This window comes from Bufo bufo, chromosome 4, assembly GCF_905171765.1.
Source record: "Bufo bufo chromosome 4, aBufBuf1.1, whole genome shotgun sequence".
In the NCBI taxonomy this organism is placed as follows: domain Eukaryota; kingdom Metazoa; phylum Chordata; class Amphibia; order Anura; family Bufonidae; genus Bufo; species Bufo bufo.
Window position 1 is genome coordinate 19193027 of NC_053392.1, and position 261339 is coordinate 19454365.

The 261339-nt window shown below is 45.9% G+C and overlaps 1 protein-coding gene and 2 long non-coding RNA genes across 23 annotated transcripts; all 3 read right to left on the bottom strand.

Moving 5' to 3' along the window:
* Positions 1-21735: 21735 nt before the first annotated feature.
* Positions 21736-33975, bottom strand: LOC120997033. The gene is made up of 3 exons (XR_005778043.1): positions 33779-33975; positions 22774-22910; positions 21736-21846 (listed from the first exon to the last, which is right to left on the bottom strand). It is a non-coding gene; the product is annotated as an uncharacterized LOC120997033 (long non-coding RNA).
* Positions 25433-29589, bottom strand: LOC120997014. 20 transcript variants are annotated; one of them, XR_005778032.1, is made up of 5 exons: positions 28568-29162; positions 28141-28281; positions 27921-27992; positions 27417-27782; positions 26116-27064 (listed from the first exon to the last, which is right to left on the bottom strand). XR_005778032.1 is itself a non-coding variant. In XM_040426921.1 (4 exons), exons 1-4 carry the CDS (start codon positions 28649-28651, stop codon positions 26657-26659), a joined length of 918 nt encoding a protein of 305 aa, XP_040282855.1. In that variant the 5' UTR covers positions 28652-29061; the 3' UTR covers positions 26116-26656. The 20 variants fall into 20 exon arrangements, 1 of the variants encoding a protein (XP_040282855.1); XR_005778029.1 differs by having other exon boundaries at positions 28141-28209; positions 28282-29160; XR_005778019.1 differs by lacking the exon at positions 27417-27782 and adding an exon at positions 25433-25971 and having other exon boundaries at positions 26117-27278; positions 27921-28209; positions 28282-29084.
* A 55619-nt stretch (positions 33976-89594) lies between the features above and the next one.
* On the bottom strand, positions 89595-221859 carry LOC120997036. 2 transcript variants are annotated; one of them, XR_005778046.1, is made up of 3 exons: positions 221617-221854; positions 197088-197240; positions 89595-89852 (listed from the first exon to the last, which is right to left on the bottom strand). It is a non-coding gene; the product is annotated as an uncharacterized LOC120997036 (long non-coding RNA). The 2 variants fall into 2 exon arrangements; XR_005778047.1 differs by lacking the exon at positions 89595-89852 and adding an exon at positions 184756-185164 and having other exon boundaries at positions 221617-221859.
* Positions 221860-261339: the final 39480 nt, after the last annotated feature.

Below are 261339 nucleotides of genomic sequence, written 5' to 3' on the forward strand. Positions count from 1 at the left end.
CAGTTAAAAAAGTTTAAAAAAAGTTTCTATGTTCTGTTCAAAGTTAATAAATTTATTGCGTTGCGGCCTGGTTTTTTCTTTTTTGTTTTGTTTTTTTTACCTTTCAGGTGGACCAACCGATCGACTAGCTGCAGCACTGATGTGCATTCGGACAGAAGCATTGCGCTGCTGTCAGATTACACGCAAGTCGGTGTATGCGGCGCTGCAAGACGAGATTTCTCCTCTGCAGTAAAAGATACGAGGAGGTGGCGGTGTTCATATACTTTGGCAAACACTTTGTATATATAAAAAAAAAAATCCCGGCAATGATTTATTTATCCACATCGATTGATGTGAATGGAGAAATCAGGTTTGCCAGGGCATACGAGCTGAAGTGGGTATGGATGTTGGGCGGAGCTCCTATGTCCTGGCAGACGCCTTTCCCCTCCTTTTTCTTTTTTTGGCAGAGATTTTTTCATCCACATTGATCGATGCGAATGAAGAAATCTGTGCCGTTCATTTTTTTCTTTCAGCCCAGCGGCTGAACGGAAAAAAAAAATCTCATTACCTGTATGCTCAATATAAGGAGAATAGCAGAAACTCCTAATGCTGGGCATACATGTAATGATTACTGTTTACTACTGCTATATTTACTACTGTCACCTGTATACTTAGAAAGTTACTGTGCAGGATTCCCACCCGATAAGGGGTTAACTGTGACGAGCATAGTGGGAGGGTGATGGCTGCTGCTGTTTCACCTTCCCCCTTTTCTGTGCCCGTTGACGCCGGACGACAGCGCATCGCAAGATGGCATGTCGCCCGACCACATACCCTGGGTGCTCTATCCGTGTATTGTCACAGAATTTCTTGTTTTGATGTTGGTTTTTACCTTTACTTACGGCATTGATATGTTATGTTGCCGTGTCACGTGACGTTTCACTGGGTGATCATGTGTTTGACTTACAGTGACGTCACGGACATGCGCAGTAGCAGTTCCGGGACGCCACTTCCATGGGCCGCATCACGCAACAGTTCATCCTCCCATCATCGAGCACGCCCAACTCCACGTTCGGTCCTGTCCACTTCACATATTCACAGGTGATAATGATTCACTATCAATTGTCACTTTTGTATTTTTACTGTATTATTGACTAATATGTATACCTAGAAGCTTCATGTATGCCGATCACGGCTTTGATTTTAACTACCTTCCGGGTCTGTCACATTTGTATTCTTTTGATATTTACTATACCTTTTGTATTTTGTATATTTTATCGATTACCACTTGTGTATGTTAATTGACTATGACTGCAGAAAATGTTCACAGTTCCCACAATGCTGTATTGCTTGAAAATGGTCCCAGTAAGCGGACCGAAACGTCGCACAGGTGAATAAAGGGTCCTACTTTCTTCACCAAACGGACGTGCTGCGGTGTCTTTCTTTATTTTATATTGTACACCTTGGAAAGGTGTTTTTCGCCGCTGGCACCCATACCCGACTACCAGGAGTGCTGCCTTGATTTCTTTTCATATATATATATATATATATATATATACAGTATACTGTCCTCTGTAGAATATTTACAGTATATTGTCCTCTTCAGTGTTAATTACTTAACACAGTTTAGTGTCATCTATCTGATATTTACTGTGCAAGCCTTCTACAAGATCATTAATAAATATATTGGAGAGAATAGGGCCCAATACTGACCCCTGAGGTACCCCACTAGTGACAGTGACCCGATCTGAGTGTGTACCGTTAATAACCACCCTCTGTTTTCTATCATTCAGCCAGTTACTTACCCACATACAGACGTTTTCTCCCAGTCCGAGCATTCTCATTTTATATACTAACCTTTTATGTGGTACAGTGTCAAATGCTTTGGAGAAGTCCAGATATACGACCTCCATTGATTCACCGCTGTCAAGTCTAGAACTTACCTCCTCATAGAAAATGATTAAATTAGTGACTATTGTTTCTTTTTGATCTTTCTTTTAGTGAGATTAAGAGATGCTCCCATCCTTCATTTTCCATGAAATCTATAAGAGTCTACTTTTTCATAATAAATATTCAAAACTTTTGTTTGCAGACATACAGTATATAACATTGATGAGGGCCTGTCGGTAGGATCAGCCCTATTGTACAAGAAATACTGCCTGTTGGAGTTGATCCTGCTGACAAGTCCTCCTTAACAATGCCAGTTGGTTATCTTGTGCTACTCATCTTGAAATATCTGAAGCCAGAATGTAAGTTAAAGGGGTTCTCCAGAAAATTTTGTTTCCCTCTTGTCCTGGACAGACCTGTCGAGGAAAGTATACTTACCTGCTCCCTTCTGCTCATTTATGGCTCCTTCAGTCCACCACTCTTCCTTTAGTCCACAGCTAAGTAAGCCACACTATGGTTCCTGCTTGTGAACTTCTGGAATGGACGGTGGTCACGTGTGCCACAGTGACAACAATTGGCTGCATTGGTGACGTTTTCCCCAAGCAAGATGTCACTGGGTCACATGCCGCTTGAGGAGCATCTCACCACTGGGGCCAGTGATTAGAAGCAGTGGCACAAATTCCTCTTGTTCACTCTTGATGTTTTCAAGCAAGGAATGGAGCGTGAGAGTGGACCAAAGAAGCTGGAATGGAAGGGAGTAGGTAAGTATGCCTCCTTCTACAGGTCTAGTGGAGCCAAAACTTGCTAAAAAGTTGGAGATCCCATTCAAGGAAGGACATATGTCTAAGAAGACTATTTGTCTTTGCCTCGGACAAGCTGTGCATTTAGATGAATATTAAAGACAGGTTCACTGTAGATATCCTGTGATCTGGCACCTTCTTATTAATGGTTGTGCACCACTATAGATATCGTTACAGAGGAAAAGCTCAGGGGGTAAGTAATTATCTGACTCATCGCTAATTACTGAGCTGTCACGTAAGGTGCTTTTTTTTGTTGTTTCCCTTTACTGTTTGTTTTGATTTTCTGTTGTTGTCCTGGAGTTTGCACTCGTGTAGTCATCTTTTTACTATCCGTCTGCATATATAGCTCCAGTTTTGTGTACTGTAGTTCTCCAGAAGAACATTCTACCTGCCCAGAATCAAGGTGAAGTTTACATGTCTACATGAGCCCAGCTTATGACAACCCCTTCTCATATCTCTGATTTCTCATATGTCTGGTCATGATTTTTTATGTCACATGTGATGAGGGGACTCACGTTTCTCATCTGACCATCATCTGTTCAACCACCGATCTATTAAGATCAAGAACAGTCTTCCAGGACCACAGATAATCCTGATGAAATCCAGGATCACGGGTCACACTCTACAGGATTTTCATTAACTTTAACAGTTGTGGTTTGTGCAGAAGATTAATAAAAAGCACAGTATGTCTCATACACCAGGTGGCACACAACAACAGGTTTCTTGTGGTGTAGATGGACCTGCACAGTCTATCACAAGGAGCAATCAGTATAGTAGTATTTGTCATTCTGTAGTATGACAATTAAGTCACTGTATGATAGTACAATTCAGAGTATGGAGGTATTATTCAGTAAGTGAACTAGTACAGTAACTGGATAACACCGCCATACAGTGACTGGATAACACCTCCATACAGTGACTGGATAACACCTCCATACAGTGACTGGATAACACCACCATTCAGTGACTGGATAACACCGCCATACAGTGACTGGATAACACCTCCATACAGTGACTGGATAACACCTCCATACAGTGACTGGATAACATCTCCATACAGTGACTGGATAACACCTCCATACAGTGACTGGATAACACCACCATACAGTGACTGGATAACACCTCCATACAGTGACTGGATAACACCACCAAACAGTGAATGGATAACACCTCCATACAGTGACTGGATAACACCTCCATACAGTGACTGGATAACACCACCAAACAGTGAATGGATAACACCTCCATACAGTGACTGGATAACATCGCCATACAGTGACTGGATAACATCTCCATACAGTGACTGGATAACACCTCCATACAGTGACTGGATAACACCACCATACAGTGACTGGATAACACCACCATACAGTGACTGGATAACACCACCATACAGTGACTGGATAACACCACCATACAGTGAATGGATAACACCTCCATACAGATACTAGATAACACCACCAAACAGTGAATGGATAACACCTTCATACAGTGAATGGATAACACCACCAAACAGTGAATGGATAACACCTCCATACAGTGAATGGATAACACCTCCATAGAGTGACTGGATAACACCTCCATACAGTGACTGGATAACACCTCCATACAGTGACTGGATAACACCACCAAACAGTGAATGGATAACACCTCCATACAGTGAATGGATAACACCTCCATACAGTGAATGGATAACACCTCCATACAGTGACTGGATAACACCTCCATACAGTGACTGGATAACACCACCAAACAGTGAATGGATAACACCACCATACAGTAACTGGATAACACCTCTATACAGTGAATGGATAACACCTCCATACAGTGACTGGATAACACCTCCATACAGTGACTGGATAACACCACCAAACAGTGAATGGATAACACCTCCATACAGTGAATGGATAACACCACCAAACAGTGAATGGATAACACCTCCATACAGTGAAAGGATAACACCTCCATACAGTGAATGGATAACACCTCCATACAGTGACTGGATAACACCTCCATACAGTGACTGGATAACACCACCAAACAGTGAATGGATAACACCTCCATACAGTGAATGGATAACACCTCCATACAGTGACTGGATAACACCTCCATACAGTGACTGGATAACACCACCAAACAGTGAATGGATAACACCTCCATACAGTGAATGGATAACACCACCAAACATTGAATGGATAACACCTCCATACAGTGAATGGATAACACCTCCATACAGTGACTGGATAACACCTCCATACAGTGACTGGATAACTCCACCATACAGTGACTGGATAACACCTCCATACAGTGAATGGATAACACCTCCATACAGTGAATGGATAACACCTCCATACAGTGACTGGATAACACCTCCATACAGTGACTGGATAACACCACCAAACAGTGAATGGATAACACCTCCATACAGTGAATGGATAACACCTCCATACAGTGACTGGATAACACCTCCATACAGTGACTGGATAACATCTCCATACAGTGACTGGATAACACCACCATACAGTGACTGGATAACACCGCCATACAGTGACTGGATAACACCTCTATACAGTGACTGGATAACACCACCATACAGTGACTGGATAACATCGCCATACAGTGACTGGATAACACCTCCATACAGTGAATGGATAACACCTCCATACAGTGAATGGATAACACCTCCATACAGTGACTGGATAACACCACCAAACAGTGAATGGATAACACCTCCATACAGTGAATGGATAACACCTCCATACAGTGACTGGATAACACCTCCATACAGTGACTGGATAACATCTCCATACAGTGACTGGATAACACCACCATACAGTGACTGGATAACACCGCCATACAGTGACTGGATAACACCTCTATACAGTGACTGGATAACACCACCATACAGTGACTGGATAACACCTCCATACAGTGACTGGATAACACCACCATACAGTGACTGGATAACATCTCCATACAGTGACTGGATAACACCTCCATACAGTGACTGGATAACACCACCATACAGTGACTGGATAACACCACCATACAGTGACTGGATAACACCTCCATACAGTGACTGGATAACACCACCATACAGTGACTGGATAACATCTCCATACAGTGACTGGATAACACCACCATACAGTGACTGGATAACACCACCATACAGTGACTGGATAACACCACCATACAGTGACTGGATAACACCTCCATACAGTGACTGGATAACACCACCATACAGTGACTGGATAACACCACCATACAGTGACTGGATAACATCTCCATACAGTGACTGGATAACACCACCATACAGTGACTGGATAACACCACCTTACAGTGACTGGATAACACCGCCATACAGTGACTGGATAACAACTCCATACAGTGACTGGATAACACCTCCTTACAGTGACTGAATAACATCTCCATACAGTGACTGGATAACACCACCATACAGTGACTGGATAACACCACCATACAGTGACTGGATAACACCTCCTTACAGTGACTGAATAACACCACCATACAGTGACTGGATAACACCACCATACAGTGACTGGATAACATCTCCATACAGTGACTGGATAACATCGCCATACAGTGACTGGATAACATCGCCATACAGTGACTGGATAACACCTCCTTACAGTGACTGGATAACACCGCCATACAGTGACTGGATAACACCACCATACAGTGACTGGATAACACCACCATACAGTGACTGGATAACTCCTCCATACAGTGACTGGATAACACCTCCATACAGTGACTGGATAACATCTCCATACAGTGACTGGATAACACCACCATACAGTGACTGGATAACACCACCATACAGTGACTGGATAACTCCTCCATACAGTGACTGGATAACACCTCCATACAGTGACTGGATAAAACCTCCATACAGTGACTGGATAACACCACCATACAGTGACTGGATAACACCTCCATACAGTGACTGGATAACACCACCATACAGTGACTGGATAACACCACCATACAGTGACTGGATAACACCACCATACAGTGACTGGATAACACCTCCATACAGTGACTGGATAACACCTCCATACAGTGACAGGATAACACCACCATATAGTGACTGGATAACACCTCCATACAGTGACTGGATAACACCTCCATACAGTGACAGGATAACACCACCATACAGTGACTGGATAACACCTCCATACAGTGACTGGATAACACCTCCATACAGTGACTGGATAACACCGCCATACAGTGACTGGATAACACCACCATACAGTGACTGGATAACACCTCCATACAGTGACTGGATAACACCTCCATAAACTTACTGAATAGTACCTTGATACACTGTGTAACTCTATACATTGACTTTATAATACTGCCATGCACTGACTGAATAAATGCTCCATTCATGGACTGAATACTATGATACACAGACTTCATAATACCTCCCTACAATGGAAGACTCCAAGACTGAATTTTTCCCCAGAAATTGAGTCACTGCGAATTAATTTGTCACGAAGTTAGTTATAAATCAGCTCTTTCTCAGGCTGCAGGGAGAGTGTATCTCAGTGTACATCACTGTGCATTGCAGAAAAAGGAGTAGCTATTCCTTTCTGGTAGTGAAACAGTTACTTTGCATCAGTATGACATGCAGATGACAGGCGTCGCTCTTAGAATCACTGCACACTTCACTTATTTGGGCAGTCACGTGGCCAAAACTGACCAAATAACTCAAGTATTAACTCAGCCTTACAGGTCGATAGTGTATAGAAGAAGCGCACTCCTTTTACACCATCGTCAGCTGATTCCACATAGATGTCTACTGAACCTGTTCTATTACACACTTATACAAGTAGAGCCCCCGACAGAGTGGAGAGGGGGTCAGCAGTAAGTTTGTGTTGACGAATCCTTTCTTTTGAGCATCGGTCTTCACTCAGTTAGTATTTTGTTAGTAATTGACAGTATTGCTAAGGCCAAAAAAAGTAGCGGTTCCAAAAAAGAGATGACCTGTGATGGAAATATTTGCATGTCTTCTGTGTTTTAGACTCACTCCTGCTTTTGGTTTCCAAATAATGGTCATATACTGATGCAAAATACTGACCATGTGATAGAGGCCGGTGATGTCAACAAGTCCAGACAGGGACAATAGTGGCCCGTCATAGAGTGCTGAGGGTGGCAACAGTATGAGGAGTCAACATAATGGCCCAGTCACAGAGTAGGGAGGGTGACAACAGCAGAGGAGTCTACACTATGGCCTAGCCAAAAAGTGGGGAGGGTGACAACAGCGTGAGGAATTAATATAGTGGCGCAGTCACATGGTGGAGAGGTGGGGGGCAACATCAGTAGCGGTAACAGCCCAAGATGGAGTTGGGGGCAGTAGGAGAAGATGGCAGCAGAGGCAGCCAGTGTGTGGCAACAGGCGGGTGGCAGCATCAGAATAGTGGCTAAAGTGCACGTGGCCAGAGGTAATGAGCCGTCTTTCACAATGTTCTGGTGTAGCAACAATCTGCAGTCAGAACCTAACTGCCTGAATGATCTGGTCTGATGCATCAGGCACCGATGTGTGCAAATCCTGGATGATCCACTACTGATTCATCTTCAAAATCAACAAAGGTCAGTCTCTCTAGATTTTGGGTGGAAAGGGGAGTTCTCTTTGGGGTAACTATGCCCCCCGCCGCACACTAAACACCCGCTCTGATGTCACACTACTGGCCGGGCAGGAAAGCTTGTCCAGGGCAAACTTGGCCAGTTGCGGCCACTAATGAAGTTTGCATGTCCAGCAATCCAAGGGATCTTGGATCTGGGGTGACACGGTGTAGTCCAAGTATGCCACCACCTGCTGGTTCAGGTTCTGCTCCATGTCCTGCTGCTGCTGGGCGGTTTCTACAGTAGGCAGCTGAAGAAAACTGCTCATTAGAGACTCAAGACTTATGTTGCTGCTGATGGGGCTGGCATGGCATTGCATTGTGAGCGCAGGGGGCGAGGATTGTGATTATGGGCGAGGATGCACATAGGATGTCTCGATAGTAGTTGAGCTTATCTTCCCTCTCACCAGGTGGAAAAAAGGTCCCAATTTTTACCTGGTAGGGAGGGTCTAACATGGAGAGCCAGTAGTCTTCCCTCTGCCGAATGATAATAATTCAGCTGTCACTACGCAAGCAATTCAGCATGCATCTGACCATTTGCACAAGGGAATCGGAGGAACTCCCTGCCTCGATGTGTAGGGGTCCTCTGCCTGGTCTTCCTCATCACCCTGCAGCATCTCATGATCCTCCTGTGCCTCTCTTGTCACTTGTGCAGATAAACCACCTATTTCTGTATACCATTCTTGGGTGTTAATGTTTTCCTCCTCCTCAGCCAGTTCAGCCCCAAAAGGCTCAGGTGGCCCTGTCATGTAGGCACTACGTGTCCTGTCCCCTGACCAGACAAACTTATCATTACTAACTGCAGGCAGGTTTTATTACTTGCATTTTACTGCCTTAGGGCTCATGCAGACAAACGTATTTTCTTTCCGTGTCCATTCTGCTTTTTTTTTGCGGACCGTATACGGAACCATTCATTTCAATAGGTCCGCAAAAAATAACAGAAGGTGCTCCATATGCATTCCATTTCCGTACGTCCTTATTTCCGTTCCGCCAAAAAAAAATAGAACATGTCCTATTATTGTCCGCATTACGGAAAAGGATAGGACTGTTCTATTAGGGGCCGGCTGTTCCGTTCCGCAAAATACGGAATGCATGCGGACGTCATCCGTATTTTTTGCGGATCCGTCTTTTGCGGACCGCAAAATACATATGGTCATGTGCATGAGGCCTTACCAGGAGCATTCCAAGGATCTGATCACACTCCCACCCTTAGGGCTCATGCACACAACCGTATGTATTTTGCGGTCCGCAAAAAACGGATCCGCAAAAAATACGGATGACGTCTGTGTGTATTACGTATTTTGCGGTACAGAACAGCCGGCCCCTAATAGAACAGTCCTATCCTTGTCCGCAATGCTCTATTTTTTTGTGGAATGGAAATATGGACATACGGAGATGGAATGCACACTGATTAATTTCCGTTTTTTTTTTTTTGCGGACCCATTGGAATGAATGGTTCCTCATACGGTCAGCAAAAAAAACCGGAATGGACACGGAAAGAAAATACGTTTGTGTGCATGAGCCCGTAAAGAAATATCAATTTGGTGAGAAACAGTCCACGTGGTGGAGCGCGTCTTGCATGTACAGTGTCTCACCTGTGTGATAGTTAGATACGAGCGGCCTATTCGCCCTGTATGATTCAAGCATCTCCCATATCAAGACAATGTACAGAAGAGAATAAAGATCACTCTGTGAGACTTCATTACTAATACCTTTTATAAGAGCACCCCCCCTCCCCCCGGCACGAGGTGTCAGAGCTGCTCTTTATGTTCTAAGCTTCTTCACAGGTTTGACAGCAATAAAAAAAAACATATAGAAAAGTATCAGGATCTGAATACTATTGTAATTGCACAGAATTAAACATTTAGTATTCCATAAAATGTACCTGTATAGCGCCACCTGCTGTTTGTTTTATATATAGTTTTGATGCCTTCATAGTCATGAAAATAAAGAAAACTCTTTGAATGAGAAGGTGTGTCCAAACTTTTGGTCTGTACTGTATATATACACTGCTCAAAAAAATAAAGGGAACACAAAAATAACACATCCTAGATCTGAATTAATTAAATATTCTTCTGAAATACTTTGTTCATTACATAGTTGAATGTGCTGACAACAAAATCACACAAAAATAAAAAAATGGAAATCAAATTTTTTAACCCATGTAGGTCTAGATTTGGAGTCACACTCAAAATTAAAGTGGAAAAACACACTACAGGCTGATCCAACTTTGATGTAATGTCCTTAAAACAAGTCAAAATGAGGCTCAGTAGTGTGTGTGGCCTCCACGTGCCTGTATGACCTCCCTACAACGCCTGTGCATGCTCCTGATGAGGTGGCGGACGGTCTCCTGAGGGATCTCCTCCCAGACCTGGACTAAAGCATCTGCCAACTCCTGGACAGTCTGTGGTGCAACGTGACGTTGGTGGATAGAGCGAGACATGATGTCCCAGATGTGCTCAATTGGATTCAGGTCTGGGGAACGGGCGGGCCGGTCCATAGCATCAATGCCTTCGTCTTGCAGGAACTGCTGACACACTCCAGCCACATGAGGTCTAGCATTGTCTTGCATTAGGAGGAACCCAGGGCCAACCGCACCAGCATATGGTCTCACAAGGGGTCTGAGGATCTCATCTCGGTACCTAATGGCAGTCAGGCTACCTCTGGCGAGCACATGGAGGGCTGTGCGGCCCTCCAAAGAAATGCCACCCCACACCATTACTGACCCAATGCCAAACCGGTCATGCTGGAGGATGTTGCAGGCAGCAGAACGTTCTCCACGGCGTCTCCAGACTCTGTCACATCTGTCACGTGCTCAGTGTGAACCTGCTTTCATCTGTGAAGAGCACAGGGTGCCAGTGGCGAATTTGCCAATCTTGGTGTTCTCTGGCAAATGCCAAACGTCCTGCACGGTGTTGGGCTGTAAGCACAACCCCCACCTGTGGACGTCGGGCCCTCATATCACCCTCATGGAGTCTGTTTCTGACCGTTTGAGCAGACACATGCATATTTGTGGCCTGCTGGAGGTCATTTTGCAGGGCTCTGGCAGTGCTCCTCCTGTTCCTCCTTGCACAAAGGCGGAGGTAGAGGTCCTGCTGCTGGGTTGTTGCCCTCCTACGGCCTCCTCCACGTCTCCTGATGTACTGGCCTGTCTCCTGGTAGCGCCTCCATGCTCTAGGACACTACGCTGACAGACACAGCAAACCTTCTTGCCACAGCTCGCATTGATGTGCCATCCTGGATAAGCTGCACTGCCTGAGCCACTTGTGTGGGTTGTAGACTCCGTCTCATGCTACCACTAGAGTGAAAGCACCGGCAGCATTCAAAAGTGACCAAAACATCAGCCAGGAAGCATAGGAACTGTGAAGTGGTCTGTGGTCACCACCTGCAGAACCACTCCTTTATTGGGGGTGTCTTGCTAATTGCCTATAATTTCCACCTCTTGTCTATCCCATTTGCACAACAGCATGTGAAATTGATTGTCACTCAGTGTTGCTTCCTAAGTGGACAGTTTGATTTCACAGAAGTGTGATTGACTTGGAGTTACATTGTGTTGTTTAAGTGTTCCCTTTATTTTTTTGAGCAGTGTATATATTTTTTCTGTCTGCCTTACTGAGGTGGATGCACATGCCCAGCTCATCCTTCTGAGCTGTGATAGGGACAGAATTAGAGCAGAAGACACAGAAACCCCCGAGCTGCAGCACAAAAGACCCCCCCCCCCCCCGAGCTACAGAATAAAGGACACCCCCTTAACTGCAGCAGAAAGGACATACCCCTCGGTTGCAGTAGAAAGGACACACACCAAAGCTACCAACTTTAAATAAACGTAGCAGAGCGATTGGAGCAGTGAATGAGGAGATTAGAGAGGAGCGAATCAAAGTTGACGAAGTGGAATTTGATCCGATTTTCAGGAAAAATTTAATTCACACCATGGTAACGAATCGCGTTTTTTTCTTAAAATGTCTGCTGCACATGTTAGGACATGGAGCAACAAATTCTGGGAACAAGGGATCACCCACAATGCCATGCATGCAGCCAATCAGCAACCAGCCAGCCCTGTGATGTCACAGCCTTATAAATAGCCTCAGCCATCTTGGATTCTGCCATTTTCCAGTGTAGTTAGTGCAGGGAGAGACGTCAGCAGGCGCTAGAGACAGTGCTAGAAAAAACGTCATTGTGCAAAAAAAACGATTTACAAGTTCATGGAAAGATTAGTCAAGGTGTAGGGAAAGGATAGGGAGGCATCATCTACACTATAAAAGGAGAACAGGGTGCAATAGGATAGTGTAAAACCTGGGTAATAGGAGCGATTCTATTACACCTTGCTGCACTAATTGGGGATTCAAATTGCTTTTAGGTTGTTTGCACTATATGATACATCACTAATTCCAGCAAACCTTGCTTGTGATTGAGGTGCAAGTTCTGTGTGATGCAGCCATTTACAGGGTGTATTAATAGGAAATATATGTACGTCTCATTCGCTGTTCTACGGTGAATTGTACAAATTTTTTTGGGGGGGAGTTTATTAATCAGAAAAAAATAAAAATATATATATATATCTTAATTGCCGTTCAGCGGTGAAGTAACATTGTACAACAGCCTTTTTTGGGGGCATTATTTAAATTGAATTCTTTTATTATACAGTATTTCAGACAGACAGGTGACAGGCCCTTCAAAGGGAACAGACAGTGACCAAAATGTTTCTGTCACAGGCAGACGAAGAAGAGGAGGGGGGGGGGGTGGCAGCAGCAGTTGCAGCGACAAGCCTGAGCTCTGGGTGTCATCAAACGGTCGTGTATTGACCAGCAACCCAGAGGTGCTTGAATGGTTGACTCGGTCTTCAACTTCGTCGCAAGTGACATCAAACACCCCCAGCCAAGAGTCGCTGAGTTCCTCTCATACGACGCTTAGATGGCATGGCCCGGGAGCAGGCCCTGTGCCCCCACCTGCCATCGGTGTGGAAATTTTTTGTTAGGCCGCTGGAGGAGGTGAACATTGCCATTTACTGGATTTGTGGGCACAAGGTAAAGCGTGGCCAGGGTGCCAATGTTGGCACCGCGACCCTGTGTCAACACATGCAGCGTCACCATAAAGTGGCCTGGGAGAACCGTGGCTCCGATGTGGTGGTCCAGCCTGCCGCAGCGACCTCTGCATCACCCAGTGACACGCACCCAATTTCATGCAGTCAAGGCTCCACCACCTCAGCCAAAGGGAGCTGTCTGTCCTTCCCATCATCTGCTGGTCCTGATGCTCCTGCTCCTCCTCCTACTCCTTGTCAGTCATTTTGTCAGCAATCGATCACCGAAGCGATTGCCAAGAGACTACAGCATGCGTGCACTCATCCAACGGTGCAGAAGCTGAATGTGCTCCTGGCCAAGTTGCTGATGCTGCAGTCCCTCCCTTTCCAAGTGGTGGACTCTGCACCTTTCAGAGAACTGATGGCTTGTACTGAGCCGAGGTGGAAAGTCCCAAGCCGTCATTTCTTTGCGAAAAAATGCAGTACCAGCCCTGCACACACATGTAGAACAGAAGGTGGGCCAGTCCTTGAGCCTGTCGGTGTCTGCCAAAGTGCACGGCAGCGCCGACGTGTGGAGCTGTAACTACGGTCAGGGACAATACATGTCCTTTACAGCTCACTGGGTGAACGTGGTTCCTGCCCAGCCACACCAGCAACTTGGCCAGGTGACGCCGCTTCCGCCTCCATGTTCTCACGCTGTTGGTCCTGCAACAATAATAATAATAATAATTTGTCATGGCTGATTTCAGCCTATAATTGTGGGAGGGGTGGAGGCTTTATAAGTTCCTCTCCCACAGACTTTCACGCTGGCATCACTCCGTGCAGAGGGCTTCCTTGTCAGGGATTACGTCAGTCGCATCTTAATCAAGCGTCCAGACAGGTAAGTATGGCTGCCGGTGCCCCAGCTGCCCGCCATTCTCCTTAGAAAACCTCCGATTCCTCTCCCTTCACAACCGCTATTGGAGCGGTCACCCCTCCAGTACCGAGGGGTTCTTCCCTCCCACGCAATCACCTGTACCGGTTGCGCCATGGGAGAGGAGCGTCAGCTTCTGCGGCGCTCATAGCGCTTAGAAGGCTGGGGAGACGCTGTTTCTCACCTTTCATTGCCGGCCTGGCTGGGTCACGTGCACCGCAAGATCCTTGGCGGTGGGTGAGTTCAGGCTCCTCTCCGTCGCCTTCTCTCTATTCTGCGTCTTATCCACAGCTGGGGCCAGAAGTAAGGAGCATATATTATAGGCTTCTGGTCCTCATATTGTTCAAGATAAACAGGCTACTGTTTGGCAGACCAAAAAAAGAATGTGTGTGTTCAGGGGCGTAGCTATAGGCTCATGGGCCCTGGTGCAAGAGTTCAATTTGGGCCCCCCTACTCCACAGCAGAAGTATATGCCAATCGTTCACCAGCAAGGCAGTTGGCACTGGGATCTCCATGTTATTGGTCAGTTAATACATCAGGGACCCCCTGGCATGGGGCCTGGGCATAGCTAAGTGCAAACTGGGTGATCCATAGGCAGGACCGGGCGGCTGCCCTCATCCACCAGCCCGTCCCTAGGAAATCTCTCATCAGATGTGAGAGCAGCAGCGATCGATCAGCCAGGATTAATGTGCACAGTGGGAGGCCCCCCCTTAGGCAAATGACAAACTGCCCCCCCCCCCCTCATTCTTAGGCAAGTGACAAACTCATCTCTGCTACATCTACAATGAGCAACTACAACAAATGTAATGCCAAACTGCAGTTCCTCTATGTGATGCCTGGGATAGTTTCCACTGGACTCACAGGCTGTGTGGGTCCAGTGGAAGCTATCTAAGGCATCACAAGGAACTGCAGTTTGGCATTACATTTGTTGTAGTTGCTCATTGTAGATGTAGCAGACATGAGTTTGTCACTTGCCTAAGATTGAGGGGGGGGGGCAGTTTGTCACTTGCCCAAGACTGAGGGGGGGCAGTTTGTCACTTGCCTAAGGGGGGCCTCCCAGGCTGTGCACATTAATCCTGGCTGATCGATCGCTGCCTGCTGCAGTCACATGATGCATGATGAGAATACTGAGATTTCCTAAAGGGTGTATTGACTGGTCTGGGCCTATTATCACAATCTCACCGGCGCTCCCACCAGGCGGGTCAGAGCCCGGATTCACTCAGGACAGACACAGAGTCGCAGTCACTCACTCACTGGACCGACCGGACCAGGACCCCGGTCGGTCGGACGCTCACCTCAGTAAGTCAGTCAGGTCAGTCAGTGTGTCTCGCAGTCGCAGTCACACTCACAGGATAGGAGAGCAGTGGCGTAGCGTGGGTTGCCTGCACCCGGGGCAAACCAAAAATGGTGCCCCCCCACTACCCCGGGCACGCCCCTTTTAACAAATACTGTAGTAGATCACTAGCAGTCCTATGTAACACAGTGATAACTCTCTGAGTACAGATAATGTTGTAGATGGGTGTGAGGCCCCAGAATTCAGAACACAGTGTTACCTGAAGTCTGGGGCCGGATGCGGCAGTGTGGGTCAAATTCTATATACCCCTTACCCTACCGAGAAACAGATATGTGCATGGGTAATATTATTACAGGAGAATGCCGCCCCATACCTGTTACATCCAGTGACGTCTCCTGTGATGTACACTTTTCTCAACGTCTTCATCCAGAGATAAGACCGCCATGACACCTTCTTTCAGCCGCTTCTCGTCTCTGCAGAGTTTCACAGATATTTTTTAGGTGTCTCAACAACTCATCCTGCTGCCCCCAATACTGTGCTAGAGCCAGACAGTCCCCCATTTCCCATAATATTATTCCCCCCGTATATTATAATGGACCCTCTTTATTATTAATATAATGGCCCCCTCTTTATTATTAATATAATGACCCCTCTTTATTATTAGTATAATGGCCCCCTCTTTATTATTAATATAATGGCCCCCTCTTTATTATTAATGTAATGGCCCCTCTTTATTATTAATATAATGGCCCCTCTTTATTATTAATATAATGGCCCCTCTTTATTATTAATATAATGGCCCCCTCTTTATTATTAATATAATGGCCCCTCTTTATTATTAATATAATGGCCCCTCTTTATTATTAATATAATGGCCCCCTCTTTATTATTAATATAATGGCCCCCTCTTTATTATTAATATAATGGCCCCTCTTTATTATTAATGTAATGGCCCCTCTTTATTATTAATGTAATGGCCCCTCTTTATTATTAATGTAATGGCCCCTCTTTATTATTAATGTAATGGCCCCTCTTTATTATTAATATAATGGCCCCCTCTTTATTATTAATATAATGGCCCCCTCTTTATTATTAATATAATGGCCCCTCTTTATTATTAATATAATGGCCCCCTCTTTATTATTAATATAATGGCCCCTCTTTATTATTAATGTAATGGCCCCTCTTTATTATTAATGTAATGGCCCCTCTTTATTATTAATATAATGGACCCTCTTTATTATTAATATAATGGCCCCTCTTTATTATTAATGTAATGGCCCCTCTTTATTATTAATGTAATGGCCCCTCTTTATTATTAATATAATGGACCCTCTTTATTATTAATATAATGGCCCCCTCTTTATTATTAATATAATGGCCCCTCTTTATTATTAATATAATGGCCCCCTCTTTATTATTAATATAATGGCCCCCTCTTTATTATTAATGTAATGGCCCCCTCTTTATTATTAATATAATGGCCCCCTCTTTATTATTAATGTAATGGCCCCCTCTTTATTATTAATATAATGGCCCCCTCTTTATTATTAATATAATGGCCCCCTCTTTATTAATAATATAATGGCCCCCTCTTTATTATTAATATAATGTCCCCCTCTTTATTATTAATATAATGTCCCCCTCTTTATTATTAATATAATGCCCCCTCTTTATTATTAATGTAATGCCCCCTCTTTATTATTAATATAATGCCCCCTCTTTATTATTAATATAATGCCCCCTCTTTATTATTAATATAATGGCCCCCTCTTTATTATTAATGTAATGGCCCCCTCTTTATTATTAATGTAATGGCCCCCTCTTTATTATTAATATAATGGCCCCCTCTTTATTATTAATGTAATTGCCCCCTCTTTATTATTAATGTAATGGCCGCCTCTTTATTATTAATATAATGGACCCTCTTTATTATTAATATAATGGCCCCCTCTTTATTATTAATATAATGGCCCCCTCTTTATTATTAATATAATGGACCCTCTTTATTATTAATATAATGGCCCCCTCTTTATTATTAATATAATGGCCCCCTCTTTATTATTAATATAATGGCCCCTCTTTATTATTAATATAATGGCCCCTCTTTATTATTAATATAATGGCCCCTCTTTATTATTAATATAATGGCCCCCTCTTTATTATTAATATAATGGCCCCCTCTTTATTATTAATATAATGGCCCCCTCTTTATTATTAATGTAATGGCCCCCTCTTTATTATTAATATAATGGCCCCCTCTTTATTATTAATGTAATGGCCCCTCTTTATTATTAATATAATGGCCCCCTCTTTATTATTAATGTAATGGCCGCCTCTTTATTATTAATATAATGGCCCCCTCTTTATTATTAATATAATGGCCCCCTCTTTATTATTAATGTAATGGCCCCCTCTTTATTATTAATATAATGGCCCCCTCTTTATTATTAATATAATGGCCCCCTCTTTATTATTAATGTAATGGCCCCCTCTTTATTATTAATATAATGGCCCCCTCTTTATTATTAATGTAATGGCCCCTCTTTATTATTAATATAATGGCCCCCTCTTTATTATTAATGTAATGGCCCCCTCTTTATTATTAATATAATGGACCCTCTTTATTATTAATATAATGGCCCCCTCTTTATTATTAATATAATGGCCCCCTCTGTACTCGAAACAGCGCAACAGGGCACACAGGTCTCGCATGGAGGCCCAGTCATTGGTGGTGAAGTGGGGCTGATCCGCAGTGCGACTGACCCGTGCGTGCTGCAGCTGAAACTCCACTATGGCCTGCTGCTGCTCGCACAGTCTGTCCAGCATATGCAAGGTGGAGTTCCACCTGGTGGGCACGTCGTATATGAGGCGGTGAGCGGAAAGGCCGAAGTTACGCTGTATCGCAGACAGGCGAGCAGCGGCAGGGTGTGAACGCCGGAAGCGCGAACAGACGGCCCGCACTTTATGCAGCAGCTCTGACATGTCGGGCTAGTTGCGAATGAACTTCTGCACCACCAAATTCAGCACATGCGCCAGGCAAGGGATGTGCGTCAAAACGGCTAGTCCCAGAGCTGCAACGAGATTTCGCCCATTATCGCACACCACCAGGCCGGGCTTGAGGCTCACCGGCAGCAACCACTCGTCGGTCTGTTGTTCTATACCCCCCCACAACTCCTGTGCGGTGTGGGGCCTGTCCCCCAAACATATGAGTTTCAGAATGGCCTGCTGACGTTTACCCCGGGCTGTGCTGAAGTTGGTGGTGAAGGTGTGTGGCTGACTGGATGAGCAGGTGGAAGAAGAGGAGGAGGAAGCTGAGTAGGAGGAGGAGGCAACAGGAGGCAAAGAATGTTGCCCTGCGATCCTTGGCGGCGGAAGGACGTGCGCCAAACAGCTCTCCGCCTGGGGCCCAGCCGCCACTACATTTACCCAGTGTGCAGTTAGGGAGATATAGCGTCCCTGGCCGTGCTTACTGGTCCACGTATCTGTGGTTAGGTGGACCTTGCCACAGATGGCGTTGCGCAGTGCACACTTGATTTTATCGGACACTTGGTTGTGCAGGGAATGCACGGCTCTCTTGGAGAAATAGTGCCGGCTGGGAACAACATACTGTGGGACAGCAAGCGACATGAGCTGTTTGAAGCTGTGTGTGTCCACCAGCCTAAATGACAGCATTTCATAGGCCAGTAGTTTAGAAATGCTGGCATTCAGGGCCAGGGATCGAGGGTGGCTAGGTGGGAATTTACGCTTTCTCTCAAATGTTTGTGAGATGGAGAGCTGAACGCTGCCGTGTGACATGGTTGAGATGCTTGGTGACGCAGGTGGTGGTGTTGGTGGTACATCCCATGTTTGCTGGGCGGCAGGTGCCAACGTTCCTCCAGAGGCGGAGGAAGAGGCCGAGGCGGCGGCAGCAGCAGAAGAGGCCGAGGCGGCAGCAGCAGAAAAGGTAGCAGGGGGAGCCTGAGTGACTTCCTTGTTTTTAAGGTGTTTTCTCCACTGCAGTTCATGCTTTGCATGCAGGTGCCTGGTCATGCAGGTTGTGCTAAGGTTCAGAACGTTAATGCCTCGCTTCAGGCTCTGATGGCACAGCGTGCAAACCACTCGGGTCTTGTCGTCAGCACATTGTTTAAAGAAGTGCCATGCCATTGGAACTCCTTGAAGCTGCCTTTGGGGTGCTCGGTCCCAGATGGCGGCGGTCAGTAGCAGGCGGAGTCTCTTGGCAGCGGGTGTTCTGATTTTGCCCACTGCTCCCTCTTTTGCTACGCTGTTGGCTCGGTCTTACCACTGCCTCTTCCTCCGAACTGTGAAAGTCAGTGGCACGACCTTCATTCCATGTGCGGTCTAGGACCTCATCGTCCTCTGCATCGTCTTCCACCCAGTCTTGATCCCTGACCTCCTGTTCAGTCTGCACACTGCAGAAAGACGCAGCAGTTGGCACCTGTGTTTCGTCATCATCAGAGACGTGCTGAGGTGGTATTCCCATGTCCTCATCATCAGGAAACATAAGTGGTTGTGCGTTAGTGCATTCTATCTCTTCCACCCCTGGGGAAGGGCTAGGTGGTTGCCCTTGGGAAACCCTGGCAGCAGAGTCTTCAAACAGCATAAGAGACTGCTGCATAACTTGAGGCTCAGACAGTTTCCCTGATATGCATGGGGGTGATGTGACAGACCGATGGGCTTGGTTTTCATGCGCCATCTGTGCGCTTTCTGCAGAAGACTGGGTGGGAGATAATGTGAACGTGCTCGATGCACTGTCGGCCACCCAATTGACTAATGCCTGTACCTGCTCAGGCCTTACCATCCTTAGAACGGCATTGGGCCCCACCAAATATCCCTGTAAATTCTGGCGGCTACTGGGACCTGAGGTAGTTGGTACACTAGGACGTGTGGCTGTGGCAGAACGGCCACGTCCTCTCCCAGCACCAGAGGGTCCACTAACACCACCACGACTATGTCCACGTCCGCGTCCCTTACTAGATGTTTTCCTCATTGTTACCGTTCACCACAATAAGAAAAATATTATTCGGGTCAATGTATTGAATTCAAATTCAGGCCTTTTTTTACAGGCACCTAACACTGTCTGGCTATCTATTTAGGTACCGTATTACACTAATACAGGCACAGCAGTAATGACAGATTTAGCTGAATATAAATTTCAGGCCTATTTTTTACGCGCTGTGTGACAGATATACCTTTATTCACAGAATTAGACTTGTATCTGCACTGTAGTGTGTGTGTTAAGTTTTTCAGAATGACCCTATCAGCACCTTGAATCTAAGATTTCCTTTTTGGGATAGATTTAAAGTAGGCCTGATACAGCAGAAACTACTAATTTTGAGAATGGCAAATTTGGGAATAGTTTTTCAACCCAGAACAAAAACTGTGCTTTTACGGTCACTAAATATAACTTGACCAGCTAAAACAGTACAGATTTGGAGGAATAGAAATGTCAGGCCTATTTTTTAGGCGCTGGGTGACAGGCTCAACTTGCCCCTGATGTAGTATATGGCCAAAAAATAACCACACTATCGATTGTTAAATGTACTTGGTGATAGCTTGTGCTGGCGCACCACAAGCCACAAAATGGCCGCCGATCACCCCAGAAAAAAGTGATATAAAAACGCTCTGGGCAGCCTAAAAAAAGTGAGCAATTCAATATCAGCACTTCAATGATCCACAGCTGGAGATCGATCACTGAATGAAGTCTTTTGGAGGAGTTAATCACTGCCTAATCTCGCGATAACGTCGCAGCAGCAACCTCTCCCTATACTTGTAACAGCAGAGTGACGTGCAGCGCTACGTGACCCAAGCTTATATAGAGGCTGGGTCACATGCTGCACTGGCCAATCACAGCCATGCCAATAGTAGGCATGGCTGTGATGGCCTCTTGGGGCAAGTAGTATGACGCTTGTTGATTGGCTGCTTTGCAGCCTTTCAAAAAGCGCCAAGAAAGCGCCGAACACCGAACACGAACCCGGACTTTTACGAAAATGTTCGGGTTCGGGACCGTGTCACGGACACCCCAAAATTCGGTACGAACCCGAACTATACAGTTCGGGTTCGCTCATCCCTACTCCTGAGTCATTACTTCTGAGGAGTCATGTGCAGACTTATATGACAGATATTTGCCTGAGAGGCTCCAAAACATACAACATGCAATACAACATACAATAGAAACAGATGAGGTCACAACACAATGATGGGAGTGATGATTCTTTTATTACATGCAGAATAAGCAAAGCTGTATATGATGAGCTGGCTGCAGATCCTCGTCAAGGTCCATGAGTGACGGTCAGCATCTTGCTTCATGGCTAAAAGGCAGAACATTGTGGTTTATATACAGTACATACAGTATATTCTTCAGTGGGGGTGGAGGAGGTTAGAGGTGGTTACAAGCAGCTGATTGGCTGGCTGTGGAAAATACCAGGCGCTGATTGGCTGGAATTGGTGATTATAAGTAGATGATTGGTTGTATGTGGTGGTTACAAGCTGTTGATTGGCTGGATGTGGCAGATACAGCAGCTGATTGGCTGACTGTGGTGTTTAGCAGCTGATTGGCTGGATGGTGAAGATCCCAGCAGCTGATTGGCTGGATCGGTAGGATACAGGTAACTGATTGGCTGGACAGTGAAGATACCAGCAACAGATTGGCTGGACAGTGAAGATACAGGCAACTGATTGGCTGGATGAGGTACAATAGTTACAGGCAGCTGATTGGATTTGATTGAACTGCTATATAAATTAAGAACTTCTCAGTTGTGTGAGTTGAGGAAGAGATGTCCTGTTTCCGGTCAGAACCCATGCTCAGAACTGACAAGATGAAGAACTCTCCTCCTAGCTCCTTTACACAGGACTGACACAATACCCAGCAAACAGATTACTTGCAGTGGTGTTGAGGGTCATTTCTATATCTATCACATTGGTTGTATAAGAGAAGACAAGGCTCTGGATGAACTCCAATACCAGACACAACCATGGATGAATTGTGGTGCCGAAAATGTAAAGCAGAGACCTCCTTCTAACCCCATGAATCCCCTTTAATGCCTGTCAGCCCCTACTTTAAAGAGTCACATAGAGAGAGAGATGACTCAACTAATGGTTGATGGGGTAAGAAAATGCTGGGACTTCCTGCTGGGATAGAGTGAGATAGAGCTGCTTCTTCTTATGTAATACTGGTGAGGAGACAAGACAATCTGGAAAACATATCTCTTTATAATTTGATGGGTTCTGTTACTTACACGTGGTATGCACTTCCACGAGCAATCGTAATCACAGCACTTCTGATTCCCGGGACACTGGTAGTCACCAAGGCAATATGTAGGGTGAGTCTCGCAAGGGAGCAATGTATTATATGCTGGACACTGCCAAGATTTATCTGCAACCAGAGAAGGAAAAGCCGCGAGAAGAGAGAATTATTGAGGCCGATCAGTGATGTGTAAGGGACTGTAATCGTACTGAACCAGAGAATGAAGAGAACAGGTCAGTTTTATCTCAGGGAATGCCGTAATAACAAAACCCATAAAACTATATAAATGTGGTATCACTGTAATCGTACTGACCTGGAGAAAGAAGAGAACAGGTCAGTTTTATCTCAAAGGAAAGGAATCCCAGGCACAACGGAAACGGGACGGATCCGTTTTGCAGCCCATAGACTTCTATTATGACGGAATGAATAACGGAATGCCTCTAAAGGCATTCTGTTATGCATTCCGTCATAGAATTGCGTTATGGTCCGTGGTAACTGAATCCATAATGCAATTCTGCTTTTACCACCAAACGAAGCATAAACAAATTCCAAAATATGAAATTTGCTCATCTCTAGTTGTAAAAATAAAACCCATAAAACTCTATAAATGTGGTATCGCTGTAACCGTACTGATCTGGAGAATGAAGGGAACAGGTCAGATTTATCTCATAGGGAACACTGTAAACACAAAACCCATAAAACTATATAAATGTAGTATCACTGTAATCGTACTGATCCCGGAGAATGAAGAGAACAGGTCAGTTTTATCTCATAGAGAACACTGTAAAAATAAAACCCATAAAACTATATAAATGTGGTATCACTGTAATCGTACTGACCCAGAAAATGAAGGGAACAGGTCAGTTTGATCTCATAAGGAACACTGTAAAAATAAAACCCATAAAACTATATAAATGTGGTATCACTGTAATCGTACTGATCCCGGAGAATGAAGAGAACAGGTCAGTTTTATCTCATAGAGAACACTGTAAAAATAAAACCCATAAAACTATATAAATGTGGTATCACTGTAATCGTACTGACCGGAGAATGAAGGGAACAGGTCAGATTTATCTCATAAGAAACACTGTAAAAACAAAACCCATAAAACTATATAAATGTGGTATCTCTGTAATCGTACTGACCGGAGAATGAAGGGAACAGGTCAGATTTATCTCATAGGGAACGCCGTAAAAACAAAACCCATAAAACTATATAAATGTGGTATCACTGTAATCGTACTGACCCGGAGAATGAAGGGAACAGGTCAGTTTTATCTCATAGGGAACGCTGTAAAAATAAAACCCATAAAACTATATAAATGTGGTATCACTGTAATCGTACTGACCGGAGAATGAAGGGAACAGGTCAGATTTATCTCATAGGGAACGCCGTAAAAACAAAACCCATAAAACTATATAATTGTGGTATCACTGTAATCGTACTGACCTGGAGAATGAAGAGAACAGGTCAGTTTTATCTCATAGGGAACACTGTAAAAATAAAACCCATAAGACTATATAAATGTGGTATCACTGTAACCGTACTGACCCAGAGAATGAAGGGAACAGGTCAGTTTTATCTCATAGGGAACGCTGTAAACACAAAACCCATAAGACTATATGAGGGCTCATGCACACGAACATGATAACCCCTTTAATCATGTTTTATTGCAGCATTGAATACCCAGAATGGTGCCATCTTGTGCGGAAGAAAAAAAAGAGACCAGGTGGTATCATATATGTGAAAGTATTAAAAATACTAATAATCAATAAAAAAACATCCACAGAGCAGACAGACATAATGAGAAGAGACGCATCAGGTATGTGCTAATCTGCCAGCAGAAAAAGTATAAAATACTAATTATCAGTATAAAGCAGAGCGGACAAAGATATTGAGAAGAGTTATTAATAGATTTAGAGAGTAAAAATAATTGGGGTCATTTATCAAACTGGTGTAAAGCAGAACTGGCTTAGTCGCCCATAGCAACCAATTAGATTCATCCTTTCATTTTCCAAAGGAGCTGTCAAAAATGAAAGGTGGAATCTGATTGGTTGCTATGGGCGACTAAGCCAGTTCTACTTTACACCAGATAAATGACCCCAAGTGCTAGGGAGGGAGGGGAGTCTCAGCCATTTACACTGTCACCCCTGCAGTTTCTGCACAGTGTGCCAGGCAGGGTCATAGCAGCTATTTACACAGGCTGTGCGTGTCACTGACCGCTCTGCGTCACAGTCACAGATTCCCACACAATCTATCTGCGCAAAAGACATCTGACCCCGTAGTGACGGCGCGCGCTGGATTTAGTGCAGTGCAGACAACATTGGCTTTCTCTATTTTTTGTGTGCATTTTATACAGCAGGTAATCGTCACACGCTGTTTTGGTGAGTATTTGAGAAAACGTACATTTCAAAATTGTATTTTCAGGGGTAATTCTATTTCTTGCCTCAGGCTGTGAACAAACCCCATTTCTGTGTGTATTTAATAAAGGTCCACGTCTTGTATCACAGACAGAGGGACAGGTGAAACTGGAGAGAAACTAGAATATTGTGCAAAGTTCATTTATTTCAGTAATGCAACTTAAAAGGTGAAACTAACACATGAGACTCGTTACAGGCAAAGCGAGAGATTTCAAGCCTTTATTTGTTATAATTTGGATGATTATGGCTTATAGCCTTTAAAACCCCCAAAATCACAATCCCAGGTCGCCTTTGGTCAGGGGATATGAATTAGCTGACTAGAGTCTGACACTTAATTAAACCTTTTCACAAAATTCTAATTTTAAGCTGCATTAATGCAATTCCTTTTAATTTGCATTACTAAAATAAATGGACTTTTGCCCGATATTCTAATTTTTCGAGATTCACCTGTAGGTTTGGTTAGCAAATGTTTGGCAAATGAAAATGTTCTAGGTTCGTCCACTAGTAACATGTCTGCTCCTGCCGCCACTGCAAACCCACCACAGCCAGACGTCATCTCCTGCTCCTTGTCCGTCATGTTCCATACTGTGCTGCCGCCACTGCAAACCCACCACAGCCAGACATCTCCTGCTCCTTGTCCGTCATGTTCCATACTGTGCTGCTACCAACTGCTACCATCACACAGCCCGACATCTCCTGCTCCTTGTCCGTCATGTTCCATACTGTGCTGCCGCCACTGCAAACCCACCACAGCCCGACATCTCCTGCACCTTGTCCGTCATGTTTCACACTGTCACTGCTGCCACCAACTGCTACTACAACTGCAAGGCCAGACATCTCCTGCTCCTTGTCCGTCATGTTCCATACTGTGCTGCTACCAACTGCTACCATCACACAGCCCGACATCTCCTGCACCTTGTCCGTCATGTTTCACACTGTCACTGCTGCCACCAACTGCTACTACAACTGCAAGGCCAGACATCTCCTGCACCTTGTCCGTCATGTTCCATACTCTACTGCCACCAGTTATTACTACCACCTCACAGCCCGACATCTCCTGCTCCGTATCCGTCATGTTCCACACTGTTACTGCTGCCACCAACTGCTACTACAACTGCAAGGCCAGACATCTCCTGCACCTTGTCCATCATGTTCCACACTGTCACTGCTGCCACCAACTGCTACTACAACTGCAAGGCCAGACATCTCCTGCTCCTTGTCCGTCATGTTCCATACTGTGCTGCTACCAACTGCTACCATCACACAGCCCGACATCTCCTGCACCTTGTCCGTCATGTTTCACACTGTCACTGCTGCCACCAACTGCTACTACAACTGCAAGGCCAGACATCTCCTGCACCTTGTCCGTCATGTTCCATACTCTACTGCCACCAGTTATTACTACCACCTCACAGCCCGACATCTCCTGCTCCGTATCCGTCATGTTCCACACTGTTACTGCTGCCACCAACTGCTACTACAACTGCAAGGCCAGACATCTCCTGCACCTTGTCCATCATGTTCCACACTGTCACTGCTGCCACCAACTGCTACTACAACTGCAAGGCCAGACATCTCCTGCACCTTGTCCGTCATGTTCCATACTGTGCTGCCACCAACTGCTACCATCACACAGCCCGACATCTCCTGCACCTTGTCCGTCAGGTTCCATACTCTGCTGCCACCAACTGCTACCATCACACAGCCAGACATCTTCTGCACCTTGTCCGTCATGTTCCATACTGTGCTGCCACCAACTGCTACCATCACACAGCCAGACATGTCCTGCACTTTGTCCGTCATGTTCCATACTGTGCTGCCACCAACTGCTACTACAACTGCAAGGCCAGACATCTCCTGCACCTTGTCCGTCATGTTCCATACTGTGCTGCCACCAACTGCTACCATCACACAGCCAGACATCTCCTGCACCTTGTCTGTCATGTTCCATACTCTACTGCCACCAGTTACTACTACCACCACACAGCCAGACATCTCCTGCACCTTGTCCATCATGTTCCACACTGTCACTGCTGCCACCAACTGCTACCATCACACAGCCAGACATCTCCTGCACCTTGTCCGTCATGTTCCATACTGTGCTGCCACCAACTGCTACCATCACACAGCCAGACATCTCCTGCACCTTGTCCGTCATGTTCCATACTGTGCTGCCACCAACTGCTACCATCACACAGCCAGACATCTCCTGCACCTTGTCCGTCATGTTCCACACTGTCACTGCTGCCACCAACTGCTACTACAACTGCAAGGCCAGACATCTCCTGCACCTTGTCCGTCATGTTCCATACTGTGCTGCCACCAACTGCTACCATCACACAGCCAGACATCTCCTGCACCTTGTCCATCATGTTCCACACTGTCACTGCTGCCACCAACTGCTACTACAACTGCAAGGCCAGACATCTCCTGCACCTTGTCCGTCATGTTCCATACTGTGCTGCCACCAACTGCTACCATCACACAGCCAGACATCTCCTGCACCTTGTCCATCATGTTCCACACTGTCACTGCTGCCACCAACTGCTACTACAACTGCAAGGCCAGACATCTCCTGCACCTTGTCCGTCATGTTCCATACTGTGCTGCCACCAACTGCTACGATCACACAGCCAGACATCTTCTGCACCTTGTCCGTCAGGTTCCATACTCTGCTGTCTCCAACTGCTACCATCACACAGCCAGACATCTCCTACACCTTGTCCGTCATGTTCCATACTCTACTGCCACCAGTTACTACTACCATCACACAGCCAGACATCTCCTGCACCTTGTCCGTCATGTTCCATACTCTACCGCCACCAGTTACTACTACCACCACACAGCCAGACATCTCCTGCACCTTGTCAATAATGTTCCACACAGTCAGTGCTGCCACCAACTGATACTACAACTGCAAGGCCAGACATCTTCTGCACCTTGTCCGTCATGTTCCATACTGTGCTGCAACCAACTGCTACCATCACACAGCCATACATCTCCTGCACCTTGTCCGTCATGTTCCATACTCTATTTCCACCAGTTACTACTACCACCACACAGCCAGACATCTCCTGCACCTTGTCCGTCATGTTCCACACTGTCACTGCTGCCACCAACTGCTACTACAACTGCAAGGCCAGACATCTTCTGCACCTTGTCCGTCATGTTCCATACTGTGCTGCCACCAACTGCTACCATCACACAGCCAGACATCTCCTGCACTTTGTCCGTCATGTTCCATACTGTGCTGCCACCAACTGCTACTACAACTGCAAGGCCAGACATCTCCTGCATCTTGTCCATCATGTTCCATACTGTGCTGCCACCAACTGCTACTATCACACAGCCAGACATCTCCTGCACCTTGTCTGTCATGTTCCATACTCTACTGCCACCAGTTACTACTACCACCACACAGCCAGACATCTCCTGCACCTTGTCCGTCATTTTCCACACTGTCACTGCTGCCACTAACTGATACTACAACTGCAAGGCCAGACATCTTCTGCACCTTGTCCATCAAGTTCTATACTGTACTGCAAACAACTACTACCATCACACAGCCAGACATCTCCTGCACCTTGTCCGTCTTGTTCCATACTGTGCTGCCACCAGTTACTACTACCACTAGGGCCTCTACTTTTCTCACTACACAGCCAGACATTATTCAATATTCAAATCCAGCCTTGTCCATGATGTTCCATACTGTACAGCCATTTATGTTGACGCACCACTGCTGCTTCCACCACTACACAGCGAGACATCTGCTTCTTTGCCCGCATCATGTACCAAACTGTATTGCTGCTGATGACAACTCGCCACTGCCGCTATCACCATCACACAGCCAGTTATCTGTCGCCGTTATGTCCACCCTGATCTCTTCTGTATTTAAAATGTAGGCAACACCCATGTAGGACCTGCGCCTCATAAAGGAATACATTTTGGAAAGCCATTTAAAAAAAAAACACTTCTTTTTATATAGAAAAGGTCCGTCTGGGGTATGGGAAATAGATAGTTCACTGTGAGCAGGCTAAACTCCATGCCTAAAGAGGACCTCACAAGCAGGAAAACTTTTTGATTTATTGGTCAAAATTAATTGTAACTGATTCCATACCACAAAGAGTTAAGCAGGTCCTTACAGAGTATGAAGCTTAGAAATTTCACTGTGAATCAGCTAAATCCCATCATAGTTCCGGACCTGACAACCAGGGGGCTGAGAGGTCCGTACCAGGCATGGGAAATAGACAGCTGCTGTAGAGTCGGCTATTTCCCATACTTAGTAAGGACCAGGTCCATATCGTGCATGGAGTTTAGCCAAATCAATGCAAGCTGGCTAAACACTAGCTCTGTTCCGGACCTGTCCACTAGGGGCCGAGAGGTCCGTACCGTGCATGGAGTTTAGACAGCTCATGTAGAGTCGGCTATTTCCCATACTTCGTAAGGACCAGGTCCGTACCGTGCATGGAGTTTAGACAGCTCATGTAGAATCGGCTATTTCCCATACTTCGTAAGGACCAGGTCTGTACCGTGTATGGAGTTTAGACAGCTCATGTAGAATCGGCTATTTCCCATACTTTGTAAGGACCAGGTCTGTACCGTGTATGGAGTTTAGACACAGCCATGTCAGAACAGGGTAGATGGAGTTTCCTACCGGGCTAAAGGACCTTCCTGATGTCATCCACCCATGTGACCAGTGGGGGAGGAGCCAGAGGAGCAGAGAGCTGTGTTGCTGTAGGGAGAGGAGACAGGCTGGAGGGTGGTGAGGTCTAGCTTTGTGTGTCAGTCCCTGTGTCAGTCCCTCTGTGTCCCTGTCCCTGTTTGTATCTGTCCCTGTGTGTGTGTCACGGCGGACGGGATCTCAGATACACAGATAAACCAACAAACCAGATTCTAGGCGAGAAGCAGGGGAAGGGTCACCTCCTAGCAAATCCCTGACTTCTCTCCCTACCCTGCTAAGCCCACATTTAGACCTTGATGGTAGGAATAATGTGCCTGGGCTAAAATACCCTAGAATCCATGAGATGGTGATAAGGGGAATAGGAGCAGCCTGCTCCCTCAGAACCTGGAGGGGACAGAAGACACACAAACAACCTAGACAGCAAAAAACAAAAACAGAAACCAAACTTATCTGATCTGAGCTGGAACAGACAATTCTTCCTTCCTTGCTTCCAAGGCCAGACTGGTTTCTATAACCCGCACAGAACACTGGGATTGAGTGAGATTTAAACCAATGACCCCACCCAGTGCATCTGAAGGGAGGCGGATCCAGCACGACTCGAAACAAAAGAAAAAACTAAACACGTGCTGCTATTCTGGCCGACCTTCGCACATAGTCAGAGCCGGGCATGACAGTGTGTCCGTCTGTCCCTGTGTGTCGCTCCCTGTGTGTGTCCCTGTGTGTCCCTGTGTGTGTGTCTGTCCCTGTGTGTGTCTGTCCCTCTGAATGTGTCTCTCCCTGTGTGTCTATCCCTGTGTGTCTCTCCCTGTGTGTCTCTCCCTGTGTGTCTATTCCTGTGTGTGTCCCTGTGTGTGTCTCTCCCTGTGTGTCTCTCCCTGTGTGTTTCTCTCTCCCTATGTGTTTCTCTCTCACTGTGTGTCTCTCCCTGTGTGTGTGTGTCTCTCCCTGTGTGTGTTTGTCTCTCCCTGTGTGTGTGTGACGACCGCTAACCCAGCAGCAGTCGTGTCACACCAGACGGTGGGGAAGGGGGACCCTTATCTACGGATGGGAAAAAGAATGGCCACCCCTGACTAACCCTAAGCTGGCACCTGTCTGCCCTGATACCCTAGACGGGGTGTGAACCCGTGTGGCGAGCAGGATGCCTAAACTCTCAGTCGCCCTAACAAGACTGGACTGGGGAAAGGCCGATGGGAGCGCTAGTCACCATCACTCACGTCTAGGAAAACAACAGGGGAAGACAGCAACAAACAAACAACAGCAGAGATAGACTTATACAGTCATGAGCAGAGAAGGCAATCCCAAACACGACAGTCCACGCCGGACAAGAGCTCCACAGCAACACCATCAAACGATCTCCTTCCAAGGTCAGAGTAGCACTGGAAGTAAGGACTATATCTGGCAATGACTGCAAGTGAAACTGAAACTAATATAGTAGCTGGGAGTGGCAGACAGGACTCACCTGAGAAGGATGCCTACAAACTCCCAGTCAGGACAAAAAGGTTCACAAGGCAAAACCCAGATGACATACCCTGAACCACGGAGCAAACTCACAAGCTATCGCGAGAAGCAAGTCGCTGCGATCTTCTCCTCCCAGACCTGTCTGGATCAGTCACAGTCGTGACAGTGTGTGTCTCTCCCTGTGTGTGTGTCTCTCCCTGTGTGTATCTCTCCCTGTGTGTATCTCTCCCTGTGTGTATCTCTCCCTGTGTGTATCTCTCCCTGTGTGTATCTCTCCCTGTGTGTCTCTCCCTGTGTGTGTCTCTCCATGTGTGTGTGTCTCTCCCTGTGTGTGTGTGTGTCTCTCCCTGTGTGTGTGTGTCTCTCCCTGTGTGTGTGTCTCTCCCTGTGTGTGTGTCTCTTCCTGTGTGTGTGTCTCTCCCTGTGTGTCTCTCCCTGTGTGTGTCTCTCCCTGTGTCTCTCTCCCTGTGTGTGTCTCTCCCTGTGTTTATCTCTCCCTGTGTGTCTCTCCCTGTGTGTGTCTATCCATGTGTGTGTGTGTGTCTCTCCCTTTGTGTGTGTCTCTCCCTTTGTGTGTGTCTCTCCCTGTGTGTGTCCCTGTGTGTGTCTCTCCCTGTGTGTCTCCCTGTGTGTGTCTCTCCCTGTATGTGTGTCTCTCCCTGTGTGTGTGTCTCCCTGTGTGTCTCCCTGTGTGTGTCTCTCCCTGTATGTGTGTCTCTCCTTGTGTGTGTCTCTCCCTGTGTGTGTGTGTCTCTACCTGTGTGTGTCCCTGTGTGTGTCTCTCCCTGTGTGTGTCTCTCCCTGTATGTGTGTCTCTCATTGTGTGTGTCTCTCCCTGTATGTGTGTCTCTCATTGTGTGTGTCTCTCCCTGTATGTGTGCCTCTCCCTGTGTGTGCCTCTCCCTGTGTGTCCCTTTCCCTGTGTTTGTGTCTGTCCCTCGCCCCTAATGTTTTAGAGCGTCAGCTCACCAGCCGGCCTGCACCTAAAATATTTTACTTGGTCAGCTCACATTATTACTCCCCCATGGTATGACCCCCTAGTAGCAGCACCAGCCTCTCCCAGCCTCTCCCTGCTCTGCGACCCCACTGCCCCTTCTCCAAATCCTTATTATGAAATCTTTCTCATTAAGATAAAACACAACATCAGCTCCGCCGAGCCCCCGACCAAAGTGCTGAAGTGGTGTCTGAGATCCCCAAGGGCCAAGTCAAGTAATTGTAAGTTTTCATGTGAAATATGTTTGTTATACATATATAGCCTACACTGTGCCACACAATACACAGTATACCTCTACACTGTGCCCCACAATATACAGTATACCTCTACACTGTGCAGTCTGTTCTATAAGCACCACATTGTTTTGTGGCGGACAGGAAATAATCTGGAAGTGCCCCTCCTGAGACCAGGCTCTGGATCCACCACTGGCTGTACTGGTCAGACTAGTCAGATACTCATGGTAGATTTTTCTCAGTATTTAGAGGTGGAAGTATTTACTTGATTCCAACATTCCTGATCTTACTATTGGAGACTAATATGATGACAAATTAAAGGTTAAATAGTGGGGTCAATATGTGGAGACATAACAGGGCGATAATACATGTCAATTTGTTGAGGTCCCTCTCCTTCATGGTGGACAACTAACTTATGGTTGTTGGCCATGAATTTGCAGAAAACCAGTGGAGTTTTGACCAAGTCAAGAAAAATACTTTCATCTTCTACTGAACTGTGATGCTCAATAGACATAAAGGAAATGGAAAAGAGGAGGAACTGCAAAGAGATGGAGACAATGACTATGATCTAGACAGAGATCTACAGAGATTGGCCCAGAGGAGGGGCAGTGTAAAATAAAGGGAAAAAAACCCATGCTTATCTTATATATGTCCCACAGCTTTAGAGCCAAACTCCAATCCCAGACGCATTTATGGCACATGACCACTAAGGCTAGTGATTGGCAGCAAGGTTCATGTGTACAATGGATGTGATGTCATTACTGCGGGACCAGAGGAGCATCTGGGACCAGAGTGCAGGATATATAAAAAGGAAGATAATTTTTCTTACTGCCCCCTGCTCTGGGCCAAGTTTTTAAAAATCTTTGAAAACCCTTTTAAGGCTTATTCATATATTCACCACCACACCCATTCCTCAAAGTAGTGCACAAGCCCTTAATGGATACATTATGACACAACCACTCCTATAGTTTCCCATGGGGTATTCTTTTTTGTCTCTGTTGGCATCAGTTTCACAGCTGGACCTTTTCCATTGCATGCAAAGTTTCTCAGTCCAGGTATGAACATCAGATAGGAGCCGAGCTTGGTCATCAGTTGTGTCCAGCCTAAGAAACTGGTAAGACACAGCTGAAATAGGTGAACCAGCCCTTAGATGCCACTTAGAAGGTTCTTCATTCATCCCTGTGAATTATCAGCATGCTTAGTAGGATTACCTGGTGGGGGTTTGCCATTGGTGTCTGCTAATGCTCCTGCACAGCAAAGAATGAGAAGAACGAGAGATACGGTCACCGGTGCCATATCTGCTGAACGCTGGAGATATGAGATACAGACAAGCCGTGGCACTCTTGTCTTCTATTATGGTGGTGCTTGTTGTGCTGGAGATATGAACCATCCAGGTGAAGGACTCACTATTTATTGGGATGTAGAAGGTAGGGAGGAGAAGCTACAGGACAGGATGTACTCTTCCGCAATGTTTTTCCCAATCCCTGGCATCATATGAAAAACACTTTAATTGGGACTGACTGATTATAATAAAGAACTTCCTTGTATGAAAGCACGTGCATGCTTAGCCAATGTATAAGATGGTCAGGAAAGATAGCTGTTGGCCAATTGAGTGTTTGGGTGACAGCTAATGTATTTAATATGTAGGACAAATCTTACCTAACATTTCTATAAATATCTACAAGACATTGGACATGAGATACAAATGGAGCAGATGACACAACCTGGGTTTCAGTATAATGCATTTACTTCCAATAAATCGTATATACATTTTCTTTTAGGAGCTGGAATCTTTCTAGGTGAGGAAGGATGGGGTCATTGAGGAACCTTAACCACTTCAGCCCCCAGTGCTTAAACACCCTTAATGACCAGGCCACTTTTTACACTTCTGACCTACACTACTTTCACCGTTTATTGCTCGGTCATGCAACTTACCACCCAAATGAATTTTACCTCCTTTTCTTCTCGCTAATAGAGCTTTCATTTGGTGGTATTTCATTGCTGCTGACATTTTTACTTTTTTTGTTATTAATCGAAATTTAACGATTTTTTTGCAAAAAAATGACATTTTTCACTTTCAGTTGTAAAATTTTGCAAAAAAAAACGAGATCCATATAGAAATTTTGCTCTAAATTTATAGTTCTACATGTCTTTGATAAAAAAAAAATGTTTGGGTAAAAAAAAAATGGTTTGGGTAAAAGTTATAGCGTTTACAAACTATGGTACAAAATGTGAATTTCCGCTTTTTGAAGCAGCTCTGACTTTCTGAGCACCTGTCATGTTTCCTGAGGTTCTACAATGCCCAGACAGTACAAACACCCCACAAATGACCCCATTTCGGAAAGTACACACCCTAAGGTATTCGCTGATGGGCATAGTGAGTTCATAGAACTTTTTATTTTTTGTCACAAGTTAGCGGAAAATGATGATTTATTTTTTATTTATTTTTTTTCATTTCAAAGTCTCATATTCCACTAACTTGTGACAAAAAATAAAAACTTCCATGAACTCACTATGCCCATCAGCGAATACCTTGGGGTCTCTTCTTTCCAAAATGGGGTCACTTGTGGGGTAGTTATACTGCCCTGGCATTCTAGGGGCCCAAATGTGTGGTAAGGAGTTTGAAATCAAATTCTGTAAAAAATGACCTGTGAAATCCGAAAGGTGCTCTTTGGAATATGGGCCCCTTTGCCCACCTAGGCTGCAAAAAAGTGTCACACATCTGGTATCTCTGTATTCAGGAGAAGTTGGGCAATGTGTTTTGGGGTGTCATTTTACATATACCCATGCTGGGTGAGAGAAATATCTTGGTCAAATGCCAACTTTGTATAAAAAAAATGGGAAAAGTTGTCTTTTGCCAAGATATTTCTCTCACCCAGCAGGGGTATATGTAAAATGACACCCCAAAACACATTCCCTACCTTCTCCTGAGTACGGGGATACCAGATATGTGACACTTTTTTGCAGCCTAGGTGGGCAAAGGGGCCCATATTCCAAAGAGCACCTTTCGGATTTCACAGGTCATTTTTTACAGAATTTGATTCCAAACTCCTTACCACACATTTGGGCCCCTAGAATGCCAGGGCAGTATAACTACCCCACAAGTGACCCCATTTTGGAAAGAAGAGACCCCAAGGTATTCGCTGATGGGCATAGTGAGTTCATGGAAGTTTTTATTTTTTGTCACAAGTTAGTGGAATATGAGACTTTGTATGAAAAAAAAAAAAATTTGCATTTTCCACTAACTTGTGACAAAAAATAAAAAATTCTAGGAACTCGCCATGCCCCTCACGGAATACCTTGGGGTGTCTTCTTTCCAAAATGGGGTCACTTGTGGGGTAGTTATACTGCCCTGGCATTTTCCAGGGGCCCTAATGTGTGGTAAGTAGGTAAATGACCTGTGAAATCCTAAAGGTGCTCTTTGGAATGTGGGCCACTTTGACCACCTAGGCTGCAAAAAAGTGTCACACATGTGGTATCGCCGTAATTAGGAGAAGTTGGGGAATGTGTTTTGGGGTGTCATTTTACATATACCCTTGCTGGGTGAGAGAAATATCTTGGCAAAAGACAACTTTTCCCATTTTTTTATACAAAGTTGGCATTTGACCAAGATATTTCTCTCACCCAGCATGGGTATATGTAAAATGACACCCCAAAACACATTCCCCAACTTCTCCTGAGTACGGCAATACCAGATGTGTGACACTTTTTTGCAGCCTAGATGCGCAAAGGTGCCCAAATTCCTTTTAGGAGGGCATTTTTAGACATTTGGATACCAGACTTCTTCTCACGCTTTGGGGCCCCTAGAATGCCAGGGCAGTATAAATACAAATATAAAAAGTCTGGAATATAAATGTCTAAAAAATTTTACGCATTTGGTTTCCGTGAGGGGGGGTATGGTGAGGTCATGTGAGATTTTATTTTTTGACACAAGTTAGTGGAATATGAGACTTTGTAAGAAAAAAAAATAATAATTCCGCTAACTTGGGCCAAAAAAATGTCTGAATGGAGCCTTACAGAGGGGTGATCAATGACAGGGGGGGTGATCAATGACAGGGGGTGATCAATGACAGGGGGGTGATCAATGACAGGGGGGTGATCAGGGAGTCTATATGGGGTGATAACCACAGTCATTGATCACGCCCGTGTAAGGCTTCATTCAGACGTCCGTATGCGTTTTGCGGATCCGATCCATCTATCAGTGGATCCGTAAAAATCATGCAGACATCTGAATGGAGCTTTACAGGGGGGTAATCAATGACAGGGGGGTAATCAATGACAGGGGGGTGATCAGGGAGTCTATATGGGGTGATCACCACAGTCATTGATCATGCCCCTGTAAGGCTTCATTCAGACGTCCGGATGCGTTTTGCGGATCCGATCCATCTATCAGTGCATCCGTAAAAATCATGCGGACATCTGAATGGAGCTTTACAGGGGGGTGATCAGGGAGTCTATATGGGGTGATCACCACAGTCATTGATCATGCCCCTGTAAGGCTTCATTCAGACGTCCGGATGCGTTTTGCGGATCCGATCCATCTATCAGTGAATCCGTAAAAATCATGCGGACGTCTGAATGGAGCTTTACAGGGGGTTCATCAATGACAGGGGGGTAATCAATGACAGGGGGGTGATCAGGGAGTCTATATGGGGTGATCAGGGGTGATCAGGGGCTAATAAGGGGTTAATAAGTGACGGGGGAGGTGTAGTGTAGTGTAGTGGTGCTTGGTGCTACTTTACTGAGCTACCTGTGTCCTCTGGTGGTCGATCCAAACAAAGGGGACCACCAGAGGACCAGGTAGCAGGTATATTAGACGCTGTTATCAAAACAGCGTCTAATATACCTGTTAGGGGTTAAAAAAAACACATCTCCAGCCTGCCAGCGAACGATCGCCGCTGGCAGGCTGGAGATCAACTCTCTTACCTTCCGTTCCTGTGAGCGCGCGCGCCTGTGTGCGCGCGTTCACAGGAAATCTCGCGTCTCGCGAGATGACGCATATATGCGTGACTCTGCGCAGGGCTGCCACCTCCGGAACGCGATCCTGCGTTAGGCGGTCCGGAGGTGGTTAAGGGGTTAACTGCACTAGCGCTTTTGAGGACATCTCAGAGCCATGGGCCTTGTAGTGGTATACATTTGTGGCATTTACAAGGTCTAAGGCTTTAAAATGTCTAGGTAAGAAAGGTGAAGGTAGTGAGGCATGTTTACCACCTTTTGATCATTAGGTGGTGACTTACAATGGGCAGGATGTAGGGGCTGGAGTATCAAGAAAATAAGCTTAGGTAAGATTTGCCCTACATATTACATACAGTAGCTGTCACCCAAACACTCAATTGGCCAACAGCTATCTTTCCTGACCATCTTATACATTGGCTAAGCATGCACGTGCTTTCATTAGGAGATGCAGTAAAGACCACTCATTAACTTTCTAACAACAAACCTTTAGATGCTTGGATTATTAAGTAAACTTTTGGTATTTTGACCAATGATCAGATTATTTGCTTGGCAACCTTCTGCAAAATGGTTACACACCTGCTGTCTTCTCCTCCATTTTATATATTATATCTTTTTACTTCCGGAATTCATTGCAACAAATAATAATTTAGCTATGTACAGAAAAGATCTCAAGAACGAAAGATGGACCAATAATTAGTTGTCCTTCAGTTGCTAAATGGATCATATTTGTCTCGAATTTCCCAAAAATCTAGATTCCAGCTGTGATTCAATTCAGACTAATATCTCAAAATGGTGGCCACCATGTAAGAGATCAGTAGGCAGATAAGAAGGCATCTGCCACTAAAAAGTGAATATTTTTGGATCATGTTTAAAATAAATAATAATCAGACAGTGCAGTGTGTTATTAACCTGCCAGTTTGTTACCACCGGCTACCATCTACTTACCCATAGCCTTGTATATGTCACTGTCACTTTGACATTTCTAATGCTGTCTGGTGTTAAAAAGCTTGAAAAGGGATGGCTGCAGTCCTAGGAGACCTGAGAGTGTCATAAATGACTTTTTAGGGCAATCTGAACACTTTCGATTCTGGTCAAATTTTTGTAACCAAACCAAATCTGCCAACTTGTTCGAACTGGATGTGAAACAAATTTCTAGAAATTTGCTCATCTCTATTTTACACTGCTAGAAAATTGTTCACGTTCTCTCAAGTATATGTTTTGTTTGGCCGATTATGCACCCGTGAGAAAGAGGTTTTTAGTCACTACCAAAATTCTCTGTGGAGCATATCTCCCAAGAACAAAAATCCAACATAATCAAATCTAACAATCCAATTCTTTTCTCCTCTTACATTTGCAGACAGGAGAGGGTCAGGAGGCCAACATGCACATTTGTCTGAAGTCAGTTGGTTTGGCCAACATACATCTAATGTGTATGACCCAGCTAGGGGAGTGAGAGTAGAGCGAGCTTCCTCCCACCCAATCCATCCTTTGGCTGATGGCTAAAAGAAAGGTTGATTTTCTGCTTTTGTTATATTTTATATTTTATAGTTTGTTGTTTGTGTTACAATTTTTGATGCTCTGGTTTTCTGTCCTGCTGTACAATGGCGATGCTGTGGCATGCCATGGTGAGTTTCCCCCAAATCTCGCCCACTGCGGAGAGGAAAACACAGCAATGCAGACCCTTGAAGTGTGGTTTGCCCTGGGCAATTAGAAAGATTGGTCAGAGGAACAGGTGTCTACGCAGGTCGCTTGTCCAAATAGCAATGGTACCGCATGCCTTTGTGGTTGCAAAAGGGCTCTTTGCCCCAATCGGTGATACAGTAACTTTGTGTCACATTTCTTGGATATGCAAATTAAGACACATTTATTACATAGTGAAAGGGTTAATCCATATAACAGAAACCGACCATTCTCAGTATGTGTCAAAAGTCCAGATTTTTTTAATGTTTTGGTCACATATGGACATTTGTCTTGCCGAATCTGAAGTGGACAGAAGAGAGGAGCAAGGCCGCAGAAAATGATTGTATCAGTACTCAGGTTGCATGGTCGTGATGGGCAAGTGCGCTCAGTCACCAGAATATCCACATAATGCACTCAGTCATATTAGGCCTCATGCACACGACCGTAATTATGGTCCCCATCCGAGCCGCAGTTTTTTGCGGCACGGGTGCGGACTTATTCACTTCAATGGGGCCGCAAAAGATGTGGACAGCACTCCGCGTGCTGTCAGCATCCGTTGCTCTGTTCCGAGGCCCCGCAAAAAAAATATAGCATGTCCTATTCTTGTCCGTTTTGCGGACAAGACTAGGCATGTCTACAACGGGCCGCCTGTTCCGTTTCGCAAATTGCGGAAGGCACACGGGCGGCTTCCGGCACGGTCGTATGCATGAGGCCTTAGTATTATTCAAAAGGTTATTGGTGAGGTATAAATAATACTCACTCTTTTGAAGCTTTGCTTGTAGTTTTCAGTCCTTTTATTCATATAAATAAATCGCTATAATGCATAGTATTCCTGAGAGCGGTGAACTGATTGCTACCCCATGCTGCGCCACGTTTCGGGGGTCACGTGAATAAAAGGACTGAAAAATACAAGCAAAGCTTCAAAAGAGTGAGTATTATTTATACCTTACCAATAACCTTTTGAATAAAGCCTCATGCACACGACCATTGATTTGGTCCACATCCGAGCCGCAGTATTTGCAGCTTGAATGCGGACCCATTCACTTCAATGGGGCCGCCAAAGTTGCGGACAGCACTCCGTGTGCTTCCCGCATCCGTTGCTCCACTCCGTGGTCCGCAAAAAAAATATAACCTGTCCTATTCTTGACCCTTTTTGCGGACAATAACAGGCAGTTATATTAATTGCTGTCCGTGCCGTTCCGCAAATTGTGGAATGCACACGGACACCATCCGTGTTTTGCGGATCCGCAATTTGAGTAACGCAAAACACACAACGGTCGTGTCCATGAGGCCTAAGACTAATACGACATGGATTATGTGGATATAATTGTAGAGTCTGAGTGAGGTTCTGAATCAGGTCGTGGTAAACTACATGGTGGAGCAACAGTTGATGATTGAACTCCAGAATAAAGTTGGGGCTAGAAGCAGGGTTGCTTGATCTCGGGGTGCAGCGCCTTCATAGGTCCAGGCTCAACCTTTCTTTATGATGCAAATTCTTGTTGGCTGCCCTTATTTTATGCCAAATATGCCAAATTTTACAGTATATATTGTTGGTAAAGTGAAGGGATGTCCATTAGGTTTATCACATGCAATCATTATATCCAGTCTGATTACACCGTGCTCCTCTGTGTCAGAGACTGCTGCAGACATCAGAAATTTCCATTTCATTTGACAGCTGGAAATGACAATCGGGGGCCTCATTAGAAGACTTCTCCTCCTTGCAGTGAGGTTTCGTGCCTTCACATTCAGATGACTGAGCCTCCAGAAGTACATGAGTATCCCACCCTGTAGCCAAGCCCAGATCACATTGGTGTCAGAACCATGTCACATGCATGGGTGTGGTGTCTACAGCCATGAGTCAGGAGGCTGCACACAAAGTATAGGGTGTAATTACATAATATTCAACCGAAAATGTAAACATGACCTACATTATCATCTAAATCTATGTTACTGTGAGATATGGGGATTTGTTTGGAGTGTCCTAACATTGTGGAGCTACAACTGGAGCTGCACCAGGAATGTTGTGGTCATCATGGGGGATTGTCTCACCTTGAGACTAGGATGGATAAAATCAGTGACAACTAGCTCAACCGACTTCAGTAAAGAAATGAGTCTCCGAACTTATTAGAGTCCACTTAAGTGCAGCCACAGGTCACACCACAACTATTTACAGTGCCGAGTACAGAAAGAACCTTGGCAGCCTGATGACGCAGTATGTTGCAGGCCTCTGCTGGGCAGAGGGTACTCTCTAGGCTGGGGTCTCTCTCTCATCTTGCAACTCTGTTGCACAAGGGTTGATGCACAATCTAAATAATTCATGTCTCTTGGCTTGGCAGCAGCTAACCTGCTCCTTATATGTTCTGCCTTCCGATCCTCCAGGCCTTCTGTTTAAGTGGGAACAACAGGTTACATTCGCTGAGATTTCTGAGACTTTTATAAACACAGGAGAACAATAAATTGTCTGAGCTAGAGAAGCAGATTCATGAGAACATGGACTTTATTTGCTTCACTTAAAAACTGGTCTAGAATAGAGTTGAGCGAACACCTGCATGTTCGGGTTCGAGAAGTTCGGCCGAACTTCCCGTAAATGTTCGGGTTCGGGATCTGAACCGGGTACTGCGCAGAGGACTTGATTAGTTGCTTGCCGATTCGTTTCTTCGGGTTCCTGGCCGATTTGGAGGCATCTGCGGAGCCATGCTTCACCTCCTTGCGATTCTGCTTTGAAGATCAGCTGTTTCAGGAGTTCTTCCACCGTAAAGGTAAGTGCAGGACTAATTTTGTGAAATATACTTACGTAAATGCGCATTTACCGTTGATTCTTCTCTTTTATAAGTCCTGAACGTCTGTTATTTCTTCATCCAATCAAGCTCCTTCAATCTACCGCCTGCCAATTATTGCAGTTACCTTGGAGCTGACCATCTATGCCTTTGAAGCAGGTAAGTATATAATAATTTTGAATGCTTTCTATACAATGAGAGGTGTCATGACTAGAGTTGAGTAAACACCTGGATGTTCGGGTTCGAGAAGTTCGGCCGAACTTCCCGGAAATGTTCGGGTTCGGGATCCGAACCCAACCCGAACTTCGTCCCGAACCCCATTGAAGTCAATGGGGACCCGAACTTTTGGGCACTAAAAAGGCTGTAAAACAGCCCAGGAAAGAGCTAGAGGGCTGCAAAAGGCAGCAACATGTAGGTAAATCCCCTGCAAACAAATGTGGATAGGGAAATGAATTAAAATTAAAATAAAAAAAATAAAAATGAACCAATATCAATTGGACAGAGGTCCCATAGCAGAGAATCTGGCTTCACGTCAGCAGAGAATCAGTCTCTTCATGCCATAGCAAAGAATCTGGCTTCATGTCAGCAGAGAATCAGTCTCTTCATGCCATAGCAGAGAATCTGGCTTCATGTCAGCGCAGAATCTGTCTTCATGTCATAGCAGAGAATCAGGCTTCACGTCACCCACCACTGGAACAGGCCACTGTCACACATTTAGGCCCAGGCACCCAGACAGAGAAGAGAGGTCCCGTAACAGAGAATCTGGCCTTATGTCAGCGCAGAATCTGTCTTCATGTCATAGCAGAGAATCAGGCTTCACGTCACCCACCACTGGAACAGGCCACTGTCACACATTTAGGCCCAGGCACCCAGGCAGAGGAGAGCGGTCCCGTAACAGAGAATCTGGCCTTATGTCAGCGCAGAATCTGTATTCATGTCATAGCAGAGAATCAGGCTTCACGTCACCCACCACTGGAACAGGCCACTGTCACACATTTAGGCCCCGGCACCCAGACAAAGGAGAGGTTCATTCAACTTTGGGTTGCCCCGCAATATAATGGTAAAATGAAATTAAAAATAGTAATGAATGAGGAAGTGCCCTGGAGTAGAATAATATATTGTTAAGGGGAGGTAGTTAATATCTAATCTGCACAAGGGATGGACAGGTCCTGTGGGATCCATGCCTGGTTCATTTTTATGAACGTCAGCTTGTCCACATTGGCTGTAGACAGGCGGCTGCGTTTGTCTGTAATGACGCCCCCTGCCGTGCTGAATACACGTTCAGACAAAACGCTGGCCGCCGGGCAGGCCAGCACCTCCAAGGCATAAAAGGCTAGCTCTGGCCACGTGGACAATTTGGAGACCCAGAAGTTGAATGGGGCCGAACCATCAGTCAGTACGTGGAGGGGTGTGCACAGGTACTGTTCCACCATGTTAGTGAAATGTTGCCTCCTGCTAACACGTTCCGTATCAGGTGGTGGTGCACTTAGCTGTGGCGTGTTGACAAAACTTTTCCACATCTCTGCCATGCTAACCCTGCCCTCAGAGGAGCTGGGCGTGACACAGCTGCGTTGGCGACCTCTTGCTCCTCCTCTGCCTTCGCCTTGGGCTTCCACTGGTTCCCCTGTGACATTTGGGAATGCTCTCAGTAGCGCATCTACCAACGTGCGCTTGTAGTCGCGCATCTTCCTATCACGCTCCTGTGTAGGAAGTAAGGTGGGCACATTGTCTTTGTACCGGGGATCCAGCAGGGTGGCAACCCAGTAGTCCGCACACGTTAAAATGTGGGCAACTCTGCTGTCGTTGCGCAGGCACTGCAGCATGTAGTCGCTCATGTGTGCCAGGCTGCCCAGAGGTAAGGACAAGCTGTCCTCTGTGGGAGGCGTATCGTCATCGTCCTGTGTTTCCCCCCAGCCACGCACCAGTGATGGGCCCGAGCTGCTTTGGGTGCCACCCCGCTGTGAACATGCTTCATCCTCATCCTCCTCCACCTCCTCCTCATCCTCGTCCTCCTCGTCCTCCAGTAGTGGGCCCTGTCTGGCCACATTTGTACCTGGCCTCTGGTGTTGCAAAATACCTCCCTCTGAGTCACTTTGAAGAGACTGGCCTGAAAGTGCTAAAAATGACCCCTCTTCCTCCTCTTCCTCCTGGGCCACCTCCTCTTCCATCATCGCCCTAAGTGTTTTCTCAAGGAGACATAGAAGTGGTATTGTAACGCTGATAACGGCGTCATGGCCATGTTGGTGGAGTACTCGAAACAGCGCAACAGGGCACACAGGTCTCGCATGGAGGCCCAATCATTGGTGGTGAAGTGGGTCTGATCCGCAGTGCGACTGACCCGTGCGTGCTGCAGCTAAAACTCCACTATGGCCTGCTGCTGCTCGCACAGTCTGTCCAACATATGCAAGGTGGAGTTCCACCTGGTGGGCACGTCGCATATGAGGCGGTGAGCGGGAAGGCCGAAGTTACGCTGTAGCGCAGACAGGCGAGCAGCGGCAGGGTGTGAACGCCGGAAGCGCGAACAGACGGCCCGCACTTTATGCAGCAGCTCTGACATGTCGGGGTAGTTGCGAATGAACTTCTGCACCACCAAATTCAGCACATGCGCCAGGCAAGGGATGTGCGTCAAACCGGCTAGTCCCAGAGCTGCAACGAGATTTCGCCCATTATCGCACACCACCAGGCCGGGCTTGAGGCTCACCGGCAGCAACCACTCGTCGGTCTGTTGTTCTATACCCCGCCACAACTCCTGTGCGGTGTGGGGCCTGTCCCCCAAACATATGAGTTTCAGAATGGCCTGCTGACGTTTACCCCGTGCTGTGCTGAAGTTGGTGGTGAAGGTGTGTGGCTGACTGGATGAGCAGGTGGAAGAAGAGGAGGAGGAAGCTGAGTAGGAGGAGGAGGAGACAGGAGGCAAAGAATGTTGCCCTGCGATCCTTGGCGGCGGAAGGACGTGCGCCAAATAGCTCTCCGCCTGGGGCCCAGCCGCCACTACATTTACCTAGTGTACAGTTAGGGAGATATAGCGTCCCTGGCCGTGCTTACTGGTCCACGTATCTGTGGTTAGGTGGACCTTGCCACAGATGGCGTTGCGCAGTGCACACTTGATTTTATCGGACACTTGGTTGTGCAGCGAAGGCACGGCTCTCTTGGAGAAGTAGTGGCGGCTGGGAACAACATACTGTGGGACAGCAAGCGACATGAGCTGTTTGAAGCTGTGTGTGTCCACCAGCCTAAATGACAGCATTTCATAGGCCAGTAGTTTAGAGAGATGCTTGGTGACGCAGGTGGTGGTGTTGGTGGTACATCCCATGTTTGCTGGGCGGCAGGTGCCAACGTTCCTCCAGAGGCGGAGGAAGAGGCCGAGGCGACGGCAGCCGCAGCAGAAGAGGCCGAGGCGGCAGCAGCAGAAGATGTAGCAGGGGGAGCCTGAGTGACTTCCTTGTTTTTAAGGTGTTTACTCCACTGCAGTTCATGCTTTGCATGCAGGTGCCTGGTCATGCAGGCACAGCGTGCAAACCACTCGGGTCTTGTCGTCAGCACATTGTTTGAAGAAGTGCCATGCCAGGGAACTCCTTGAAGTTGCCTTTGGGGTGCTCGGTTCCAGATGGCGGCGGTCAGTAGCAGGCAGAGTCTCTTGGCGGCTGGTGTTCTGATTTTGCCCACTGCTCCCTCTTTTGCTACGCTGTTGGCTCGGTCTCACCACTGCCTCTTCCTCCGAACTGTGAAAGTCAGTGGCACGACCTTCATTCCATGTGGGGTCTAGGACCTCATCGTCCCCTGCATCGTCTTCCACCCAGTCTTGATCTCTGACCTCCTGTTCAGTCTGCACACTGCAGAAAGACGCAGCAGTTGGCACCTGTGTTTCGTCATCATCAGAGACGTGCTGAGGTGGTATTCCCATGTCCTCATCATCAGGAAAAATAAGTGGTTGTGCGTTAGGGCATTCTATCTCTTCCACCCCTGGGGAAGGGCTAGGTGGATGCCCTTGGGAAACCCTGGCAGCAGAGTCTTCAAACAGCATAAGAGACTGCTGCATAACTTGAGGCTCAGACAGTTTCCCTGATATGCATGGGGGTGATGTGACAGACCGATAGGCTTGGTTTTCATGCGCCATCTGTGCGCTTTCTGCAGAAGACTGGGTGGGAGATAATGTGAACGTGCTGGATCCACTGTCGGCCACCCAATTGACTAATGCCTGCACCTGCTCAGGCCTTACCATCCTTAGAACGGCATTGGGCCCCACCAAATATCGCTGTAAATTCTGCTGGCTACTGGGACCTGAGGTAGTTGGTTCACTAGGACGTGTGGCTGTGGCAGAACGGCCACGTCCTCTCCCAGCACCAGAGGGTCCACTAACACCACCACGACCATGTCCGCGTCCGCGTCCCTTATTAGATGTTTTCCTCATTGTTCCCGTTCACCACAATTTTGAGAATGGCAAATTTGGGAATGCTTTTTCAACCCAGAACAAAAAGTCTGCTTTTACGGTCACTACAAATAACTTGACCAGCTGAAACTGTGCAGATTTGGTTGAATAGAGATGTGAGACCTGTTTTTTTTTGCGCTGTGTGACAGTTATAGGTTTAATCACAGAATCACACTTCTATCAGCACGCTAGCGTGTGTCTTAGGTTTTTCTGAATGACACTATCAATACCTTCAATGTAAGATTTTCTTTTTGGGATAGATTTCAAGTAGGCCTCATATACCACAAACTAGTTATTTTCAGAATGGCAAATTTGGGAATGCTTTTTCAACCCAGAACAAAAAGTCTGCTTTTACGGTCATTACAAATAACTTGACCAGCTAAAACTGTGCAGATTTGGTTAAATAGAAATGTCAGGTCTATTTTTTAGGCGCTGGGTGACAGGCTCAACTTGCCCCTGATGTAATATATGGCCAAAAAATAACCACACTGTTGATGGTTAAATGCACTTGGGTGACACAGGCTCAGCCTGCACCAGATGTAGTATACGGCCAAAAAATAACCAGACTGTTGATGGTTAAATGCACTTCTTTGACACAGGCTCAGCCTGCAGCTAATGTAGTATATGGCCAAAAAATAACCAGACTGTTGATGGTTAAATGCAATTCGGTGACACAGGCTCAGCCTGCAGCTGATGTAGGATATAGCACAAAATAACCACAGGTATCATTCTATCATATGGCCCCATAATGACCAATTATGGGCCAAACAAGGACAAACTATAGTTTAGTGTGAAAGGGAGAATTGACATCCTATACACCTAAAAGATGCTGACTAAAGTGATTTCACGCGAGGGCCAATTAGGCCACTCGTTCTCCAAGTAATAAGGATGTCACTTGATATTATGACACCCCAAAAGTCCCCAAGATATAAATGTTCTAGACTAGGGATGAGCGAACCCGAACTGTATAGTTCGGGTTCGTACCGAATTTTGGGGTGTCCGTGACACGGACCCGAACCCGAACATTTTCGTAAAAGTCCGGGTTCGGTGTTCGGCGCTTTCTTGGCGCTTTTTGAAAGGCTGCAAAGCAGCCAATCAACAAGCGTCATACTACTTGCCCTAAGAGGCCATCACAGCCTTGCCTACTATTGGCATGGCTGTGATTGGCCAGTGCAGCATGTGACCCAACCTCTATATAAGCTTGGGTCACGTAGCGCTGCACGTCACTCTGCTGATTCAAGCATAGGGAGCGGTTGCTGCTGCGACGTTAGGGCGAGATTAGGCAGATTAACTCCTCCAAAAGACTTCATTCTGTGATCGATCTGCAGCTGTGGATCATTGAAGTGCTAATATCGACTTGCTCACTTTTTTTAGGCTGCCCAGAGCGTTTTTAGATCACTTTTTTCTGGGGTGATCGGCGGCCATTTTGTGGCTTGTGGTGCGCTAGCACAAGCTATCACCAAGTGTATTTAACCATCAATAGTGTGGTTATTTTTTGCTATATCCTACATCAGCTGCAGGCTGAGCCTGTGTCACCGAAGTGCATTTAACCATCAACAGTCTGGTTATTTTTTGGCCATATACTACATCAGGTGCAGGCTGAGCCTGTGTCACCAAAGTGCATTTAACCATCAATAGTGTGGTTATTTTTTGCTATATCCTACATCAGGTGCAGGCTGAGCTTGTGTCACCCAAGTGCATTTAACCATCAACAGTGTGGTTAATTTTTGGCCATATACTACATCAGGTGCAGTCTGAGCCTGTGTCACCCAAGTGCATTTAACCATCAACAGTGTGGTTATTTTTTGGCCATATACTACATCAGGGGCAAGTTGATCCTGTCACCCAGCGCCTAAGAAAATAGGCCTGACATTTCTATTCAACCAAATCTGTACTGTTTTAGCTGGTCAAATTAATTGTAGTGACCGTAAAAGCACACTTTTTGTTCTGGGGTGAAAAACTATTCCCAAATTTGCCATTCTCAAAATTGTGGTGAACGGGAACAATGAGGAAAACATCTAATAAGGGACGCGGACGCGGACATGGTCGTGGTGGTGTTAGTGGACCCTCTGGTGCTGGGAGAGGACGTGGCCGTTCTGCCACAGCCACACGTCCTAGTGAACCAACTACCTCAGGTCCCAGTAACCAGCAGAATTTACAGCGATATTTGGTGGGGCCCAATGCCGTTCTAAGGATGGTAAGGCCTGAGCAGGTACAGGCATTAGTCAATTGGGTGGCCGACAGTGCATCCAGCACGTTCACATTATCTCCCACCCAGTCTTCTGCAGAAAGCGCACAGATGGCGCATGAAAACCAAGCCCATCGGTCTGTCACATCACCCCCATGCATATCAGGGAAACTGTCTGAGCCTCAAGTTATGCAGCAGTCTCTTATGCTGTTTGAAGACTCTGCTGCCAGGGTTTCCCAAGGGCATCCACCTAGCCCTTCCCCAGGGGTGGAAGGGATAGAATGCACTAACGCACAACCACTTATGTTTCCTGATGATGAGGACATGGGAATACCACCTCAGCACGTCTCTGATGATGACGAAACACAGGTGCCAACTGCTGCGTCTTTCTGCAGTGTGCAGACTGAACAGGAGGTCAGGGATCAAGACTGGGTGGAAGACGATGCAGGGGACGATGAGGTCCTAGACCCCACATGGAATGAAGGTCGTGCCACTGACTTTCACAGTTCGGAGGAAGAGGCAGTGGTGAGACCGAGCCAACAGCGTAGCAAAAGACAAAGAGGGAGCAGTGGGCAAAATCAGAACACCCGCCGCCAAGAGACTCCGCCTGCTACTGACCGCCGCCATCTGGGACCGAGCACCCCAAAGGCAGCTTCAAGGAGTTCCCTGGCATGGCACTTCTTCAAACAATGTGCTGACGACAAGACCCGAGTGGTTTGCACGCTGTGCCATCAGAGCCTGAAGCGAGGCATTAACGTTCTGAACCTTAGCACAACCTGCATGACCAGGCACCTGCATGCAAAGCATGAACTGCAGTGGAGTAAACACCTTAAAAACAAGGAAGTCACTCAGGCTCCCCCTGCTACCTTTTCTGCTGCTGCCGCCTCGGCCTCTTCCTCCGCCTCTGCAGGAACGTTGGCACCTGCCGCTCAGCAAACATGGGATGTACCACCAACACCACCACCTGCGTCACCAAGCATCTCAACCATGTCACACGGCAGCGTTCAGCTCTCCATCTCACAAACATTTGAGAGAAAGCGTAAATTCCCACCTAGCCACCCTCGATCCCTGGCCCTGAATGCCAGCATTTCTAAACTTCTGGCCTATGAAATGCTGTCATTTAGGCTGGTGGACACAGACAGCTTCAAACAGCTCATGTCGCTTGCTGTCCCACAGTATGTTGTTCCCAGCCGCCACTACTTCTCCAAGAGAGCCGTGCCTTCCCTGCACAACCAAGTGTCCGATAAAATCAAGTGTGCACTGCGCAACGCCATCTGTGGCAAGGTCCACCTAACCACAGATACGTGGACCAGTAAGCACGGCCAGGGACGCTATATCTCCCTAACTGCACACTGGGTAAATGTAGTGGCGGCTGGGCCCCAGGCGGAGAGCTGTTTGGCGCACGTCCTTCCGCCGCCAAGGATCGCAGGGCAACATTCTTTGCCTCCTGTCTCCTCCTCCTCCTACTCAGCTTCCTCCTCCTCTTCTTCCACCTGCTCATCCAGTCAGCCACACACCTTCACCACCAACTTCAGCACAGCCCGGGGTAAACGTCAGCAGGCCGTTCTGAAACTCATATGTTTGGGGGACAGGACCCACACCGCACAGGAGTTGTGGCGGGGTATAGAGCAACAGACCGACGAGTGGTTGCTGCCGGTGAGCCTCAAGCCCGGCCTGGTGGTGTGCGATAATGGGCGAAATCTCGTTGCAGCTCTGGGACTAGCCGGTTTGACGCACATCCCTTGCCTGGCGCATGTGCTGAATTTGGTGGTGCAGAAGTTCATTCGCAACTACCCCGACATGTCAGAGCTGCTGCATAAAGTGCGGGCCGTCTGTTCGCGCTTCCGGCGTTCACACCCTGCTGCTGCACGCCTGTCTGCGCTACAGCGTAACTTCGGCCTTCCTGCTCACCGCCTCATATGCGATGTGCCCACCAGGTGGAACTCCACTTGCATATGCTGGACAGACTGTGCGAGCAGCAGCAGGCCATAGTGGAGTTTCAGCTGCAGCACGCACGGGTCAGTCGCACTGCGGAACAGCACTACTTCACCACCAATGACTGGGCCTCCATGCGAGACCTGTGTGCCCTGTTGCGCTGTTTCGAGTACTCCACCAACATGGCCAGTGGCGATGACGCCGTTATTAGCGTTACAATACCACTTCTATGTCTCCTTGAGAAAACACTTAGGGCGATGATGGAAGAGGAGGTGGCCCAGGAGGAAGAGGAGGAAGAGGGGTCATTTTTAGCACTTTCAGGCCAGTCTCTTCGAAGTGACTTAGAGGGAGGTTTTTTGCAACACCAGAGGCCAGGTACAAATGTGGCCAGACAGGGCCCACTACTGGAGGACGAGGAGGACGAGGATGAGGAGGAGGTGGAGGAGGATGAGGATGAAGCATGTTCACAGCGGGGTGGCACCCAAAGCAGCTCGGGCCCATCACTGGTGCATGGCTGGGGGGAAACACAGGACGATGACGATACGCCTCCCACAGAGGACAGCTTGTCCTTACCTCTGGGCAGCCTGGCACACATGAGCGACTACATGCTGCAGTGCCTGCGCAACGACAGCAGAGTTGCCCACATTTTAACGTGTACGGACTACTGGGTTGCCACCCTGCTGGATCCCCGGTACAAAGACAATGTGCCCACCTTACTTCCTACACTGGAGCGTGATAGGAAGATGCGCGAGTACAAGCGCACGTTGGTAGACGCGCTACTGAGAGCATTCCCAAATGTCACAGGGGAACCAGTGGAAGCCCAAGGCGAAGGCAGAGGAGGAGCAAGAGGTCGCCAACGCAGCTGTGTCACGGCCAGCTCCTCTGAGGGCAGGGTTAGCATGGCAGAGATGTGGAAAAGTTTTGTCACCACGCCACAGCTAACTGCACCACCACCTGATACGGAACGTGTTAGCAGGAGGCAACATTTCACTAACATGGTGGAACAGTACCTGTGCACACCCCTCCACGTACTGACTGATGGTTCGGCCCCATTCAACTTCTGGGTCTCCAAATTGTCCACGTGGCCAGAGCTAGCCTTTTATGCCTTGGAGGTGCTGGCCTGCCCGGCGGCCAGCGTTTTGTCTGAACGTGTATTCAGCACGGCAGGGGGCGTCATTACAGACAAACGCAGCCGCCTGTCTACAGCCAATGTGGACAAGCTGACGTTCATAAAAATGAACCAGGCATGGATCCCACAGGACCTGTCCATTCCTTGTGCAGATTAGATATTAACTACCTCCCCTTAACAATATATTATTGTACTCCAGGGCACTTCCTCATTCAATCCTATTTTTATTTTCATTTTACCATTATATTGCGGGGCAACCCAAAGTTGAATGAACCTCTCCTCTGTCTGGGTGCCGGGGCCTAAATGTGTGACAGTGGCCTGTTCCAGTGGTGGGTGACGTGAAGCCTGGTTCTCTGCTATGATATGAAGACTGATTCTGTGCTGACATAAGGCCAGATTCTCTGTTACGGGACCTCTCTCCTCTGCCTGGGTGCCTGGGCCTAAATATGTGACAGTGGCTTGTTCCAGTGGTGGGTGACGTGAAGCCTGATTCTCTGCTATGACATGAAGACTGATTCTGTGCTGACATAAGGCCAGATTCTCTGTTACGGGACCTCTCTCCTCTGCCTGGGTGCCTGGGCCTAAATATGTGACAGTGGCCTGTTCCAGTGGTGGGTGACGTGAAGCCTGATTCTCTGCTATGACATGAAGACTGATTCTGTGCTGACATAAGGCCAGATTCTCTGTTACGGGACCTCTCTCCTCTGCCTGGGTGCCTGGGCCTAAATATGTGACAGTGGCCTGTTCCAGTGGTGGGTGACGTGAAGCCTGATTCTCTGCTATGACATGAAGACTGATTCTGTGCTGACATAAGGCCAGATTCTCTGTTACGGGACCTCTCTCCTCTGCCTGGGTGCCTGGGCCTAAATATGTGACAGTGGCCTGTTCCAGTGGTGGGTGACGTGAAGCCTGATTCTCTGCTATGACATGAAGACTGATTCTGTGCTGACATGAAGCCAGATTCTCTGCTATGGCATGAAGAGACTGATTCTCTGCTGACATGAAGCCAGATTCTTTGCTATGGCATGAAGAGACTGATTCTCTGCTGACATGAAGCCAGATTCTCTGCTATGGGACCTCTGTCCAAATGATATTGGTTAATTTTTTATTTTTATTTTTTTTATTTTAATTCATTTCCCTATCCGCATTTGTTTGCAGGGGATTTACCTACATGTTGCTGCCTTTTGCAGCCCTCTAGCTCTTTCCTGGGCTGTTTTACAGCCTTTTTAGTGCCGAAAAGTTCGGGTCCCCATTGACTTCAATGGGGTTCGGGACGAAGTTCGGGTTGGGTTCGGATCCCGAACCCGAACATTTCCGGGAAGTTCGGCCGAACTTCTCGAACCCGAACATCCAGGTGTTTACTCAACTCTAGTCATGACACCTCTCATTGTATAGAAAGCATTCAAAATTATTATATACTTACCTGCTTCAAAGGCATAGATGGTCAGCTCCAAGGTAACTGCAATAATTGGCAGGCGGTAGATTGAAGGAGCTTGATTGGATGAAGAAATAACAGACGTTCAGGACTTATAAAAGAGAAGAATCAACGGTAAATGCGCATTTACGTAAGTATATTTCACAAAATTAGTCCTGCACTTACCTTTACGGTGGAAGAACTCCTGAAACAGCTGATCTTCAAAGCAGAATCGCAAGGAGGTGAAGCATGGCTCCGCAGATGCCTCCAAATCGGCCAGGAACCCGAAGAAACGAATCGGCAAGCAACTAATCAAGTCCTCTGCGCAGTACCCTGCGCGAGCGCAGATAACATCGATATGCGATCTGTCACCGGCGTAGGCTTACGCGGTGATACAGAAGAAACTTCGCCAACTATAAAGTGCAGAAGAAAAGATAAGAGAGCTTATTCTCCTTCACATTTTCCTTCAGCTCAACAGAGTAAGAAAGGCAGAAGAAATCCTACAGTTACTGCTGACAAGGATCCCATTGCGTATCAACGGTCAAGCAGACTTACAGTAAAAAAGGTGTCATCACAGCCTTCAACTGTCACTGAATCAACGGTAACTACTGATATAGGTGAGACATCTCAGATACTGAAACAAAGTGACTGTATACCACAGTGCACTCTTACAGGAAATTCTTCAATTGTTAATGAATATTCTTCATTAGACAAAGACCCTTTTGTATAGTCAGATTCTGCCGATATTCACTGTTCAAAAACCTTTAACAATTACAATTCAGAAATTGTTAACTCCATGTTGTCATTATCGGATGCGATCCAGTCAAATATCAATAATGAGAGCAATACTATCCCAGCGTTGGAATAAAAGAGACTTCTGTTTAAGAAGCTCTGTCTTGCCAAGTTTCACCACTTGGATTCCACTTAACACAAAATATAAAAGAAAAAATATGGGAAAAAGAATACATAGACATTTTTACTCTTTTAGCTTCAGCTAGAGAGAATTTGAGAATAGAATTAGAAAATGAGAAAAAAAGTGGATGACGATAAAAAGAAACCTCAAAGGTCTATATTTAACTGGATTCAAGCTTTTTGCATATATGCAGCAGTTTTAGGGGAAAGACATCCCAATCTTTGTTCTGGTTTGTTTTTTCATGTAGACACAATTCTAGAAGCGTATAAAAATGTTGGAGGTTATGGATGGTTCCTGTATGACAAATCAATCAGACAAAAATTAGCAATTTATAAAAATCTTAATTTGGGTAGTAAAGATGTAGGATTATGGTTAGATTTAATGTTGCCTCAGATGAGTCATTGGTTTCGCCAGCAAACAAACAATTACAACACCTATAGAAAAGGAAACTGCTTTGCATTTAAAGGGGTTGTCCGAGTTATGAAAAAAAAAATATATATAGCACTGAAAATCTGATGGGCAGCAATGTATAACTAAGCTAAGCAAGTTTTATGCAAAAATAAATATATATCTATTTCCTCATTTCCCTGGTTCTTTTCTGGCCCTTTGTTTACATGCAATAAAAACAATCTCTGCCCCTCCCCCTGCTCTGCTAAGGGAGTGACTACAAGAGCTGCCCTGAGTGACATGTCTGCCTGCTGGGAGACTCTTCAGCCTGTTGTATGTGTAGGACTACAAGTCCCAGCTGTATAATGCAGGGATCTCAAGTCTCCCGGAGGTTCAGGGAGTCTCCCGCTATTAGATAGCGGCTCCCTGACACCCGCATGTGAGACCATATATTCCGGAAAGGTTCACTGATAGCAGAGCAGAGAGATAAGAGAAGTGACAGGACAGAGTTTAGATTACAGGTTGAATTAACCCTTTAGGGTCAAATTGGCTTCTCAAGGAGATATATATGTTAAAGGCATCCCTTCTGTCTGATTCAGTAGCTATAGAACTATTGAGAGAGATGTATTTTTTTTTAAATACATTTACACATTTAACCCTCCATTTTAATTATATTAATTACCCCAGTGTTAAATTCACCCCCCTGGATGCTTGTTTTTTTCCTACAGTGGGGTAGATAATTACACACAGGGTTTTAAAGAATAAACTTCCTGACTCAGACCAAGAGCCGACTCAGCGACTCAGTGAGTGAATGGAAGCATCCGCGCATGCGCATTGCGCAACCTGAGCTTCGGTTCACTTGCTTCTTGTCAGCTCAGCGAATGAACCGATTCATGTGAAAGATCCGAACTTCCCATCTCTAGTTTACTCGCAGTAAACCTTTCCGGCAACCTGTAGCAGTGTCCCCTTCTCGTCGCGTGCGCACAGTGCAAGAAGAAGCCGATGCCAGCAGTCCGCAACGGCGCATCAGGCTGAGCCTGTGCGCACGCGCGGGATCTCAAAGCGGGAGGTGGGAGGGAGAGGCGGCACTGAGGAGTAGAAGGCGGCGCTGGGCACGAACGGCGATGCGTGCGGCCGGGCACCTTGCATCCACAGACCTCCCCTGCTTGGGCACCTTAATTCAATGATTGACAGGTTAGTAAAACCTGTTTTTCTGCAGAATAAAGCCACAAATAGCTTTTATAAGGCCACCTTAGAAATCAGAATGCTGCCTGGACATGAGCAGATGTTTAGCTCACAGGGCTTATAGGTGGTGACAGAATCCCTTTAATCATATACAGAAATGAGCCCCGTCCTCCACACCATAGAGCAAAGTGTGCAGATGCTGCAGATGTCTGGAAAATGTAATAAAAAGTTTGTGAAAGAAAAAAATATGAAAACCTCCCTGAAATGAGTTTTTGCAGGTTGGGATGTCTGAAAATGACACTGCTAAGGGAGTGAATACAAGAGCTGCCCTGAGTGCTGGGAGACTCTGCAGCATGTTGTATGTGTAGGACTACATGTCCCAGCTGTATAATGACACTGCTAAGGGAGTGGATACAAGAGCTGCCCTGAGTGCTGGGAGACTTTGCAGCATGTTGTATGTGTAGGACTACATGTCCCAGCTGTATAATGACACTGCTAAGGGAGTGGATACAAGAGCTGCCCTGAGTGACATGTCTGCCTGCTGGGAGACTCTGCAGCATGTTGTAAGTGTAGAACTACAAGTCCCAGCTGTACAATGACACTGCTAATACCCACAGGATCTTCCCCCTACCTTCTTGTGCAATTCTCTCTAGTCCTTCAGATTCTATGCCCAGAATTGTCACTGCCCAGAATTGTCACTGCCTGCAGTCTGTGCAGCTGAAGGGGTTAAGAATCCTAGAAGAGAGCAGAGTGAAGGGGGCGTGGCCAGCACAGTGATGTCTCATTTACAGGCTTTTAAACAACCTTTATCAGAGCAGGGAGAGAAGCTGACATCACAGGTCATGTGACCCTCAGTGAAATCTGAGAAACCAGGCACTGGAGATAAAGTGAGTTAATTGGAAAGCTGTTATATTTGCTTAGTTAGGAACATAGAAAGAACAAATAAATAACTCGGACAACCCCTTTAACGACAACTTTTGTAAATGGCAGAATAGTTGCAGATACAGACATGAATGCTCATTCTGTTCCGGAGCACATCCAGGCTCAAAATGTTTAAGAAAACAAGACATTCATTTCACGCATCACCATGCAAATAAACAAAGTGACTCCTCTGAATACAACAAGATTAATTCTTTGGCTAAAATTGTACCCAAACACACAGATGTCCATTCTATTAACTGAAGGGTTTTCATATGGTTTCTTTTTACCTGAATTTAATGGTCCAGGCTGCACTCTGGTAGACAATCTTCTTTCTGTAAGAAATAATTTGGACATTGTAAAAGAAAAGATACAATCAGAAATTCTTGCGGGCAGAATTCCTGGCCCGTTCAATACTCCTCCATTTAAAAATTTCAGGATTTCCCCATTGGGTTTAGTGCCGAAAAAAGAACAAAATTCATTCAGGTTAATACACAATTTATCTTACCCAAAAAATGATTCTTTAAATGATTCAATTGATAAGAATAAAGCAAGTGTAAAATACTCTTCTTTTGATCAAGCATTGTCTTATCTTCAAAAAGCAGGAAAAAATGCTCTACTTGCAAAAGCTGACATCAAATCAGCTTTTAGACTTTTACCAAGTAACCCAATAGGGTACAATTCTTTAGGTTTTCAGTTTTTAGGTAAATTATTTTATGATATGGCACTTCCCATGGGTTTCACCCTTTCTTGCCACTACTTTGAGGCATTTTCAACATTCCTACATTGGATGTTGGAAGTGCATTCAAAGGAAGGTTTTCTACTACACTACTTGGATGACTTTTTATTCATTGGGAATAAGGATTCAAATGCTTGTTTGGTACTGCTAGATACATTTTTTAAGATAGCACAATATTTTAATATTCCATTGGCCATGGATAAGACAGTTTATCCCACTACTCAGTTAAAATATCTGGGCATTCATATAAACACTGTAAACATGGAATTCAGCATTCCTGAGGAAAAAAATATTCAAACTATTAACCACCTCAGCCCCCCTAGCTTAAACACCCTGAAAGACCAGGCCACTTTTTACACTTCTGACCTACACTACTTTCACCATTTATTGCTCGGTCATGCAACTTACCACCCAAATGAATTTTACCTCCTTTTCTTCTCACTAATAGAGCTTTCATTTGGTGGTATTTCATTGCTGCTGACATTTTTACTTTTTTTTGTTATTAATCAAAATTTAACGATTTTTTTGCAAAATAATGACATTTTTCACTTTCAGTTGTAAAATTTTGCAAAAAAAACGACATCCATATATAAATTTTGCTCTAAATTTATTGTTCTACATGTCTTTGATAAAAAAAAAAATGTTTGGGTAAAAAAAAAAATGGTTTGGGTAAAAGTTATAGCGATTACAAACTATGGTACAAAAATGTAAATTTCCGCTTTTTGAAGCAGCTCTGACTTTCTGAGCACCTGTCATGTTTCCTGAGGTTCTACAATGGCCAGACAGTACAAACACCCCACAAATGACCCCATTTCGGAAAGTAGACACCCTAAGGTATTCGCTGATGGGCATAGTGAGTTCATAGAACTTTTTATTTTTGGTCACAAGTTAGCGGAAAATGATGATTTTTCTTTTTTTTTTTTTTTCTTACTAAGTCTCATATTCCACTAACTTGTGACAAAAAATAAAAACTTCCATGAACTCACTATGCCCATCAGCGAATACCTTGGGGTCTCTTCTTTCCAAAATGGGGTCACTTGTGGGGTAGTTATACTGCCCTGGCATTCTAGGGGCCCAAATGTGTGGTAAGGAGTTTGAAATCAAATTCTGTAAAAAATGACCTGTGAAATCCGAAAGGTGCTCTTTGGAATATGGGCCCCTTTGCCCACCTAGGCTGCAAAAAAGTGTCACACATCTGGTATCTCTGTATTCAGGAGAAGTTGAGGAATTTGTTTTGGGGTGTCATTTTACATATACCCATGCTGGGTGAGATAAATATCTTGGTCAAATGCCAACTTTGTATATAAAAATGGGAAAAGTTGTCTTTTGCCAAGATATTTCTCTCACCCAGCATGGGTATATGTAAAATGACACCCCAAAACACATTCCCCAACTTCTCCTGAGTACGGAGATACCAGATGTGTGACACTTTTTTGCAGCCTAGGTGGGCAAAGGGGCCCATATTCCAAAGAGCACCTTTCGGATTTCACAGGTCATTTTTTACAGAATTTGATTTCAAACTCCTTACCACACATTTGGGCCCCTAGAATGCCAGGGCAGTATAACTACCCCACAAGTGACCCCATTTTGGAAAGAAGAGACCCCAAGGTATTCGCTGATGGGCATAGTGAGTTCATGGAAGTTTTTATTTTTTGTCACAAGTTAGTGGAATATGAGACTTTGTAAGAAAAAAAAAAAAAATAAAATCATCATTTTCCACTAACTTGTGACAAAAAATAAAAAATTCTAAGAACTCGCCATGCCCCTCACGGAATACCTTGGGGTGTCTTCTTTCCAAAATAGGGTCACTTGTGGGGTAGTTATACTGCCCTGGCATTTTCCAGGGGCCCTAATGTGTGGTAAGTAGGTAAATGACCTGTGAAATCCTAAAGGTGCTCTTTGGAATATGGGCCCCTTTGCCCACATAGGCTGCAAAAAAGTGTCACACATGTGGTATCGCCGTATTCAGGAGAAGTTGGGGAATGTGTTTTGGGGTGTCATTTTACATATACCCATGCTGGGTGAGAGAAATATCTTGGTAAAAGACAACTTTTCCCATTTTTTTATACAAAGTTGGCATTTGACCAAGATATTTATCTCACCCAGCATGGGTATATGTAAAATGACACCCCAAAACACATTTCCCAACTTCTCCTGAGTACGGCGATACCAGATGTGTGACACTTTTTGCAGCCTAGATGCGCAAAGGTGCCCAAATTCCTTTTAGGAGGGCATTTTTAGACATTTGGATACCAGACTTCTTCTCACGCTTTGGGGCCCCTAGAATGCCAGGGCAGTATAAATACCCCACATGTGACCCCATTTTGGAAAGAAGACACCCCAAGGTATTCAATAAGGGGCATGGCGAGTTCATAGAAATTTTTTTTTTTTGGCACAAGTTAGCGGAAATTGATATTTTTTAGTTTTGTTTCACAAAGTCTCAATTTCCGCTAACTTGGGACAAAAATTTCAATCTTTCATGGACTCAATATGCCCCTCACAGAATACCTTGGGGTGTCTTCTTTCCGAAATGGGGTCACTTGTGGGGTAGTTATACTGCCTTGGCATTCTAGGGGCCCTAAAGCGTGAGAAGAAGTCTGGAATATAAATGTCTAAAAATTTTACGCATTTGGATTCCGTGAGGGGTATGGCGAGTTCATGTGAGATTTAATTTTTTGACACAAGTTAGTGGAATATGAGACTTTGTAAGAAAAAAAAAAAATAATTTCCGCTAACTTGGGCCAAAAAAATGTCTGAATGGAGCCTTACAGGGGGGTGATCAATGACAGGGGGGTGATCAATGACAGGGGGGTGATCAGGGAGTCTATATGGGGTGATCACCCCCCTGTCATTGATCACCCCCCTATAAGGCTCCATTCAGATGTCCGTATGTGTTTTGCGGATCCGATCCATGTATCCGTGGATCCGTAAAAATCATACGGACATCTGATTGCAGCCTGACAGGGGGGGGGGGGTGATCAATGACAGGGGGGTGATCAGGGAGTCTATATGGGGTGATCACCCCCCCTGGAAGGCTCCAGGGAGACACCTGTATGTGTTTTGCGGATCCGATCCATCTATCAGTGGATCCGTAAAAATCATGCGGACATCTGAATGGAGCTTTACAGGGGGTTGATCAATGACAGGGGGGTAATCAATGACAGGGGGGTGATCAGGGAGTCTATATGGGGTGATCACCACAGTCATTGATCACGCCCCTGTAAGGCTCCATTCAGACGTCCGTATGCGTTTTGCGGATCCGATCCATCTATCAGTGGATCCGTAAAAATCATGTGGACATCTGAATGGAGCTTTACAGGGGGTTGATCAATGACAGGGGTGTAATCAATGACAGGGGGGTGATCAGGGAGTCTATATGGGGTGATCACCACAGTCATTGATCACGCCCCTGTAAGGCTCCATTCAGACGTCCGTATGCGTTTTGCGGATCCGATCCATCTATCAGTGGATCCGTAAAAATCATGCGGACATCTGAACGGAGCTTTACAGGGGGTTGATCAATGACAGGGGGGTAATCAATGACAGGGGGGTGATCAGGGAGTCTATATGGGGTGATCACCACAGTCATTGATCACGCCCCTGTAAGGCTCCATTCAGACGTCCGTATGCGTTTTGCGGATCCGATCCATCTATCAGTGGATCCGTAAAAATCATGCGGACATCTGAATGGAGCTTTACAGGGGGTTGATCAATGACAGGGGGGTGATCAGGGAGTCTATATGGGGTGATCACCACAGTCATTGATCACGCCCCTGTAAGGCTCCATTCAGACGTCAGTATGCGTTTTGCGGATCCGATCCATCTATCAGTGGATCCGTAAAAATCATGCGGACATCTGAATGGAGCTTTACAGGGGGGTGATCAATGACAGGGGGGTAATCAATGACAGGGGGGTGATCAGGGAGTCTATATGGGGTAATCAGGGGTTATCAGGGGTGATCAAGGGTGAATAAGGGGTTAATAAGTGACAGGGGGGGGTGTAGTATAGTGGTGCTTGGTGCAACATATTACTGAGCTGCCTGTGTCCTCTTGTGGTCGATCCAAACAAAGGGGACCACCAGAGGACCAGGTAGCAGGTATATTAGACGCTGTTATCAAAACAGCGTCTAATATACCTGTTAGGGGTTAAAAAAAACACATCTCCAGCCTGCCAGCGAACGATCGCCGCTGGCAGGCTGGAGATCAACTCTCTTACCTTCCGTTCCTGTGAACGCGCGCGCCTGTGTGGGCGCGTTCACAGGAAATCTTGCGTCTCGCGAGATGACGCGTATATGCGGGACTGTGCGCAGTGCTGCCACCTCCGGAACGCGAATCTGCGTTAGACGGTCCGGAGGTGGTTAATTTGTTATCCGAATTAATTTAAAAAGAAAAAACAACACTCAGGAAACTTCAATCACTTCTAGGTTCATTAAATTTTATATCAAGGGTGATTCCCATGGGGAGAGTTTTTTTCTAAAAGAATGTACGCAGCAACAGCAGGAATACATTTTCCAAATTCTCACATACGTATAACAAAACAAATAAAAAAATGATATCCGTATATGGCTAAAATTTTTAATGGTTTCAATGGTCATACAATATGGCAAAAAGAATTCATCAATTCTGACACTCTATCTCTATACACAGACGCTGCAGGAGCGGTAGGTTATGGGGCCTTTTTTTTAATTATAATTGGTCAGCAGAAAAATGTTTTTTAAATAATCATACAAGAAATCTAGTTTTCATAGAATTATTTCCAGTTTTAGTGTCACTCTTAATATGGTCTCAGGAATTCCAGAATCGAAGAATTCTTATACACACCGATAACGCAGGTGTAGTATATGCCATTAATTGTCTTTCGTCAAAGTCAGACATAGTAAACTTATTATTACGAAAATTTGTATTAATTTGTTTACAAAACAACATCTGGATTAAGGCTAAACATATTCCAGGGAAATATAATATACTTGCCGATGCTTTATCTCAACAGCTTTTCAAGGATTTCTTCAAGATGGTACCACAAGCTCCAAGAATTGGAAATTCCATGCCCGATTCAGCTTTGGAATCTGACAGAAGATTAACGAATGAATTAATAAAAAATTCAATAGCTACAAATACATGGGCTGCTTATTCAGCCGCATGATTAGAGTGGAGATCCTTTTGCAAACTTCAAAATATCAACAATTCGAATTTCCATACGGAGAATTTCATATATTTTATTTTATAACTCTTTAACCACTTGCCATCTGGGCCATTTGCCCCCTTCCTGACCAGGCCAAATTTTGCAAAACTGACATATCTCACTTTATGTGGTAATAACTTTGGAACGCCTTTATTTATCCAAGTCATTCAGAGATTGTTTTCTCGTGACACATTGTACTTCATGATAGTCATAAATTTGAGTCAAAATATTTCACCTTTATTTCTGAAAAAATCCCAAATTTACCCAAAAATTAGAAAAATTCGCAATTTTCTAAATTTCAATTTCTCTGCTTTTAAAACAGAAAGTGATACCTCATAAAATATTTATTATTTAACATTCCCCATATGTCTACTTTATGTTGGCATCATTTTGGAAATGTCATTTTATTTTTTTAGGACGTTAGAAGGCTTAGAAGTTTAGAAGCAATTCTTCAAATTTTTAAGAAAATTGCCAAAACCCACTTTTTAAGGACCAGTTCAGGTCTGAAGTCACTTTGTGGGGCCTACATAGTGGATCCCCGCATAAATGACCCCATTGTAGAAACTACACCCCTCAAGGTATTCAAAACCGATTTTACAAACTTTGTTAACCCTTTAGGCGTTCCACAAGAATTAAAGGAAAATGGAGATCAAATTTTTAAATTTCACTTTTTTGGCAGATTTTCCATTTTAATAAATTTTTTTCTTTAACACATCGATGGTTAACAGCCAAACAAAACTCAATATTTATTACCCAGATTCTGCGGTTTACAGAACCACCCCACATGTGGTCATAAACTGCTGTATGGGCACACGGCAGGGCGCAGAAGAAAAGGAACTCCACATGGTTTTTAGATGCCATGTCCCATTTGAAGCCCCCTGATGCACCCTTACAGTAGAAACTCCCAAGAAGTGACCCCATTATGGAAACTAGGGGATAAGGTGCCAGTTTTATTAGTACTATTTTTGGGTACATATGATTTTTTGATCATTCATTATAACACTTTATGGGGCAAGGTGACCCAAAAATTGGTTGTTTTAGCACAGTTTCTATTTATTTATTTTTACAGCATTCACCTGAGGGGTTCAGTCAAGTGACATTTTTATAGAGCAGATTGTTACAGACGTGGCGATACCTAATATGTATACTTTTTCTCATTTATTAAAGTTTTACACAATAATAGCATTTTTGAAACAAAATTTTTGTTTTAATGTGTCCATGTTCTGAGAGCTATAGTTTTTTTTATTTTTTATTTTTTGAGAGATTTTCTTATGTAGGGGCTCATTTTTTGCGGGATGAGGTGACGGTTTTATTGGTACTATTTTGTGGGACATACGCGTTATTTTGATCACTTGGTGTTGCACCTTTTGTGATGCAAGGTGATAAAAATTGCTTGTTTTGACACAGTTTTTTTTTTTTTTTTTTTTACGGTGTTCACCCGAGGGGTTAGGTCATGTGATATTTTTATAGAGCTGGTTTTTACTTACGCGGCAATACCTAATATGTATACTTATTTTTATTTGTTTCACTTTAACACAATAATAGCATTTTTGAAACCAAAAAAATGATGTTTTAGGGTCTCCATGTTCTAAGAGCTATAGTTTTTTTATTTTTTTAGAGATTTTCTTATGTAGGGGCTCATTTTTGCGGGATGAGGTGACGGTTTTATTGGTACTATTTTGTGGGACATACGCGTTTTTGATCACTTGGTGTTGCACCTTTTGTGATGCAAGGTGACAAAAATTGCTTCTTTTGACGTTTTTTTTTACGGTGTTCACCCGAGGGGTTAGGTCATGTGATATTTTTATAGAGCTGGTTTTTAAGGACGCGGCATTACCTAATATGTATACTTTTTTTTATTTTTTCTATTTTTAGCTTTTTTTCTCATTCCTTACTTGGGGACTTTTTTTTTTTTACATGTGAAACTTTTTTTTATTTTTTTATTTTCAACCTTTTATTTTTATTTATTTTATTTTACACTTTTCGTCCCCTATAAGGTCATACAAGACCTCTGGGGGACATTTGCTTCACTTTTTCTTTTTTTTTTCACTGTTGATTTCTCCTGTAACTGGGGCTGACATAGTAGCCCCAGTTACAGGACAAATGCACCCCTAGAGAGGCTGTACAGCAGCAATCCAGCGCTGTACAGCCTCACAGCAGGGCTGATCGAGGTCTCTGAGAGACCTCACACAGCTTCTGCACACTCCGGTCACGGCGGTCACATGACCGCCGGGCCGGAACAGGAAGCGCATAGCGCTTCCTTCTCTGCAGACACAGCGCTCGGTGAGCGCTGTGTCTGCAGCGATCCGGAAGGCAGGGACACCTGGGAACTGTCCCTGCCTTGTCTTAGGGTTGCCCTGGTGTCACTGACAGCGGGCAACCCGATCAGCAGCTGCACGATTAGCGTGCAGCTGCTATTTCTGAAAGGACGTTCTAAAACGTGCTTTCAGAAATAGACGTCCACCCATAGGACGTTTATATCCTATGGGCGGACATAAAGCGGTTAAAAAAGGTATAAAAGCAGGTGCCATTTCGAAAAAATTATCCAGCATTAAATTTTTTCTGAAATTGGAAGGTTTCAATTCATTACTTAATAATTTTAAAATAAAACAAGTTATAAAAGGCATTAGTAAGAATTCAGTGAGTGGTGAAAAAACAAGGCCTATTTCTTTTTAACTATTACAAAAAATATTTATTCAATTGTCCATAGTTTGTAATTCCGTTTATGAAATTTACCTTTTTTTTTCGGTTTATTCTTTAGCATTCTTTGCAGCGCTTAGAATTAGCGAATTAGCTGGAAGAAACAAACAAACAGACTCTCCTTTATTAATTTCTGATGTAATTTGTAACAATAGTTCTTTTAAAAATTCATATAAAAAAGTCCAAAACAGATCAAATGGGCAAAGGAACGTATATCCATCTTAATAAGTTCCATATTAAATCAGTTTGTCCAGTAGAAAACATGAAAAAATGGCTTTTTCTTTGAAAGAACCTTAATGATTCATTATTTATTCATTTGGATGGGACGCCATTGACAATTTATCAATTTAATTATGTTCTCAAAATGTGTTTAAAAAAATATTGGTTTTGACAAACTCAAAATAACAGCTCACTCTTTTAGGATTGGAGCTGCTACTTATGCTGCACAATTGGGAATCGATGATAGTGTTATAATGAAACTAGGTAGATGGAAATCCAATTGTTTTAAGCTATACAATCGTCCTAATTAAATTGATCATTAATTTTAGGAACAATGAAAATAATTTGGATCCTAGGAAATGACACTATATCATTGGCTCAAAGATGATCAACTGTCAGAAAGTCATCGAATAATCTAGGATTTCCAGAGAACTATTCTTTATTTTGGAGATCGGTAAAATGTTTAAAATGTTACAAACTGTTAGATGAATGCAAATGCCTTTTAGCTAATTGGCCAAAACCTAATTTAGTTATTTTACAGTTCGGTGCTGATGAAATAGGGAAGATAAAAACACATGAAATAATATGCGAATTAAAAGAAAATATAAGTCAAATTCGCAATGTACTTGGAAACCCCAAAGTAATTTTTTCGGAGATTATACCAAGCTTTACATGGTCTTATAAGGATCTGGCATTCAAAGAAAAAATACGCAAAAGAATAAATAAGCAAATGGACAAATTCATGTCTAAGATTGGGGAAAATTCTTACAGGCACTGGGAATTAAATGGATTCACCAGAGGTCTTTACCACCCTTTGTAAGACCAGTTATCAGATATTGGTCTCGATATATTTAATGCTGATATTCCGAATATGATTGAAAATGTATTCAATTAAAATTTATTTTAGGTTGCGATGTCTTTGGCCATGTCGCTTCGCGATGTGGCGGTGGGGGGTAAGTCACTCCGTTGAGTGGACTTTGAGTTTTTAATTAGTTGAAATACATATGGAAGTTTATTACAATGGAATTGGAGATTTAATAAAATTAATTAATATGGTGACATAATAAGCATCGCGGCCTATATATCCCAAAGTTTAATTTATCACAATATTCAATAAAAGAAAATAGTTCAAAATTAATTATGATGTGTTGGAATTTAATTTTCGGATTTTTATGGAGAATATGACATCCTGTGGTTTTTGTAGGTTATCTTTCACCATTTGAGTTGTTCTCTTATATATAATTTTTGTACCTATTTGGATAGATTTCCATTCTGATATTGTCCCCTGATGAGCTGGTGCCTGGGTGGCACATTGAAACGCGTTGGGTCTAAGGGGTATATACTTAGGTTGTGATTGGAGATATATAATTCCCTTTTTCTTTGTTTTGATTGTGGATATATCTAGTGAGGTGCAAAATTGCTTACATTATTGATTTGACTATTAGGGTCCATTCACACCTCCGCATTTTTTCACCGCATCCGATCCGTTTTTTTTGCGGATTGGATGCGGAACCATTCATTTCAATGGATCCGCAAAAAAAGCAGGCAGCACACCGTGTGCTGTCCGCATCCGTATGCCCGTTCTGCAGCTCTGCATAAAAATAGATCAGGTCCTATTCTATTCCGCAAAATGCGCTCCGTTGTCTCATTGATTTCTATGGTTCCGCAAAAAAAACGGATGGCACACGGATGCTGTTGAGGGACGTGTTGGATTTAAATATATATGTATATATGCCCTTACATATATGCATGTATATTGGCCCTTTTGCATGGGCCGGTCCAGGTGGTATGGGTGTATACATGGAGATGTATGTATGCCCCCTTGTCAGCATACATCTCTATGTATAATATATCCATATGCAGGTGGGCTTATTACTGCCCATTTATGATATTGTGTATATGTACATGCATGTAGATGTGCCCCAAACATCTATATGGATGTATATACCTAAGTGCCCCCAGGTTGGGTAGTATGTATGTGTGTACATATATATATATATATATATATATATATATGTGTATGTATGTATATATATATATATATATATATATTGATCAGCCTGGTTCGTTTCCTTGGCCTGCAGGTATTAACTTCTGCAGTGCCACAATTGTGTGATTAACCCTCTTGTACCCCCGTAGGGACAGTGAGTAGCCAGGCGGGTGGGTTACCGATAATTGTATGTATGAAAGTGTCCTATTGTAAGTATAGCTAGTGTGTGGGGTGGAATTTGGGATTGTGCTGTGTAGTGTAGTTAGGCTTGTATTGTGTTTATTGTAGTACCGTTTCTATACTGCGGTGTGTACTTCTATATGTATATATATTCATATCCATTGATCTATGAATATATATAGATATAGCGTATTGTTAGACTTGTATAATTGTATTGTGTAATAAATATTCCTTATTGTTCATAATACAGTGTATGGTGTTTTTACTAGTCGCCGCCCTAGTAAGTCGCACGTAGTGTAGTTCAGTGTAGTGTATATGCAATCAGAGGTAATCAGTAGTGTTTGTTGTTTATTTAGGTACAAATAGGCGGAGTCATCACTAGACGACTCACGCCTATTTATGAGTATTAATTCTTGAGATTTGCATAAATATAAATAATTAATATCCCCTTTAACAGATGCTCTCCGTATGTCACCCGTTTTTGCGGATCCGTTGTTATAGTTCCGGTCACATGACATAATTCCCTGTGCAGTTCAGCTCCGGAGAGCCAGCTACAACAAGTCTTTAAAGACTAGAGTGATCACAATGCCTCTACACGATGTAGAAAAGTTGATTACTCTAGTGAAAAAGAGACCCGAATTATGGGACACGCGGTCAAGCCGTTATCATGACCGTCTGGTCGTAACCATGGGAACGAGCATTTAATAATTACAGTACATTAGTAAGTGTTGGTCCTTGTTTTTTTTAATGAGAAAAGCTTTTTAACCCCTTAAAAAAAACAGTATATACATGGCATTATGCATCTGCACGTGTATGGAGCAGGCCTTTGCAGCAGGGCCACTCCATACACGGCAGGTGCTGGCTATATCATAATAGCCTGTAAAAATAATAAAATTATACCGGTATAAAAATAGCCACCTTAATTCACAAAAAGTGTAATAACCAGCGGGAAAAAAAATCATACACATCCCAAAATAGTTCCAATCCAACCGTCACCTCATCCCGCAAATAATATGACCCTGCCTAAGATAATAGGTTAAAAAATATAAAAAATATAACTCTCAGACAATGGAGACAATGCTAATATGGACATATTAGGTATCGCTGCGTCCGTATCGACCGGCTCAATAAAATATCACATGACCTAACCCCTCACATGAACAGTGCAAAAAAAATTTGAAAAAAATGGTGTAAAAATAAGCAATTTTTCTCACCTTACTTCACAAAAAGTGTAATAACCAGTGAAAAAAAAAATCATACGCATCCCAAAATAGTACCAATTCATCCGTCACCTCATCCCGCAAATAATATGGCCCTACTTAAGACAATCAGCCAACAAAAAAAATAAAATGATAGCTTTCAGAATGTGGAGACACTAAAATCTAGATGAATGGTGGGGGTGCCATGCACCATGCACACATGGCGTCTCCGGTCTCTCTTTCTGCTAGTTGTTGATATAGCAACAGCAAACTGCTAGAGACAGGAGATCTTCATACAACTGATTGTCAGGGATGCCGGGTGACAGATACACGCCAATCTGATAATGATGACCTTTGCAGAGGATAGGTCATCAATACAAAAAACTCAGAGAACCCCTTTAACCTCTTTGCTACCAGTGCCATACATGTACAGCGCTAGAGCAAAGTGCAAACATGGCGCCTGCTTATGCCAATTAAAATAAACTCCAACACATCTCTGTAGATCTAACTATACAAAGGTTATTGGTGTAAGAATACGGGAATTACATATTTTATATAAATTATTATAAAAAAAATAATAATTATTATATTTTATTAACAAATTTAAATTAAACATATGTGGTATTGTTATTTAAGTCCTCAAACAGATATGTGAACCGAAAAGTAAATAAAGTTAAGGAAGATAGGGCTGAAAAAATGTCACCATCAAATAAAAATCTGTATGGTATACTAATAGATGAATCTATTTTTATTTTTAGTAAAGATAATCAAGAGCAGATGGCAAAGCTGCAGAGACCAATTTAGGCGTGAGCTGAACGAGAAATCAAGAAGTGGTGATGCACCTCTGTCCAAAAAGCCATACCTTTATACTCAGCAGCTCCAATTCCTAAAAGTTATTATGGATATGCGTCCGTAAGTAACTATAGTAAATTTTTGTAAAATAACATTTATTGATCTAAATCTCACACCAACAATTGGAGAAGGTAACGGTAAGTCAGTGTGTCAGGCTTCTAGCTGCCAATCAATCACTGTGCCATCATTTATATAGCTCACAGTCCATGGGTTACCCAACCTCTGAAATGCCATCCCATATGTCAGGTTCCCTCACACAGATAGTACTTGTCTCACTCCCAGGCACCCCCATCACTTCAGAATTCCGTGGCCTGCTATTGGTATATTCATTGCTACAGGTAGATGCAGAACCGGCCACACGTGGTTCCAGGGATGGACTGGGACAATAAAGTGGCCCTGGACTTCAGCCAGACCGGCCCACTTTATTTTTCCCAAACACACTCAAAAAAGGGGTTATGTCTCTTCAGCAAGTGGCATTTATCTTGTAGAGAAAGTTAATACAAGGCACTTACTAATGTATTGTGATTGTCCATATTGCTTCCTTTGCTGGCGGGAGTCATTTTTCCATCACATTATGCACTGCTCGTTTCCATGGTTTTGACCACCCTGTAATCCAGCAGCGGTGGTCATGCTTGCACACTATAGGAGTAGCCGGGATTGTGGGAGTGCACATAGTTTAGTGCTTTTTTCGACCACCAATGCTGGATTACAGGGAGGTCGTAACCATGATGACGAGCCATGTATAATGTGCTGGGAGACATTTTGTCTCTATGGCACTATCTGCCCTAATAGTGATACAGTGCCCACATAGAGCACGATAGTGCCCTCCTATTCACAGAAAAATAGCGCATTTGTACCCATATAGTACCTACCTAGGTGCATAGAAAGTGCCATACTTTGGCTCTATGTCGGCACTGTATGACTGTGGCCAAAGTACTGTAGGTTTTCACTTTAGGTAGGTACTGTATGGCACCATAAGCAAGAAATACACCATTTATCTGTGCATAACATGGCGCTATCTGAGCACTGTATGACCGTGGGAAGACCTGGGCATACTATGCTCAGATAAGTTGTGTATTTAGTGTCTACAGTGCCCACAAAGTGCCATATCATACCTACCTAGAGCTAAAACGTGGGCAGAAAGTGCCATACTTTGCCTATAATTATACTCTGTCTACACAAGTATGGCGCTTTCCGAGTATGGGTTCTATATGGCACTATGTGGGCACGACAGGCACTAAATGCGCCATTTATCTGTGGATAGTATGGCACTATCTGCCCACAATCATACAGTGCCCACATAGAACCAAATATCGCCGTACCGTACCCACACTATTATATGGCAGTGCCCAGAGCGCCATATGTTGACTATGTGGGCAGATAGTGCCCTACTATGCCCAGATAAATAGTGCCCTTAGTGACTGCAGTGCCACACTGTACCCACCTAGAGCCAATCTGTGCACAGAAAGTGCCATACTTTGTCCACAGTGACAAAGTGCCCTTTCTGTGCACAGTCTGGCACTGGCTCCAGGTAGGTATTCTACTACACGTGGGGGCACAGCGCTCATCTCTTTAGTAAAGAGTCTTTACTACCTTATTCAGCTCCCGCCTCCAGCCTCCAGTAACAAGTGCGGGCGGCAGCGCTCACTCACTGACGTCACGCGCCTGCGCCGCCTAGTGGGAGGAGCAGGCGTGTGACGTCAGTGAGTGAGCGCCGCCCCCACACTGCCTGCTGTTACTGGAGCTTTACCCCCCTGATGCCTGGCGGCCCTGGCCGGCCCATAATTCGATCGGCCCACCGGGATTCTCCCGGTACTCCCGATGGCCAGTCCATCGCTGCGTGGTTCTGAAGTTTTTCGGGTGCCGTAGAGCCAGGCAAGTAGTATCTGTCAGATTTGTTTCGGGCATATGGAGGGGCATATCAGGGTTTATATAAACACTAAATTATAAATGTTTTTCTATAGGAGAACAAAATTTGGCATAGCTGTGCACTCAATTATTTTCTAAAGTTCAATAGAAATTAATTTGAAAATGCTCTGCAGAAGCACATCCACAACTCAATTGTGCAGATAAAATTAGACGAGCCACCACTTAGACTTTTGTGGGACTATCATTAACGACTTGCATATTAGTTGCAAACTCATTGAAGGCTCATGCACATGAAATTCTGCAGCCCATGCTACGGCACGCATACGACGGGTACGCAATATACACAGGCACCGGCCGTGTGCAGCCCGCATCAAAGATCGCAGACCCATTCACTTGAATAGGTCCGCCATCACGAAAATGCGGTGCAGAATGGAGGTAGGGAACCCCACTGAAGCACTACAGCACTGCAAAAATGTAGTGCATGCACAACTTTTTAGCATAACTGATTACGGACCAATTCAAGTAGAATGGTTCAGGGACGGAGGTTTTCTTTTAGAGGCAATTGCCCCCTCACTAGCAGAGAATACCACTGCAATTACAAGCAGCAATATTCTCCACAGTATGAGGAGGAGTGATCGCTAATGGTAATGCTTATCCCCATATAAATTTATTTTAATCCTGCTGCATATTGATTTTATTTTTATTCTTCTATCTATGTCAAGGACTGTTGACAATCTGATGGATGAGGAAGAGGCACAACCCGGGGCTTCTGACAATCCTGAAATACCTATTGAAACATTGATGTCACAGCCTCAAACTTCAAACAACGAAGAAGCAGGACTATCTACGCAGGTGGAAGTTTCTACATCACCGCATGTAAACCCACGCAGTGCTAGACCAAAGAAGAGCCAAAGTCAGCCTGCTTCTGTGTCAATTACACGGGAAATAATAGATGATCAGGTCCTGGAGTACTTGAATAAAACCAGAGATGAAACTCCAGAAGACGACATGATGAAGAGCCTTGGAAATTTTTTAACCCGGGTTCCACGAGAACGTCAACCCCGTTGTATGTGTTCAATGAACTTATTGTTGGAGTTATACATGGGTGAAAATGACCCCTCAGAAGTGAACGAATATCTGGAGCAGGCACGGTCTAGGCTTATCCAGAAAACAAATTTGAGCCAAGCAACCTCCATGTCTTCTAACTATCCTCCTCCAACTAATTATCAATATCAAAATCCACCTCCAACTTGACATGGGCAAGAATATTTTTCTCATGATCCGAGGCCTAATTATTCTGCCCAACGGCCACATCAACATGAGCAAGTTGATGTTCGCCCATCATCTAATCCACCTACTGGATCCTTCTCTCGGGATCTTTACGATCTTTAATTATAGTAAAATAAAGTTTAAGTTTAGAAGGTTTACTTGTTGTAAATCTGAAAAGCTCTTGATGTTATTAAAAAAAATAATTGCTGTAAAAATAAATATTTTGTTATTTAAAAATCTTGATTTTTTTATGGTGTATATAGGAACTAGAGATATGAAAGGTATAGGAGAATCAGCTGATGTACAGAGTAATGAAAGTGCAACGCCTCAACCTTTGTTGAAAGAAAGACCAGGGAAGGGTGAGTACCGGAAGCACTCGTAGCGCTTCACTCCCGGCACCTAATGCATACTAGTGAGCGCTTCCATAATGTAAGCGTTCACTAGGATTCACTTTATAAGACTCCCAGCAATTTTTCCACCACTTTATTTGGAAAAAGTGTGTCTTATAAAATGAATAATGCTGTATATATATATCTATATATATATATATATATAAAGATAGATCCAGAAAAACGGGCGGCACTCCAAAAGATAAAAGTAAGTGAACCTTTATTCACCCAGGTGGTGCAACGTTTCGGCTCTACACTTGAGCCTTTTTCAAGCAAAGATACAACTCAAATCACAGCATTATATACAGGTGAATCAATTAGCATATCAACATGTGATCACACTCCACCCAGTGGGTATGTTACAAATCATGACAACATCGCATAAAGACAGTAAACAAAGTGCAGATCAAGTAGAAAATACTTGCAACATACATGTCATATATAGAGTGACTAGAGGCACATGCCACAAATATATGATAAAAGATTGATCTAACCGATCGGTGCATTTTAGTGTGATATATTTTATACAGGAGGGAGGAACAGAGAGGAGGGGCGATCAGGCAGACATACCAAGAAGGCGAGGTGATTCCTGTCATGCCGCTGTTCGGCGTTGTTTACCATTCAGTGCGCAGACGTAGCGCAGCACCAATCAGGGATATACATGCCGAAGGCGTCCGGTGTCATCAGACCAGGCTGCAACGTCATCTTCCTGAGTCAGGACGTCTACCCCCAGATGCATGCTCAGTAGAGAAAACCTGCTATCGGCGCCATCTTGCTTTATGGAAAAAGACCACTATGTCAAAGCACTCAGTGTAACGCATCAAACCCACATTATAACGGGTATAGGCAGCTCAGAAAGACAGGGGCCACCTAGTAACCAGGGTGTCCATCTGTACTATCCAAGTGAGGCCATGTCATGACCACGGAACCCGCGGTCCATGCAAGGACATCACTAGGATTACTGAGAGCCATCCTACCCGAGAGGGATCTCCTCTTGTGGGCACATAGATGCCACAGAATGCAGATAGCATATATGTATCGTGTCGCCCAGGCTTCCTATCTTGATCGACCAATCCCACGGTGCTTGTGAAATTAAAAAACGTACAGTATAAACAGAAATATAATACAACCATCAAAAATAAAAAATAAAAAAGGACAGAGCGTCCAAAATAACCCTCTCCTATACGATATGCTGCGATCACCCCAACCAGATCTGTCATTCCTCCTGTAGTGAAGTGTAGGTGATCTGTACAGGGAGTGCAGAATTATTAGGCAAATGAGTATTTTGACCACATCATCCTCTTTATGCATGTTGTCTTACTCCAAGCTGTATAGGCTCGAAAGCCTACTACCAATTAAGCATATTAGGTGATGTGCATCTCTGTAATGAGAAGGGGTGTGGTCTAATGACATCAACACCCTATATTAGGTGTGCATAATTATTAGGCAAAATGGGTCAAAAGAAGGACTTGACAGGCTCAGAAAAGTCAAAAATAGTGAGATATCTTGCAGAGGGATGCAGCACTCTTAAAATTGCAAAGCTTCTGAAGCGTGATCATCGAACAATCAAGCGTTTCATTCAAAATAGTCAACAGGGTCGCAAGAAGCGTGTGGAAAAACCAAGGCACAAAATAACTGCCCATGAACTGAGAAAAGTCAAGCGTGCAGCTGCCAAGATGCCACTTGCCACCAGTTTGGCCATATTTCAGAGCTGTAACATCACTGGAGTGCCCAAAAGCACAAGGTATGCAATACTCAGAGACATGGCCAAGGTAAGAAAGGCTGAAAGACGACCACCACTGAACAAGACACACAAGCTGAAACGTCAAGACTGGGCCAAGAAATATCTCAATACTGATTTTTCTAAGGTTTTATGGACTGATGAAATGAGAGTGAGTCTTGATGGGCCAGATGGATGGGCCCGTGGCTGGATTGGTAAAGGGCAGAGAGCTCCAGTCCGACTCAGACGCCAGCAAGGTGGAGGTGGAGTACTGGTTTGGGCTGGTATCATCAAAGATGAGCTTGTGGGGCCTTTTCGGGTTGAGGATGGAGTCAAGCTCAACTCCCAGTCCTACTGCCAGTTTCTGGAAGACACCTTCTTCAAGCAGTGGTACAGGAAGAAGTCTGCATCCTTCAAGAAAAACATGATTTTCATGCAGGACAATGCTCCATCACACGCGTCCAAGTACTCCACAGCGTGGCTGGCAAGAAAGGGTATAAAAGAAGAAAATCTAATGACATGGCCTCCTTGTTCACCTGATCTGAACCCCATTGAGAACCTGTGGTCCATCATCAAATGTGAGATTTACAAGGAGGGAAAACAGTACACCTCTCTGAACAGTGTCTGGGAGGCTGTGGTTGCTGCTGCACGCAATGTTGATGGTGAACAGATCAAAACACTGACAGAATCCATGGATGGCAGGCTTTTGAGTGTCCTTGCAAAGAAAGGTGGCTATATTGGTCACTGATTTGTTTTTGTTTTGTTTTTGAATGTCAGAAATGTATATTTGTGAATGTTGAGATGTTATATTGGTTTCACTGGTAAAAATAAATAAATGAAATGGGTATATATTTGATTTTTGTTAAGTTGCCTAATAATTATGCACAGTAATAGTCACCTGCACACACAGATATCCCCCTAAAATAGCTAAAACTAAAAACAAACTAAAAACTACTTCCAAAAATATTCAGCTTTGATATTAATGAGTTTTTTGGGTTCATTGAGAACATGGTTGTTGTTCAATAATAAAATGAATCCTCAAAAATACAACTTGCCTAATAATTCTGCACTCCCTGTATAAAAAACAGAAAAAACATTATTATATTATTGAAACAAGAAAAACATATTGAAGCAAGAAAAACATATTCTTTGAGTTATATAACTCTCTTAGTGTATACATGTAACACCTAATAGCATCCATCATGACACAGGAGGCAAGCCATCCCTACAAAACATCCCCAAAATTATATTCTACATTTAAACCATAGGGTTTCAAACTGCCCAACCTGTGAATCCAGTTGAGCTCCCTACACCTCAATGCCCTCGATCTGTCCCCACCTCGTCTGGGTTGGGGAATATGGTCCACTATCCAGCATCTCAGGTCGCTTTCCCTGTGCTTAAATTCCGTAAAGTGCTTGGATACCGGTAGATTCAGCCGTTTTTTCCAGATACTCAAGCAATGGTTATTTAGGCGAGTCTTGAGTTCAGTGGTCGTCTCGCCTACATATATTAAGTTGCATGGACAGGATAGTACATAGACAACATGACTGGATTCACAGGTTAGGTGAAATAAAATTTGAAAAGATGCCCCAGTACCAGGATGTATAAAATTCCTCCACTTGCGGATGTATTTGCAGTTAACGCAATTGAGGCAGGGATAACAACCCAAACCCGATTGCGTTAACGTGGTCTGTCTCAAGGATCCTTTTGAGCCAATATCCGCCTTGACTAACTGATCCTTCAAATTTCTGGATCGACGGTAGGAGAGAAGAGGTGGACGCTGAAATTCTGGGATATCACTGAAGCATGAGCCTAATAAGCCCCAATGCTTCTTTAGGATTCTATTGACTGAGGGGCTATGCTCACCATATACAGAGATGAACGGAATCCTGTCCGCTTTGCGGACAGTTTTTCGTTTTATCAGTAGGTCCGCCCTTTCCAAATTATGCTCTCTATTGATATGCTCTTTTAGCAACCGTTTGGGATAACCCCTATCCTGAAATTTCAGGGCCATAGAACCCAAGGTCTCATCTAATTTGGTCTCATCCGACACTACTCACTTGACCCTGAGGAACTGGGAGAAAGGCAATGATTGAATCATTTTCCTTGGATGGGAACTGTTGAAGCAAAGTAAGGTGTTAGTGTCAGTGGGTTTCGTATATAGTTCAGTATATAGCACTCCTTTTTTAAGCACCACTTTGGTGTCCAAAAACTGGATCTCAGTCGTGGAGTGAATAAGGGTGAACTGCAGATCCGGATCCGGAGAGGGGCATCCAGGCAGTGGAGAAAATGCTAATGGGGTCCACATATACCCCACAGGCCTCTGAATTCATTATTGACTTGCTCAAGATTGTATTGCAATATAATTACTTTTTGTTCAGAGATACATTTTATCTGCAACAGCGTGGTGTGGCAATGGGGTCTCACGTGGCCCCCACCTACGCAAATATCTTTATGCGTTGCTATGAGGAGGATGTCGTCTATTTATCCCACCACTTCAGACATGTACTGAGGTGATGGCGATACATCGACGACATCTTCCTCATATGGACAGGTTCTGAGGCTGAATTGGTCGATTTCCATGGCTTTCTTAACAGCCATGATCCGGATCTGCAGTTCACCCTTATTCACTCCACGACTGAGATCCAGTCGTTGCAGCCTGGTCTGATGACACCGGACGCCTTCGGCATGTATATCCCTGATTGGTGCTGCGCTATGTCTGCGCACTAAATGGTAAACAACGCCGAACAGCGGCATGACAGGAATCACCTCGCCTTCTTGGTATGTCTGCCTGATCGCCCCTCCTCTCTGTTCCTCCCTCCTGTATAAAATATATCACACTAAAATGCACCGATCGGTTAGATCAATCTTTTATCATATATTTGTGGCATGTGCCTCTAGTCACTCTATATATGACATGTATGGTGCATGTATTTTCTACTTGATCTGCACTTTGTTTACTGTCTTTATGCGATGTTCACATTTGTTTTCACATATGATTGTCATGATTTGTAACACACCCACTGGGTGGAGTGTGATCACATGTCGATATGCTAATTGATTCACCTGTATATAATGCTGTGATTTGAGTTGTATCTTTGCTTGAAAAAGGCTCAAGTGTAGAGCCGAAACGTTGCGCCACCTGGGTGAATAAAGGTTCACTTACTTTTATCTTTTGGAGTGCCGCCCGTTTTTCTGGATCTATACATTGGGGTAAGAAGCCTATTCCCCTTGGGACGTGCACCCTAACTCTAAAGGATTATGTACCAGTGCCGCCTTTTTTCCTTGATATATATAAAGATAGATATATATATATAGATATATATATACTGTATATACACCTGTATACAGCATCAACCCTCCTAGGCGCACACAAACCAGACGTGGAGATCTAAGTATAAATCGTCTGGGGATGTAGGCTTGCTCTGATCCTCAGAAGTGTTTAATGTAAGAGAAAATATTACAGCCAGCAAGTGAATAAATATGGACTATATTTATAGAGTCAATAATGAGTCATACAAAAAAATAACAATTCTTTATTGATTTTATTTTATTTTCCCTAAAAAAAATTATATACTTACCTTTATTTTTTATTAAATACAGCTCTCCTCTTTTCTCTATAGATGTAAAACACTGGTCTCAACATAGTGCAGGTACAATTGCATCTTAATTTTTTTTATTATTGACTATTTTTTAAGATGTCATTTGTAATGAGGTATTAGAAGGTATTAAAACCAAATTCACCAAAAAATAGTTACAAAAAATTTAAAAAATTTAAATTTACTATCAATATAATAATTGTAAATTGATAGTGGAATTTGGAATTTACAAAATACCTCAGCCCACAAGCCCACGTCAAGGGTCCTTATTCTCTTGCGAGTCCCTATTCTAAACTAAAAACAGGGGAACTAACTAAACTAAGAAAATTCTAATTTAATAGTAATTTAAATTCCAGAATCAAGCTGAAATCAACGAATTCCACGGATGGCTTCCAACTGCCACGGTAATGCCCCCTCTGGACTGCAGAAAAAGTTGGCATAGAGTTCCCGAACAGCAAGTCCTGCTGTTCCAGGTCGTCCAGTCCAGCTCTGTTCAAAAATGACAGAAGATGTCATATTTTGAACAATATCTGCATCTGAGGAGGCATCGTGAATCCTGGTGAAGTTGTGTAGCAGTACACAAGCCTGTCTCACCAGGGTGGCATTGTCCGGATTCATCTGTATGGATGACATGAATACCCTCCACTTTGTGGACAGTATTCCGAAAGCGCACTCAACATACCGACGGGCATGAGTCAATCGATAGTTGAAGATGCGCTTCCAGTCATCCAGATCGCGTCTAGGGAAGGGCCGCATCAGGTGGGGTGACAATGCGAATCCTTCGTCTGCCACGATCACAAATGGAGCCGGCGGACCTGCAGATTCGGGAAGTCTTCTTGGTTTTGGCAGGGCAAGCTGGTTTGCGCGAAGCCGTTGACCCATTCTGGAAACACTAAAGATGCGGCTGTCAGAAGTGCTCCCATAGGCCCCGATATCCACAATTACAAACCTGTAATTTCTGTCAGCCAAGGCCATCAGCACTACAGAAAAATACTGCTTGTAATTGTAGTACCGGGACCCTGAGTGTGGCGGCATCTTTACACGGATATGTTTTCCGTCCAGTGCCCCAATGCAGTTAGGGAACTGCGCAGATTGTTGAAATCCCTCAGCGATACGAAGCCAATCTTCCGCCTTGGGGGTGGGCATTACCGCTTCTCTGAGTCGCTGCCATATAACTTTACACGTATGACAGACAATCCCAGAGATTGTTGAGATCCCAAGCAAAAATTCAAAGTGCAGCGAAGCAAACAAATTTCCAGTTGCAAGGAATCTGTGGGAAGAAAAAAAAACATTTTTTAATATATTATATTTTTTAAGCACATTACAAAATTTACATTTTAAATATTTTTTACCTCAACGTGACTAAAAGCCTTTGTTCTGCAGAGATACTGCGCCTCATACTCGTGTCCACAAAGTTCAAGTCCGGAAGTAGAGACACCAGCAGATTATCAAATGCCTCTATGGACATACGGCAGTAACTCTGGAACTTTAAGGGGTCTTGACGCAGGTTGCTGTATATTGTGTGGAATTGTCCCTTCAGATGACGCTGAGCGACAATAGCATGAACCCAATGTCGCCTCCTCCTCTCCGGTTCTTCGTCCAGCATCGCTGCTTGCTGTCCAAATCCCCGAGAAAGGAGCCAACGGAGGAGAACAACATTTATATCTTTTGGCATGATATCGTTTCAGAGAATGCTAGAAAAAATGCCAAAATGCCTCAAGCAAAGTTTTCACACAGAGCTCTTAACCAAACAAAATGGCACCTGAGGTAAAACCAGTCATTACTTTTTAAAAAAAAATTAAACCATTACAACTTTATTAGCATTTTAAATTTACATAATGTTATCCGTTTTTGCAGATCACATACGGATGATATACGGAAACATTTTTGCGGAACAACGGATCCGCAAAAAACGGATCGCAATCCCGGATATAAAAATGCGGACGTGTGAATGGACCCTTATACTTATACAAGCCATTTGTATTCATGTAGTTTTAACAATTAACAATCCTGTTGGCCAATAAACAAGTTAGACTACAGAAAACAGTCCTCTTATTTGGAAGACAGGAATGGTTTATGCTGAATGTCAGACTGCACACTGTGTGAACGTGTATGAAGACAGAACAATTGCGTTCCAGAGCTTGGGCAGGGGGGAAGGGAAAAATATTTATGAGTCCTAGGTAGAGTTGAGCGAACACCTGGATGTTCAGGTTCGAGAAGTTCGGCCGAACTTCCCGGAAATGTTCGGGTTCGGGATTCGAACCCGACCCGAACTTCGTCCCGAACCCGAACCGCATTGAAGTCAATGGGGACCCGAACTTTTGGGCACTAAAAAGGCTGTAAAACAGCCCAGGAAAGAGCTAGAGGGCTGCAAAAGGCAGCAACATGTAGGTAAATCCCCTGCAAACAAATGTGGATAGGGAAATGAATTAAAATAAAAATTAAAAAAATAAAAATTAACCAAATATCAATTGGACAGAGGTCCCATAGCAGAGAATCTGGCTTCACGTCAGCAGAGAATCAGTCTCTTCATGCCATAGCAAAGAATCTGGCTTCATGTCAGCAGAGAATCAGTCTCTTCATGCCATAGCAGAGAATCTGGCTTCATGTCAGCACAGAATCAGTCTTCATGTCATAGCAGAGAATCAGGCTTCACGTCACCCACCACTGGAACAGGCCACTGTCACATATTTAGGCCCCGGCACCCAGACAGAGGAGAGAGGTCCCGTAACAGAGAATCTGGCCTTATCTCAGCACAGAATCTGTCTTCATGTCTTAGCAGAGAATCAGGCTTCACGTCACCCACCACTGGAACAGGCCACTGTCACATATTTAGGCCCCGGCACCCAGACAGAGGAGAGAGGTCCTGTAACAGAGAATCTGGCCTTATGTCAGCACAGAATCTGTCTTCATGTCATAGCAGAGAATCAGGCTTCACGTCACCCACCACTGGAACGGGCCACTGTCACACATTTAGGCCCCGGCACCTAAGCAGAGGAGAGAGGTCCCGTAACAGAGAATCTGGCCTTATGTCAGCGCAGAATCAGTCTTCATGTCATAGCAGAGAATCAGGCATCACGTCACCCACCACTGGAACAGGCCACTGTCACACATTTAGGCCCAGGCACCCAGACAGAGGAGAGAGGTCCCGTAACAGAGAATCTGGCCTTATGTCAGCACAGAATCTGTCTTCATGTCATAGCAGAGAATCAGGCTTCACGTCACCCACCACTGGAACAGGCCACTGTCACACATTTAGGCCCCGGCACCCAGACAGAGGAGAGGTTCATTCAACTTTGGGTTGCCCCGCTATATAATGGTAAAATGAAAATAAAAATAGTATTGAATGAGGAAGTGCCCTGGAGTAGAATAATATATTGTTAAGGGGAGGTAGTTAATATCTAATCTGCACAAGGGATGGACAGGTGTTGGTGGTACATCCCATGTTTGCTGGGCGGCAGGTGCCAACGTTCCTCCAGAGGCGGAGGAAGAGGCCGAGGCAGCGGCAGCAGCAGAAGAAGAGGCCGAGGCGGCGGCAGCAGCAGAAGAGGCCGAGGCGGCAGCAGCAGAACAGGTAGCAGGGGGAGCCTGAGTGACTTCCTTGTTTTTAAGGTGTTTACTCCACTGCAGTTCATGCTTTGCATGCAGGTGCCTGGTCATGCAGGTTGTGCTAAGGTTCAGAACGTTAATGCCTCACTTCAGGCTCTGATGGCACAGCGTGCAAACCACTCGGGTCTTGTCGTCAGCACATTGTTTGAAGAAGTGCCATGCCAGGGTACTCCTTGAAGCTGCCTTTGGGGTGCTCGGTCCCAGATGGCGGCGGTCAGTAGCAGGCGGAGTCTCTTGGCGGCGGGTGTTCTGATTTTGCGCACTGCTTCCTCTTTTGCTACGCTGTTGGCTTAGTCTCACCACTGCCTCTTCCTCCGAACTGTGAAAGTCAGTGGAACGACCTTTATTCCATGTAGGGTCTAGGACCTCATCGTCCCCTGCATCGTCTTCCACCCAGTCTTGATCCCTGAACTCCTGTTCAGTCTGCACATTGCAGAAAGACGCAGCAGTTGGCACCTGTGTTTCGTCATCATCAGAGACGTGCTGAGGTGGTATTCCCATGTCCTCATCATCAGGAAAAATAAGTAGTTGTGCGTTAGTGCATTCTATCTCTTCCACCCCTGGGGAAGGGCTAGGTGGATGCCCTTGGGAAACCCTGCCAGCAGAGTCTTCAAACAGCATAAGAGACTGCTGCATAACTTGAGGCTCAGACAGTTTCCCTGATATGCATGGGGGTGATGTGACAGACCGATGGGCTTGGTTTTCATGCGCCATCTGTGCGCTTTCTGCAGAAGACTGGGTGGGAGATAATGTGAACGTGCTGGATCCACTGTCGGCCACCCAATTGACTAATGCCTGTACCTGCTCAGGCCTTACCATCCTTAGAACGGCATTGGGCCCCACCAAATATCGCTGTAAATTATGCTGGCTACTGGGACCTGAGGTAGTTGGTTCACTAGGACGTGTGGCTGTGGCAGAACGGCCACGTCCTCTCCCAGCACCAGAGGGTCCACTAACACCACCACGACCATGTCCACGTCCGCGTATGCGTCCCTTATTAGATGTTTTCCTCATTGTTCCCGTTCACCACAATTTTGAGAATGGCAAATTTGGGAATAGTTTTTCACCCCAGAACAAAAACTGTGCTTTTACGGTCACTACAAATAACTTGACTAGCTCAAACAGTACAGATTTGGTTAAATAGAAATGTGAGGCCTATTTTTTTTTGCGCTGTGTGACAGGTTAAGGTTTAATCACAGAATTAGACTTGTATCTGCACGGTAGCGTGTGTGTTAAGTTTTTCTGAATGACACTATCAGCACCTTGAATCTAAGATATCCTTTTTGGGATAGATTTCAAGTAGGCCTGATATATATAGCATAAACTACTTATTTTGAGAATTGCAAATTTTGGAATACTTTTTCAACCCAGAACAAAAACTGTGCTTTTACGGTCACTACAAATAACTTGACCAGCTAACACAGTACAGATTTGGTTGAATAGAAATGTCAGGTCTATTTTTTTAGGCGCTGGGTGACAGGCTCAACGCTCAACTTGCCCCTGATGTAATATATGGCCAAAAAATAACCACACTGTTGATGGTTAAATGCACTTGGGTGACACAGGCTCAACTTGCCCCTGATGTAGTATATGGCCAAAAAATAACCACACTGTTGATGGTTAAATGCACTTGGGTGACACAGGCTCAGCCTGCACCAGATGTAGTATATGGCCAAAAAATAACCAGACTGTTGATGGTTAAATGCACTTCGGTGACACAGGCTCAGCCTGCAGCTGATGTAGGATATAGCACAAAATAACCACACTATTGATGGTTAAATACACTTGGTGATAGCTTGTGCTGGCGCACCACAAGTCACAAAATGGCGGCCGATCACCCCAGAAAAAAGTGTTCTAAAAACGCTCTGGGCAGCCTAAAAAAAGTGAGCAAGTCGAGTGACGTGCAGGGCTACGTGACCCAAGCTTATATAGAGGCTGGGTCACATGCTGCACTGGCCAATCACAGCCATGCCAATAGTAGGCAAGGCTGTGATGGTCTATTGGGGCAAGTAGTATGACGCTTGTTCATTGGCTGCTTTGCAGCCTTTCAAAAAGCGCCAAGAAAGCGCCGAACACCGAACCCGAACGCAGACTTTTACGAAAATGTTCGGGTTCGGGTCCGTGTCATGGACACCCCAAAATTCGGTACGAACCCGAACTATACAGTTCGGGTTCGCTCATCCCTAGTCCTAGGAGGCCTGAATCGATCAATTTTTTTTCCAAAATTAAACTAACCAGATCAGAAATGAATCTTGACTGGTTTTCTCATCTCTAATTTTGTGTTTATTGATGTTGTTGCATTCTGTGATTTGTTTTTGTTAGGCCTATTGCACACGACCGTATGGCTTTTTCAGTGTTTTGCGGTCCGTTTTTCACGGATCCGTTGTTCCGTTTTTTGTTTCCGTTGTGTTTCCGTTTTCCATTCCGTTTTTCCGTATGGCATATACAGTATACAGTAATTACATAGATAAAATTGGGCTGGGCATAACATTTTCAATAGATGGTTCAGCAAAAAACGGAACGGAAACGGAAGACATACGAATGCATTTCCGTATGTGTTCCGTTTTTTTTGCGGACCCATTGACTTGAATGGAGCCACGGAACGTGATTTGCGGGCAATAATAGGACATGTTCTATGTTAAAACGGAACGGAAAAACGGAAATACGGAAGCGGAATGCATATGGAGTACATTCCGTTTTTTTTTGCCATTGAAATGAATGGTTCTGTATACGGACCGCAAAAAAACGGCCAGTAAACGGGGAAAAAAAACGGCCGTGTGCAGGAGGCCTTACTTTGTGATTTGTTGTTCATTATGTTTTGCAATTTATTGCTTTCGCTACATTTTGTGATTTGTTATTTACGATGTTTTGTTCTTTATGTTACATTTTGTGATTTTTTTTCATTACATTTTGTAATTTAATGGGTTATATGTTTTTTTTTTTTTTTTGTCACATTTTGTAATTTCTTGTTTATGTTATAAGTTGTGATTTGTTGTTGTTACATCTTGTAATTTATTTTTTGTGTTACAATTTGTGAGTAGTGATGAGCGGACCGCTGGATGTACGGGTTCGAGGGGTTCGGCTGAACTTCGTTTCAAAGTTTGATTCTGGTTGGACATTGAGGCTGTGGACATGGCGGTGTAGGTGGAAGAAGCGAAGGAGGAAGAAGTCAACACAGTTTTTTTTCTTTTTCTTTTTTTTAAATGTGTCTGTCAATTTTTCTCCTACTATAGTAAGACAGATGCAAAAGGGGTGTTCTACATTTTTAAAAATTGCCAGGGTGTCACAGACACACTCCACAGAAGAATTTCCTCTCCCACAGTGAGACGGATGAGGAGGGTGTTCCTAATTTTTTTTCAAAAAATTCATGACTTTCACAGACACATTCCACAGAATTGGATGGATTCAAAATGGGTCGTCTTATTACAATTCTTTTTTTTTTTTGGAAGGGGTGGGAGGGGGGTAACTGTCGACCACCAAACATTGGGAGATGACAAAGAGAACACAAAGTGCGCTGCAGTATAGCAATGTCTGGGTGGGGCCGGTACACTTCTCTACTCTGCCATTATAAGACATAATAATCGTGAGCCTGGAGGCGGAGGTCTCAGTGGAGGAGGAGGTGGACATGGCGGTGCAGGCGGAAGAGATGGAAGAGACGAAGGAGGCAGAGGAGGTCACCAGCTTTTCTTTTTTTTGGGGGGGTTTGTGGAGGCCCCAAAACATAGCAAAATAGTAAAGAGAATGAACCAACTGCGCTGGAATTCAACAATGACTAGGTGCGTCTGGTATAGTTCTCTACTCTGCCAATATAAGACATAATAATATTGAGCCTGAAGATGGAGGTCCCAGTAGAGGAGGAGGCAGATGTGGTGGGGCAGGTGGAAGTAGTAGACGTGGGGGTGCAGGTGAATAAGTCGGTGTCAATCAATTAAGAAAAAATGACCATGCATCGGGTCATTTTTCCTTAATTGATTGATGATAGCACTGGAGGAGTCCCCTCCATTATGTCCTCAATATGAATTCCAGTGGATACTACAGTTTATGTACCCAGCATGACGCATATAATTACCATGATGTACTGAGCACTCTGACATTATCATGGACGATATATTCAGCATAGAGTACCCGGAGTGCAGTCCTTTATGATATTTGCAACCTTTTTTTCTCCCATTTATGTACTCAGTATAGTACTTACCTAGAACATAGACCCCTATGGTATTTATTTCCCCTATTGATTATGTATTCAGCACTTTGACGTAGTTAAGGATTTTGTATTCAGTATAGTATTCACTAAGAGTACAACCATCTATGATATAGGGCCCACACATAACTCAGCAATGTCATGACATACAGCAGGAGTTATTTGTAACGGTGAAGTATAAAGCCCACACATAAGTCATCAGGGTCAGGACAGACAGCAGCAGCATCAGCAGCAGGTAGATGGAAATGGTTGAGTATAAGGTCTACACATAGCTCGGCATAACTCAGCAGGACAGGCAGCAGCAGCAGGTTCTAAGTGTGCACTGTGCAGCAGGAATGTGTTCCCAGGAATGGGCCCCCATCAGACCAGGGCAAAACCATAAATAATCTAAGACACCTCTGACATCAGCATGTTGTAAGTGTGCAGCAGGAATGCATTAACATACACAATTTTACATTATAATTTTTTTTTACATTATTTTTACTTATTGAAACCACACTAAAAATTAGTACTAAATTAACTAGACAATTAACTAGACACGCCGCCTGCATCGGTCAGCTATCAGTTTCCATATCGGTCACATCGAGTGAAGTGTCCCCTGCTCATGCGCCGAGATTAGTTCACCTTCCCATTGTTGAAGACTCGGCTGCGTTCCCCCGCTGCTGGTGGGGTCCTCAGCGGTTGCCTCCAGTGCGCAGCCCGGATCATCGATTGCAGGTCATGGTGCAGAATAAGCCTTTAGATGCGAGGCTTGTCTACACCCGGGGGGGTAGTGTCACACAGCCCGGGGCAGACTTCACCAGGAAGGGGCTGACCGGCACAGTGGAGCACCTTCACTGTCATACAGCAGAGCGGAGTTTAGAGTCAGATCTGAAGGCACCATGTGCTCAGGAGTTACATAGAACTGCCGGTAAAATGTCCCATAACGAATGCATCTGTGCTTCATTTTTGTTGACTTGAAATATAATTTTTTTTTTTTTTTACAAATTACACATCATTGTGATTTGTACTGTGTAAAAAATAAAATTGAAAACATTTTTCATTAGGAATATATGGCGCTATATTCAATGAATGCAGTGTTTTATATTCGTAATGACGAATATTATTATTTTATTTTTATTTTTTTAACAGTACACATCAATGATGCAGCCAGTGATTAGCTGAACCTGCATTTCCAGCCTTTTCCCGTGTTTCAAGCCAGGACCATGAAATCCTAGGGAGCCCGGACAGATAAGAACAGTTTTTTTGGGAACCAGACACCCTAAGCAGACAGGAATCATGTGTACTGTTAACTTTAGATGTATGATGAAAAATGATGAATATTCGAAAAACGAATACATAGCAATATATTCTAAATATTCACGAAGTGACGATATTCACGATTAAAATTCGTTATTCGAATATTTGTGCTCAACACTACTGTAGAACGTAATTACTATATTAGTGATAGAGAAATTTTAGGCCCCTTTCACATGGGCGAGTATTCCGTGCGGATGCGATGCGTGAGTGCAACGCATTGCACCCGCACTGAATACCGACCCATTCATTTCTATGGGGCTGTTCACATGAGCGGTGATTTTCACGGATCACTTGTGAGTTGCGTGAAAATCACAGCATGCTCTATATTCTGCGTTTTTCACGCAACGCAGGCCCCATAGAAGAGAATGGGGTGGCGAGAGAATCGCAAGCATCCGCAAGCAAGTGCGGATGCGGTGTGATTTTCACTCATGGTTGCTAGGAGACGATCGGGATGGAGACCCGATCATTATTATTTTCCCTTATAACATGGTTATAAGGGAAAATAATAGCATTCTGAATACAGAATGCATAGTAAAACATCGCTGGAGGGGTTAAAAAAAATTAAAAAATTATTTAACTCACCTTAGTCCACTTGATCGCGCTGCCCGACATCTCCTTCTGTCTCCTTCTTTTTACTGATTGTAGGAACAGGACCTGTGGTGACGTCACTCCGGTCATGACATGATCCATCACATGATATTTTACCATGGTGATGGATCATGTGATGGATCATGTGATGACCGGAATGACGTCACCACAGGTCCTGTTCAGCAAAGGAGACAGAAGGAGATGCCGGGTAGCGGTTCTGTATTCAGAATGCTATTATTCTCCCTTATAACCATGTTATAAGGGAAAATAATACAATCTACACAACCTGGATCCCAAGCCCGAACTTCTGTGAAGAAGTTCGGGTTTGGGTACCAAACATGCGCGATTTTTCTCACGCGAGTGCAAAACGCATTACAATGTTTTGCACTCGCGCAGAAAAATCGCGCGTGTTCCCGCAACGCACCCGCACATTTTCCCGCAACGCCGGTCTGAAAGAGGCCTTAGGCATCAAGATGGCCTTAAAGGGTTTCTACCACCAGATTTTCACCTATTTAGCTGTCTGACACTAGCGATCTGCACCTAACCATGTTCATGTATTACCTTTGTCTGGAGCGGTTAAGCTTAAAAACGTAGTTTTATTGATATGCAAATGAGCCTCTAGGTGCTATGGGGGCGTCTTTTCAGCACCTAGAGGCTCCGTCTACTCACTATTTCTGCCTCCCAGCGCGTCCCTCCAGCCCGCCCTCTCCTCTAGATTGACAGCGTACTTCTCTCCATCTCGTCCGAATTCTCGCACCTGCGCTGTGTGCTTCTGTATTCGGCGCAGGCGCAGCGGCTGTCGGACCGCTCCCTGCGCCGGCATCTTCACTGCACCTGTGCCGATTACGGCGCAGGGAGCGGTCTGACAGTCACTGCGCCTGCACCAAATACAGAAGCACACGGCGCAGGCGCGAGAATTTGGCCGAGATGGAGAGAAGTACGCTGTCAATCTAGAGGAGATGGGCGGGCTGGAGGGACGCGCTGGGAGGCAGAAATAGTGAGTAGACGGAGCCTCTAGGTGCTGAAAAGACGCCCCCATAGCACCTAGAGGCTCATTTGCATATCAATAAAACTACGTTTTTAAGCTTAACAGCAGCAGACAAAGGTAATACATGAAGATGGCTAGGTACAGCATACGCTAGCAGATCGCTAGTGTCAGACAGCTAAATAGGTGAAAATCTGGTGGTAGAAACCCTCTAAAGGAGTGGTGTTATCTTCTGGAGGGATCAAGTCACCCAGCCGTGATTTATATTGGTCACAAAAATGTAACATATCTTCAATATGCACACTGACTTAACCCAGACAGGATTTAGTATCTCTGCCTGTAAGAAAGGATTCTGAACAGATGATCGGACACAATCTCTCATCCCTGCATCTCACCGATTTATTAATAGAAGACGGAGAAGCTAAGCCTGATTACAGAAACCGACTCTGGAACCTCCAGATCTGATGTAAGGAAAGAGTCACATTCCAATCAATCTAAATGCTACAGATTTTCTGAACAGAAATTTCTTCTTGTACAACCTATAAATGTGTTAATAAACTTATAAAAGCAGAATGTCACAATCAGTGATAAGCGAAACTGATCATGGCGGTAGAGAACAATAACCCTAATCATTTGCAACGCACAAGACAAGTTTATATGACAGATATATAGAGGCCGATCCATGATCCACTGATCACTGCAGATCTACAATACGAGGAAGCCTATCCTTCTGTGGTTATCCTTGGTCAACACTTTATTTGCCGATAATCTTCCAACCACTCATCCTAGAAGAGATGAAAAAGTCATTTGTAGTGTTTATAATATAAACCATTTTTGGTACACACTAATCAGAAGAGTGTTCCCAATGTATTCTGACCTCTACCACTTATTCTTCACACCACCCCAACCTTGTGTCACCCTGGTGCTCAGAAATGGTAGACATTGGCCTTCACAATGACATAGAATGATAAGATTACCCTGTATAACAATAGAAGTAGGAAAAAAATATGTACGCACTTCACTGTTGCATTTATTTGTGGTGAAAGGGTTTAAGTGGCCTCTTTCAGTCCAAAACGAAAAATAGATATGCATTTCACTTCTGCAGTTATTATTATTTCAGTACAAAAACAAAATATATTCAGCGTTCCCTGTTGCAGGTATATGTGGAAAAACATTTAGTGATGTATTTCGGTCGGAAAAAACTAATTGGCTTCAGCGTTCATCATTTATTTGACCCTTCTTCTGATCTGTCAGAAGGAAGGAAAAATGAGACGCACAACGGATCCTGTCTGTGTAGCAGCTGTAAGGCCTGTATGGTCCCATCAGAATTGGCTTATGATTTGGTAGCTAAAAGCAGGAGTGGGTACAAAGCACAGAAGACATGCAAATATTCCATTCACGTGTCATCTCTGTTTTGGATCCACTCCTGTTTTTTTTGGCTTTAACAATACTGATGGATTACTGACCAAATGCTGACCGAGTGAAGGCGTATGGTCTACAGACAGGATGCGTTTTTTGGGGGTTATTGTTCTGACGGATCAGAGAATGGGGAAAATGAATCAGTGATGTCAACACAGACTTTCTGCTGACCCCCTCTCCACTCTGTTAGGGGGGCTCTACTTGTATAAGCGTTTAATAGAACAGGTTCTGTAGACATCTATGTGGAATCAGCTGACAACGGTGTAAAAAGAGTGCTCTTCTGCTTGGTGCTAAAATCGACCTGTAAGGCTGAGTTCACACTTGAATTATTTGGTCAGTTTTGGCCCTGTGACTGCCCAAATAAGTGAAGTGTGCAGTGATTCTAAGAGTGACCCCTGTTATCTGCATGTCATACTGACTCACAGTATTATTTCACTATCACAGCAGACTCCCTATGTGTGTTACTGCAAAGCACAGTGTTCTACTCCACTATACAGGCACAATGTTCTACTCCACTATAGAGGCTCTCTGCAGCCAGGAAATAGCCATTTTTTTAACGTAATTCACCACAAATAAATTCTGATCGAACCAAATTTTTCCCCAAAATTTGGCGAACCGGCCAAATCAAATTTTTGAAAAATTTGCTCATTTCTAGTTGGGAATAGAGATGAGCGAAGTTTTAAAAAATTTTATTCTGATGATTCGCCAAAATTCGCCAAGAAATTTGATTACAGTTCCTAATTTGTCACGAATTGTGATAAATTAGTTACACCCAGGCCACTGTGCCTAATCATATTCATCTCACTTGGTGGCACAATCTCAGGGTGAACTCTTGGAAGTTAAGATGCACAGAGATTGCGGAGAGAGTGGATCGCCGTGCGCATTACGTTCTACTGCACCCACGTTCATAGTTATTCTGTTCTATACTGTAGGTACTGGCCATCACTATTAGGGGAGAGAGAGACAAAAAAAAAAACACAGGATCCTGTAAAAAAACAGATCCTGTTGCATCAGATGTCATCTGTTTGATCCATATCTGTCATTCATTTTTTTAGATGGAACAAATGTACTTAATGCTGGATTTTTTTTCCCCATCTAAAAAAAAAAAAAATATCTCAGATGGAAATGGCTCAAACAGATGACAACTGATGCAACAGGATCCGTTTTTTACACCGTTTATTTTTTTCTCTTTCTTTTCTTCTGATGGATCAGAAGAACGGAAAGCTAAACGGGGAGCTGAATGCACCCTTACACGTGCAATTTATCACCGTCTACATCAAGATTCAAAGTTATCCTTTCTGTTAAGCAAAAAGAAAAGCATACAGCACTCTTCAGTAAAGCCAGAAACCCGTGCGCACCCCTACAGGAGCTGTGTCCAAATTGCTCCTTAGTGGAACAAAATAAAGAAATAGAGGCAGCGCCAATAAAGTACCAAAGAGGAGAAAAAAGAAGTTCATTTATAGTGTAACTGTCAGTAATTTTTTTTATTTTTGTGATGTTTAGAAATGTGAAATCGTACATTTCTATTAGAAATAATAGCTCTAAGTGACCCACTTTGAGCCCTAGCAATGCTCCTCTGTCTTTTGTTTACATAACTGTGGAGATTGGCTCAACATTGACTATTTTTTCTAATAGAAATTTACGATTTCACTAATTAAAGTATATTACAAAAATGGTCAGTATCACCAAAATGACAGTTACATTTTAATGCATGTTGTGGCAGTCCAAACGCATGCGTTTTAATCCCTTCTGTTAGCTGTAGATTTACTGTGCATCAGTGTTACAGGTCAATGTTAATGCCAGGTCTAACTTATTGCCATAGACTTAAACGTGCAGTGCCCCAAGATTCAAGTAGTGGCCCTATAACAGAGTGGGGATGGGGGCCAACAGAACTGGCAGTAACATGGACAAAAGTTGCCCCATTACAGAGTGTGTGTGTGGGGGTGGGGTGGCAGCAGTGACAATAAGGCTGTGTTCACATCACTGTTTATTTTTCTGTTCTTCTGATCCATCAGAAGAGCAGAAAAAAAAAAAAGCTGTCTGCATTTTGAGCATCCATAAATCCTCTTTTAGATGGTCATTAGAGATGAGCGAATCGAAGTTGACAAAGTGGAATTCGATCAGAATTTAAGGAAAAATTTGATTTGCACCGAATCCGAATTTCCTCGCGATTCATGGTAACAAATAGCATTTTTTCCTAAAATGGCTGCTGCACGTGTGAGGACACTGAGCAAGGAGCTTTGAAAAGGCGGGATCAACCATAATGCCATGCATGCATCCAGTCAGCAGCCAGCCAGCACTGTGACGTCACAGCCCAATAAATAGCCTCAGCCATTTTGGATTCTGCCAGTGTACTTAGCACAGGGAGAGACGTCAGCAGGTGCTAGGGACAGTGCTAGGAAAACTTCATTGTGCTGAAAAAATGATTTACAAGTTCAGGGAAAGATTATTCAAAGTTGTTGTGCTTTTTCATAAGTGTAAACAGTTATATCTAATTATTTTAGTTATAATGGGTATTCATTGCCTTTAAGAGCAATGTTGATTTATATTCACTGTTTTGTATGGATTTTCATGTAGGCCAAAGTAAGTCCATGAGAAGATTACTGTGCTGTTCAAAAGCTAGTGTTATAGTAACAATATATTATACATTTAGACGGTTAGAAGATACACCGCACCAGCAGATTCTGAGGCTTCATTGTTTTTCATATCTGAACATGAATTCCACAGTGTGAGAATTGTCTAGATGTTTCTCAAAGTATATATTTATGTATCAAAGTTTGTCCCTCGGCCCTGAGACAAGGCCTCCAGATGTCAGAGGTGTGAAGTATTGAAAATATCAGGCATGTATGAGTTAACCCTTAATGGTATGATGCCTATTGCTTATACAACAGTGCCACCTAGATATGAGCAGTTAATACTACATCAGTAGCAAAAGTGCATTCTGTGTAGTATTATGACGTCATGCTCCTTATCAATGCACACACCCATCCAACAATGATTGGAAAGTTCCAAACTCGGAGGGCGTGTTCATCTGATAACTGGTTTCTTAACCCAAAACTTACCAGAAAAAAAAAAAAAAAAGGAGAGGAAAACAAACAAACAAACATTTGGATTATAGATCTCTGGAGAATCATTTGGATTATCGGAAAAAACTCTTGAGAGCTGGCCCGCCCAAGACTCTGCACATCACTTGACCCTTGGGTAATGTATATTTTTGTTTTATGTAGTATTGATCTAAATTAATTGGCTTGATACTTAGTCAGATACCCGCTCATTTGCGGATGTGTAACGTTAGTTGGTACATCAGTATTTTCTCTGATTTCAGTTACGATGCATATAACTGAATATAGGGGATAATATTGGAGAAACTCTCTGTTGGGAATCTTTATATTCCCTAGTTTGATATCAAGCCAATAATTTATAAGTTTTGTTGCAATACTACCATTATCTGAGTTTGGTCATCAATTTTGGGCGGAGCAAGGGCTCGTATCTGTCATCTTCTTGATTGAGTTTTCCGCATAATCCATTGATTGTACAGGGTGGGCCATTTATATGGATACACCTTAATAAAATGGGAATGGTTGGTGATATACTAATGTGCCACAAACAGGAAGTTAATATGTGAGGGGGGAAACTTTTCAAGATGGGTGGTGACCATGGTGGCCATTTTGAAGTCGGCCATTTTGAATCCAACTTTTGTTTTTTCAATAGGAAGAGGGTCACGTGACACATCAAACTTATTGTGAATTTCACAAGAAAAACAATGGTGTGCTTGGTTTTAACTTAACTTTATTTTTTCATGAGTTATTTACAAGTTTCTGACCACTTATAAAATGTGTTCAATGTGCTGCCCATTGTGTTGGATTGTCAATGCAACCCTCTTCTCCCACTCTTCACACACTGATAGCAACACCGCAGGAGAAATGCTAGCACAGGCTTCCAGTATCCGTAGTTTCAGGTGCTGCACATCTCGTATCTTCACAGCATTGACAATTGCCTTCAGATGACCCCAAAGATAAAAGTCTAAGGGGGTCAGATCGGGAGACCTTGGGGGCCATTCAACTGGCCCACAACGACCAACCCACTTTCCAGGAAACTGTTCATCTGAAGCTGGCACGTTCCCTGAGTTTTTCCAGCAAGATGGTGCACCACCACATTATGGGTGTCAGGTCTGAGCATTCCTAGATGAACAGTTTCCTGGAAAGTGGATTGGTCGTCGTGGGCCAGTTGAATGGCCCTTTAGGTCTCCCGATCTGACCCCCTTAGACTTTTATCTTTGGGGTCATCTGAAGGCAATGTCTATGCTGTGAAGATACGAGATGTGCAGCACCTGAAACTACGGATACTGAAAGCCTGTGCTAGCATTTCTCCTGCGGTGTTGCTATCAGTGTGTGAAGAGTGGGAGAAGAGGGTTGCATTGACAATCCAACACAATGGACAGCACATTGAACACATTTTATAAGTGGTCAGAAACTTGTAAATAACTCATGAAAGAATAAAGTTACGTTAAAACCAAGCTTTGTTTTTCTTGTGAAATTCCCAATAAGTTTGATGTGTCACATGACCCTCTTCCTATTGAAAAAACAAAAGTCGGATTCAAAATGGCCAACTTCAAAATGGCCGCCATGGTCACCACCCATCTTGAAAAGTTTCCCCCCTCACATATACTAATGTGCCACAAACAGGAAGTTAATATCACTAACCATTCCCATTTTATTAAGGTGTAACCATATAAATGGCCCACCCTGTATATCTCTCACAAATTTAAAGCTGTATTGCATAATATTCTTGTCTTGGTTGAGTATTGTTTTGTTGGCACCATGTAGTGGTGAATTCTGGGTACTGCATATCATTGTATATTATTGAAATTTACGTTGATTAATTTTTTATTGTATTTTAAACTATTGTATAATAAACCATTTATATTTTTGTATAGACGCTTGTACCCTGTTTTACTGATTGCACAAAATAATCAGGTTTTTGATCGAACTCTTTCTGAGATGTTTATGTCCATCTCACGGGTCAATATCGTTTGCATAATTTTTCTTTTGATCCGTTAAATTTTTTTATCTTTATATAAAGCATTTGCTTTATTTTCCCGACAAAGTGTAGGGAAAGGATAAGGAAGAATCATTCCAAGGTATTTATGTAGAACAGGGTTCAGTAGGGGAGGTTTCAGTCTGGGTAATAGGAACAATCCTATTACACCTTGCTGCACTGACTGGGGATCCAAATTGCCATTATACAGCTCTGTAATTCCAGCAAACCGTTCTTGTTTCTGGGGTGCAAGTGCTGTTTGATACAGCCATTAACAGGGTTTATTACAAAGAAATATTTCCATGTGTTATTTACCCTTCTGCAGTGCAGTTATATGTTCTAAAGCATTTTTTGGCTTGTGTTACTGGGGAAAAATGGCTTATTAGCTGTTGTGTGTTAAAGCGCGAAAATTACAGCCCTTTTTGGCATGTATTAGGGCCAAAAGTAAAATATTTTTGCCGTTCAGCGGTGCAGTTATATGTTCTAAATCCTTTTGTGGCGTGTATTAGTGTAAAAAATTAAGAGCCTATTTGCCGTTTAGCGTTGCAGTTATGTTGTAAAGCCCTTTTTCTTGTGTAATAGTGGCAAAATAAAAATATATTTGCTGTTCAGCGGTGCAGTTATTTGTTCTAAAGCCTTTTGTGGAGTGAATAAGTGGAAAAAAGAAAAATATATTTGCTGTTCAGCGGTGCAGTTATATGTTCTAATGCCCTTTTTGTAGTGTATTAGTGGCAAAATAAAAATATATTTGCTGTTCAGCGGTGCAGTTATTTGTTCTAAAGCCTTTTGTGGAGTGAATAAGTGGAAAAAAGAAAAATATATTTGCCATTCAGCGGTGCAGTTATATGTCCTAAAGCCTTCTGTGGCATGTATAAGTGAAAAAAAATTAGGGCCTATTTGTTGTATTAGTGGCAAAAGAAAATATATTTTCCGTTCAGAGGTGTAGTTATACACTAACCTAAAGAATTATTAGGAACACCTGTTCTATTTCTCATTAATGCAATTATCTAGTCGACCAATCACATGGCAGTTGCTTCAATGAATTTAGGGGTGTGGTCCTGGTCAAGACAATCTCCTTAACTCCAAACTGAATGTCAGAATGGGAAAGAAAGGTGATTTAAGCAATTTTGAGCGTGGCATGGTTGTTGGTGCCAGACGGGCCGGTCTGAGTTTTTCACAATCTGCTCAGTTACTGGGATTTTCACGCACAACCATTTCTAGGGTTTACAAAGTGGTGTGAAAAGGGAAAAACATCCAGTATGCGGCAGTCCTGTGGGCAAAAATGCCTTGTGGATGCTAGAGGTCAGAGGAGAATGGGCCGACTGATTCAAGCTGATAGAAGAGCAACGTTGACTGAAACTGAGGTATGCAGCAAAGCATTTGTGAAGCCACAACCTTGAGGCGGATGGGCTACAACAGCAGAAGACCCCACCGGGTACCACTCATCTCCACTACAAATAGGAAAAAGAAGCTACGATTTGCACAAGCTCACCAAAATTGGACTGTTGAAGACTGGAAAAATGTTGCCTGGTCTGATGAGTCTCGATTTCTGTTGAGACATTCAAATGGTAGAGTCCGAATTTGGCGTAAACAGAATGAGAACATGTATCCATCCTCTGATGGCTACTTCCAGCAGGATAATGCACCATGTCACAAAGCTCCAATCATTTCACATTGGTTTCTTGAACATGACAATGAGTTCACTGTACTAAAATGGCCCCCACAGTCACCAGATCTCAACCCAATAGAGGATCTTTGGGATGTGGTGGAACTGGAGCTTAGTGCCCTGGATGTGCATCCCTCAAATCTCCATCAACTGCAAGATGCTATCCTATCAATATGGGCCAACATTTCTAAATAATGCTACCAGCACCTTGTTGAATCAATGCCACGTACAATTATAGGCAGTTCTGAGGCAAAAAGCGGTACAACACCGTATTAGTATGGTGTTCCTAATAATTCTTTAGGTGAGTGTATGTTCTAAAGCTCTTTTTAGCGTGTATTAGTGGCTACAAAAATAAATATATTTGCTGTTCTGCGGATATGTTCCAAAGCCCTTTTTGGCGTGTATTAGTGGGGAAAAAGAAAATGGGCTTATTAGCCATAGTGTGTTGAAGTAAGAAAATGACAGCCCTTTTTGTGTGTATTAGTGGCAAAAAAATTAATAAAAAATATTTACCGTTCAGCGGTGAAGTTTCTTTGTACTATAGCCATTTACAGGGTGCATTAATAGGATAGATACATACGTCCTATTAGCCCTTCTGCGGTGAATTGTGATTGTTATATATTTTTTGGGGGTGTATTAAAAGGAAAAAGAATATGGATAAATTGATGGGTGATTGTAGACTTTCTTCTGTATGAACCGAATTAACGTCGATTAGCCATCAGTGGTGAAATTTGTTTGTGATACAGCCTTTATTGGGAAAATTGGTCGGTAGCTGTAACTATGGTCAAGGACAATATATGTCCTTTACGGTCCATTGGGAAAATGTTGTGCCTGCCCAGCCACACCAGCAACTTGACCAGGTGACGCCGCTTTGGCCTCCACGTTCTCACACCGTTGGCCCTGCGACAATTTCTGCCTCTACCTCCTCATCCTCCACCGTGTCCTCAGCCTCCACTGCAGGGACAATTCACAGTGTTCCTTCAGCATACTACATGTGCATGTTATTTGTCAGTCGCCAGGACTACAGGATGAACAACGTCATTCCACTGCTTCATGTCCTGGAACAGATGTTAGGCAAAAGGGCAAAATAATCAGTGACGTCAACATAAACTTACTGCTAACACCCTCTCCACTAGTGATGAGCGGCATAGGCACTATTTGCTATTGCAAAAATTGGCAGTGTAATATGCACGTATTGTGAGTACAATTTCATTACCTATAACAAACAATCACACAAAGGCTATATACTGAAAGCCGGGTACGTGCAAGCCGACAATCTATCCATTAGACAGGTGCAGTCAGCATACCTTACAATGGCAACCTTGTATACAATGAGACGTTCAAAACCAGCTCTCATCTGACTGAGAGCTAGTAAGCCTCAAAGTTTTTTGATTTGAGTTGGATGGCTTGGGGGACCTGCGCCCCTAGATCATTATCATTAGGGTGACAAAAATTGAAAAAAAGTTTCTGGATGCCAGCTAACTCTTCTCTCACTGCTTAGGAGGGCTGCATAAAAATTCAGTTTCTAAATTGTTCCTAACATTTATATTCAATAATATAGGAAAGACGTGCAAATCAGCAGAATCTGCCTTGTTTTTCAGCTGAAACACTATTTGCATGTCTTTCCCTTATAAACAAGTTATATATATATATATATATTTGTGGTCATGGCTACGGCCAAGAGATATCCGAAGAACCCTAGGGAGAGAAACCACGGGAACACCTAACCCAGCTAGGCGTGTCTTAGCTAACCTGACTAAATGGCTTGTTGTGTGCCCTAAGCCATGATCGGTGGGTAGGCCTATAAGTGGGCATACCCTGTGGAAATGAGAAGATAAGGGAGGGAGGGTGGGGCACCTGAGAACCCACGCCTGTGAGTGAGGCTGTGGCTCGTATATGAAGAGCCTCCGCCCCTCCCACAAACTGACTAATCAGCCTTACCAACTTGTGGTCATGGCTACGGCCAAGAGATATCCGAAGAACCCTAGGGAGAGAAACAATGGGAACAATCTAACCCAGCTAGCGTTGTCTTAGCTAACCTGACTAAATGGCTTGGTGTGTGCCCTAAGCCATGATCCCCCCCGACGGTAGGGCCTATAGTGGGCAAAAAACCAAGCCAGAAGGGTAGAAATGAACTCGAATGGCATTTGCAAACTAATCCCAAGCCAACTGCAAGTGCGTCGGGGATCTAGGAGCGAAAAATACAGGGTGTATGAGGCAAGGCCAGAAGGAGACCTACAACCCATCTTGTGGATGACAAGGCCAGAGACATGATACTCAATATTGCGGATACTGCCCCAAAGCGGAATGGAGGACCGGGAATACGTTGTGAAATGGATCATGAAAACCAAATGAACCTTGTAAAGTTTTGGTTCTACGGAGTACTGGCAATGCCCTAGCCTCAGGAGATCGTGGGACCGAAAACCTAACTGCCTAGACTATGCAGGAATGAGGGCCAAAAAGAACTATGTAGATAGGAAGAGAATCCTTGAATAGTTCCCCAGACAACAGCTATCTGCTAGCCGTGGTCCGCGCGTTGTTCTACTGCGTGCCCCTGAGAATTGTTTTAACGCTTGAGACGAGAAGACCGACCTACTATCTGAATCTTCTACCATGAGGAAATGCTGAACTTTGTCTAAAACTCGATTCAACATGGTTGTAGGGAGTCTGAGGTTAGTGCGGAAAGAAGCTACGAAGCCATAATATACAAGATTCTGTCTATGCCCTCCCATGAGTGAGGGAATGCAATTGCAATGAAGCTACCGGCGAAAATGAATTCCTGGTCGTGGTAAAAAAGGCAAAGACTTTGCGCGGGGACCTGGTTGGCAAGATATGATCGACTACGGTCAGAGACTGAAATGCTAGAGAGAATTACCCTACTTGTTTCTCCTCTGGCAGGACCTGAACGAACAGCATGAACAATTAAAGCAAGACAAAATATCTGCGTAAGACATGACAATGATGCTGTAGGGCGAACCTAAACATAAAGTGAGCGATCAACATGGATTATTAGGAGATTAGGGAAGCAGGTATGTATGTGATACATACGGGCCAAATCAGCCCAGATGCACAGATGGACAACCAACCAGGCAATCAGCCCGGCAGGACTAAAAACAGTCATCGGGCCCCCGAAGCAGTCACCGGGCCCCCAAAGCCGTGGGGCCGAGAATTCTTTATATATTTTATAGCCGGCTTGATAATTCCTGGCCGTGTTGGAGAAGAGGGAATGTTGTACCAGGTTCCTGGCGTGAGAAAGGATGGACGCTAATCCATCACCCGGGAATTGAAGGCTGGGAGAGGGGACCCCACGGGATCTGCTTCTGGCATCACCTGGAAAAAAAAAGAGGGTGATCCAGAAATACCGCACCACGTAGCCCGGTGAAGGACCGACCTGGCAGTGCCGGAAAAAGTAAATCAGGAAGGGACAGGCATGGGTGAGACAAGTGTGAAAGAGTAGGGGGCCTGTGCGGATCATGGGGAAGTATCTTAATGGATAGGAGGCTAAGCCTGGACGGATCCGCCGACAGCGGGAGACCCTGGAAAAAACCCGGAATAGTAGACATGCAGGGAGACCAGACCTGAATGTACCAGGCAGAGAAGGAAGAAAAGGGCCTGGATGGACCAGGGGTAATGATACATAAAAAATAAACCGAACGTACCCGTTCCCAGTAGAACAAAATCGAGTCGAGTCAGAAGGAGGAATAACTGAGGAGATGACAGCCTGGGCAATCCAGCAGACAGAGGTAGGTATGAGCCTGGACGATCCAGGAGACAGAGATAGGTATGAGCCTGGGCGATCCAGGAGACAGAGGTAGGTATGAGCCTGGGCGATCCAGGAGACAGAGGTAGGTATGAGCCTGGGCGATCCAGGAGACAGAGGTAGGTATGAGCCTGGGCGATCCAGGAGACAGAGGAAGGTATGAGCCTGGGCGATCCAGGAGACAGAGGAAGGTATGAGCCTGGGCGATCCAGGAGACAGAGGAAGGTATGAGCCTGGGCGATCCAGGAGACAGAGGAAGGTATGAGCCTGGGCGATCCAGGAGACAGAGGAAGGTATGAGTCTGGGCGATCCAGGAGACAGAGGAAGGTATGAGCCTGGGCGATCCAGGAGACAGAGGAAGGTATGAGCCTGGGCGATCCAGGAGACAGAGGTAGGTATGAGCCTGGGCGATCCAGGAGACAGAGGAAGGTATGAGCCTGGGCGATCCAGGAGACAGAGGAAGGTAGGAGCCTGGGCGATCCAGGAGACAGAGGAAGGTATGAGCCTGGGCGATCCAGGAGACAGAGGAAGGTATGAGCCTGGGCGATCCAGGAGACAGAGGAAGGTATGAGCCTGGGCGATCCAGGAGACAGAGGAAGGTATGAGCCTGGGCGATCCAGGAGAAAGAGGAAGGTATGAGCCTGGGCGATCCAGGAGACAGAGGAAGGTATGAGCCTGGGCGATCCAGGAGACAGAGGAAGGTATGAGCCTGGGCGATCCAGGAGACAGAGGTAGGTATGAGCCTGGGCGATCCAGGAGACAGAGGAAGGTATGAGCCTGGGCGATCCAGGAGACAGAGGAAGGTATGAGCCTGGGCGATCCAGGAGACAGAGGATGGTATGAGCCTGGGCGATCCAGGAGACAGAGGAAGGTAGGAGCCTGGGCGATCCAGGAGACAGAGGAAGGTACGAGCCTGGGCGATCCAGTGGGAATCAGGAAAAAACATAGCATATTAATAAATGAACATACACATACAGAACGGCCCTGCTACCACTACATATCAGTACAGATGACGGCAGGCAAATGGTCAGTGTGCAGTGACTGTGCATAGTGTCTAGGCTGAAGCTGTGTATTTCCAACCCAGGTGAGTCGTATTCATGTAAAACACAGCCCAGCATGCGCTCCAACGTGAGGATTTTGCACTGTATGACCAGCTCCTAGCAACCACAACAAGGAATAGAGGAGCTGGTTTAGCTGCAAGCCCCTATCAAGAGCGATGTCAGCGTGTGTGAACCTGATCTGCAAAATGCCGCTGTAGGAAGCATAGAGGAACCGGGAGGAGCGAGCACCGGTAAGTTTGGGCAGCAATGACACAGTACTAACCAGGACACCACCTGTAATTCAAAACACACAAGTCTGGCAGTGGTTCTCAACATGCGTTCCTACGCTGGAACGCACGCCGACCCCGCGACCGGAAGCAGGGAAACACATGAGCGCTGATTGGAGGAGCCCTGTGGATGGGATGGACGGAGGGAAGGAGCTTACCCGTCCTGGAGACGCGTACAGGCGGTGTACAAGCGGTGGACGACTCGGACTGCAGTAGTGAAAGCGAGTTTTTTTTTTTTTTTTTTTTTTTCTTCTTTTAAAGGAGACCAGTCTGAGTGAATATGAACCAGGATTAAAGAAGATCAAAAAAAAAAATCTCCCTGAGGTGAACAGAAAAGTAGGCCTATGGAATGTAACAGACCACGAGGAAAGGAACGTAAGCCTGAAAATAACGCCGTTATGTTTGTCGGGAGAGAGGTACCAGAGCGGTGGGTGCAGACTGCCCCGGTGAGATTGAGTAAAACCATGATGTAGCAATGAACAGGAGAATGCAGCTTTGAGTGGAAGCAGAGTACAACACATGATGTAACAACAAATGGGGCTTTGGATGTGAGTGGTACCTAAAAAACATGGTATGGGCGCAGCTCTGAGTATGGGAATGGAGTATAGGACAAGATGTAAAAGCAGACATGCGGACGCAGCTTTGGATGTGAACGGAATATTAACTTGATGTGACAGCAGACATGGAAAGAACCTGTAGTAGCATAGGACGTGTGAATGCAGCTCTGGGTGTGAGTAGAGTAAACCTGATATATCGATAGACGGATGAATGCAACTCTGGTCGAGGGTGGAGTGAAAAAATGATTTGACAGCGTAGTGTGAATGCAGCTCTGGGTGTGGCCAAGAATGAAATTGGTAGAACAGAAGCTCTAAATGTGAGTGGAGCATAAACATAATGCAACAGTGAAAGTGAATGCAGCTCTGAAACAAGCCTAGTATGAACATGTTGTGACAGCGGACGTGTAAACACAGCTCTCACAGTGAGCAGAGAAAACATGGTATATCAGTCGAAGCATGAATGCAGCTCTGGTTGTGAGTGGAGCAAGGTGTGAACACCAGGGTGGTGCGTCCAGAGAATAAAAATGGAGTAACAGTAGTAGCTGTAAGCAGAGTACACAACATGTAATACGGATCCGGCTGTCGGCTGGGGACGGAATGAGATGTAACAGCCAACAGGTGATCGCAGCTTGAATGTGAGACCAATCTGAGTAAATACGAACCAAGAGTAGGAAAGTGCTGGACAGTAAAGACGTGCGGATGCAGCATAAGACATGAAATAAAAGCCGAAAGTGTAAATGCCGCTCAGGGTAACAGCAGAGCATAAAAGTGCAGCAGGGTTTTAAAGTACATGGAGCAGTGAAATACGTGAAGTCTAAGGATGGTGGTAGCGGGGGGAGGGGGAGACACAAAACCAAGTTGAAAAGAAATAGAAGTATTTAGCCCCAACGAGCAAACCTGAGGTAGCAGATTCTGAGGGAAAGCCTCCTGTTCACTAGCAAAGTCGGTTCCGACCGGCCAGGAGAGGCGGCCCCGGGCCAACCTACTTACATAGTATGGCGCGTGCATGCTACGGTAGCAGAGAGCAAAATAACAAGCTCCATTCTTGCTCCATGCTGCAAAGAAAGACTCCTACCACCAGAGAAGCTAGTTTGCTAATGACACCCAGCGGCAGCTGTGCACCTGAGAATACACGCCTGTGAGTGAGGCTGTGGCTCGTATATGAAGAGCCTCCGCCCCTCCTACAAATGCAGGCTGACTAATCAGCCTTACCAACATATATGTGAAAAAAATTATAGGTTTATCTAGTGTTAAAAAAAATCTAGAATATTGGCGATTGCGAAGATATAGCACTATATTTCTAGATCTTCGCAAATTCTCGAAGTGATAAAATTAGAATAGAATAATCATGCTCAACACTATTCTCCACTCTGTCGGGGGCTCTACTTGTATAAGCGTTTAATAGAACAGGTTCTGTAGACATCTATGTGGAATCAGCTGACGACGGTGTAAAAGGAGTGCGCTTCTTCTTGGCGCTAACATCGACCTGTAAGGCTGGGTTCATACTTGAGTTATTTGGTCAGTTTTGGCCTCGTGACTGCCCTAATAAGTGAAGTGTGCAGTGATTCTAAGAGCGACGCCTGTCATCTGCATGTCATACTGACTGACAGTATTATTTCACTACCACAGCAGACTCCCTATGGTGTTACTGCAAGGCACAGTGTTCAACACCCATATAAGCAGTGATGGCCAGTTCTCATTGTTCGCCTGCGAACATATGCGGGCTGACATCTTTTTTCACAAGTCCGGGAATGCACAGGTAAGCCCTTACCTGTGCCTGTGCCGCAAGCCGGTCTGAAAACAAATGCGGTCACCGGGAGCAGGCAGTTCCGAGAACAGCCCAATGAAGGCCCCCGGTGGCTGTTCTCGGAACTGCCTGCTCCCGCTGACCGCACTTGTTTTCAGACCGGCTCGCGCACAGGCACAGGTAAGGGCTTACCTGTGCCTCGCCGGACTTGTGAAAAAAGATGTCAGCCCGCATATGTTCGCGGGCGAACAATGGGAACTGGCCATCACTGCCTATAAAGGCTTTCTGCAGCCAGGAAATAGTCATTTTTTAACGCTCATTTCTAATGGTCATTATTTAATCATTAAATGCAAGCCAAAACCAGGAGTGGGTCCAAAACAGAGTCTGGCATACCTGGATTTTATTCCGATTTTACAATAAAGGATTCCAATGTTTTATTCAGAGGCTGGAACAATCTTTTTATTCAGTTTCCACTCCTGTTTTTGGCTTACAAATACTGATCAAATACTGATACAACATACTGACCATGTGAAAGATGCCTTATGCTCAATTTACTTCCGTTTTGGCCATTTACATCTGAAATCAGTTTTTTTAACAAGGAAAAAAAGTCCTGCATGCAGGTCTTAATGGCCTCTCTCACACGGTAAGTAATTGGTCAGTACTTTGTAAGCCAAAAACAGGAGTGTGTCCAAAACAGAGATAAAATGTAATACAAATATTTGCATCTCTTCTGTGTTTTGGATCCTTGCAGATGCTCAAAATACAGGATTTTTTTTTCTGTTCTTCTGACGGATAGGAAGAATGGAATAAATGGTTATGTTAACACGAACAAACAGGGACAATAGTGGCCCCATAACAAAGTGAAGATGGGGTCGAACAGCAGTGGCACTAACAGGGACAATAGTGATCCCATAACAGAGTGGGGGAGCAGCAGCATTGACAGTGACAATAGTGGCCCCATGACAGAGTGGGGGGGGGGCAGCAGTGCATGATAGTGGCAGATCACAGTAGTAGCAGAACCCATGAGTTATTAGTCTCTCAACATTTAGGGAGGAAAGGCAAGTTCTCTCAGGGTTAACTATGCCCCCCGCTGCAATTAACACAAACTCAGATGCCACAGCACTGGCTGGGCAGGAAAATGCCCATGGCAAACCCGGCCAGTTGCGGCCACACTTCAAGTTTGCATGCCCAGTAGTCCAGGAGATATTGGGTCATGGGTGACAGGGTGCATTCCAAGTATGCCACCATCTGCTGGATGATGTTCTTCTGTATGTCCTGCTGCTAAATGGTTTCATCAGTAGGCGGCTGAAGAAAAATGCTCACCATAGACTCCAGATTGAAGTTGCTGCATATGGAGCTGGTGCTGCTTCTGACCCCCCTTCCCACACACACACCTCACCAGTAATGGTAGTGGAGGGTGAGCGCAGAGGGTCCCCCGGTCAGACTTTCGGAGGATCGGTGATGGCACTCACAGGCAGCAACCAACTGACTACACAGCATGTCTCTATAGTAGTCCATTTTTGCATCCCTCTCAGAAGGTCTAAAAATGCCCCCATTTTTGACCAGTAGCGAGGGTCTAACAATGTGGATAGCCAGTAGTCATAACTCTGCCAAATCATGACAATGCAGCTGTCACTACACAAACATGAAAGCAAATATCTGGCATTTTTCACAAGGGACTCAGAGGGCCTCCCTGCCTCCATTTCCACTGTATACTGCCACGGTCTGTCGGGGTCATCTGAATCGTCTTTGTCGCTGCCCTCCAGCTCCTCTTCCATCACTTGGGAAGATAAACCACCTAGTTGTGTAAAAAGTTTATGTCCTCCTCCTCTGCCAGTTCATCCTGCTCAGGGATCAGGTGGCTGTGAAAGGGAGGTGCCATGTCTTCTGTGCCCTCACCAATCAGATTTGTCATTATCCCCTACAGGATGTAAAGGAGTGGAATGACATCATTTGGTCCTGTAGTTCTGCCAAGTTCTGACAAGTAAAGTCTTCTCCTCAAAGGGCCTAAGTAAATTGCACGTGTCACGCATGAGCTGCCACTAGCTAATGTGGAAGTTACACTGGGAAGTATACCTGTCTGTCTGCAGCATTAATAAATCGTTGACCACCTACCTCTGCTCATAAAGGCAGTCTAACATATGGACTGTGGGAAGAGCACTTTGTCTTTTGCATGGTAAGAGCGGCTGAAGGAGCTATATAGACGATGTTGACGTCAAGGGGAAGGAAAGGCAGCTTCCTTCTGCTGACAATGTTGAGCCCTGACTGCTGGAGAGGAGGTGTGGTCCGGTGGGAGATGCAGCATTTGCTGCATCAGGCTATAACACTACTGTAAATAAGTGGTACGGTTTTTCCACACCACTTTATGGTGATGCTCAATGTGTTGACACAGTGCCATTGTGCCAACATTAGCACCTGTCATGCCTCACTTTCTGCCCAAAAATCCTGCATACCACCACACTAATGTCCCATAGCAACTTGGTGAGTATAGCATTTTCCCACCAAGACTGCGTGATACCTGTATGCCGTTGCTTTTATAAACCCATGCACTGCTAGTGAGTTCCTCACAGGTAGTCTCTCGAGTAGCAGATGGTGTACCCCTCTCACGTTTGGCTGCAAATCTCCTACTTCTCCCACTGTCTCATAGGCACGCTTCCACCCTGCTGTCTCACAGGCAAACTGCCACCCTCGCCCCTGATGAGGACTATGCCCTCTCTTCACCCGGCTTCCATGTGAAATCGGCTACATCATCATCTACATCTGTTTGGTCGTCACTTTTGTCACCCTCACCTGTCTCTTGAACATGTCATTGACCTCTCGCAACATGTGCTCCCGCCCAACTGTCCACAACGGACCTCTCTTCCAAGTCTGAACAAAAGCAAGAGGCAGGTTCAGCCCAGGTGATGGCACAGAGGTAGTTCCTGGGCACTGCCAACTAAGAGTGGTGTAAGAGGAACCCACCGATGGTGGGTGTATCTGTCTGTGACTGTGCTGGCTGTGTGTATCTGTTGTCACCTGAGATGATATTTAAGAGCAAGTCAACCATTCAAGTACATCTGGATTGTTGGTGAAAACATGACCGCTGGATGACAATGGCAGCTCTGGCCTGTTGGTGCGGCTACTGCTACCAGTACCCCTTCTTCTGCTGCTACTTGTGCCACCTACAGCAACATTTTTGCCACTGCAAGTTCCTTTGGAGGGCCCAGGCAACTGTCTGTTGACCATAGTCTACAGTAACTGTATCAGTAATGTAATGGATTAACTAAGAATGTGGCAGCAGATCATCAAGATGCAGACAGCGATGTATTAGAACACCCTTTAACACTGAGGCACAAAAATTCTATATATAAACTAACAGATTAAAGAGGATTGTGGCAGCAGTTCAAAAAAAAGGAACACAGCGATAGTTTAGACTGCCCATTAATACTGAGGCACAATAATATGTATAAACTAACAGATTAAGTAAGAATGTGGCAGCAGATCATCAAGATGCAGACAGCGATGTATTCGAGCACCCTTTAAGGGCTCATGCACATGACAGTATTTTACGTTCAGTATACTGGCCGTTTTTTTAGTTCAGTATGCAATACATATACTGAACCATTCATTTCAATGGTTCAGCAAGAAAAAACGAAGTGTCTCCGTGTGCATTCCGTTTCAGTATTTCCGTACCGTGAAAAGATAGAACATGTCCTATTCTTGTCCGCAAATCACGGTGCTTGGCTCCATTCAAGTCAATGGGTCTGCAAAATGCATCCGTATGTCTTCCATATCCGTTCCGTTTTTGCTGAACCATCTATTGAAAATGTTATGCCGAACCCAATTTCTTCTATGTAATTACTGTATACTGTATATGGCATACGGAAAAACAGAACGGAAAAACGGAAAGGAAACGGAAACAAAAAACGGAACAACGGATCTGTAAAAAACGGACCGCAAAACACTGAAAAAGCCATACAGTCGTGTGCATGAGCCCTAACACTGTGGCACAAAAATTCTATATATAAACAGATTAAAGAGGATTGTGGCAGCAGTTCAACAAAATGCACACAGCGATAGTTTAGACTGCCCATTAATACTGAGGCACAGAAATATGTATAAACTAACTGTGGCAGCAGTTGAACAAGATGCACACAGTGATATATTATACCGCTCTTTAATACCGAGTCTGACACACAGTATGTACAGTATGTATAAAATCACAGATTAACTATGAATGTGGCAGCAGTTGAACAAGATGCACACAGAGATTACACTCAATCTACAGTGTTCCTTATGCTCTCCCTACAGTCTCAAAAAACTCTCTCTAAGCTCTCCCTACAGTCTAAAAACAATCTTCCTATGATCTCCCTGCACTGTCCCTTCACTCTCTCTGTAATCCCTATCCAATATTCTTTGTTAAGTAGTTTTCTGCAACACTGTCCCTAGCGCATAAGCGCTTGTCACGTCTCTCCCTAAAATAAGCTTACAGTGAAATGGTGGGATGAGGCTTTTATAGGGCTGTGACATCAAAGGGGACGGCCATCTGCTGATTGGCTAGCTGCACAGCATTATGGGTCATATCGCATTCCCAGGCTTCTTACTTTCACTTTGTAACACGTTCAATCGATGTTTTAGAAAAAAATAAATAAATTCGTAACCATGAAGTTGAAGAGAAATTCGTCTTTATAGCAAATCAAATCTTTCCTAAACTTCGGATCAAATTCAACCTCAGATGCTTTAATTCTCTCAACACTAATCACTACCATGGAGGTCCTCCCATTCAGCTTGGACCCTAATTATTTAAAACTGTTCTTAATGGTCCCCCTGCCTTCCATGATTGTTGTCGTTGTTCCATATATGAACCAGTAAGGGCTGGTTTGCACTTGCGTTAGGGTATTCCGTTATAGGTCAACAGGACTGTTTTCTGTCCGACATAACGGAAACCAGACGGATCTGTTATGCTTGCCCATAGACTTCTACTATGACAATTTAAACGGAATGCCTCTTAAAGGATGCGTTTTGCACTCCGTCTCACAAATTCCATTATATTACGTTATAAAACAGAACTTGAAACGTAATACCCTAATGCAAGTGTCAACCTACCCTAAGGGCTCATGCACACAAACGTATTTTCTTTCCGTGTCCGTATATGGAACATTTCATTTCAATAGGTCCGCAAAAAAAAACCCCAAAAAACAGAAGCTACTTAGTGTGCATTCCGTTTCGGTCCTCAAAAAATGAGAACATGTCCTATTATTGTTTGCATTACGGACAGGGATAGGCCAGCTGTTCCGTTCCGCAAAATACGGACGTCATCGTGTTTTTTGTGGATCCGTCTTTTTGCAGTCCTCAAATTACATACGGTCATGTGCATGAGCTCTTATGCTGAGTTCACAGTTCAGTTATTTGGTTAGTTATTTCGATCAGCTATTGTGAGCCAAAACCAGGTTCGGGTCAAAAACCCAGAAGAGGTGCAAATCAATTCATTACACCTGATCTCTGTGTAGGCTTCACTACTAATTTTGGCACATATTAAGGCTTCATGCACACATCCGTGGAGCACGGTCTGTGAAATCCCGGCCTGCCATCCTGCTGAGTGCACGAGCGCACGGCGTCATTGATTGCTATGACACCATGCGCTTCGTGCACTCGGCAGGACGGAATTTCACGGACCATGCTCCACGAATGTGTGCATGACGCCTAACTCATACAACAAACTGAACAAAGAAACTGAAGTGTGAACTGAGCTTAAATTAATCACCTTTCTCCAATAAATAATGGACCACAGAGGAAAAATAAAATTGTTTGGTTGAGTCAATGAATAAAAAATGTATGCGTTTCTATAATTGCGAGAGTGAATGTTAAATGTTATCTGACACTTACAAAAACATGATATTACTTTGCAGGGAAATGAACAGCATTTCTTGTCACCAGGACAATCGAAATCGTTTTTGCAGTAGTTTGAAGGTGGCGGTTCATCGGGACACTTATCTGAAAAAGTGACTTTAGGGCACACCCCCGGCTTCACTGTTGGTACTGTCATATATAAAATAATAATAAGAAAGACTGAAAGTTACACCACATGCATAGGGAGGGAGAAAAAGTATTATAATATACATTTACAGACAATACACTAAGTATACAGGACAGGAGAAGTGGTACTGTGCAGGGTCCATATATACAGAATAAGAGCAGATACTGAGGAACTCTTTTTAATTTTATACAAAAATACAAAAACTTTGCCATAAAATTTCCAAACAAGATATAAAACAAGGTATAAAGTATATACACTTACCCTACTGGCCCAGCTACATGCATACTATCTCATTCATACCTACTAAATAGAGAAAATGAAAAGAGAAAAAGAAACCTAGCCTAACCTAAACATCCGATCCGGCTAAACCCTGACTATATACAAATTTATACAAATTGTTTATAACCGAAAATAAATGACAACTTGTCACAATAAATAATCAACACAAATTAAATAATCATAATAGAAATTATAATAGAAATATAAAAATTTTATTTATAATTTTATTTTCTATTTTTTTTTTTAAATTTTTCTTTTTATATTATTATTATTATTATTATTATTATTATTTTTTTTTTTTATACAAACACACATTTATGAGAAAACACAAACCCATACTATCCCTACCAATCTATCTATCCCATCACCTTCACCCAGGGCCAACCTCCGCTTCTTGTCCCTCCATGAGGCCAGCCCTTCCACCACCACCCACACCCAGCCCCTCGCCTCATGTCCTCCTATGTCCGCATAGTCCAGGGCTGGATGCAGGTCTCTCCACACAAAAATATGAACCCCCCCACCCCATCCCACCCAACCTAACTACACCCCACTTACCCTATCATACAATATATACATCTTATAACAACCATATCAATCTATACAAACCAATGTTAAAATCCACCCGAAGGCCTAAGTTCAGTCATTTGCAAACCTTTCTTCAAAAACTCATCTTAAATACAAAACAAAAACCTAATGTGAAAGCCTCAGCCCAACACCAGGAAAAGTGCTACTGAGGCTAAGGCACATCAAAGGTGAAGCCTCTCCAGAGGTAAGAGACCCCATTCGTACCCACCTTCTCGCACTCAAGAGAGCGAACCTTCGCCAGGTCACCTAGAATGTTCCTACACACCTCTTCCACAGGGAGGACTTTCTGCTGGGTTGAAACTAAACACCGTGCGTTCCATGTGAAGTACCTGATCACTATGCTAACTATAAAAGCTGTGCATGGGTCCCTTCTTCCCAAACCTTTGAATGCTCCATAAGCCCATTCCGCATAGGAGAGGTTGGCTAGCCTAGGCCAGCCAATGGATGCACCCACCCGTTTGTATACCTCTGTATTAAAGGGACACTGAAGCAGGAAGTGCTCCATACTTTCCAGTATGTCGCCACACTCCTCCCGGGGACAACCCCTTTCATCAGAGTTCCTGTACTTCAAGTTGTCCCTTACATACAGCTTCCCGTGAAAGCAGCGCCAAGCCAAGTCCCAAAACTTCAAGGGGATCCTTGCCGAATTTAACAACTGTAACCCCTTGTCTAGATCCCGGCTTGGGCAATCCTTAAGGGCCAGGGGCTTCCAGAAGTGGGTCAACAAGACCCTCTCGTCAAGGGATCTCCTTGACTGGGTCTTGATTTCCCTCACTCCCAAACCCCACTGGCGGATCACCTTCAGAATCGGGGTGACATAAGCCGGAAGATATCCGTGAGGTGTACGCAAATCCTTCACTTGCCCTCCTGTCTCCCACTCCTGGAAGAAAGGCCGAAACCAACCCCTGCAAGAGACTACCCACGGAGGAGCCCTCTCTTTCCAGAGGTTTGCCAGGTTGATCTTAACAAAGGTGTTCACAAGGAACACCACTGGGTTGACCATACCCAACCCCCCTAATCTCCTCGTACGGTATGTCACCTCTCTCTTGACTAGGTTCAGCCTATTCCCCCATAACAGTTGAAAGAACAGACTGTAAACCCGAGTCCAGAGAGGTTCTGGCAAGACACATACACTGGCCAAATAGATAAGCAAAGGGAGAAGGTAAGTCTTGATCAGGTTCACCCTTTCCCTGAGGGTCAAAGACCAACCCTTCCACTGGTCAACCTTCTGAGCGGCGATCGTGAGCCTGCTGTCCCAATTTTGGGTGGGATAATCCCCATGGCCGAATTGAACGCCTAGGACTTTGGCTGACGACTGGGGCTCTGGGAGGGTGTCCGGGAGACCGAAAGATGGATCACCCCCTCCCAGCCAGAGACTCTCACACTTATCCCGGTTAATCACGGACCCGGAGACTTCCGAGTAGCGTTCTACCTCCGACATCACGTATTCCGCCTCCCCTCCCGAGGACACGAAAACAGTGACATCATCGGCATACGCCACCACCCTCAGAGTGGCTTCTGGCTCCTCCAGACTCATCCTGACTCCCGCTAACGGTCCCCGATCAATCCTCCTAATAAAAGGATCAATCGCAAACACGTATAAGAGCGGGCTCAATGGACAACCCTGGCGGACTCCAGACCCGACCTCAAAAGGGCTGCCAGACCAACCGTTCACCAGCGGGAAACTCTCTGCCCCTGCATACAAGATCTTTAACCAATCGACAAACCCTCCCGGCAGGCCATATTTCAGAAGGACTGCCCAGAGGTACTCGTGGTTAACCCGATCAAAAGCCTTTGCCTGATCTAAAGCCAGCATGTACCCCTTCCAGTTACCCGCCCTACTCTGCTCCACTGCCTCTCGGACACCGAGCACAGCACTAAACGTGCTTCGGCCTGGAACTGAGCAATGTTGGGTCTCCGAAAGGAGCCGGGGCGCAAACTGCACCAACCGTTTAAACAGTATCTTGGCCAGGATCTTTCTGTCCGTATTGAGAAGCGCTATGGGACGCCAATTCTCAATACGGCTCGGATCTTTACCCTTTGATATAAGGATCAGAGCTGACCTCCTCATTGACTTCGGCAGAGTACCCGAGGAAAGGCACTCATTGAATACCTTAGTCAAGAGGGGAACCAAGGAGTCCCTAAAGGTCTTATAAAACTCGGATGTTAAGCCATCCGGGCCTGGCGACTTCTTTAGGGCAAGCCCTTCGATCGCCAGGCTGACTTCCTCTTCTCTGATTTCTTCTATCAAAACGCCAAGAGAGAGGTCTACTCTTGACTCAGGGATGGTTTCAGCCAGGAAAGCCGAAATCCTGTCCCGATTCAGATCCTTCTTCCTTAAGAGGCACGAGTAGAAGGACTTGACGATATCCAAGATCCCTGATCTGGACCTATCCAGAGATCCCGTACCATCGACCAGTCCCGTCACCAACTTACTTTTCACTGACATCTTACAGTTTCTGTAAGGGTCGGGCGAGCGGTACTTCCCGAAATCCCTCTCAAAAACCAAAGATGTGTGCCTATCGTACTGGCACCTCTTAAGCAAAGATTTCACCCTGGAGATATCCTCTCGGCTACCTCCAGTCGAGACCAGTTGTTCGAGTTTCCTCCTCAGACCCTGATACAAGCGGTACCTGTCCAGGGACCTGAGGCTCGAGAGCTGGCGGAAGAATTTTGCCACCCGATCTTTGAATATCTCCCACCACTCAGACTTAGTGTCACAAAGATCCAGCAACTCTACCTGACTCTGAAGGAAGTCCTTAAAGGATTGTCTCACCTCTGCTTCCTCCAGGAGGGCCGAATTTAGCTTCCAATAGCCTCTTCCCATTTGGGGGGATTCTGCAACATTCAAAGAGAACATAATTAGACAGTGATCGGAGAATTCCACCTCTACCACCTCTAAAGGTGAAAAAGTAGTCTCCTCCTTTAAATAAAACCTGTCTATTCTAGACCTAATCTGACTACCTCTATAATAAGTGAAACCACCGTGGCCTGGGGTGTGCCTAATGTGGACATCCACCAGGCGAGCCTCGCTAGCTATGCTATTCAGGGATACACTATCATAAGCCAGCCGGTTTCTGGCGCCTCCCCGGTCTTGGGACCTTGTGACTGTATTAAAGTCCCCGCCAAAGACCACCTGCCGACTCGTAAAAAGGAAAGGTTTGATCCCCATAAAGAGACGCTTCCGATCCCACCTGGTTTGGGGACCATAGATGTTTATCAGGCGAAGCTCTTGACCCTTCATGAGGACATCTAAAATCAAACACCTCCCCATTTCTAACTCAATCACTCGTCGGCTTTCTACTGGTGCGGTAAAAAGAACCGCCACTCCGCTATACGGCTCAGCCGCAAGAGACCAATATGATGGACCGCACCTCCACTCCTTTTTTGCTTTATACACAGCCGCCAAATCTGGCAGCCTGGTCTCTTGCAAAAATAAAATGTCAGCTTCAACCCGGCTGAGAAAATCAAAGGCTGCAAACCTAGCCGCATCCGATTTAATACTGGCGACATTAATGGTCGCCAGCGTCAACGGAGTGAGTGCCGCCATACAGAGTGATTAAGTTAGACGGCCTTCTTCCTTCCCTTCCCCTTCTTGTTCTTCTTCTTACCCCTCTTGGGGCTACCCCCTAAGGTGGCACGATCTCTTTTGAGAGAGACAGTGGTGTCCATCTCATTAGTCACCACCGCCTCCCCCTTCGCACCACCCTTGTCATTCCCATTCCCAGTGTCTGGACCCGCCCCACCTCCCGAGGACCTTGCATCCTCACCGGAGGGAGGCGCGGGCCCTTCCAGAGGCTCCTTCTCTTGCCCCTCCGGCCCCCCACCTTGAACCTCCTCCCCGGAAGAAGAGGAGGCGGAGATCTCATCCAAGGTGAGGTACCGGTTGGAAAGATCCAGGGGAAGAGAGTCAGGATTAGAGAGGTCCAGGGGGGAGCTGGCTTTGCCTTCCACAGGCACTCTAGTCGGGCTAGATCTTTTTTTGGTCAGACGTTTCCTTCTTATTCTTTTAGACTCTGTCTCACTCCCCTCTGTTGCACTCTCGTAGCAAGAGGACAGAGTCACCTCGGAACGGTCTAGTCTCCTGAGTTCCTCATTCCCCTCGATATCCCCCAGGGTCTCAGCTCTAGGAGAGGCATTCTCCTGGGAGGGCTCAGGCATCACCCCAGGACGGGGTTCCACCTGCCCCCTCTCCATTTGACGCCTCTCCCTCCGTCTCTGCTGGGACGGGCCGTCTTTTCTCTTCATCGACCCCACTGCCCTGTCGCCTTCGCCAGCACTCGCCTCGGCGGTGGGGGCCTCCCGGCTCGCCTCCGCGCGTGCACGAGCCACGTTGGCGACAGAGCGAGGGCAACGACTGAACGGGTGCCCTAGCTCACCACACAGGTTGCATCTAATCTGCCCACAAGATGCAGCTAGATGGCCTTCACCCCCGCACAACGCGCACCTCTGCACTTGGCAGCTGGCGCTGAAGTGCGAAGGGCTGCCGCACTTGTAACACAGCTTAGGCTGCCCCCTGTAGAACACCATGATCCTATCCCGACCAAGGAAAGCAGATGATGGTATGTGGGAAACCGACCCCCCTGAATGTTTCAACTTAATCTGAAACGTCCAGGCACCCGACCAGATGCCAAACTCATCCAGGTTCTTGCTAGGAAGACCCTGGACGTCCCCGTACCTGCTCAACCAGGTCAAGATGTCAACACAAGAAAGTGACTCGTTACGGGTGAGAACGGTCATCTTCTTGACCTCATTCTGGCGGGTTATCGCTTGCACAAAAAACCCCTGCCAGTCCGGCTGGTCTTTTGCCAGTTCATACCCAGACCAGAAAAGTTCAAGACCCTCTGGCCGGGCAAAACTGACATCAAACTCCCGGGTGCCATACGGATGTATCAGGGCAAAGATGTCACATGCCCTGATGCCCATCCGAAAGAGAAGCTCTGCCACCCTCTTTCTGGTAGGGCACGCTTCATTGCCTCTCCACTTCAGACAGACAACATTCCGCCTGGTTGACCCGGGGCCGGTTGTGGGTGAGGACCAGGTGGTCTCGCCCCCGCCTTGCTCTCGGAAGGCACGCAGGCCATGCCTGTCTATCCAGAAGGATAGATCCACCTGCTGCCCCCCTACTGTAATGGAATTCTCCCCTCTCCTAAGAGCCTCTAGAAGTTGCCGCTGCAAGTTACCGTCACCAGACATTGGTAATGGGGAGGACAATGGGGACCGCCCCTCCCCCCCCGCGCCGGCAACCACACCAGCATAACTTCTGCCAGGCGTAACCGACGCAGGAGGGGCAGCCGGACCGGGCCCACCTCCACCCCCCCCAGACCTATCTACAGCAGGTGCCACTCCAGACCCCTCTGAAGGGGCTACATGAGGCGCACCGGCCACTTGTACAGTGGGCGGCCGACCTCCAACACTCACCCCTCCATCAGGGCCCGGGGCAACACCACTAACAAAAACTGTATTTACACTACTACAAGTGACCACTTCTTCAGTGGCCACTACCACACTCTCCCCTCCCCCCACACACACTGCTGGGCCAGAGGGGACCGAGGTCACATTATTTGTTTTGTCCAGCATCTCCTTGCTGGACACATTTTTAACAGTCTTTCCTGATTTTTCAGTCTTTCCTGATTTTTCGGGCCGGCGGGCTGTAGAACCACTGGTCCCAGCCACGCCGGCCTTATCCACTTGACGGACAGTGCAGGAGGGAGGGGCGGTGCACACCACACTCTCATCAGGACCGCCCCCCTCCCTCTCTGCCTACACGACACACTGCTCTGGGCTCTTGTTCTGGACATCCAAAGCCACCACCCCCTCCACCCCCGACCACTTCCCGACTGGGCCTCCACTCCCCGCCGCCACGACAATACCAGCGGGAGGGACTGAGGTGGAGCAGACCGCGGCAGAGGAGACCGAACCCCGGCAGGGATTTGGGCATACAAGACCTGGGAGGGGCGGGAGGCAGCCACCTCGCACCCTCCTCCTGCAACTTCGGATCGTGGACAACCGCAGTATTAGCGCGGCCGCACCCCCCCCACCCACAGCCCTTCTCCACCACCCCCAGCCCCCCTTCGACCACCGCCATTCCAAAACCGACAGGGGGGGACTGCAGGGCGCACGGGAGCGGCAAAGCAGGACCGGGGCGGAGGAGGCAGACGCCCCAGACAGGGATCCCGGCAACGACCTCTGCAAGGGGGGCAGTGGCAGCCACACCGCCCCGCCGCACCTCACCCGGCACTTGTCCAGTGCCCCAGCAGAGGCGGGGCGGAGCCATCCGACCACCACACCATGTCCCCCTCGCCGCCCGCCCCCGGGAGCCTTCCTGTCTGGCCCCTCCAGCTTTTCCTCACCGCCCCCGTTACCGCAAACAGGGACGGCGTCCTGCGCCATCTTTGCCAGCATCTGTCTCCCCCACTCCTACACAACCGATCCCACAGCAGAGAACCGGGGCCAGGGAGGAGTGGTGGGGTTCGTGCCCTGAGCTGGCTTTGCAGCTGGCCCAGGGCACGCAGGGTGGGTCACATAGAGCATGACCTCACCTCTGGCTTTAATGTCTTTGCCTTTCTCTTTTTTCCTATTGGCTCATCTTCAGGCAATTTCGTCACCAAAGCAAATGTCCTCACGAATTTTGGGGGACTCCAGGTGGCGTATTTCGGCCATAAGCTGCCCCCCAACTCCGCTGTTCTCACTGAACTCGCCTTCCTCGTCAGAACTAGTGGGGGGCAGGCATACCTGCTCCTGCGTGATGCCAGTTTCCGCAGGCTGCCCCCCCATGTCCGACTCTTCCTCCTCATCTAGAGGAGTCATCTTCTTGCTGCTTTAGGTTTCCAGCCATTTCATTAAACCTTTGATCATTCATGAGCTTTTCCTTGAAGGGACCACTGTTATCCAGAATGGCCCCCATTCTTTCCTGCAGCTCTTTAATCACTTCTTTTAAGACTTTTATTTTTTTGATACGTCTGGTCCTGTTTTTTCTGGCCGCTTTGTCGCACCTTCCCCCTCTCAAGCTTTAGGTTTCTCCCTCACCTTCTTGAGGGTCCTATTCCTTCCTCGTACTCCCGGAGATAGGCTGTGATCCGGGAGCGTAAACGGCGATTAGTTCCCGGGCTTCATGTTGCCCCAGTCAGCCTCAACCGGAACCGTCCCATCCCCAGGAGCACTCCGCGTACCTCTTGGAGTGGCTACTGTCCGCCCTCCTGGAACTGCCGGCGATGGACACGGCTTCACCTCCGTGGGCTGCAGGGGCCCGCTGCACCACACACCTGCTGGATCTTCTGACCCCCGAGGCGGGAGATGGAACTAAGGCCGTAGCTCACCTCCCCTACCCTCCCGCGGCCTACCCCGGGAAGCATGATCCTGGGTCTTCAGTCGCTTCATTGCCCAGGGACCCCACCACCTCCCTGGGGAGAGAGGCAGGCCTGGGCTGGATAGAAGGAAAAATCCCTGGAAGCGGCTGGACAATCAGCAGGAGCTCCTCCAAACTCGACCACACCCGTCCACTGACTCCTGCACACACGACCACACCCGTCCACTGTGCTCCTGCACACTGAGATTACACCCAGTATACAGGACAGGAGAAGTGGTACTGTGCAGTGTATATACACTCACCTAAGAATTAATTAGGAACACCTGTTCTATTTCTCATTAATGCAATTATCTAGTCAACCCATCACATGCAGTTGCTTCAATGCATTTAGGTTGTGGTCCTGGTCAAGACAATCTCCTGAACTCCAACTGAAGTGTCAGAATGGGAAAGAAAGGGTGATTTAAGCAATTTTGAGCGTGGCATGGTTGTTGGTGCAGACGGGCAGGTCTGAGTATTTCACAATCTGCTCATTACTGGGATTTTCACGCACAACCATTTCTAGGGTTTACAACGACTGGTGTGAAAAGGGAAAAACATCCAGTAAGCGGCAGTCCTGTGGGCAAAAATGCCTTGTGGATGCTAGAGGTCAGAGGAGAATGGGCCGACTGATTCAAGCTGATAGAAGAGCAACTTTGACTGAAATAACCACTCGTTACAACCGAGGTATGCAGCAAAGCATTTGTGAAGCCACAACACGCACAACCTTTGAGGCGGATGGGCTACAACAACAGAAGACCCCCACCGGGTACCACTCATCTCCACTACAAAATAGGAAAAGAGGCTACAATTTGCATGAGCTCACCAAGAAATTGAACTGTTGAAAGACTGGAAAAATGGTTTCCTGGTCTGATGAGTCTCAATTTCTGTTGAGACATTCAAATGGTAGAGTCCGAATTTGGCGTAAACAGAATGAGAACATGTATCCATCCTCTGATGGCTACTTCCAGCAGGATAATGCACCATGTCACAAAGCTCGAATCATTCAAATTGGTTTCTTGAACATGACAATGAGTTCACTGTACTAACATGTCCCCCACAGTTACCAGATCCTCAACCCAATAGAGCGTCTTTAGGATGTGGTGGAACGGGAGCTTCGTGCTCTGGATGTGCATCCCTCAAATCTCCATCAACTGCAAGATGCTATCCTATCAATATGGGCCCAACATTTCTAAAGAATGCTATCAGCACCTTGTGGAATCAATGCCACGTAGAATTAAGGCAGTTCTGAAGGCAAAAGGGGGTCCAACACCGTATTAGTATGGTGTTCCTAATAATTTCTTTAGGTGAGCGTATATACAGAATAAGAGAAGATACTGAGGATTACACCCAGTATACAGGACAGGAGAAGTGGTACTGTGCAGTGTATATATATACAGAATAAGAGCAGATACTGAGGATTACACCCAGAATACAGACAGGAGAAGTGGTACTGTGCAGTGTATATATATACAGAATAAGAGCAGATACTGAGGATTACACCAGTATACAGGACAGGAGAAGTGGTACTGTGCAGTGTATATATATACAGAATAAGAGCAGATACTGAGGATTACAGGACAGCAGAAGTGGTAACTGTGCAGTGTCCATATCCTTTTCACTTACCATAAGTGTTAGTTGAAGTTTTTGCAAAGCATTTCCTGCAGTTGGTCGTCCACAGAACAGAAGAAGCAGAAGGAGCAAGGAGGTCCCTGATGTCATCTTTTCTAGGCACTGGAGATTTGAGCGATCCAGAACTTGACGCTGTATATTATGTAGGAATGAGGGTGATAATTTATGTTTTATTATTGTGATCAGCTAGTTTTATAATCAGGGACTTTTGATCATTTCCTATTGCTGGTTCCTTGAGTCCTCTCATCCACATTTCCTGTTTCTGTAGAATGTATGTATTGTGTGGACATTTGGCCTGAGGCAATGTTCTCTTTCACCTTCCTGTGTTTATTTACTTTTATTTTATCCAGACTGAATGGAAAGTATCTGACTCATCTGAGGTGTGACAAAGCCCTCATTGTACATTGTAGAAAGTCTCATGTAGATGATAAAATATATCAGGAGGCTTCGGATGACAATATTTTCATCTATAGTAAAGCTCCATACGCTTTAACTTTTCACAGAAATGAGCCCTATTCTTCTCACGTAACCGTCCATTTCCTGATAATCTGTACAGTTCATATTTTTATGTTTAGTTTTTGAAGCATCAATAATGGTTCTTATATTTGTTTTATGTTTTCCAAAGATATTGTATAATAAGTTTATCAACATCAGATGGAGGTTCATACAGTGAGAAGAATATGGCCCCTTTCACATGTTTTAGTATTTCTGGACGATATTTTCGATTGATATTTGCAACCAAAAATCTGTGGTGGTTTTAGAATGTACAAGATGCAGACATTTTCCAATATTCTTTCTCTCTATAGGTTCTATATCCTGGTTTTGGTTTAGACACACTGACTGTATGAGAATGCCTTGGACTGTGTGGACTGTTTGGCTTGAATGCTTTAGATGATTGGAGAAGACTTCTTGAGGATTTTGGACCTCTTCTCTGTGCAGAACATTCCCACTCCCTTCATATTCTTAGTTTGTCTATTGTGTCACCATTACCAATATAATGTAAATGCAATTCACGGCACTCGATTTTTTTTTGCAAAATGAAACTTGGAAATTTATTTGGAAGCCACCAATCTATATCAATTAGATTAGGCCAACGTTTCGGTCCCTCCCGCACCTTGTTCACGGCCTGTTGATTACAATTACAACAAATAAGTATGTCGAAACATTATCAATTACAAAGTAAAGTAGAAAAAAATAAAATAACCAAAGGAAAAAGAAATACAAAGAATATATAACAATATTTATAGCTAAGAGTTGTCTGCGTGTAGTTGCAGGCTATATATTGACTCTGGGATAGTAGACATGATGGTATAGATAAACCAACAAGATCATCAAAATCATCGAATCATGTATTATCGATATAACCAAGTATAATAGAGCAATGCTAATCAAGCACAGGCCGGACTTAAGTCTGCAAGACTGGTGGTAGGCCTGGCACGACAGGCGTTTGGAGGGAGTGAGTTGGAGGCTCGGGTTAAGGGGTATTGCAAGGATGGGGGGTGGGGGGACGTTAGCGGAGGAGTGTAAGGTTTAAAAAGGGAAGCGGCAAGAGGCGGGTTCAGGTCCTCTCGTGTGGAACAGCAGTCCTTGCAGCAGCCCATGTCCTGCTGCTGCGTTATCTCTTGTAGTGACTGACCTTTCCCCAGGATGTCTTCTGTGGAAGCTTTGCTGGCGCAGCTCCGGGTGGCAGCTGAGAGCAGAGGACCCGAATGGCTCCAGGGCGACGGTCTGAGGCTTGCTTCCAGGGTCAGGGGATTCGGCCTCCACAGCCCTCCCTATTCGCCGGCCGCGGAGGACCAGGGACCCTTCAGCACGCGCCGCAGGTAAGAGCAGTAGAGCCGGGAGGAATCCGGTCTTACGGCGGGGCCCTGGGCAGGAGAGACCTGACATCTCCACCCCTGAATCAGGCGGCGTGGGAGCGGGACCAGGATCGGCAGGTGGGCCAGGGCGGGCTCACCTGGCATGCCGTGGGAGTGAAGTCCTGGATCCATCTGGGGGACGGCGTGGTCAAGATGGCGCCCGGGAGCAGGATTCTCTGATCGGGCAGCACGGAGCTGGCCCAGCATCGACGTCTTCTGGGGAATTGGCGGCCTCCAGTGGTCGAGCTGCAGTATTGCAGGCTCCAGTGTCAGCTTCAGCCGGGGAAATGGCGGCCTCTAGTAGGCGAGCTGTGGAACTGCAAGCTCTGGGATCTCAAGCAGCAAGAGTGAGCACTGGTAGTGCTGAAGATTGGAGATTGTCCAGAGGGTAGATCAGCGCCGGTCAAAATCCATGACATCACTTTACCGGCTGGTGGAATCACAGCGTCCACGCAGCCAGGTGAGATTCAAGGGGAATCAGCATTAGCGGTGGCTTGTAGTGGGGGGAGTCCTGGGATCGGGGGGGGGGGGCACAGGGGTCTGTTGCGGGGGGGTTAGAGGCATTGTTAGGGGGGTTGAGGGATTTAGTGAAGGGGTTGGTAAATGTGGGGACAGGGACAGGGTCACCGGTGGCGGCCTGGGGTGTACAAGGGGCAGGGTCCGGGGGTCAGGGGCAGACGGCTGGGTCTGTTGGGCCGGGGGACTGCGGGATCGCTGGCGCAGGGACAAGGGGGGCTCGTTGGGGGCTCCCATGGCAGGTTCGGCAGACAAGGCTGGGGGTAGAGATAAGGAAGCGAGTACGGAAAGGGATGGGGTGGAACCACGGTTGGACGATGGGGCGAGAGGGGAGGTGTACGTTTGTTTTGAAGGGCCGCTGGGGGCCCACCTTAAAGGGAACCTGTCACCAGGATTTTGTGTATAAAGCTGAGGACATGGGTTGCTAGATGGCCGCTAGCACATCCGCAATACCCAGTCCCCATAGCTCTGTGTGCTTTTATTGTAGAAAAAAAACGATTTGATACATATGCAAATTAACCTGAGATGAGTCCTGTATGTGAGATGAGTCAGGGACAGGACTCATCTCAGGTTAATTTGCATATGTATCAAATCGGTTTTTATACACAATAAAAGCACACAGAGCTATGGGGACTGGGTATTGCGAATGTGTTAGCGGCCATCTAGCAACCCATGTCCTCAGCTCTATACCCAAAATCCCGATGACAGGTTCCCTTTAAGTCGTAGTTGAAGGAAAAAATATGGAAAGGGGATTACGTGGACATAGTCTCGTTGCTCCCGCTAGAATGGTTTAATTTGGATAGAGATAGGAGGGAGGATAAGAGGACGAGGACAAGTGGCGGTGCCGGTTGATTCCGCAGACTTTTTCAAACTGGATGCAGGCGTTCGTGATCCTGGCCAGTGTCATTGGGGAAAAGGCGCCGGAAAATTGTTCCACGCTTTTCTGTTACCTGGATGCAATAGGCGAGGCTTATCGGACATATGGGGGGATGGGATGGTTGCGGTACGATGAGCAATTTAGACAAAGAAAAGAGGCTCAGTCCACCATCCGGTGGGACCATAAGGACATCAGATTGTGGATGAGGGTGATGGCTCCGGTCAGGGGGGGGCAGTCCTTTCCAGGGGGAGCTGGGGGTTCTGGGCAAGCGGAGCACTCGGCGGCCTCGCAAAAGGGTTTATGCTTCCTGTTCAATGAAGGGGGATGTAAGTATGGGGACAAGTGCAAGTTCAAGCACGAGTGTTCCTCATGTGGAGGGAGTCATGGAGCACAGCGGTGCTTCAGGGGTCGAAAAGGGAAGGGTTGGGGCGATTCGGCTGGAAAAGCGGCAGACGCCCATCCGGGTAACCGAGATGGTGCCCTTCCTAAATAGGTATCCGAATGTGGCAGCGGCTGTTTTTTTGTTGTCGGGTTTTGAAGAAGGTTTTCATATCCCGTTCGTGGAGGGGGAAATTTTGCAAGAGTCTAAGAACTTGAGGTCGGTGAGGGAGCTTCCAGGGGTGGTGGCGGAAATATAAAAAAAAGAGGTGGCATTGGGTCGCATGGCAGACCCCTTCAAGGACCTGCCGATGCCGGATTTGCAGGTATCGCCGTTGGGGGTTGTACCGAAGAGGGTACCTAATAAGTTTCGCCTTATACATCACCTATAATTTCCAAAGGGAGGTTCGGTTAATGACGGTATCGCGCCAGAGTTGTGTTCGGTGGTGTATACGTCGTTTGATGAGGCGGTTCGTTGGGTTCGGTTTTATGGGCAAAGGGCTTTGCTGGCGAAAGTAGATATTGAGGCGGCGTTCCATCTTCTACCGGTTCATCCGGATTGTCTGCACTTGTTGGGTTATTTTTGGGACGGGTTTTTTTTCGTGGATCGCTGTTTGCCCATGGGTTGTTCGGTTTCGTGTTCCTATTTTGAGAAGTTTAGTACATTTTTGGAATAGGTCGCTAGGGAATGGTCGGGTTGGGGTTCTATTATCCATTATTTGGATGATTTTTTGCTTATTGGGCCGCCGGGGTCAAAGGGGTGCTCAGTGATGCTGCATTCGTTCGAAGTTATGGCACGACTGTTTGGGGTTCCTTTGGCGTCGGAAAAAATGGAGGGTCCTGCGATGGCACTGAGTTTTCTGGGGATAGTCATTGATACGGTGGCTATGGAGTGTCGGTTGCCGGACGACAAGGTTTAGGACCTGCGAGGGGTGCTCGCAGCGGCCTGTGGGCGGAAGAAGCTGGGTCTGCGGGAACTGCAGTCCTTGCTGGGAAAACTTAACTTTGCCTGTTGGATAATGCCCATGGGGTGGATTTTTTGTAGAAGGTTGGCACAGGCGACAGCGGGTGTTCAGGCCCCTCATCACTTTGTACGGCTTACCCGGGAACTCCGGGGGGACTTGTGGGTGTGGGCTTCCTTTTTGAAACGGTATAACGGCCGGTCTTTGTGGATGGCGGACGGGGTGTTGGCAGCGAATCTTGACATTTTTACGGATGCGGCTGGTGGGCGCGGGTTTGGGGCGTACTTACAAGGTCGTTGGTGTGTAGGGGAGTGGCCTACGCAATGGCAGGAGGAGGGCTGGGGGAAAAATCTGGTGTTGCTGGAACTCTTTTCCATTGTGATAGCAGTGGCCATTTGGGGGGAACATTTCAGGAACAGGAAGGTGCGATTCCACTGTAATAATTTGGGGGTTGTGGAGGCCATTAACCGTGTTTGGGCCTCGTCACCGCCGGTTGTCTGTTTGCTTCAACATTTGGTTTTGAGTTGCTTGTCGTTGAATGCTTGGATTGTAGCGTCCCATGTACCAGGGGTGAGTAACTCCTTTGCGGATACTTTGTCTCATTTTCAGTGGGAGCGTTTTCGGGTGCTGGCACCAGAAGCGGACGTGCAAGGAACGAGTTTCCCGCAGGAACTGTGGAATCTGCCATTTGGTCGGCTGGCGACTTGGTGAGGGGATCCCTGTCGGGGGGGAGTTGGGCGGCGTATGACAGGGCTTGGGGATTATGGGAGGAATGGAGGGAGCGTTTTCAGGGGTGCGAGTTGGAGAAAGGAACTATGATGTTGCTTTTTGTGGGGCACTGCAGAGAGGAGGGATGGTCAGTGTCCAGAATGAGTAAGTTTATGGCAGGGGTGGCTTTTGGTTGTAAGGGTCGGGATATAGTGGATGTGACTAAATCATTCTGGGTATTGCAGGCTTTGAAGGGTTGGAGGAGGCGGGCACCGGGTGGGGATCGGCGCAGGCCGGTTTCCTTCGAGTTGTTAGGGGATATGTTGGAGCAGTTGGAAAGGGTCTGTGTATCAGTTAGTGAAGTTAAGCTGTTTAAGTTGGCTTTTTCATTGGCTTTCTTTGGTGCGTTGCGCATTGGAGAATTGGTTAGCCTGAGTAAGTGCAGAGCAGGGGGACTGCAGGGTGAGGACGTGGTTTTATTTCAGGAAAGGGTGGAGTTTGTTATTCGGCGGTCGAAAACGGATCAGTTGAAACGACGTTGTCGGGTGGTTTTATATCAGGTGGCGGGGTCGGATGCGTGCCCAGTTCAGTGTCTTAGGAATTTTTGGGGGCAGGAGGTTGGGGGGAGCGGACCGTTGTTGGTGCATGGTGACGGGTCCTTCCTTTCTAGATTCATGTTTAAAAGGGCTAGGCAGGGACCCAGCATTGTTTGGGGGGCATTCATTTCGGATCGGTGCTGCCACCGAGGCGGCTAGGAGAGGATTGAGTGAGGAGGCCATTCGTCGCATTGGGAGATGGGAGTCGCTGCGGTTCCGGCCCTATGTTAGGCCGGCGTTGTTATAACAGGGGGGGGAGGAGTTAGTGTTGTTGGGCTGGGGGAAGGGGGGGAGCTGTTCTTTGCTGCCCGGTTGACTTATTTTATTTTGTGCTTCTTACAGGTGGTATCATACGACCAACATACATATAGGTCTCTCAGGAGGTGACCACATTATTATTTAAATCCAAAATTCTTCAAGGGTCTCTAGGACCATCTGTGGCCCTTATTCCTCTCTGACTGATTAGTAAAACTTATACTTTATTAGACTTTAATTAAAATGTCCTGTAGTGTCAGGAGAACACACACAATTAAAATTCCTCAGGATCTGGAGTGGGGTTATACTTTCAGGTACATTCGCTTCCACCACTATACAGTCTGTTCTGGAGGTGCCTGATGCTTCTCAGGTATCCCTCCTACCTCTGCTTCTCTGTCTGGCTTCACTTGCACTGTGTCTCAGCTGTATATATAGCTGTGTGCGTCTCTAGTCTATTCCCTTTCTCCCAGATCTTGAACTAAAAACTGGCTGCTGCTTCCCTACATGTTTCGTTGTTCTTACAGGTGGTGTGGCGTGCCTGGTGTGGATTATGGGGCACTCGTACGTGTTTTGGGGAGCGTTGCGAGCAGCGGTCAGGCCGGATGGAAGGCAGTTGGGCTTTTCTAGAGAGGTGGCGGTGTTTCTTTGTTTGGGGATTAGAGGTATGTTGTGGAGCCGGGTTCTTCCAGAATTTTACAATTTTAACAGGTTAGCCTCGTATCCGGGGTTTTTGGTGTTAAACGTAGGGGGTAACGATTTGGGGGGGCGCCCTTTTCGTGAGCTTACGAGGGACATAAAGTTCGATTGGCTGCGTTTGTGGGCTCAGTGTCCTGGTATGGTTACAGTCTGGTCGGATATGGTGCCGCGTAAGCATTGGAGAGACGGTAGAGAGGTTGAACAAAGCCTGGATAAAGGTTAATAGGGCGGTGGGCCGGTTTGTGGTGAGGAATGGTGGTGTTGCGGTCCGGCATAGGGAGCTGGAGGCGGGAGAGGGGGCGTTCTGGAGGGCAAATGGGGTTCATTTAAATGCGGTGGGTATCGACCTGTGGTGTTCAGGTATACAGGATGGAATTGAGGTGGCTCTGCGGGTGTGGCGGGACACAAGGAGGTGAGGCATCACCCCCTTGGGTCATGGCGGGGGTGGGTCCTTGGAGTTGGTGGTTATGGTGGCTCTGGCATGGTGGGGAGGGAGCCAAAGGGGCTCTGGACTCCCCAGGTATTGGATGTTGGGATGTGATATGGCGGGTATCTGCCCCACGGTTGTTGCCCATGGTTACCGGTTCTGCCTCCGAGCTGGCGTTTATCGGCTGGAGGTAATTTAATTGAGGGCACGGGCTGTTACCCGTCAGGTTTTACGGGGCTCCAAGGACCTTCTCCGTGCTGGGCATGTTTCTCTGTGGTCTGGAAGTTTTTCTTGGGTGGGGGGCCTTCAGGTGGGAAGGCCTTGGATTGGTTATGTTATATGTTATTTATGCTTAAATTATTATTATTAATAAATAAATGGCTGCTCTGGCCAATAAAATCCACTGGAGGAGTTGTGTCTTTATTGGAGAAGGAGGGGAGACTGTGAGGTAAAACGACTCTACAATATGCTGGTCAAGCACAGGCCGGACTTAAGGCTGCAAGACTGGGGGTAGGCCTGGCATGACAGGCGTTTGGAGGGAGTAAGTTGGGAGGCTCGGGGTTAAGGGGTATTGCAAGGATGGGGGGGTGGGGGACGTTAGGGGAGGAGTGTAAGGTTTAAAAAGGGCAGCAAGAGGCGGGATCAGGGTCATCTCGTGTGGGACAGCATCCTTGCAGCAGCCGCCTCCCACCCACCCGTTGGGCTGCTGGTTGGGGGAAGGGAAGCTGGCGGCGGTCAAGGTTGATGTGGTTTCTGGGTGGATTTTGGTCCAGCAGGGATGGCATTGTCATAGCGGCCATGGCGGGGGTGGGTCCTTGGAGTTGGTGGTTATGGTGGCTCTGGCGTGGTGGGGAGGGAGCCAAAGGGGCTCTGGACTCCCCAGGTATTGGATGTTGGGGTGTGATATGGCGGGTATCTGCCCCACGGTTGTTGCCCATGGTTACTGGTTCTCCCTCCAAGCTGGCGTTTATCGGCTGGAGGTAATTTAATTGAGGGCACGGGGGTTACCCATCAGGTTTTATGGGGCTCCAAGGACCCTCTCCGTGCTGGGCATGTTTCTCTATGGTCTGGAAGTTTTTCTTGGACGGGGGGCCTTCAGGTGGGAAGGCCTTGGATTGGTTATGTTATATGTTATTTATGCTTAAATTATTATTATTATTATTATTATTATTATTAATAAATAAATGGCTGCTGTGGCCAATAAAATCCACTGGAGGAGTTGTGTCTTTATTGGAGAAGGAGGGGAGAGTGTGAGGTAAAACGACTCTACAATACGCTGGTCATGGGTTTATCGGCTATAATCAAATCGGTATATCTCTGGATGAATGTCTGGTAACAAACATGCACTACATATGATATCCAGATTAATGGAAAGCAGGAATCACATTGTGCCTGTGTAAAAATAAAATAAAATACAAAATCCTGTATACAGCATACTTCAAGACAAAAGTCTCATTGGGGTCCAGGCTAGCAGAGCGCTATAGTATATACATAGAACCATATATATTAGATAAAGTAAATAGTTATCAGTGTGGCGTTCATACCTCAAAGATAATATTGACCGGAAGAGAGGTGGCGTTGCGCTCAGCTGACTGCGCATGTCTAGTATATAGAGGATTCTAATCGCGCGATATTTCGAGAAACGTCTGACCTCATCGATGCGTGCGCATGCGCAGTATCATTCTATGTATTGTAAGGGAACTGGCAGTGAAACTCCGATCATGTGATCGGCACTATGTCACATGTATCTTGGAATAAGTCAGCGCATGCGCGAAAGAGTTTAGCACGCAATAGAGATATGAGGTATACATAAATAGATAGTAAACAGGCTAATATTGATTTATATAGATATATACATATGGGCATATCATTATATTAGTATATAAGAAGAACCACATCGATATACATTGTCCATATCGTTAGTATACATAATGAAACTGTTAACATAATGATTAGTATAGATAACTACAAGACTTACCAATAAACACATACTTGGTTTTCATTTGGGTTCCGGTCTGGAGACTGAGAGGTGGTTGCTCATCGTATGTTCCTGTAGTCAGTCCTGAGTGGTATTGATAAGTATCCAATGACAGGTTATAATAGTACCATAGTAACATAGTACATAAGTCCGAAAAAAGACATTTGTCCATCCAGTTCGCCCTGTTATCCTGCAAGTTGATCCAGAGGAAGGCAAAAAAAAAACTGTGAGGTAGAAGCCAATTTTCTCCACTTAAGGGGAAAAAATTCCTTCCCGACTCCAATCAGACATCAGAATAACTCCCTGGATCAACGACCCCTCTCTAGTAGCTATAGCCTGTAATATTATTACGCTCCAGAAATACATCCAGGCCCCTCTTGAATTCCTTTATTGTATTCACCATCACCACCTCCTCAGGCAGAGAGTTCCATAGTCTCACTGCTCTTACCGTAAAGAACCATTTTCTATGTTTGTGTACAAACCTTCTTTCCTCCAGACGCAGAGGATGTCCCCTCGTCACAGTCACAGTCCTGGGGATAAATAGCTGATGGGAGAGATCTCTGTACTGACCCCTGATATATTTATACATAGTAATTAGATCTCCCCTCAGTCGTCTTTTTTCTAAAGTGAATAACCCTAATGCTGATAATCTTTCAGGGTAATGTAGTTGCCCCATTCCAGTTATTACTTTAGTTGCCCTCCTCTGAACCCTCTCCAGCTCTGCTATGTCTGCCTTGTTCACAGGAGCCCAGAACTGTACACAGTACTCCATGTGTGGTCTGACTAATGATTTGTAAAGTAGTAGTACTATGTTCTCATCACGGGCATCTATGTCGCTTTTGATGAAACCCATTATCTTGTTGGCCTTGGCAGCAGCTGCCTGACACTGGTTTTTGCAGCTTAGTTTGCAGTTTATTAAAATTCCTAGATCCTTTTCCATGTCAGTGTTACCGAGTGTTTTACCATTTAGTATGTACGGGTGACTTGCATTATTCCTTCCCATGTGCATAACCTTACATTTGTCAGTGTTAAACCTCATCTGCCACTTATCTGCCCAAGCCTCCAATCTATCCAGATCCCTCTGTAGTAGTATACTGTCCTCTGTAGTATATATACAGTATACTGTTCTCTGTAGTATATATACAGTATACTGTCCTCTGTAGTATATATACAGTATACTGTCCTCTGTAGTATATATACAGTATACTGTCCTCTGTAGTGTATATATACAGTATACTGTCCTCTTCAGTGTTAATTACTTTACACAGTTTAGTGTCATCTGCAAAAATTGATACTTTACTATGCAAGCCTTCTACAAGATCATTAATAAATATATTGAAGAGAATAGGTACCAATACTGACCCCTGAGGTACTCCACTAGTGACAGTGACCCAATCTGAGTGTGTACCGTTAATAACCACCCTCTGTTTTCTATCACTGAACCAGTTACTTACCCACATACAGACATTTTCTCCCAGTCCGAGCATTCTCATTTTATATTCTAACCTTTTATGTGGTACAGTGTCAAATGCTTTGGAGAAGTCCAGATATACGACATCCATTGATTCGCCGCTGTCAAGTCTAGAACTTACCTCCTCATAGAAACTGATTAAATTAGTTTGACATGACCGATCCTTCATGAAGCCATGCTGATGTGGCGTTATTTGCTTGTTTCCATTGAGATCCTCCAAGATAGCATCTCTTAGAAAACCTTCAAACAGTTTACCCACAACAGATGTTAAACTTACCGGCCTATAGTTTCCGTCTGTTTTTGCACCCTTTTAGAATATTGGCACCACATTGGCTATGCGCCAATCCTGTGGAACACTCCCTGTCAATATAGAGTCTGCAAATATCAGAAATAAGGGTCTGGCTATGACATTACTTAGTTCTCTTAGGATATGGGGGTGTATTCCATCTGGTCCTGGCGATTTGTCTATTTTAATCTTTTAAAGTTGCTGTTGTACTTCTTCCTGGGTCAGACAGGGCACTTTTAATGGGGAATTTATTTTTACATTCTGCATTTCATCTGACAGTTTATTTTCTTCAGTGAATAAATTGAAAAAAAAAATATTTAATAGCTTTACTTTCTCCTCGTTGCTCTCTGCAGCTTCCCCCTTATTGCTCTGTAGAGTGCCGACACCTTCAGATTTACACTTTTTACCATTTATAAAATTGAAGAACATTTTTGGTTAGTTTTACTCTCTTTGGCAATTAATCTCTCGGTCTCTAATTTGGCTTCTTTTATTTGTTTTTTACATATTCAATTTTTTTCCTTGTCGTTTTTCAGTGCTTCCTTGCTACCCTCCTGTTTTAGTGATTTAAATTTTTTCGTTTTGTCATTTATTGCTTTCTTTACAGTTCTATTTATCCACATTGGTTTCTTCTTGTTTCTTAACCCTTTATTCCTATAACGTATGTACCTCTCACAATTAGTTTTTAGGATGCTTTTAAAAATATCCCATTTTGTGGCTGTATTTTTTATTTTTCAGGACTTTGTCCCAGTTAGTTAGGCCTATGGCCTCTCTTAGTTGGCTAAATTTAGTTTTTTTTAAGTTTGGTATTTTTGTTCCTTCCTGTAGAAACGCTCGTTTGAATGATAATTGGAAGGTTATTACTTTATGGTCACTATTTCCCAGGTGTCCCCCGACCTGCACATCTGTTGTTCTGTCAGGTCTACTGGTTAATACTAAGTCCAGTATGGCCGTCCCTCTAGTCGGATTCTGAACTAGTTGGGAAAGGTAATTATCTTTGGTTATTGCCAAGAACCTGTTTCTTTTATGAGATATACAAGTTTCAGTTTCCCAGTCTATATCTGGGTAGTTGAAGTCCCCCATAATAACCACCTCATTATGATTTGCCGCCTCGTCTATCTCGTTTAGTAGTAGATTTTCTGTGGACTCTGGTATATTAGGTGGATTATAGTAAACATCTATTAGTAATTTATTGTTGTTTTTAGCTCCATGTATCTCTACCCACAGTGACTCCACATGTTCATGTCCCTCACTTATATCTTCACGGAGTGTGGGCTTTAGACAGGACTTTACATAAAGGCAGACCCCTCCCCCTCTCCGGTTTGGATGATCTTTTCTAAACTGACTGTAACCTTGTACATTAACTGCCCAGTCATAGCTATCATCCAGCCATGTCTCAGTTATTACCACTATGTCATAGTCCTCCTCACACATCACTAATTCCAGCTCCCCAGTTTTATTAGTCAGGCTTCTGGCATCAGTATGCATACAATTAAGAGGTTTATGTATATTTTTTACCCTACACCTTTCCTTCTGAACTGTTCTAGTCCCTCCTTCCATTCCTTCCCCAGTCCCACTACCTTGCACTATCTTCCCCTCCTATAATGTAATTCCCCCCTCCCAGTTCCTAGTTTAAACACTTCTGCAACCTTCTAGCCATCTGTCCCCCCAATTCAGCTGCCCCTTCCCCATTGAGGTGCAGCCTGTCCCTACGATAGAGCCTGTAGCTGATAGAGAAGTCGGCCCAGTTCTCCAGGCACTCAAACCCCTGCATCCTACACCAGTTCTTGAGCCACTTGTTAATCTCCCTAATCTCCCGCTGCCTTTCTTGTGTGGCTCGTGGTACAGGCAGTATTTCGGAAAACACTCCCATTGAGGTCCTTGCCTTAAGCTGGTGACCTAAATCCCTAAAATCATTTTTAAGGACTCTCCACCGTCCTCTAACTTTGTCATTGGTTCCGATATGGACCATGACCACTGGATCTTCTCCAGCCCCTCCCAGTAATCTGTCAACCCAATCTGCAATGTGTCGAACTCGAGCGCCAGGAATACAGCACACTGTTCGGCGATCACGGTCTTTGTGACACATTGCCCTATTTGTTCCCCTAATAATGGAGTCTCCCACTACCAGCACCTGTATGGCCTGCCCTGCTCTCCTGGTTCCCTGCTACTGGAGCTGACATTCCCCTGACTGGCAGAGGAATTGTCCGGCTGCAGCAGTTCCGTCCCTGGACTGACATCCCCCTCATCTGCCAAACGTGCAAACTTGTTGCAAAAGAAAAAGGAGAAGGACCTCCACTAGAAAGGATGACTAATAAATCATTTGATGCATGTATCTTTACAGAGGAAGATGTTCTAAGTTTGCTGTCTAAGGTGAAGACAAATAAGTCACAGGGGCCTGATGAGATACACCCAAAATTATTAAAAGAGCTTAGTGGTGAGCTGGCAAAACCGCTAACAGATTTATTTAACCAATCATTAGTAACAGGAGTCGTCCCGGAAGATTGGAAATTGGCAAATGTTGTGCCCATTCACAAGAAAGGTAGTAGGGAGGAATCGAGCAACTATAGACCAGTGAGTCTGACATCAATAGTAGGCAAATTAATGGAAACCCTATTAAAGGATAGGATTGTGGAACATCTAAAATCCCATGGATTGCAAGATGAAAAACAACATGGGTTTACTTCAGGGAGATCATGTCAAACAAATCTTATAGATTTTTTTGACTGGGTGACTAAAATAATAGACGGTGGAGGTGCAGTAGACATCGCATATCTAGATTTTAGTAAGGCTTTTGACACTGTCCCACATAGAAGACTTATCAATAAACTGCAGTCATTGAGCATGGACTCCCATATTGTTGAGTGGATTAGGCAGTGGCTGAGTGACAGACAACAGAGGGTTGTAGTCAATGGAGAACATTCAAAACAAGGTCATGTTACCAGTGGGGTTCCACAGGGATCTGTACTGGGACCAATTTTGTTTAATATCTTCATAAGTGATATTGCAAAAGGCCTCGATGGGAAGGTTTGTCTTTTTGCTGATGACACAAAGATAGGTAACAGGGTTGATGTTCCTGGAGGGAAACGCCAAATGGAAAAGGATTTAGGAAAACTAGAAGAATGGTCAGAACTCTGGCAACTGAAATTTAATGTGGATAAGTGCAAGATAATGCACCTGGGGCGTAAAAACCCAAGGGCAGAATATAGAATATTTGACACAGTCCTGACCTCAGTATCTGAGGAAAGGGATTTAGGAGTAATTATTTCAGAAGACTTAAAGGTGGGAAGACAATGTAATAGAGCAGCACAAAATGCCAGCAGAATGCTTGGATGTATAGGGAGAGGTATAAGCAGTAGAAAGAGTGAAGTGCTTATGCCGCTGTACAGAACACTGGTGAGACCTCACTTGGAGTATTGTGCGCAGTACTGGAGGCCATATCTCCAGAAGGATATAGATACTCTAGAGAGAGTTCAGAGAAGAGCTACTAAACTGGTACATGGATTGCAGGATAAAACTTACCAGGAAAGGTTAAAGGACCTTAATATGTATAGCTTGGAAGAAAGAAGAGACAGAGGGGATATGATAGAAACTTTTAAATACATAAAGGGAATCAACTCGGTAAAGGAGGAGAGCATATTTAAAAGAAGAAAAACTACCACAAGAGGACACAGTTTTAAATTAGAGGGGCAAAGGTTTAAAAGTAATATAAGGAAGTATTACTTTACTGAGAGAGTAGTGGATGCATGGAATAGCCTTCCTGCAGAAGTGGTAGCTGCAAATACAGTGAAGGGGTTTAAGCATGCATGGGATAGGCATAAGGCCATCCTTCATATAAGATAGGGGCTATCCATAGTATTCAGATATATTGGGCAGACTAGATGGGCCAAATGGTTCTTATCTGCCGACACATTCTATGTTTCTATGTTTCTATGTTGGGGTGTGACAGATCACAGCTAGCCTCCCTGGCACTCTTCCCTCTACCCCCCTTTCTAACTGTTACCCAGCTAGCTACCTCACTTTCCTCAGCCTCCTCACATTCACCCTCCCCACAACTACCCCATAGAGTGCTTGCTCTGTGAGAAGCAAACTTTTTTTCTAATTGTTAACGCCTCTCAGTGTTGAAATTCGCCCGTTTAGATACTCAATTTGCGATTCCAAATGGGCAATTTGCTCACATTTTGAACAAAGATATACACCCTCGAATGGCTGTTCCAGGACTGCATACATCAGACAAGATATGCACTGGACTGTGCGGTCAATTATGGAACACATACTAATGGAGATTACACAATGAAAGCGAAAAATACAATAGAATGCAGAAATAAGAAACTGATTTACTGCAGTCCCCCACTGAAGTCCATGAATCTGAAGTCACTTAATCTAAAGTTGCACACTTATACAAACACACACTTGAATCAAACACGCAACGCGCAAATCCGCGTTATATGCCTGCTTATATAAATGGAGCTCTCAAAACCAGCCTGTTTTTTTCCAGTGGATTCAGGTTGGCAGTAGAGATGTCGCGAACATAAAATTTTCCATCGCGAACAGCGAACGCAAATTTCTGCAAATGTTCGCGAACGGGCGAACCGCCATAGACTGCAATAGGCAGGCAAATTTTATAACCCACAGGGACTCTTTCTGGCCACAATAGTGATGGAAAAGGTGTTTCAAGGGGACTAACACCTGGACTGTGGCATGCCGGAGGGGGATCCATGGCAAAACTCCCATGGAAAATTACGTAGTTGAAGCAGAGTCAGGTTTTAATCCATAAAGGGCATAAATCACCTAACATTCCTAAATTGTTTGGAATAACGTGCTTTAAAACATCAGGTATGATGTTGTATCGATCAGGTAGTGTAAGGGTTACGCCCGCTTCACAGTGACAGACCAAACTATGACAGACCAAACTCCCCGTTTAACGCACCGCAAACAACCACAAACAGTCCATTTGCACAACCGCAAACTCCCCATTTGCACAAGGTTGGATACCAAGCTAGCCATGTCCCGTTCCTTGTCCTCACTGACATCAATGAAGGTCTCTTCCTCCACCCAGCCACGTACAACACCAAGGGTCCCCGAAAGGTGACAACAAGCCCCCTGGGACGCCTGCTGAGGTTGGTCTTCCACCTCCTCAAAGCCACCTTCCTCCTCTGACTCCCCTTCTTCAGACTCCTCTCTCAGCGTTGCCGCAGGTCCATCAATCAACGACGACAAGGCTGCTTCTGGTGGTGATGGTGACCACAACTCTTCCTCTTCATGCTCATCTACGGCTTGATCCAGCACTCTTCGCAGGGCATGCTCCAGAAAAAACGCATATGGGATGAGGTCGATGATGTTGCTTGGGTTTGACTGACCAGGTTTGTCACCTCCACAAAAGGACGCATGAGGCTGTCCTCTTTTTTTGTTTATTAACAGTTTAATCTCTGTTTTGTCCCCTATCAGGGGCCGGTGTATGGAATAGATTTTTGGAACCAGGAGATGGAAAAAGATGCTTGGTCGGTCCACTTACTTCCAATTTGGGGCACTGCGCGTGCGCCGTGCAATTTACTGTGATACCAGATATGAGTGGTATGTTAAGTAGTACTATTCCTATCAGTTTAATTCCTGTTACGTCCCCTATCAGGGGCCGGTGTATGGAATAGATTTTAGGAACCGGGAGATGGAAAAAGATGCTTGGTCGGTCCTCTTACTTCCAATTTGGGGCATTGCGCGTGAGCCGTGCAATGTACTGTGCTACCAGATATGAGTGGTGTGTTAAGTAGTACTATTCCTATCAGTTTAAACCCTGTTACGTCCCCTATCAGGGGACGTGTATGGAATAAATTTTAGGAATAGAGATGTCGCGAACATAAAATTTTCCGTTCGCGAACGGCGAACGCGGATTTTCGCAAATGTTTGCGATCGGGCGAATCGGGCGAAACGCCATAGACTTCAATAGGCAGGCGAATTTTAAAACCCACAGGGACTCTTTCTGGCCACAATAGTGATGGAAAAGTTGTTTCAAGGGGACTAACACCTGGACTGTGGCATGCCGGAGGGGGATCCATGGCAAAACTCCCATGGACAATTACGTAGTTGACGCAGAGTCGGGTTTTAATCCATAAAGGGCATAAATCACCTAAAATTCCTAAATTGTTTGGAATAACGTGCTTTAAAACATCCAGTGTGTGTATACGATCAGGTATGATGTTGTATCGATCAGGTAGTGTAGGGGTTACGCCCTCTTCACAGTGACAGACCAAACTCTGACAGACCAAACTCCCCGTTTAACGCACCACAAACAGTCCATTTGCACAACCGCAAACTCCCCATTTGCACAAGGTTGGATACCAAGCTAGCCATGTCCCGTTCCTTGTCCTCACTGACGTCATTAAAGGTCTCTTCCTCCACCCAGCCATGTACAACACCAAGGGTCCCCGAAAAGTGACAACAAGCCCCCTGGGACGCCTGCTGTGGTTGGTCTTCCACCTCCTCAAAGCCACCTTCCTCCTCTGACTCCTCTTCTTCAGACTCCTCTCTCTGCGATGCTGCAGGTCCAGCAATCGACGACGACAAAACTGCTTCTGGTGGTGATAGTGACCACAAATCTTCCTCTTCATGCTCATCTACGGCTTGATCCAGCACTCTTCGCAGGGCACGCTCCAGAAAAAACGCATATGGGATGAGGTCGATGATGTTGCTTGGGTTTGACTGACCAGGTTTGTCACCTCCAAAAAAGGACGCATGAGCCTACAGCCATTGTGCATGAGCATTCAGTAACGCGCCCAAAAAATACCCAGCTCCGCAGAGGCTGTCCTCTTTTTTTTTTCTTAAAAAAAATCTGTTCTTAACAGCTTAATCTCTGTTTTGTCCCCTATCAGGAACCGGTGTATGGAATAGATTTTAGGAACCGGGAGATGGAAAAAGATGCTTGGTCGGTCCTCCTACTTCCAATTTGGGGCACTGCGCGAGCGCCGTGCAATGTACTGTGCCACCAGATTTGAGTGGTGTGTTAAGTAGTACTATTCCTATCAGTTTAATCCCTGTTACGTCCCCTTTCAGGGGACGTGTATGGAATAGATTTTAGACAACCGCAAAGGGTTGTCAATAGTTGACACACTCATGACATAAATTTTATTCCTCTATGCGTCAATCTTGGTGTAGTGATGACTGTGCTCGTGCGCACGTTTGGGTGATGGGGGTTTTTCAAAGCCTATGGTCGTGCTGAGGTAGTTCAGTGACAGTTAAGTGACCCAGAAAACAATGATTCTGCAGTGTGGGCCCATTGTTGGCCTAGTAGGCTTTAATGATCACCTTAGATGATCACAAAGAAAATTAATGTTTTTTCTATGCAAAATTATCCAGCCGATCACTTTTGGTCTGTTCACAATGAAGCAACGACCTTATCATCTGCGGTGTGCCAACATTGCCATTGCCAACACGCTCATAGAGGTGGTCGCTTCATTGTGATATGCAAGCCCCTTCACCACGACAAGGTAACGATCAAGAAGAAGAATTGACACATGTATGTGCCTTTTTTTTGTTTTGTTTTTGCAGCCACAGTGCAGCACCAGAGGCCAGAAAAATTAGCCATGTACACATGCCTGAAAAATTAGGTATTGTTGCAGCCGCTGCTGTATCAGCCGCCAGAAAAATGTATGTTTTCCAGGCAGAAAGTGCCCTAAAGCATTGCGGCTTGAACCCTAGTTGGTGGCAGATAAGTCACGCAAGTCATCCGGCATGCAGAGATAAAATACAGCAGCGTGTGGACTATTTTTAGCCCAAGGCAGCTCATCTCATCACCAGGCCTTTATTAGTTTAATGTATCGCCCACTGTCAGTCCCTTCGGGATCCATGCCTCATTCATCTTAATAAAGGTGAGGTAATCTAGACTTTTTTGACCTAGGCGACTTCTCTTCTCAGTGACAATGCCTCCTGCTGCACTGAAGGTCCTTTCTGACAGGACACTTGAAGCGGGGCAGGCCAGAAGTTCTATTGCAAATTGGGATAGCTCAGGCCACAGGTCAAGCCTGCACACCCAGAAGTCAAGGGTTCATCACTCCTCAGAGTGTTGATATCTGCAGTTAAGGCGAGGTAGTCTGCTACCTGTCGGTCGAGTCGTTCTCTAAGGCTGGATACCAAAGGGCTGTGGCGATGTGTAGGACTTAAAAAGCTCTGCATGTCCTCCATCAACATCACGTCTGTAAAGCGTCCTGTCCTTGCCGGCGTGGTCGTGGGAGGATTACTTTCACCTCTTCCCCTGTTAGATTCCCGTTGTGCTGTGACATCACCCTTATACGCTGTGTAAAGCATACTTTTTAATTTATTTTGGAACTGATGCATCCTTTCCGACTTGCGGTAATTCGGTAACATTTCAGGCACTTTCTGCTTATACCAGGGGTCTAGTAGTAGTAGCGTGGCCACCCAGTACAGGTCGTTCTCCTTCAGCCTTTTTATACGAGGGTCCCTCTACAGGCACGACAGCATGAAAGACCCCTTTTGCACAAGGTTGGATGCCGAGCTACTCATGTCCCGTTCCTCGTCCTCAGTGATCTCACTGAAAGTCTGTTCTTCCACCCAGCCACATACAACACCACGGGTACCAGATAGGTGACAACGAGCACCCTGGGATGCCTGCTGTGGTTGGTCTTCCTCCTCCTCCTCAAAGCCACATTCCTCCTCTGACTCCTCTTCCTCACACTCCTCTTCCAGCATTGCCGCAGGTCCAGCAAGCGATGCTGATAAGGCTGTTTCTGGTGGTGATGGTGACCACAACTCTTCCTCTTCCTCTTCACGCTCATCTACGGCCTGATCCAGCACTCTTCGCAGGGCACGCTCCAGGAAGAAAACAAATGGGATGATGTCGCTGATGGTGCCTTCGGTGCGACTGACTAGGTTTGTCACCTCCTCAAAAGGAGGCATGAGCCTACAGGCATTGCGCATGAGTCCAGTAACGTGGCAAAAAAATTCACAGCTCCGCAGAGGCTATCCTAGCACCCGGTCATACAAATACTTGTTGACGGCTTTTTCTTGTTGGAGCAGGCGGTCAAACATTAGGAGTGTTGAATTCCAACGTGTCGGGCTGTCGCAAATCAAGCGCCTCACTGGCATGTTGTTTCGCCGCTGGATATCTGAAAAGTGCGCCATGGCCGCGTAGGAACTCCTGAAATGGCCACACACCTTCCTGGCCTGCTTGAGGATGTCCTATAAGCCTGGGTACTTATGCAAAAAGCGTTGTACAATCAGATTCAACACATGTGCCATGCACGGCACATGTGTCAACTTGCCCAAATTCAATGCCGCCAACAAATTGCTTCCGTTGTCACACACCACTTTACCGATCTCCAGTTGGTGCGGAGTCAGCCACTGATCCACCTGTGCGTTCAGGGCGGACAGGAGTGCTGGTCCGGTGTGACTCTCTGCTTTCAGGCAAGTCAACCCCAAGACGGCGTGACACTGTCGTATCCGGGATGTGGAATAGCCCCTGGGGAGCTGGGGTGGGTGCCGTTGATGTGGAGCAAGACGCAGCAGCAGAAGAGGACTCAGCCGAGGAGGTTATGGAAGAGGATGGAGTAGGAGGAGTAGAGGAGGTGGCAGCAGGCCTGCCTGCAAGTCGTGGCGGTGTCACCAACTCCTCTGCAGAGCCACGCATTCCATGCTTGGCAGCCGTCAGCAGGTTTACCCAATACGCAGTGTAGGTGATATACCTGCCCTGACTGTGCTTTGCAGACCAGGTATCAGTGGTCAGATGGACCCTTGCCCAAACACTGTGTGCCAGACATGCCATTACTTCCTTTTGCACAATCGAGTACAGGTTGGTGATTGCCTTTTGTGCAAAGAAATTTCGGCCGGGTACCTTCCACTGCGGTGTCCCAATAGCTACAAATTTTTGGAAGGCCTCAGACTCCACCAGCTGGTATGGTAAAAGCTGGCGGGCTAAGAGTTCTGACAAGCCAGCTGTCAGACGCCAGGCAAGGGGGTGACATTGTGACATTGGCTTCTTACGCTCAAACATGTCCTTGACAGACACCTGACTGTGGGCAGATGAGCAGGAACTGCTCAAGGCGAGAGACGGAGTGACGGATGGTTGAGAGGGGGCAAGGAGGACAGCAGTGGTTGACGTGGCTGAAGATGCTGGACCAGGAGGAGGATGGCGGCTTTGAGTTTGTGTGCTGCTTGTACTCATGTGTTGATCCCATAGGCGTTTGTGATGTGCGATCATGTGCCTTCGCAAAGCAGTTGTACCTAGGTGGGTGTTGGACTTCCCACGACTCAGTTTCTTTTGGCACAGGTTGCAAATGGCATCGCTGTTATCAGATGCAGACACACAAAAAAATGCCACACTGCTGATCTCTGCAATGCCGTCATTCTGGTGGTGGCAACAGCATGTGTTGATTGGCGTGCTGTCTGGCTGACCCCGGTTTGCCGATGCATGCTGTCTGACTGTGCCACTAGCTCCTTGTGACGAATTCCCCCTGCTTTCAACTCGTCTGCTCCTCCTCTCTGTCTCCCCATCTGAACTTTCCCCCTGTTCTTCTTCTCTTCGAGCGGGCACCCACGTGACATTCACGGACACATCGTCATCATCAACCGCTTCACTTGTATCTGACAACTCAGCAAAGGAAGCAGCAGCGGGTACAACATCATCATCATCACACCGTACGTCCATGTGTGTAATGCTGCCTGACAGAGACATATCCCTGTTATCTACATCCTCTGGCAATAATGGTTGCGCATCACTCATTTCTTCCAACTGATGTGTAAATAACTCCTCTGACAGATCAAGTGAAGCAGCTGTGGTGCTAGTGTTGGTGGCAGCAGGCGGGCGAGTGGTAACTTGAGAGGTGCCCGAAGCCGAGCTGGAGGAGGATGGTGCGTCAAGGTTCAGAGCGGAAGCTGTAGAAGATTGGGTGTCCTGTGTTAGCCAGTCAACTATGTCCTCAGAACTTTTCGAGTTCAGGGTACGTGGCCTCTGAACACTGGGCATTATTCTAGGGCCAAAGGAAATCACAGCACCACGACCACGACGGCCCCTGCAGGGTGGCCTGCCTCTGCCTGTCATTTTTTTTGGATTAGTTTAGTTGTACTATGCGTGCAAGCTACTGTGACACCAGATATGAGTGGCACTGTGCACTGGCAGAAGTTGGCAGAGTAGACGCTGTAGGCCTGACACACACGCTTGCAGACAACTAACTGCTATTCAATCTATTACAGTCAAAATTTTATTTTATTTTTTTAAATGTAATCTACTGTGACACCAGATATGAGTTGCACTGATGACACTGTGCCCTGGCAGGCCCTGAAACGCACATGCGTGAAGGAAACTGACTGCTATAATTTCACAGTTAAAAAAGTTTTTTTTTTTTTTTTTAAATGCAAGCTATTGTGACACCAGATATGAGTGGTGGCACTGGGCAAGTGGGCACAGTATACGCTGTGAGCCTGACACACACGCTGGCAGGAAACTGCAATTAGATTACACAGGGAAAAAAAATAAAAAAGCAGACTGATGCTCTAGCCCTAAAAAGGGCTTTTTGGGGTGCTGTCCTTACAGCAGAGATCAGATGAGTCCTTCAGGACTGTAGTGGACACTGAATACACTGGCCTAGCTAACGCTTTCCCTATTAAATCAGCAGCAGCAGCAGCAGCACTGTCCCTCCTCTCACTAAGAATGCAGCTTCTGGATGAATCTAAAATGTATGCTGCCCAGGAGGTGGGAGGGTCTGGGAGGGAGGGTCTGGGAGGGAGGGTCTGCTGCTGATTGGCTGGAATGTGTCTGCTGACTGTGAGGTACAGGGTCAAAGTTTACTCAATGATGACGAATAGGGGGCGGACCGAACATTGCATATGTTCGCCCGCCGCGGAGAACGCGAACAAGCCAGCGAATAGTTCGGGACATCTCTATCTGTACAGCGTCCTGTCCTTGCCGGCATGGTTGTGGTAGGAGGAGGATTACTTTAACCTCTTCCCCTGTTAGATTCCCGTTGTGCTGTGACATCACCCTTATACGCTGTGTAAAGCATACTTTTTAACTTGTTTTGGAACTGCTAAGGCCATCCTTCATATAAGATAGGCCAAGGGCTAATCATAGTATTCAGTATATTGGGCAGACTAGATGGGCCAAATGGTTCTTATCTGCCGACACATTCTATGTTTCTATGTTTCATTTCTAACTCATTCTGCTGCAATTTCTGTATTCCTGTAGTTATTAGTTAGGTAACAGCACCATCTAGAGGTGATAAAAATGTATTGCACCTTTTTTTCTTGTTACTGCTTTGTTGGGAGGTGCTAGGCATTGTGGGTAGTGAAAGGAATCCATGTTTTTATATGTTAAAACTAAATCTGCTTTCTGTTAAAGTTTAATTTCTCTGTTAGAAACTAACTCTGATTGCTGTTAAGTATCTTTTCTCTGTAACCCTGAATTTTATCTCTTTGGCACTACTCCCGGACAATATTCCTAATATGGAAGTTCCGTTTTTGTTTCTCTTTTACTGTCTGTAGAATAGAACGTGTTAATATGATAGGTTGAATAAACAACTTACGTTGATATGCTAATAAAGGGGGTAAAGCCCCCTCTATATAACCTGTGTGCACTAAAAATAAACCTCAGAGTGTTCATTCAGTACATCACTGTTGTGTCTTTTATTCCCTACTGAGTGAATCGCTCTCCTGACGTCAGAACAAGACTCAAACCAAGCCAATACTAGAAGTTTGGTGACAGGGGTACGAAGTGGGATGTTGAGATTTCCTAACAGTTAGTGCAAGGCATTGTGGGAAGGAGAAGCCAGTCTTCAGTCTATATACAGACTTCAGGACATCAGCAGAGCTGTTCCATGCAGTTCTCCTTCTTAAACTCCACCATCTTTGTGCAAGTATATCTGGTGAATGACATCTATGTTTGTTTCAGGGAGAGTTTGTTATGCAGAGCTGTTTAGTAGTTGTAGTGTCACTCAGGGAGTTATTTCTGTTTGCTAGCCATTCATTCTATGTATAGGCAGACATTTTGGACATGTGCTCAGTGTTATGCAAATGTTATAATACATGCTGTTCTATGCCTTCTGCTGATACATGTTATGCCTTATACTAATACAAGCCATTTGTATTCTTGTAGTTTTAGCAATTCGCAATCCTGTTGGCCAATAAACAAGTTAGACTACAGAAAACAGTCCTCTTATTTGGAAGACAGGAATGGTTTAAGCTGAATGTCAGACTGCACACTGTGTGACCGTGTATGAAGACACAACAGTAAAAACAGATGCTAGGCACCAGCGATAATGGATCTGACTACACGGAGCCGCCATTACACACGCGGTCCTGCTTATAAGATTGCAGCGGCTGACATACAGTCACAAGAAGTGAGAGTGCAGCCCCCAGCAAGTGCAGCACAATCCAGACCATGCTTAAGTCCGTTTCTACATAGACTGAGTCCGCACAGAGACAATAAACAGCCAGCAAAAGGCACACAATGTCCGCTAGCCAGGCATCATCATACAGGACCAGGTCACGAGCAAGCTGCTCTAGCAAGTCCTCAAGAAGAGGAAAGGCTGCTCTTGCCTGTGCAGAAGCTGAGGCTGCAAAAGTAAGGTCCTTTGCTGCACAAGAGATGCAACCAAAGAAAGAGAGAGCGTCAAAGGAAAAAAAGAGAGCAATATCTGCAAGCATCAAAGAAAAAAGAGAGAGCATTACTGGAATAAGAGACAGCATGCCTTCAGTCGACCATGGAGAAACTAGCCCCAGAGAAAGAAGCGGCAGCCGCAGTGGCCAAAGTAGTGTTCCTAGAAGCCTTGGAGTTTCCCGAATCCGAGAAACACAGCCAAGTTCTTGCGCCAGACCTAGATCAACAAGATGCAGGACTGCTCATCTCAAAATATGTCTATCAGCATCCAAGACAGAAGACGACTATGATCCAGTATATCAGCAAGCTTATACAGAGTGTCAAAGATCTACCTTGAACCACAGTATCTCAAGCAGGACGGTATACTACAAGGCGATGCTGACCACAACTACCGCCCTACAGAATGAAAGCTGCAACCTTCTCTTCGACTTAAAGGGACACCCTTCGTGTCAGAACGGTATTATACAGACTTCAATAAGCTAGAAACCCCTAAAAGGTATGGTGATACACCACACATGCAGCATAACAACAGCACACCGGGTAGTATTGGCATCAACCAGGCCGCCATGGACTTTTCCAAGTTCTTTGCTAAACGGGAGCTGGTTACCAAGGGACTTATAAAGTGCACAGATCGCCCAGAGAACTACAGGGCATGGCGAGCCTCCTTCCGGAACGCCATAAGGGACTTAGATCTTTCCTGTAGCGAGGAGTTAGATCTCTTGGTAAAGTGGCTTGGAAACAAGTCTGCTGAACACGCCAAAAGAATCAGAGACATTAACATAAACTATCTGGGCAAAGGCCTAAAGATGGTATGGAAAAGACTTGATGAGTGTTATGAGTCAATAGAAGCTATAGAAAATACTTTATATAAGAGAATTGATAATTTTCCCAGAATAGTGGGTAGGGGTCACCAGAAGCTCAGGGAACTCAGTGACTTGTTGATAGAGGTACAGGTTGCTCAGGCAGAAGGAGATCTTCCAGGGCTAGCATTCCTGGACACTGCCAGAGGTATCAACCCGATTGTCCAAAAACTCCCTTATAACCTACAGGAGAAGTGGATCGCGCATGGTTTTCATTATAGGCAGGTTCATAATGTACCATTTCCCTCCTTTGTGGTGTTTGTAGACTTTGTTACTCAACAGGCAAGGATTAGAAATGATCACAGTTTTGACTTTACATTGTCATATCTCACTACCCCTGGTGTAAAACCTCATAAAACACCAGTGGCAGTCCACAAAACTAATGTTGCCTCCACAGGTTCTCCTTACATCCCGCTTAAGACTTTTCAAGAAGAAAACAAACACAAAGATCTTACCAAAGAATGCCCCCCTCACAAGAAACCACATCCTCTACTAAAATGCACAGCCTTCAGGGAGAAGTCTTTAGAGGACCTCAAAGAATTCCTCAAAGAAAACATCTGCTTCAGGTGCTGCGCTTCAACATTGCACTTCGCACTTTGCACACAATGCGGTAGCACAGAACACAACATGACTTTATGCCCTGGACCAACCTCTTAGGTATCATCCCAAGCAAAGGAACATAACGGGGAGCAGATAGACACCGACATAAACACTGCAGTAGTCACTTCTCACTGTACTGAGTCTGGCTCAAAAATCTGCCTTGTCAGAGATTATCCGGTCGGCCAGTGAGATAAGGCGATCAAGGTATACGCAATCTTAGATGACCAAAGCAACAGGTCTTGAGTTAAATCCACCTTCTTCGACACCTTCAAAATCGTAGGGCCTGATTCTCCCTACTCTTTAAGGACATTTGCAGGTACCGTTGAGACGGCGGGGAGGAAAGCAACTGGGTACAAGGTGGAGTCCATAGATGGTCAGACCTGTTTGTCCCTACCAACCATACTGGAGTGCAATTACATTCCTGACAACCGGTCTGAGATACCTACACCAGAGGTAGCAGCATACCTGTCACGGCTGAGGATGGGGGAAACCCTCAGCCGTGCGATGTCTCTCTGACGCATAGCTGTTAGGCCAGGACAGGAATCAGGGAGCAGGTCACCTCCTATCACATCCCTAATTCTGACCCTGTCTCCTAGCCGTATGAGCCGACCCTGATGGTGGGAGGGCTCATACACTGGAACCTGTAATTCCTACTAGCCCTCAGGGTGGCCCTGGACTAGGAGCAGGGTAAGACGACCTGTTCCTCCTAGACACGGAGCAACAGGAGTCTGACTGGCCAAGCTATAAGGTAGAAGGGAAACATATACAGACATATGGCAATGGCAGGTAGTTGAAACTAGTATCACACCTACCTGCCACAGACACACAGCCTGGAACCCGTGCACAAGTGCTGCAGTCCACAACCACAAGTGCTTAAAGGAGAAAGTGCACACAAACACACTCACCTGTTACCGCCGGCAACGGCATGCGTGGCAAGTCATGTCCTGAGGAACAGCCAGCAGGCCGAGACACTGCCACCACATGCACACAACAGCAGACGTTGCCGCGGACAACCACAAGTGAAGGGAGGTGTCACAGTGCACACAAACACAACCTCGTGCACAACAAACAGACATACAAAGTGCATACATACACACACACCCAACCGGGTGTAACCGCATGCACTTGACAGCAAGCTGCCCAGCACCAGCTCAGGCTGCTAAACTGCCACATACATTATGTTGCCAGCGGCAACCACAGGTGAGGCAACATACTACGGCCCTCAACCTGCGATTGACAACAAGACAAGACCGCAGGCAACTGCAAGCGGTTCCAGAGTCACGACCATGACCATGGGTCGTGACATTACCACCCCCACCTGAAATGTATATCTCACTTGATACCGGAACTTGATAGTCTTACTCCTTGGAAGAGACATACTACAATTTTATAAGGCTAGAGGACAGATTAACGGTCCTCAAAACGCTCCATACGCCCAGAGACTTGACCTAGGATGGGTTTATTATGGGAGAAGTCTGTCTAGGAGGAGCACACAAGCCGACCTCAGTCAACAGTGTGCTCACCAACACACTTGAAAATGGACGTCCTTCCCTATTCCAGCCATGTCACAGCAGTTTCCTAATAAAAGAATTGCCACACAGAGCTCCAGGGCTTTGTCCTTTCGTGGATCCCTCCTGTGAAGACCACACCTGTGATGGTGAGCAAGATAACTTAGGGTGCACAGTTTTCCACAGGACAAAAGAAGACAACAGGGTCGCAATGTCTATAGAATAAAGGCAGTTCTTGGATATCATGGATCAAGGAATAGTAAAAGACAAGTCAAAAACCTGGGTTGCACCTTTACCGTTTAAACCCAGGAGACAACGCTTACCTAATAACAGAGAACTTGTCTACAGTCGATTTATCTCCCTCAAACACAAACTTCAGAGGACACCAGAGTCGAAATTTCTTTACCTTCATGGAAAGAATATTCCAGAACAACCATGCAGAAATGGCACCCGTGCTCCAAGACTCCGAGGAGTGCTGGTACTTACCCATATTCGGTGTGTATCATTCTGTATCATTCTAATAAACCAGGGCAAATACGAGTCAAGCGGCAGGTACGAAGCAGTCCCGCTAAATGATGTCTTACTGTCTGGTCCAGACCTTAACAACCTACTTTTGGAGGTACTTCTACGCTTCCGCAGATATTCCGTAGCGTTTATGGCCGACATACAACAGATGTTCCACTGCTTTCTCGTCAAAGAACACAGAAACTACTTGAGGATCTTCTGTCATAGCTGTTCCGGGACGGCTCTTACTGGGAGTAGTCAAAGTGCTGGGTGGGTGACTACTCCCCATGTTTCAGGCCGGGTTTTGCCAGGCATAAAAACCAGCCAGCACTGACAGTGGAGCTCAGGAGTCTGAGGGCTGTGCTGGGATTTGAAGTTTGAGCCGGGCTGGAGGACTCAGACCCCTCTAAAGGCGAATAGGCCGCCTATGGACTTGATGAAGCTGAACTGCTAACAGGGTGTGAATTAACACCCAGGAGAAAAGGTGACTTTTATTGTTTATGAACTTTCCTTGTGTGTGAACAAACACCAAGCCACCTGCGTTTTGTGATACATCTAAGGCTACTTTCACAATGCCGTTTGGTGCGTATCCGTCATGGATCTGCACAGACGGTTCCACACCGATAATACAACCGCATGCATCCGTTCAGAATGGATCCGTTTGAATTATCTTTTGTGCTGTTCCTTTCATATTGAATTTCTGCACTGTATTATTTCTTGTTTTACCTATGTTGTTTAAGTCTATTGTTCTCTGCTGCCATCTGCTGGCTGGAATTTGTATGCTGCATGCCTCGTTCGTTGTCTATAAAGTTTTATCTCTGGGCGTGGTTTTAGCAGCCTTGGGCCTGGTCACTTCCTGTAGCCTTTTTCAGTGCTGCATCCTTTGTGACTGGAGACACACACCTCGGCTTGTGGAGGCATCAGTTTTTGACCAGCAGTTGCCTCAGCAGTTAGCCTCAGGAAAGACATCCACATCACAGCATCTACTGCATTCCTGTATTCCATCACTGTATGACACTGCTCTGGATCAAATAAACCCACGTTTGATTGCATCCTCATGTCTATGTCTGGATCCATCTAACCTGAGCATCTGCCGGTCTGGTCTGCTCCACTGCTTGGATACGAAGGTAGGCCAGTCACAAAGTCATTATCAGTTACACCTTCATTCGCCTTCATGTGGGGACAGAACAGTCAAAAACTGCCTTAAAGCCTTGTACCCCAGTCAATATCCATCTGAATGTCCAATGCCGGCTACAGGTTCCCTCAGAGCCCAGTGCCACACTCAGGAACCTCCCCTGCAACAGGCCCACTCCCAGCAAATCTGCCCAGCAACAGTGCACGTCCCATAAGCCTAAGGGGGAGCACGGCGTGTCCGCAGTAGATATACCCTCGCCTGGAAGTCCTCCACTACTCGCCAAGCCACTTTCTACATCCTATATTAACCCTTGCTCGCATGATATAAGAACTGTTCACGCACGCGGGGCCTCCCTCAAACCAAAACCCCGCAATTCACTCAAAACACCTTGGGAAACTCATCGGGGTGCCTCATCTGAGCCGCACAGCAATTTTCAGCCCCCAATTCAAAAGTTAATTTTCTTAAAGAGACAGCGCACCTTAAATAAAAATGGCCGAAAAGGACCTCGTACCGTTCCCCAGTGATGAAACAAAACAAATGCTACCTGATACTGATCATTATGAAGAGCTCGAGGTAGAAACCACACTTCCAGCAGACCAAGTCACGCGACCAACGCGCTCTCTCAAACCAACTATAAAGATCACAGAAAATTATCACACCAGGAAAGATGAGCTATGTGACAACCTGGAAGAGCTATGGGAACGAGTTTCCTCCCTCATATCAGGATTTAAGTCCTCCTCAGGCGATGCCACCAGTTTACAAGTTGCCGTCGGGCGGCTGAACGCAGCCCATGAAAGATACAAGAGACTGTCCACAAGGTATATAACCTTTCTAAAAGACTCTAATATGAAGAAGCCCCGTCAGAATTGTGCAAGGCAGAATCAATAGACAGACAAAGAGACGCCATGGTGCTGGATGCTAAAGATAAAGTGGAACTCCGTATCTCTCATTTGCAAGAAACTAGATCACACAGATCGCATTCATCCAAACATTCCTCGCGGTCCTACAGATCATCATGCTCTAGAAGCTCCACCCTGAGCGAAAGATTACTAGAGGCCCGCATAAATGCAGAGCAATCCAAAGTGAGGCGTTCCTTCACCGAAAAAGAAGTCCTTGCGAGGGCAGAGGCACAGACGGCGGCCAAGAGGGCTGAAGCGGAGGCAGAAGCCAAGAGGGCAGAAGCAGAGGCGGCGGCCAAGAGGGCTGAAGCGGAGGCAGAAGCCAAGAGGGCTGAAGCGGAGGCGGCGGCCAAGAGGGCTGAAGCGGAGGCAGAAGCCAAGAGGGCAGAAGCAGAAGCCAAGAGGGCAGAAGCACAGATGGCGGCCAAGAGGGCTGAAGCAGAGGCGGCGGCCAAGAGGGCTGAAGCGGAGGCAGAAGCCAAGAGGGCAGAAGCAGAGGCAGAAGCCAAGAGGGCAGAAGCAGAGGCTCGAATAAAGATCCTTGAATCAGAGAGGGAAGAGGAAATTGCATTAGCAAAAGTAAGACTACTTGAGCAAGCATTGAGCCAAGGCCTTGATTCAGTCTGCTTACCACCAGAGGAGATAGACGATCCAGCTGATCGCACCAGCGACTACGTACTGAAACAGTTATCTGCACCACCCCCAGTGTGCAGTACTGTCCAAGCCAACAACACTGAAACCTCCAAGTCAGCTCTACCTGCAGTGCCAGTGACACCCACAGCACCCGAGCAATCCAATAACAGTTGCCCAGACGCGCCCTCTCAAGGGCAGTTATTACAGCAAGATCGCTACCAGGTGTTTCCTGGCCTACGTCCACAGCTCAAGCAGCAGTTATCAGAATCGACAAAGGCTAGACCACAGCTCAACCCTGCAGCAACATCATTCTACCCGGAAGCATCTCACCCTTTCACGCCACGCAACCTATACGCCCCAGGGGCATCACAAGGTGTCATGGCAACAAGCAGTGAGAAATCAGATATGTCTGAGTTTGCCAGGTTTATGGTGAGCAGAGAGCTAATTAACACCAGTCTCTCAAAATTTGATGACCGTGCGGAGAGCTACAGAGCCTGGAAGGCAACCTTCAAAGCTGCCATCGCCAACCTCAACCTAACCGTAGAGCAGGAGCTCGACCTCTTGATCAACTGGCTGGGCCCAGGCTCCACAAATCGCATCAAGAGCCTTAGAACTGTCTATGTGGGACAAGCAGAAGCAGGTCTCGCTGCAGCCTGGCAGAGACTCGAACGCACCTTTGGCAGTGCAGAAGCAATAGAGAAGGCACTATTCAGGAGACTGCAGAACGTCCCCAAGATCAGTCTCAAGGATGTCCACAAGCTTCAGGATTTAAGTGATTTGCTCATGGAACTGGAGCTTGCCAAAAGAGACCCTCGTCTGTCCGGGCTGTGCTACCTGGATACAGCCCATGGGGTGAACCCAATCGTCGTGAAGTTACCATACAGCCTGCAAGAGAAGTGGGCGGCATCAGTCTCAAGGTACAAAAGAGTGCATGACGTCACTTTTCCCCCATTTATTCATTTCTGCAGATTCATCGATGAACAGTCCCAGATGAGGAATGACCCCAGCCTTGACTTCCTGGAGTTCAATACTACAGCCTCAGTGACACCATCATCAAGGTATGAAAGTATTGTGCATAAACACAGAGACTTTAAGAGCAGCGTGAATGTTAGAAAGACTAACCTACCATCATCTGCAGTACCCACTGGTAGACAGTACACTACCTCATCAGGAGACAAGGCCTTCAATCGTGAATGTCCCATTCATAAAAAACCACACTCACTGAACAAATGCAGAGGATTTAGATCCAAAACCATACAGGAGCGCAAGAAAGTCCTCACCGAGCTTGGGGTATGTTTCAGGTGCTGCGCTTCATTGGAGCACATGGCTAAGGACTGTAAATCCATTATCAAGTGTGAGGAGTGTCATAGTGAAAGACATGCCTCAGCTATGCACCCAACTACACCCACAAGGGATTCACCTGCTGTCGTCACCACCAGTCCTGCTCAAAGTCATGGCGGGGAGCCCCAGAACCACGCTAACACAGCCACTGCTGTTTCCTGCTCATGCTTGGACGTATGTGGGGAGGGCCAGAGTGAGAAATGTTGTGCCCGCATATGCCTAATCAAGGTCTACCCGGAGGGGCTACCAGAAAAGGCAGTAAAAATGTATGCCATCATTGACGACCAAAGCAACCGCTCCCTAGCAGGACCTAAATTCTTTGAAGCCTTTGGAATAAAGGGACCGTCAGAACCCTACATCTTAAACACCTGCTCGGGTCGCATAGAGACTAGCGGCAGGAGGGCACAAGGATTCATCGCTTGTTCCGTCAGTGGAAATACGGAAATACCTCTACCGACGCTGATCGAATGCGATCTAATACCCAACCATAGGGATGAAATTCCTACCCCGGAAGCTGCATTTCACCATCCACACCTAAGGCACCTAGCCAACGTTATCCCACCTATGGACAACAACGCCGAGATTCTACTCCTGCTTGGCAGAGACAATCTAAGGGTACACAAGGTGCGTCAACAGTGTAATGGTCCCGACTATGCACCATACGCCCAGAGACTGGACTTGGGATGGGTAGTCATAGGAAATGTATGCTTGGATCAACCAAAAATCCGCTCATTCAAAACGTACGTGCGTGGAGATGGACGCACAACTTGCATTAAGCCTTGCCCTCATCACTATGAGGTGAAAGAGAAGCCTCCAGACCTCATACAACCACCTGACGACATTCCCTACTTTGCTGACAACTTGGGAAGATTAGTCTTTCATACCAGCAAGGACGATGATAAAGTAGCTTTGTCAGTAGAGGACAGAGAATTTATCAAGATAATGGACAATGAGTTCCTTAAAGACGAAACCAATCACTGGGTTTCTCCATTACCCTTCCGAGCTACCAGGGTGAGACTCCCGAACAATAGGAACAAGCTCTGTCTAGATTTAACTCTCTTCAGCGTACCATGAACAGTAAGCCTGAGATGAGAGAACACATCGTTGCCTTTATCGACAAAATATTCCGCAACAACCATGCAGAACCAGCTCCATCCTTAGGGAAGAACGACGAGTGCTGGTACTTGCCTTCATTTGGAGTGTATCACCCACGGAAACCTAATCAAATTAGGGTTGTTTTCGACTCAAGTGCCAAACATCAAGGTGTATCGCTTAATGATGTCCTTCTCACAGGTCCTAATCTGACGAATAACCTAGTTGGAGTGCTGATGAGGTTCAGAAAAGAGCTTGTTGCCATCACCGCCGACATTGAACAGATGTTCCACTGTTTCGTAGTCAGAGAGGACCACCGGAATTTCCTCAGGTTTCTGTGGTACAAGAATAACGACACCAACGCAGAGATGGCAGAATATCGTATGAGGGTACACGTATTTGGAAACAGCCCTTCACCTGCCGTGGCAACTTACGGCCTTCGGCGAACTGCATTAGAGGGAGAATCCAAGTACGGTAAAGATGCCAGAGACTTTGTAGAAAAGGACTTCTACGTAGACGATGGACTCAAATCACTACCGACTGAAGAAGCGGCTATCGATCTGCTCAAAAGGACTCAAAGTATGTTGTACCAAGCTAAACTTAGACTACACAAAATTGCTTCAAACAGCCTGGCCGTTATGAGGGCCTTCGAATCAGGCGATCATGCACCAGGATTCAAGGACATTAACTTGGGACTGGACAGTCCACCTGTGCAGAGGAGCTTGGGCCTCAGATGGGATCTCTCGGCTGACTCTTTCGGCTTTCAGATAAGTTGTGCAGACAAGCCATTCACAAAACGAGGCGTCCTATCAGTGGTAAACAGCCTATTTGATCCGCTGGGATTTGTAGCGCCCATCACCATACAAGGTAAATCTCTACTGAGACAGTTTTCTGAAACAGTCAAGGATTGGGATACCCCACTTCCCTCCGAGAAAGAGCAAAAATGGGAAGCCTGGAAGCGATCTTTGTGTGCCTTGGATGAGATCCACATCCCGAGATGCTATATTAAAACCTCACTTTCCTCTAGCATAAAGAAAGAACTCCACGTGTTCTCAGACGCTTCCACGGAGGCCATTGCAGCGGTTGCCTATTTGAAGGTGACAGAACCCAACAACCAAAACCACGTTGGATTCGTCTTTGGTAAGGCTAAGTTAGCCCCCAAGCCCGATCATACTATTCCCAGACTCGAACTTTGTGGGACCGTGTTGGCAGTGGAGATTGCGGATTTCATACAACAAGAACTGGCTGTCGACATAGCTGAAGTCCAGTATTACACCGACAGTAAGGTCGTTTTAGGTTACATCCACAATCGGACCAAGCGATTTTATGTGTACGTTAGTAACCGCATAGAGAGAATCAGGAGGTCCTCCAAACCTGAACAATGGCACTACGTACCATCCGAACTTAATCCGGCAGATCATGCCACTAGGCCTATGTCTATAGGTTCCTTTATTAACTCTACTTGGCTTACAGGTCCAGAGTTTCTGCTTGAAGGGGCGGACGAATGTGTACAGGAAGTTTTCAGCATCCAGGACCCGGATAATGATCCAGAAATCCGCGCTGAAGTTAGTGCATTAGTCACTGGAACAAAGCAAACCGCCAGCTTCGGTTGTCAGCGCTTTGAACGTTTCTCCAGCTGGATGAGACTCGTCAGAACTATTGCAAGGTTAGTGCACATTGCAAGATGTTATCATAATACTCACCAAGATAAAGATTGTCATGGTTGGCATGCCTGTCATAAACCCTTCTCTGCTGAGAACATCTCTCATAGTGAGTACCTCATAATACGTCACGTCCAGCAGGAAAATTTCAACATAGAATGGAAGTGCTTGCACAACAAACAGCAGATTCCTTTAAAAAGTCCTCTTGCCAACTTAAATCCAGTCATCGACAGTTTTGGCCTGCTGAGAGTTGGTGGTCGTTTGAATCAAGCCCACCTGGGAATTGCAGAACAAAATCCTCTCATCATTCCCAGCAAACATCATATCACCGTCTTGCTAATCCGACACTACCACGAAAGGGCCGAACACCAAGGCAGGCAAATTACTGAGGGCAAATTACGGTCTGCAGGCCTTTGGATTATAGGTATGAAAAAACGTGTGGCCCAAGGACTGCATGAATGTGTGCACTGTCGTAAAGCAAGAGGAAAACAACTACACCAACAAATGGCCGACTTGCCTGCGGATAGACTATGTACAGAGCCGCCTTTCACCTATGTTGGCCTAGATGTCTTTGGGCCATGGATGGTGTCCACACGCAGGACCCGTGGCGGTCACGCAAACAGTAAGCGTTGGGCTGTACTATTTACTTGCATGAGCGTGCGAGCAGTTCACATAGAGGTGATAGAATCTATGGACACATCCAGCCTTATCAATGCCTTAAGACGGTTCTTCGCAATCAGAGGACCAGTTAAACAATTGAGGTCTGACCAGGGAAGCAACTTCATCGGAGCTTGTAGAGACTTAACATCGACACCAAGTCCATTCAAGATCAGTTGGCGGAAAAAGGTTGCACCTGGATTTTCAACCCTCCTCATAGTTCCCACATGGGAGGCCTCCTGGGAGAGAATGATCGGCATCTCACGCAACATCTTAAATTCTATGCTGATGGATGTAAATTCGTCAAGACTCACACATGAGACTCTTGTCACCCTTCTTGCCGAAGTTTCAGCCATTATCAACTCAAGACCCCTTGTGCCAGTGTCTATGGATCCTGAAACACCAGCCATACTGACCTCCGGCTATTCTACTTACCCAAAAAACTGAGAGTACGCTAATACCTAGTGGAGAATTTACTCATGCCAACATCTATCAAAAACACTGGAAACGTGTACAATACCTAGCAGATTACTTCTGGAACAGGTGGCGAAAGGAGTACCTCAGTATTCTTCAAGGAAGAAGAAAATGGCAACACAACAAACCAAACTTGAAGGAAGGAGACCTTGTATTGATGAAAGAGCAACAAACCGAAAGGATTGACTGGCCTATCGGACTAATTTCAAAGGTTTTCCCTAGCAAGGATGGCAAGGTCCGGAAGGTGGAGTTGAAGATCTTCAGGAAAAGGCGAGCTTAAAACGTTCTCAAGACCATCAACGAACTCATTTTAATATTACCCATCGAGAACGTCCCTGCTGGGTGAACAGGACTGTATCTAGCTTCGCAGATCTTTTCCATTCCAAGTTGGAAAACAGGACTATCTATGTTTGCATTCTAACAGGTTTTCTTTTACAGGTTGTTTAATTTTATGGCCATTCGTCATAGTGAAATCCCAAAGTGAATTTCAGACGGGGAGTGTGCTGTTCCTTTCATATTGAATTTCTGCACTGTATTATTTCTTGTTTTACCTATGTTGTTTAAGTCTATTGTTCTCTGCTGCCATCTGCTGGCTGGAATTTGTATGCTGCATGCCTCGTTCGTTGTCTATAAAGTTTTATCTCTGGGCGTGGTTTTAGCAGCCTTGGGCCTGGTCACTTCCTGTAGCCTTTTTCAGTGCTGCATTCTTTGTGACTGGAGACACACACCTCGGCTGGTGGAGGCATCAGTTTTTGACCAGCAGTTGCCTCAGCAGTTAGCCTCAGGAAAGACATCCACATCACAGCATCTACTGCATTCCTGTATTGTATCACCGTATGTCACTGCTCTGGATCAAATAAACCCACGTTTGATTGCATCCTCATGTCTATGTCTGGATCCATCTAACCTGAGCATCTGCCGGTCCGGTCTGCTCCACTGCTTGGATACGAAGATAGGACAGTCACAAAGCCATTATCAGTTACACCTTCATTCGCCTTCATGTGGGGACAGAACATCTTTAACATTGCCAAAATTGATCCATTTTGAACACCATTGAAAGTCAATGGGGGAAGATCCGTTTTCCATTGTGCCATATTGTGTCAGTGAAAACGCATCAGTCCCCATCGACTTACATTGTTTATCAGGACGGATCCGTTTGGCTCAGTTTCGTCAGACGGACACCAAAACGCTGCAAACAGTGTTTTGGTGTCCGCCTCCAAAGCGGAATGGAGGCGGAACGGAGCCAAACTGCTGCATTCTGAGCGGATCCTTATCCATTCAGAATGCATTAGGGCAAAACTGATTCATTTTGGACAGCTTGTGAGAGCCCTGTACGGATCTCACAAACGGAAACCAAAACGGCAGTGTGAAAGTAGCCAAAATCTGCATTTTGTTATACATGTACACCAATGTGTGAATAAACACTACTGCTTGATTCAAGAACTGTGTACTTTGCCTCTATACTGCATCCGCTAGTCCTAACTACCAGAGCGAGTCCCCACAGCAGATAGAGTGCTCCAATATATTTGCGATTGCACAAATCGACAATTAAAAATGCGCATATTTTTGCGCAATACGTGCAACTTCACATTTTAGCAGGTCTGACTACATATTAGTGATTGGTGCACTAAGAATTGTTGTGAACTTGTGACATCACAGCACTATGTCTGTATGTATGTATGTAGTCACAGAAAAAATGAAAATTGAAAATACTGAAAATAATGCAAAAATAATGCGAAATATATTGCTATTAATGCCAATATATAAAAGTTATTTATATTTAGGTTGAAAGAGATGAAGATATCTCAAGATATTGATTATGAATTTTTTAATTTTATATTGGGTTCTATATATCTGACTGCACTACATGTCTGCCATCTTTATTCCTTTTTTCCTTTTTCCTTTATCTCTTTTTGCGTGTATAAATATTCATAAGTATCCATTTACTATTGTGATCACAGATTGAGATGATCCGTCTTCAGTTGTAACTATTCATTCATTTTGTGTATACATTGTAACCATGACAGTATGACGTCACCGCGTCTGAACGCCGGATATGGCGCTGTATTTAAATCTCCTTGTAATTCAATTCACTATGCTTGACAAAGGCTCAGTGTTGAGCCGAAACACGTGTCGCTTCCTTGAATGCTTTGAATAAAGCCAACTGAATCGCTAATAGTGAGTGCCGGTCTTTTTCTGAATATTGAAGTGGTTTTTTCATACCTTAGACGCGAGCACCACGACGCAAGAGAGGAGTGCCGGCTGTTGCCTTATGTTTGTATGTATGGACAGTAATCCCTATCACACTACCTAACACCCTGCACTGGAACCTATCAGCTCCACTATATTAGGATATAACCTGCACTAACTATCTGTATTATATATATGAGCTGACTATCTAATGTAATTACACAGCAAAGCACAGAGCACAGCAATAACACTGATGTCTCTCTCAGAACGGCAAAAAACGACTGCTGGGGAGGTTCTTATATAGTAAGGGGCAGGCAACTTTCCTATTGGTTGCTAGGGATGTTGCTAAGCTCAGACAAAGACATTGCAGCCTTCTCATTGGCCCACAAACTTGAAGGGAGGTTACTGATGAAAAAAAAAAATCTAGAATATTTGTGAATACGAATATATAGCACTATATTCTCGAAATGGCGATATTCGCGATTAAAATTCACGAATCGAAGATTCGCGCCCAACACTAGTCACTGGCCCAGATTCAGGTAGATTTGCCCATTACTTACACCTGAGCCGCTCAGCTAAATTTCTCTGCGCTGGAGCAATTTTGCCAAATTGCCACCTGATTCAGGAATCGTTTGTTCATTTAATTTGCTCCTGTTTAAGGCAAAGCTGAGGGCGCAAGGCCGTGCAAGTCAAAGTGGGTGTGCCCCTATGTAAATGAGGAATTTTCGGCTCAGCAGAGGTTTGCTAGCATAATTTCAGGGCAAATCCTGCTCAGCAGCTTGCACTGAGCAAATAAATAGGAGCAGACTTGCGCAGGTTCTTTGCTGAATTTCATCCTGCTTTTTCCTACCCCCCCCTGAGCAAGGAAATTCAGCCCTTTTGCAAGACATGGCACCTCCCAAAGGGACCAAAAAAAGGAAGCCCAACTTTGTGGCTGCAGAGATGGACATCCTGATTGCTGCACTCCAGCAGCATAAGGAAGTCCTATATGGTGCCCAGCGGGCAAACACCACCATTGCCCAAAGGAGGGCTATATATGAAGCCATTGCCCTGGACATCAATGCCCTGGGTAATGAAGTGCGTACCTGGGATGACATCCAGAAGAAATTAAATGATATGAGGCGCAGGGTCCGTGAAAAACTGGCTCTTATCAGGAAGCATACCGGTGGCACGGGAGGTGGTCCTCGATGTATGATCCGGCTCAATCAGGAGGAGCAGCTTATTGCACAAACGTTCGTGCAGGAGCAGGTGGAGGGACTTGAAGGGTACGACTCCACTGTTGGGAACTTGGGGACTGGTAAGTTATTTTTCTTTCATATCTGCTGTGCATCATGGGAGGGGGTACAAGTGAACATATGAGAAGTGTGTTGCACCAGCAAAATATGTCGTTTTGGTGTCATCCACAGGTGGTGATATGGAAGAAGAAGCTGGGCCGTCTTCGGCTGCGGCTCGACCCAGCCCATCCAGACCAGAGCCAGGGGTCCAGTCAGGCCCCATGGACATTCTGGCTATGCTGGTCCAGGAGGAGATCATACCGGGGCCAAGTATGGAGGAGCAAGTGGTATTGGAGGAGGATTCCTTTTTCCTCATCCAGGAGGACTCTGGCTCCCTCCAGGAGGATACCACCATCCCTGTGCAACCCACCACCCCCCCGCCCAGCACGTCATCCCCCTCCAGGGCAAGCCCCTCCAGGGCAAGCCCCTCCCTTGTGGACCCCTCCCCTTCTCCCTCTGTCCGTGGCCGAGCCTCTCCTCCCAGGAAGGCTCTGTCCAAAACGAGGCATATATCCTCCAGCCTCCGTGACGGTCTGCTGGAGGAGCAGGCCCTGCAGACCCGCCATATAGGGGCCATGGTGGGAGAGGTGCGTCGTCTGGCGGACAGCATGGCATCCACCTCCACCTCTATGCAGCATGCCCTCACCCTGCATGAGGACCGGGACAAACATGTGGCACAGAGCCTGGGGGAAATTAGTGGCAACTCGAAGGCCATAGTCACCTGCTTGGTGGCTCTGGAGACCACACCAGCTTTGTTAAGCAGGATGACAGCTGCGGTGCAGGCCAACACCGCTGCAGTGCAGGAGGAGGCGAGAGTTACCCGCCGGCATCAGCGGGATACCACCACCCGCCAAATGCGGATGTTGGCCCAGACCAACACCATCCTTGCCCGCCTGGCCAACGCCATGGAGGGCATGCAGCCACCACCTGCAAGGAGTGTGGAAGTAGGGGTTGATGCTCCTCCCCCCCTTCTCCCCCCACCCCTCCATCCCCACCCCATGCCTCCTCCGCACCACGGTGATTGAGGAGCCAGAGCCGGGGCACCCTTGGCCCAAAGAAAAAAACAAAAAAATAATTTTATGTCTACATTTTTTTGCTCAACACAATATGATTTTTTTTATTATTTTTCTATATGCTCAGGGTATGAGATTTTTTTTTTTTTATATGCTCAGGATATGAGTTTTTATATTTATTTGTAGTCCCTACACACGGTGAGGAGTGTATACTACAGTGTGACTGGTGTGTGAATGGGGGGGGGGGGGGTGGCACTCCTGCTGGAAAAGGGGTGTCACCCTCTGCCATGTGAAAGGTGTATGAATGGGGGGGGGGCTGATGTCATCCTGCAGGATTGTTACCAACTCAAGGATGACTTCAGGGCTAAAGCGAAACATGCGATACACCTCAGTATCAGTCATCTGAAAAAGGTTGTAGCGCCCTCTGTAAATCCTCTCCCGTGCCCTCCTACGAGTCGGCTCAGTCAATAGAATATCAAGAACCATAGCTGCCCCTGGCATGTTGGTGCACAGATGTGAGGTCCCGAAAATGTGGGTGCTCTGCTTGTTCAGATCGTCTGTCTAGGTGCTGCTGAAGTTGCGCGCTCCTTCAGATGACATTTGGCCATCTTTTGCTAACTTGCCCCTGCTTTTAACAGGAGCAAGTTTGCCCAGGGAAAAAAGCTTGCACGCTTCCAGCGCAAGATGCGCATCACACGCGCATGTTTCTGAATCATCGGCAGTACCTAATTTGCATATTCGCTGAGGGAATTCCATGAAGGCGCAACTTACACCCTGCGCAAAATTGCACGAAAATTGCGCAGGAACAGCTAGGCTGCGTGCGCGGGAAAATGGCCGCATTTCAGGCTTAACTGGTTTACAGAATCAGCCGCAAATTTGCATAGGAGCAAATCAGTACTTGCGCGGCGCAAATCACACTTGTTCCCGCGCAAGTGCTTCTTGAATCTGGGCCACTATCTACAGTCTCAGACATTCAGCCTGAGAGGGTGAAGCAAAGAATGGGTCAGATGTCAGATCCTTTGTGGAAAAAGATTTCTACGTGGACGACTACTTGAAATCCACAGCCACGAACGCAACCGCAATCAGTCTCCTGAAAATCTAATTTAAGGTTGCACGAAATCGCCTCCAACAGCCGTGAGTTGGGGTACTTTCACACTTGCGTTGCTGGATTCCGGCAGGCAGTTCTGTCGAATTCCGTCGGCAGGCAGATCCGGCAATCTGTATGCAAACGGAAACCATTTGTAGATGTATCTGGATGCGGATCCGTCTCACAAATGCATTGTAATACCGGATCCGTTTCTCCGGTGTCATCCGGAAAAACAGATCCGGTATTTCATTTTTTTTTACATTTTTAAAGGTCTGCGCATGTGCAGATCGGAAGATCGGATCCGTCAATGTGGCCACGTTAATGCCGGATCTGGCACTAATACATTCCAATGGAAAAAAATGCCAGATCCGGCATCCAGCAAGTGTTCAGGATTTTTGGCCGGAGAGAAAAATGCATCATGCTGCAGTTTTTTCTTCGTCCAAATACCTTAAAAGGACTGAACTGAAGACATCTCGATGCATCCTGTACGGATTGCTCTCCATTCAGAAAGTATTAGGATAAAACTGATCAGTTTTTTTTCTGGTATTGAGCCCCTAGGATGGAACTGAATGTCGGAAAACTTTGATGCAAGTGTGAAAGTACCCTTAATGGAAGGCTTCTCATCCCAAGACCATTCAAGTGATCTTAAAGATTTGGATCTTAGCAACGACTTCCTTCCCATTCAGCAGAGCCTCGGTTTGCTCTGGGATTTAAAGGCAGACACATTCACCTTCCAAATCAGCAAGGAAGAAAAGCCCTTAACCACCTCAGGACCGCCGTACGCAGGATTGCGTCTTTGCGGCGGCCCTGCTCTTCTGGGTGGACGCGCCGGTGCGTCCTCTCGCGAGACGTGAGATTTCCTGTGAACGCGCGCACACAGGCGCGCGCGCTCACAGGAACGGAAGGTAAGAGAGTTGATCTCCAGCCTGCCAGCGGCGATCGTTCGCTGGCAGGCTGGAGATGTGTTTTTTTTAACCCCTAACAGGTATATTAGACGCTGTTTTGATAACAGCGTCTAATATACCTGCTACCTGGTCCTCTGGTGGTCCCCTTTGTTTGGATCGACCACCAGAGGACACAGGTAGCTCAGTAAAGTCCCACCAAGCACCACTACACTACACTACACCCCCCCCGTCACTTATTAACCCCTTATTAGCCCCTGATCACCCCATATAGACTCCCTGATCACCCCCCTGTCATTGATTACACCCCTGTCATTGATCAACCCCCTGTAAAGCTCCATTCAGATGTCCGCATGATTTTTACGGATCCACTGATGGATGGATCGGATCTGCAAAACGCATACGGGCGTCTGAATGAAGCCTTACAGGGGCATGATCAATGACTGTGGTTATCACCCCATATAGACTCCCTGATCACCCCCCTGTCATTGATTACCCCCCTGTCATTGATTACCCCCCCTGTAAAGCTCCATTCAGATGTCCGCATGATTTTTACGGATGCACTGATAGATGGATCGGATCCGCAAAATGCATCCGGACGTCTGAATGAAGCCTTACAGGGGCATGATCAATGACTGTGGTTATCACCCCATATAGACTCCCTGATCACCCCCCTGTCATTGATCACCCCCCTGTAAAGCTCCATTCAGATGTCCGCATGATTTTTACGGATGCACTGATAGATGGATCGGATCCGCAAAACGCATCCGGACGTCTGAATGAAGCCTTACAGGGGCATGATCAATGACTGTGGTGATCACCCCATATAGACTCCCTGATCACCCCCCTGTCATTGATCAACCCCCTGTCATTGATCACCCCCCTGTAAAGCTCCATTCAGATGTCCGCATGATTTTTACGGATGCACTGATAGATGGATCGGATCCGCAAAACGCATCCGGACGTCTGAATGAAGCCTTACAGGGGCATGATCAATGACTGTGGTGATCACCCCATATAGACTCCCTGATCACCCCCCTGTCATTGATTACCCCCCTGTAAAGCTCCATTCAGATGTCCGCATGATTTTTACGGATGCACTGATAGATGGATCGGATCCGCAAAATGCATCCGGACGTCTGAATGAAGCCTTACAGGGGCATGATCAATGACTGTGGTTATCACCCCATATAGACTCCCTGATCACCCCCCTGTCATTGATCACCCCCCTGTAAAGCTCCATTCAGATGTCCGCATGATTTTTACGGATGCACTGATAGATGGATCGGATCCGCAAAACGCATCCGGACGTCTGAATGGAGCCTTACAGGGGCGTGATCAATGACTGTGGTGATCACCCCATATAGACTCCCTGATCACCCCCCCTGTCATTGATTACACCCCTGTCATTGATCACCCCCCTGTAAAGCTCCATTCAGACGTCCGCATGATTTTTACGGATCCACTGATAGATGGATCGGATCCGCAAAACGCATCCAGACGTCTGAATGAAGCCTTACAGGGGCATGATCAATGACTGTGGTGATCACCCCATATAGACTCCCTGATCACCCCCCCTGTCATTGATTACCCCCCTGTAAAGCTCCATTCAGATGTCCGCATGATTTTTACGGATGCACTGATAGATGGATCGGATCCGCAAAACGCATACGGACGTCTGAATGAAGCCTTACAGGGGCATGATCAATGACTGTGGTTATCACCCCATATAGACTCCCTGATCACCCCCCTGTCATTGATCAACCCCCTGTCATTGATCACCCCCCCCTGTCATTGATCACCCCCCTGTCATTGATCACCCCTCTGTAAGGCTCCATTCAGACATTTTTTTGGCCCAAGTTAGCGGAATTTTTATTTATTTTTCTTACAAAGTCTCATATTCCACTAACTTGTGTCAAAAAATAAAATCTCACATGAACTCACCATACCCCTCACGGAATCCAAATGCGTAAAATTTTTTAGACATGTATATTCCAGACTTCTTCTCACGCTTTAGGGCCCCTAGAATGCCAGGGCAGTATAAATACGCCACATGTGACCCCATTTCGGAAAGAAGACACCCCCAGGTATTCCGTGAGGGGCATATTGAGTCCATGAAAGATTGAAATTTTTGTCCCAAGTTAGCGGAACGGGAGACTTTGTGAGAAAAAAATAAAAAATATCAATTTCCGCTAACTTGTGCCAAAAAAAAAAAATTTCTATGAACTCGCCATGCCCCTCATTGAATACCTTGGGGTGTCTTCTTTCCAAAATGGGGTCACATGTGGGGTATTTATACTGCCCTGGCATTCTAGGGGCCCCAAAGCGTGAGAAGAAGTCTGGTATCCAAATGTCTAAAAATGCCCTCATAAAATGAATGTGGGCCCCTTTGCGCATCTAGGCTGCAAAAAAGTGTCACACATGTGGTATCGCCGTACTCAGGAGAAGTTGGGGAATGTGTTTTGGGGTGTCATTTTACATATACCCATGCTGGGTGAGAGAAATATCTTGGTCAAATGCCAACTTTGTATAAAAAAATGGGAAAAGTTGTCTTTTGCCAAGATATTTCTCTCACCCAGCAAGGGTATATGTAAAATGACACCCCAAAACACATTCCCCAACTTCTCCTGAATACGGCGATACCACATGTGTGACACTTTTTTGCAGCCTAGGTGGGCAAAGGGCCCATATTCCAAAGAGCACCTTTAGGATTTCACAGGTCATTTACCTACCTAACACACATTAGGGCCCCTGGAAAATGCCAGGGCAGTATAACTACCACACAAGTGACCCCATTTTGGAAAGAAGACACCCCAAGGTATTTCGTGAGGGGCATGGCGAGTTCCTAGAATTTTTTATTTTTTGTCACAAGTTAGTGGAAAATGCTGATTTTTTTTTTTTTTTTTTTTTTTTTATACAAAGTCTCATATTCCACTAACTTGTGACAAAAAATAAAAACTTCCATGAACTCACTATGCCCATCAGCGAATACCTTGGGGTCTCTTCTTTCCAAAATGGGGTCACTTGTGGGGTAGTTATACTGCCCTGGCATTCTAGGGGCCCAAATGTGTGGTAAGGAGTTTGAAATCAAATTCTGTAAAAAATGACAAGTGAAATCCGAAAGGTGCTCTTTGGAATATGGGCCCCTTTGCCCACCTAGGCTGCAAAAAAGTGTCACACATCTGGTATCTCCGTACTCAGGAGAAGGTGGGGAATGTGTTTTGGGGTGTCATTTTATATATACCCATGCTGGGTGAGAGAAATATCTTGGCAAACGACAACTTTTCCCATTTTTTTATACAAAGTTGGCATTTGACCAAGATATTTATCTCACCCAGCATGGGTATATGTAAAAAGACACCCCAAAACACATTCCTCAACTTCTCCTGAATACAGAGATACCAGATGTGTGACACTTTTTTGCAGCCTCGGTGGGCAAAGGGGCCCATATGCCAAAGAGCACCTTTCGGATTTCACAGGTCAATTTTTACAGAATTTGATTTCAAACTCCTACCACACATTTGGGCCCCTAGAATGCCAGGGCAGTATAACTACCCCACAAGTGACCCCATTTTGGAAAGAAGAGACCCCAAGGTATTCGCTGATGGGCATAGTGAGTTCATGGAAGTTTTTATTTTTTGTCACAAGTTAGTGGAATATGAGACTTTGTATGAAAAAAAAAAAAAAAAAAAAATAATCATTTTCCACTAACTTGTGACAAAAAATAAAAAATTCTAGGAACTCGCCATGCCCCTCACGGAATACCTTGGGGTGTCTTCTTTCCAAAATGGGGTCACTTGTGGGGTAGTTATACTGCCCTGGCATTCTAGGGGCCCAAATGTGTGGTAAGGAGTTTGAAATCAAATTCAGTAAAAAATGACCTGTGAAATCCGAAAGGTGCTCTTTGGAATGTGGGCCCCTTTGCCCACCTAGGCTGCAAAAAAGTGTCACACATCTGGTATCTCCGTACTCAGGAGAAGGTGGGGAATGTGTTTTGGGGTGTCATTTTATATATAACCCATGCTGGGTGAGAGAAATATCTTGGCAAAAGACAACTTTTCCCATTTTTTTATACAAAGTTGTCATTTGACCAAGATATTTATCTCACCCAGCATGGGTATATGTAAAAAGACACCCCAAAACACATTCCTCAACTTCTCCTGAGTACGGGGATACCAGATGTGTGACACTTTTTTGCAGCCTAGGTGGGCAAAGGGGCCCATATTCCAAAGAGCACCTTTCGGATTTCACTTGTCATTTTTTACTGAATTTGATTTCAAACTCCTTACCACACATTTGGGCCCCTAGAATGCCAGGGCAGTATAACTACCCCACAAGTGACCCCATTTTGGAAAGAAGAGACCCCAAGGTATTCGCTGATGGGCATAGTGAGTTCATAGAACTTTTTATTTTTTGTCACAAGTTAGTGGAATATGAGACTTTGTAAGAAAAAAAAAAAAAAAATCATCATTTTCCGCTAACTTGTGACAAAAAATAAAAAGTTCTATGAACTCACTATGCCCATCAGCGAATACCTTAGGGTGTGTACTTTCAGAAATGGGGTCATTTGTGGGGTGTTTGTACTGTCTGGGCATTGTAGAACCTCAGGAAACATGACAGGTGCTCAGAAAGTCAGAGCTGCTGCAAAAAGCGGAAATTCACATTTTTGTACCATAGTTTGTAAACGCTATAACTTTTACCCAAACCATTTTTTTTCTACCCAAACATTTTTTTTTTTATCAAAGACATGTAGAACTATAAATTTAGAGCAAAATTTCTATATGGATGTCGTTTTTTTTTGCAAAATTTTACAACTGAAAGTGAAAAATGTCATTTTTTTGCAAAAAAATCGTTAAATTTCGATTAATAACAAAAAAAGTAAAAATGTCAGCAGCAATGAAATACCACCAAATGAAAGCTCTATTAGTGAGAAGAAAAGGAGGTAAAATTCATTTGGGTGGTAAGTTGCATGACCGAGCAATAAATGGTGAAAGTAGTGTAGGTCAGAAGTGTAAAAAGTGGCCTGGTCTTTCAGGGTGTTTAAGCACTGGGGGCTGAGGTGGTTAATACGCAGAGGAGTTCTGTCCACCATAAACAGCTTATATGATCCTCTGGGATTCGTAGCGCCTGTTACCATCCAAGGTAAAATTATGCTAATCCAACACATTTTAATTGGTAGACCGAGATGCGGATGGAGAAATCCGACCTGAAGTATTTGTTCTACGTACAGTGACTTAGAACCACCAAAGCAAATCCTATTGTTTCAACAGATTCTCCATCTGGATGATGCTCTTTTGTGCTATAGCCTATGTAGTTCATACAGCACAGACATAACCTGTGAGCCAGAAGCCCTGCAAAGGTTGGCATCACTGCAAACATACCTTTACCGCTCCTAATCTGAAAAGGTCCAAGAACATAATAATTTGCACAATGCAACGTGAATGTCATGCTACAGTGGTGGCATCTTTTGACGCCAGACGGGGAGTGTTCTGCCTCTAGCAGGAGATCTATTTTAGTTCACGTCTATTTCATTTATTTCATTTCTAACTCATTCTGATGCAATTTCTGTTTTCCTGTAGCTATTCGTTAGGTAACAGCACCACATGTGCAAACTGCTGTAATTCCTGCACCGTTCACCTGATTTGGATGTAAATACCCTCAAATTACAGCTGACAGTCTGCAGGTAAAGCACATATTGTTTGTTTCATTTAAAATCCATTGTGGTGGTGTATAGAGCCAAAAATGTTAGAATTGTGTCCATGTCCCAATATTTATGGACCTGGCTGTACATGCTTGCATGTTGGTACTTCATTCCTTGGATATAATGGAGGCCATTTTGGCACCAAAAATGACAGAAATTAAAGCAGGCCCAGCATGCATGTGGAACCTACACTCCCTGAATTGTATGGTAGCCGTCATGGCACATAACAGGTAGAATTTAGTGTTAGGAACCCGTCTTACAGAGATCGCCTTGACGTGCGGCAGACGGGCTCAAATAATTTTGTACAAAATGCTTTGCCAAGCATCTCTATTTATAAGTATAGCACTAGCAATTATTATGCATTTTTGTACTTTATTTGGTTTGCAGAGAGCTGTTGCATTCCATGTTTTGTTTTACAGTGTTGTTCTCAGCCATAGCAACGTGCTCCTGCGCATTGGGATGTGCTGACTGACCCCCATTTTCTTTGCTGACTGTACATGCTGTTCTATGCTTTCTGCTGATACATGTTATGCCTTATACTTATACAAGCCATTTGTATTCATGTAGTTTTACCAATTCACAATCCTGTTGGCCAATAAACAAGTTAGACTACAGAAAACAGTCCTCTTATTTGGAAGACAGCAATGGTTTATGCTGAATGTCAGACTGCACACTGTGTGCACGTGTATGAAGGCAGAACAATTGCTGTCATTGCGTTCCAGAGCTTGGGCAGGGGGGAAGGGAAAAATAATTATGAGTCCTAGGAGGCCTGAATCGATCAATTTTTTTTCAAAAATTAAACGAACCAGATCAGAAATGAATCTTGACTGGTTTTCTCATCTCTAATTTTGTGTTTATTGATGTTGTTGCATTCTGTGATTTGTTTTTGTTACTTTGTGATTTGTTGTTCATTATGTTTTTCAATTTATTGTTTTAGCTACATTTTGTGATTTGTTATTTACGATGTTTTGTTCTTTATGTTACATTTAGTGATTTTTTTTCATTACATTTTGTAATTGAATGTGTATATGTTTTTTATTTTTTTTGTCACATTTAGTAATTTCTTGTTTATGTTATAAGTTGTGATTTGTTGTTGTTACATCTTGTAATTTATTTTTTGTGTTACAATTTGTAAGTAGGGATGAGCGGACCGCTGGATGTACGGGTTCGAGGGGTTCGGCTGAACTTCATTTCAAAGTTTGATTCTGGTTGGACATTGAGGCTGTGGACATGGCGGTGTAGGTGGAAGAAGCGGAGGAGGAAGAAGTCAACACAGTTTTTTTTCTTTTTCTCTTTTTTAAATGTGTCTGTCAATTTTTCTCCTACTATAGTAAGACAGATGCAAAAGGGGTGTTCTACATTTTTAAAAATTGCCAGGGTGTCACAGACACACTCCACAGAAGAATTTCCTCTCCCACAGTGAGACGGATGAGGAGGGTGTTCCTAATTTTTTTTCTAAAAAATTAATGACTTTCACAGACACATTCCACAGAATTGGATGGATTCAAAATGGGTCGTCTTATTACAATTCTTATTTTTTTTTTGGAATGGGTGGGAGGGGGGTAACTGTCGACCACCAAACATTGGGAGATGACAAAGAGAACACAAAGTGCGCTGCAGTATAGCAATGTCTGGATGGGGCCAGTACACTTCTCTACTCTGCCATTATAAGACATAATAATCGTGAGCCTGGAGGCGGAGGTCTCAGTGGAGGAGGAGGTGGACATGGCGGTGCAGGCGGAAGAGATGGAAGAGACGAAGGAGGCAGAGGAGGTCACCAGCTTTTTTTTTTGGGGGGGGTTTGTGGAGGCCCCAAAACATAGCAAAATAGTAAAGAAAATGAACCAACTGCGCTGGAATTAAACAATGACTAGGTGCGTCTGGTATAGTTCTCTACTCTACCAATATAAGACATAATAATATTGAGCCTGAAGGTGGAGGTTCCAGTAGAGGAGGAAAAAACTATGAGGGGCAGTATACTCAATAAAACTTGACTTTTAATAGCGTATAAGAGATAAAAACGGCCCCTACAGACATACAACGAGTAAGACCTGCACACACTCAACCTGGTATGGTGAATGGGCAGAAACAATTACAAAACAAACAAAAAATGTAGATGATGGACTGGACCAAAATATGTGGAGAGGCGGGCGAGACGGTGTTAGTATATATAACCCACTGGCCCTACTGCCTCCCTGCTTTTCCTAGTCCGCCCTACAAGGTGTGTCCAAGGGACGGGGACCAAAAAGCCCCGCAAGGGGTGGCCCAGACTAGAACTCTGTTCCTGTATAGGTAGCCCTAATGAGGCCCTAACACTAAATTTCCATCCAATGGAAGCAAATACATATAAAAATTGATAGAGATGTTACCCCACCAAAAAGCCAAAGAAAGGGGATAAGGTGGGGGGATACTCAAGTGTCCCGACGCGTTTCTTCAATGAATGCCCCAGGATTCTTCAGGGGACACGGGGCAAAGATGATGGTTATCCCTCCCGGCTGGTTGACCAAAAGTTTAGGGAATAGCCTGTGCAATAACTGCAGTCAATGTGTGGCTGAGTCTAAGGATAACAGTGAGAAGCAAACAAACAAAAGTGAGTAAAGTAACTTTAGATGAACCTCCATCAATCATCCCATATGGGACCATGGTGGGGAATCACTTACTTGCTGATGGCGGCGGTCAGCGTATGGCTGTAGATCCACCTCCAAGCAGGACCCAGGGTGGTGGTGTCTGCAGTGGTGGGGTGACCGGCAGCTAGTGGGGCAAGACTTCCCCCTTATAAATGCTGAAGGGCCATGTAAAACGCCTCATACCCAGCCGACTATCGCCGGCCAGGCGCCTATTCATGACGTCATAAGAGGCGCTTTACTATTGCGGTCACGTGATCGGGATAACCGAAATCACATGGCCGCGCATGCGCTCAGAGCCCCCACCCCATGCGTTTCATGGGGCTGGAGGTGGAACGCACGGCTGTACTTCCGCATAACGTGACCGCCAAGATGCGCCGACGTCAGAGACTGTCGCGTCATGACGGCGGCCACATGATCGGACTCACACAACAGCCGCGCTTGCGCAAGGATGCCCCAGATGACTGAAGGAACCAACCGCTCAGTCTAGCAGTTTGGCACAGCGTCATGTTGGGGCACAATTGGAGTCATGCAGAACCGCTCCCCCGGTCTGCATGGCACATAACTGGACAGCCCCCTCTTAAGGGTATAATAGTAGGGAGAACTCGGTTCCAGTATAGGTTTAGAGAATAGAATAAGGAGAGGATACACAAAAAAAGGGGGGAGCAGACAGTTCATTGGTCTGGTAGGACCATAACCTCCTTGTCCCTCTCACACATTCTCAGGGGACATGGCAGTGTGTGTCCATTATCCCACATAAGAGACCAAAAATAAACAGGGGTTAAATGACCGAGAGTCTGATCCCTGGACTTAGACAGAAACCATAGTAATCAGAGGAAGCAGCTGAAGTTTAGTTGCTCATTGAGACCGTGAGGGGTGACCGTGTTTAGAGTGAACGTCCACCAACATTCTCTTTGTAGAATGTGTCTATTCCAGTCGCCCCCCCGTGCAGGTTTGAGCACACGTTCAATGGCCATGAAGCTGATGGCCGAAGGGCGTCCATCATGAGACAGCTGTACATGGCGCGCTATGGGGGTATCTCTGTTGTTTAGAATATCACCATGGTGTTCCCCCATACGCTTGCACAATTCCCTGAAAGTTTTGCCAATGTAGCGTAGCCCGCAAACACACGTTATCAGGTAAATCACACCCGCCGTGCGGCAGTTGATGAAACCCCTCACATGGTAGACAGTGTTGTTGGGTTCCCCAGTGAAAGTCTTACCCTGTGACAGGCAGCCCCAGAAGCTGCAATGTCCGCATCTGTGGCCTCCCGTCACAGGTATATCCAGCCACGAGGATGGCTTCACTGGGGGGACAAAATGGCTGTGCACCAGCCTATCCCTTAGGTTATTACCTCTCCTAAAGGTGAGGGAAACAGTGGGGCTGAGGACATCAGTCAGGTCTGGGTCCATTAGAAGGGTATCCCAGTGTCGTGCCAAGATCTTCTTCACTTGGGAAGCCGCGGCATCGAATGTACCTATTAACCGGACAGTACCTTGAGATTCACTCACCCTACTAGTCGTAGGGTGGAGTAACTCAGTTCGTGTACGTACTTTAGTTTTTTCGTAGGCCAGTCTGAGGGTCCTGTCCGGATACCCCCTCTCCTGAAACCTAGATCTCAGGTCTCTAGCCTGGTACTTGAAATCACTGAGTTCTGAACAGTTACGTTTTAATCTCAGGTATTGTCTGGTTGGGATCCCTCTCTTAAGAGGGACAGGATGGCAGCTGTCCCACCTAAGGAGGGAGTTGGTGGAAGTAGGCTTCCGATAAATAGACGTGCTCAGACCGCCCTTGTCGCCCCTGCAGATAACCACATCCAGAAAAGGGAGGCGATCTTTGACAATTACAGAGGTGAATCTTAGATTGAAACTGTTCACATTCAATTCTGAAATGAGTCTGTCAAAATCGCTCTCTGGTCCGCTCCACAACACGAAAATATTGTCGATGTAGCGTGACCAGAGAGCGATGTGCTCGATGAACCAGAGTGATGGCTCCCCAAACACTACAGACTCCTCCCACCAGCCCAGGAGCAAGTTGGCATACGAGGGGGCACAGGAACTGCCCATGGCAGTGCCCCTGAGCTGGTGGTATATGCGGCCGTCAAATAAGAAAAAAATACTCGACAGTATGAAGTTTAACAGTTCGAGGGTAAAGGTATTGTGCAACGAGAATTGTTGCCCCCTGGTCTTAAGATAATGGCTGGTGTCCTCCAGACCTCATTCATGTGGAATAGAGGAATATAGGGCCTCCACATCAATGGAGGCCAAGAACCAATGTGGCTCAAAACAAATATTCTCCAACTTTCCAAGCAGATCGCCTGTGTCCCTCACATAGGATGGTAGAGCCGACACAAAAGGACGCAACACCTTATCCACATAAATCCCGCAGTTTTGTGACAGGCTCCCAACTCCCGAGACGATTGGTCGTCCCTTGATTGGAGTGGTCCCCTTGTGGACTTTGGGCAGACAATAGAAGGTAGCTGTTACCGGATGGAGTGGATATAGGAACTCATATTCCTCACCGCTAATTAAAGAGGCTTTTTTGGCTTTTTCAAGAATGTGTCTCAAGGTCCCTTGCAGACTGCTGGTAGGGTCATTCCTCTATATGCCGGCATGTCCATCACAACGACATTACCCCCCTTATCTGATGGCTTGATTATCATGTTTTTATCACTTTCAAGGCTCACAATGGCCTTCCTCTCTTCTTTACTACAGTTGAACCTAGGTGGGACAGGGTGTATGGTAGCCAAGTCTGAAGTAGTGTGTTGTAGAAACACATCTACACAAGATACATCTCCCATAGGGGGCATTCTGATACTTTTGTTCTTCAGGGACGTAAAGGGACCTAACCCCTCGGCGTTGGGTGGTAACCGATCAAGGTTAAAGAGAAGGTGGACGTCCTTCAAAATGTCGACAGGCACGCCCAATTCTCGACTTTCCCTTCTGTCTTTGAGTTTGTGGAATTTGTGCCACTTAAGTCTGGTTGAGTGTGTGCAGGTCTTACTCGTTGTATGTCTGTAGGGGCCGTTTTTTATCTCCTATACGCTATTAAAAGTCAAGTTTTATTGAGTATACTGCCCCTCATAGTTTTTTCTTTGTTGTAATTTGTGAGCAGTATTCAGGGAGGCTTTACTGCCTCTCCTGACTGACCATCTTTAACCCAGTAGAGGAGGAGGCAGATGTGGTAGGGCAGGTGGAAGAGGTAGACGTGGGGGTGCAGGTGAATGTGTCGGTGTCAATCAATTAAGAAAAAATGACCATGCATCGGGTCATTTTTCCTTAATTGATTGATGATAGCACTGGAGGAGTCACCTCCATTATGTCCTCAATACGAATTCCAGTGGATACTACGGTTTATGTACCCAGCATGACGCATATAATTACCATGATGTACTGAGCACTCTGACATTATCATGGACGATATATTCAGCATAGAGTACCAGGAGTGCATATACTTTATGATATTTGCAACCTTTTTTTCTCCCATTTATGTACTCAGCATAGTACTTACCTAGAACATAGACCCCTATGGTATTTTTTTCCCCTATTGATTATGTATTCAGCACTTTGACGTAGTTACGGATTTTGTATTCAGTATAGTATTCACTAAGAGTACAACCATCTATGATATAAGGCCCACACATAACTCAGCAATGTCATGACATATAGCAGGAGTTATTTGTAATGGTGAAGTATAAAGCCCACACATAAGTCATCAGGGTCAGGACAGACAGCAGCAGCATCAGCAGCAGGTAGATGGAAATGGTCGAGTATAAGGCTTACACATAGCTCGTAATAACTCAGCAGGACAGGCAGCAGCAGGTTCTAAGTGTGCACTGTGCAGCAGTAATGTGTTCCCAGGAATGGGCCCCCCTCAGACCAGGGCAAAACCATAAATAATCTAAGAAACCTCTGACATCAGCATGTTGTAAGTGTGCAGCAGGAATATTATAAAAAAAAATTACATTATTTTTACTTATTGAAACCACACTAAAAATTTGTACTAAATTAACTAGACATGCCGCCTGCATCGGTCAGCTATCAGTTTCCATATCAGTCACATCAAGTCTGTGACAGAACTCTACGGTAGGGCAGACAGCCTCACCGTGTGCTGATTCATCCAAGCCAGAGGGCAGTCAGAGTGCCGGTATTTACCAGCGGCTCTTTCATCCTCCTTTTATCTGTGAGGAGGAATGGGTACCACCGCTCTCCCCACCCATACACGATCATCACCGGCCAATGGCAGGACCCATCCGTCCTGTGCCCGTCTGAGCACAGAAGGCAGTGATGAGCCAGCTGTCCTCGTTCAGGGTCTTGAAGTGTCCCCTGCTCATGCGCCGAGATTAGTTCACCTTCCCATTGTTGAAGACTCGGCTGCGTTCCCCCGCTGCTGGTGGGGTCCTCAGCGGTTGCCTCCAGTGCGCAGCCCGGATCATCGATTGCAGGTCATGGTGCAGAATAAGCCTTTAGATGTGAGGCTTGTCTACACCCGGGGGGGTAGTGTCACACAGCCCGGGGCAGACTTCACCAGGAAGGGGCTGACCGGCACAGTGGAGCACCTTCACTGTCATACAGCAGAGCAGAGTTTAGAGTCGGATCTGAAGGCACCATGTGCTCAGGAGTTACATAGAACTGCCGGTAAAATGTCCCCACATAACGAATGCATCTGTGCTTCATTTTTGTTGACTTGAAATATAATTTTTTTTTTTTTTTTTTACAAAGTGCACATCATTGTGATTTGTACTGTGTAAAAAATAAAATTAAAAAAAATTATCATTAGGTATATATGGCGCTATATTCAATGAATGCAGTGTTATATATTCGTAATGACGAATATTATTATTTTATTTTTATTTTTTTAACAGTACACATCAATGATGCGGCCAGGGATTAGCTGAACCTGCATTTCCAGCCTTTTCCCGTGTTTCAAGCCAGGACCATGACTGCGGAGCATTATGGAGCAGAAGAATATCAGTATGGCAGCGGAGGGGGAACTATGAGGTGAGTGACACTTATATATTTTTTTTTAACTCATCCGATTCCTGACTATTAAAAAAATATGTATTTCCCCAGAAAACATTTTTCGCCCTATAGGAGTTTTAGGCTACTTTCACACTGGTGTTTCTGGGTCCGCCTGTGAGATCCGTTTCATGGCTCTCACAAACGGTCCAAAACGGATCAGTTCAGCCCCAATGCATTCTGAATGGATAAGGATCCGTTCAGAATGCATCAGTTTGCCTCCGTTCCGCCTCCATTCCGCTCTGTTCGCCTGACGATGTGGAGCCAAATGGATCCGTCCTGACTAAGGCCTCATGCACACGACCGTTCTGTTTTTTGCTATCCGCAAAAAATGGAAGCCACCCGTGTGCCTTCCACAATTTGCGCAACGGAACAGGCGGCCCATTGTAGAAATGCCTTGTCTTGTCTGCAAAATGGACAAGAATAGGACATGCTATATTTTTTGGGGCGGGGCCACGGAACGGAGCAATGGATGCGGACAGCACACGGAGTGCTGTCCGCATCTCTTGCGGCCCCATTGAAGTGAATGGGTCCACACACGAGCCGCAAAAAATGCGGACCACAACAACGGTCTTGTTCATGAGTCAATGGGGACGGATCAGTTTTAACTGACACAATATGGCACTAGAGAAAACGGATCCGTCTCCCAATGACTTTCAATCTAAGTCAGGACGGATCCATTTTGACTTAGACTTTTTTTTTAAAGAATAATGCAAACGGATCCGTTCTGAACGGATACAAGCGTTTGCATTATTGGTGCGGATCCGTCTGTGCAGATACAAAACTGATCGGCACCGAACGCAGGTGTGAAAGTCTTAGCTTGTGGGCGAATATGTAGAAGATAGTATATTCTACATATTCGCTCACAAGCTAAAAGTCAGGATGGATCAGTGTTCGGCGCTATATTACTATATATTATTTTTTTAGAATATTCGTAATATTCAAAAAAAAAGAATGTATAGCAATAAAGCAAATATTCTAAAAAAAACTAATATAGAGCAATATAGCTAATAAATAGTGCTACTGTATTTTAGTTTTTTTGAATATTCGTCATTTTTTTTCCATCTGAAAACATGATTCCTCCATGCTTCTTGCTTGTGGGCCAATGAGCCTGAAGCAGGGAGGAATCATGATGAATATTCTAAAAAAACAATATATAGCAATAGTGCAATATATTAGTTTTTTAGAATATTCGTAATTTTCTTCCATCTGAAGTGAACACGACTATCCGCTGTTGTGAGATCGTGAAAACTCAGATCCGATGGTATATTCTAACCCTGAGGCGTTCTCATGGTGATGGGGAGGTTCCATGCGCACGGCAACGGGCACTGACTGGAGCGGGCTGAAATCCTAGGGAGCCCGGACAGATAAGAACTGTTTTTTGGGGAACTAGACACCCTAAGCAGGGAGGAATCATGTGTACTGTTAACTACAAGCAGGAGACAAACGCTCATGGTGCTCCGTTGCGGCATGACGTAGGTGTGCCGCGCTCCTCCATCGGCTGCTCTCCCCTCTCTCTATCCGCCTCGCCTCGCTCCCTTGATGTGGATCCTAAGGAACGCCATCCCCTGGCCAGACCTGGCTAGTTGAGCCTAGATGGGACCTTGATCTGCCTTACCCTGCCGCCTGCTGCTCTGATCCTGCCGCTCTGACCCTTCGTAAGCTGTAAGCTGACTGCTCTGACTCACTGCCTACTGCCGGCTGCCTGCTGTGACCAGCTGAAGCGTGCTTCGCTGCCTATGAGGTGTTGGGTGCTGGAGCTGGTAAGCTCCTGGTATACTGGCTCCTGCTTTACCCTGCTGCCGCTGCCTGTTGCTATTGGCCACCTGTATACTGCCTGCTCTGGCCCGTTACCCGACACCCGCTCTCTGACGTGACCTGCTGCATGTTGTCTTGCTGCCTGTGAGGTGCTGGGTGTTGGAGCTGGTAAGCCATCAGATAAATCGGGCTTTAGCTTCTGTGGATGAAATAGGGGTCCGGTGCCGGATGCCTTGCGGGTGAATTGGGTGTTCCTGATGCCGAATGTGCTGAACCCTGCCGCGGTTTGGAGACGGTAGCGGTGCGGTGCCCCTGACCTGCTGTGTCATTTTCGGTTTCTGTTGAAGAGCTCGGCTGTTTTGCGGCTCCTGGGCCGTGTGATTTGCGGTGGTCATTGGAGTCTGAGGCTGTGAGCCCTGGGGATGTGTGATTTGCGGTGGTCACTGGAGTCTGAGTTTGCAACCTCAGGTGAACTTTCCTTCTCTGTGTGAAGTACAGATGAACAGTAAGTCCCATAAAGACCCTCTTCGTGTTACAGCTATCTGGACCCTGCCTCCTTCTTTTTTTTTTTTGGACGGACTGGTCCTTTTGATAATCTCAGCTTCTGTGGGGCACTCCGATATCGCATCTGTGCGGTGGAAAAGCTAAATCTTGGTGTCTGCAGATTGAACGTAAGAAGTTGCGTCCACTGGATATCCTGCTCCTGCACTTTACTTTTGGAACATATACCTTAAAGCTGTCCTTCAACATTTTGTTTAGAGCCTAATTGGGATTGCTGCATTTACATCAATATGGCCGTTATATAACTGCTGGCAACTCTATTTTTCCCTAATATCTGGGGGAAGTAGCCAGTTAGTTCGCATTTACCCTGGGTCTCTGGTATTTACAACGACTCAGTGTTTACCTCTCTCTCTGTCTTTATCTAACCAGTATCTGTATCTCTTTCCTATGTGTACCTGTTAATATTGATGGGTGGTCCTCTGTGTATATATATATGAGATATTGCTGTGAGGGCACTGTGTACATAGATGCAATATTTTGACTTATATATATAAAAATGCCGCCAAAATACCGTAAATCAGGTGGTTTGACCTCTCCAAAAGGTGGATAAGGGGGGAGCCCACAGGCCCGATTAGATAAATTTTTGAAGTCACCACCACCCAAAACTAGAGGAGGGGTACAGAGATCTGTCCCTCAGGTTGAGTCAGGTTTAGATAACACGGACGCTTAGAACAGGGTTTATTAAAGTCCAGCTCTTCCCATAGTGAAGGCTTTGAGAGCATTAATAATAAATTGCAGGATATACTGGGAGTGGTAAATGCTACTAGTACCTCGGTTGCAGAGTTGGCCTCTTCCCTTGCAGTAGTACAAGGGGATGTTAGCATAATAAGAGACAAAATGACTAAGCTGAGACTAAAGGTGAAGGAATTGGAAACTGCAGTTAACTCTGTCACTGTAGAGAACGGTATATTAAAGAACAGATTAGAAGAAGTAGACGAAGATCGAACTTGGTTAAGAAGGAAAGTGGTAGAGCTGGAGGATAGATCACGTAGACACAATCTGCGTTTGGTAGGCTTTCCAGAAGGGGTAGAACAGGATAATGCGTCGGAATTTATCCAGAAGTGGTTGGTAGAAAGTTTGGGGCCAGACTACGATACATCTTTCTTCTGTGTGGAAAGGGCCCACAGAATCCCCTTTAAAAAAACCTCCTCCAGGTGCCCCCCCTAGAGCAATATTAGCAAAATTTGTTTGCTCAAAGGACCGGGACTGGGTTCTTAGACGCAAAAGAGAAATATCAGAAATACACTTTGACAGCAACCTGATAGCAATATTCCCTGACTTCTCCCGAGAGACTCAAAGTAAAAGAAGATCCTTTTTTGAGGTTAAAAAAAGACTGATTGCTGCTAAGATTAAGTACTCAATGTTATATCCCGCTAAATTAAGAGTGGTATACAATGACTCTGTCTGCTTCTTCTCCACACAGGCGGAGGCGGCGCAATGGCTGGATTCTAGGGGTTTATGATATAGTATGAAGAGGCGGTGAGGAGGGAGGATAATGAGGGGAGGTGCCGGGGGGGAGGTTAGGTGGAAGGAAAGAGGTTGATGGGTATTGCGAAATGCCTTATCAACCATGTAGGTTTTTTTTTGGAGGTGGGGTTAAGGGAGGGATTGGCTGCCGTTCTCTGCTTCGTGGCTGTGCGTGCCTCTCTGCTGAATTGGGGATACCTCTACTCATTGGATATGCCGTGTAACATTTTATGTTGGAATGTAAGAGGCTTGGGAGACAGAGTGAAGAGGATGGTGGTATTTGATCTTGTGACCCGACATCTGCCTGCGCTTGTGGCACTATTAGAGACCCATGCAACTGCAGATAGGATTCATACATTAAAAAGGAATTGGGCTTCCTTGGAGTATCATGCTTGTTTCTCCTCTTATGCAAGAGGGGTTAGTGTATATATTCACCGGGGGATGGAGTTCCAACCGTTAGACAGTGCCATTGATAAAGAAGGGAGATATGAATTTCTTCATGGGTATTGGAAAGGGCAGGAGGTGATATTGACTTTTATTTATATCCCCCCTCCATTTAAATCAACGTTTTTTTCCCACTTAGCCCAATACATAGCTACTAAAAATCAATGTGCGTTATTAGTGGCAGGTGATTTTAATGCAGTACTTGACCCTGAACTGGATCGGTTCTCTTCGCTCTCTGGACGCGGTCACAGTGGGTCCCCTTTGACTGCTGTGTGTGAGGAGCTGGCGCTGGTTGATATCTGCAGAGATATCTATGGTTGTCGGTGGGCTGTCACTTCCCTTTTTTCAAGGTTATTATTTTTGTGCACAGATTCAGCGGTGCTGTTATTGGAAAGAGAGTTTACTTTCACGGTATTTGAATAAAGTTATCGATAGTCCAATAGAGAATATTTTTGCATGTTTGGAAACTGGGTCTATGGGAATGAGGAAGTCCTTGCTGATCCCTTGCTCACTACAGAGGGTGTGGAACAGGCTGAAGGAGATCCTTAAAGTCCCCGGTCTGTTTGTTTTCACCCCTTTGTGGGGGAACGGGGGGTTGGAGGAATTCTTCAAAATGACAGATTTTGGTTATTGGTCACGAAATGGCATCCATATGGTGTCTCACCTTTTTCATTTAGGTCGTTTTAAAACACTCTCGGAATTTGGTTTTAATGATAACTCACCATTAGAGGTATTTATGTATGCACGTTTGAAACATGTTTTTGAAGCCTCTAGGAATAGGGGTTTTATTTTTCCACGAGAGAATATATTTTTCGATTATTGTGACGCCCAGAAGGATGAGAAGGTGAAAATATCTAGATTATATGCTAAACTCCGAACGGCACTGGCAATTGTAACGCCTTTTAAAAGCCCAAGTAAATGGGAGCAAGAGTTGAATTGCCCTCCTTTACAGTGGCCCACTATCTGTAGGAACGTGAGAAGGGCGACGGTTTCCAGTGCACATAGATTAATCCAATTTAAAATCCTCCATAGACTGTACTATACGCCCAAAATCCAAGAAAAATTTCCCCAAAATAGGGACCGGGACTGTTGCTGCCCTAAATGTGGATATGTTAGCGCAAACTATGTTCATTTGCTTTGGAGTTGCAGTAAAATAAGAAAATATTGGGATGAGGTTTTTTCTGCCCTACAAAAGGAATCCTTAAAGGGTTTCTGTCACCCCGCAAAACTCCTTTTTTTTTTTTTTGGATAGTTAGATTGCTCATAGTGCGATATAGCAGAATATAATGCTCTTACTTACTTTCATGCGGCCGATTCTTTATAAAACGAACTTTTATAATATGTAAATGAGGGCTCTACCAGCAAGTAGGGCGTCTACTTGCTGGTAGCTGCTGCAGAAATCCGCCCCCTCGCCGTGTTGATTGACAGGGCCAGCCGTGATCTCCTCCTCCGGCCGGCCCTGTCAGTAATTCAAAAATCGCGCGCCTCGCGTCATTCGGCGCAGGCGCTCTGAGATGAGGAGGCTTGTATCCTCAGCACTCCCTCAGTGCGCCTGCGCCGATGACGTCTTCTCTTTCGGTGATGTCATCGGCGCAGGCGCACTGAGGGAGTGCTGAGGAGACGAGCCTCCTCATCTCAGAGCGTCTGCGCCGAATGACGCGAGGCGCGCGATTTTTGAATTACTGACAGGGCCGGCCGGAGGAGGAGATCACGGCTGGCCCTGTCAATCAACACGGCGAGGGGGCTGATTTCTGCAGCAGCTACCAGCAAGTAGACGCCCTACTTGCTGGTAGAGCCCTCATTTACATATTATAAAAGTTCGTTTTATAAAGAATCGGCCGCATGAAAGTAAGTAAGAGCATTATATTCTCCTATATCGCCCTATGAGGAATCTAACTATCCAAAAAAAAAAAAATGAGTTTTGCAGGGTGACAGAAACCCTTTAATGAACTATAACCCGGGGATTCTGATAGTGATCTTTGGAGACTATGGTTCAGAAACGGAAGTCCCCTCCCAGGTTAGACGGATCTGGATGAGAAGATTGATGGTAGCGAAAGCTATATTGGTCAAGTACTGGGGTTCTGTCTCCCAGCCCTCTTCAAGGGAGTGGGGTCTATACCTTCAACAAATTAAAAATTTTGAGGATATTGGAAGGAATGGGAGAGTCGCACGCAGAGCCACGTAGACATATCTTGATATATCTAATGTATTTATTGTATGTTGCACTTGAATGAACCGAGGGGAATGACAGCCAATGGGGGGGGGGGGAGGGATATAACGATATTTATGATTGATATATTATATACACTGATGTGTTCAATATTGGTCTATGTACTAATTCTATGATTGTTATATTATATACACTGATGTGTTCAATATTGGTTTATGTACTAATTTTATGACTTTTCAAAATAAAAATAAAGTTAAATAAAAAATAAAAAAACTTTAGATGGATGATGAAAAATAAAAACGAATACATAGCAATATATTCTAAATATTCACGAAGTGCTGATATTCGCGATTAAAATTCGTTATTCGAATATTTGTGCTCAACACTACTATAGAACGTAATTACTATATTAGTGATAGAGAAATTTTAGGCCCCTTTCACACGGGCGAGTATTCCGCGCGGATGCGATGCGTGAGTTGAACGCATGGCACCCGCACTGAATACCGACCCATTCATTTCTATGGGGCTGTTGACATGAGCGGTGATTTTCACGGATCACTTGTGCGTTGCGTGAAAATCACAGCATGCTCTATATTCTGCGTTTTTCACGCAACGCAGGCCCCATAGAAGAGAATGGGGTTGCGTGAAAATCGCAAGCATCCGCAAGCAAGTGCTAGGAGACGATCGGGATGGAGACCCGATCATTATTATTTTCCCTTATAACATGGTTATAAGGGACAATAATAGCATTCTGAATACAGAATGCATAGTAAAACATCGCTGGAGGGGTTAAAAAAAAATAAAAATTATTTAACTCACCTTAGTCCATTTGATCGCGCTGCCCGACATCTCCTTCTGTCTCCTTCTTTGCTGATTGTAGGAAAAGGACCTGTGGTGACGTCACTCCGGTCATCACATGATCTTTTACCATGGTGATGGATCATGTGATGGATCATGCGATGACCCGTCACCACAGGTCCTGTTCAGCAAAGGAGACAGAAGGAGATGTCGGGCAGCGCGATCAAGTGGACTAAGGTGAGTTAAATGATTTTTTTTTTTAACCCCTCCAGCGCTATTTTACTATGCATTCTGTATTCAGAATGCTATTATTTTCCCTTATAACCATGTTATAAGGGAAAATAATACAATCTACAGAACACCGATCCCAAGCCCGAACTTCTGTGAAGAAGTTCGGGTTTGGGTACCAAACATGCGCGATTTTTCTCACGCGAGTGCAAAACGCATTACAATGTTTTGCACTCGCGCGGAAAAATTGCGCGTGTTCCCGCAACGCACCCGCACATTTTCCCGCAACGCCCGTCTGAAAGAGGCCTTAGGCATCAAGATGGCCTTAAAGGGTTTCTACCACCAGATTTTCACCTATTTAGCTGTCTGACACTAGCGATCTGCACCTAACCATGTTCATGTATTACCTTTGTCTGGAGCGGTTAAGCTTAAAAACGTACTTTTATTGATATGCAAATGAGCCTCTAGGTGCTATGGGGGCGTCTTTTCAGCACCTAGAGGCTCTGTCTATTCACTATTTCTGCCGCCCAGTGTGATCCAGCCCGCCCCTCTCCTCTAGATTGACAGCCTACTTCTCTCCATCTCGGCCGAATTCTCGCACCTGCGCCGTGTGCTTCTGTATTCGGCGCAGGCGCAGTGACTGTCGGACCGTTCCCAGCGCGGGCATCTTCACTGCGCAAATACAGAAGCGCAGGCGCCAGAATTCGGCTGAGATGGAGAGAAGTAGGCTGTCAATCTAGAGGAGGGGGGCGGACTGGAGCACACTGGGCGGCAGAAATAGTGAGTAGACGGAGCCTCTAGGTGCTGAAAAGACGCCCCCATAGCACCTAGAGGCTCATTTGCATATCAATAAAACTACGTTTTTAAGCTTAACGGCAGCAGACAAAGGTAATACAGGAACATGGTTAGGTGCAGATCGCTAGTGTCAGACAGCTAAATAGGTGGTAGAAACCCTCTAAAGGAGTGGTGTTATCTTCTGGAGGGATTAAGTCACCCAGTTATACTGGTCACAAAAATGTAACACATCTTCAATATGCACACTGACTAAACCCAGACAGGATTTTGTATCTCTGGCTGTATGAAAGGATTCTGAACAGATGATCGGACACAATCTCTCATCCCTGCATCTCACCGATTTATTAATAGAAGACGGAGAAGCTAAGCCTGATTACAGAAACTGACTCTGGAACCTCCAGATCTGATGTAAGGAAAGAGTCACATTCCAATCAATCTAAATTCTACAGATTTTCTGATCAGAAATTTCTTCTTGTACAACCTATAAATGTGTTAATAAATTTATAAAAGCAGAATGTCACAATCAGTGATAAGCGAAACTGATCATGGCGGTAGAGAACAATAACCCTAATCATTTGCAACGCACAAGACAAGTTTATATGACAGATATATAGAGGCCGATCCATGATCCACTGATCACTGCAGATCTACAATACGAGGAAGCCTATCCTTCTGAGGTTATCCTTGGTCAAGACTTTATTTGCCGATAATCTTCCAACCATTCATCCTAGAAGAGATGAAAAAGTCATTTGTAATGTTTATAATAGAAACCATTTTTGGTACACACTAATCAGAAGAGTGTTCCCAATGTATTCTGACCTCTACCACTTATCCTTCACACCACCCCAACCTTGTGTCACCCTGGTGCTCAGAAACGGTAGACATTGGCCTTCACAATGACATAGAATGATAAGATTACCCTGTATAACAATAGAAGTAGGGAAAAAAATATGTACGCACTTCACTGTTGCATTTATTTTTGGTGAAAGGGTTTAAGTGGCCTCTTTCAGTCCAAAACGAAAAATAGATATTCATTTCACTTCTGCAGTTATTATTATTTCAGTACAAAAACAAAATATAGTCAGCGTTCACTGTTGCAGGTATATGTGGAAAAACATTTAGTGATGTATTTCGGTCGGAAAAAACTAATTGGCTTCAGCGTTCAGCGTTGCGTCATCATTTATTTGACCCTTCTTCTGATCTGTCAGAAGGAAGGAAAAATGTGATGCACAACGGATCCTGTCTGTGTAGCAGCTGTAAGGCCTGTATGGTCCCATCAGAATTGGCTTATGATTTGGTAGCCAAAAGCAGGAGTGGTACAAAACACAGAAGACATGAAAATATTCCATTCACGTGTCATCTCTGTTTTGGATCCACTCCTGTTTTTTTTGGCTTTAACAATACTGATGGATTACTGACCAAATGCTGACCGAGTGAAGGCATATGGTCTACAGACAGGATGCGTTTTTTGGGGGTTATTGTTCTGACGGATCAGAGAATGGGGAAAATGAATCAGTGATGTCAACACAAACTTTCTGCTGACACCCTCTCCACTCTGTCGGGGGGCTCTACTTGTATAAGCGTTTAATAGAACAGGTTCTGTAGACATCTATGTGGAATCAGCTGACAACGGTGTAAAAGGAGTGCGCTTCTTCTTGGTGCTAACATCGACTTGTAAGGCTGAGTTCACACTTGAATTATTTGGTCAGTTTTGGCCCCGTGACTGCCCAAATAAGTGAAGTGTGCAGTGATTCTAAGAGTGACCCCTGTTATCTGCATGTCATACTGACTCACAGTATTATTTCACTATCACAGCAGACTCCCTATGTGTGTTACTGCAAAGCACAGTGTTCTACTCCACTATACAGGCACAATGTTCTACTCCACTATACAGGCACAATGTTCTACTCCACTATAGAGGCTCTCTGCAGCCAGGAAATAGCCATTTTTTTAACGTAATTCACCACAAATAAATTCTGATCGAACCAAATTTTTCCCAAAAATTTGGCGAACCGGCCAAATCGAATTTTTGAAAAATTTGCTCATTTCTAGTTGGGAATAGAGATGAGCGAAGTTTTAAAAAATTTTATTCTGATGATTCGCCAAAATTCGCCAAGAAATTTGATTACAGTTCCTAATTTGTCACGAATTGTGATAAATTAGGTACACCCAGGCCACTCTGCCTAATCATATTCATCTCACTTGGTGGCACAATCTCAGGGTGAACTCTTGGAAGTTAAGATGCACAGAGATTGCGGAGAGAGTGGATCGCCGTGCGCATTACGTTCTACTGCACCCACATTCATAGTTATTCTGTTCTATACTGTAGGTACTGGCCATCACTATTAGGGGAGAGAGAGACAAAAAAAAAACACAGGATCCTGTAAAAAAACAGATCCTGTTGCATCAGATGTCATCTGTTTGATCCATATCTGTCATTCATTTTTTTAGATGGAACAAATGTACTTAATGCTGGATTTTTTTTCCCCATCTAAAAAAAATAACTATCTCAGATGGAAATGGCTCAAACAGATGACAACTGATGCAACAGGATCCGTTTTTTACACCGTTTATTTTTTTCTCTTTCTTTTCTTCTGATGGATCAGAAGAACGGAAAGCTAAACGGGGAGGTGAATGCACCCTTACACGTGCAATTTATCACCGTCTACATCAAGATTCAAAGTCATCCTTTCTGTTAAGCAAAAAGAAAAGCATACAGCACTCTTCAGTAAAGCCAGAAACCCGTGCGCACCCCTACAGGAGCTGTGTCCAAATTGCTCCTTAGTGGAACAAAATAAAGAAATAGAGGCACTGCCAATAAAGTGCCAAAGAGGAGAAAAAAGAAGTTCATTTATAGTGTAACTGTCAGTAATTTTTTTTATTTTTGTGATGTTTAGAAATGTGAAATCGTACATTTCTATTAGAAATAATAGCTCTAAGTGACCCACTTTGAGCCCTAGCAATGCCCCTCTGTCTTTTGTTTACATAACTGTGGAGATTGGCTCAACATTGACTATTTTTTCTAATAGAAATTTACGATTTCACTAATTAAAGTATATTACAAAAATGGTCAGTATCACCAAAATGACAGTTACATTTTAATGCATGTTGTGGCAGTCCAAACGCATGCGTTTTAATCCCTTCTGTTAGCTGTAGATTTACTGTGCATCAGTGTTACAGGTCAATGTTAATGCCAGGTCTAACTTATTGCCATAGACTTAAACGTGCAGTGCCCCAAGATTCAAGTAGTGGCCCTATAACAGAGTGGGGATGGGGGCCAACAGCACTGGCAGTAACACGGACAAAAGTTGCCCCATTACAGAGTGTGTGTGTGGGGGTGGGGTGGCAGCAGTGACAATAAGGCTGTGTTCACATCACTGTTTATTTTTCTGTTCTTCTGATCCATCAGAAGAGCAGAAAAAAAAAAAAACTGTCTGCATTTTGAGCATCCATAAATCCTCTTTTAGATGGTCATTAGAGATGAGCGAATCGAAGTTGACAAAGTGGAATTCGATCTGAATTTAAGGAAAAATTTGATTTGCACTGAATCCGAATTTCCTCGCGATTCATGGTAACAAATAGCATTTTTTCCTAAAATCGCTGCTGCACGTGTGAGGACACTGAGCAAGGAGCTTTGAAAAGGCGGGATCAACCATAATGCCATGCATGCAGCCAGTCAGCAGCCAGCCAGCCCTGTGATGTCACAGCCCGATAAATAGCCTCAGTCATTTTGGATTCTGCCATTTTCCAGTGTACTTAGCGCAGGGAGAGACGTCAGCAGGCGCTAGGGACAGTGCTAGGAAAACTTCATTGTGCTGAGAAAATGATTTACAAGTTCAGGGAAAGATTATTCAAAGTTGTTGTTTTTTTTCATAAGTGTAAACAGTTATATCTAATTATTTTAGTTATAATGGGTATTCATTGCCTTTAAGAGCAATGTTGATTTATATTCACTGTTTTGTATGGATTTTCATGTAGGCCAAAGTAAGTCCATGAGAAGATTACTGTGCTGTTCAAAAGCTAGTGTTATAGTAACAATATATTATACATTTAGACGGTTAGAAGATACACCGCACCTGCAGATTCTGAGGCTTCATTGTTTTTCATATCTGAACATGAATTCCACAGTGTGAGAATTGTCTAGATGTTCCTCAAAGTATATATTCATGTATCAAAGTTTGTCCCTCGGCCCTGAGACAAGGCCTCCAGATGTCAGAGGTGTGAAGTATTGAAAATATCAGGCATGTATGAGTTAACCCTTAATGGTATGATGCCTATTGCTTATACAACAGTGCCACCTAGATATGAGCAGTTAATACTACATCAGTAGCAAAAGTGCATTCTGTGTAATATTATGACGTCATGCTCCTTATCAATGTACACACCCATCCAACAATGATTGGAAAGTTCCAAACTCGGAGGGCGTGTTCATCTGATAAGTTTTGGGTTAAGAAACCAGTTACCAGAAAAAAAAAAACATTTGGATTATAGATCTCTGGAGAATCATTTGGATTATCGGGAAAAACTCTTGAGAGCTGGCCCGCCCAAGACTCTGCACATCACTTGACCCTTGGGTAATGTATATTTTTGTTTTATGTAGTATTGATCTAAATTAATTGGCTTGATACTTAGTCAGATACCCGCTCATTTGCGGATGTGTAACGTTAGTTGGTACATCAGTATTTTCTCTGATTTCAGTTACGATGCATATAACTGAATATAGGGGATAATATTGGAGAAACTCTCTGTTGGGAATCTTTATATTCCCTAGTTTGATATCAAGCCAATAATTTATAAGTTTTGTTGCAATACTACCATTATCTGAGTTTGGTCATCAATTTTGGGCGGAGCAAGGGCTCGTATCTGTCATCTTCTTGATTGAGTTTTCCGCATAATCCATTGATTGTACAGTATATCTCTCACAAATTTAAAGCTGTATTGCATAATATTCTTGTGTTGGTTGAGTATTGTTTTGTTGGCACCATGTAGTGGTGAATTCTGGGTACTGCATATCATTGTATATTATTGAAATTTACGTTGATAAATTTTTTATTGTTTTTTAAACTATTGTATAATAAACCATTTATATTTTTGTATAGACGCTTGTACCCTGTTTTACTGATTGCACAAAATAATCAGGTTTTTGATCGAACTCTTTCTGAGATGTTTATGTCCATCTCACGGGTCAATATCGTTTGCATAATTTTTCTTTTGATCCGTTAATTTTTTTTATCTTTATATAAAGCATTTGCTTTATATACCCGACAAAGTGTAGGGAAAGGATAGGGAGGAATCATTCCAAGGCATTTATGTAGAACAGGGTTCAGTAGGGGAGGTTTCAGTCTGGGTAATAGGAACAATCCTATTACACCTTGCTGCACTGACTGGGGATCCAAATTGCCATTATACAGCTCTGTAATTCCAGCAAACCGTTCTTGTTATTGGGGTGCAAGTGCTGTTTGATACAGCCATTAACAGGGTTTATTACAAAGAAATATTTCCATGTGTTATTTACCCTTCTGCAGTGCAGTTATATGTTCTAAAGCATTTTTTGGCTCGTGTTACTGGGGAAAAATGGCTTATTAGCTTTTGTGTGTTAAAGCGCGAACATTACAGCTCTTTTTGGCATGTATTAGTGCCAAAAGTAAAATATTTTTGCCGTTCAGCGGTGCAGTTATATGTTCTAAATCCTTTTGTGGCGTGTATTAGTGTAAAAAATTAAGAGCCTATTTGCCGTTTAGCGGTGCAGTTATGTTCTAAAGCCCTTTTTGTTGTGTAATAGTGGCAAAAGAAAAATATATTTGCCGTTCAGCGGTGCAGTTATATGTTCTAATGCCCTTTTTGTTGTGTATTAGTGGCAAAATAAAAATATATTTGCTGTTCAGCGGTGCAGTTATTTATTCTAAAGCCTTTTGTGGAGTGTATAAGTGGAAAAAATATAAATATATTTGCCGTTCAACAGTGCAGTTATATGTTCTAAAGCCTTTTGTGGAGTGAATAAGTGGAAAAAAGAAAAATATATTTGCTGTTCAGTGGTGCAGTTATATGTTCTAAAGCCCATTTTGTTGTGTAATAGTGGAAAAATAAAAATATATTTGCCATTCAGCGGTGCAGTTATATGTGCCTTCTGTGGCATGTATAAGTGGAAAAAAATGAGGGTCTATTTGTTGTTTAGCGGTGCAGTTATGTTCTAAAGCCTTTTTGTCGTGTATTAGTGGCAAAAATATATATATTTGCCGTTCAGATGTGTAGTTATACACTCACCTAAAGAATTATTAGGAACACCTGTTCTATTTCTCATTAATGCAATTATCTAGTCAACCAATCACATGGCAGTTGCTTCAGTGCATTTAGGGGTGTGGTCCTGGTCAAGACAATCTCCTGAACTCCAAACTGAATGTCAGAATGGGAAAGAAAGGTGATTTAAGCAATTTTGAGCGTGGCATGGTTGTTGGTGCCAGACGGGCCGGTCTGAGTATTTCAGAATCTGCTCAGTTACTGGGATTTTCACGCACAACCATTTCTAGGGTTTACAAAGAATGGTGTGAAAAGGGAAAAACATCCAGTATGCGGCAGTCCTGTGGGCAAAAATGCCTTGTGGATGCTAGAGGTCAAAGGAGAATATGCCGACTGATTCAAGCTGATAGAAGAGCAACGTTGACTGAAACCGAGGTATGCAGCAAAGCATTTGTGAAGCCACAACCTTGAGGCGGATGGGCTACAACAGCAGAAGACCCCACCGGGTACCACTCATCTCCACTACAAATAGGAAAAAGAAGCTACAATTTGCACGAGCTCACCAAAATTGGACTGTTGAAGACTGGAAAAATGTTGCCTGGTCTGATAAGTCTCGATTTCTGTTGAGACATTCAAATGGTAGAGTCCGAATTTGGCGTAAACAGAATGAGAACATCATCCATCCTCTGATGGCTACTTCCAGCAGGATAATGCACCATGTCCCAAAGCTCGAATCATTTCAAATTGGTTTCTTGAACATGACAATTAATTCACTGCACTAAAATGGCCCCCACAGTCACCAGATCTCAACCCAATAGAGCATCTTTGTAATGTGGTGGAACGGGAGCTTCGTGCCCTGGATGTGCATCCCTCAAATCTCCATCAACTGCAAGATGCTATCCTATCAATATGGGCCAACATTTCTAAAGAATGTTATCAGCACCTTGTTGAATCAATGCCACATAGAATTAAGGCAGTTCTGAAGGCAAAAGGGGGTCCAACACCGTATTAGTATGGTGTTCCTAATAATTCTTTAGGTGAGTGTATGTTCTAAAGCTCTTTTTAGCGTGTATTAGTGGCTACAAAAATAAATATATTTGCTGTTCTGCGGATATGTTCCAAAGCCCTTTTTGGCATGTATTAGTGGGGAAAAAGCAAATGGGCTTATTAGCCATTGTGTGTTGAAGTAAGAAAATGACAGCCCTTTTTGTGTGTATTAGTGGCAAAAAAATTAATAAAAAATATTTACCGTTCAGCGGTGAAGTTTCTTTGTACTATAGCCATTTACAGGGTGTATTAATAGGATAGATACTTATGTCCTATTAGCCCTTCTGCGGTGAATTGTGATTGTTATATATTTTTTGGGGGTGTATTAAAAGGAAAAAGAATATGGATAAATTGATGGGTGATTGTAGACTTTCTTCTGTATGAACCGAATTACGTCGATTAGCCATTCAGTGCTGAAATTTGTTTGTGATACAGCCTTTATTGGGAAAATTGGTCGGTAGCTGTAACTATGGTCGAGGACAATATATGTCCTTTACGGTCCATTGGGAAAATGTTGTGCCTGCCCAGCCACACCAGCAACTTGACCAGGTGACGCCGCTTTGGCCTCCACGTTCTCACACCGTTGGCCCTGTGACAATGTCTGCCTCTACCTCCTCATCCTCCACCGTGTCCTCAGCCTCCACTGCAGGGACAATTCACAGTGTTCCTACAGCATACTACATGTGCAGGGCACGGCGGTGTCACGCTGTTCGGCACCTCGTTTGCATGGGTGAACTGAGTCACTCAGGGGAGAAACAGCTCTATGTCCTTCCTCAAGAAATTTAATCCTGGCTTTCTCCACGACAACTCAAAATTGGAACAATGATGACCGACAACGGGAAGAACATGGTGTCGGCGCTGCTTCAAGGAGGGCCCCCGGTGGCTGTTCTCGGAACTGCCTGCTCCCGCTGACCGCACTTGTTTTCAGACCGGCTCGCGCACAGGTAAGGGCTTACCTGTCCCTCGCCGGACTTGTGAAAAAAGATGTCAGCCCGCATATGTTCGCGGGCGAACAATGGGAACTGGCAATCACTGCCTATAAAGGCTCTCTGCAGCCAGGAAATAGTCATTTTTTAACGCTATTCGCCACAAGTAAATTAGGATTGAACCAAGTTTTTTTTTTTTTTTTATTCGGCGAACTGGTTGAATCGAATTTTTGCAAAATTCGCTCATTTCTAATGGTCATTATTTAATCATTAAATGCAAGCCAAAACCAGGAGTGGGTCCAAAACAGAGTCTGGCATACCTGGATTTTATTCCGATTTTACAATAAAGGATTCCAATGTTTTATTCAGAGGCTGGAACAATCTTTTTATTCAGTTTCCACTCCTGTTTTTGGCTTACAAATACTGATCAAATACTGATACAACATACTGACCATGTGAAAGATGCCTTATGCTCAATTTACTTCAGTTTTGGCCATTTACATCTGAAATCAGTTTTTTTAACAAGGAAAAAAAGTACTGCATGCAGGACTTAATGGCCTCTCTCACACGGTAAGTAATTGGTCAGTATTTTGTAAGCCAAAAACAGGAGTGTGTCCAAAACAGAGATAAAATGTAATACAAATATTTGCATCTCTTCTGTGTTTTGGATCCTTGCAGATGCTCAAAATACAGGATTTTTTTTTCTGTTCTTCTGACGGATAGGAAGAATGGAATAAATGGTTATGTTAACACGAACAAACAGGGACAATAGTGGGCCCAAAACAGAGTGAAGATGGGGTCAAACAGCAGTGGCACTAACAGGGACAATAGTGATCCCATAACAGAGTGGGGGAGCAGCAGCATTGACAGTGACAATAGTGGCCCCATGACAGGGGGGGGGGGGGGGGCAGCAGTGCATGATAGTGGCAGATCACAGTAGTAGCAGAACCCATGAGTTATTAGTCTCTCAACATTTAGGGAGGAAAGGCAAGTTCTCTCAGGGTTAACTATGCCCCCCGCTGCAATCAACAGAAACTCAGATGCCACAGTACTGGCTGGGCAGGAAAATGCCTATGGCAAACCCGGCCAGTTGCGGCCACACTTCAAGTTTGCTTGCCCAGTAGTCCAGGAGATATTGGATCATGGGTGACAGGGTGCATTCCAAGTATGCCACCATCTGCTGGATGAGGTTCTTCTGTATGTCCTGCTGGTTTCATCAGTAGGCGGCTAAAGAAAAATGCTCACCATAGACTCCAGATTGAAGTTGCTGCTTCTGACCCCCCTCCCCACACACACACCTCACCAGTAATGGTAGTGGAGGGTGAGCGCAGAGGGTCCCCCGGTCAGACTTTCGGAGGATAGGTGATGGCACTCACAGGCAGCATTTTTGCATCCCTCACAGAAGGTCTAAAAATGCCCCCATTTTTGACCAGTAGCGAGGGTCTAACAATGTGGATAGCCAGTAGTCATCACTCTGCCAAATCATGACAATGCAGCTGTCACTACACAAACATGAAAGCAAATATCTGGCATTTTGCACAAGGGACTCGGAGGGCCTCCCTGCCTCCATTTCCACTGTATACTGCCACGGTCTGTCGGGGTCATCTGCATCGTCTTTGTCGCTGCCCTCCAGCTCCACTTCCATCGCTTGGGAAGATAAACCACCTAGTTGTTCAGGGATCAGGTGGCTGTGAAAGGGAGGTGACATGTCTTCTGTGCCCTCACCAATCAGATTTGTCATTATCCCCTACAGGATGTAAAGGAGTGGAATGACATCATTTGGTCCTGTAGTTCTGCCAAGTTCTGCCAAGTAAAGTGTTCTCCTCAAAGGGCCTAAGTAAATTGCACGTGTCACGCATGAGCTGCCACTGGCTAATGTGAAAGTTACACTGGGAAGTATACCTGTCTGTCTGCAGCATTAATAAATCGTTGACCACCTACCTCTGCTCATAAAGGCAGTCTAACATATGGACTGTGGGAAGAGCATGGTAAGAGCGGCTGAAGGAGCTATAGACGATGTTGACGTCAAGGGAAAGGAAAGGCAGCTTCCTTCTGCTGACAATGTTGAGCCCTGACTGCTGGAGAGGAGGTGTGGTCCGGTGGGAGATGCAGCATTTGCTGCATCAGGCTGTAAGACTACTGTAAATGAGTGGCACAGTTTTTCCACACCACTTTATGGTGATGCTCAATGTGTTGACACAGTGCCATTGTGCCAACATTAGCAACTGGCATGCCTCACTTTCTGCCCAAAAATCCTGCATACCACCACACTAATGTCCCATAGCAACTTGGTGAGTATAGCATTTTCCCACCAAGACTGCGTGATACCTGTATGCCGTTGCTTTTATAAAGCCATGCACTGCTAGTGAGTTCCTCACAGGTAGTCTCTCGAGTAGGAGAGAGGCACTATGATACTGGCACATTGGGGATGGAGATGGCACTATGATACTGGCACATGTGGGGGGTGGGTGGGAAGGAGAGAGGCACTATGATACTGGCACATGTGGGGGGTGGGTGGGAAGGAGAGAGGCACCTAATACTGGCCCATTGGGGAGGGAGATGGCACTATGATACTGGCACATGTGGGGGGGTGGGTGGGAAGGAGAGAGGCACTATGATACTGGTACATTGGGGGGGAGATGGCACTATGATACTGGCACATGTGGAGGGGTGGGTGGGAAGGAGAGAGGCACTATGATACTGGCACATTGGGGGGGAGATGGCACTATGATATTGGCACATGGGGGAGGAGAAAGGCACTTGATACTGGCACTTTTGGGGGGGAGATGGCACTATGATACTGGGACCTGGGGGAGGAGAGAGGCACTTGATACTGGCACATGGGGGGGGGGGGGGGGGTTGGCACTATGATACTGGCACATGGGGGGGAGGAGAGAGGCACTTGATACTGGCACATTGGGAGGGGTGGGAGATGGCACTATAATACTGGCACATGTGGGGGTGGGTGGGAAGGAGAGAGGCACTTGATACTGGCACATTGGGGGGGGAGATGGCACTATGATACTGGCACATTGAGGGGGGAGATGGCACTATGATACTGGCACATGCGGGGAGGAGAGAGGCACTTGATACTGGCACTTTAGGGGGAGGGCGAGATGGCACTATGATACTGGGACATGGGGGCGGAGGAGAGAGGCACTTGATACTGGCACATGGGGGGGTTTGGCACTTGATATTGGCACAAGGGGGGGTTTGGCACTATGATACTGGCACATAGGGGGTGGGAAGGAGAGAGGCACTTGATACTGGCACATTGGGGGGGATTGCACTATGATACTGGCACATTGGGGGGAGAGATGGCACTATGATACTGGCACTTTGGCGGGGGCGAGATGGCACTATGATACTGGGACATGTGGGGGGGGAGGAGAGAGGCACTTGATACTGGCACATGATGGGGGGGCATCTATGGGTACTCTTACTGGCACATTACTGGGGGGCATTATGGGGGTCCCTTTCTATTGGCACATTGTTGGGGGGCACTATGGGGGCATCTACTGAGGCCACAAAGAAGGGGTACTGTATATGGGGGGGCCCTGTGTGGTACTAGTATTATCAGGGGGTTTATCTGTTTCTCCAGTATAATATTGGGGAGCACAGCGGCACAGTATTGGGGGTGGTAGGATGATTTGTCCAAAATATGCGAGAATGATGGAAAAGTAGTAAACTAAGATTTTTTTTTTGTCAAACTGCAGAGATGAAAAATGGCTGAAAACTGGGCATGCTGTCTGGGCATGCTGAGAGTTGTAGTTTTGCAACAGCTGGAGGCATCATGGTAGGGAAAAGCTGGTCTACGGTGATAATATGAACAATGGGGGTTCTACAAAAGAGCTATTGTGGGGCAAAGTTCATATTCGTATTTACGCACGTGTTTTAAAATGAATGCTTTCCCCTTTTATAAACAAGTAAATGATGACGCAATGCTGTGGGGCCGGTATGCAACTTTTTCCAGGGCTGGTTTTTATCCCCAGTCCTGCCCTGGGTTCGGGTCAAAAACCCAGAAGAGGTGCAAATCAATTCATTACACCTGATCTCTGTGTAGGCGTCACTACTAATTTTGACACACAATAAGGCTTCATGCACACATCCGTGGAGCACGGTCCATGAAATCCCAGCCTGCTATCCTGTTGAGTGCACGAGCGCACCGCGTCATTGATTGCTATGACACCATGTGCTTCGTGCACTCAGCAGGACGGCAGGAAGGAATTTCACGGACCATGCTCCACGGATGTGTGCATGACACCTAACTCATACAACAAACTGAACAAACAACTGAACTGAGCATAAATTAATCACCTTTCTCCAATAAATAATGGACCACAGAGGGAAAAAAATAGTTGTTTGGTTGAGTCAATGAATAAAAAATGTATGCGTTTCTATAATTGCGAGAGTGAATGTTAAATGTTATCTGACACTTACAAAAACATGATATTTCGTTGCAGGGAAATGAACAGCATTTCTTGTCTCCAGGACAATCTAAATCGTTTTTGCAGTAGTTTGAAGGTGGCGGTTCATCGGGACACTTATCTGGAAAAGTGACTTGAGGACACACCCCCGGCTTCACTGTTGGTACTGTCATATATAAAATAATAATAAGAAAGACTGAAAGTTACACCACATGCATAGGGAGGGAGAAAAAGTATTATAATATACATTTACAGACAATTCTAATACACTTAGTATACAGGACAGGAGAAGTGGTGGGAGGAGTTGCTGTTCCTTTCCTGTTCCTGTTTCCTGTTGTGTGTGGGTGTGTGAGGTCCGGGAGGCTTACCAGCGCTTTGTTTGCCGGGGGAATCGCTACCCTTTCCCCAGGGGGTGGCGGTTTCTCCCGGTATGGATCCGGCTGCCGGGGTTCATCACCACGTGCTTTTCCTCCCGAGTAGCATATTTTCTGAAATAGAACAGAGCTCGGCCACGCTACACTAGAGGTGGGGGGAAATGAGAGTGACAAGGGGGGGGGAGGAAATGAGAGTGACAAGGGAGTGGGGGGGGGAATGAGAGTGACAAGGGAGTGGTGGGGGGGAAATGAGAGTGACAAGGGAGTGGTGGGGGGAAATGAGAGTGACAAGGGAGTGGGGGGGAATGAGAGTGACAAGGGAGAGGGGGAATGAGAGTGACAAGGGAGGGGGGAGAAGGAGAGTGACAAGGGAGGGGGTGAGGAGAGTGACAAGGGATGGAGGGGGGAAGAGAGTGACAAGGGAGGGAGGGGAGGAAGAGAGTGACAAGGGAGGGGGGGAAGAGAGTGACAAGGGAGGGAGGGGGAAGAGAGTGACAAGGAAGGGAGGGGGGAGAAGAGAGTGACAAGGGAGGGAGGGGGGAGAAGAGAGTGACAAGGGAGGGAGGGGGGGAGAAGAGAGTGACAAGGGAGGGAGGGGGGAGAAGAGAGTGATAAGGAAGGGAGGGGGGGAGAAGAGAGTGACAAGGGAGGGGGGGAGAAGAGAGTGACGAGGTAGGGGGGAGAAGAGAGTGACAAGGGAGGGAGGAGGAGAAGAGAGTGACAAGGAAGGGGGGGAGAAGAGAGTGACGAGGAAGGGGGGAGAAGAGAGTGACAAGGGAGGAGGGAGAAGAGAGTGACAAGGGAGGGAGGGGGGAGAAGAGAGTGAAAAGGGAGGGAGGGGGGAGAAGAGAGTGACAAGGGAGGGGGGAGAAGAGAGTGACAAGGGAGGGAGGGGGTAGAAGAGTGTGACAAGGGAGGGGGGGGGAGAAGAGTGTGACAAGGGAGGGGGGGGAGAAGAGAGTGACAAGGGAGGGAGGGGGCGGAGAAGAGAGTGACAAGGGAGGGGGGGGGAGAAGAGAGTGACAAGGGAGGGGGGGAAGAGAGTGACAAGGGAGGGGGAGAGAGTGACAAGGGAGTCCCCAGAGCCAGACCAAGAGCCAAACTGCAGCCAGAGACCAGATCATCTTATTGTCCTGGGGGTAAGTAGACAATGCAATATGTTTATTATTTAATTGTTTAGTTATTAAAACTACATTGGAAACTAATTTACCTCACATTAAAAGGACACTATAGTCCCAGAACCAGTACAGTTAATGTAGTGGTACTGGTGTCTATCGCCTGTTCCTGCAGAGAACAGACACTGTGCCGTACTGGTGGTAAAGGAGCACTATAGTGCCAGGAAAACAAACTCATTTTCCTGGCACTATATAGTTGTTAGGAGTGGGGCACCCTCGTGTCCCCCTCCCACTGGGCTGAAGGGGTTAAAACCCCTTCAGCCACTTACCTTTCTCCAGCGCCGGCACTGGGAACTCTTCTCCCCGATCCTCCTCTCTGCTGCGAATGCGGATGCACACGCATTCAAAACTATGTTCCGCGTCTTCCCACTGTAATTTTCACAGTGAGAATCGCGGAAGCACCTCTAGCAGCTGTCAGGGAGACAGCTACAAGAAGCTTGATTAACCCTAAGGGAAACATAGCAGTTCTTTAAATTTAAATGCTGAGAAAGGGTTGGAACATATGTGATGTCATGATATGGGCAGATCATCTGATAAGGTGGGGGGGGCGGCAATTTTTATCTTGCCTAGGGCGGCAAAAATCCTTGCACTGGCCCTGGGCGGGGGTGGGGATGGAACTGGCGGTGCGGGGGCCATCTCTGAAGGTGGTGGTGTACGCCGATGATGTCTCCATTCTTGCCTCTTCGGAAGAGAAGGTGAGCTGGGTGATGTCTGAGGTGGTCCGCTATTCAGAGGTTTCTGGGTCTCAGATCAACCGGTAAAAAATGGGAGACTCTCTGGCTGGGGGAAGGGGATCTTAGGCATTAATTTTGGCCAGGATGGAGATTAACTTGATTCTACTTGTGGACTAGGCATAATAAAATATAACTTTTACTAATATATCACTAAAAGCATAGGTGGTTGCAGTGGGACGAAACAAAAACATACATACATATATACACATATATTGCCACCATCTGGGGCCGCGGTAAGGATAATTATTGGTGGATCTTACCCCATCCTGTAGACACACGACCAGCAAACAGTGGGTAGCGTTTGTGCCCTGGTATGACAATAGGACACTGATGACCAGTGCTTCTGTGGGTATGGCGGTATGGACACTCCTATTGTGCCCTAATCTAAAGCCCTCCCTGTGTAGGTGATTTAGGGGCTATCCACATTTACCTGCCTAACCAAACAGGGCACCCGCCCAGAGCACCCGCCCAAACAGGGGCGACCCCATACGGTACCTGTCCCTATAATGGGGCCTAGTCCCAGTAAAGCCCTTACTATATAGCCCTACATGCCATGTTTCATTCCATAGAGTCGGAACTCATCAGGGGCTTACTGAAGTCAAAGGGTTTCTACAAAAAACAGAAAAGGACACGCAAAGAGACCGCGATCACTAAGTATACTTCATCATATAGACATTCAAAAATAGCTATTTGGTATGTATCCTCTACTTACTACTTCAGGATAAATGTTCCTTCCTTGTAGTTTGGAGGGTGTACGGACGGTCAGTGGTACTCGTCCCTACAAGGTATGGGAAAGTGTCCCCAAAATACCCTCGTCTCACCGCAAAGTGCAAAGAGTGCGGAGATACGGCATGATGCGCCATATCGCCTTTTAACTCCGGCGCCTCAAACAGTTACCACCCCCCTTTCTCCGCCTACTCACCGCTGTGGCACGCATGTGGAACGCACGCTGTTACTGCGCGCTCCGCTTCCACCGGAAGCTGGCGTCACATGATCATTGGGGCTGCCGGAAGCTCCGTGCGTCTGTGTCTGTGCGTCCCATGTTGCCAAGCAACTGGATGACGTCCAGACACTGCGTGCTCGTATGCCATCTCCAATGCCGGATGGCAGATTTATTCAATACAATCATTCAATATGGATTTATTTAGCAGGTTTCTCAGTACATATATCCTCACAAGGTTAGTTGTGGGATGCAGATGGAGGGGGTATGAATAACAAATAGTTATATCGATACTCCCATTAGACCATTCTGGATTACGTCATCAGTGGCTACTCAGATAAAACAGGTAAAGCTCTGCTGCTCGTTGAGGCCATTAGGATATACAGTTTTCAAGTAGAAAATCCATCTTGCCTCACATTGAAGAATTCTCGTATTCCAATCTCCACATCTCAGTGGTGGTTTAACTTTTTCTATGCCAATAAAGGAGAGGCACCTCGAGTCCCCACCATGTTCAGTCCTTACATGGCGCGAGACAGAGGTGTCCCTACAATTATGAATGTCGCCTATATGTTCCCCGATCCTCCTTCTTAGTTCCCTCTTTGTTTTGCCAATATATTCCTTGTTACAGGAGCATGTGATTTTATAAACAACTCCTGTAGTCTTGCAGTTAATCAGGTCTCTGATGACGTACGTTTTAACCCGTATTACTGCTCTTAAAGGATTTTCCACATTGCAGGCTACGCATCCACTACATCTGTAATTGCTATAGATTCCTCTTTTCAACCAAGTTTTAGGTGCTGGTTTTGGTGAAAAATGACTATTCACCGCCCAGTCGCGTACACTTTTGCTTCCCCTGTATGTTATGCTTGGACTTTCTTTTATAGTCGCACAGAGGTCAGGATCCATTCTAAGTACATGCCAATGTTTTGCAATTATTTCTCTTATGCCGGTAGAGGCCTCATTGAATGTACTGATCAGGCGTATCTCTTGCGCCTTTGTTAGAGAAACATTGACAATATTGAATGATTGTATTGAATAAATCTGCCATCCGGCATTGGAGATGGCATACGAGCGCGCAGTGTCTGGACGTCATCCAGTTGCTTGGCAACATGAGACGCACAGACACAGACGCACGGAGCTTCCGGCAGCCCCAATGATCATGTGACGCCAGCTTCCGGTGGAAGCGGAGCGCGCAGTAACAGCGTGCGTTCCACATGCGTGCCACAGTGGTGAGTAAGCGGAGAAAGGGGGGTGGTAACTGTTTGAGGCGCCGGATTTAAAAGGCGACATGGCGCATCATGCCGTATCTCCGCACTCTTTGCGCTTTGCGGTGAGACAAGGGTATTTTGGGGACACTTTCCCATACCTTGTAGGGACGAGTACCACTGACCGTCCGTACACCCTCCAAACTACAAGGAAGGAACATTTATCCTGAAGTAGTAAGTAGAGGATACATACCAAATAGCTATTTTTGAATGTCTATATGATGAAGTATACTTAGTGATCGCGGTCTCTTTGCGTGTCCTTTTCTGTTTTTTGTAGAAACCCTTTGACTTCAGTAAGCCTCTAATGAGTTCCGACTCTATGGAATGAAACATGGCATGTAGGGCTATATAGTAAGGGCTTTACAGGGACTCGGCCCCATTATAGGGACAGGTACCGTATGGGGTCGCCCCTGTTGGGGCGGGTGCTCTGTGTTGGTTAGGCAGGTAAATGTGGATGGCCCCTAAATCACCTACACAGGGAGGGCTTTAGATTAGGGCACAATAGGAGTGTCCATACCGCCATACCCACAGAAGCACTGGTCACCAGTGTCCTATTGTCATACCAGGGCACTGACGCCACCCACTGTTTGCTGGTCGCATGTCTACAGGACGGGGTAAGATCCACCCATATTTATCCTTACCGCGGCCCCAGATGGTGGCAATATATGTGTATATATGTATGTATGTTTTTGTTTCGTCCCACTGCAACCACCTATGCTTTTAGTGATATATTAGTAAAAGTTATATTTTATTATGCCTAGTCCACAAGTGGAATCAAGTTAATTTGAGGTGTGACGTATATCTCTGCACATGCACACTGAGTGCATAGAGGTATTATTGTGTGTAAGTTCAGGATGGAGATTATCATCAGCAAAATTGGGAGAGTAGAGTAAAAGATGTCGCCCAAAAGGTGGACCGTTGGAAGGGATGGTCTTTATCCCTCAGGGAAAGGGTTCACCTGTGCAAAGCCTACCTGATTCCCATGCTTCTGTATCTAAGCAGTGTTTGTGTTTTGCCAGCCTCTTTTTCCAGATGTTATGGGGAAACAGTCTGAACCAAATCAGGAGAGAGGTTATTTACCGTACAAGGAGACTAGGCGGGTTGGATATGGTCAACCGGTGGTATTCTTAACAAATACCTTTTTGAAAATTAATATTGCAAACCTCTGGAAAGAGAGGGCTCCTTTGTGGGTAATTTCCTGTATGGAATGGTTTTGACCCTTCTTTCAGGATTGGGAGACCGGAGGGCGAGTGAAAGACCTACGTGCGTCACATGGATATCTCCCGGCTTATGTTGCCCCGGTTATGAAAATCCTGAGATGGTGGGGTCTGGGGAAGAGAGAGGTGGAGACCATGTCGAGGTTTTCCCTTGACAGGAAGGTTCTATCTTGCCTTTTTCAGGCCCCACTGGCCTTAAGGGACTGCCCAAGTCAGGATCTGGAGGGTGGGCTGTCTTTGTTGAATTCAGAAAGGATCCCTAAGAAAGTTTGGGATGTGACTTGGCGCTGCTTCCACGGTAAGCTATATGTAAGGGACAATGTGAAGTGTAGAAACTCAGAGGAAAGGGGCTGTCCCCGGGAGGAGTGTGGTAACCTGCTGGAAACCATGGACCACTTCTTACTTCATTGTCTCTTTAATATAGAGGTATACAAAAGGGTGGGGGCTTCCATCGGTTGGCCTAGGCTGGCCGCCCTGTCCTATGCGGAGTGGGCCTATGGGGCTTTCAAAGACCTTGGTGAGAGGGACAGTCACACTTTATTTGTAGTTAGTGCAGTGGTTTGTCACCACATATGGTGTGCACGGTGTCTAGTGTCAACAAAGAGCCGCAAAATCCTCCCGGTGGAGATGGTATATAGGAACATCATGGGTGACCTGGTGAAGGTACGCTCTCTTGAGTACGAAAGGTGGGGGGACCCCAAGGCCTCTCGTCTGTGGAGAGGCTTCTGTTTTGGGGTTCCTTAGCTGAGTAGTACTCTTTTCCTGGTGGTGGGCTGATATAGCGCACACATAGGTTTTTGTTTTGTTTTGTAGTAATGTAAGTATGGAAAGGCTTAGGGGTACTGAACCATAGCTGGTTTAGGTGTAATAGTGTTGGTTTATGGTATCTATATTGTATTTATAGTGTATTTATATTGTACTATATTGTATTATATAGGTATGTTTTGTATTATGCTAGTGTTAGGATAATATTATATTATTATATTAGTATTGTTAAAATTATAGTGGGGTTTAGTTAGGTTGGGAGGGGGGCTGGGAGGAAGGAGGGAGTGTATATACATTTTTCTTTTATATTATATATTATATACATATATATAAAAAAATATAAAAAAATAAATAAGGTGTTTTTTTTTTTGCAAACTGACTGATCCCAGTCCGACTGGGGAAAGGCTAGGACTTCTCAAAGCTCGGGGTTTATCCCCTTGGAACTTTGGGGGTTATCAGTTTGCATATTTGCTGTGGACTGGTTGTGGGTTAGGTAGATTTAGATCTATAAGTTGTATATAGTTGGTATATAGTTTGTATATAGTTTGTGTATATAGTTGGTATATAGTTTATGTATATTGTGTATATATTTTATTTTATGGATTTTAGATATATACGTGTAAGATGCAAATATGTAAATATGTATAGTATTGGGTTACGAAAGTATTTTAAGTGTGAATAGTATTGTAGGTTCTAGTGGGGTGGTGGACTGGTCGGGATGGGTTTAGTCATGTGTTTTTCGTTTCTGTGTATAGATATTGTTATGGCCTTTTGTTTATTTATTTACAAATTAAAGGAGTCCATATATACAGAATAAGAGCAGATACTCAGGATTACACCCAGTGTACAGGACAGGAGAAGTGGTACTGTGCAGGGTCCATATACACAGAATAAGATCAGATACTGAGGAACTCTTTTTTAATTTTATACAAAAATACAAAAACGTTGCCATAAAATTTTCAAAACAAGGTATAAAGTATATACACTTACCCTACTGGCCCAGCTACATGCATACTATCTCATTCATACCTACTAAAAAAAAAGGAGAAAATGAAACTTAGCCTAACGTAAACATCCGATCCGGCTGAGCCCCGACTATATACAAATTTATACAAATTAATCAGAACACAAACTAAATTACAACTTCTTACAATAAAAAATAATAAACATAAAATAATCATAACAGAAATATCAAATAACTCTAATAATTTTTTTTTTATTTTTATTTTTTATTATTATTATTATTTATTTTTTTTAATTTAAATTTTTTTTTTTTTTTTTTTTTTTTTTACACACATATATGAGAAAACAAACCTATACTAACCCTACCAATCTATCTATCCCATCACCTTCACCCAGGGCCAACCTCCGCCTCTTGTCCTTCCATGAGGCCAGCCCTTCCACCACCACCCACACCCAGCCCCTCGCCTCATGTCCTCCTATGTCCGCATAGTCCAGGGCTGGATGCAGGTCTCCCCACACAAAAATATGAACCCCCCCACCCCATCCCACCCAACCTAACTACACCCCACTTACCCTATCATACAATATATACATCTTATAACAACCATATCAATCTATACAAACCAATGTTAAAATCCACCCGAAGGCCCAAGTTCAGTCATTTGCAAACCTTTCTTCAAAAACTCATCTTAAATACAAAACAAAAACCTAATGTGAAAGCCTCAGCCCAACACCAGGAAAAGTGCTACTGAGGCTAAGGCACATCAAAGGTGAAGCCTCTCCAGAGGTAAGAGACCCCATCCGTACCCACCTTCTCGCACTCAAGAGAGCGAACCTTCGCCAGGTCACCTAGAATGTTCCTACACACCTCTTCCACAGGGAGGACTTTCTGCTGGGTTGAAACTAAACACCGTGCGTTCCATGTGAAGTACCTGATCACTATGCTAACTATAAAAGCTGTGCATGGGTCCCTTCTTCCCAAACCTTTGAATGCTCCATAAGCCCATTCCGCATAGGAGAGGTTGGCTAGCCTAGGCCAGCCAATGGATGCACCCACCCGTTTGTATACCTCTGTATTAAAGGGACACTGAAGCAGGAAGTGCTCCATACTTTCCAGTATGTCGCCACACTCCTCCCGGGGACAACCCCTTTCATCAGAGTTCCTGTACTTCAAGTTGTCCCTTACATACAGCTTCCCGTGAAAGCAGCGCCAAGCCAAGTCCCAAAACTTCAAGGGGATCCTTGCCGAATTTAACAACTGTAACCCCTTGTCTAGATCCCGGCTTGGGCAATCCTTAAGGGCCAGGGGCTTCCAGAAGTGGGTCAACAAGACCCTCTCGTCAAGGGATCTCCTTGACTGGGTCTTGATTTCCCTCACTCCCAAACCCCACTGGCGGATCACCTTCAGAATCGGGGTGACATAAGCCGGAAGATATCCGTGAGGTGTACGCAAATCCTTCACTTGCCCTCCTGTCTCCCACTCCTGGAAGAAAGGCCGAAACCAACCCCTGCAAGAGACTACCCACGGAGGAGCCCTCTCTTTCCAGAGGTTTGCCAGGTTGATCTTAACAAAGGTGTTCACAAGGAACACCACTGGGTTGACCATACCCAACCCCCCTAATCTCCTCGTACGGTATGTCACCTCTCTCTTGACTAGGTTCAGCCTATTCCCCCATAACAGTTGAAAGAACAGACTGTAAACCCGAGTCCAGAGAGGTTCTGGCAAGACACATACACTGGCCAAATAGATAAGCAAAGGGAGAAGGTAAGTCTTGATCAGGTTCACCCTTTCCCTGAGGGTCAAAGACCAACCCTTCCACTGGTCAACCTTCTGAGCGGCGATCGTGAGCCTGCTGTCCCAATTTTGGGTGGGATAATCCCCATGGCCGAATTGAACGCCTAGGACTTTGGCTGACGACTGGGGCTCTGGGAGGGTGTCCGGGAGACCGAAAGATGGATCACCCCCTCCCAGCCAGAGACTCTCACACTTATCCCGGTTAATCATGGACCCGGAGACTTCCGAGTAGCGTTCTACCTCCGACATCACGTATTCCGCCTCCCCTCCCGAGGACACGAAAACAGTGACGTCATCGGCATACGCCACCACCCTCAGAGTGGCTTCTGGCTCCTCCAGACTCATCCTGACTCCCGCTAACGGTCCCCGATCAATCCTCCTAATAAAAGGATCAATCGCAAACACGTATAAGAGCGGGCTCAATGGACAACCCTGGCGGACTCCAGACCCGACCTCAAAAGGGCTGCCAGACCAACCGTTCACCAGCGGGAAACTCTCTGCCCCTGCATACAAGATCTTTAGCCAATCGACAAACCCTCCCGGCAGGCCATATTTCAGAAGGACTGCCCAGAGGTACTCGTGGTTAACCCGATCAAAAGCCTTTGCCTGATCTAAAGCCAGCATGTACCCCTTCCAGTTACCCGCCCTACTCTGCTCCACTGCCTCTCGGACACCGAACACAGCACTAAACGTGCTTCGGCCTGGAACTGAGCAATGTTGGGTCTCCGAAAGGAGCCGGGGCGCAAACTGCACCAACCGTTTAAACAGTATCTTGGCCAGGATCTTTCTGTCCGTATTGAGAAGCGCTATGGGACGCCAATTCTCAATACGGCTCGGATCTTTACCCTTTGATATAAGGATCAGAGCTGACCTCCTCATTGACTTCGGCAGAGTACCTGAGGAAAGGCACTCATTGAATACCTTAGTCAAGAGGGGAACCAAGGAGTCCTTAAAGGTCTTATAAAACTCGGATGTTAAGCCATCCGGGCCTGGCGACTTCTTTAGGGCAAGCCCTTCGATCGCCAGGCTGACTTCCTCTTCTCTGATTTCTTCTATCAAAACGCCAAGAGAGAGGTCTACTCTTGACTCAGGGATGGTTTCAGCCAGGAAAGCCGAAATCCTGTCCCGATTCAGATCCTTCTTCCTCAAGAGGCACGAGTAGAAGGACTTGACGATTTCCAAGATCCCTGATCTGGACCTATCCAGAGATCCCGTACCATCGACCAGTCCCGTCACCAACTTACTTTTCACTGACATCTTACAGTTTCTGTAAGGGTCGGGCGAGCGGTACTTCCCGAAATCCCTCTCAAAAACCAAAGATGTGTGCCTATCGTACTGGCACCTCTTAAGCAAAGATTTCACCCTGGAGATATCCTCTCGGCTACCTCCAGTCGAGACCAGTTGTTCGAGTTTCCTCCTCAGACCCTGATACAAGCGGTACCTGTCCAGGGACCTGAGGCTCGAGAGCTGGCGGAAGAATTTTGCCACCCGATCTTTGAATATCTCCCACCACTCAGACTTAGTGTCACAAAGATCCAGCAACTCTACCTGACTCTGAAGGAAGTCCTTAAAGGATTGTCTCACCTCTGCTTCCTCCAGGAGGGCCGAATTTAGCTTCCAATAGCCTCTTCCCATTTGGGGGGATTCTGCAACATTCAAAGAGAACATAATTAGACAGTGATCGGAGAATTCCACCTCTACCACCTCTAAAGGTGAAAAAGTAGTCTCCTCCTTTAAATAAAACCTGTCTATTCTAGACCTAATCTGACTACCTCTATAATAAGTGAAACCACCGTGGCCTGGGGTGTGCCTAATGTGGACATCCACCAGGCGAGCCTCGCTAGCTATGCTATTCAGGGATACACTATCATAAGCCAGCCGGTTTCTGGCGCCTCCCCGGTCTTGGGACCTTGTGACTGTATTAAAGTCCCCGCCAAAGACCACCTGCCGACTCGTAAAAAGGAAAGGTTTGATCCTCATAAAGAGACGCTTCCGATCCCACCTGGTTTGGGGACCATAGATGTTTATCAGGCGAAGCTCTTGACCCTTCATGAGGACATCTAAAATCAAACACCTCCCCATTTCTAACTCAATCACTCGTCGGCTTTCTACTGGTGCGGTAAAAAGAACCGCCACTCCGCTATACGGCTCAGCCGCAAGAGACCAAAATGATGGACCACACCTCCACTCCTTTTTTGCTTTATACACAGCCGCCAAATCTGGCAGCCTGGTCTCTTGCAAAAATAAAATGTCAGCTTCAACCCGGCTGAGAAAATCAAAGGCTGCAAACCTAGCCGCATCCGATTTAATACTGGCGACATTAATGGTCGCCAGCGTCAACGGAGTGAGTGCCGCCATACAGAGTGATTAAGTTAGACGGCCTTCTTCCTTCCCTTCCCCTTCTTGTTCTTCTTCTTACCCCTCTTGGGGCTACCCCCTAAGGTGGCACGATCTCTTTTGAGAGAGACAGTGGTGTCCATCTCATTAGTCACCACCGCCTCCCCCTTCGCACCACCCTTGTCATTCCCATTCCCAGTGTCTGGACCCGCCCCACCTCCTGAGGACCTTGCATCCTCACCGGAGGGAGGCGCGGGCCCTTCCAGAGGCTCCTTCTCTTGCCCCTCCGGCTCCCCACCTTGAACCTCCTCCCCGGAAGAAGAGGAGGCGGAGATCTCATCCAAGGTGAGGTACCGGTTGGAAAGATCCAGGGGAAGAGAGTCAGGATTAGAGAGGTCCAGGGGGGAGCTGGCTTTGCCTTCCACAGGCACTCTAGTCGGGCTAGATCTTTTTTTGGTCAGACGTTTCCTTCTTATTCTTTTAGACTCTGTCTCACTCCCCTCTGTTGCACTCTCGTAGCAAGAGGACAGAGTCACCTCGGAACGGTCTAGTCTCCTGAGTTCCTCATTCCCCTCGATATCCCCCAGGGTCTCAGCTCTAGGAGAGGCATTCTCTTGGGAGGGCACAGGCATCACCCCAGGACGGGGTTCCACCTGCCCCCTCTCCATCTGACGCCTCTCCCTCCGTCTCTGCTGGGACGGGCCGTCTTTTCTCTTCATCGACCCCACTGCCCTGTCGCCTTCGCCAGCACTCGCCTCGGCGGTGGGGGCCTCCCGGCTCGCCTCCGCGCGTGCACGAGCCACGTTGGCGACAGAGCGAGGGCAACGACTGAACGGGTGCCCTAGCTCACCACACAGGTTGCATCTAATCTGCCCACAAGATGCAGCTAGATGGCCTTCACCCCCGCACAACGCGCACCTCTGCACTTGGCAGCTGGCGCTGAAGTGCGAAGGGCTGCCGCACTTGTAACACAGCTTAGGCTGCCCCCTGTAGAACACCATGATCCTATCCCGACCAAGGAAAGCAGATGATGGTATGTGGGAAACCGACCCCCCTGAATGTTTCAACTTAATCTGAAACGTCCAGGCACCCGACCAGATGCCAAACTCATCCAGGTTCTTGCTAGGAAGACCCTGGACGTCCCCGTACCTGCTCAACCAGGTCAAGATGTCAACACAAGAAAGTGACTCGTTACGGGTGAGAACGGTCACCTTCTTGACCTCATTCTGGCGGGTTATCGCTTGCACAAAAAACCCCTGCCAGTCCGGCTGGTCTTTTGCCAGTTCATACCCAGACCAGAAAAGTTCAAGACCCTCTGGTCGGGCAAAACTGACATCAAACTCCCGGGTGCCATACGGATGTATCAGGGCAAAGATGTCACATGCCCTGATGCCCATCCGAAAGAGAAGCTCTGCCACCCTCTTTCTGGTAGGGCACGCTTCATTGCCTCTCCACTTCAGACAGACAACATTCCGCCTGGTTGACCCGGGGCCGGTTGTGGGTGAGGACCAGGTGGTCTCGCCCCCGCCTTGCTCTCGGAAGGCACGCAGGCCATGCCTGTCTATCCAGAAGGATAGATCCACCTGCTGCCCCCCTACTGTAATGGAATTCTCCCCTCTCCTAAGAGCCTCTAGAAGTTGCCGCTGCAAGTTACCGTCACCAGACATTGGTAATGGGGAGGACAATGGGGACCGCCCCTCCCCCCCTGCGCCGGCAACCACACCAGCATAACTTCTGCCAGGCGCAACCAACGCAGGAGGGGCAGCCGGACCGGGCCCACCCCCATCCCCCCCAGACCTATCTACAGCAGGTGCCACTCCAGACCCCTCTGAAGGGGCTACATGAGGCGCACCGGCCACTTGTACAGTGGGCGGCCGACCTCCAACATTCACCCCTCCATCAGGGCCCAGGGCAACACCAACACCACTAACAAAAACTGTATTTACACAAGTGACCACTTCTTCAGTGGCCACTACCACACTCTCCCCTCCCCCCACACACACTGCTGGGCCAGAGGGGACCGAGGTCACATTATTTGTTTTGTCCAGCATCTCCTTGCTGGACACATTTTTACCAGTCTTTCCTGATTTTTCGGGCCGGCGGGCTGTAGAACCACTGGTCCCAGCCACGCCGGCCTTATCCACTTGACGGACAGTGCAGGAGGGAGGGGCGGTGCGCACCACACTCTCATCAGGACCGCCCCCTCCCTCTCTGCCTACACACACACTGCTCTGAGCTCTTTTCTGGACATCCGAAGCCCCACCCCCTCCACCCCTGACCACTCCCACTGCGCCTCCACTCCCCGCCGCCACGACAATACCAGCGGAAGGGACTGAAGCGGAGCAGACCGGGGCAGAGGAGACCGGAACCCCGGCAGGGATTTGGGCATACAAACTGGGAGGGGCGGAGGCAGCCACCTCGCACCCTCCCCCTGCAACTCCGGATCGGGACACCGCTGTACCCGCGGTCCCACCCCCTCCACCCACAGCCGTCCCCACCACCCCCGCCCCCCCGTCCCCCACCGCCATGCCAAAACCGGCAGGGGGGGCTGCAGGGCGCACGGGAGCGGCGAAGCAGACCGGGGCAGAGGACGCAGACCCCAGGACAGGGATCCCGGCAACGACCTCTGCAAGGGGGTCAGTGGCAGCCACACCGCCCCGCCGCACCTCCACCTGGCACTTGTCCAGTGCCCCAGCAGAGGCGGGCGGAGCCATCCGACCACCAACCATGTCCCCCTCGCCGCCCGCCCCGGGAGCCTTCCTGTCTGGCCCCTCCAGCTTTTCCTCACCGCCCCTGTTACCGCAAACAGGGACGGCGTCCTGCGCCATCTTTGCCACGTCTTTCTCCCCACTCCTATGCACCGATCCCACAGCAGAGACCGGGCCAGGGAGGATGGTGGGGTTCGTGCCCTGAGCTGGCTTTTCAGCTGGCCCAGGGCACGCAGGGTGGGTCACATAGACATACCTCACCTCTGGCTTTAATGTCTTTGCCTTTCTCTTTTTTCCCATCGGCTCATCTTCAGGCAATTCGTCACCAAAACAAATGTCCTCACTAATTTTGGGGGACTCCAGGTGGCGTATCTCGGCCATAAGCTGCCCCCCAACTCCGCTGTTCTCACTGTACCCGCCTTCTTCGTCAGAGCTAGTGGGGGGCAGGCATACCTGCTCTGCGGTGATGCCAGTTTCCGCAGGCTGCCCCCCCATGTCCGACTCTTCCTCCTCACTAGAGGAGTCATCTTCCTGCTGCTTTTGGTTTCCAGCCATTTCATTAAACCTTTGATCGTTCATGAGTTTTTCCTTGAAGGGACCACTGTTATCCAGAATAGCCCCCATTCTTTCCTGCAGCTCTTTAATGACTTCTTTTAAGATTTTTATTTTTCTTGATATTTCTGGCCTGTTTTTTCTTTCCGCTTTGTCCACCTTCCCCCTCTCAAGCTTCAGGTTCTCCCTCACCTTCTTGAGGGTCCTATTCGCTTCCTCGTACTCCCGGAGATAGGCTGTGATCCGGGAGCTGTAAACAGCGATTAGTTCCCGGGGCTTCATGTTGCCCCAGTCAGCCTGAACCGGAACCGTCCCATCCCCAGGAGCACTCCGCGTACCTCTTGGAGGGCTACTGTCCGCCCTCCTGGAACTGCCGGCGATGGACACGGCTTCACCTCCGGGGGCTGCAGGGGCCGCTGCACCACGACTCCTGCTGGATCTTCTGACCCCCGAGGCGGGAGATGGAACTGAGGCCGGTAGCTCACCTCCCCTACCTCCCGCCGGCCTACCCCGGGAAGTAGGATCCTGGGTCTTCAGTCGCTTCATTGCCCAGGACCCCACCACCTCCCTGGGGAGAGAGGCAGGGCCTGGGCTGGGATAGATGGAAAAATCCCTGGAAGCGGCTGGACAATCAGCAGGAGCTCCTCCAAACACGACCACACCCGTCCACTGACTCCTGCACACACGACCACACCCGTCCACTGGCTCCTGCACACTGAGGATTACACCCAGTATACAGGACAGGAGAAGTGGTACTGTGCAGGGTCCATATATATATACAGAATAAGATCAGATACTGAGGAACTCTTTTAATTTTATACAAAAATACAAAAACTTTTCCATAAAATTTCCAAACAAGATATAAAACAAAGGTATAAAGTATATACACTTACCCTACTGGCCCAGCTACATGCATACTATCTCATTCATACCTACTAAATAGAGAAAATGAAAAGAGAAAAAGAAACCTAGCCTAACCTAAACATCCGATCCGGCTGAACCCTGACTATATACAAATTTATACAAATAGTTTATAACCGAAAATAAATAACAACTTATCACAAAAAAAATAATCAACACAAATGAAATAATCATAATAGAAATCATAATAGAAATATCAAATAATTTTTTTTTTTTTTTTTTTTTTTTTTTTTTTAATTTTTTTTTTTATTACTTTTTTATTATTTTTTATTATAATTTTTTTTTTTTTTTTTTTTTTTTTTTTTTAATACACACACACACACATTTATGAGAAAACCTATGCTATCCCTACCAATCTATCTATCCCATCACCTTCACCCAGGGCCAACCTCCGCCTCTTGTCCCTCCATGAGGCCAGCCCTTCCACCACCACCCACACCCAGCCCCTCGCCTCATGTCCTCCTATGTCCGCATAGTCCAGGGCTGGATGCAGGTCTCCCCACACAAAAATATGAACCCCCCCCACCCCATCCCACCCAACCTAACTACACCCCTCTTACCCTATCATACAATATATACATCTTATAACAACCATATCAATCTATACAAACCAATATTAAAATCCACCCGAAGGCCCAAGTTCAGTCATTTGCAAACCTTTCTTCAAAAACTCATCTTAAATACAAAACAAAAACCTAATGTGAAAGCCTCAGCCCAACACCAGGAAAAGTGCTACTGAGGCTAAGGCACATCAAAGGTGAAGCCTCTCCAGAGGTAAGAGACCCCATCCGTACCCACCTTCTCGCACTCAAGAGAGCGAACCTTCGCCAGGTCACCTAGAATGTTCCTACACACCTCTTCCACAGGGAGGACTTTCTGCTGGGTTGAAACTAAACACCGTGCGTTCCATGTGAAGTACCTGATCACTATGCTAACTATAAAAGCTGTGCATGGGTCCCTTCTTCCCAAACCTTTGAATGCTCCATAAGCCCATTCCGCATAGGAGAGGTTGGCTAGCCTAGGCCAGCCAATGGATGCACCCACCCGTTTGTATACCTCTGTATTAAAGGGACACTGAAGCAGGAAGTGCTCCATACTTTCCAGTATGTCGCCACACTCCTCCCGGGGACAACCCCTTTCATCAGAGTTCCTGTACTTCAAGTTGTCCCTTACATACAGCTTCCCGTGAAAGCAGCGCCAAGCCAAGTCCCAAAACTTCAAGGGGATCCTTGCCGAATTTAACAACTGTAACCCCTTGTCTAGATCCCGGCTTGGGCAATCCTTAAGGGCCAGGGGCTTCCAGAAGTGGGTCAACAAGACCCTCTCGTCAAGGGATCTCCTTGACTGGGTCTTGATTTCCCTCACTCCCAAACCCCACTGGCGGATCACCTTCAGAATCGGGGTGACATAAGCCGGAAGATATCCGTGAGGTGTACGCAAATCCTTCACTTGCCCTCCTGTCTCCCACTCCTGGAAGAAAGGCCGAAACCAACCCCTGCAAGAGACTACCCACGGAGGAGCCCTCTCTTTCCAGAGGTTTGCCAGGTTGATCTTAACAAAGGTGTTCACAAGGAACACCACTGGGTTGACCATACCCAACCCCCCTAATCTCCTCGTACGGTATGTCACCTCTCTCTTGACTAGGTTCAGCCTATTCCCCCATAACAGTTGAAAGAACAGACTGTAAACCCGAGTCCAGAAGGTTCTGGCAAGACACATACACTGGCCAAATAGATAAGCAAAGGGAGAAGGTAAGTCTTGATCAGGTTCACCCTTTCCCTGAGGGTCAAAGACCAACCCTTCCACTGGTCAACCTTCTGAGCGGCGATCGTGAGCCTGCTGTCCCAATTTTGGGTGGGATAATCCCCATGGCCGAATTGAACGCCTAGGACTTTGGCTGACGACTGGGGCTCTGGGAGGGTGTCCGGGAGACCGAAAGATGGATCACCCCCTCCCAGCCAGAGACTCTCACACTTATCCCGGTTAATCATGGACCCGGAGACTTCCGAGTAGCGTTCTACCTCCGACATCACGTATTCCGCCTCCCCTCCCGAGGACACGAAAACAGTGACGTCATCGGCATACGCCACCACCCTCAGAGTGGCTTCTGGCTCCTCCAGACTCATCCTGACTCCCGCTAACGGTCCCCGATCAATCCTCCTAATAAAAGGATCAATCGCAAACACGTATAAGAGCGGGCTCAATGGACAACCCTGGCGGACTCCAGACCCGACCTCAAAAGGGCTGCCAGACCAACCGTTCACCAGCGGGAAACTCTCTGCCCCTGCATACAAGATCTTTAACCAATCGACAAACCCTCCCGGCAGGCCATATTTCAGAAGGACTGCCCAGAGGTACTCGTGGTTAACCCGATCAAAAGCCTTTGCCTGATCTAAAGCCAGCATGTACCCCTTCCAGTTACCCGCCCTACTCTGCTCCACTGCCTCTCGGACACCGAGCACAGCACTAAACGTGCTTCGGCCTGGAACTGAGCAATGTTGGGTCTCCGAAAGGAGCCGGGGCGCAAACTGCACCAACCGTTTAAACAGTATCTTGGCCAGGATCTTTCTGTCCGTATTGAGAAGCGCTATGGGACGCCAATTCTCAATACGGCTCGGATCTTTACCCTTTGATATAAGGATCAGAGCTGACCTCCTCATTGACTTCGGCAGAGTACCTGAGGAAAGGCACTCATTGAATACCTTAGTCAAGAGGGGAACCAAGGAGTCCTTAAAGGTCTTATAAAACTCGGATGTTAAGCCATCCGGGCCTGGCGACTTCTTTAGGGCAAGCCCTTCGATCGCCAGGCTGACTTCCTCTTCTCTGATTTCTTCTATCAAAACGCCAAGAGAGAGGTCTACTCTTGACTCAGGGATGGTTTCAGCCAGGAAAGCCGAAATCCTGTCCCGATTCAGATCCTTCTTCCTCAAGAGGCACGAGTAGAAGGACTTGACGATTTCCAAGATCCCTGATCTGGACCTATCCAGAGATCCCGTACCATCGACCAGTCCCGTCACCAACTTACTTTTCACTGACATCTTACAGTTTCTGTAAGGGTCGGGCGAGCGGTACTTCCCGAAATCCCTCTCAAAAACCAAAGATGTGTGCCTATCATACTGGCACCTCTTAAGCAAAGATTTCACCCTGGAGATATCCTCTCGGCTACCTCCAGTCGAGACCAGTTGTTCGAGTTTCCTCCTCAGACCCTGATACAAGCGGTACCTGTCCAGGGACCTGAGGCTCGAGAGCTGGCGGAAGAATTTTGCCACCCGATCTTTGAATATCTCCCACCACTCAGACTTAGTGTCACAAAGATCCAGCAACTCTACCTGACTCTGAAGGAAGTCCTTAAAGGATTGTCTCACCTCTGCTTCCTCCAGGAGGGCCGAATTTAGCTTCCAATAGCCTCTTCCCATTTGGGGGGATTCTGCAACATTCAAAGAGAACATAATTAGACAGTGATCGGAGAATTCCACCTCTACCACCTCTAAAGGTGAAAAAGTAGTCTCCTCCTTTAAATAAAACCTGTCTATTCTAGACCTAATCTGACTACCTCTATAATAAGTGAAACCACCGTGGCCTGGGGTGTGCCTAATGTGGACATCCACCAGGCGAGCCTCGCTAGCTATGCTATTCAGGGATACACTATCATAAGCCAGCCGGTTTCTGGCGCCTCCCCGGTCTTGGGACCTTGTGACTGTATTAAAGTCCCCGCCAAAGACCACCTGCCGACTCGTAAAAAGGAAAGGTTTGATCCTCATAAAGAGACGCTTCCGATCCCACCTGGTTTGGGGACCATAGATGTTTATCAGGCGAAGCTCTTGACCCTTCATGAGGACATCTAAAATCAAACACCTCCCCATTTCTAACTCAATCACTCGTCGGCTTTCTACTGGTGCGGTAAAAAGAACCGCCACTCCGCTATACGGCTCAGCCGCAAGAGACCAATATGATGGACCACACCTCCACTCCTTTTTTGCTTTATACACAGCCGCCAAATCTGGCAGCCTGGTCTCTTGCAAAAATAAAATGTCAGCTTCAACCCGGCTGAGAAAATCAAAGGCTGCAAACCTAGCCGCATCCGATTTAATACTGGCGACATTAATGGTCGCCAGCGTCAACGGAGTGAGTGCCGCCATACAGAGTGATTAAGTTAGACGGCCTTCTTCCTTCCCTTCCCCTTCTTGTTCTTCTTCTTACCCCTCTTGGGGCTACCCCCTAAGGTGGCACGATCTCTTTTGAGAGAGACAGTGGTGTCCATCTCATTAGTCACCACCGCCTCCCCCTTCGCACCACCCTTGTCATTCCCATTCCCAGTGTCTGGACCCGCCCCACCTCCTGAGGACCTTGCATCCTCACCGGAGGGAGGCGCGGGCCCTTCCAGAGGCTCCTTCTCTTGCCCCTCCGGCTCCCCACCTTGAACCTCCTCCCCGGAAGAAGAGGAGGCGGAGATCTCATCCAAGGTGAGGTACCGGTTGGAAAGATCCAGGGGAAGAGAGTCAGGATTAGAGAGGTCCAGGGGGGAGCTGGCTTTGCCTTCCACAGGCACTCTAGTCGGGCTAGATCTTTTTTTGGTCAGACGTTTCCTTCTTATTCTTTTAGACTCTGTCTTACTCCCCTCTGTTGCACTCTCGTAGCAAGAGGACAGAGTCACCTCGGAACGGTCTAGTCTCCTGAGTTCCTCATTCCCCTCGATATCCCCCAGGGTCTCAGCTCTAGGAGAGGCATTCTCTTGGGAGGGCACAGGCATCACCCCAGGACGGGGTTCCACCTGCCCCCTCTCCATCTGACGCCTCTCCCTCCGTCTCTGCTGGGACGGGCCGTCTTTTCTCTTCATCGACCCCACTGCCCTGTCGCCTTCGCCAGCACTCGCCTCGGCGGTGGGGGCCTCCCGGCTCGCCTCCGCGCGTGCACGAGCCACGTTGGCGACAGAGCGAGGGCAACGACTGAACGGGTGCCCTAGCTCACCACACAGGTTGCATCTAATCTGCCCACAAGATGCAGCTAGATGGCCTTCACCCCCGCACAACGCGCACCTCTGCACTTGGCAGCTGGCGCTGAAGTGCGAAGGGCTGCCGCACTTGTAACACAGCTTAGGCTGCCCCCTGTAGAACACCATGATCCTATCCCGACCAAGGAAAGCAGATGATGGTATGTGGGAAACCGACCCCCCTGAATGTTTCAACTTAATCTGAAACGTCCAGGCACCCGACCAGATGCCAAACTCATCCAGGTTCTTGCTAGGAAGACCCTGGACGTCCCCGTACCTGCTCAACCAGGTCAAGATGTCAACACAAGAAAGTGACTCGTTACGGGTGAGAACGGTCACCTTCTTGACCTCATTCTGGCGGGTTATCGCTTGCACAAAAAACCCCTGCCAGTCCGGCTGGTCTTTTGCCAGTTCATACCCAGACCAGAAAAGTTCAAGACCCTCTGGCCGGGCAAAACTGACATCAAACTCCCGGGTGCCATACGGATGTATCAGGGCAAAGATGTCACATGCCCTGATGCCCATCCGAAAGAGAAGCTCTGCCACCCTCTTTCTGGTAGGGCACGCTTCATTGCCTCTCCACTTCAGACAGACAACATTCCGCCTGGTTGACCCGGGGCCGGTTGTGGGTGAGGACCAGGTGGTCTCGCCCCCGCCTTGCTCTCGGAAGGCACGCAGGCCATGCCTGTCTATCCAGAAGGATAGATCCACCTGCTGCCCCCCTACTGTAATGGAATTCTCCCCTCTCCTAAGAGCCTCTAGAAGTTGCCGCTGCAAGTTACCGTCACCAGACATTGGTAATGGGGAGGACAATGGGGACCGCCCCTCCCCCCCTGCGCCGGCAACCACACCAGCATAACTTCTGCCAGGCGCAACCAACGCAGGAGGGGCAGCCGGACCGGGCCCACCCCCATCCCCCCCAGACCTATCTACAGCAGGTGCCACTCCAGACCCCTCTGAAGGGGCTACATGAGGCGCACCGGCCACTTGTACAGTGGGCGGCCGACCTCCAACATTCACCCCTCCATCAGGGCCCAGGGCAACACCAACACCACTAACAAAAACTGTATTTACACAAGTGACCACTTCTTCAGTGGCCACTACCACACTCTCCCCTCCCCCCACACACACTGCTGGGCCAGAGGGGACCGAGGTCACATTATTTGTTTTGTCCAGCATCTCCTTGCTGGACACATTTTTAACAGTCTTTTCTGATTTTTCAGTCTTTCCTGATTTTTCGGGCCGGCGGGCTGTAGAACCACTGGTCCCAGCCACGCCGGCCTTATCCACTTGACGGACAGTGCAGGAGGGAGGGGCGGTGCGCACCACACTCTCATCAGGACCGCCCCCTCCCTCTCTGCCTACACACACACTGCTCTGAGCTCTTTTCTGGACATCCGAAGCCCCACCCCCTCCACCCCTGACCACTCCCACTGCGCCTCCACTCCCCGCCGAGACGACAATACCAGCGGAAGTGACTGAAGCGGAGCAGACCGGGGCAGAGGAGACTGGAACCCCGGCAAGGACTTGGGCATCCAAATTGGGAGGGGCGGAGGCAGCCACCTCGCACCCTCCCCCTGCAACTCCGGATCGGGACACCGCTGTACCCGCGGTACCACCCCCTCCACCCACAGCCGTCCCCACCACCCCCGCCCCCCCGTCCCCCACCGCCATGCCAAAACCGGCAGGGGGGGCTGCAGGGCGCACGGGAGCGGCGAAGCAGACCGGGGCAGAGGAGGCAGACCCCAGAACAGGGATCCCGGCAACGACCTCTGCAAGGGGGGCAGTGGCAGCCACACCGCCCCGCCGCACCTCCACCCGGCACTTGTCCAGTGCCCCAGCAGAGGCGGGCGGAGCCATCCGACCACCAACCATGTCCCCCTCGCCGCCCGCCCCGGGAGCCTTCCTGTCTGGCCCCTCCAGCTTTTCCTCACCGCCCCTGTTACCGCAAACAGGGACGGCGTCCTGCGCCATCTTTGCCACGTCTTTCTCCCCACTCCTATGCACCGATCCCACAGCAGAGACCGGGCCAGGGAGGATGGTGGGGTTCGTGCCCTGAGCTGGCTTTTCAGCTGGCCCAGGGCACGCAGGGTGGGTCACATAGACATACCTCACCTCTGGCTTTAATGTCTTTGCCTTTCTCTTTTTTCCCATCGGCTCATCTTCAGGCAATTCGTCACCGAAACAAATGTCCTCACTAATTTTGGGGGACTCCAGGTGGCGTATCTCGGCCATAAGCTGCCCCCCAACTCCGCTGTTCTCACTGTACCCGCCTTCTTCGTCAGAGCTAGTGGGGGGCAGGCATACCTGCTCTGCGGTGATGCCAGTTTCCGCAGGCTGCCCCCCCATGTCCGACTCTTCCTCCTCACTAGAGGAGTCATCTTCCTGCTGCTTTTGGTTTCCAGCCATTTCATTAAACCTTTGATCGTTCATGAGTTTTTCCTTGAAGGGACCACTGTTATCCAGAATGGCCCCCATTCTTTCCTGCAGCTCTTTAATGACTTCTTTTAAGATTTTTATTTTTCTTGATATTTCTGGCCTGTTTTTTCTTTCCGCTTTGTCCACCTTCCCCCTCTCAAACTTCAGGTTCTCCCTCACCTTCTTGAGGGTCCTATTCGCTTCCTCGTACTCCCGGAGATAGGCCGTGATCCGGGAGCTGTAAACAGCGATTAGTTCCCGGGGCTTCATGTTGCCCCAGTCAGCCTCAACCGGAACCGTCCCATCCCCAGGAGCACTCCGCGTACCTCTTGGAGGGCTACTGTCCGCCCTCCTGGAACTGCCGGCGATGGACACGGCTTCACCTCCGGGGGCTGCAGGGGCCGCTGCACCACGACTCCTGCTGGATCTTCTGACCCCCGAGGCGGGAGATGGAACTGAGGCCGGTAGCTCACCTCCCCTACCTCCCGCCGGCCTACCCCGGGAAGTAGGATCCTGGGTCTTCAGTCGCTTCATTGCCCAGGACCCCACCACCTCCCTGGGGAGAGAGGCAGGGCCTGGGCTGGGATAGATGGAAAAATCCCTGGAAGCGGCTGGACAATCAGCAGGAGCTCCTCCACACACGACCACACCCGTCCACTGACTCCTGCACACACGACCACACCCGTCCACTGGCTCCTGCACACTGAGGATTACACCCAGTATACAGGACAGGAGAAGTGGTACTGTGCAGGGTCCATATACACAGAATAAGATCAGATACTGAGGATTACACCCAGTATACAGGACAGGAGAAGTGGTACTGTGCAGGGTCCATATATATATACAGAATAAGATCAGATACTGAGGATTACACCCAGTATACAGGACAGGAGAAGTGGTACTGTGCAGGGTCCATATATATATACAGAATAAGATCAGATACTGAGGATTACACCCAGTATACAGGACAGAAGTGGTACTGTGCAGTGTCCGTATTTACAGAATAAGAGCAGATACAGAGGATTACGCCCAGTATACAGCACAGGAGAAGTGGTACTGAGCAGTGTCCATATATACAGAATAAGAGCAGATACAGAGGATTACGCCCAGTATACAGCACAGGAGAAGTGGTACTGAGCAGTGTCCATATATACAGAATAAGAGAAGATACTGAGAATTACACCCAGTATACAGGACAGGAGAAGTGGTACTGAGCAGTGTATATATACAGTATACAGAATAAGAGCAGATACTGAGGATTACACCCAGTATACAGGACAGGAGAAGTGGTACTGTGCAGTGTATATATATACAGAATAAGAGCAGATACTGAGGATTACAGGACAGCAGAAGTGGTACTGTGCAGTGTCCATATCCTTTTCACTTACCATAAGTGTTAGTTGAAGTTTTTGGCAAAGCATTTCCTGCAGTTGGTCGTCCACAGAACAGAAGAAGCAGAAGGAGCAAGGAGGTCCCTGATGTCATCTTTTCTAGGCACTGGAGATTTGAGCGATCCAGAACTTGACGCTGTATATGTATGTAGGAATGAGGTGATAATTTATGTTTTTTTATTGTGATCAGCTAGTTTTATAATCAGGGACCTTTGGATCAATTCCTATTGCTGGTTCCTTGAGTCCTCTTCATCCACATTTCCTGTTTCTGTAGAATGTATGTATTGTGTGGACATTTGGCCTGAGGCAATGTTCTCTTTCACCTTCCTGTGTTTATTTACTTTTATTTTATCCAGACTGAATGGAAAGTATCTGACTCATCTGAGGTGTGACAAAGCCTCATTGTACATTGTAGAAAGTCTCATGTAGATGATAAAATATATCAGGAGGATTCGGATGACAATATTTTCATCTATAGTAAAGCGCCATAGGCTTTAACTTTTCACAGAAATGAGCCCTATTCTTCTCACGTAACCGTCCATTTCCTGATAAGCTGTACAGTTCATATTTTTATGTTTAGTTTTTGAACATCAATAATGGTTCTTATATTTGTTTTATGTTTTCCAAAGATATTGGATAATAAGTTATCAACATCAGATGGAGGTTCATACAGTGAGAAGAATATGGCCCTTTCACATGTTTAGTATTTCTGGACAATATTTTCTATTGATATTTGCAACCAAAAATCTGTGGTGGTTTGAGAATGTACAAGATGCAGACATTTTTCCAATATTCTTTCTCTCTATTCTTGGTTTTGGTTTAGAAATACTGACTTTATGAGAATAGCCTTGGACTGTGTGGCTTGAATGCTTTAGATGATTGGAGAAGACTTCTTGAGGGATCTTGGACCTCTTCTCTGTGCAGAACATTTCCACTCCCTTCATATTCTTAGTTTGTCCATTGTGTCATCCTTACCAATATACACATACTTGGTTTTTTCATTTGGGTTCCGGTCTGGAGACTGAGAGGTGGTTGCTCATCGTATGTTCCTGTAGTCAGTCCTAAGTGGTATTGATAAGTATCCAATGATAGGTTATAATAGTACCATAGTAACATAGTAAATAAGGCCGAAAAAAGACACTTTCAGCCGTGAGTGTTTATCACACTATTGCCTCTTTATATATATCATCAGGGATATGTATATGATATCAGTATACTATTATTTTTGTTTAACAGGATGTGGAACACATTTCTCTCCGGCCCTCGAGACCTGCGACTTCAGCACTGACATGAGTGCCACGTTTGATATCTGTGGTTGATATGTAACGGTGCCATATTTTGAGCTGATCAGGCTCTGACTGCTCTCCATTAATATGAATATAATATGCATAGCGGCTATCTAACATAGTAACATAGTAACATAGTAAATAAGGCCGAAAAAAGACATTTGTCCATCCAGTTCGGCCTGTCATCCTGCAAGTTGATCCAGAGGAAGGCAAAAAAAAAACTGATGTAGAAGCCAATTTTCTCCACTTAAGGAGGAAGAAAATTCCTTCCCGACTCCAATCAGGCAATCAGAATAACTCCCTGGATCAACGACCCCTCTCTAGTAGCTATAGCCTGTAATATTATTACACTCCAGAAACACATCCAGGCCCCTCTTGGACTCTTTTAGTGAACTCCCCATCACCACCTCCTCAGGCAGAGAGCTCCATAGTCTCACTGCTCTTACCGTAAAGAAATCTCTTCTATGTTTGTGTACAAACCTTCTTTCCTCCAGACGCAGAGGATGTCCACTAGTCACAGTCACAGACCTGGGGGTAAAAAATATATATAAACCTCTCAAATGTATGTATACTAATGCCAGAAGCCTGACTAATCTAACTGGGGAGTTGGAATTAGTGATGTGTGAGGAGAACTATGACATAGTGGGAATAACTGAGACACGGCTGGATGATAGCTATGACTGGGCAGTTAATGTACAAGGTTACAGTCTGTTTAGAAAGGATCGTCAAAACCGGAGAGGGGGAGGGGTTTGCCTTTATGTGAAGTCCTGTCTAAAGCCCACACTCCGTGAAGACATAAGTGAGGGACATGAACATGTGGAGTCACTGTGGGTAGAGATACATGGAGCTAAAAACAACAATAAATTACTAATAGGAGTCTACTATAAACCACCTAATATACCAGAGTCCACAGAAAGTCTACTACTAAACGAGATAGACAAGGCGGCAAATCATAATGAGGTGGTTATTATGGGGGACTTCAACTACCCAGATATAGACTGGGAAACTGAAACTTGTATATCTCATAAGGGAAACAGGTTCTTGGCAATAACCAAAGACAATTACCTCTCCCAACTGGTTCAGGACCCGACTAAAGGGACGGCCATACTGGACTTAGTATTAACCAGTTTCCTTCTGAACTGTTTCAGTCCCTCCTTCCATTCCTTCCCCAGTCCCAGTACCTTGCCCCCGGTCTCTATCTGCACTATCTTCCCATCCTATAGTGTAATTACCCTCCCCCCCAGTCCCTAGTTTAAACACTTCTCCAACCTTCCAGCCATCTTTCTTCCCAACACAGCTGCCCCTTCCCCATTGAGGTGCAGCCCGTCCCTACGATAGAGCCTGTAGCTGATAGAGAAGTTGGCCCAGTTCTCCAGGAACCCAAACCCCTCTTTCCTACACCAGTTCTTGAGCCACTTGTTAACCTCCCGCTGCCTTTCTTGTGTGGCTCATGGTACAGGCAGTATTTCAGAAAACACTCCCTTTGAGGTCCTTGCGTTAAAGGGCTTCTGTCACCCCACTAAACCTTTTTTTTTTTGCTTACTTATAATCCCCACACTGCGATTTATGCCTACATAATCAAATTAATCATTTTGGTCCTGTAGATTTTGTTTAAAACATGCTTTTAAAATATGCAAATACTGGTAGCAGCCGCATCCTCCGATCCTAAAGACGTCCCCTCCGCATTGTGATTGACAGGGCCAGGGAACGGAATCGTTCTCTGCTGGCTTTGCCTGTTAGCATTCAAAATCTGGCGCCTGCGCCGCGGCCGTACCTGTCTTCAATCGGCGCAGGCGCACTGAGAGGCGGCCGCTTGCTCAGCCGCTCCATCCTTAATGCGCCTGCGCCGATGACGTCACATCTACACCCGGCGCAAGCATGTTTTAAACAAAATCTACAGGACCAAAATGATTAATTTGATCATGTAGGCATAAATCGCAGTGTGGGGATTATAAGTAAGCAAAAAAAAAAAAAAAGGTTTAGTGAGGTGACAGAAGCCCTTTAACCTGGGACTATCCAGCTTCCTCTAACTTTGACATTGGTTCCAATATGGACCATGACAACTGGATCTTCTCCAGCCCCTCCCAGTCTGTCAATCTGTCAACCCACAATGTGTCGAACTTGAGCACCAGGAATACAACACACTGTTCGGCGATCCCAGTCTTTGTGACAGATTGCCCTATCTGTACACCTAATAATTGAGTCTCCCACTACCAGCACCTGCCTGCCCTGCTCTCCTGCTTACTGGAGCTGACATCCCCCTGCACAGGGCGCCATGGCAACAGGGGCAGACTGGCCAGGCTGTGCCGACAGCAAGGAGGCTCCTTGGCTGGTGTAGCAAGTGCCACAAACACCACACACTGTAACGACATGCAGGACGGTGGCAGCCTTCTCTCACCTCCCAGCAGCACCCTTACTACTTTATAGACACCCTGCCTGTGTCACAACTTGCACGCTTCTCATTTACAAGATTTGAATCCGACAAATCCCAAGCATAGTCATCTGTGTCTGCTGGGATTCAAACCCACAAGATTCTGTATCAGAGGCAAAGCACTTACCCACACAGCTATAAGAGCTGAATAGCCACTGACTGAAAAAATATGAGACTTCTACTGTAGACTCTGTTATAACTGTTATAGCCAGCACACTCAGCTCTGCTATATCTCTATATATGATAGCTGCCCCAGCACACCCAGCTCTGCTACATCTAATTCACATGACAGCTGCCCCAGCACACCCAGATTTGTATATCTCTATATATGATAGGTGCCCCAGCACACCCAGCTCTGCTACATCTATACACATGATAGCTGCACCTGCACACTCAGCTCTGCTATATCTATATATCTCTAAGTATTACTATACAGTAGATAGATATATAGAGATATAGTAGAGCTGAGTGTGCTGGGGCAGCTATCATGTGTATAGATGTAGCAGAGCTGGGTGTGCTGGGGCAGCTATCATATATAGAGCTATAGCAGAGCTGGGTGTTTTGGGGCAGCTGTCATGTGTATGGATGTACACTAGCTATCAAAGCTATAAACGAGTCTACAGTAGAAGTGGCTATGTAGCTCTTATAGCTGTGTGGTTAAGTGCCTTGCCTCTGATACAGAAGGTCGTGGGTTTGACTCCCAGCAGAAACTTTTCTGAAATACAGGCTAAATTAGAATACACAAGCACTGACTCCATATATGGACATACAGGCCGGAAGAGGCCTGCATCGCATCGCTGACATGGAGGTAAGTGTTTTTTTTCTTAATACCCGACTGTTACTGCCACATGGGGGGAGCGGGAGGCACTTTATACTGGCACATGGGGAGGGGGGTTGGCACCTGATACTGGCACATAGGGGGGGATGTGTCACGGCGGGGAGTGGGGGAAACCCCCCACCATGCGGTATCAAAAGGATAACGGGTAGCTGCTAGGCCTGGACGCCGGGATCAGGGAGCAGGTCACCTCCTACTGCGTCCCTAATTCTGACCCTGACTCCTAACTGTATGAGCCAACCCAGATGGTAGGAGGGCTCATACTCCGGAACCTCGGGGCCCTACTAACCCTCAGGAAATCCCTGGACTAGGAGCAGGGTAAGACGACTTGTTCCTCCACAACACGGACGAACAGGAGTCTCCACTGGCCAAGCTGCAAGGAGAGGGGAACACATACAGCATATGGAGATGGCAGGTAAGTGAAACCAGTAACACACCTACCTGCCACAAACACACTGATTGGAACCCGTGCACAAGTGCTGATGTCCACACCAACATAAAAGGAAACAGCACACACCATAAACCACACAGGAACACAGGACACCATAGCTGCAATAAACATGACAGGGGAATGTCTAGTAAACATGCACCCAACACCACCAGACATGTAACACCAACTAGACATACAAACACCCTGAACATAACCCACTCCATACACATAGGGACAGGAAGGGAAGGAGACACTTGGATGGAATAGAACATCTACTATCTTCTATGACCACAAGGGTGGCCCTCACTGGACAGATGGCATATGAAGACCAGGAGGATAACTCCAGCATACACCATAGCTGGAGTACCCCTCAGCTTCAGGTATCCAGCAGACGCTAAATAGCCCAAGCAGCCACACCCACACACACATAAACCCAGTGTAAAAACACTAGGAAGGGAGTTAACCCTTCCAACACCAGACAAGGGGAGGAAGCCACTTAAAGGGGAAGTGCACACACAAGCATGGAAAGCTACACATTGCCGCAGGCAACAACATGCGTGGCAACCATGTCACAGCAATCACCCAGAAGGCCGAGACACTGCCACCGCATGCACACACAGCAACATGTTGCCGCGGGCAACTGCAAGTGTAGCAACAGTGTCACAGCGCACACCATAGGCCGTGACAGGATGTTTGGCACTATGATACTGGCACATGGGGGGAAGGAGAGAGGCACTTGATACTGGCACATGGGGGGTTGGCACTATGATATTGGCACATGGGTGGAAAGGAGAGAAGCACTATGATACTGGCACTTTTGGGGGGGAGAGATGGCACTATGATTCTGGGACATGGGGGGGAGGAGAGAGGCACTTGATACTGGTACATGGGGGTGGGTGGGTGGGAAGGAGCGAGGCACTTAATACTGGCACATTGGGGGGGGTGGCACTATGATATTGGCACATGGGGGAAGGAGAGAGGCACTTGATACTGGCACTTTTGGGGGGGGAGAGATGGCACTATGATACTGGGACATGGGAGGAGGAGAGAGGCACTTGATACTGGCACATGGGGGGTTGGCACTATGATATTGGCACATGGGTGGAAAGGAGAGAAGCACTATGATACTGGCAATTTTGGGGGGGAGAGATGGCACTATGATTCTGGGACATGGGGGGGGGAGAGAGGCACTTGATACTGGCACATGGGGGGGTTTGGCACTTGATACTGGCACATGGGGGGGTTTGGCAATATGATACTGGCACATGGGGGGTGGGAAGGAGAGAGACACTTGATACTGGCACATTGGGGGGAGATGGCACTATGATACTGCATCTCATTGCTGACATGGAGGTAAGTTATTTATAAGCGTTTTTTTTAAATGCCCGACTGTTACTGCCACATGAGGGGAACAGGAGGCACTTGATACTGGCACATAGGGGGAGGGGGGTTGGCACCTGATACTGGCACATGGGGGGAGGGGGGTTGGCACCTTATACTGGCACATGGGGGGGTGTTTGGCACTATGATACTGGCACATAGGGGGGAAGGAGAGAGGCACTTGATACTGGCACATGGGGGTGGGTGGGTGGGTGGGTGGGTTGGAAGGAGAGAGGCACTTGATACTGGCACATTGGGAGGGGGGAGATGGCACTATGATACTGGCACTAATGGGGGGTGGGAAGGAGAGAGGTAATTGATACTGGCAAATTGGGAGGGGGAGATGGCACTATGATACTGGCACTAATGGTGGGGTGGAAAGGAGAGAGGCACTTGATACTGGCACATTGGGAGGGGGGAGATGGCACTATGATACTGGCACTAATGGGGGGGTGGGAAGGAGAGAGGCACTTGATACTGGCACATTGGGAGGGGGGAGATGGCACTATGATACTGGCACTAATGGGGGGGTGGGAAGGAGAGAGGCACTTGATACTGGCACATTGGGAGGGGGGAGATGGCACTATGATACTGGCACTAATGGGGGGGTGGGAAGGAGAGAGGCACTTGATACTGGCACATTGGGAGGGGGGAGATGGCACTATGATACTGGCACTATTGGGGGGGTGGGAAGGAGAGAGGCACTTAATAGTGGCACATAGGGGGGGGGGTGGCACTATGATACTGGGACATGGGGGGAGGCACTTGATACTGGCACATGGGGGGGAGTTGGCACTATGATACTGGCACATGGGGGTGGGAAGGAAAGAGGCACTTGATACTGGCACATTGGGGGGGAGATGGCACTATGATACTGGCACATTGGGGGGAAAAATGGCACTACGATACTGGCACTTTGGGAGGGGGAGAGAGGCACTTGATACTGGCACATGATGGGGGGCCATCTATCGGGACACTTACTGGCACATTATTGGGGGGCATTATGGGGGTCCCTTTTTACTGGCACATTATAAGGCCTTTAATCATACCCAGTGTCACCCAGAGCCAGTCCCCTGCCCCCCTTAATCATACCCTGTCACCTTTACCCAGTCCTCTGCCCTTCTTGATCATACCCAGTGTCACCCTTACCAAGTCCCTTGCCCCCTCAATTAGACCCTGCCCCCTTAATCATACCCAGTGTCACCCAGAGCCAGTCCCCTGCCCCCCTTAATCATACCCAGTGTCTGTCACCCTTAATTTAAGGGGGCAGGGTCTAATTGAGGGGGCAGGGGACTGGCTCTGGGTGACACCGGGTATGATTAAGGGGGGCAGGGGACAGGCTCTGGGTGACACTGGGTATGATTAAGGGGGCAGGGGACTGGGCAAAGGTGACAGGGTATGATTAAGGGGGCAGGGGACTGGCTATGGGTGACACTGGGTATGATTGTACTTGTTTGCACTTGCACTTAAATTATCTGTAATTAAAAAAAAATAATTGTTACAAAGATTGTTTTCCTCTTTGTGTATGTTTAGGTGAACGGGAGGGGGGGGGGGGTGGCACCACAAGATTAGCTCGCCCAGGGCGCCTGAACACCTAAGGCTAGCCCTGGGTGTGTCAGATCAGGGCTAGCCTCCCTGGCACTCTTCCCTCTACCCCGCTTTCTAACTGTTACCCAGCTAGCTACCTCACTTTCCTCAGCCTCCTCTCTCTCCCCCTCCCCTTCATCGACCCCATAGAGCGCATGCTCAGTGAGCAGCAAACTCTTTTTCAAATTGTCAATGCCTCTCAGTGTTGAAACTCACCCGTTTAGATACTCAATTTGCGATTCCAAACGGGCAATTTGCTCACATTTTTGAACAATGATATGAACCCTCTAACGGCTGTTCCAGGACTGCAGACATCAGACAAGATGTGCACTGGACTGCGCTGTCAATTATGGAACACATACTAATGGGGATTACACAACGAAAGCGAAAAATACAATAGAATGCAGTAATAAGTCCCCCACTGAAGTCCCTTAATCTAAAGTCGCACACTTATACAAACACACACGACGCGCAAACTCGCGCTATATGCCTGCTTATATAAATAGAGCTCTCAAAACCAGCCTGTTTTGTTTCCTCTGGATTCAGGTTGGCAGTCCCGAGCCCAGCATCACTGGGGGGCCCAATGCCGACCCGAACGCCCGCACACTGTGGAGTGCATAGTTCCCTGCCCCGCTGCTTATCACCGCCATAGGCTTCAGGCCTAGTAGGCCTATGGGGTAGTGAAATCCCGGCGTAGGCGGACGTGATGACGTCATCGCCCACCTGTGTCGGGACGCAGCACAGTGACGTGTGCGCTCCTGCTATCGCGCGCCTGGACATAGGTGAGTATTTAGCTTTTAGTTTATTTTTATTTTATGTGTCAACATGGGGGACATGGGGGGGCACAGGAGGACATATTAATGAAGGGACAGTACGAAGGCGGGAAATTACTATATTGGGGTTGGCTGTGTGGGGGCAAATTACTATGTGGGGGCAAATTATTATGGAAGGGATTACTATGTGGGGGAAAATTACTATATGGGGGCAGCGTGGTGGAAATTACTATGTGGGGGCAAATTAATATATGGGGGCAGTGTGGTGGAAATTACTATGTGGGGGAAAATTACTATATGGGGCAGCGTGGTGGAAATTACTATGTGGGGGCAAATTAATATATGGGGGCAGTGTGGTGGAAATTACTATGTGGGGGGAAATTATTATATGGGGCAGCGTGGTGGAAATGACTATGTGGGGGCAAATTAATATATGGGGGCAGTGTGGTGGAGATTATTGTGTGGGGGCAAATTACTATAAGGGGGCAGTGTGGTGGAAATTACTATGTGGGGGCAAATTACTGTATAGGGGCAGTGTGGGGGAAATTACTGTGTGGGGGGAAATTACTGTATAGGGGCAGTGTGGGGGAAATTACTATATATGGGGCAGTGTGGTGGAAATTACTATATGGGGGAAGTGTTGGGGAAATTACAATATGGAGCAGTGTGGGGGAAATTACTATGTGGGGGCAAATTACTATATATGCGGCAGTGTGGGGGAAATTACTATATGGGGGAAGTGTTGGGGAAATTACTATATGGGGCAGTGTGGGGGAAATTACTATATGGGGCAGTGTGGGGGAAATTACTATATGGGGGTAGAGATGTCCCGAACTATTCGCCGGCGAACATCGCTTGTTCGCGTTCGCCGCGGCGGGCGAACATATGCGATGTTTGGTCCGCCCCCTATACATCATCATTGAGCAAACTTTGACCCTGTACCTCACAGTCAGCAGAAACATTCCAGCCAATCAGCATACCCTCCCTCCCAGACCCTTCCACCTCCTATCAAAAAGCAAGGACAGCATCCAACTTAGATTCATTCGGAAGCTGCAGTGTTAGTGAGAGCAGGGACAGTGCAGCTGCTGCTGATTTAATAGGGAAATCGTTAGCTAGGTCAGTGTTCTGTGTCCACTCCAGTCCTCAAAAACGTATCTGATCTGCTGTAAGGACAGCGTCCTGACAGCACCCCAAAAAGCCCTTTTTAGGGCTAGTACATCAGTCTGCTTCTTTTTTCTTTCTCTGTAATATAATTGCAGTTGCCTGCCAGTGTGTGTCAGGCCTACAGACTGTACTGTGCCCACTGCCCACCACTCATATCGGGTGGCACAGTACCTTGCACGCATAGTACCACTAATCTAAAAAAAAATGACAGGTAGAGGCAGGCCACCCCGCAGGGGCAGTCGTGGTCGTGGTGCTGTGATTCCCTTTGGCCCTAGTATAATGCCCAGTGTTCAGAGGCCACGTACCCTGAACTCAAAAAGTTCTGAGGACATAGTTGACTGGCTTACACAGGACACCCAATCTTCTACAGCTTCCGGTCGGAACCTTGACGCACCATCCTCCTCCTGCTCAGCTTCGGGCACCTCTCAAGTTACCACTCGCCCACCTGCCGCCACCACCAACACTAGCACCACAGCCGCTTCACATGATCTGTCAGAGGAGTTATTTACACATCAGTTGGAAGAAACGAGTGATGCGCAACCATTATTGCCAGAGGATGTAGATAACAGGGATATGTCTCAGTCAGGCAGCATTACACACATGGACGTATGGTGTGATGATGATGATGTTGTACCCGCTGCTGCTTCCTTTGCTGAGTTGTCAGATACAAGTGAAGCGGTTGATGATGACGATGTGTCCGTGGATGTCACGTGGGTGCCCGCTCGAAGAGAAGAAGAACAGGGGGAAAGTTCAGATGGGGAGACAGAGAGGAGGAGGAGATGAGTTGGAAGCAGGGGGAGGTCGTCGCAAGGAGCTAGTGGCACAGTCAGACAGCATGTATCGGCACCCTGGGTCAGCCAGACAGCACGCCAATCAACGCATGCTGTTGCCACCACCAGAATGCCGTCATTGCAGAGCTCAGCAGTGTGGCATTTTTTTGTGTGTCTGCCTCTGACAACAGCGATGCCATTTGCAACCTGTGCCAAAAGAAACTGAGTCGTGGGAAGTCCAACACCCACCTAGGTACAACTGCTTTGCGAAGGCACATGATCGCACATCACAAACGCCTATGGGTACAACACATGATGAGTACAAGCAGCACACAAACTCAAAGCCACCATCCTCCTCCTGGTCCAGCATCTTCAGCCACTTCAACCACTGCTTTCCTCCTTGCCCCCTCTCAACCACCCGCCACTCTGCCTCTCACCTTCAGCAGTTCCTGCTCATCTGCCCACAGTCAGGTGTCTGTCAAGGAAATGTTTGAGCGTAAGAAGCCAATGTCACAGAGTCACCCCCTTGCTCGGCGTCTGACAGCTGGCTTGTCGGAACTCTTAGCCCGCCAGCTTTTACCATACAAGCTGGTGGAGTCTGAGGCCTTCAAAAAATTTGTAGCTATTGGGACACCGCAGTGGAAGGTACCCGGCCGAATTTTTTTTTCACAAAAGGCAATCCCCAACCTGTACTCTATTGTGGAAAAGGAAGTCATGGCATGTCTGGCACACAGTGTTAGGGCAAGGGTCCATCTGACCACTGATAACCTGCTGACGGCTGCCAAGCATGGAATGCGTGGCTCTGCAGAGGAGTTGGTGACACCGCCACGACTTGCAGGCAGGCCTGCTGCCACCTCCTCTAGTCCTCCTACTCCATCCTCTTCACTAACCTCCTCGGCTGAGTCCTCTTCTGCTGCTGCGTCTTGCTCCACATCAACTGCACCCCCCCCCCCCCAGCTCCCCAGGGGCTATTCCACATCCCGGATACGACAGTGTCACGCCGTCTTGGGGTTGACTTGCCTGAAAGCAGAGAGTCACACCGGACCAGCACTCCTGTCCGCCCTGAACGCACAGGTGGATCAGTGGCTGACCCCGCACCAACTGGAGATCGGCAAAGTGGTGTGTGACAACGGAAGCAATTTGTTGGCGGCATTGAATTTGGGCAAGTTGACACATGTGCCGTGCATGGCACATGTGTTAAATCTGATCGTACAACGCTTTGTGCATAAGTACCCAGGCTTACAGGACGTCCTCAAGCAGGCCAGGAAGGTGTGTGGCCATTTCAGGCATTCCTACACGGCCATGGCGCACTTTTCCGATATTCAGTGGCGAAACAACATGCCAGTGAGGCGCTTGATTTGCGACAGCCCGACACGTTGGAATTCAACACTCCTAATGTTCGACCGCCTGCTCCAACAAGAAAAAGCCGTCAATGAGTATGTGAATGACCGGGGTGCTAGGACAGCCTCTGCGGAGCTGGGTATTTTCTTGCCACGTTACTGGACGCTCATGCGCAATGCCTGTAGGCTCATGCGTCCTTTTGAGGAGGTGACAAACCTAGTCAGTCGCACCGAAGACACCATCAGCGACATCATCCCATTTGTTTCCTTCCTGGAGCATGCCCTGCGAAGAGTGCTGGATCAGGCCGTAGATGAGCGTGAAGAGGAAGAGTTGTGGTCACCATCACCACCAGAAACAGCCTTATCAGCATCGCTTGCTGGACCTGCGGCAACGCTGGAAGAGGAGTCTGAGGAAGAGGAGTCAGAGGAGGAATGTGGCTTTGAGGAGGAGGAAGACCAACCACAGCAGGCATCCCAGGGTGCTCGTTGTCACCTATCTGATACCCGTGGTGTTGTACGTGGATGGGGGGAAGAACAGACCTCTAATGAGATCAGTGAGGACGAGGAATGGGACATGAGTAGCTCGGCATCCAACCTTGTGCAAATGGGGTCTTTCATGCTGTCATGTCTGTTGAGGGACCCTCGTATAAAAAGGCTGAAGGAGAACGACCTGTACTGGGTGGCCACGCTACTAGACCCCCGGTATAAGCAGAAAGTGGCTGAAATGTTACCGAATTACCCGAAGTCGGAAAGGATGCAGCAGTTCCAAAACAAGTTAAAAAGTATGCTTTACACAGCGTATAAGGGTGATGTCACAGCACAACGGGAATCTAACAGAGGAAGAGGTGAAAGTAACCATCAGAGAACGACTCGACCGACTGGTAGCAGACTACCTCGCCTTAACTGCAGATATCGACACTGTGTGGAGCGATGAACCCCTTGACTACTGGGTGTGCAGGCTTGACCTGTGGCCTGAGCTATCCCAATTTGCGATATAACTTCTGGCCTGCCCCACTTCAAGTGTCCTGTCAGAAAGGACCTTCAGCGCAGCAGGAGGTATTGTCACTGAGAAGAGAAATTGCCTAGGTCAAAAAAGTCTAGATTACCTCACCTTTATTAAGATGAATGAGGGACTGACAGTGGGGGATGCATTTGACTAAAAAAGGCCTGATGAGATGCCTTGGGCTAAAAATGGTCCACACGCTGCTGTATTTAATCTCTGCATGCCGGATGACTTGCGTGACTTCTCCGCCACCAACTAGGGTTCAAGCCGCAATGTTTTAGTGCACTTTCTGCCTGGAAAACATAAATTTTTCCGGCCGCTGCTACAACAGCGGCTGCAACAATACCTAGTTTTTCAGGCATGTGTACATGCCTAATTTTTCTGGCCTCTGGTGCTGCACTGTGGCTGCAAAAACAAAACAAAAAAAAAGGCACATACATGTGTCAATTCCCCTTCGTGATCGTTACCTTGTCGTGGTGAAGGGGCTTGCGTATCACAATGAAGCGACCACCTCTATGAGTGTGTTGGCAATGTTGGCACACCCCAGATGATAAGGTCGTTGCTTCATTGTGAACAGACCAAAAGCGATCGGCTGGATAATTTTGCATAGAAAATACATTAATTTTCTTTGTGATCATCTAAGGTGATCATTAAAGCCTACTAGGCCAACAATGAGCCCACACTGCAGAATCATTGTTTTCTGGGTCACTTAACTGTCACTGAACTACCTCAGCACGACAATAGGCTTTGAAAAACCGCCATCGCCTGCAATCTCCCAAACGTGCGCACGAGCACAGTCATCACTACACCAAGATTGACGCATAGAGGTATAAAATTTATGTCATGAGTGTGTCAACTATTGACAACTCTTTGCGGTTGTCTAAAATCTATTCCATACACGTCCCCTGATAGGGGATGTAACAGGGATTAAACTGATAGGAATAGTACTACTTAACACACCACTCATATAGGGTGGCACAGTACATTGCACGGCGCACGCGCAGTGCCCCAAATTGGAAGTAAGAGCACCAACCAAGCATCTTTTTCCATCTCCTGGCTCCTAAAATCTATTCCATACACCGGTCCCTGATAGGGGACGTAACAGGGATTAAACTGATAGGAATAGTACTACTTAACATACCACTCATATAGGGTAGCACAGTACATTGCACGGCGCACACGCAGTGCTCCAAATTGGAAGTAAGAGGACCGACTAAGCATCTTTTTCCATCTCCCGGTTCCTAAAATCTATTCCATAGACCGGCCCCCGATAGGGGACGTAACAGGGATTAAACTGATAGGAATAGTACTACTTAACATACCACTCATATAGGGTAGCACAGTACATTGCACGGCGCACGCGCAGTGCCCCAAATTGAACGTAAAAGGACCGACCAAGCATCTTTTTCCATCTCCCGGTTCCTAAAATCTATTCCATACACCACCCCTGATAGGGGACAAAACAGAGATTAAACTGGTAACAACAAATTTTTTTTATAAAAAAAAAAGAGGACAGCCTCTGCGGAGCTGGGTATTTTTTGGCCGCGTTACTGAACGCTGGTGCACAATGGCTGTAGGCTTATGCGTCCTTTTGCGGAGGTGACAAACCTGGTCAGTCAAACCCAAGGCAACATCTTCGACCTCATCCCATATGCGTTTTTTCTGGAGCGTGCCCTGCGAAGAGTGCTGGATCAGGCCGTAGATGAACATGAAGAGGAAGAGTTGTGGTCACCATCACCACCAGAAGCAGCCTTGTGGTCGTCAATTGCTGGACCTGCAGCAACGCAGAGAGAGGAGTCTGAAGAAGAGGAGTCAGAGGAGGAAAGTGGCTTTGAGGAGGTGGAAGACCAACCACAGCAGGCGTTCCAGGGGGCTTGTTGTCACCTTTTGGGGACCCTTGGTGTTGTACGTGGCTGGGTGGAGGAAGAGACCTTCAATAACGTCAGTGAGGACAAGGAACGGGACATGGCTAGCTTGGTATCCAACCTTGTGCAAATGGGGAGTTTGCGGTTGTGAACTTGGACTGTTTGCGGTTGTTTGCGGTTGTTTGCGGTGCGTTAAACGGGGAGTTTGGTCTGTCAGAGTTTGGTCTGTCACTGTGAAGCGGCCGTAACCCTTACACTACCTGATCGATACAACATCATACCTGATCGTATACACACACTGGATGTTTTAAAGCACGTTATTCCAAACAATTTAGGAATGTTAGGCGATTTATGCCCTTTATGGATTAAAACCCGACTCTGCATCAACTACCTAATTTTCCATGGGAGTTTTGCCATGGATCCCCCTCCAGCATGCCACAGTCCAGGTTTAAGTCCCCTTGAAACAACTTTTCCATCACTATTGTGGCCAGAAAGAGTCCCTGTGGGTTTTAAAATTCGCCTGCCTATTGAAGTCTATGGCCTTTCGCCCCCTTTTCGCCAGTTTGCGAACATTTGCGGAAATTCGCGTTCGCCGTTTGCGAATGGAAAATTTTATGTTCGCGACATCTCTATATGGGGGCAGTGTGGGGGAAATTAATATATGCGGCAGTGTGGTGGAAATTACTATATGGGGCAGCGTGGGGGAAATTACTATATGGGGGCAGTGTGGGGGAAATTACTATATGCGGCAGTGTGGGGGAAATTACTATATGCGGCAGTGTGGGGGAAATTACTATATGGGGCAGCGTGGGGGAAATTACTATATGGGGGCCGTGTGGGGGAAATTAATATATGGGGGCAGTGTGGGGGAAGGTACTATGTGGTGGAAATTACTGTGTGGGGGCAAATTACTATATAGGGGCAGTGGGGGGGAATTACTATATGGGGCAGTGTGGTGGAAATTACTATATGGGGGCAGTGTGGGGGAAATTACTATATGGGGCAGTGTGGGGGAAATTACTATATGGGGCAGTGTGGGGGAAATTACTATATGGGGCAGTTTGGGGGAAGGTACTATGTGGTGAAAATTACTGTGTGGGGCAAATTACTATATGGGGGCAGTGTGTTGTAAATTACTATGTGGGGAAAATTACTATTTGGGGGAAATTACTGTGTGGGGGGAAATTACTATATAGGGCACTGTGGGGGGCGTTGCTATTGGGGAGGCACTGTAGGGACAATTCTATTATTTTTGGGGACACTATACAGTGATTATTACCTGGAGCACAATATAGGGTGTTATTATTACTGAGGCACTCTAGGGGACATTATAGCTGCTGTAGACACTATAGGGACATTTGGGGTAATTTATCAAACTGGTGTAAAGTTGAACTGGGTTAGTTACCCATAGCAGCCAATCAGATTCCACCTTCATATTTGACAGCTCTTTTGGAAATCCAGTTCTACTTTACACCAGTTTAATAAATTACCCCAATTAGTGGGGTCACTATTTTTTCAGCAGTATAGTACCTGGGACATTGGGGGCCACAACGGGCCCAGTATTAGAAGTGGCAGCAGGATGACACTGTGGGGACACCAGGATGGGGAGGTTGATGGAAAAATTTAGAAATCTAACGTGTCTGTGTTACAAACTGTAGAGACGAGATGCGGCTGAAAGAATTTGTCATGGCGGTCTGACGGAGGAGAAGAGGAAAGAGAAGGTCTACATGACAGGAGATGTCCCTGGATGTAAGAGGTATTTGGTGTTGTATTCTTCTCCAAGTCTTTTTTATTATAATTACATGTATTTTAAATTTGGCGACTAAATTTTTTAGTTTAGGAGATAATTTTGGGTAATTTGGTGTATTCTTTTTAGTCTGGAGATGTCATATGGCCTAGGAAGAGACTGTGGCGCTCACGAAGCACGGCAGCCTCTTCATACAAAAAATATAAATAAACTAAACTGAAATGGAGGGAGGGAGGGGCCCGAGTTGGGTAGACAGCCCCGGGCCTATCATGCACCTGTAAGTATCTCCATCATTTTCTTACTTAGAAGTCGGTGCTGACTAGACATGAGTGAATCGATTACAAATTAAACAGATTTGTCACAGATGTCGCAAAGATTCTTCCAATCAGAAGTTTTGGTAGTTCCCTCTGGGATGAATGGTGCCAGCTATTTTACATTTAAAATTCAGTGAACTAGAGCAGGAAACGGGACAGGGAAGAAATAGACCGAGGATCACATGAGGATACACCAGCCACCGGGCTTGCTAATAATGCTTTGTAGTCAGCCTGACAATCAATTAGGAGGGAGGATATTGGCGGGTTTATAGGGTATATGCTAAGTCTGACGCACAGACACATTCTGAGCTCAGTCACTAATGTGATAGAACGTTAGACACACACCAAATGGACACACTTGAAGACTTGCAGGGACAGTGGAGGGATTTTATAGGTAGATTAAATTACCAGGTAGAATGTAAATTTTTTAACTTCCCCCACAGTTATATTGTCTGTTGCCAGGCTGGAGCTGTTCATATACAGCGCACAAAGACCATTTAAATTGACAGTACCTTTTTTCTGTGCAATTGCTCTTTTCTTTCCAAAAACCTGTTGCAATTTTTCTCTACTGTTTATAATTGTACAATTTAGAGCATCTTACTGTCAATACCAGTGTATAGTGTGTTCGTAGCTAAAGGCATTTAATTGCTGCTGTTTTCCTTTTATTTTTTTTTTTTTTTTATATATAGCCATTCAGATAATCCACCCATGGTAATAGGGCTCCCAGATTGTCCTAAGTAGTAATAGTGCCCCCTACAATACCCTTAATAACAATCCTATTAGTAGTAATTCCCTCCATGCTGTGCCCAATAATAATAATTCCACCACAGTACCTCCAATATTAATAATGCCCCCATAAGGCATTAAATGGGTTGTGTCACTTCAGCAAATGGCATTTATAATATAGAGAAAGTTAATACAAGGCACTTACTAATGTATTGTGATTCTCCATATTGCCTGCTTTGCTGGCTTCTTTTGTTTTTCAATCACATCATACACTACTTCTTTCCATGGTTACGATCGCCGTGGTGGCCATGCTTGCACACTATGTGGAAACTTGCCAGACTCTTTGGTGGCCCAGACCGCAGGAGCGCACATAGGCAGGTGCTTTTTCCTATAGTGTGAAAACACGACCATCCCTGATGAATTGTGGGGTGGTGGTGACCATAGAAACGAGCAGTGTATAATGTGATGGATAAATAAATTCAGCCAGTGGAGGAAGCAATATGGACAATCACAATACATTAGTAAGTGGTTTGTATTTGGCCTCCTATAGTGTCCCAGCAGTAACAAAGCCCTTCTATAAGGCACCCATTAAGCCTCCGTAGTGTCCCCAGTAGTTATAATCTCCCCCAAAGTGGCACAAGTATTTATAATACCCCCTGTAGCAGTGCCAGTATTTATAAAACCCCAGATGCAGTGCCCGCTATAGTTATAATGACCCCCTGTAGGGTACTCTGTATTATAATGCTCCTGTATTGCCAGTACATATAATGTGCCCCCTTTAGTGCCTATATGTTTGTATGCCTCCTGTAGTGGTTCAGCCTGTATTATAATAGCCCCCAGTAGTTTCTTGTGTATTATAATTCCCTCTTTAGTGGTATGGCCTGTATTATAATGCCTCCCTATAGTGCTCCCTGTAGTATAACGCCCCCTTGTAGTGCTAGTCTTTATAATTCCTCCAGCACCTCTTTTTCCCTGGCAATATAATGTTGCCCTGCAATGGTAGTGCCACCCTTGTAACCCCAAAGTATAATTTCCCATATATATAATGCTGTCCCCCTGTAGTATAATTGTAGCTGGCCAGCTAGGACCTGTCCTAGGTTGCTAGTATAGCTTATATGTGTATACAGCTAAAACTGCCAATAGCCTTAATACAGTTCCTATGTTTATGTGTTAAAGACAAAAGCAGACTTATTTACTGTGACATCATGTTTTGTATGTCATATAACTGTTATATTTTGTGATTACAGAAGAAGAAAAATATTATATGCCTTTAAGATTCATTTTGTAATTTAAGGTAAGCTCAGTTACACAGCAGAAAACACAGAAAGCATAGTGTTAATCTGTTGTTGCTGGACAGAAGTCTAGACCAATAAAAGCCAGCTTCTCACACAGCAAGAGTTTTCACCAATCACAGCCAGCCTCACACATAGCCTGTCTGGGAAATCCTAGGAGCTGCTAGAATCATTATTCACCAGAGACAGGAGCTGAAGAGACATTCACTTCACTGAGAGCTGTGTTTTTATGGAAGCAGAAAGGCCAAAATAGGTTTTTAAAAGCAGTTATATAATGTTTCTACTGTTAGTATAGTGATTAGAACTGTATACTGAACCAGTTATATGTGTGTTTACTTACAGTTCCACCAAATTCAAATTGCCAGCATACAAATTGCCAAATACAAATTCCAAGCTACAAATTGAAAACGACAAAGTTCACAATCCAAATTCAAATTCCATATTGTAATCCAAATTGCATACAACCATACCAGATCATACTCAACCAATCTGAAAATAGTTACTGCATACCAGCAAACCCAGTTTAGCCAGTAGAACTGTTAAATCTCAAATATACCTCTCAGAGAGATCATAAGGTCCTTAAATAACTTAAAGTGACAGTGCAGGTACTGAAGAGAGAAATATATCCACCATTATATGTTGAATGACAAGATTGAACAGTTGAACCACCATCTTATGCATACCGCCATTTTGTGATATCTTTTCAACAACTGTTTTGTATATGGACTATCTGGTGGCAGTGTTAAAGATGAAGAAAAGTTGAAGTTAATAAAGAAGTTATTTCAAGCATTTGGTGTGCTCTTTAAACCTACTGTTTCCATAGAACGGCGCTAGAGGAATTACAGAGTAAAAGACAGTCTGCTTAGACTAAAAAGTCAGAGATACCAAAATTCTTCTAATGCCACAGCGCAAAAGGCACTTCATAATGCTGCGCCTGCCACAGTGGAACTATTACCCTCAGAGGGCGAAGCGATAGCACTCTTTAACTTGCACAATAAAGAGCGCATTAGAGCAGTGGAGTGCCAGCATATACCGCCGCACAGGAACTGTTCCCTGAGTGGCAAGCAAAGACATCTCAGCGAAGCTACCATAGAGGTTATAGAATGCGTGCATTAGTCAAACTGCAGCCGACTCTTAAAGTGGCAGAACTGAAAAGGCAAGATAGAAATAGCGCCAACCCTCCTGCAATCCCTAGAGAGAGAAAGAGACGCATGGTCGGAGGCCAAAGTCCAGAGCTAGAGTGCATGCACTGCTATCCACGGAGAGACCACGTACTGCAGTCAGCTAGTTTCCCACCACTAGGCCCAAAGCCTGCAGCAACATATCCAAGCCAGCGCATCGCAAGTCATCACAGATCATCGCAAGTCATCACAAGTCTGCACAGAGCATCGCAACTCAGTGCAAAGCATCACAAGTCTGCACAGAGCATCACAAGTCAGCGCAGAGCATCGCATCACATCAAGAAACAACAAGTCTCTTTTAAGACAGACATTTGTTCCAGCAACCTTCAGATCGCAGTATCCTGCTCTTCAGAAAAAGGTCAGAGCTTTCCTTTTATTAGTTATCATTGCATATAGGCTTTGGCATAAAGAGACATTTTTGTGTTCAGATAAAGACTTTAAAGTAAAACAAAGGACAGTTTGTATTACACAGACTCTATTGCATTTAAAGTGAAAGTCATTTATTTCTGCATTTGTCAATGTTGCATTTAAAGTGAAAGGACTCTTAATATTTCTATTGATTGTTATAGAATTTAAAGTAAAATGCCTGAGCTTAGTATTACTATGCCACTGTTAGAGGATACAAAGATAGATAGAGTAGAGGGGGAAGAGCAAAGAAAACTGTCTGAGGTGGAAGAGTCTAATGCAGCATTATTCTTGCCTCAAACAAATATAGCCCAAACAGATGAACTAAGACGTTCATCACGTGCCAGAAAACCGACCCAAAAGATACTGGAAAATTTGGAGCAAGAAGCAGCATTAAAAGGAAAAAAGTTTACCAGAATGTATGAGAAGTGGAAATTATACATTAAAGGCATTCGTGGAAAGTTAAAACAGAAAAGTATAAAAGGGAACTTGAGTGATATGGTAAAGATGATAGAAGAATCTGAATCATAGCTTATTGCAGCATATGTCAACCTGTGGTCGCTTACGACACCTTCCCAGGACATTGTAAGGAACATGGTCACATGTACTGCAGTCACTAAAGATTTAGTAAAGCTAATGAGAGAACTTTCATCTGCAGCTAATTATGATGAAGTTAAAGCAAGAAGTAGAATGAACGAGCTTATTATGAGAGACTATGCTAGGTCCTTAGGGGGGACCACAATCTCAAGTGTGACTTCCTTCGCTAGCAGAAGTGCCACCCACATATCAGAGTGCTCAATTAAAATACTTCAGCCAAAAGAAAGGAATTAGCTGAACAACTTGCTGTCAATAGAACAGAAATTGAAATGGCAGCTGCTATCGAGGCGCAGCGCCAACTAATCGCTGAAAAGAAAGCTGAAAAGGATGGACAATGCCATCAGATGGAAGCTGAAATAGATGCACAGCGCTATCAGATGAAAAGTCAGATGAAAAGTCTAGAAAGGCAAAAAGAATTTAAGATCATAGAAGCCAGACTCAGAGTACACGAAAAGGATATGAATCAGAGTAGTCATAGGTTCAAATCTGTTCTAAGTGAAGAAGCAGACTCCTACTTTCCTACTTACGCCCATGAGAATGGAAGGGAATCTCCAGCATTTAGTGAGAGAAAAAGTTATTATCCTTCCATCCCTGCTCAGAAAAACAAAGAGAGGCCTAGTCCAGTGTTAGGAAAAAGGTGTGTGAGTTTACCCTCTATCTCTACCAGAAAAGATAAATAAAAGGACTCACCTAATTCAGGAGTAAGTGAGAAAATAGAACCGGATGATTCTATTCCTAAATGCCATGGCAATGCTCAGGAGGACGTTTCTTCCACCAGCTCAGGGGAACGGCTATGGGGAGTCCCTGTGCCCCTACATATGCCAACCTTTTCCTGGGCTGGTGGAAGGATACCTGCATCTTTCCAGACCAGACTACATGGTGGTCAGACAAGATCATTGTCTGGACATGCTATATTGATGACATCTTTCTGGTCTGGAAAGGTGGGGCAGATGAATTCAGTAAGTTTATAACTGAGCTCAATGACAATCAAATTGGCCTCAAATTCACATTTGAAATTGACCCCAAGACGATCGCCTTTCTGGATGTTCGTGTCACGAAGGATGGTGATAAATTAACCACCAACATCCATAGAAAGGCGACTGCCACGAATTCCCTGTTACACTGGGAAAGCCATCATCCCGTACCTCTAAAACAGGGGATCCGGAGGGGACAATATCTTTGCGTACGAAGGAATTGCTCAGACAATCAGACCTTCTATAATGAGGCAAGGAAGCTCCAAATGAGGTTTAGAGAGAGGGTATACCCTCAGAAACATCTTAAGGAAGCTTTTAAAAATGCGGTACTTCAGGATCGCACTAGTCTCCTAGTCCCCAAACAAAGAGATGATCAAAAAAGTCAACCTCCTCGGATCATATCTACATTTGACTCAGCTAATGAACAGGTCATGATGACACTGAAGAGATATTGGCCCATACTTCAGATGGACCCGGATCTATGTAACATCCTGACAAAGAAACCGAGCGTGAGTTACAAACGTGGTAGGTGTCTTAGGGACCGCCTTGTCGATAGCCATTATACTCCCCCTATTAGGGAAGGCACTTGGCTTGACCGTAAACCCTCAGGCATGTTTTAGTGCGGATCGTGCAAAGCATGTAATTATGTGTCAACTTCCAAGACAGTAACATGCGCAGTCACAGGACAAATCTTCAAAGTCAGGGATTTTTGCAATTGTCGTAGCAAGGGGGCAATCTATATTTGCCAGTGTCCTTGTCCTAAGGACTATATAGGCAAGACTATTAGAGAAGTACGGAGGAGAGTCTGTGAACATGTGAATGATGTTGTCAAAAAGAACATCACACCAGTAGCCTCACATGTAAATGAATTTCATAAGGGGGACCCCAGATGCCTGAAGTTTTCTGTCCTGGAACTGGTTCCACCATCACCAAGGGGCGGGGACTGGGACAGAAAAATTCTACAGAAAGAATGCACATGGATCCACCGTTTTAGATCACAGGCTCCATTGGGCATAAATGAGAGACTAACCTTTTCCTGTTTCTTGTGATTAGGTGCTGCACCTGCAGTGCCCCTATCTGTCAGTTAATGACCCGGCTTCATAGTGAATTTTGTAAGTGCCCCAACAATTGGGCCGGATGCGTGAAGCATCTAAGTTTGATGTATCGGAATGGACATTAGCGATATATATTATGTCGCTGTCTACTGACGGCCACTGACTGTGGACCGTCCTTTGGAGAATTCTGAAATTGTGGTGGTTGCATATTCTACACTATCCTAAAAACCAAATAGCCACATTGAGGGATCATGTGATCAAAAGTGCCTTGTCAACATATTATGTATAAATCTGGTAACTAACGTGCTATACCGATGCCATGCAGAATGCTATAGCAGCAAGGAACAGGCCGACTTTATGTATTGTTAGTTATGTACGATGCATGGTTCGAGTGTACTCAGTATCGGTGGATGCAATCCGATATCTGTGGAATGCAGTGAGCAGGAAGTAAGTGCTCACTTTGCGGTTCACTAACAGGAAGCCTGGCAGGTCACATGATCGAAACAGATGGGCGGATGTTATCCGGGCACCGGAAACTATGCTTTGGAACGCTATGCGCTCCATAGCCCGGAACTTCTGCTCTGGGCCCGGAAACCATGCTTTGGAACGCTTTGCGTTCCACAGCCCGGAAATTGACGTCAATACCGGAAGTCCCGCTGTCCACCAATGGTATGTGTGGCGCACTAATTGGTAGCGGTTTAAATATGGAGGGGACACACTAGCAGTTCGCTTTCATGGGGAGCGCTGAATAAGAGGAGGTCTGGAGAATGTGAGTTCTATTAATCATATACATTGAATTAATTTAAATCTATCTGTCATTGACATTTGGTGATCTTTCTTGATCACAGTTTGGGCTCTATCAAAGCCATCCGCACTGGGAGGATAGTGACGTCTGCTGAACAAGGTGTATCAGACCTTCAGCCGTGAGTGTTCATCACACTATTGCCTCTTTATATATATCATCAGGGATATGTATATGATATCAGTATACTATTATTTTTGTTTAACAGGATGTGGAACACATTTCTCTCCGGCCCTCGAGACCTGCGACTTCAGCACTGACATGAGTGCCACGTTTGATATCTGTGGTTGATATGTAACGGTGCCATATTTTGAGCTGATCAGGCTCTGACTGCTCTCCATTAATATGAATATAATATGCATAGCGGCTATCTGATTATGTTATCTGGTGTTGCCCCAGTATATACTGTATTACATCAGTGCTGGACATGTCATCATCCTATATTGAATTGATATCTGTATATTGTTACCTCCTGATGATCCCATAGTAACGACTAGGGGTAAACGCGGGTCGAGGTTTGATGTTTATCTTGAGGTTTGAGGTTTATCCTGGTAGTTGACCAACTGGTTAACTCTGATTATATATATATGTATCTATTGCACTTTAGATTTGAAGTTTATCTTGGTAGTTGACCGACTGGTTAACCCTGATTACATATATATGTATCTATTGGAGGTTTGACGTTTATCTTGGTAGTTGACTGACTGGTTAACCCTGATTACATATATATGTATCTATTGTACCTTTTTACAGCATCCAGTATCCGTTATATTTTTGTCCCTGTCCCAACCCGAGGGCATTGATAATTTATCAATATTTGAAGCCCGTAGGGAAAATGCAGAGTTAAGAATAGCCTAGGAACGTGGACAGGGGGTCTCCACCATCAGGGGTCCTCCCTGGGCTGAGGTTTTAGATAGGGGTAAGTGTAGGGACAATCTATTCCCACTTCCCCATCATCATCGTCATTTATCTGGATGCTGTTTATCACATGAATTATATCGTATACTACTTTTTATGTATTTTCCTTTGTGTATATTATAGGTCCCTTTTCGGGGCCCCCTTTTTAATGTATATTAATAAAATTGTGATTTTAGGGGTTTATTTGCTGGAACTATCCTGCTCAGAAAAGCAAAGAGAGGCCTAGTCCAGTGTTAGGAAAAAGGTGTGTGAATTTACCCTCTATCTCTACCAGAAAAGACAAATAAAAGGACTCACCTAATTCAAGAGTAAGTGAGAGAATAGAACTGGATGATTCTATTCCTAAATGCCATGGCAATGCTCAGGAGAATGTTACAACCATTGTAGCAGCAAGACCACAGAGAACAGTCCTAGCTAGACTTCCCGTTATGGAACCTACTGTATTTTCAGGAGTCGTACTGAAGTTCATAGAGTGGAAGGCAAGTTTTGAGATGATCATTGAGCATCATTACTTCAGTCCAGTTGACAAGTTATTCTACCTTCAGAGATATGTTGGTGGGGAAGCAAAGAAAGTTCTTGAAGGTAACTTTTATAGAAAAGACGAAGAAGCCTACAAGCAATCTTGGGAAAAATGAAATGCAAGATATGGTCATCCTTTCTTAGTACAAAGAGCTTTTAGAGAGAAAATGAATAACTGGCCTAAAATAGTGAAGAACGAGTGAAACATTTTCAAGAAATCTACAGTAAGTCCAGTTGCCTTGATTTATTCTTTACAGATAGCCTAAAATAGGTCCTAAAGAACACTTCAGACTCCTGGAGTACGGTGACTTCCTGCAAGCATGCAGCAATGCCATCCCACACATTCAAGGACTGGAAGTACTGAATGACTATCTAGAAAACCACAGAATGCTAACTAAGCTACCTGAAGAAGTGGCTTCTAGATAAAATCGCTATGTGACTGAACAGTTAGATCTAGGCAAGAACTTCCCAAGTTTTAAAGAATGCTCTGAGTTTGTCAATAAGGAAGCACGGATAGCATTTAATCCAGTAACATCATCTTACATCTTAAAATCCTTAGCAGAAAGTCCTGCAAGAGAGATAAGACGTGCAAGAGCAACTAGCTTTGCAACCAACACAGCAGCTAAAGGTCCAGATACCTACGAGAGAAAGTTCAAAGTCACTACTGGGATCAGTAGAGAGACAGAACCAACAAATCTTCAGATTACCTTCAAATGTATGTTCTGTGGAGAGAACCACTCCATACACAAGTGCCAACAATTGAAGGAGAAGCCCCCAGATGAAAAGAAAAGGTTTGTACTTGAGAACCAACTGTGTTTCGGTTGTCTAAGAAGAGGCCATGTTACTAAGGAGTGTAAGAAAAAGGCCACATACAGCGCTTGTAAAGGACACCATCCTACACCACTACATGAGGAACATCCAAAGAAAGATAAATCCTCAATACCTAAAGATACTAAGGAAGAAAAGAAAGTTTCGGTATTCTCTTGCAAAGTGAGGAAAGGAGAAAGCAATGGCACATCAATGGTTGTACCAGTGTGCATTTCAAATTCTAAAAGGAGGAACAAGAAGGTATACGCCTATGCACTACTGGATGCCCAGAGTGACATCACCTTCATTAATCAAGAAATCTGCAAGAAATTACAAGTGGCTACAGAATCAGTGAAGCACAAACTCACCACAATGACGGGGAGAGACACATTAATGAACAGTCAAAGGGTCAAAAGACTGAGAGTTAGAGGACTTCATTCAAACTGCACATTAGATCTACCTCCAGCTTATACAAAATATGATATACCTCTAGATCGAGATTGCATACCTACCTGTGAAACAGCCAATGAATGGGAGCACCTATCTGTCATATTTCATGAAATGAAGGAATTTGGTGTTGGACTGTTGATATGCTACGATTGTTCCGAAGCCTTGGTACCATGAAAGGTAATCACAGGAGGGAAGGGTGAACCCTACGCTGTTCAAACTTATCTAGGATGGGGTGTTGTTGGAAGAAAACAGCAGATCGCAAACTCAAGACAGGTAACAGGATTGTGTCATCAAATATCTGTCCAAGAGTTACCAACTGTAAGTCCAGCAAAAGTAATCAAGATCCTTGAATCAGACTTTGCAGACATAGGTTCTAAAGAAAAGAGTGTATCTTAAAAAGACATAAAGTTTGTACACACTGTAGAAGAAAGTATTCAGCAGAATCAACAAGGTCATCTTGAAATGCCCTTACCTTTTAGAGAATGACCTCGTCTGCCAAATAACAAAAATCTTGCCCTAGCAAGATTGAAATCTTTGAAGAAAAAGATGGGAAGAGATCCCAAATTCAAGCAGGATTATTTGAAATTCATAGAAGGCATCCTCAAAGAAAGACATGCAGAAAAAAGTTAATAACAAACCTAAAGAAGGAGGTGTGGTACATCCCACATCAAGGTGTTTACCACTCAAAGAAACCAGATAAGATTAGAGTAGTCTTTGATTGCTCAGCAAAGTACAATGGTGTTGCATTGAATGATCATCTACTAAAAGGACTAGATCTTACAAACACTCTGCCTGGAGTACTCTGTAGATTCAGAAAGTATCCCGTAGCGGTCATGTGTGACGTTGAAAAGATGTTCTACCAGTTTTGTGTAAAAAATGAAGATAGAGACTTCCTGAGGTTTCTATGGTGGGAGGATGGAGATACAGATACAGAGCCAGCAGAATACAGAATGAAAGTACACTTGTTTGGAGCAGCATCATCTCCAGGTTGCGCCAATTATGGTATGAAGTACCTGGCTAATCAGAATTAAAAGGATTGCCCACCAGCAGAAAATTTTCTGAAAAAAACTTTTATGTAGATGATGGTCTCATAAGTCTAGAGTCTACTGAATCTGCAAGCAAACTAGTGAAAGAAAGCCAAGAGTTATGCGCAAGAGGAAACCTGCGCCTTCACAAATTCATCTCAAACAACAGAAAGGTACTGGAATCCATCAGTGACTCTGAACATGCAGCAACAATGAAGAATGTAGATCTCAATTATGATCATCTTCCAGTTCAGAATGTACTTGCATTGGGATGGAATGTAGAGAACGACAAGTTCTTCTTTGAAGAATCTATTGAAGAGAAAGTTGCAACTAGACAAACCATTCTTTCCGCAGTGGCTTCTATATTTGATCCATTGGGATTCTTGGCCCCAGTAATCCTCAGAGCAAAAGAAATACTGCAAGAATTTTGCAGACAGAAGTTGGAATGGGATTAGCCCATACAAATTTGAGGCCAAGGAGGGAGAGTTGGATAAGAGACTCGCAAAACTTGAGAGAAGTTTGGATACCTAGATGTTTTGTACTTCATGATTTCGGAAAGTACAAGAAAATAGAACTTCATCATTTTTCAGATGCCAGTAGTTATAGTTATGGTCAGTGCTCCTACATCAGAGTAATAGGAGAAGAAAAGATACACTGTGCCCTGGATATGGGGAAGGCCAGAGTTGCACCTACCAGTATTCAGACAATGCGAAGACTTTAACTGACAGCAGCTGTAGTTTCAGCATCAGTAAGCAAGTTTCTGAGAGAAGAATTAGAATTAGAAATAGATGAAGAATATTTTTGGACAGACTCACAAGTTGCCCTAGGATATACAAACAACGATGCTTGAAGATTCCATACCTTTGTCACCAACAGAGTTGAGAAAATTTGGTAAATAACAAATCCGGAACATTGACATCACATTGACACAAAGCATAATCCAGCAGATCATGCTTCAAGAGACCTGAATGTATTTCAAATTGGTTCACAGGCCCAGAGTTCCTTTGGGAAAAGGAAATCATACCCAGTAAAGGTTACACAGAATGGTCTATGGGTGATCCAGAAGTAAAAGTTGTACAAACATTGAGCACTGCTGCCAAGTGTCAAGATGACATACTTGAAAGACTAGTCAGATGTTCAAAATAGAATACAGTCATAAACGTAGTAGCTCAAATTCAACGTTTGGCAAAGGGAATCAGAAGGAATTGTTGAATGTAGAAGAAAGAATTAAAGCTAAAGAAACAGTCATAAGACTCATTCAACAGAGATTCTACAGTGAAGAGTTGAAGAAACTTAGTCAAGAACCTAAAAGGCTTCCACTCAACCACCCATTGTACAAGCTTAATCTTGTTCTGCAGGATGGTATACTGAAGCTTGGCGGGAGACAGGAAAATGCATCGTTACCTAGCAGAGTGAAGCATCCAGCAATTCTACCCAAAAACTCTACCTTCACAAGATTGATTATTGATCACTACCACAACATATCCTTGCATCAAGGAAGAAGCTTTACCCAAAGCTGTTTGAGAGAAGATGGTTACTGGATTGTGAAAGGAAGTAAAGTATATAAGTAAATGTTTAGTCTGCAGAAAGGCATGTAGACCTACAGAAGAACAAAGAATGGCAGCTTTACCGGCAGATCGTGTAAACCCATCACCACCATTTCTTCATAGCGGAATGGATTGTTTTGGCCCATTCATCACCAAACAGAACTGCAAGGAGTACAAGAGATATAGACTAATATTTACATGTCTGAGTTCCAGAGCGATTCCCCTGGAAATGTTAGAAGATATGTCAACTGACGCATTTATCAACGCATTGAGATGTTTCATAGCCATTAGAGGTACTGTAAGAGAGCTTAGATCTGACCAAGTATTTAATTTTGTCGGAGCAAAGAATTAATTGAAGAAAGCTCTAAAAGAGGTTGATAAAGAAAAAGTAACTGAGTATTTGTTAGAGAAACAGTGTGATTTTCATATGAATGCTCCACATACAAGCCATACAGGAGGAGTTTGGGAAAGACACATCAGAACTGTGAGAAATGTGTTAAGTTCAGTGTTGAAAAAGAAGGCCGGAAGAATAGATGATGCTTCACTTAGGACCCTATTCTATAGAGTAATGTCTATTGTTAACAGTCGTCCACTTACATTTGATAACATCAACGCTCCAACAAGTTTGAACCCTTTAACTCCCAACATCTACTTCACCTAAAGTCTGATTACATACAGCCACCACCTGGCAAGTTCACCAAAGAGGATTTATATGCCAGAAGGAGATGGCAAAGAGTTCAATATCTATCAGAAAAGTTTTGGAATAGATGGAGGAAAGAGTACTTAGCTAATCTTATGCTAAGAAGTAAATGGCAAACACCCGAAAGAAATGTCCAAGTTGGTGACATAGTGTTAGTGAAAGAAGAAGATTTAAATAAAAGTCAATGAAAATTGGCCAAAGTTCTAGAAGTTCAAAAGGATGAAGACAAACTAGTAAGAAGTAAAAAGTTCCCAGTCCGTTAATAATGATGATTAGTCGCTGCGTGTCTCAGACATGTTTTGGGTTCAGTTCACACGAGGTAAATGTAGACAGGTTATTTGAGGCCGCACATTTTTTCTTTCCACACAACTTATCCAAGGAATTTAATCTTTCGCTCCCCAGCAACCTAGGACAGGTCTTAGCTGGCCAGCTACACTGCAACCAAAATTAACTATAATTCTATGTTCTTAGTGGTAGGACTTGAACATGAATTTGAGGATATTTCCATCAGGTTCTCAACTTACAAGTGTCTTTTATCACTCTCAAGTAGAACAACTAACGGGAAGTTATGTTAAACTATTAAATGTCCTTAAGGGCTCATGCACATGGCCGTTGTGGCCCGCAAACATACCGTTCACTTAAATGGATTCACAATCCAGAAGGTGCGGTGTGGAATGGAGGCACGTAACCCCACAAAAGCATTATGGGCTTTCTATCTGTGCTGCCGCACTGCAAAAAAAAAAAAATGCAGATGGATCATGGAACTATTCAAGATGAATGGGTCCTCATCCATCTGTGGCAGCCACCGCAATTTCCAATCCCCAATGCACGGAACGGGCAGCACACACTTGTATGCATGAGACCTAACAGTAATATGGTTACTACTAGAGATGAGAGAATTTCACAAAAATTCAATTGGGACAGTTTGTCAAATTTCCCAAAAAGATTTCATTCGATCCTAATTTATTCATGACGAATCACATTTCCTGGCTGCTGAGTTTTGGGGTGTGTTTATGTCATATATAAAAATACTTCTAGTCATTCTTGTTTCTGGAGTGAAATTGCAGTCTGATAGTATTTCTCTTTTTTCCTTGCAGTTTCTTTTAATTTTCTGCATGTTAGACAGACAGACAGGTGCCAGGCCCTTCTAAGGGAACAGACAGTGGCTGAAATGTTTCTGGAGCGAGCAGAAGTACATAGCAGCAGAAGAATGGGGGGTGGCAGCAGAAGTTGCAGCCAGAGGCCTGAGCTGCCAGTGTCATTTAGCGATCGTGTCTTGACCAGCAACCCAACCGTCCTTGAATGGTTGACTCGGTCTTCTAATTTGTTGTAAGTGACATAGCAATAACAATAACATTTATAAAGCACTTTTCTCCCATAGGACTCAAAGCGCATAGATATGACATCAGACATCCCCAGCCAGGAGTCGGTGGGTTCCTCTGACACAAAGCTTAGTTGACATGGCTCAGAAACAAACTCTGTCCCCTGACCTGTACTGAACCTTCCTCTGTGATTTTCAGTTCCCTCAGCGTGAGAAGTATCGTATGCTATCAGATCGGCTCAAAATTTCAGTGAGGATGAGATTCTAGAGGACAGTCAGCAGCTACTGCCCAGCCAAAATCTTGAGGAGACAACCACCACTTCCGCCAGTAGGCGGGCAAGTAGTGATGATGAGAGTCACGCAGGAGCTGGTGTTGTAATGTGCTTGGTTCACCAGCAGATGGCTGCTTATACGGCAGAGCTAGTTTACATAGAATCAAACCTTCCCTTCCATTCTAGCCCTCTTTAGTTAGGGGGAGGATTTCAGTTAGTGAAGGTCAGTTCAGGAGTACCCCCTGCAGAGGGATGCTGTGCTGTAGGAGCTCGTCCCTTTTGGACAAGACCTGTTTAGGCCAGCAGAGCACCATCAGCTCTGCCGGATCAAGAGATTCCAGCTACAAGCCTCGGGAGCCAGGAGTAAAGTTACCTGGATAAAGAGAAAGATAAAGACAAAGTCAGACTACAGAAAGCTGAGTTACAGCATACAGCAGAGAGGAAAAGTTCTTAATTAATCCTGATAGCACAGCAGAGCTAAAGAGTACAGATGTAGCAGAGACGAAAGTGTTTGCCTGCCTGATTAAAGCTAAAGTCTGCTGAGAACCAAGATAAAGCCTGAAGATTGTTTCCTGATGCAAGTTTATTCAAGTAAAGCTGTTGTTCAACGTTATACTAAGTCTGGACTCCAATTTATTCTTTATCCAACAATTCAATTCCAATTTTCTGTAATGACCACGACGCTTGGGTTTTTCCAGAATATCCATGTAGGAGCACCGAGACAAGTGCTACACCACTTAGAGACATTAGGCCCCCCTACACCACTCTGGCATTCCTACCCTGGGTACCCATCACCAATACCCTCTACTTAAGGGGACTCCGTCCCTCAAAAACCGACAAAGACTCTCATAACACCTTAACCACTTCAGCCCCCCTACCTTAAACACCTTTAATGACCAGGCCACTTTTTACACTTCTGACCTATACTACTTTCACCGTTTATTGCTCGGTCATGCAACTTACCACCCAAATGAATTTTACCTCCTTTTCTTCTCACTAATAGAGCTTTCATTTGGTGGTATTTCATTGCTGCTGACATTTTTACATTTTTTGTTATTAATCGAAATTTAACAAAATGTTTGCAAAAAAATGACATTTTTCACTTTCAGTTGTAATTTTTTTTTTTAAAAACCACATACATATATAAATTTTTCTCTAAATTTATTGTTCTACATGTCTTTGATAAAAAAAAAATGTTTGGGTAAAAAAAAAAAAATGGTTTGGGTAAAAGTTATAACGTTTACAAACTATGGTACAAAAATGTGAATTTCCGCTTTTTGAAGCAGCTCTGACTTTCTGAGCACCTGTCATGTTTCCTGGGGTTCTACAATGCCCAGACAGTAGAAAACCTCCACAAATGACCCCATTTCGGAAAGTAGACACCCTAAGGTATTCGCTGATGGGCATAGTGAGTTCATAGAACTTTTTTTTTTTGTCACAAGTTAGCGGAAAATGATGATTTTTTTTTTCTTACAAAGTCTCATGTTCCACTAACTTGTGACAAAAAATAAAAACTTCCATGAACTCACTATGCCCATCACGAAATACCTTGGGGTGTCTTATTTCCAAAATGGGGTCACTTGTGGGGTAGTTATACTGCCCTGGCATTCTAGGGGCCCTAATGTGTGGTAAGTAGTTTGAAATCAAAATGTGTAAAAAATGACCTGTGAAATCCTAAAGGTGCTCTTTGGAATGTGGGCCCCTTTGCCCACCTAGGCTGCAAAAAAGTGTCACACATCTGGTATTGCCGTATTCAGGAGAAGTTGTGCAATGTGTTTTTTGGTGTCTTTTTACATATACCCATGCTGGGTGAGAGAAATATCTTGGCAAAAGAAAACTTTTCCCATTTTTTTATACAAAGTTGGCATTTGACCAAGATGGGTGGTAACGAGCCGTTGGGGGAAGCCCTGGCGACTAGGTCGCACGGTGCCACAGCAGCCAATCTGTTCTAGGAAAAAATGCCTGAAGAGGGGCACACTTGTGTAAAAATTGTCCACATAAAGATGGTACCCCTTGCCAAATAAGGGTGACACCAAGTCCCAGACTGTCTTCCCACTGCTCCCCAGGTAGTCAGGGCAACCGACCGGCTCCAGGGTCTGATCTTTTCCCTCATAGATCCTAAATTTGTGGGTATAGCCCGTGGCCCTTTCACAGAGCTTATACAATTTGACCCCATACTGGGCGCGCTTGCTTGGGATGTATTGTTTGAAGCCAAGGCGCCCGGTAAAATGTATAAAGGACTCGTCTACGCAGATGTTTTGCTCAGGGGTATACAAATCTGCAAATTTGTTGTTGAAGTGGTCTATGAGGGGCCAAATTTTGTGGAGCCGGTCAAAAGCTGGGTGGAACCTGGGACAGGAGGTGGTGTTGTTGCTAAAGTGCAGGAAATACAGGATGGCCTCAAATGGTGCCCTGGACATAGCAGCAGAGAACATGGGCATGTGATGAATCGGGTTTGTGGACCAATATGACCGCAATTCATGCTTTTTGGTTAGACCCATGTTGAGGAGAAGGCCCCAAATTTTTTTTAATTCGGAAACTTGGACTGGTTTCCACCGGAAAGGCTGGGCATAAAAGCTTCCCGGGTTGGTGGCTATAAATTGAGTGGCATACCGATTTGTTTCTGCCACGACTAAGTCCAAGAGCTCAGCAGTCAAGAACAGCTCAAAAAATCCCAGTGCCGAACCGATCTGAGCTGTCTCAACCCGAACTCCAGACTGGGCAGTGAAAGGGGGAACTACAGGTGCGGCTGAAGTTGGGGACTGCCAATCAGGGTTTGCCAGTACTTCAGGGACTCTAAGGGCTCTACGGGCCTGTCTGTGCGGTGGCTGCGACGGGGTAACTACTGCACGTGCCACTGTACCAGCTTCAACTGCCCTTCTGGTGCTCGCCACTTCACCATGTTGTACGGCAGTGCTGGTACTAGGTCCAGGGAGGGCTGCGCTGCTGGTGTATGCCTCACCGCGTGATCCGACAGCGCCAGCCCCACTCTGCTGCTCTTGAAGCGGATCCTGCGCAACCTGTGGTCTAGCGACACGGGGCCGGGTACGCCTGGTGCTATCAGGGACCTCCACCTCCTCGTCCGAACTTTGGGTCAGAGAGCCACTGCTTTCTACAGGTTCATATTCTGATCCGCTAGATTCGTCAGATGAGGGTTCCCACTCCTCATCCGACTGGGTCAGAATCCTGTAGGCCTCTTCAGAAGAATACCCCCTGTTTGACATTTGGACTACTAAATTTAGGGGTATTCCCTGAGACTACCCAAGAAAAAAAGCAAGCCTGTCTTACAAATGGGAGGCTAGCGAAGTACCGGAGGCCGCTGCGATTGATAAAAAATATCAAAACTGATTTTTTTTTATCGCCGCAGTGCTTGTAAAGTAATTGTGCAGTGATCAAAAAAAATAAATAAATAATTTTGTCACTGTGGCGGGGCGGGCGTGGGTGAACGCACGTGTGGGCGACCGATCAGGCCTGATCGGGCAAACACTGCGTTTTGGGTGGAGGGCGAGCTAAGGTGACACTAATACTATTATAGATCTGACTGATCAGTTTTGATCACTTACAGATACTATAAAAGTACAAATGCTGATTAGCGATACGCTAATCAGCGAATCAGTGACTGCGGTGCGGTGGGCTGGGCGCTAACCGACGCTAACTACCTAACCAAGGGACCTAAACTATCCTAAAACTATCAGTCAATACCAGTGAAAAAAAAGTGACAGTTTACACTGATCACTTTTTTCCTTTCACTAGTGATTGACAGGGGCGATCAAGGGGTGATCAAGGGGTTAATTGGGGTGCAGGGGGGTGATCTGGGGCTAAGTGTGGTGTTGGTGCTACTCACTGTGATGTCTGCTCCTCTGCTGGAACCAACCGACGAAAAGGACCAGCAGAGGAGCAGACAAGCCATATAACACCTTATACACTGCTCAAAAAAATAAAGGGAACACAAAAATAACACATCCTAGTTCTGAATTAATTAAATATTCTTCCGAAATACTTTGTTCTTTACATAGTTGAATGTGCTGACAACAAAATCACACAAAAATTAAAAATGGAAATCAAATTTTTTAACCCATGGAGGTCTGGATTTGGAGTCACACTCAAAATTAAAGTGGAAAAACACACTACAGGCTGATCCAACTTTGATGTAATGTCCTTAAAACAAGTCAAAATGAGGCTCAGTAGTGTGTGTGGCCTCCACTTGCCTGTATGACCTCCCTACAACACCTGTGCATGCTCCTGATGAGGTGGCAGACGGTCTCCTGAGGGATCTCCTCCCAGACCTGGACTAAAGCATCTTCCAACTCCTGGACAGTCTGTGGTGCAACGTGACGTTGGTGGATAGAGCGAGACATGATGTCCCAGATGTGCTCAATTGGATTCAGGTCTGGGGAACGGGCGGGCCAGTCCATAGCATCAATGCCTTCGTCTTGCAGGAACTGCTGACACACTTCAGCCACATGAGGTCTAGCATTGTCTTGCATTAGGAGGAACCCAGGGCCAACCGCACCAGCATATGGTCTCACAAGGGGTCTGATGATCTCATCTCGGTACCTAATGGCAGTCAGGCTACCTCTGGCGAGCACATGGAGGGCTGTGCGGCCCTCCAAAGAAATGCCACCCCACACCATTACTGACCCAATGCCAAACTGGTCATGCTGGAGGATGTTGCAGGCAGCAGAACGTTCTCCACGGCGTCTCCAGACTCTGTCACGTCTGTCACATGTGCTCAATGTGAACCTGCTTTCATCTGTGAAGAGCACAGGGCGCCAGTGGCGAATCGGCAAATCATGGTGTTCTCTGGCAAATGCCAAACGTCCTGCACGGTGTTGGGCTGTAAGCACAACCCCCACCTGTGTACGTCGGGCCCTCATATCACCCTCATGGAGTCTGTTTCTGACCGTTTGAGCAGACACATGCACATTTGTGGCCTGCTGGAGGTCATTTTGCAGGGCTCTGGCAGTGCTCCTCCTGTTCCTCCTTGCACAAAGGCAGAGGTAGCGGTTCTGCTGCTGGGTTGTTGCTCTCCTACGGCCTCCTCCACGTCTCCTGATGTACTGGCCTGTCTCCTGGTAGCGCCTCCATGCTCTGGACACTACACTGACAGACACAGCAAACCTTCTTGCCACAGCTCGCATTGATGTGCCATTCTGCTTAAGCTGCACTACCTGAGCCACTTGTGTGGGGTGTAGACTCCGTCTCATGCTACCACTAGAGTGAAAGTACCGCCAGCATTCAAAAGGGACCAAAACATCAGCCAGGAAGTATAGGAACTGAGAAGTGGTCTGTGATCACCACCTGCAGAACCACTCCTTTATTGGGGGTGTCTTTCTAATTGCCTATAATTTCCACCTGTTGTCTATCCCATTTTCACAACAGCATGTGAAATTGATTGTCACTCAGTGTTGCTTCCTAAGTGGACAGTTTGATTTCACAGAAGTGTGATTGACTTGGAGTTACATTGTGTTGTTTAAGTGTTCCCTTTATTTTTTTGAGCAGTGTATTTATAAATATGATCTGTTATATGGCTTGTGATTCGATTCTTTAAAAATCAGCAACCTGCCAGCGAAGATCATTGGCTGGCAGGTTGCTGACGAAATACTCCTTGAACTTTTGCCGACCCACGGTGGGCCGGCTTTGAGCGAAATCTCGCGTCTCGCGAGATGACGCGTATATGCGTGACTCTGCCTGCAGCTGCCGCCTCCGGAACGCGATCCTGCGTTAGGCGGTCCGGAGGCGGTTAAAGGGGTCCCCTAGCCCATAGTGCGGATGTCGCAGAATGTCAGCAAGACCTGTTTTTTCTGGCCGCCTGCTTCTGCCAGTATTCGGATGTTGCCACCTGCCTGATGTCACACACCTGCTGCCATGTGTTCCTACTGTCACCCACCATATTGTGCTGTTACTGCCACTGTTTTTGCTCCCCACCCTCCTCACTCCGTCACTGGGCCACTGTGTTGACTCCTCATGCTGTTGCCACCTCACCACTTTGTGATATCCTGTGTCATCTCTGTTTTGCATCCACTCCTGTTTTTTTTGGCCTTAGCAGTAACTGATGGATTACTGAGCAAATGCTGACCGAGTGAAGGCAGATGCTCCACAGACAGGATCCGTTTTTTGTAGTTTATTGTATAGATGGAACAGAAGAAGGGCAAAATAATCAGTGACATAAAAAAAACTTACTGCTGAACCCCTCTCCACTCTGTCGGGGGGCTCTACTTGTATAAGCGTTTAATAGAACAGGTTCTGTAGACATCTATGTGGAATCAGCTGACGACGGTGTAAAAGGAGTGCGCGTCTTCTTGGCGCTAACATCGACCTGTAAGGCTGAGTTGATACTTCAGTTATTTGGTCAGTTTTGGCCTCGTGACTGCCCAAATAAGTGAAGTGTGCAGTGATTCTAAGGGCTGTTTCACACGAGCGGATGCCGTGCGTGACATCCGCTCCGTGAATGCCAGCCAAGACCCGATGCAGACTGCAGAAGCATGGAGCAGTAACATGACTGATAATGCTCCGTGCCTCTCTGTGATCTCTTTACTACGAAATCACAGTGACAACTTTATCTCACTGTGATTTCGTAGTAAAGAGATCACAGAGAGGCACGGAGCATTATCAGTCATGTTACTGCTCCGTGTTTCTGCAGTCTGCATCGGGTCTTGGCTGTCATTCACGGAGCGGATGTCACGCACGGCATCCGCTCGTGTGAAACAGCCCTAAGAGCGACGCCTGTCATCTGCATGTCATACTGACTCACAGTATTATTTCACTACCAAAGCAGACTCCCTATGTGTGTGACTGCAAGGCACAGTGTTCTACACCTCTATACAGGCACAGTGTTCTACACCACTATACAGGCACAGTGTTCTACACCACTATACAGGCACAGTGTTCTACACCACTATACAGGCACAGTGTTCTACACCACTATACAGGCACAGTGTTCTACACCACTATACAGGCACAGTGTTCTACACCCCTATACAGGCACAATGTTCTACACCACTATACAGGCACAGTGTTCTACACCACTATACAGGCACAGTGTTCTACACCGCTATACAGGCACAGTGTTCTACACCATTATACAGGCACAGTGTTCTACACCCCTATACAGGCACAGTGTTCTACACCACTATACAGGCACAGTGTTCTACACCCCTATACAGGCACAATGTTCTACACCACTATACAGGCACAGTGTTCTACACCACTATACAGGCACAGTGTTCTACACCACTATACAGGCACAGTGTTCTACACCGCTATACAGGCACAGTGTTCTACACCATTATACAGGCACAGTGTTCTACACCGCTATACAGGCACAGTGTTCTACACCATTATACAGGCACAGTGTTCTACACCACTATACAGGCACAGTGTTCTACACCACTATACAGGCACAGTGTTCTACACCACTATACAGGCTCAGTGTTCTACACCACTATACAGGCACAGTGTTCTACACCGCAATACAGGCACAGTGTTCTACACCACTATACAGGCACAGTGTTTTACACCACTATACAGGCACAGTGTTCTACACCGCAATACAGGCACAGTGTTCTACACCACTATACAGGCACAGTGTTTTACACCACTATACAGGCACAGTGTTCTACACCGCAATACAGGCACAGTGTTCTACACCGCAATACAGGCACAGTGTTCTACACCGCAATACAGGCACAGTGTTCTACACCACTATACAGGCACAGTGTTTTACACCACTATACAGGCACAGTGTTCTACACCACTATACAGGCACAGTGTTCTACACCACTATACAGGCACAGTGTTCTACACCCCTATAGAGGCACAGTGTTCTACACCACTATACAGGCACAGTGTTCTACACCGCTATACAGGCAAAGTGTTCTACACCGCTATACAGGCACAGTGTTCTACACCCCTATACAGGCACAGTGTTCTACACCCCTATACAGGCACAGTGTTCTACACCGCTATACAGGCACAGTGTTCTACACCACTATACAGGCACAGTGTTCTACACCACTATACAGGCACAGTGTTCTACACCACTATACAGGCACAGTGTTCTACACCACTATACAGGCACAGTGTTCTACACCACTATACAGGCACAGTGTTCTACACCACTATACAGGCACAGTGTTCTACACCACTATACAGGCACAGTGTTCTACACCACTATACAGGCACAGTGTTCTACACCACTATAC

What these genes read in the sequence shown, in the direction of transcription:
- LOC120997014 (XM_040426921.1), bottom strand. Translation starts at nt 28,651, where the DNA reads ATGACGGACAAGGTGCAGGAGATGTCTGGCTGTGTGGTGGTAGTAGTA. An exon ending in TATGGAACATGACGGACAAG is followed by an intron (nt 28,065 to 28,140) that starts GTGCAGAAGATG and finishes ATTATTGACAAG; the next exon opens with GTGCAGGAGATGTCTGGCTG. An exon ending in TATGGAACATGACGGACAAG is followed by an intron (nt 27,206 to 27,920) that starts GTGTAGGAGATG and finishes ATGATGGACAAG; the next exon opens with GTGCAGGAGATGTCTGGCTG.